Source organism: Macaca thibetana, chromosome 12 (genome assembly GCF_024542745.1).
Source record: "Macaca thibetana thibetana isolate TM-01 chromosome 12, ASM2454274v1, whole genome shotgun sequence".
NCBI lineage: Eukaryota > Metazoa > Chordata > Mammalia > Primates > Cercopithecidae > Macaca > Macaca thibetana.
Window position 1 is genome coordinate 21,018,171 of NC_065589.1, and position 288,358 is coordinate 21,306,528.

General features: G+C 40.1%; 1 protein-coding gene and 1 pseudogene across 1 annotated transcript; one reads left to right on the plus strand and one right to left on the minus strand.

Annotated features, from left to right (window-relative positions):
* Window positions 1-25,530: 25,530 nt before the first annotated feature.
* On the minus strand, window positions 25,531-25,954 carry LOC126933029 (60S ribosomal protein L23-like; annotated as a pseudogene).
* Window positions 25,955-44,118: 18,164 nt separating this feature from the next.
* EPHA4 (EPH receptor A4) lies at window positions 44,119-201,064 on the plus strand. The gene is made up of 19 exons (XM_050752480.1): window positions 44,119-44,186; window positions 45,817-45,940; window positions 49,388-49,455; window positions 53,674-54,337; window positions 118,752-118,907; window positions 137,530-137,868; window positions 162,086-162,210; window positions 163,330-163,489; window positions 164,446-164,557; window positions 173,904-173,962; window positions 176,476-176,589; window positions 177,062-177,247; window positions 182,512-182,573; window positions 183,028-183,237; window positions 185,380-185,529; window positions 188,936-189,129; window positions 192,450-192,605; window positions 192,939-193,881; window positions 198,554-201,064. The coding sequence occupies exons 2-18, from the start codon at window positions 45,850-45,852 to the stop codon at window positions 193,051-193,053; spliced, it is 2,961 nt and encodes a 986-aa protein (XP_050608437.1). The 5' UTR covers window positions 44,119-44,186; window positions 45,817-45,849; the 3' UTR covers window positions 193,054-193,881; window positions 198,554-201,064.
* The last annotated feature ends 87,294 nt before the right edge of the window (window positions 201,065-288,358 follow it).

Genomic DNA, 288,358 nt, shown 5'->3' on the forward strand with positions numbered 1-288,358 from the left:
AAAGTGCTCTGGGCCCAGATCAGTTATGGCTGTACAAACGGGAACAAGCTACACAACCCATACTAAAACAGAGCAAATGGTCCCTACTTTTAATAATGCAGCTTTGCACACAGAGCACATAATGGCCTTTAAATTAAGAAATTAGTTACATTTCCTTGATAGCTCACATTCTTATTAGCACAATTGGCATACTTACTCGGCCTCCTTATAATTATTCATAAAATATCATCTTACATGAGATACCTCATTTTCCACTACTTTTTACATTTTAAAAAATATTATTATTATCATCATTATTAAATGGCATATGCCCAGTTATTTATGTAAAGGGAAGAAAAAAGAAAAGATCTTTGCTATGGGATGGAAGCGGGTAATTATGCTCTGCTAAGCACATCACGGACGTCCAGCTGGCACAATTAAAGAAATAGCTGATCAGTTCCAGTTATTGATTCTGCTAACATGTTTGTTCACGGTTGCTTCTTGTCTAATTAGTTTTTTCTGCTTTCTTAGTCTAAAAGCATACCTTTCCAGACGAGGCTATTTTCAGATAGTAGTGAGCAAGGCTTCCTTTAGTTGCCCTCTAGATTTTTTTCTTTTTTTATGCAATAGTTTGCCTATTCATTTATTCATTTAGCTAGGAGATGACCTGAAAGCTAGACTTGTCTTTGGATTCCTTATTGAATTTCAAATCTGGATTTTACACGCTTCTCTTTTTAAATGGATGTCTTGGTAGCCCTGGTACAGCCACATTTGAAGCTGTTGTCATCAGAGAATGACGTGGTGGTTGCCGTCCCCACAAATTGAAACAAGCTTGAAAATGCCTAAAAGATGCATGCTGCCAGTCTTACTTGGTGAGGCTTGTTAGAAGCCTTCATTCTCCCTCCTCACAAAAAAAAATCTAACTCAACATTATTTCCATTTTCTAAATGTAGATTGCACAAAAAAGTGAAAATCTTTTTGCTACTAACAAAATCAGGGGCAAAATGCAGCGTTAATTTCCGGAAATAAAAGCTTAGGTTGTGGTCCTAGAAAACCGACCTGCTCTATTGAAGAAGCAAATGCATATGGTATGGAATCTTTGCCTTCGTCAAAGTTTGTGGAATGAAGATTTAAAATACGGCAACAGATGCTAGTGTGAAATGGAGGCACAGTGTCTGTGGCCCAGCAGAGCAGTTTACCAATAAAGCCTGCCCTGGCTCTACGGCTGGGTGCCATAGCAATGGCAGCTGTTGCAAAGCTCGAGAATATGCCAGTATGCCGTCAACATTTTAATTACTCCTGTACAGGCAAAGAGTAAATGTTGCTCTTTTTTAATACTGCTACTTTTTTTTTTTTTTTTCCTAATGCAAGATTTGGAAGCCAGGGCATCTGTTTGCCTAAGCATTAAAAATGAGACAGAAAAGAACCTTTGCGTATTCTGATAGGAAATTTCTATTCTCTCAGTAAAAGAAGATGGGATCGATCCAGTTTTATCTGGTGTTTTCACTGTTAATTGCTGATTTAGTTGGTCCTGTTGCTATAAACCTTTCATACCATGGAATATGAGCCAATTTTCCTTCCTCAACAAAAGAGCATCTTGCAGATTATAATATTCCATTAACTTTACAGTTTTACTTTAGCACCATATCAAGGCATTGGGACATTTTGATTCAAATGATAGAAAATTAATTTTTACTTTTTTATTACATTTGCAATAGAAAACTACTGATGACATCGCTGGTGTAGAATTAAAATGACACAAGAAATTATAAATGTTATTTCCTCCAGTGAAAAGAAAGTGGACAATTAAAAGCTTTAACACTGCTTGGATCCATTCTAAATGTCCACAAAAGACTGAAACTTGGGGGGAAAAAAGTTAAAATGTGGAAAGTTTTAGCCTTTTAAAACCGCCGCTATTAAAACCACAAGATTTTGGTGTAAAATGTGATATACACTAGGAATGATAATAAATTACATCAACTCAACAAAACATAGTCACAAGTAAAATAATCTTCAACAAAGGCATATTTTGAAGATGATAATGTAATGGTGAAATTGGCCAACTCTGGCTCAAGGTCCAAATCTGGCCCACTGCCTGTTTTTACAAATAAAGTTTCACTGGAACACAGACACATTCATTCCTTTACACACTATCTATGGCTGTTTTCATGCTATAGCAGCAGACCTGAGTAGATGCAGCAGGGAATGTATCGCCTGCAAAGCCTAAAATGTTTATTTTAGAGTTGTTTACAGAAAATGTTTGCAAATCCATGGTATAAAGCACAAAATACTTAGGTATTTTCTCCCTTTAAAAAAAGCAGAAATAAGATGCAATTTACTTTGATCTTTTTTTTGAAGGGGAGGGGACACCAAAACTAGTCAAATGTTCAAGAAAGTAATACTGACTTAAGATAATGGACTGTTCCGAAAAGAGCATTCCAAAGAGAATCAAAACCTACAGGAGGCTGGGCATGGTGGCTCACACCTGTAATCCTAGCACTTTGGGAGGCTGAGGCAAGAGGATCAAGGGTGACTTGAGGCCAGGAGTTTGAGACCAGCCTGGCAACATAGCAAACTCTTGTCTCTACAAAAAGTTAAATAATTAGCTGAGTGGCGGTGGTATGCTCTGTAGTCCCAGCTACTCAGGAGGCTGAGGCAGGAGGATCAACTGAGTCCGTGAGTTTGCAGTTGTACTGGGCCATGATCATGCCACTGCATATCAGCCTGGGTGACAGAGCAAAACCTTGCCTCAAGAGAAAAAAAAAAAAAAGAAGAAGAAGAAGTGCTAAAAAGAAAAGAAAAATAAAACCTAAAGAAAAACTGAGACTTTGGAGCATCCCTGAAGAAATAAACTTGCTGATGTGTTCAGTTATTCAGATACTCAGAAAACACTATAACAGACTGGGTATGGTGGCTCACACCTGTAATCCCAGCACTTTGGGAGGCTGAGGAGGGTAGATCACAAGGTCAGGAGCTGGAGACCAGCCTGGCCAATATGGTGAAAGCCCATCTCTACTAAAAATACAAAAATTAGCCAGACAAGGTGGCAGGCACCTGTAGTCCCAGCTACTTGGGAGGCTGAGGCAGGAGAATAGCTTGAACCCGAGAAAAAGCAGTTGCAGTGAGCCAAGATCGTGTCACTGCACTCCAGCCTGGGCAAGAGAGAGAGACTCCATCTCGAAAAAAGAAAAAGAAAAAAAAAGAAAAGAAAAGACTATAACAAATAAGAGACCCTGTCTTCACATTTTTAGTTCAGTTTATTACCAATCAGTAATGCTTTCACTTCTACATATTGCCTGGATTCCCTCATTTCTCTGCCAATTATGTCCATAGCTTTTTGTCACTACCTGGCTGACCTCCTTTACATCCGTTTAACTCGATGAGCTCCACTTGTTCACATAGTCCATGTCCTGCCGTGCTGTCCCTCAGGCTGGGTTTACCTTTGGTGTCACCAACCCTGTGATTCTCAGGCACTTCCTCCACCTCTTCCCTCCCCCCATTCCCACCTCAAACATTTAGTCATTTCAGGAGCTCCTCCTTTTTCCCCCTCAAAACATACTGGCAGGAGAGGCTTCGGACTCCTTTCCCGCGGTGTGGTGACTGATAAGACTGAGGCCACACTCCTCTCCTCCAAAAGCATTAGGGTTTTTTTATTATTATCATTTTAATTTTTTGAGATGGAGTCTCTCTCTTTTTGTAGCAGGCTGGAGTGCAATGGCACAATCTCGGCTCACTGCAACCTCCACCTCCCAGGTTCAAGCGATTCTCCTGTCTCAGCCTCCCAAGTAGCTGGGATTACAGGTGCCTGCCACTATGCCCAGCTAATTTTTGTATTTTTAGTAGAGATGGGGTTTCATCATCTTGGCCAGGCTGGTCTCAAACCCCTGACCCCAGGTGATCCACCCTCCTTGGCCTCCCAAAGTTCAGTGATTACAGGCATCAGCCACCGCGCTCGGCCAGGCATTTAATTTTATTTCAGGAGATAGGCACATCAAATGCACCTGTCCACACTTCAGACTTCCGAGAGTGGGAAATCCACCCTGGGGAATGCTGTTGTCCAGAGGTGAGGCTGTAGAATTGGGGTAGGTCACTGAGGATGAGTCTTAGGTTGCCTTCCTGGTGCCAGTCAAAGCATTTGACCAAGCACTGCTCACATCTTAGACCTAATGGCCAATTGTGTCCTTTCTCTGCTATGCCTGCTCCCAATCTGACACATCCCTTCCTTAGGTGGTCCAGTAAAATAAATCCTCCAGTAAAATAAATTCCTTGAGGGCAAAGGCTGCTTTCACAGTCACCACTATATCCTCAGTACTCAGTACAACATCAGGTCTGAAACACAGGCTCGTGAAATATTGAAATACCTGAGCGTATTCCACTTTGCGTGATGCCCGAGTGGCTACTGTTTTGTTTTCTGAGATGAAGTCTTGCTCTTGTCACCCAGGCTGAAGTGCAATGGCACAATCTTGGCTCACTGCAACCTCTGCTTCCCATGTTCAAGTAATTCTCCTGCCTCAGCCTCCTGAGTAGCTGGGATTACAGGTGCTTGCTACCATGCCCGGCTAATTTTTGTATTTTTAGTAGAGACGGGGGTTTCACCACGTTGGCCAGGCTGGTCTTGAACTCCTGACCTCAGGCAATCCACCTGCCTCGGCCTCCCAAAGTGCTGGGATTACAGGAGTGAGCCACCATGCCCCGCCTGCTCTCTTTACTAAGAGTAAAAGCCAAAGCCCTCACTAAGGCCCCAAAGGCCCAACACGGTCTGGCTCCCATTACCTCTCTGCCCTTCTCTCCTCTGCGTCTCCAGTCTCCTCGCTGTGCTCCAGGCCTGCTGGCCTCCTCTCTCACTGTCCTCCTTCTGCCACCCCAGAGCCTTCGCACTTCCTGTTTCTTCTGCCTCACGATACCCACAGCCTATGGTGCTTGTTTCTTTCAACCTCTGCTCAAATGTCTATTTCAAATGTCGCACTTCCTCACAACCCTTCATCCTCTTAAACCTACTTTATTCTGTTCCCATAGCACATCACCTTCTAAGATAATATATGCCATACCCATTTATTTTTCTTGCATTATAGCTCTCCCTATTAGCATATAAACTGCACAAAAGCTGGAAATCTGTTTTCTTCATTGTTGTCTTCCTGGGATGTCAGTCCCTGGCTGATACACATCAAGCACTCCTGGAGTATTTCCAGAATGAATGACTTCCAAAACCTATGAGCAAGAAACAGACTCACCGTCACTCACTTGCTTTTCCTCATGACTCCACATTGTAAATATGCACAAACAATGGCTAATTTACAAAAGGGTGCTTCTTCCCCACCTACCCCTATTGTGCCTCCTGTTCCACCTGCTTCATCTCACCCTCCCTCTGATGTCATTTCTAATTAAATAGAAAGTCTCCTCCCATCTCAAACTTCATCTGCATTAAGACCCTTATTACAACGGACTCCTGAAGCCCGTGCGGCTTTGCTGCCCAGCTGCCTGAAAAACCGCAGGAGCTAAACTACGGGTGGTCCTCTTGGCCCGTCTCCACCAGGTCCCAGATGGCACAGATCTTCCAGACAGTAAATCTAATACACGTAGAGTCTGAACAAGTCACAGTGCTCTGTGATTACCTAGGAGAGAACCTCTTCAGAGTGATCATCATTATATAGCCATATGACAGTCCTCTCTCCTGACATATGGGCTGGGAGTTAGGATGACTGTCACCCCACTTAGTTCCTAAATGGCTGAAGGGCAAAAGAGCATTTCTTCCGACCTGGTAAAACCTCACAGTAGCTGGCGTGATGGTTTTCTCCCAGTAAGCGTTCAGTGCAGAGATGTTGACACACAGTGGAAATGAGGAAACAGAAGAGAAATATGGACACGGCTTAGTTATTTTTCTAGAACTATGTCATTACCAAACACAGGTGATGGCTCTAGTAGGGGTGTGGCCCAGGTGCACAGGACCTGTTTTGGCAACATGTGCAATAAATATACAGAGAGATGCCAATTCGAAGAAAGGTGTGTGCACAGAAGGAACTCAAAGACTTTTATATCTCTGTGATTTCACGGTCTTTTTTTGTAACATCTAGTACGCACCAAATATTCACAGGAAAACTTATCCAATTTTGTAACTTTTTATTTTTATACCAAATGAATGTACTTTTCTAGATTTAAACATAAGATGTAGAATTTCCAGAAACAGCTTCTTATCTCATAATTTCTAAATAAATTTAAATGTAATTCAACTAATTCACCTGTTATGATTCAAGTATTTATTTTTCAATTGGAGAAAAAAATAACCATATTACCATGGTTCCTGATGAAAAAAATAAACAACACAAAAGTATAAACAATTAAGAAATTCTGTGAGTGTACTACAGGCAGGGTGGCACTAAAACATCCACTCAGATATGGCTGGGGTGGCAGCCCCTGCCTCATGGCTACAGAAACTCAACAGTTTTCCCTGCTACAATAGCAGCTCCTTTTCTGCCAGCTGCTGCAGATCTCACAGTTCTCTTTCCTTCTTTCTTTCCCGGTTCTTATATCCCCTCCACTGCCCCCAATACCCTTCTTATCAACTTGTCAGTGATGGTTGGAGAGGTGAGTCCAAATGACAAAGGCCAGGGTGGGGCACAGCCTGTCCTGTTTCCATGAACCCCTCCCTCCATCCCAGCCCTCCGTCCCCAGTACTGCAGCTCCTCCTCACCCCAGTGCCTGCTCCCTTGCAGTTTCCCTGCTCTGGTCCCAGGGCCTCGATGCGCCCTCATAGGACACTCCTCACTCCAGAGTATCTATCCTGGTTTCTATATTCACAGCATACAAAGCCCTAATTCCAAGCCCAAGATCTTCTTTGTCTAGCCATAGGAAATCCCACCAGTAGCTTCAAGCTGACAACCAACACGGAGCCGGCTGACTGGCATCTCAAAAAAAAAAAAAAAAAAAACCTCTGCTCTCACTCATGGACCTGCAGCGAAGGGCGTGCATCTTCCTGGTATTGACCTTGGCATTGGCAGTGCGCCTCCCCATAGGAACGTGTTGTGCTTGGAGAGCGGAACATGCAGTAACATACACAGAATTCCTCCAGGAATAGGTGGGAGGTGGGGAAGGGAGAATAATCCCTACACAAGGAGAGGAAAAACCTTCACAACTGTGGGAAGTCCTCCAAGTTGTCAGGAATAAATGTCCCAGGTAAAAACTGCTAGGCTGAAATTTCTCACCAAACTTCCTTTTTCTTCATTCAAGGCTCATTCTTGGAGAAACGTACACCAGTACAGTCAACTCATCTGCCTTCTACATCTGAATTATGTCCTCCTCCCTTGCCCTAAATTCATATGCTGAAATCCCAATCCCCAGTACCTCATAATATGACTGTATTTGAAGATAGGGTCGTTAAAGTGGCAATTAAGTTAAAAGGAGGTCACTAGAGTGGGCCATAATCCAATATGTCCTGTATCCTTATAAGAAGGGGAGATTATGACACAGACGCACAGAGGGAAGACCATGTGAAGTTCACAAGGGGTAAGCAACCACTTAGAAATCAGGGAGAGAGACCGCTGAAGGAGCAAGCCTCCCTGACACCTGCAGAATTGTGAGAATATAAATTTCTGTTGTCTAGGCCACATAGTCTGTGATATTTGTTACAGAAGCTCTAGAAAGCTAACACAATATCCCTAAACACTGTCACTGGTGTATAAATAAGATGACCCTCATTGGCAGTTTAAATATGCCTGCCTTTGTTTTCATGTGAAAATCTTATGCAAGCTCTTAATTCATTAGACAAAAAGAAACTTTTGAAATGCCATCCCTGTTGGACACTGATACCTAGAAGGGGTTTCAGATATTTTTCAGACACCAGTTCTGTAATCTAACAGAAATACACGGGAGGTACCTACCTGAGAAATCTTTCTGATCTGTAAATTCAGAGTTTAGTCAGGTGTGGCTGTGCATGTCTGTAATCCCAGCTGCTTGGAAGACTGAAATGAGGGGTTACTTGAGCCCAGGAGTTTGAGGTTACAGTTGCTGCACACCAGGCCTGGGTGACAGAGTGAGACCCTCATCTCAAAAAAAAAATAAATATATATATATATATATATATAAATAAGTGGGGGGAAATAAATTCAGGGTGTAGAAATCTGACAGTTAGGGTGTGGAGTGTAATCCATTGGCGATTTTTTCTTCCATTCTTCCACTGTAGCAGAAGACTTAGCTAAGCAAAATGGGCACCAAATCAACAGTATATTTCCCAGCCTCCCTCTTCATCCTAGTCCTTGCTCCCCTTGCTGTTTCCCTGAACCTCACTAATAGAGCTCAGCAATAAGACTAGGATTTAGCTACTGGGAAGTGAGCAGAAGTGTACAACTTTCAAGTCATATCCATGAACAAACAAAAGCATGCCCCTCTCTTCTTTCCTTTTACCGCTGAGTCTGAATGCAGAAATGGTGATGACCTACCTTTAGGACAAGAGTATTGCCTTCAGAATACTCTTGAGTATGAATACTCTTGAGAAGGAAGGAGCCTCAGTCCCAGCATAGCTGAGCTTCTTGATACTCAGGGCTCCTTAGATTGTTCCATGAGAATGATATGAATTTCTTCCTTATTTAAGTCATTGCATTGTGGGTTTCTTATTATAGCAGACTAGATTGTTTCTTAACTAATACTCGAGTGCTGTGAAATTAAAAAATAGATAAGAATCTGGACAGGAAAAAAAAAAAAAGCATGAAACATTTCCTATATATATCATTTATCAATGCACTGATTTATCACTTAAAATCAACGCTTTTTTACAAATCAAGGGAAAGCCAAATGATCAAAAAATGGGCAAGATACTTAAAAAGGCCCTTCACACAAACAAAACATCTACATGAAACTGAAACATAGGAAAAGGTACACAATCTCATTGGTTATCACATGACCACAATACAACCCCAAAACCCCTAGGGTGTTGTCACCAATGTGAAGTGAGTGGAGTTTTCCTACACTCTTTGCTGGTGGGAAGGTGAATGGTATAATCATGTTTGAAAGCTCTTTGGCACTGTCTACTGCCAAGAGCTGATTATATGCAGATAGTCTGCCCTACCAGTTGTGACACCTAAACAAATGTATGCCTATATTTCCTGAAAGGCATATGCTAGAATGTTTTAAACAGCATTATTCATACTAACCCTAACTGAAAACATCCAAATGTCCACCAGTAATAGAGTAGATGAATAGATTGTGCAATGTTTATACGGTGCAATACTATATAGAAACAACACAGTCACACAAAACAACACAAATGAATCTCACAAATGGAGTGCTGAGCAACAGAAACCAGACACAAAAGAGAAGAGAAACTTCCTGACTCATTGTGCCAGGCAGCTCTTCCAGCCCAGGTAACTTCTGGGTTCTAGTGAATCCTGGCCAGTGGCTCCCTTGGTTGCCTGATCCTTTCATGATAGCAACACGCACGTATGCTTCGTGAATGAGGACATTCAAGACTCAAAGAAAGACAAATTCTCCTTCCTAATGTGTTATAGCCAAATAAAATAGAAGGAAAGGTAGGCTGGGCGTGGCGGCTCAGGCCTGTAATCCCAGCACTTGGGCAGGCCCAGGCGGGCAGATCTTCTGAGCTCGGGAGTTCGAGACCAGCGTGACCAACATGGGGAAACCCCGTCTCTACTAAAAATACAAAATTAGCCAGGCATGGTAGCAGGCGCCTGTAATCCCAGCTACTTGGGAGGCTGAGGCAGGAGAATTGCTTGAAACCAGGAGGCTGAGGTTGCGGTGAGCCAAGATCGTGCCACTGCACTCCAGCCTGGGTCTCAAAAAAAAAAAAAAAAAAAAAAAAAAAAAAAAAAGAAGGAAAGGCTCAATGACACATTATCATAAGGAAAGAAAACTTTACATAGCGTATTTATAAGAGGCAAGGTAATGAGTTTTAGCTCAAGTAAGTTTCCAGTGTCTGTGTGTGGCTGGAAGCTGAGACTTAGCAAGAAAAGGCTGCAACTGATTGATAAGAGATGACTTGGGCAGACAAAAGTGTTGGTCATACAAGCAGAGAAGAAAAGTCTTATTTAAAAAGTTCTCTGAGTATACAAAGCCAGAAAAAAACATGCTTATAAAAACAAAACTTTGGAGCCAGATGGCTCTAGGTTCTAATCAGGGCTGTGTAATTTACTATCTGTGTAACCTTGGGCAAATTACTTGACCTCTCTGATCCTCTATCTGCCAAATAGGGAGAATGATTATTTCTATCTTGCAGCAATTTTGTGCGGATAAAAAGGAATAGACATGGTACTCAGTAAATTTAGGCTATAATCATTTCTATAGTTACTACTAATTTTATTCTTCTTATTATTATCATCTGCATAATTTAGCAGGGATATTGCCATTAAGCTACATGATTCATTGTAATTCTACTCAACATGATATATAAAGTACTTGCATGATCAACAGTACTGAATCTTAGGAAGAGATTTAATGTTTAGAAGATTTATTAGCTGAGGCATCGTTGTTCTTATGGCATTTTAAATAAGTTATATTCTAGTTGTTCTTATTCATTCACATGAAGTGAGTTATCCTCAGAGGTCCCCTGTCCTGCTATGCAAATATAAAACAAAAAGGCCATTTAGCCTTTGTCCATCAGCTTATAGAGTCGTTTGAGCTCCCTTCTGTATGCAATACAAACCAATTGAAAAAGAAACCAAGGACAATTATTCAGATAAGGAGCAAAAAACAAAGAAACAAACAAACAAAAAAGAAGAAAAGAAAAACTTTATTGAATTATATTTTCTATGATGAGGCTCACCATGGAACTGTTCAACTACCAATTTCTTATAGTTTTTTCTTCTCATTTTGGTTTTCTTGCTATTACAAAATGATATGCAGTGGTTGCCTAAATAGGCTTCTAAAATATAAAAATCTTGTTTACAGACATGGCTTAATACAGAAACACCTGAAATAATGCTCACAGTCTAAGATCATTAGAACAGAGAACCCTCTAGCTTGCTACACACTGGAATTCCTAATCGCACCTTCAAAGGAAGGTGTATGTTAGTGATTGCAGTCTGGATTTATAGACTGTTTTGGATTCTCACATCTCTATAGTCATTTGCATAGTACAAAAAACATATTACATAAGAAGTCAGTCAAGCTAAATTATAGGCAGTTCTTTTCAATCAGGCCACTGCAGTTCTGTGTTGCTCAGTTCAGCTCCTTGTCTCCAACTGCTCAAATGTTGCCATGGTGACCAGTTTTTGTCATGTACATTCCTAGGTCCCATGCAGCCCCCTTCTTCAGAGCACTTTGCCATCACGACAGCGACCGCTAGCTGTTGTCTTATTGTTTAATCTCCCCTTAGTAATACAGGTCACCTTTAAGGTGAATCCTTGAATCCCGAGTATAAATGATATGTTAGACAAACAAACAAAAAAATGTATACTAAATAAAATGGTAATAGGAATGACAAAAAATTAGACTACTTAACCTTCCATGAGGAGGAGCTCTATGAACTTACTCCCTTACTATTTTATAGCTATATCACTATCCAGTTCATTGGAAGACCGGTTTGATTCTTTTAAGACAAATGTAATAACGCGATTTAAAAACCATTGCACTGAGTTTGATCGACCATGCTGTAATCCATCTGATTGTTGAATTTTCCACTGTTATGACAGCTAAAAACAAATTCTCAGTATACTGGAAGAAGGAACTGAGGAGTATAAAGACAGTCTAATTTATCCATATGCCTAAAAAGACAATGTCATATGGATAAACTAAATGTCACCTTTTTTTTTCCTTTTTAAATATTGTAGGCTGAACGTCTTTCGAATAAAAACACAACCTTAAGAAAAATCACAAGAAACCAGATCAAAGACATAAATAGAACAAAATATGCACAAGAGATCTCATCCAAGATCAAAGATGTGAAAGTAATTGCCATGAATAAGAAGTGCAGAACTCACCAGAACAGAATGTCTTCAGTGCACAGAGAATTATACCCAAAAAAGAAAAAGAATAAAAGGAGGGGGGAAAAAAGTCTTGGGGAAATCAAACCCTCCACAGATCAAGTAAAATGTCTTTATTTTCCCCTTAGCAGTAAGCAAAATGTCTATGCCATCCCACTAAAATGACCAAATATGGGAGAATGCTTACCATATCCAAAAGAGAGAGGCATATCAGATTGCTGCCATTTTGTGGGCTAAGTATCTTTTTATGTTTTTTTTTCCTGCCAAAAATCCATCCCCCAATTTTTTTATTTTTCTAAATGTTTCTCTGTAAATCAACCTGGTACAGAGACAGTTTTCAAGTATGTGAAATGTTGAGGTGGCATTTGAGAGAGCAGCTTTGCTTGTTAAAATGAAGTAATTAATTTAATGCTTATGGGAGAAATAAAAAAAAAAGAGGGAGTTTCCTTTATTAAATATTTATCACTGGAGCCTTGGGTGGATGCCACTCAGAGAAGCAGTCGTTAGAGATGGGACATTGATTGAAGTGAATATTAAGTAGTGCTTTACACTAAATAACGATTGCTGATTTCTTGGGAAAAAATGTTCTTGAGATTCTTAGACCCTGTTCTTTCATAGTGCCTTACTGCATGTACTTAATTTTAAGTAATTCAGTCTTTTAAAAATGTGCCTCTGTCTCTGACCTTATAGAACTTTCATCACATTCAAGTCAATGAAACTAACTCTCTTCTACCCACTCAACAGCAGCAAGATGCAGGAAGGAGGAGGGGGAGAGGGAGAGCGAGCAGGAAACAGAAACAGAGAGACAACATATGAGAACAGGTGCTGATCAGGAATGCAAGCTCATTTCTGCAGAAAGAGGAGGAATAGTAAATTAATACTCTACAATTTCACGTAGCCATCTAGGGGAAGACAAACTTATAACTCCGGTAAAGTTTGATCAGATGTCAACTCTGAAAGTAAATTTTCTGAATTTTGTTTTTAAAGCAAAAAACATTTAGGGAATCTAAATAATGCACTTCCTAGTAGTATTTAGCCTTAAATATCTACATTAACATACACATTTTTTTTACTCTTCAAATATAGGTATTATCATTGCAAATGGGGTTTTAAAAAAAATACACATTTGGGGCAATCTATCCCTATGAGGGTAATGTCTCCAACCAATGTACTTACATTCATTTTGAGACTATTTCTTATATTGTAGTATTATTATGGAAAGTGGTATTTTTATGTCATTTTAGGTCCTGAGTCTTATCTGACTTTTATTTTGGCCCAAGGTATTTACATGTTTAATGAGCTAATTTTCTAGACTCACTTCACCTGAAAGCAGAATTCAGCCTTCACTTGCATGAAACAAAGCACTAATCAAGGACACAGGATTCCTGACCACAGCAATTTCCATTGCAGTGTGAAAGCAGAAGAAAACTATTGCTACATCTCACATATTGCAAGAGACAATATAAGGTGGAAGGAGAATAGAAAACATTATAAATAAGCCCAGGATGTGGTAAGCAAGCCCTGAGAGACACTGGGGCTTGTGCTTCCTTAGCCCTAAGCATTTTGAGACAAACACATTTGCCCAGAGGAAGGAAGCCATCTCCCACTGGCAATATCCTTGTAATTTTGATTGGAAGAATAAGCGTGGACTATGGATGAAGTGATTCCACCTCCTTCAGCTTCTAGAGTTTCTAAGGGAAACACTCTTTTCCCTAATCCATCTGTTCATGTTAACATTACAATGAGCAGGCTGCTTTGTATTTTCTGGAAGTTTAGAAATGTCAGTATAAGAAAAAAAATGAACACTTCTCCACAGCCAAAAAAGACAGTGTTTTACTAACATTGAACACTAACACCTTGGGACCATTTCCTTGACAAACCAGTAAAATAGGTCTGGTAAAATGGAATTGCATTCCTGTGAGCAATGCTCACATTGGAGTTCTGTTTTTCAACCCGAGGTGAACCTCCCCTCCACGCCCCACCACAGGACTTGTGACAGTGTCTGAAGACATTTTTCATAGACACAACTGGGTAGGGAGTGCTGCTGGCACTCCCTAGGTAGAGATGAGAGACGCTGCTCAACATCCTGCAACACACAGGACAGAGCCTGCTACCTCCAAGAAAGAATTATTGTACCTAAACGTTAGCAGTGTTGAAATTGAGAATCCCTTCCATTTTCCCACTACTCACTCTTTCATTTCATGGAAGAATTTTTTTTTTCTTTTTTTTTTTTTTTAAGCAAGAGATAAAGTTTTTTTGTTGATTTGGTCAAGCACAGTGGCTCATGTCTGTAATCCTAAGCACTTTGTGAGGCTGAAGCAGGAGGACTACTTGAGCCCAAGAGATTGAGACCAGCCTAGGCAACGTGGCGAAACCCCATCTCTACAAAAAATGCAAAAACGAGCCAGGCGTGGTTGTGTGTGGCTGTAGTTGCAGCTACTTGGGGGGCCGAGGTGGGAGAATTGCTTGAGCCTGGGAGGTCGAGGCTGCACTGGGCCAGGATCACACAACTGCACTCCAGCCTGAGAGACGGAGAGAGACCCCGTCTAAAAAGAACCAAAAACAAAAAACAATTTGTGTTTTCGCAACTTTGCTGAGGTGTCTACCACATATTCATAATCCATTCACAGCAATGATGCTTATGGTGCCTCTAATTCATGTGTTGAAAAATTCAAAGTTTTATAAATATTCAGCTGATTTTTGGACTCATGATTTAGTGACTGGACCTAAGCCCAAACCTTTTGTTGTGATGAGGTAGTTCTCCACACCGCTTCACTTCTGCGTTCCTATCGTGAATTGGGGTCTGGTGCCCAGAAAGGGCTTGGCAGCTCTGCAGCCCAGACTCCCACATTTTCCTTTGTGTGGGGACTTTTTGTAAAGCCAGCCTTACTACAGATAGCATTTTTACTTTGGAAATTATTTGATTTTCACAAATTATGGCTTTTACAAAAAAAAAAAAAAAAAGGAATAATTTCTACCACCTTTGTAGCCTATTTTCTACTATAACACAAAAGCAGACTGACGATTTTCTCAGAAAGCTCAAATATCTTTTTTGAATAAGACACTTGCTATGGTAGGAATTTCCAAAAAAGAATGTCCTCTTTTGGAGTCTTTTTGACTCATAGAGTTGTGCTAACTGAGGTCAGAATTCTGCATGATTAGGAACGGACAGAGAAGGAGGCTGTTGAGTTTTGCCTGTGCAGTTTCACAGGGCATCCCATTAGGATGCGATATCTTCTTTCAGATGTTTATAGTCCAATGAAAGAAATGCAGCAGGCAGTATCATGGCCACAGAGTCCATTCGTGGTCCTCACACTTCGACAAAATTTATTGTGCAGTAAGTCACAAATAATTTAGTAACATGCAATGTACTAATTGTAAGTTATTTACTTCTAAGAATTCTAATTAAGACAAATTAGGCACTACTTTTACTTGATAATTTCTTTTATCTATTGTCAGACTACTCTGGAACTTCAGGCTATGTTTCTTTAATAATATTCTATAATTCAAAGCTGTCATGCTGTCATTCAAAATATGTATTGAGTGTACCCTGCCTAATATATATATATATAACATATGTATTTTTTCCTCTGCTTACTTCTGAATATGGCTATATGATCTATAAAGCCAAAATTTTTGGAAGCCTTTTATTTTTTCTTGAGTCGGTGTTTGCCAAAATGTCCTGAGCATAAAGAATTATCTGGATGGCTTATTAAAAGAAAAGGGTCTGTAGCCCTAGACCTCTGTGGGAGGGTCTTGGGAATCTGTATTTTTTATTTTATTTTATTTTATTTTATTTTATTTTACTTAAAGTTCTGGGATACATGTGCTGAACGTGCAGGTTTGTTACATAGGTATCCATGTGCCATGGTGGTTTGGGGCACAGGACCCAGGGATTCGTGTGGCTTGCTAGGTTGAGAATGCCCGGAGGGAATGCATGTATATAGAAGACTTGAACAGACACCATTTTAAACTATTGGCCGGGCGCGGTGGCTCAAGCCTGTAATCCCAGCACTTTGGGAGGCCGAGACGGGCGGATCACGAGGTCAGGAGATCGAGACCATCCTGGCTAACACGGTGAAACCCCGTCTCTACTAAAAAATACAAAAAACTAGCCGGGTGAGGTGGTGGGCGCCTGTAGTCCCAGCTACTCGGGAGGCTGAGGCAGGAGAATGGCGTGAACCTGGGAGGCGGAGCTTGCAGTGAGCTGAGATCTGGCCACTGCACTCCAGCCTGGGTGACAGAGCAAGACTCCGTCTCAAAAAAAAAAAAAAAAAAAAAAACTATCAGTGGATTCGGCATCTGTTCTTTGAAAAGTTGTTGGATACATACAGAGCACTTAGAAAAGTGTCTGGCACATAGTAAGCTCTTAATAAGTGTTGGATATTATTGTTTTCCCTTGTCATGCCTCAGTATAGATTAGGGTTGTCACTTCCCTAAGTCAACCTTCAAAAACCACTAGCTCTTCTCAGTCAATGGCCGAAAGGCCTGTGTTTATTGGGTCCATAACTCCTTTTGTCCTTTTCCTCAGGTGCTTTTTCTAATTCCTGTCTCTTTTTCACTAACTCGCCTGGTTTTAGTTGCTTTTTTATCTCTCTTGTTAACTGAGTGTTCCTTCTGATACTGAGTTTTCCACAACTCTTTTCATTCTTCTAATTCCAAGAGTCTTTTAATTCTTTACCTGCACACAAGGAGTCCTTCCTGGGAATTCCAACATTCCGCTGATAATCATCAAGGTATGTGCCTTGATCCTACCTTCTAAGCCCAATTTTTCTGTAACCTGGAGTGTGAGATTGATTATTTACAATTAACCCGAGACTTCTAAGGATTTGTCTGACTTTTACCCTCTATAACTAGTGTTGCTTCAATCCATAAATGTTTAAACATTAGCTTGGAGTGTTTCATTTGAGTAGTCTAAATCACCTACATGCCGCAAATATCATGGAGCATATGTTGAACCAGGGAGTACCTGAATGGCATATTGCATTTTCCTGTAATTCAGAAGAAAATCCCTGTGCCCATTCACTGGCTTATCTGTAACTGCAGCTTATGTTCTCTTTGAGCATAATGTTTGGAACAATCATTAGAAAGGAGCAGGAAAGGCTGTGTATAACCAATCTGCTCTTTTCCACATTACTCATCATTGCAGTTCTTCCGAAGAGAAAAACATTTACTTCATAAATCAGACATGTAAAATCTTTGCCATTGAGCTAAAGGGAGAAAATAAAGGAGAAGCTGTGACTTTGGCTATCAATTCACATATATTTAACCTCTACACCTAATAGGAATTCTTATATTGTCAGGCTGCATTTTGCAACTGAGACATCACTTCACGTTTTGTTAGGAATTCTTGTGTGTATACAAATGGCTTTATTCACAAAGAGAATATTTTTTCTTTTTTTAAAAAAAATTTAATTCCGAAGCAGGTAAAAGAAAACAATTGCCTTTATCTTATTTACTGATTCTATCCTTTCCGATCTTAATGAAATATATCAGGGGCACCTCAGGAAATTCCTAAATGTCCAGACCAACTACCATTACTCTGTGTTAAAAGAGGTTAAACTGCCCAAAGCCATAATTTCAAGTCTTAATTGAATGCTAGCAATTCAACCATGAGCAGGATCCCAGAAGAATGGAGAGGTTCTCTGTAAGCTTCACACAATGGGAATGCGTGGGCAGATGCCATCTGCAGCTCAGGGGTGGGGAAACAAAAAGACATTTGAGGAAGAGGGAATTTCTTACAGATATGATATAATGGGAAAGATCTGAAAGTCATCCATCATGTCTGTGACATTCATCACACCCAACAACAGCCAGAAGCCACGACATGTCACGTACCGCCTGCGGCGTGTCAGGCCTTCTGCATCAGCACTTCTGTGCATCCTGCCACCTCCTCTTTGTTGCCCACTCCACTGCACTGCATGGGGGTCTCAAGCATGCCCCCGCCTGACCCTGCCCCCAACATTTGCTAATGCAGGCTTTATTATCACACACCGCAACAGGCACTTAGTACACATTCATCCGGTGACACAGATTGACAATTGGCGCTGAACAAGGATGCCAACGCCGCCAGATGTTGCTGCATCTCATAAATTGGGTTAGCACAACTACACTGGTTTGAGAGGGTCAGAACAATGTAGCCCAGCAAAGGCGATGACAACTGGTTGGACGCTCTCATGCGGGCAGCTGCTGAGAGACGAAGAGAATGGGCCAAGCCGTCCATCCACTTCCTTTCAGTTTTCCTCAGAAGCCTCCCTTTTAAGTAATTATCTCAAAAAAAGCGAATACAGATTGGGTTAAGAGAAGCAAGAACAAAAATATAAGCTGTTTTCACATCACTATGCATTAACAACCTGTAACTTATATCCAAGTGTTATTCCTTTGATTTCAAAGAACCCCAAGGCACATATACACACACATACACACACATACACAGGCACTCACCCATTTAACATTAGGATGTGTTATAGTTAAGTTTGGATTCTATTCGCCTGCTTTAACCTCTGCATACTATTTGTCTTTATCTCATCTTCTCAACGAAATGACAATCTCCAAATGCAGGTACCATGGGCAGTGGTTCCCCTTTGGCCCTCACGACGCCTAATACAATACTAAACACATACTGGTTGCTTGATGACTGATCAGTTTATTTTTGTTTAGCTGGTTGGTTCTTGTGTTTAAAAATATTTTCAAAGGCCATATAAGAAAACTGAAGACAACTTACAGAGTGAGAAAACCATGGGTGGAAATGGCTGGCCTGGACCATACTAAAAATTATAAGACCAAGCAGTTAGATGTGATCCCTCGAATTGAGGATATCAGGAGTCTGAAATTCCTGTGCATGTTCAGAATGAGTTTTCAAGTTAATATCCTAAAAATTGTGCCAACATTTCATGATCCAGTCTTGTTTAGAACCACAGTATAAAGAGTCACTTGCAGGTGCATCTAGTGGTATTGGTTACTAACTCATAGAAATCCATAAAATCTGCAAATAAAAGACACTCTGCCAGAGCAGTAGCTTCATTGAGTGTAAAATAATTGGAACCCTTGCTGAATGAATAAACTGTTGTGTTTAGACACAACCCTAGAAAAATGCCAGCCATGTCCTGAAGCTGGCACTTCAAGACGATCTGGAAAAATCCATGTTATCTAGGTATAGTGAACTGTTTTAATGTCTACTCTGATGTCCTTTGTATTTTTGCATATTAATTACTCTTTACATCTTATTATTATTGTTTTTTCTAGCATTTTATGAATCTTAATCACACACATAAAAAGAGTTAAACTATATTGTGGTCAAGTTATTATATCCATTCCTGAATAGATCCTCATGTTTGAGTTCTATACATTACTACAATTTTAATATCATATTGCATTTGAAACATTTATTTGGGACATGTATGCAATAAAAATATTTCATATTTACTATGTATACAAATGGTAGAGAGATGTCATGATGGATGTAACAGATTCTTACTCTTTTTGATGGAAAATTTACATTTAGTTTGTATATATAAATTGTGGACCAAAGTGTGGGTGGTGAAAGGGAACAAAAACAAAGTCAAGTATATGATTGTTAGTGATTATTAAGAACAAATTTGAAGCTATTTAAGACATGGTAAATATAGTATATCCAAACCTAGTTCTTAAACTCTAAGTCAAACAAAAAATATGAACCTAAGGACAATAAGAATTTATTGAATGTGTGTTTCCAATAAACAAACTTTACATGTTAGAATTAAACTATGATTTAAATAACTAGATTAAATGCAGGCAATAAATTATGTTAAAACAAATTAATTTGTGTTGTTGTTTTTGTTGTTTGAGACAGAGTCTCGCTCTGCCACCCAGGCTGGAGTGCAGTAGCGTGATCTTGGCTCACTGTAACCTCTGCCTCCTGGGGTCAAGCGATTCTCCTACCTCAGCCTCCTGAGTAGCTGGGATTACAGATGTGCACCACCATGCCCAGCTAATTGTTGTATTTTCAGTAGAGACGGGGTTTCACCATGAAGGCAAGGCTGCTGTTGAACTCCTGACTTCGTGATATGCCCGCCTTGGCTTCCCAAAGTGCTGGGATTATAGGCATGAGCCACTGCACCTGGCCTTAATTTGTATTTGAAGATCTCTTCCTTTTTAATTGGGCACTTAGAAATTGACATTCTAATTTTGAAGAGTCAAGTTTTGTTTGAACTCAGGATAAAAATATACATGGCAATGTAATGTATATATTACATATGTAAACACCAAGGGCGCACCACAGAGCACGTGATGTATATGATATACCACCTCATCCTCAAGTGGCCTTGTCTGACACCCTATTCTTGTAACAGAAACCACCCATCTTATTTATTACATTATGTGGTTTGTTCATTTGTGTTTTCCTTCCTCTCTCACTCAGAAGTTTCCCTCTAAGGAGACAGAGACTTTGTTGCTCTGGTCCTTACAACATTGTGTTAAGTGCTTTGGTCCTTACAGCATTCCTAGCACATAACACAATGCATGGCACTCAAAAGCTACATATGAATGTTTGAATATATATGGAATGCACATGCTCTTTTCTGAAAAGATAAAAGAAAAAGAACACCAAGAAGACTTTGCATATGTGTACCTGCGATCTTATAATGTCAGTAACAATGTAAAATATTTCATTCAAATGAAATGCTTTTCAGGAGACATTTTAGTATGCATTGCACAAATAATCTTTTTTCAGTGAATCCTTTTCAGTAAGTACTTTTCCATAGAGCAACTGAAAAGGCAACGTGAAAGGAGGTTTAGATAAACCACAATTAAGCTTTACCATTAAAATTTCTGAAATCCTCAAGGTATTATTCAAGGTATCATGACTCACAAAATAAAGGTCTATAAAATCAATTAAATGAAACCAAGTTCAGCACGTTGTATTCAACACTTAGATTTTCTGAATTTTATATAAAGTTCGTTTGCCAAAATGGATGTATTATTTATGCCTGCATTAAATTTGCTTATGGTAAGCAACTACAATAATGAAAGGGGAGATTTTCTTAATTACAGACAGTAGCATATATACCGTTTTAAAATTTTCAGTGAATGGGTGTAATTTTAGAATAAAATAATTTTAAAAGATTTTAGAATACTTTAGAATAGAATTATATTTTATTCTAAAATTACACACATTCACTGAAACTTTTAAAATAGTATATAACCAGGCATGATGGCTCACACCTGTAATCCCAGCACTTTGGGAGGCCGAGGTGGGCAGATCACCTGAGGTCAGGAATTTGAGACCAGCCTGACAAACATGGAGAAACCCCATCTCTACTAAAAATACAAAATTAGCTGGGCATGGCACTGCATGCCTGTAATCCTAGCTACTTGGGAGGCTGAGGCAGGAGAATCGCTTGAACCTGGGAGATGGAGGTTGTGGTGAACCGAGATCCCACCATTGTCCTCCAGCCCGGGCAACAAGAGCGAGACTCCATCTCAAAAACAAACAAACAAAAAACAGGATATATGCTCCTCTCTGTGATCAAGAGAGTAGCATGTAAAACTTTTAGAATAAAAGTTGCAATGAATGTGTGTAATTTTAGAATACAAATTCAAAAAATAGAATTTTATAATCAAATTTAGAATAAATTAACAATCTGAAATTTTTGTACCTGGTAATTATCTCTGATTCTAGTAAACCCTAAATGCATAGACAGATGGACATGTTGATAAAAATGGAAAGTAAATTTAAAAATGAAGGATTTTAGTTGTTGAAAAGTCTTTCCTCTAAGGGACTCAAGATTATACATCAAACAAACTTTAAAAAGTGGATGATTCCATAGACTTTTAGTGTATTAAAATACACTTTTCATACAAATTGTCTAAGATATTCCCCCTCAGCTGCACTTACTTAAGACTACTATAGTCCTCTGGCTTCAATAACCTAACAACTGACTCAGGCAATTGGCAAAAGGCCAATGTTATACAGTCCCACACCCATGAGTGATGCGTTTTAAAAATTCTGCACTATGTAATTCTGGAATTCTTTTTTTGAGAGAAGACCAAAACAGTGTGACATTTTATTTTCCAGATCTTGCCTTTCCTTGGACAAAATTTATGAATTGTTTTGCAAAAAGTAATACACATTTATATGATTCAAACATCAAAAAATACTAAAGGCATATCATGACCCCCTTCCCTTACAAAGTTTGTTTTGTTTTGTTTTGTTTTGTTTTGAGACAGAATTTTGCTCCTGTTGCCCAGGCTGGAGGGCAATGGTGTGATCTCAGTTCACAGCAACCTCCGCCTCCCGGGTCCAAGCAATTGTCCTACCTTAGCCTCCCGAGTAGCTGGGATTACAGGCATGCACCACCATACCCAGCTAACTTTGTATTTTTAGTAGAGACAGAGTTTTACCACGTTGGCCAGGCTGGTCTCGAACTCCCAACCTAGGTGATTCGACCGCCTTGGCCTCCCAAAGTGCTGGGATTACAGGCACAAGCCATCGTGCTCCACCCAAAGTTTTTTTTTTAAGTTGGCTTTCCTGTTTCACCAAGAAGTAAATTGGCATCTTGATTTTCTGTTCCATGTTTTGCTCTTGAGGTTTCTAAGAAGAGGTGCTTACAGCACTGTGTTCATCCCAAAAGTTTGCCTTCTTGTTTGAAGACCAAATCAGGGCCTTTAGCCTGATGCAGTGGCTCATGCCTGTCATCCCAGCACTTTGGGAGGCTGGGGCAGGCAGATTGTTTGAGCTCAGGAGTTTAAGACCAGCCTGGCAGCATGGTGAAAACCCGTCTCTACAAAAAATACAAAAATTAGCCAGGCATGGTGGCATGTGCCTTTAGTCCCAGCTACTAGGGAGGCTGAGGCTGGAAGATCGCTGGAGGCTGAGGCTGGAAGATCGCTTGAGCCTGGGAGGTGGGAGGATCACTTGAGCCTAGGAGGCAGAGGTTGCAGTGAGCCGAGATGGCGCCACTGCACTCCAGCCTGGGTGACAGAGTGAGACCCTGTCTCAAAAAACAAAAACAAACAAACAAACAAACAAACAGGGCTGTTGAATTTTCTTTAAGACCCTGGTCTATCAGAGATTTCTCCCTGACTGCTTTTCATAAAACTCCCCATGTCATTCTATCTCTTTAAAAGGCAAATTCTTCCTGTTTAATTGACCTTACCATTTTCTAACTGTCAGTGCCAAAGGTCCCTCAAAGAATAATCCAGCCACCCTCTCTTCTTCACCATCCACTCACTCTTTACATTTTTGAAATCTAGTTTCAACATCATCACCCTACCACCACCCACAGAGACCTCAATGTAATTTATCTTTCCTGGGGACCTGCTCATTATCCTAACCAACAGTTTTGGTTTTGTTGTTGTTGTCGTTTGTTTTGTTTTTGTTTTTGTTTTGACATGGGGTCTCGCTCTGTTGCCCAGGCTGGAGTGCAGTGGTGCAATCTGGACTCACTGCAACCTCTCCATCCCTGGTTCAAGCGATTCTCATGCCTCAGTCCTGGGTAGGTAGAATTATAGGCATGTACCACCAAGCCAAGGTAATTTTCTTATTTTTGGTAGAAGCAGAGTTTCACCATGTTGGCTAGGCTATTCTTGAACTCTTGACCTCAAGTGATCCACCTGCCTTGGCCTCCCAAAGTGCTGGGATTACAGGCATGAGGCACCATGCCTGGCTCTAACCAACAGTGTCTATCCAAATGACTTCTCTGTCACTCCTGGAGAACTGCAGGTTTCCCTCCTTCGCACAGCTCTCACCTTTGGGATTGATCACATTGCCAAGCCTTGGCTTCTTCTCTCCTCGGGACACTGCCTCTGTTTCCTTCATGGTTAGTTTTTCTTCCTTTGAGTTTGTTTATTCCAGAGTTCTATGCTCTTTTGTTGGTGTTGTTCTAAATCCCCACTTCCGATATCTTATCCACTATGGCTCCTTTGTGAGATAATACAAAACCTTCAAATCTTCCTATTCAGCTCTGGTCTCTCTCTCTCTCTCTCAGTCTCTCTCTCATCTCTGGAATTTCAGTTTTGCCCTTCCCAGGCCTCCTGATGCTCTCAACTGTTTGTCCCACCTACTGCCTCAAACTCCTCTACTAAAGTCACACCCTAATTCCCTAAACCAGTGTTTCTCAATCAAGGGTGATTTTATTGCTTTCCCTCCACAGCCCACCCCCATCCCAGGACACACGTGGCAATGGCTGGAGACACTGTCACACTGGGAAGGGTGCTGCTGGCATCTAGTGAGTAGAGGCCAAGAGTGTTGCTAAGCATCCTGCAATGCACAGGGAAGTGCCCACAACAGAGAATACTCTGGTCCCAAGTGTCGTAGATGACCAGGCTGAAATCGTGTCTGAATCCATTTGCCACTGAAACTTCCCCTTATCTTGGCTGGGTGCATTGACTCACACCTGTAATCCCAGCACTTTGGGAGGCTGAGATAGGTAGATCACTTGAGGTCAGGAGTTCAAGACCAGCCTGGTCAACATAGTGAAATGCCCTCTACTGAAAAATACAAAAAAAAAAAAAAAAAATTAGCCAGATGTGGTGGCACCCACACGGAATCCCAGCTACTCAGGAGGCTGAGACAGGAGAATCACTTGAACCCAAGGCAGAGGTTGCAGTGAGCTGAGATCACGCCACTACACCACTCCAGCCTGGGTGACAGAGCAAGACTCCATCTCAGGAAAACAAAGGAAAAGAAAAGAAAGAAAGAAACTTCCCCTTATCTGTCACCTCATCACTTTGGTAGAAAGTCTGAGATTTAATCTTAAATTGTTATTTTCCATTTTCCTCAATTAGCTCACTCTAGCCAATAGCCAGAGTTTCATTTGGGTTTTTGCCTTGAAAGTTTCTGTTCATTGATTATTTTCATCCCTACTACTATCTTTACTACATGCATGCACTTGGGTAAAAAATATAGTTTACCTGATCCCAATAGCTCATCTCTTTTCCCTCCTATATTTGCACTCTACTGTTAAATTACATTTCCTCAAATACTGTTTTCCTCACATCAAAAACTTTCAGTGGCATCCTCTAGAGCCTTTCTTGTTAGGATTCCTTGACAGTTAGGCCCTTATTGACACCTTCCTCTTATGTCCTAAGTGAACCTTCCATTCCAGGCAAACTGGCCTACTCGTTCCATTTTTTATTCTAAATGTAATAGTCATAATAAATAATTTTTACAATACTGTATTAGCAGTTCTACTAGATAGCAAAACAGTTGATTAGTGAACCATTAACAAAGATTGGTTTCTCTTTTTGAAGGATCTATCCTTAATATCTCATGATACACATCTGTGGATTCTGGAGCCAACCTAACTGGATTAAGTTCTTGGATCTGCCATGTAGGAACTTGGGCAAGTTGCCTCGTTTCCCTATCTGTAAAATGGGCTGACAATAATGCTTATCTCACAGGGTTGCTGTGCAACTTACAATAGTCCCTGGAATATAGTAAACTAAAAACTATATAATTAGGCTATTATCATTTCCTTAATAAACGCACATTTAAAGGCTGTATACTTTTTGGGGGTTTTTTGTTTTGTTTTGGGAACAAATACTTTTTAATTGGCTTAAAGTTTATTTTTATTTTTATTAATAAAACAAAACAAAAAAGCAAAAACAAAAACAAGAAAAAAGCAAAAACAAATATCCTGGAGAATCATGCAATGCTTCTAGCATTGAATACAATCCGGGATCTCAAGTCTCCATGCTTCTTTGCTACTGGTCCTGTAATGGCAGAACCTTTCATCTCACCTTTATTGTTTACTATGACCCCTGCATTATCTTTAAAATAAAGAAATATGCCATCTTTTCTCCGGTATGACTTCTGTTGTCAAATGACCACTGCTGGAGGTACCTTTTTTCTGAGCTCTGGTTTGCCTTTTCTTGACTGTGGTCATCACCATGTAACCCACATCGGCAGCGGGAAGTCTGTTCAGCCGTCCGTTGATCCCCTTCCTGGAGATGATATACAGACTTTTGTCTCCTGTGCTGTCAGCATAGTTGATCACAGCTCCTGCTGGAAGACCCAGAGAAATTCGGAACTTCACACTAGAGGACCCACCACATTCTCGCTTCAACATCTATCTTTTTTTTTTTGAGATGGATTTTCACTCTTGTTGCCCAGGCTGGAATATAATGGCATGATCTCGGCTTACTGCAACCTCCACCTCCCCTGTTCAAACAATTCTCCTGCCTCAGCCTCCCAAAGCTAGGATTATAGGTGCCTGCTACCATGCCCAGCTTTTTTTCTTTCTTTCTTTCTTTCTTTTTTCTTTTTTTTTTTTTTTTTTTTTATTTTTAGTAGAGATGGGGTTTCACCATGTAGGCCAGGCTGGTCCCGAACTCCTGACCTTAGGTGGTCCACCCACCTCAGCCTCCCAAAGTGCTGAGATTACAGGCTTGAGCCATTGCGCCTGGCCCACTTCAACATCTTGAACGATGGAAAGTAAAGGCCATATATTGATATATAGTCTAAATAATGTTATCACGTCTATTGGTATGCTAGCCAAAGTGACGTACCCCCAATGCATGTCTAATTGTTTGATCTGAATATTTTCTGAGCATATCATTAATGATTTTTTCTTTATGTATTATATATATATGTGTATGTGTGTGTATACACACACACACACACACACATATTTAATGAGAGACCTAGCATGATTCTAGAAACCTAAAAAATCCTACAAGATGCAAAACTTCAGTATACACAGTATTCCCACATCAGTAAAGGTCTCCATGTGGCCAGGATTATCAAGTTTCTGAAGTTCAGTATTCAACTTGTTCATCATTAATTACAACGTGGCTCTGATCAACTTAAAAGCAATTAAGGAAAAACCAGAACCAAGAATAAAAGACAAGCTTTCTTTCTACTTTTTCTCTTTTTCCAGAGTTTCGATGTTTTCCATGTAGCTCCACATGAATGGGTTAGAAGGTAGAGCAAACCATAAGTAATTTCTTCTGAAATGGGAGGACCAAGGAGGGGAGGAAGACGGCATTTCTCCCAAAACCTGTGCCTTTCCTATAGAGTTGTTGTTTTTTCTCTGTTCTTTCCCCTTTTCCTCCTGGGTGGTCTCTCTCCCGTGAGTAATGGTAAGAGCAAGAAAAGCCATGGATGTAACAATGTGAATATGTAACCACATGACTTTATTGCCTGTTATATAGGTTCCAGATAACCGTTTTATTTTGTAACTCAAATTCTTGCCTTTCCCAATCTCCCCTGTGTAGTATCAAACTCTCCCCAACTCCTCTCTCAACCACCACCCTCTTAAGCCGAGCTAGTAGAACAAGTGAGGATCTGTCTGTAATTACTGCTTAATTCATTTGCATGTGGATGTTCTCATTATAATGTCATTAGCATGGGGAGGGAGTCTGGTTGCCAGAGCAACCAGGAGTGGGGCAGGTGCAGTTCAGCCTCAGTTGGATTCTCGGCTCGGTTTGGTCAAACTCCACCTGTATTCCTGGCTCTTATCACTCTTGCGGCTGCCAAAATGAAAACATTCCGCAGTTACCCTCTTTATGTTGGCCGTGTCTCCAGAATTTCTTGGTAACCTGTACAGTTCAGCTTGATTTTGCCAATAACCCTTTATTTTAACTAGCCATGCTCAGAGACTTTTTTCCTAATCTTTGCTGTCCAATATGGTAGCAACTTACCACATGTGGTTACTGAGCACTCAAAATAGGATTAGTTTGAATTCAGATGTCCTAGAAGTGTAATATAAGCAAAGGTCCTCAAAGACTTAATATAAAAAATGTAAAATATACCATTAATACCTTCATTAATTTTAAGTCTTTGTTAAAATGGGAATATTTCAGATATATGGGGTAAAATAAAATATATTATTAAAGTTAATTTCTCCTAGTTATTGTTGCTATTTAAATATAGGTGCTAAAATGTTTAAGCTTATAAATGTGGCTTACATCTATGTTACACATAATATTTTTACAGGCAACACTGTCCTAGATCATTAATTCCCCTTCTGAATCTCTCCTCTGATCAGTACTCCCATCTTAATCCACATGGACGTTTTCAATAGCTGTCATCCTCTGCAGAGCCTGCAGAGCTCATTCTTTCCGGATTGCCTTGCAATTTGCTTGTTTCAGCCATCATTTCATAAAGACTCTTAGAGGTTACGAAATTCAGTTTTCCTATCAACATAGGAATTCCCTCGTACAACGGTGCTGATAGATGGTTAACCAGACTTGGGGGCCACTACTTAACAGAGTAGCAGATACAGAAAACCTCAAATTCTAAGACGGTTTTTCCTTATATTGATAAGAAATCTGCTGTTTCTATAAAGTTACCTGCTGGCTGGGTGTGGTGGCACGTGCCTGTAGTGTCAGCTACTCCGGAAATAAGAGGATCACTTGAGCCCAGGAGTTCAAGACCACCCTGGACAACAGAGTGAGACCCTGTCTCAAAACATGAATACATAAACATTTTTTTTTAAAAAAGCTACCTGCTGTTTTTAGTTCTGCCCTTGGAACAAAATCAAGTGAGGGTGCTCCTCTTCCGGATGACAACTCTCCCTTTACTGGGGGACTGCCGTCATGGTCTGCCAAGCTTTTCTTCTCTCTGTTAAACGTTACCCATTCCCCTCAACAGTTTCTCGTAAGACATGGCCTCGAGGCTCAACCTTTCTTGTGATCCTCCCCTAGATTTTTGTCATTTGTCAATGTCCTGTAAAAATGTGGACTCCGGAAGTAGAGCGCCAACGACAGTTGCAAAGCTGCCGTGGACCATCCCCTCTCTCCATCTGGACATTAGGGTTTGGTTTAGTGAACCTAAAGCTGCGTTTGACTTATCATCTTCTCCATCCTGTTGTTGAAACACGTTGAGCTAAACTTAACAGATCTTTTCTCACATCAGCTGATATAAAGTCGTAGCTTCTTTTCATGGACTTACGTAATTGACCTTCTAAAAATATAAACCCAGGACTTTATGTTTATCTTAGTAAAATTTCACTTTGGGGCTTTATTCTACTCTTCCGGTGCATGAGGAGAATTTTAAGTCTGGTTCTTGCTCAGTGAATTAGCTATTCTTCTCAGTTATGTACCAAAGATATGATAAACATGCTTTTGATGTCTTCTTAGTCACTGATAAGTGTGTTGAACTAGACAGAACCATCTTACCCATTAAGATATGAGAGATTTTCGGGCGACAGAGCAAGACTCCGTTTCAAAAAAAAAAAAAAAAAAGATATGAGAGATTTTGTCAACTGTCTTTCTAAAATCAAGATAGATGATGATGTTATCTGACCAAATTATTCCACCAGAAAATAATAGCAGTTAACAACTCTTTATTGGCCTACTATGTGGGCCAATTTTTTGGTTTTTTTTTTTTTTTTTTTTTTTTTTTTTTTTTTTTTTTACCAAGGTACGAGTTGAATTTAGTGTAACAATTCTGATGCCCGGACAGGCGCCGTGGCTCATGCCTGTAATTCCAGCACTTTGGGAGGTCAAGGTGCGCAGATAACTTGAGGTCAGGAGTTGGAGACCAGCCTGGCCAACATTGTAGAACCCCGTCTCCACTAAAAATACAAAAATTAGCCTGGCATGGTGGTGCATGCTTGTAATCCCAGCTGCTCTAGAGGCTGAGGCAGGAGAATCACTTGAACCAGGGAGATGGAGGTTGCAGTGAGCTGAGATCACGCCACCGCACTCCAGCCTGGGTGACAGAACGAGTCTCCATCTCAAAATGTTTAAAAAAACAAACAATTCTGATGTTTCATAATTACCTTTTTCTTCTCTACAAGTTGCTAAGCTATCTGTTTAATAATCTGTTAGGATTATTAGGACGTTTTCCCAGAGATAATCATTAATCTCACCAGTTTGTAGTTTCTATAACCCAGCCTTTTCACTCTTCAAATACCAAGATGCCGTTTGTCACTCGCCAGTTTTTTCATATCTCTTTCATTCTCAATGTGTTTTAAAGACCATCAACCATATCCACAATTGCACATGTAAGTTGACTTATTTTCTTGAGAGGGAGTTGGATTGTACTCAAAGATTTATAGTCATTTAAGATTTCTCTTTATTTTCTTTTTTTCCTTTCATCCTGGAGAAATTGTTTCTGCTTTAGTCAATACCATAGCCTGGCATCTAACACAGTACCCAATTATTGACTGCTTAAGTTTTCAATCTTTTTTCCTTCCTGTTTCTTTTCAGTTTGAAAGTCCATCTCTTCATCTCAGTGAAAAAGAAGAAAAATTATGTTATATAGGTCTTCTGCCTTCTCTCATTTAATAATATTAAAGCATCTTTCTCATCTTTCTAGCCATAATCAACAAATCTGTTCCTCCTTCATTTTCTGAAGGCAAAAGGTAAATCTAGTTTTATATACATAATTTTCATTGAGATGATGAAACTAGATTCAAGGAGGCACTTTCGGTTTCTTACAGTGAGTTTGCTAATATTAATAGATCAGTTGGAGCCTTTGTATTTCCCTCTAGTCCCCTCTACTCTGTATTTCTAACTGGAAAAAAATAAAAATGTAGTCATATTAAATAAAAATTTTAGCAAACTGTTATCAGATTTGCTATAGAAACATCCCGTTAAACTTTCAATTTAGGATTGATGCCTTTTTTTGTGGCTTCTGCAGAAGTATATACTATTTTGATATTAACACATTTTGTTAAATGGACTAATTATCGTGGAAAACATTATTCATTTAACTATTTGCTCAGGGTTTGCACTGTTACCTATATTTCATATATGTATATGCCACAGTAGTTGGCAATAACTGAGTGGTTAGAATGGTCGAGTGTCATACATTGAAATGTTTTCTATGGCACTGCTACAGGGTCCCAGAGGAAAAGTCCTAAGTAAGTGCTTTTGAAGAAGAGGATGATAAATTGTGACTACCTATGTTGCCATAAGGTAAGTGATTATATACAATTGGTTGACTCTTGAAAGGTACTGTAAGCTATGCGTTTAGTGTTCCGCATTTATAAATGTTACAACCACACTTAGATTGTATCTACTCATGTAATGAGAAGGCAAACTGTGAAAGAGCAATTTGACTAATTCAGTCAAAATTATCATATCAATCATGTGGATATTTCAGAGAAAAGTTTTAAGTGCCTGGATTATCAAAATAATTACTTCATTTATCCATTCCCTTTACTCGGTGCATATGAAGAGATAATCTGATAGACTATATTTTTTCTTTTTAGAAAAAGATACTCATTTAATATTGGGAACTACCCAATATAATCTCTGAAAGCCTTTCACAGTTTTGCATCTGGCTTCTTGTGATAAATATTATCTTCTCATTTTTATAGCAGTTTTTCCAAAGCAAAGAGCATCTTTTCCCAAACTTATTTGTCAGTATAATACAAATTAAAAATTGAAGCATAATATTGTAGAATCTTTTCTCACAATATTTCAAAAACAGCCTTGAATTGAATTGGATCATATTGGCTTACTTAACTCAGTTAAAACATAAAAGAAACTAGATACTGATGGCAATTTTATTCATCTCTCAAATTTACAATAACCTTAAATTATTTTGCTTGATTTGTTTTTACACCAATCATTTAGTTTAATTTATCACCATACAAAATCTGAATAGGTTATCAAAGTACTGAAATATATAATTCTCTTAGAAAACATGTGATTCTGAGATTGTACTTCTTTTTCCACCCAATGAAGGATTTTGTTACAACCTGCAAGAGAATTTTCTTACCAAAAGATAGCAATGGGTTGACTAATTAAAAATGCATCCATCTGCTGGTTTGCTTATTGTCTTGCTATTTGAAATATGCAGATCTAAGTGGTTTGCTTTATTTATGAAGACCCTGTAGTTGTGAGAGCTATGGAACCACAGCTTGCATTCATAAACGTAATAAAGGTTAACATTATAATAAAAGTTAAATACACAGAGTAGTTTGTGTTTTTTAATAAATTTGAGTTTTCAGACAAGAAACTTTGGAAAACAGACCTTTTTATATAAAATATAAAATAGGATTCAGCTATTCTCCTTATAGAATTTTTACAGAAAATAAGGGATTTACGTACAAAAACATCAAGTTGTATATGACCTGGTTCGATTTTTGCTTTCTTTATAAATAGTAGAAAGTTACCTTGAAGTGACTGAATATGAAACTTGATTCTTCCCCAAGGAAAATATGTGGAAATTGAAAGAGCTAAGATTATGTTATTGTATTAGAGTTGAAAGGGACCATCAAGATGATCTAGATTAGAACTTAAAGCTTAAAGAGATGCATCTGCTTGTCCAACATCAAACAATACAGAATCTAGGGCTCTTGCCTTCTAATGTGATATTCCTTTCATTATTTAACATGTTTTTGTAGTACCTTGAGCTAACTTGTTTGATTTCCATGTTCTGCTTTGTTATATTTTAAGCATAATACACTTTCTGTTAATTAACATTGTATTGTCTTTGTTTGGAAGAGAGCAATTTTGACTGATATCTGTATTTCAATGTAAATTTCAGATGTGAAAAGATGTGAAAAGAATCTGTGGTTCTCGCTGCTAGCCAGGCAAAGAGACAGCTTGCAGACATGTACACACATACACACACGCATTCTGCAACAAGTAAAATCTAACATAAAATATCTAAATATAAAAAATAAATTAATCCCTGCAAGAGACAGTGCATGGGAAGGAGATGATTCCCTGTGGACTAACAGTACAGCCATCGCTGATAAGACTAATAACTATGTGGAGAAAATGGAACCTTTTTACACTGTTGGTGGGAATATAAATTAGTATAGACATTACAGAAAACCATATGGAAGTTCCTCACAAACTACAATTAGAATTACCGTGTTATCCAGAAATCCCACTTCTGGGTATTTATCCAAAAGGTTTGAACTCAGTATGTCTGCACTCCTGTCTTCATTGCAACATTATTCACAATACCCATGTTATAGAATCAACCTAAGTGTCCATCAACAGATGAATGGATAAAGAAAATGTGGCATCTATTCAGAATGAAATACTATTCAGTCCTTAAAAAGAAGAAAATTCTGTCATTTGCAACCATGTGGATGGAATTGGAGAACATTACGCTAAGTGAAATAAGCCAGGCACAGAAAAACAAATACTGAATATTTTCACCTATATGTGGAATCTAAAACAATCAAACTCATAGAAGCAAAGAGTAGCAAGATGGTTACAGAGCCTGGGGGTGGGGAGAATAAGAAAATACTGAGGTCAGGTGCGGTGGCTCATGCCTGTAATCCCAGCACTTTGGGAGGCCAAGGCAGATGGATCACTTGGAGATTAAGACCAGCCTGGCCAACATGGTGAAACCCCATCTCTCCTAAAAATACAAAAATTAGCCAGGTGTGGTAGTGTGTGCCTGGGATCCCAGCTACTCGGGAGGTTGAGGCAGGGGAATCGCTTGAACCTGGGAGCCAGATGTTGCAGCGAGCCAAGGTCATGCCACTGCACTCCAGCCTGAGCGACAGAGCAAGATTCTGTATCAAAAAAAAAAAAAAAAAAGAAAATGTTTGACAAAGGGTACAAAATCTCAGTTAGACAGGAGGAATAAGTGTTTTTTTTTAATTCATTGCATAGCGTGGTTAATATAATTAATAATCATGTATTGTACATTTCAAAATTACCACAAGAGTAAATTTCAAATGTTTTCATCCCCAAAAATGATAAGTATTTGAGGTGATAGATATGTTAATTAACTTAACTTAATTATTCCACATTGTATTCATAAGTTATAACATCACTTTGTATCCCATAAATATATACAATTATGAATTGTCAATTTATAATAAAAGAACAAAGGAAAAGGACTAACGACAAATGGAAACAGTACTCTTCAGTAGAAAAGTACTTGTGAGACTCTTAAAAATCTTTCAATTATATTAAATAATAAAAATGTATGGTTCTTTTTTTAATGATTTATTGAAATTACCTATGACTTCACCCATTGAACCACAAATTAAGGTGCAAAAATATTAACTGCAAACAATTATTTTGTGTCAAGCACTCTGTTTACGACTTTATATAGAGTGTCTCACTTAGTTCTTATAACAATCCTGAGTTAGTCACTATTGTTAGCCCCATTTTACAGACGAAGAAACTGAAGCTCTCACGTAAACATACGTTTCCCTCCTAGAACGTAATAAGGGTTAAGAGAATTACTGTGTGGGAGATGAGAAGCAGAGAACGTGAGAGTTGAGATGAACTGAATTCAAATAGTCAACGAGGGTCTTCCAAATGACTCCGTCCCCTATTTTGTCCTTAAAGCACTGAAGTAAAATGTGTCTCCATAAAGTTACAAATCACATGTCACGGGCAATCAAAGCTACTGTCAAATGATCAAAACTGCCAACATTACATTTGTTTGTGAGTCTTCTATGCCATCTCCAAGAAGAAATCAATTTTTAGGTAATGCTTAATTCTGACAACATTTTTTGAGGTCAGCCGATTTTAAATTATCTTTGACTCCTGGAAAAAGTGAGAACAAAGGTAAAAATGGGAAAAAGCGCTAGTTTCTCTAAACCTCATTTTAACCATCAATTGGCTATTCAAAACCATCAAACTTTTAAGCACAGTTGCTAACAATCAGCTAAGCTATTCGTGTGTGTTTGGGGATTTATGCCTTTCCTCTCTTTGTCATGGGCAAATAACCAGCTAGAAGAAGCAGAAAATGTCTGCAGCTTTGGAAAACAGTCCTCAAGCTCGTGAAATCCAAAGCTGACTGCAGCAACAATAGGAAATGTAATGCGATATTCTGTTCACAGAAGTGGGCACATTTGTCCAATATAATATAACACAAGTCCATTCACTTTCGTGTAGCAGCAAGCAAGTAACTTCATGAAAATTTAAATGTGTTTCTTCAATGGCTATAATGAATGGGCCCCCATAAAGAAAGTCTATGCAAATTCTATGCGAGCACAGATAAAAAGTAAACCTCCCAAAGTTTTGGGAAATTTTTCACCATCAGCTCCTTAAATTTTATTTCATGGATTAGTTACAGCCTAATCATTTATGAAAATATATGTAGCAAAATATCCCTCTATACTGTATACATTCCAAAACTTATCTTTATGGTTATTATTTCCCAAATGAAATACACTGAACGTATATGGAAAAAATATATGTATTCCACAGTAAAGAAAGAATTAAAGAGAAATTTAATAATATGGATTTAAAAAGGAAAATCAATAACTTTTCTTGAGGCTTAAAGAGGCAATTTTATACAGGTGCTGACTTTTAAGAAGTCTATTTTTTCTTTAATAACCAACATCCTTCCCCCTCCTTTATATAAATTGCTTTTATTCCGAGTTAGAAGCTAAGAAGTATTACTTAGCAGGCATATTCTTTGGAAATAATGAACCTCTGTGGCTTACAGAGTATTTCTGGGTTTGTGTGAGTTTGTGCCCGTGTGTGCACATGTGTGATATTTGTACAGATAATCTCCGGGTACACTTTGTATTGAAATACACCAAACCAACCCAAATTGAATTCTAAAGACCAATATTATTCTTGGCATTATCTTACTAAAGAAGACAACTTACTAAGAGCCTGTATCCATAGCCGAGTATAATTTATTGGGAGTTTCCAGAGCTTTAAAATACTAATTCCAAATACTATTTCGTTTATTCTCAACAAGTTCATCATTTTGAAAATTAACCATCAAAAAAGTTGAACTGTAAATGATACTAGATTTTAATTATGCATGTGTTTTATCAGAATACTAATAGCAAAACATATTACAGAATTATAAATAGGTAAATTATCTTTGAAGAAGAATATATGTAAACTGAGAATAATCAATAATATGGCTTTAATTTTAAACGTTGAAAGCTTTACTATCTCTGCAACACTTCAGTCGTGTGTGTGTGTGTGTGTGCGCGCACACATAATTTCCCAGCCTTCTTGCCTTCTTTGCATTTCATAGACTTTTTCCATTTTTATACTACGTATTAAAAAGAAGCACTGTTTTTAGAGATTAACTATGTTCAGGAAAAAAAAATCACAAAATTATTTTCTTGGTAATTATTAGCTTTACGCTTAACAAGTTTAAGGCATTGATGATTCAAACATTTGCCAAACATTCCCCATGGATTTGCCAAGCATCTGTGTTAACATCCCAAATAAGCTCCAGGGTTATAAAGTTATTTGCTCAGGTTTATTGGTTATATTCTTTCCCCTGAATAACTACTGCTGCTTGCCTTTTGCCTTGCTAGATGAGAAACTCAATTGTTGCAAGAGACAGACGACAAAACAGACAATTTATATAGGTAGATAAACCATAATATTCAAATTTATATCATTCACAGTTTTTACTTTCATACCTTCTTACCTCCAGTAAAAGAAACATAGAAATAGAAACACAAGAAAAGTCAAACTTGAGTATGGCTAATGTAAAAAGTTCATTTTAGTATATTATTATCTTATAACATATTAAATATTTTAGGTGACATGTGCCTTAATTGAGACAGAAGCAAATATATTTTGTTTCTAGTGACAAAGTGAAAATAATCTCTTCTTCTTTTTTTTTTTAGAGAATATCAGGTTGCTGGTGTTTTTAGTGAAAACTTGGAACATTTTGTATAAAGATCCCGTAACTTTAGCTGATCAGGAATATGAAGTCAAATTTTAAGAGGCTCTATAATCAGAATGCAGATGGCACCAACTAAAAGCAAAGTAATTAAAATAAGGCCTATGTCTCAATTCAGGCTCTTTTTCTAGAGATCAGAACCTAATTTGTATTGATGACCTATCTGACTTTTCAGGAAGTAATGTACTGTTACAAATAAAAAGGTCTTAAAAGTGTGGCTTCGTATTATGAGATGCAACCTCCCTCCAATATTAAGACATTACATTATACAGGGCGAAATCTGTACCAAGTAATAAGCAGAACATTCCTCCTGCTTCTCTCCAATTAGCAAAAACAAATGTTCCCGAGTAATTTTAGGAAGAGATGTTAGTACTTACAGGTCAGCTAAGAGTCAGTCAATCCAAGAAAGGGAAAGCTAGACACATCTGATCACTCACATTAGGAGAGAAACTAGGTCTATTCTTGGGCTTCAACCCCTGTTAAAGTACAGCAAGGATGCTTTATTCTTTGCCTCAACAAGTCTTGGAATGTTTGGCTTCCAGGATGATTTTACATTACATTGGTGCTAGGCTGCAGATGTGGGGCTTTGGTATATGTGTTTGCATTTTTGTGTGTGTTTGAGAAAGCAGTTTCAGAAGGAGCTATGCACCAAAACCCTCCCACTAATAGTCTCCCACCCCCAGCTTTTGAAGAATCCCTTGTGTTTCTGCAACCCTTCCCTTTTTCCCTCTAAATGTGGTGCTGGGCCTCAGGAGGTCTTGACACACAAAGATTCTATCCAAGGCTGTCACTTGACTGACAGCAAAAAGGTTGCAGGAAAATGGACAGTGGTGTGTAGGTGGACATGGAAAAAGTAAAGGAACTGAGCAGATTAAGTCAGAATACAGCAAGAGGAAGGTTCTCTTAGAGCTAGCCCACAGTGATTGTTAACCACGTGAAGTACTTATGTATAAGAGGTTTAAAGCTGGCTAATCTTATTCTTAATCTAAGTCAGATTTTTAAAACAAGTTCCCTATTTTATAAATAGATGGCTATCTATAACCCATGCATACACATATTGTAAAGTGCCAAAAGAAGTGTATTGCTAAAGAAAGCTAGAGGTGGGAAGACCCAAAGCACCCTGAAAATCCTCACTACTTTTGCAATTTGTTGTGATTTCTACCTGTGCAATGATTTCTGCATTGCAAATTTAGTTCACTCATTATGTTAACCAGGGTAACCCGTAAATAATACGGACACAACTAGGCATTTATCAGAGTATTTTAAATTGCAACAATGTGAATGAAAACTATACAAGTTTCAGATGAGAACATAATGAGACACAGAGGAAATGGGGCCAGCTTTCCTGAGCTGCAGCAAACTGACCATTTAATGGAACAGACTTGATTAATTTCCTGCCAATGTTCAATTACCTCTGATAGGTGTCTAATGTAATATAAATAGGCAGGTTGAAGTTGCAGCCATGGGACCTTACTCTTAATGTATGTTGGAATAGCTCTCATAATCACATGTGTATGTTTTGGTTCCAATTTATTTTAAAGCAGAGCTGCAGGAGAGAAAGGTGATAGACATAAAGGGTGGTTCTATACATGTTAATCCTGAGTGTCAAAGAGAAGCATTAAATTTCAGGAGATAAATCCTGTAATATTTATAATGTACAAATATGTTATATTGCAGAAAAATTTATACTAAACTGGGACAACATAATCTGCAATTCAGCCAGAGATGGCTAAGGATGATCTTTCTTAAAAAGCTACTTTTAAGCTGGGCACGGTGGCTCAGGCCTGTAATCCCAGCACCTTGGGAGGCTGAGGCGGGCAGATCACCCGAGGTCAGGAGTTCGGGACCAGCCTGGCCAACATGGTGAAACTAAAATGCACAAATTATCTGGGTGTGGTGGCAGGCGGCTGTAATCCCAGCTACTTGGGAGGCTGAGGCAGGATAATCTCTTGAACCTGGGAGGCGGAGGTTGCAGTGAGCTGAGATCGCACCATTGCACTCCAGCCTGGAGAACAAGAGTGAAACTTTGTCTCAAAAAAAAAAAACAAAAAAAAAAAAAAAAAAAAAACTACTTTTATATAGAGCCACAGATTTAAATAATCGATAGTGTGGAAATATCATCTTCTATATTTTAATGCCTTATTTTTAACTCCTTCTGCAAAAGAAAAACCTGGGGTGCATATACGTATGGAGTTGAATATGAAGAAAAACAAATGGTTGAATGGAGATACTTTAAATGTCAGTTTGAATCAAATGATCCATTACTAACTGAATTTCTTTTTACCTTCTTACTTCAAATAACACATTGTTTGTCTGAATTAAGCCCATTTATTTGTGCAGAGATAGTCAAGGTCGAAGAGAAAGTGATTCCACATATCACTTTACACTGTAAAGTTGTATGACATATCTTTGTCTGTAGACTCCTGAGTTAACACTTATTTTAGATAAATTCTTCATTGTTTTTAAATGTAGTATGTCCAGAAAGCCCCCCCAAAATGTCAGTTTTAACCAAACCATATTTATAAATGTCACTTTGGTATTTCTATATTTAGAGAGTTTATGTTCAACTGATTTTAATAAGGTTTCACTAATTTTCAGTGGAGCCAAGTACTATAAAATTTAGGAAAAAAGCCTATACTATGTTTCTTGGAGTTTTGACTGAGTTCCCTCTTTAGTCCATTTGAATAAATGGTCAGAAGGCATAATCTTTAGCAGGGAAAAGGCTATTCTTATTTAGTAACTGGTATAAATGGTTAGATTAAAGAAATAAGATATAAATTTGATTTCAAAAGTAACATTTTCTTTATAAGTGCACTTACTGCATTATCTAAGCAAGCATTTAAAGGATTTGTACTATACATAAAGAAATGCATTAGCTGTCATTTTAGATATCCTTAGAATATTCAGAGATCTTTGAAATTACAAAATATATGTTTGGAACATAAGTGCTTTGTAAATGATTTAGATTATGATGGCGGAAGGAAAAGTTAGGTTTCCAAACTTACATTGTCATTATGTAACAAATCATAAATTCTGTTCATAGTCATATTATTATTTTCTTTCTGACAACATTGTATTGCAATTACACATCGTTTGTCAGAACACTATTGCAATACCTCTATAAATTGGTGCTCTGATTGGACAATTATTTCTCTCTTAAGAGTGGCTAAAATGGCTGGTGGCTCATGCCTGTAAGCCCAACACTTTGAGAGGCCGAGGCAGGAGGATTGCTTGGGACCAGGAGTTGAAGAGTAGCCTGGGCAACACAGTAAGACCCCCATCTTTACAAAAAAATATTAAAACTGAGCAGGGCATGGTGGCATGTGCTTGTGGTCCCAGTTACTCAGGAGCCTGAGATAGGAGGATCGCTTGAGCCCTGGATGTAGAGGTTGCAGTGAGCCAAGATTGCACCACTGCAATCCGGTCAACCTGGGTGACACAGTGAGACTCTGTCTAAAAAATAAAAGTGGCTAAAAAAATTGTGTCAGCTTTATTTTATTCACACATATATCACACATATGCCACATATATTATTTGTTTTTCATCATAACACAGCTATAATTCCAAAGCTCTTTTGATAACCGCAACGTCACATGGCTATTAAATATTCAAGTGATTAATAGGTAAAATATTTAATAGCTGGGGCTTGCAGCTTTATATTGACATTTTGAGTTAGAATGAGTGAACTTCAGTTCAGAGGTGTTATACTGAAAGGTTTCAAGTAAAAAGCATTTTACACTTCTTTTGGGGAATGGCTTTCATGCCTAAAACATAAAATTGTTCTGATGTTTAACTCATTTTCTCAATGCAGCCAAAAAGAGATGCAAATTATCTCCTCTAATTTCTCCTCCAGAAGGACACATTGTCTCTGCAAAATGTTCCTGAGAGGGATCTAGAGTTATTACAGAACTGAACTGAGCATCTTGGCACATGCCTTCTCTATCTCTCCTCCTCCGTCTTGGGCCCCAGGAGGTGATAGGTCCCTGATAGTTTCTGGCCCGCACAACCCTATGTGGTGGATATCACATATGGTCATGACTAGAAAGAAATCTTTGTTGTTGTTGTTGAGGCAGAGTCTCACTCTGTCATCAGGTGGGAGGGCAGTGGCGCAATCTAGGCTCTCTACAATCTCTGCAATCTCCGCCTCCTGGGTTCAAGTGAATCTCCTGCCTCGGCCTCCCGAGTAGCTGGGATTACAGGCGGCCGCCACCATGCCCTGCTAATTTTTGTATTTTTAGTAGAGACAGGGTCTCACCATGTTGGCCAGGATGGTCTCGATCTTCTGACCTCTTCCTCATGTGGGATTTGGTACATAGCAGACATTGAAGAAATGTTTGTTAGAACGGAATAAACTTCAAGGACGCCATCAAATGAAGTTTTAGAAAAGTCTTGCTGCCTTGAGAACTGCAGCCTTCTTGTCTGCCCCTCCTCACCTCAGTGATGCAAGAGAGCCTACCATTCTAATTGATGTAACTCAGGAATGGAACACCAAACATCGTAAGTTCTCACTGATACGTGGGAACTAAGCTATGAGGATGCAAAGGTATAAGAATAATACAATGGTCTTTGGGGACTTGGGGGGAAGAGAGGAAGGGGTGAGGGATAAAAGACAACAAATATGGAGCCACATATACTGCGCCGGTGATGGGTGCACCACGGTCTCACAAAACTCCACTAAAGAACTTACTCACGTAGTCAAATATCACCTTTACCCCAACAACTTATAAAAAATTTAAAACAAACAAACAAAAAAGGTCTCTTGCTTTGGCTTGCTCTCTCATCCTCTTGATCCATGAAGACCTGAGCTCTGCAGCCATTTTTTTTCCCACTCAGGTGTAAAGGGCTCAGAAGTGTCCTGCTTCTTATTTGCATAAGAAATAGCATCAAAGCCTTGACATCAAAGGATGAACTCTCCAGTTGGGTTTCCTGGGGGCTTCCGGAAGCCCACCAATTGTTGTGTCAAATTAGTATATTTAAGATGCAGTAGCTTGTGGTAGAAGCGTTTTCTAACAACGGTGGGAAGGTGGGAATTTCATTAGGTAGAGCTTTGGTTATTCATTATCACTGGGTTGTGGGACTTTGGATTCCTCACACCTTCTTTCACACATTTTTTACACCATTCTATTTGAAGACAAGTATAGCATCTAGGTCACAATCCAGTGGAATTACCTAGGAATATAAGAGTTGGATGTCAGCTGTCATAAATCAACCATAAAAGAAGAGAAGAATTTAGAATTTATTTCTCTTCCCTACTCAGGAATTTATAAAATAAGGCATCTTTTTCTCATGGAGCACAAAAGGTAAATCACAGTGCTTGGTTTCCTTGTGGAAGGAACAATTCAAGCCGAACAAATGATTTCCCATTTCAAAATGTGAATACTTATTAATTAAATATTATTTTAGAGAAATAATAGCCAGGCATAGTGGCTCATGACTATAATCCCAGCACTTTAGGAGGATGAGGCAGGAGGATTGCTTGAGCCCAGGATTCTGAGACCAGCCTGGGCGACATGGTGAAACCCCATCTCTACTAAAAATACAAAAAATTAACTGGGTGTTGTGGCACACATCTGTAGTTCTAGGTATCCAGGAGGCTGAGGGGAGAGTACCACCTGAGCCTGGAGAGGGTGAGGCTGTGATGAGCCATAATCACACCACTGCGTTCCAGCCTGGGTGATCTGAGTGAGACGCTGTCTCATAAAAATAAAAAATAAAAATAAAAATGAGTAATAACAGCTGGCTACCACACACCAGGTACTATACCAGAAGCTCTGTAACATTCATTCAGTATTTAGAAGAATCATACAATGTTAATGATCTATGATTTGTAAATGAGAAAAGCATATCTCAGAGAGGTCAAGTAACTTAAAGACACACAGCTAGAAAAAGCCCTGCTAAAATATCAAATCGGGGTTGTCTGAATTGAAAGTTCTGGTTCTCTAAAGATAACTCAGGGAGTCATTGGAGCATTATGGGCAGGTTCCATTTTATTCACAAAGAGTCCACCAGGATGCCTAGAAAAAGCAGAGTGGATTCATCTTATTCTCTCTGTCTCTCCAGTCATTCACAAACCCTCCTTATCACTGCCTATTTGTCTACAGGTCAAAGGCTCCTTTCTCTTTACTTTGGTGAAATTGACCCTCCACGCAGAGGTGGAAACCCTAGGATGCTTGGTGCTATTTACAAATGTGTTTTACAGATTAAAAACACCTCTGGAATTCAATCTTACTTCAATTCAGCATTTACAAGGTACTTTGTAGCTCAAACGTTTGTGGTAGGCACTGTGCAAAAAAAAGTATATCATTGTTTTTGGATTATTCAATTACTATTTTTATTAAGTGTGTAAGCAGATACGTTTTGACGTATTTCTTAGTGGATTCAAAATAACCCCCAAATTTTACAGTAGTAAGAGACTTGTTTTACTCAAGAGTAAAGCAATTTTATTGTAAAATTAGGTGATTTTAGGTACTTTTTAAAGGTGTGATATTCCGTTGTATCCTTATGACTCCGTTGATGTGCTGTAAACAGTGTCCAACATTTGAAAACTCCAGGATGTTTTCCTATAATGTGGGAGGTTTTCTGCATTGATGATGGACAAAGGCCACCATCATTTTTAAAATTGTGCCTTACTCTTCAAGGAATCGTATCTGCTGGGTTAGAACACCTTTTCTCTAGGTAGTCACAATGGACAGAGGAATTTTCAGCAGCTCATTTCTGATCTGCAGCCCAGAAGTGATTTAAAGAGGAAGTTATAGTTCAGTTTTTCCAAGTAAGCGTTTCCTGCTTCTTGGTCCTCCTGATTATCGGGCTGCTTTGGGGCCTGAACTAAAACATAGGAAGAAAAAAGGGGAAGTCAGTGAATGTACTCTAGCAAATGATGCCTTGCTTTAAGGCAGCTGTGTCTGGAAAGACTTAGTTTAATATTCAATGTGCATATCCTGGGGAAAAAAATGGTACATGTTTTAGAAATTTTACTGTTGATAACAATGCAGGCAGTCAGTTTCCCATTTCAACCACAGATACATGCAACACTCAAGCTCCTGCAGAGAGGCAACCAGCATCTATTGTTTAAAAAGGTTTCAAAAAGAATTCGGATTGCTCTTTTCTCTTTTGAATCTGTGTGCCAAATGACAGGGACCAATATTCGTCTTCTTTTTCTGTAAAACTCAGAAAGACATGAAAGAACCTAGGAATGCATTTCTTAAAGGGATTTAGTGCAATTGTTTTAAATAATTTATGCACGCACACACACATACATATATCCCCCGAGTACTTTTTTTTTTTTTTTTTTTTTTTTGCCTTTTTACTTGTGTGCAGTCAGTAACTACAATAACTGAAATCCACTTCTTTGGACTGTGACATTTAAGCAAATCTTGTATCTAGAAACCGAAATGCCCAGAGTCTCGCACAAGCTGTTCCTCTGGGCCACCAACTCACACAGCCGCCGCCCAGCGCCTCGGCACGCGCGCTCATCTTATGTAAAAGTAAAAGTTGCTCATGTCATTAACTCGGCTCTGAGTTTGCATGAGAAACCAGCGCAGCTCTCGAGCCAAGGGGGAAAACACGATCTGCTGCGGAGCCCAATGACCTGAAACCGTAGCAGCGACTCGAGACCTGTCCTCTCCTCCACGCCGACCTACACCCCTCCCGCTTTATTTAGGATCTGCTTTTCCGAGAGCAGCCACTCAAGCAACCCCCGAAGGTTTGGTAGGAGTTTCTCCTTGAAACGCTTTCCGATTCCATCTTTTGAAATCCAGCAGGTGAGAGTCACGACAGACTCCGGGACCTCTTGAGCGCTGCCCGCAGCCCCACGGTAGGAGTAGTGCAGGAGACTTGGCGGTGGCTGGAAAGCTCGCCCAACCGCACGTACCACCTCTCTGCTGGGTTGCGGGTTGCGGGTTGCGGTCTTTGTCCGCTCGCCCTTCCTCCGGGGCCGCACACTCCCGCATCTGGCCGGCAGGTGGCGCGGTTGGCTCACGATGAGCTGCGGCCCGGGTTGGAGAGGGGCCTCCACCTCCCCGCGGCCGCCCGGCCGCCGGGACCCAGGCTCCCCGGGAAAACCCGGCCCTGCTCCGGAGGGAGTCAGAGGAGGGGCAGCCTGGGAAGAGGAAGGGAGGCCTCATCGCTAGGAATCCGTGCTTCTGCCAACGCCTGAGGAAATGCACCGAGTGGCGTTGGGGACTGGTCCCTGGGACACCGGCTGCGCTGCCGTCGCCGGATCGCTCTTAGGTGGCTGAGTCCACGGCTCGGGCATCGGGGGACAGACCACAGCCCGATGGTGCCAGTGCCCCCGGGGCCGGAGCAGCCGGGAGGGGCTGTGCGGGTCCTCCTGCTCGCCGTCGTCTCCCGGGGCAGGGAGGGCTGTCCCGGCTAGGTTGGAGCGGGGAGTTGCAGCAGCCGCTCCGGGCAACTTCCCAGTCCCTGTCTGCCTTGTCTGTGCAGCTGCAGGTCCCCGCACCCACACTTAAGCCTTTCGCTTCTACCCCCACCGCTCCCGGACAGCCCAGGCCCGGTTCCAGGGACTCCCCCCGACGCTGCCCCCGGGAAATCCACAATTGGTTCCTGCAGCCCAAGGCCCTGTCGGGGCGTCCTGGGCCCTGGGCGAGGTCCACGGCGTGTGCACAGGGGACGGGGCCAGCGGGGACTTCCTTACTGCTAGAAAGTCATTCCTTCAGTCTCTGGAGACAGTGACGGAGCCCTGCTGCGGGCTGGAAGTTGGGGACCGACTAGGTTCCCGCTCTCCAAGCATCTGGGGAGCCAGGGAAGAAGCAAGTCATGGAGCCACAAAACTCCCCTCAAAGAGCATTTCAGAGGGGGAAGCGCCATAAAGACAAAACAGGGCAAGGCGGCAGAGGGTGGCGGTGGCAGGCGCGCGTGTGCAGCTCAGCCTGGGCGCGCTGGACGCAGACAAGTCGACCCTCCTAAAGAAGCAACCGCAGAGGGACAGGTCAAGTTAGACTTCTTTTATTTCAATAAAAGAGCGTTTTCCTCCATTTCAAACTGCCCGTGGTGGGAGAAAAGGTTGCCAACCTCTTCTCTGGCTCCCCTCGGTCAATTCCAAGCTTTTCGAAGCTCCCTCCGCCGTCCAGGGGCTCGACCTTCGAGGTGACGTGGGGGATCCCGCTGGCTCCCTCCGGCAGGCGGGGGCGGGGACCCGGCAGTGCTCGCCCCCTCGAGCCCCGGGAGACCTCGCGCCCCGCGGAGCCCGGAGGGGGCGGAACCTTGGGGCGGGCCCTACGCGGTGAAGGCGGGGCCTCGGCTGTCCCGTCTGCGCCGCCATTGGCCGCGGGCCCCGGACTGGCGGGCTCACGTCATCGGCCGGGCCCGCCCCCTTGGCAATGTCTTCAGCCCGCTGCTCTCCTAACTTAAGCATTTATTCCACTGGGATAGAAGCGGCAGGAGCAGCGTTGGCACCGGCGAACCATGGCTGGGATTTTCTATTTCGCCCTCTTTTCGTGTCTCTTCGGGATTTGCGACGCTGTCACCGGTTCCAGGGTGTACCCCGCGAATGAAGGTAAGAGCGGGACGGCCTTTCTGTGGTCGGGGACAGCGAGGGGCCATCGCGGGTGAGGGGTCCTCAAGAGCGCAGGGCCAGGTGGTGCGGGGGGAGCCCGGCGTGAGCAGTGCGTCCCGATTCGGGAGAAGAGGACCGGGGCGAGGGGCTTGGCGAAGGGGCAGCGGGGAACTGCAGGGCAGCTTGCCCCGAGGCCGTGACCCGTGCACGCGGCGGGTCTGTCCAAGTTTGTAACGAAAGGCCAAAGTTTATCAGCATCCGCCAGCGAGGCCCGCTCGAGGCGCCCCGAGGGGATGCACGGGAGGCAACGCCAGGATTTGAAAAAAAAAAAAAAAAAAATTACAAGAACCACGTCCTCTCCGGAGCCAGCCCGGGGCGAGGGGAAAACGCAGCCTGGAGCACAGTGAAGCCTTGGTGCTCCCGGGTTCTAGCGAAAGCCTTTCGAGCTCTGGTTTCTGCAAAGTTTCCCGAGCCCTGCGCTTCTCGGGACCGGGCTGCGGGGCCTGCTCCGCAGCGCAGCGGTCGTGGCACTGCTCGTCAGGCGCCAGTGACCTGGTTTCTAGCACCTGGAGTCAGACACCTTTCTCCTCACCAAGCCCAGCGCCCCGAGGGTGCCATTGCGGGCCTGAGGGGCCCGGGCTCTTCACCCCGCAGACTTGGGGAACCCGCCGGCAAGTTGAACGCAGTCGAGTTTTAGCTTTTCGCCCCAGAATTGCACACTGTTTAGAGCTAACGTGCGGGATCGACGGGACCCGTCTGGGTGCTCAGTTTTCTGTACATCCGTTCGGACGTGCTGGGAGGATTGTATGTGCCTGTGTGTCTGTGTCGGGAGATGGGGCGGCGGGGGGGGGGGGCGGTGATCATTTAGATACTGAGAAACCCAGGGAGAGGCGAACGGTGTGTGTGTGTGTGTGTGTGTGTGCGCGCGCGCGCGCGCATGCATGTATGTGTGTGTGCATGTCTGCGTGTGTGTGCATGTCTGCGTGTGTGTGCTTGTGTGTGTGCGCGCGCGCGTGCAACTGCGTATATGTAGGTGCGCGAATGCCTGGGTGGAAGCGGACGCGGAGGATTGTATGTCTGTTTGCAAATGTCCTGAGTGTGTGCGCGTGTGTTCGAGTGTATGCTCGTGCTGCGTTCCAGAGTATGCTCGTACATCGGCCTGCGTGCATCTAGTCTTACATCTGTCTCTCATTCTTCTCCTTTCCGGCATCCATCTATCCATACGTCCGTCCATCCGTCTATCCATCCATTTCTGCATCCATCCATCTCTCTGTGTATCCATCCGTCCGTCTGTCCATGCATCCATCCATAATGCATCCAGCTATATATCTGTCCGTCCGTCCGTCCATCCGTCCCTCCATCCGTCCATCCATCCACCCATTCATCCATCCATCCATCCATCCATCCATCCATCCATCCATCCATCCATTCATCTTACCATCTCTCCAGACATCCGTCCATCCATCCCTGTGCACTCTATCGTTTTCTCTGTTCCGAAGGAGGGAGCCAAAAACCAACTTAGCTCAGCCGGTACCCGGAGCTCTCCGGAGAGACGGAGGCTCTGAGAGATTTATACACCTGCCCACAGACGTCGCTTGGGAGGAAAGGGGCGCTCTCTCACCCTCTGGGTCTCCCCTATCCTTCTGACGTGGCTTCTGGTGGTTCTGGTGCCATCTCGGCCGCCGCCGCCCCTCGGTCCCTAGGGTTATTCATTCTCCTGAGCGGAATCGTTGATCCCGCGTTCTCCTGGCCACTTCACACACTTGTTAGGACGTCCCCTGAGACCTCTCTCGCCCCAGATGTAGAGACTGTTTGCTTTCTTTCTTTTTTTTAAACCCCCCCCCCTTTTTTTTTCTTTTAGGAGAAAAACTTAGGAGCCCAAGACAAAAAGGCGCTGAGAGCCCTAGGCTCCTGTTGAAGGGGAGGGAGGGATGTCTGTTCCCCTCCCCTCCCCCATCTCCCCCATCTCCCCCTTAAAAATTAATTCACTTTGTTGCTTTCTATTCCCATCACGTTTCCTTTTCTCCCTTTTACCCTCCCTTTCTACTCCCTCCCTTTTTTTGTAAATTGGGTCTTATTGTTTCCTTTGTGTCCCTAATCCACCTTACATAAATCCAAATGGATGTAGCGGGCCTTTCTCTAGGGACAGAGAGGAGAGAATGGTTGCGGTGGTGGGGGTGGGGGAGGGAAGGGGGTGGGTTGCGGTGGTGGGGGTGGGGGAGGGAAGGGGGTGGGAACTCCAGGCAGGAGCGACCCAGGGAAGGCTCTACATTTTAAAATCATTAACAGACCCCAGGAATTCAGACTCCCCGAGAAAACTAGGGAAAAGAGACTGATTTTTAACTCCATTGACTTTGAGGTGTAATGAGAGGGAAAGTGGGCAGAATCCAGGGGCCTGGGGGTAAGCTTGAGAGTTGGGGTGCGCATGAGCACAGAGGAAGGCTTCCCATTCCCACCCCTCCCCCAGCCTGAGGAGCCAGCCTGGCTGATCAAATTAATAACCCAGTGTTTTCCTTTGAGGTGGGCCTTTCGACACCCAGGACTGCAGATCTCGGTGGGAAAGAGAGGTTTTGAATTCATTGCGTCCTTTTGGATGTTCCCCTTACCTAGCGCTGTTCTAGCCTGAGCGGGGGACCGCAGCTCGGTAGGCTGTCCTCCCTTCCCCCCAAGCTTTGACGCACTCTTAGGTGTAGCACAAGCACACTAAAGCCGTTAGGCAGCACTCCATACCTAAAATTCAAGCCAGTGATATCCTAGGGGTGGAAGACGAGTCTCTGATTGTCCCCAACACATCTTGAGAAAGAGAGACTACTTGAGGTACATTTGCATTCTGATTCTGCACGTCTGGCATTCCCTCTTTCTGAAACTTTGATATTTAAAAAAACAGCGGATACCATATTCATGGACTATTTACTTGGTTGTGGAGGGGAAAATGTTAGGGAGAGCCTTTGCCTGACCCTTTGGATAGGATACTCTCTGATAGAAGAGAGAATTCACTTGTGGCTCTGTCACCCTGATGAGTTATGTGGTCATCTGAAACTTGCAAAAACAAATAATTCTGGTAGATTCCAGACAGAGATGAATGCAGATTTAGCTCTGGAGTGCAACCGCTCTACATAGATGTATTTATCTTTTTGAATTGTACTTCAGATTCTCTATTCATCCTTTTTAGAAAAATGAATCAAGTGAGTCCTAGGATGGAATTTTAAATGCTAAGCAAGTTAAATAAATAAGAACCTGCAGATTTAAAGAGGGGGAGAAGATCAAATGAGTAATGATTATTTACATAAGTGAGCCCAAGTTTACGTTTTGATCAGTGTTGGATATGCATGCCCTCAGCACATATGGAAACGCTCAAGCAAATGGTTTTTGTGTTACTGGCTTTTTGCAATTGGAAATTAATCTATTTTTCTTTTGTTTTGTTTTGTTTTGTTTTGTTTTTTGCAGTTACCTTACTGGATTCCAGATCTGTTCAGGGAGAACTTGGGTGGATAGCAAGCCCTCTGGAAGGAGGGGTAAGTCCTGAGTTGCTCTCTGATCCAAAGGGTAAAAGAGGAGTGATTAGTAACTTTCTGAGAGTCCTAATGGCTTGATTCTTGTTGATTGTGGTGAGGGGGTCAGATTTCCGCTGTGGCCTATGAAGTGAATTACGCTTTGTTGGAGAAATCCTATACTCCCTTTGGATAGCTCTGTCATGGAAGAACTAGAAGCCAAAAGGGCAGAAAGGGGTTTCAAAATTAGGAGATTGGTGGAGGCATAGACTTAGATGCCTATTTAAAACTAAAATACCGACAGGAAATATGATCCGGGGACCAAATTAGAATTTATGCCTATTACTGTGATGGCCGTGAAGTCCTGACAGGGTTAATTTAAGAGCAATTGTCCTGCTTCCAGATGAAAAAAAAGAATAAATAAAGATACGAGAGAGAAGACATTTCTAATTGTACCTGCATGAACTGCAGGAAGGCTCTGTACCTTGCTCTCACTCTTAAGTCAGCTGCTGTTCTCTTGCACACTGGGAGACAGTCACGTGAACTTGTGTCAGAAAAACCCCAAGCTTGTGCATTCATGGTGCTAAATATGAAAAGTTTAAGTGTCTATAACCTTGAAGAATCTTTGGGGATTGAGTAGGCTGGATTATAAAGTCTGAAGAAAGCATCACTTCATTTCTTCTCAAATTTATAACACTTGTCATTGCTGCCTCCATCTTACCAGGTCAATGGCCACGTTCTCCTACTCCCCCTAAATCACCAGTCAGAATGAATCAGCTTTGGAAAGAAAACAGTACAACATGTAACTGACTTCTGCCAAACTGAAATAACTCTCGAATCCTTTAAAAATTAAACAAATCATCCTACCTTCACAGGCTTGATAGTTTTTGGCCGAGTCAATTGATTAAAAACAATGGGGGTGAAAGATTAGGAGTCTTTACTAGGCAAAAACTGTAATTCTAGAACCTGGCATGGGCTCCACACTGGTCCATTGAATAAAGATTGAAGGATTTTAAAATAAAGATTCATAGAGTCTGTTATCAAGGACATATTTCAGAACTAAGACCAAGCAAGAAAATAGCCATGAAAATGGAGAATTTTAGGCTGTCTTGTTGCAAACAAATTTTGTAATCCACCTGAAATAAAACAGATTGCCCTGTCTTCCTATTTTTCTGCCTGAACTTGACTGTCATTGGTTTGTTCTCTGCTGAAAAATTCCAGTCTGCCCTTAAAACCATCTTTTTAAAGGAGGGAGGAGTGATTGACAGGCCTCTGGCAGTGTAGACAGGCTGTATTCACCACTGATTGCAGGCAATTGCCCTCATCCTTTGAATGTGAAGAAAGGTACAGCTTTATCTTGGTGAGAGTCAGACTCATTGTTAATCCTATACCCTGGAAAGGTCACTGATTGAGGCGAGGCTTTCCCAGGCTATATGTACCAGGGATATTGCTTGGTAGGTTAAAATGTATTAGAACTGCTGGTAAAATTGAGGATGGAAAGTATCAGTACTTGTAGTAATAAATTTAATCAGCCTCATTTTTCTTACTGGTTGCTTTTTAAGTTTGAAGAGAATATACATCTAATGAAATTTTGAACCTGACTTGTTTCACTAAATATATGTGTGAGCTATATGAAAGCAAGGACTGACACATTTTAGGGTACAGTCCATAGTCTATCTAGTTTCTAGAAAGCTTTTATTGCAATTTAATGTGCTGCAGACATCTTTTTCTTCTTCTTCTTCTTCTTCTTCTTCTTCTTCTTCTTCTTCTTCTTCTTCTTCTTCTTCTTCTTCTTCTTCTTCTTCTTCTTCTTCTTCTCCTCCTCCTCCTCCTCCTCCTCCTCCTCCTCCTCCTCCTCCTCAGCTGCTGAAAGAGCACCTGGTCACTTTTTCTAGACACAAAACTTATTTTGGTTGTCTTCAAGTCTATTTAAAACTATGCAGAGCTGATTGTATACAACCGAGTACTTTTCATGGGCTGGATATAGGCAGGTTTTTTCTTTTTCTTAAATATTAGGCATGTAACATTTTAAGCATTATTGTAAGATAAATGAAATTTTATTTGTATATAAAAGAATTAGTCGTTGCAAAATACATAGTAGCCACTGAGAAATTGTGTCAAGTTATAAAGTTTAATTAATCTCTAGATTTTATAATTGATGACTTTTTCAGGCATAGAGCAAAGGGATGAATTGGATATCTATCAGTGAGGAATGGATTGATTGTCTTTAGAAAGTTCTTTCTAGCTGAGAGTAAAAGCATATGGAGTCTTGATCATTCTAAAATCTCTGCTTGCAGTTAGGACATTTAATGTCTTTATTCACTGTTAACTTGAGATAGTAATTTGGTCTGATAATGACATTTATTTCTTGTTGTTGTTATGTTTAAAAAGTAAAAAACAAACTTGATTTGACAATATCACCCAGGAAAATATAAATTAGAGTCAGAGACAATCCATTGTTTGTCTATAAGAACAACTAAGCAAGACATGAGAGTTAGGGAAAGTGATGGCTCCTGATAACATCGTTGTAGCAAAAAGCTACTTTCTTGGTAATATTCACTTACAAGAGTACATTGAGTTGCTGACACTGATTGTGAAATATAAAACTAAGGGAGGATTTGTCACTATTCTGGTGAATTGATCAATGTGGTTAGACAATTAAGTTCAGACTGAAAAGTTCATATTAGACCTGAATTATCCTGCATGAACTCTGTAGAGATAGTCTATGTGCCTTCATTGATAAATGTGTTTTTCCATATTCCCATTGTTCTGAGAAGAGAAGCATGCTGAGTAGGTTTTTTTGAAGATGGGAATCTATTTTTGGATTTACATGAATTTCCTAAAATAAGTAAATTACTGGTGATTTTATTGCTTACTGGATAAAAAGAAATTTTCATCACCACAGGGCATTTACCCCTCCTAGTTTCAACTTTTATAATGGTAGCAAATGAAAAGGATACAGAATTTTATGGCTTATGGTCCTTCACATAGTAACATTTCCATCCATTAAGAGTTTTCCAGTGCATAGTTGGGAAACCCGTTAAAAGATGCATTAATGATTCTATGTACTTCATTGGACTGCATGGAGCTTTAAGTGGAGCTATCACAGAATACAATTTTTTTAAAAACTATCTTTTGTTCCTTCTAATTATATTCATATGTTTGTTAGATACTTCAGCTGATTTATAACAGATCTATATCAATGCGTTACTGTAGATGTTAATGAAAAATTTGAGGCTGCCTAGCAGTCTAGTAGGATCCCCAAAAGTTTTGCTGCTTTTAGGCTTATGTTTAAAAGCTATAATGACAGTGAAATGATTACTTTAGTCACAGTGAATTCTGCTGAATTCAAGTTGTCCTACCATTAGATTCTTTGTGTTAGGAAGTAGAATGCAAAGAAAATGGTACTATCTCCTTTCATTTTCTTGGGCCTTCAGTCATAAATACCACTTGCTATTTTATTTTTAATGTTCATGGAAGAGTTAGAAGCAAAGCATGTCTGTTTTCTAGTTTTGTTATTTGTCTATGTTTTAAAAATGAGAACATGTACACATTTTTTAATTGAATACACACTCTTGAAAAGTTGTCTACTATTATAAATGATAGCATATTTGAGAAATCCAGCCATAAAATTTACTCTCTGTCTTCCTAGGATTACTGAAACCAGAATGGTGGGATTTTCTTTTCCCCTGTAAAGAGTAGTGAGGGTGCCAAAAAAATCAATTGCCTTTTTTTTTTTTTTTTTAAGGTATTAGAGAGCAAAGTTCTGACAGGAGCACTACTAATTAACTGATAATTGTCTTCCTTTGGCAAGCTCTACTCTTCCTGCCCTTAATTTGCAGGTCTCTGCTCAGTGGTTGAAACAATACACATACTAGTTTTTCATTTATAAGTAAATTTGAACTGTTGCCACTTGAAATTGTAGCTGTTGTAATAGGTGAATTTGAGGTTGTTGGACCACCACAAGGAACCGCTGAGAACTCACAAGCAGTAAATCCACCATTGCCTCTGGATTTCAGGCAAAAGATTGAAACAATTAAAAAAACAAACAAAAAAACACTTCCTCAATAAAATATTATCTTATCTCCCATAAGATCCTTTATTTAGTGATGATGGGTGCTCAGTAGTTTGCTTCATTATTGAAAGGAAAATGATCAGGTGTCCTATGAGAATAAAATGGGATTGACAAATCACTGCATGATGAAACTTTGTAGTTGATACATCTGCTTTGGATCTTTGCAGTGGGAGGAAGTGAGTATCATGGATGAAAAAAATACACCAATCCGAACCTACCAAGTGTGCAATGTGATGGAACCCAGCCAGAATAACTGGCTACGAACTGATTGGATCACCCGAGAAGGGGCTCAGAGGGTATATATTGAGATTAAATTCACCTTGAGGGACTGCAACAGTCTTCCGGGCGTCATGGGGACTTGCAAGGAGACGTTTAACCTGTACTACTATGAATCAGACAACGACAAAGAGCGTTTCATCAGAGAGAACCAGTTTGTCAAAATTGACACCATTGCTGCTGATGAGAGCTTCACCCAAGTGGACATTGGTGACAGAATCATGAAGCTGAACACCGAGATCCGGGATGTAGGGCCATTAAGCAAAAAGGGGTTTTACCTGGCTTTTCAGGATGTGGGGGCCTGCATCGCCCTGGTATCAGTCCGTGTGTTCTATAAAAAGTGTCCACTCACAGTCCGCAATCTGGCCCAGTTTCCCGACACCATCACAGGGGCTGATACGTCTTCCCTGGTGGAAGTTCGAGGCTCCTGTGTCAACAACTCAGAAGAGAAGGATGTGCCAAAAATGTACTGTGGGGCAGATGGTGAATGGCTGGTACCCATTGGCAACTGTCTATGCAACGCTGGGCATGAGGAGCGGAGCGGAGAATGCCAAGGTAAGAGGGTCCATATTGTAGTTTTTTCATTGGGGCTTAGTGCAAGTAATTAAATCAGAGATGAGACTAAATGGAGTAAAGCCGGTAATTAGCAGCCCCTGTGGGATGTGGTGGGACATAGGGGTCTAATGAGTAAGTGCTATAGCTCCAGGTGGCAAAGCTAAGACGTTTCTAATACTGACAAAATAAATGATGCTGGTGTAATCAGCAGAAAGCCAAACACATTTACTAACAGGCACTTAGATCTGAACTGGCTTGATGCGCCCTCTGAAATGTAAATGAACAAGCTGAAGAAACAGCCTTGATTGATCCTTACTTAAGGAGGGCGGACACATTTTTGAGCCATAGTTTTCCTGTCTACGGACTTGGTAAAATGACAAAGATTGTAAATATCTCCCATCTTCTGCACATGTGCGTGAATGATCTAAATGTGAAATTAGGATTAAGTTGTTCCAGTTCCCGCCCACTGATTAAAATCGAGTGAAGAAAGTCCATTTTTTCTTTCTGCCTTGTGGACCGGTGGAGATGCGACCCAACGAAGTGGAGGCATTGCTTCAAGTACATTCTGTTCTCTGAGCACCCACTGATGGGTTCTCTAAATGAAATCAATCTTGATGAAAGACCTCTTTATTTCTCTTAGGAGGTGATAATAAAGCAAGCAAGAGTCTTCTTATTTGATCCGTGGTCAGAAGCAATAGTAAATTGGGTCACAATTTGCTATTGATTTCAGTTATTGAGTTTTTGAAGAAATCTATGTATTTTTATCATGTTAATTACTACTTACCGTATTACTAAGTTAATTTTTTTTTTCTCATCTAAGGTTCAATGTATGCAATTTATTCTTGCCTTTTACCCCTTCCTGACAGAATGCTGGGGAGTATATAAAGTCCCTTGCTTTACAGAGGCTTTGTATCTGAGTAAGAGATGAGAGTAATTCCTATTTATACGGATTGTTTGTCATGTATTTAATAAGACTTAAGAATGTCTTTTATTCTAAGTTTTTGTCTTGTTTGGTATTTGTTTTTATAATAGTAGTTATCAATAGTCTGCGGCTGCCAATCCTGTTATGGTTACTACTAAATAGTTAGAATGTAATTCTGGTTTCATCTATGAAACAATCAGATTTATCTTTTCTCTGGGTAATTGTTGAGCTGTAGATGGCATTGCCACATGGTTCATCTGATTTGGTGATTAAACAGCCTGAAATAACTGACTGCCAAACAATTTGTCTGGCATTTCAACCATCTTAATGACAGGGTGGGATTAACTATGGGGTAATTCACTTGATTGACTGAAAATCCAGTTATAACCTGAAGAAAATTGCGTTTTTGGTGATTTGGTGTCATAAAGTTACGCGTTACTCCTTTCATAGTTTACACTTTTCTGAAGTGGCATTCCTGCTTAGCTATAGTATTTCTAGGAGTAACTAACAGTCAATGTTCTTTCATTTTGTTGTAAATAGAATAAAGAGTGGCTGTCTTTTCTGTTGATTCAGAGATAAAAATTTTTTTAAAAAAGGAAAATATGTAAATTTAAAAGTTTACAAGTTGGAATTCAAGGATTTTTAAAATGAAGATTAATGCCTCGATTTTTTGTTTGCTCTCGACTTAGCAACTGCTAGATAAGCTGTACCGAATTGATACCCCAAAGTATATTCCGGTATTAATATAAGAAAATATGTGAGTGCATTGTTGCTGGCACCTAAATTACTGTGATCATAGCAGGAACAGTGAAATGAGCAGGGCAATGACATGCCGTCACATTTCAGAGTAAATTATTCTGCCTTTTCCGTTTTGTAAGACAGGACCTGCACATCTTCACATGTCAAGATTCTTATATATATTTTAAGTAAAACAACACTGGCTTCCATTTCCTGCTAAAATGTTCACTCTCAGGGTTAGCACATCTTCGTGTATCTAATGTCATTGATTTTCCATTGTCACAGAGCCCGGTAACTCATACATTGCTACGTTGTGAAACTCCTTGACATTTTTACAACCAAAATTAGAAAGAAAAGAGAAAAAGATGGTGGGGAAAGTGAATAGAAAGGCAATTGAACATTTTTCTGGTTTGCTTTATGGAGATAGTCTTGGGGATCCAGTTAATCACGTGGTTCCTCGAAGGGGAGGAATACAGGGTTTCAAATCTAGTCCACTTCCGAGCAAGCTGTTCCTAACACGAGGCCAGATATTTAACAGAAGAAGAAGGTGGATTGAGTCGTTTTTGAGAAACGTCAGTGTTTTCAGGCGTGTCAACCAAGTTTGTTTTTGTTTTGCTTTTGTTTTTGTTTTTGTTATTTTGATTTTTTTTTCCCTGTTAATAAAATGATTAACTCTTTCAAGACACTTTTTGCACAAGACCTTGCACTTTGGTTGTTTGTTTCTATTATTGCCATGTGAAAATTTCTGATGAAGTTAGGTAAGAAAAAACTTGAAGGACAAAGGATTCCAAGCTTGAGTGGGACTTTGAAAAGATGACTTGAGACACTAAAAGTCTTGGGAATAATAAAAATGGTTGGCCCTATCCTTGATACCGTGACAGGCATCAAGAGTAGCACCCAGGCACAATGGAAAGAATATAGAGACAAGGAAAGATGTATGAATGTGGTCACTTAGCTAGATGACCTTGAGCATGTTTCTTAAGCCCTGTGAACCTTGGTTTGTTCATCCATAAAATGGGATGATAATAGTTATATTTAGCTTACAGACTTGCGATGAGGACTTGGGGTTGTAAGATTGGTAAAAGTCACCTCATAGATCATGCAACAACTTGAAACTAGCATTTGTGTTGTCATTGTGCTCTTCCCAACGTCATAGCTGTTGACTTTTAAGAGTGTTGAGTTGAAATAGTAAAAGGAAAATCCCTGACCACTCCTTGACATCAAGGCTAAAGATAGGAAGCATCTCCCTCCTTTGCCCTGACAAATAATAATATACATTTTCACACTTTGTATTGCAAATATTATTTGGAGGATGTCATTTTTTTTTCCTCCTTGGTAGGAAAGAGAACTTTCCTTTGAACAAGAGAAAAGTGACTTGTGGGTAGGACAAGAAAGAGGGTGTAAAGAAAGCTTAAGAAGGAATATAAAGGAAAACTGGCCAAGTCTTCAGAACTCTGGCAGCAGGTTCCTCCCCAATTGTCTTTTCAATGGTTCTACTGTGGCAGGACAAATAGAAGAACAGGTGAAAGGTCACCTACTTCCTCATCCATCTTCCTTGGGGTCCGGGAGGTCAGAGTGAAGATTGATTAAGATCTTAAATGTTTGACAAAGGATCCTTGGGCAAAAATGGGCAGGGCGGGCGGGGGCCTGGGGTGTGCTGTTGTTTGACTCTAACCCTGATCATCCACTGGAGTCATCAAAGGACCTTGGGGACAGAACTACACTTCCTCTTGCAGTTCCTACCCCCAGCAGTACATGCTAATGGAGAGGAAGGATGAGGGCAGGGGGATGGTGGGTTTGCCCTCTGAAGCAGCTGCAAGTTCATTCTTCTCTTGAATAACATTTTCTGAAATGATTTGGCTTGGTCTCAGTAGAACAACAATGTGTGTGAGCTCCTTACCCATCTTCTCAAGGAGAATGTATCCCAGGAGTTAGCCGCCCTTTGAACTTGCCTAGTGATTGGATGCAGAGGATAATATAATTATTCTAGTTAGTCCTGCTTCCAGGCCACATCAGACTGTTGGAGAAAGGAAACAAAATCCGCTTCAGACATCTCCTTCCGGACAGACACACCCCTAATGAAGAAGTGTTCCAGATGTTTTACAGGACTGTTTTCATTACTTTAGAAATATTAAGCAGAAGGAAGAGAGGAAAATATTCTATTAAATTTTTAAAATTTATTTTTATTATTTGTTTTTTAATATAAGAGATGAGGTCTCACTATGTTTCCTAGGCTGGTCTTGAACTCCTGGCCTCAAGTGATCCTCCTACCTCAGTGCCTCAAAGTGCTGGAATTACAAAGTGTGAGTCACCACACCCGGCCAAAAAGATTCTCTATTAGCTTATTTTTTGCCTAATTAAAAAGCTGAAAAATGAAAGGACAGCTCCAGATTTTCTCTTTGGGAAATATTAATCAGCACTTTTCAGAGCATACCTGTAAAAATAATACCAATAAAAAGAAAACATTCTTTTGGAGTCACTCTTAAGGCCAAATAATTACAACTGTGACAAAATTAAGCTAGGTAAGAATCAAGCCTTGCTGAAGTATACAATTTTGTTGTATATTGAAGTCATCAATATTAAAATGTGTTCATATCAACTAAAGGTATCATAGTAAAAGCTTTTAAAAGAAAGAACAAGATAGAAATGTTCTAATGGTTTTAAAATAAACAGACTTGTGCTCTGAAAAGAGGAAGAGAGCTATGTCAAAAAACTGATTACATTTTTTTTCTCAAGTATGCTATAGAAGGAGCTTAGGAGAAAGAGGTAATGGAAAGGAAGTATTTAAAATCTAGTTCACAGAGATGCTGCTTCATATCCTTTGCACTGTTGAAATTTTTCCTCTACCTTTGAATCATGTCATTAAGAATCAATTGCTTGAATCACATGGCTGCTTTTATCTCTGTCTTTGAAGCATGGCTGTGATCTTTGAAAAATGTAATTCTTTATCTATAAGAAGAGCAGCGTTTAATTATTGTCCTTTTTCTGTTATGCTTTGTTTTTCCTCTTTGTGTGACCAGGCTGCCTTTGTGAGTGTGAATCACGCAATAGTCTCTATTGGGGGTTCACCAAAGCATCGCATAGGAATTATCTCAGTTAGGGATTTTTGAATATGGTATTCAAGAGTTGATGACTTATTTTAGTCTAACTGAGCTTCTTTGTATCTTTCAGAAATGAATTAAGACATAATTATTCTATTAAGATTTGAGCCTCTAAGAAAAAGCCTTATTAAGTGGTTTTTCAGTTACTGCTGTGCAAAGCAGAGGTGGTCATAATATAAGTTTGACTTTCACATAACTGAACTTTACTACTTAATGCCGGGGGGAAGGATAATTGGTAAATTTAACATTGGCAAAGGACTGAAGGCTTGTCAGATAAACTTCTCGTATAGAATTACATAAAGTAAAAATTGTAACTCTTCCACTCCCGGCCCACACACACACACACACACACACACACGCACCCCCACACCCACCACACATACACACACACAGTTTTCAAAAGCTTACATTTTACAAGTTACCATTTTTCACAATTTGGCAGGTAACTCAAATATAGCCATATACATGTATTTTTAAAATAATAGATGGAATCATCCTTGTAATTGTCATCCTGTTTTTATGATGCTTGACTGTCATAGATATCACTGTATATTAGAGAATATAGCTTTTCTTAATTCTCCTTCATTGAAGATTAATATTCTGTAGTATAAGTATGCCATGCTTTATTTAATCTTTTCCTTATTGGTAGATATCTAGGTTGTTTCAGTATTTCCTGGTAATATTTTTAAACTAACACTTTAATTTGTAATCATATATGTATGTTTTTGTTAAAACATTGAATGATTAACCTTGCTTTGTTATTTTTCTGCCTTTATCTTGAACATATGAATTGAGGAGAACTTCCTTATGAGAATGTCAGTGGGGGGAGCATTAGGCGTAACCAGAGTAGTAACATCAGTGATGAGTATGGAACATATGGTGTTAAATGTCCATTGAATGAATGAATGACTGAATGTATAAGAAATAGCAGCCTGTTTCACATATAACAATTATTTGGTGGAGTTATGTTTCATGGAGTCAACATGATATATTAAAATCTTTGCATGCGACTAATGTATTAATGAGGTCCTTGTTCATGATTTCTATTCAATTTGGTCCTTTTTAAATCATGTTTATGAATCTTCTTTACATCTAAACCTTCAAAATTCTCTGCAGCATGTGAAGTTAACATACAGTTAGCACAAAGTGGCCAGTAACTGCCTTTGGAGTTGAGCCACTTAATCAGATGTGCAATTGTAGACACTAACTTAGCTTCCCTAACCTCGAGTTCATATTTGCAAATTGGTGGCAATAGTAAATTATTATATATGGCACACATATATGCATGAATGGATGAAGGGCCTGGCACAGTGCTTAGAATCATTAAAATGCTTAGAAAGTGAAAATTATTACTCTTATTTTGATTGTTGTTAGATAGAAATATGGTGACAATATGGGCTGTTTGATCAATCCAACAAAGAAACCATTTCATTTAGGTTCCAGAATAGAGAGTTTGTTTGTTTGGTTTTGATCTTTTGAGGAGGCAATGGTGACAAATACAGGGAAGAGTGAGGGGATGGTACCAAATGGCTGGTCTTGTCTACATTGATCCAATCCTCTGTGCCCCAAGTCACTGTGGTTCTCCATGTGGTCCAGCTATGTTCCCCAAGACCCTTTCATGTGCTCTGCAAGGTCAAAACTTTCTTAATAACACTAAGATGTTATTTGCCTTTTTTTTCTAATTCTCTCGTGAGTGAACAGTGGAGTTTTCTAGAAGCTAACTGATGTATGGTAATGTTATTAAGTTGAATACAGAAGCAAATGTAGTGATCCCCTTTAACTTTGGGGGATATTTCCAAGACCCTCAATAGATGCTGAAAGCTCAAATAATACCAAACCCTTATGCACTGTTTTTTCCTATACATATGTACCTATGCTAAAGTTTAAGCTATAAATGAAGCACAATAAGAGAATGCCAACAACAATAATAAAATAGAACAATTGTAACAATATATTTTAATAAAAATTATGTGCATATAGCCTCTCTCTATCGTTTTTTCTATCCCTGTCTCAAAAATATCTTACTGTACTGGACCTTTGGTAGGCAAAACCACAGAGAGCCAAATCATGGGAATGATGAGACTACTGTGAAAGAATTTGGTTGTCCTCTATTAAGCCAGACGTTCAAGAAACATGAAAGGAAAAAAAGTAGTGGCTGGGCGCAGTGGCTCATGCCTGTAATCCCAGCACTTTGGGAGGCCTAGGCAGGTGGATCACGAGGTCATGAGTTTAAGACCAGCCTGACCAATATGGTAAAACCCCATCTCTACTGAAAAAAAAAAAAAGAAAAAAATTAGCTGGGCATGGTGGCGTGAGCTTGTCCCAGCTACTCTGGAGGCTGAGCCAGGAGAATCGTTTGAATCCGGGAGGTGGAGGTTGTAGTGAACCAAGATCTTACCACTTCACTCCAGCCTGGGCGATACAGCGAGACTGTCAAAAAAAAAAAAAAAAAAAAAAAAAAAAGGAAGGTAGGAAGGAAGGAAGGAAGGAAGGCAGGCAGGCAGGAAGGAAGGGAGGGGAGAAGGAAGTAAAACAATGTCACTTTTCTCACTAAGTTTACTTTTGTTTTGGGCAACAGTGTTTAAAATATGCTATTTGTGTTAACATGTAATGAGTTAATTATTGTTGTTTTTCAAAGAATTTGAAATAATTTAAAACCTCATTTTTCAGTTTCAATTTGTATTGGTAAATATTAGTAGTTATGACTCACACACACGAAAACATTATTGATAATTTTTGAGAGTGTAAGGTAAGGAGGTTCTGAGGCTAAAAAGATGGAGAACCACTGCATCTAGTCCATCACCTTTTAGTTTCTTTGGAAGGTAACAGACTGCACTTCTGCAGGTCATGCAGAGGCTTTCAAAATGAAAACGAAGTAAGAAAGCTCTGAAAACTTTTTCATAATCTGGGAGACTCAGGTAGTTTAGAAGAATGACATTTTATTTACTCAACCCTTTAGACGTTTCTATAAAATTAGGCAGCAATTTATAGCTCTTGGCTTTTTAAAAAGTGGTTATCTGTGTCCAATAACATGGCTCAGTGCTCCCTTCAGTTTTACTGTGCTTGTGAGAAGGAATGATTAAAGAAGGCCTCAGCTGTCCCCTGGACCCTGAGAGACTAGATCTTTTTCACTGAAGGCATAAAAGCTTTCTCCCTGAATCCCATTACAGCTGGTACCCCTGAGCTGTTTTGGGGGAGGAGAACAGGTGAGGTCACTTGGTTCCATGATCTGGAGGGTAATTAAGAATCCCATGACTAAATGAACATTTTATGAATATTCAGGGTCTATTTCTTTTTCCTGGGAAACACACATGTTGGTACTGCTTACAACTCCCTTTGGACACCCCAGCCTTTTTCTGGGTGAATGCGGGTCGTCAGCTGTCGGCCCAGCCCTGCAGTTCCAGGCAGCAGATTCTTCATTTGCATATTCTGTATTCGCCCTCCTGCAAAACAGCACACCCATTTCCCCCTTTCACAAAGGCAATGAGGGCTTCCTTTGGAAACCCCAGCCAAAATCTCCTTCTGTTTATGCAGAGCCCAATGATTTAGACACCATGCAAATTAATTCGGTTTTGATTTGAATGCTTCCAGAGATCAGGGGTGGGAGGCAGAGGGGAGAGTATTGGCACAGTGCTCTTTTTATGCACCCTCTGCCCCCAGCGTGGCTGGTTGTCACTCTCCGGCCCCTCCTGCCCCATGCTCAATAACCCAAGTCCCTGCTGCTCATTTCATTTTGACCTTTGGAAAAGGAACCCAGCCTGGGTGAATCCCTTGGCTTGTCTGTTTAGTGACAGCTTCAGCTGGAATCTTGCTGTTCTTTCTGAGGTGGGAGGGGATGGCACTATTCAGATTATGCTAGGAATGTTCAGAAGTGTCCCAACAAAGCACTTTAAAAAATTGTAAAGTAAGAAGATACAATTCTTTGAAAAAGAATCGTCAGAGCTCAGGAAGTTCTGAAAATAGGCTTTAGGTCACTCATGGGCTGGAGTCCATTCATGCCATCAATGAGTAGATATTTAAAATCTATGATGTACAAATCACCACGGGGATTTTCATCTGTGTTTCTTCATCTATGAACGAATACATCAATCTTCGTACCTAGAATCACAATGAAAATTTCATATTTTCACTTATGTCCCCAGATAAAATTATTTAAAATGTGTATGGACTATAATTCTGTTCCTTATTATATTTGTGAATTCACTTTTGGTTGAATATCATCTTTTGTTTCTCTCTTCCTCCTCCCCACTCCCCCCACTGTCTCCAAATTTACTTATTTTTTCACCTTAGCTTTATTCCTTTTAGAAAGGGAAGGCAAGCATACTGCATATTTTACCCAACAAACTTAACTCTGGTTGAAACCAGCACTATCTTCTGAAAGGCCGTGATCACATAGGCGTTCTATAAACTAGAAGAAGAGGACTTTGCATGAAATGTTTTTGAAGTTCAATGGGACTTGAGTTCAAACTAATTTCACAGAGCAGAAAACGGGCAGAGCTAGACGTTGCAGTGTAATTAAGTCAAAGCAAAGTCAGTTAAAACAACATCTAAATGTGGAAGAGCTTTGGTTTTGCTCCACATGGTCTGACAAAGTTTGATGATGCTGTTCAAAGTCCATTTGGGATGGATTATTAGGATTAAAGAGCAGCAGAATGCTCTGTACGTGGTGTGTTCCCTGGTGTCATTAGTGGATGAGAAAATTCAGCTGCTTATCTGGCTCTTGTTTCTCAGGATGGATTTAAACAGACCCACTCTTCTCAAAGGTGATCTTACTAACCTCTTCTTAATAAGTTACAGATCTCAAATTGCTCAAAATCCTTAAAATACCATTTGAAGTAAGTTGATTGATAATTATCATTTCCCTTCCGTTTACAGATATTTTCTGCACCAGTACAAAGCTGTGGTACAGTTTCTTAATTACCCAGATAATCCTGTTTGCTTGTATTTTTAAACTATGAAGTGCTGGGTAATTATTCAATTCTTAATAGAAGGCAAATGGCAATGTAAACAATAATTAGGATGTTAGACAGACTAATGCGCTTCAAAGCAAATTGGATTTTTTTCATACTGTTCAGCATGAAGTCCCATAAAGCTAACAATTTAGAAGCAAGGCGAAAAAGGTTCCATGTTGTTCATATTTTATGGCGTTATCTCTTCATGGCTTGTTTCTGTGAATAGCAGTTTGCCCCAATGAAGCTGCCTGTGCCCAAGCCAAATGTTTCTGTAACAATCGCTTCCCTGCTGTTTGACATTTGGCTATGTTCTCCCAGGCCTCCAGATTGGGCCTTTGTCTGCTTCAGAGCTGAGAGGTCAGAGGTTAACAGAATACTGATTTCCTCCCATAATACCATGGCAGGTAAATATGGGCCAACCTCATGATCAGTTAAGACTCGGCTCAGTTAGGAATGCTTTTTCTCTTGGGCTTTTGTCCTTAAGAACTTCCCTGATTTAAGACTTCACCTTTCCCAGCTATTGCTTTCCACAGTGGATTCTTCATTAGGATTGCAGCCATCTCTTTTATGTGACTTCTTCCTTTAATAACCGTTCACAACTAGCAATATGTCCCCAGAAATACCTGACCTGAAAAATACGAGCAAATCATTGCTTTTGATGAATTAATTTTACAAACTGAAGATGGTAATACTTTGCAATCTTTAGGCTCTTAATTATGTCTTGTGGTCTTATCTCTACTGTATGTTTCATTGATGAAATAATAAACCGATAACAAAGGCAGTAAACAAAGATACTTTCATAATGTGGCAATTCCCCAACCCCTCCTTTTTCTTGTCTAGCCTCATGTTGTGTTTGCCAGTTAGAGGTGCAATTAAAGGAACAATCAGTTTTATTTTCCATTTTCATCACTTATGGAGAGGCCCAAGTATTCATCAGTATCAATGTTATTAATGTTTTACAGCAGTTTAATTATATCAGCCTTAATTTTTCTCCCATAGATTAATGTTACTCAGTAGGTTGCATCCTGATTGGTTACGATGCATTCACAGACTTTAGACATTTAAAATACATTTCAAACGTTCAAATTTCTCGATCAAAATTCATCAATTAATTTTAGGACATCTTTTTACACATGAGCTATCCTGTTTGTGTTTGGCTGACCTCTCTTGCTTTGCACTGTGAACTTGAGGCTTGCATTCTTTTGTTTTCAGATTTAAGTGTTTGAAAAAGACATCTCCACTTTGAAAACCAGTTTCCTTTAGAAGTTTCCAGCTTGGCAATGGCTGAAGCAGCCCCAGGCAAATTAGCATGTTAAAAGAATGGATCAATACCTTTCTGGCTCCTTTACCCTCCTCGCTCTCTTCCAAGGGAGAAGAGTTTTGAAGAACCCTAGGAGGCCCTTGACAGAGGTGCCAGGAGGCTTCAAGAGGACTGTCAGTAGCCCAAGTGGGCAACATTGACAGCTTGATCTACTGCCCAGACTGCTTCTCCGCTGGCCATTTGAAAATGGATGCAAGACGAATTGACAGCTTCAGGAAAGCTTTAGCAGTTCATGTGATTATGGAGAGGATTAGAAGAAAAGTGTTGGGTGAAATAAGAGATCAATACAAGGGCGCTAGTTGACTGAATTCACCTTTAGCTGTTAGGGCACTCCATTTTATAATATTTAGCCTGTGCTTAGAGAAGAATGTTTGACAGGCTTGTTTTTTTTTTTAGGGGTTGTGTAAACCTATGCATAAGAAAAAGAAGACATAAGCAGCCGCTGGTTTTTGAGCAAGGACTTGTAGATAATTAACAATGTAGTGTTTCCAGTCCTTAAGGTGCAAAGGTACTAATTAACTAACGGGAGAGATTGAGATTTCATTACTCTGTTCTTTAAGGAGGTGCCAGCAAAGAAGTGCGTTGAAAGTAATATTTGAATATTCAGGTTTCCTTTTCAAACCCTTTCTTTTAGAACTGCCTCTCTGTTTGTATGCTAGATTTTAAAATTAGCACTGATACACTAAAACAAGGTAAGAGTGTGGTTGTTTTTGTAAGGAAAACAAAACTCAAGTTGATGGAAAAATAAAAACGTTATCTTTGCATGAATGCAAAGCATTTTTAAAAGATTTGGAATCAACCACTGAATGGTCTCAAATGATCTTACTTTTGGAAGTTTTCCTCCATAGGACAAAGAATGGTTAGTGTACTTAACTAAAATAAGATCAAGTACCTAATTTATTCTAGCCTAATACATGGTTCTGGAATTCTCTTTTACAACATGTTGGAGCTACAACTATTTCAGTAATTTTAAATGGTTACTGAATATGACAAGAATCCTACACTATAATTTCAACAATTGCACTAAAACTTTTTAGAAAGCATTGTTAGATCTTTCTTCTAGAGAAACATAAAATCTTTTACTGAAGATAAGTAATGTTTTACTGTATAAAAATCGTAACTTTGATTGCAACTTTAAAAACTAGATATAGTAAAAAGAACTCCTCCCCAAAAAGGATTGTTGACTTCTACAAGAGACAGTGATTAGAAAACACAACCCATTGAGTTTTTCCAATATTTTCAATTATATCTTCTGGCTGGTTATCACTGATCTACAGGAAAGCTATTGATTTTTGTATGTTTATCTTTCATCCAATCTTCTTATTGAAGTATCTTGTGAATACTAGTAAGTTTTCAGTTAATTCTCCGGGATTTTCTAGAGAGCAAATAGTTTCCGTTGCAAACAATTATATATGTATTTTTCTCTTATTTAAAAAATTAAGCCTCTTATTTCTAACTTTCATGTCACAACATTGGTCAGAATTTTCAGATCAGTAATAAATAATAGGGTAGATTATGAGCATCCTTATCACCAATTTTAGTGGATATAACTTAACTATAATATCAGATCTATTTTCTTAATATCATATTAATAATTTTGAAACACTTCTCAGAGTGAATGTTGAATTTTGTTAAGTTTACATATTTATCTTGGTTACGTTGCTTTTTTGGTTTGTTGTATTTTGCATTTATGAGATCTAATATATTAGTAGATTTTTTCTGGTGATAAACCATAAACTCTCTTTGCATTTGTAGAAAAAAAGAGCCTTATTAGATAGCAGTGAATTTTGACAAAGGCTTTTGAATTCAATTTGTTAATTGAAAACAGTGATTAGGAGGCAGAACTTTGGAATACCAACTGAATTTTAATCTCAGCTCTGCCACTCACTATGTGACTATGGGCTAGTTAGTGAACTTTAGTAATTTGGCTTTCTCTTCTATAAAATGGAAATAGTGATACCTATTGCGTGAGTATACTTAGTGTTAAATAAGATAATATATCTAAGTCTCAACAAGGAAGTGGTGTCTATTAACTGTTCAGTAAGTGTCACAATTTTTATTGTTTATTTTGAATTTCTAATAAATATCTATGTAATATTAGTCTACATTCTCTCTCTCCTCTCTCTCTCTTTCCTTTCCTCATCAGGTTTTGGTACTATAGTTGATTCATCAAATTAAAATAGTTTTACATTAAAAAATTAGCACTGTAGAATGTTAATATGCATGAGAACTATCTTTTCTTTGCAAGTTTGAAAGATTCCACCATTAACACTGGCTCTGGACTGTGCACTTTGAATTTGGGCACTTTTCTCTATATTTGCTAGATTTTAATAAAAAGTACAATAGCCACAACAAAGAAACTATCTCTCAGACCTTGTTGAGTTGCTTTTCAAATCACATATGTAGATTTTCCAGCCCAATGTAGTGGATAAGTTCTTTGATTTGGTATCTTTTCAGCCTCTGTTGCCTTTAGGGTGAACAGCAAAGATGACACATTGTTCTCATCCATAATTACATTATTGAAATTTCTCATTACTTGTTTTTGTTTGTTTGCTTGTTTGTTTGTTTTTGTGAGATGGAGCCTCACTCTGTTGCCCAGGCTGGAGTGCAGTGGTGCTATCTCGGCTCACTGCAACCTCCACCTCCCTGGTTGAAGGAATTCCCCTGCCTCAGCCTCCTAAGTAGCTGGGATTACAGCCACACACCACCATGCCTGGCTAATTTTTTTTTTTTTTTTTTTTTTGTATTTTTAGTAGAGATGGGGTTTCACCATGTTGACCAGGCTGGTCTCGAATTCTTGACTTCAGGCAATCTGCCTGCCTCAGCCTCCCAAAGTGCTGGGCTTACCGGCGTGAGCTACGTGAGCCACCATGCCCTGCCTTGTGTAGATCTTAGACTTGTGAATTAAAGGTAATGGGTTTGTTAAACTCAGTTAGTTCATAGGCATGGTAGAGCTACTCCTTAATCAGGAACCCTGGCTGCTCATGAGAATTCTGGTTGAGAAAATACTTAATATCCCATTAGGGGAAGCTACTTTTCACTGCAGAGTGAATGTGGATGCAGCTCCTCTGAGCTGTGGTGCTTTACTCTCCTTTTTACTGAGAGGCCAAGAGCCAGAGAGAGAGTTGGAGCATGAAACTGAGAGCAAGAGTGAGAGAGAGAGACCAAGAAGTTTGGAGACACTTCTGGTGCTCCTTAGATCAGCAACTTTGACATAGCAATTTGTAAATACTTTACATTGGTTTTGGGGATTGGCAAGTTTCATTTTTCACATAACCAGACAGATTCCGTGGGTCACAGCGGGCAGGATGAAGACCAGAGGACAAACATTGACTGACTCAGTATAAGGAAGAACTGTTTAATATTTTGAACTAGACAAGAGTAGAGTGTGATGCTTTTTGAGGCATAGTTTTTGGATGTGTTCACACTGGCTGTATGACCCCAGGGCACCTAACAGTGAAAAATTGGAGGTCGTATGTGTCTTAAAAGGGGCAACACTGCCATTTTGGGCAGGATGATTCTTCCTTAAGTAAAACTCCATGAATAATGGAGTTTTACAGGACTCCCAAGTGGCTGGGACTACAGGAGTTATAGAGAATTTAGTAGCCCTAGTAGTCCCTGAACACTAAATCCTGGTGTCGTCCTTAGTCATTTGGACAGGCCAAAACCTGCCCTTGCATTTTGAAATGTCCTGGGATGGATGCTCATCTCAATTATAAACTTCTAGACTATGAGGTTACTATGAGGTTACTAAGATTCTAAGATAGAGTATTGAGTACTCTACTTTAGGTACTTCACATATCCTTGGGTAGACAATCTAGGTCTAAGATCTTGTAACATGGAAAAGATGGAGAAGCTCTTCCAACAGTCCCAGCTAGTCATCTCTCTTATTTTTATTTTCCCTAAATCTAAGAGTACATCATAACATTTCAAAATCAATATCATGTTTCCTCCATGTATTAGTCTGTTCTTGTATTGCTATGAAGAAAGACCTGAGACTGGGTAATTTATTTAAAAAAAAAAAAAAAGTGGTTTAATTGTCTCATGGTTCTGCAAGCTGTACAGAAAGCATGGCCTCAGCATCTGCTTGGCTTCTGGTGAGGCCTCAGGAAGCTTTTACTCATGTCCCAGAGCAAAGGCGAACAGGCATTCATGTGGGAGAGAGAGAGAGAGAGAGAGAGAGAGAGAGAGAGAGAGAGAGAGAGAGAAGGACAACGTCCCAGACTTTTTTTTTTTTTTTTTTTTTTTAAGATGGACTCTTGCTCTGTTGCCAGACTGGAGTGCAGTGGTGCGATCTTGGCTCACTGCAACCTCCACCTCCTGGGTTCAAGTGATTCCCCTGCCTCAGCCTTCCAAGTAGCTGTGACTATAGGCATGTGGCACCATGCCTGGCTAATTTGTCCCAGATCCTTTTAAACAACCAGATCTGTGTAAACTAACTGAGGGAGAACTCAGTCATCACCAAGGGGATGGTGCTAACCCATTCATGAAGGATCTGCCCCCATGATCCAATAACCTCCCACCAGGCCCCACCTTCAACACTGGGAATCACATTTCAACATGAGATTTGGAGGGGAGAAACATCTAAACCGCATCACTCAATAAACATGAATTGAAGAAGATAGGAAATATCTTTTGGAAGAAATTACTAACGTTTCACAAAAGCATCTGTAATGATGACTATGAGCCAAGTGCTCTACCAGTTTTAATTTATTTCATCCTTAAACAGCCTTGTAAGTCAGGTACGGTTATTATCCCCATTTCACACATGGAAAGGCCGGGGCACAAAATGATGGATGTGTTTGGCCATGTATACTACTTGACAATTTGAACCCAGATAGACTGGCTCCAGCTCACACACTTGAGAACTGTTAGAAAGAAACTTTTCCCCCAGTGCCTGGCATTCTTATATAAGGTAAGAAGAGTATTTAAAAATGCCTGTGTGATAGACTTGTTAAGAGTGCCCTGTAATTATTCTAAAAGTTTTCAGATATTCACCTGCCAATGGGTGGCCCTTGTGTTATTTTGAATGGCCTCACAAAGAGCAAAATGCAGCTGCAAGGTTGGAGACCTTGTCAGAGAGTATATTACTGAGCAAATTATTCTTATTTTGATTCTGTATCACAGCAGAAACAGATGATCCCTTTTCTTTTCAGCTTAATTATTGGGAAGTTATAAGCATAGACCCAACTTGAGAAAAGACAGAACATCATCTCATCTTAGCACGAGGACAGCTTAACCAAATGAGAAGTTTTTGATTTCTCAAATGGTTCTGTAATAAATCTAGAGATTTAGAAGGAAAATCAATCTTAAAATGAGAGTAAACTTTTAATAATCTAAATGTTGGGTGTGTGATTTTAAGCTTATTCAGGCAGAATATTTGTTAAATGTTTACAGAAAAAAACAATGGCAATGAACCTATTTGGAAAGCAATCCATTGATGTAATAAGAAGAAAAGGGAAAAAAGATGGAATAAGCAATTGCTGTTGGAGGTACTTGTCACTTCCTGTAGCATCCATAAGTACTTTCTCGCCTTCCCCCGTTGTATTCCTACCTGTGGCTTCAGTGGAAATGACTCACCTTTCAGCTCAGTAGAGCCGGTAGATCCTGAATATGTTAGCCACAAAAATTTTCCTTTTTTTTTTTTTTGCCCCTTAGCTATTCAGGGTCAGGTTTTCTGTTTCTTGTAACACAACCCTAATTAATACAGGAGGTCAGGCAGCATTATTTTAACATGCAGACTAGTTATCTATATGCAAGTATTTCACATATGAAACATGATGTTTGCCTAGGGTGAGTAGTTCTTTTCCCAAAAGGTTTCTTTATAATAGTATAAACAGTGGGGACATCTTAAATTGTTCTTTATCCTCTTTTCTCAGCCTTATGGCAAGATAGAATAGGTTGAGTCACTGACAGAAGCAGAGAGAAAGCCTCTTCCAAACCATGGCTTAGTGAAGCAAAAAATCTCTCTTTATAGCCTTGGAGAATATTTAAGTGGCAAGGATCTTAGAAATCCTTTAGTTAGTTCATGCTTCTCACTTTACAGATGAGGAAACTGAGGCTCAAATTAATAAAGTATATAATAAATATCAAATGGGAAGAGGCGGAGGGGGAAAAAAGGAAATAAAATAAAAATGATAAAAATAATTAAAAAAGAAAAAAGTACATAATAAATATTAAAGACTGGTGCTTTAATTCCGGATTTTTTGAGTCTTGCCTTCTTGGTAGTGTTAAAGGTAGGATAAGCTCAGAAAACACATGGGCAGCCTAAGGCAAAGTTGCGTCTGTGTATCTTTGAAGGAGGCCTTGAGGAGTGAAGTCCCATATACCCAAACCTACTCCCAACTTAAGCCTTCGGAATTAGATCAAACTTGTTCCTTCACCACAATCGTTGGGGTTTCAGCTGCCCCCTCCCCCATCCTCATGTAGGCTTGAATGCCTGGATATATCGTGGTTTTGCCAGTACATTCTGAGGTCTCCATGCCTTTCCCTGAACTGTTGCTTTGCAAGAGTTCGCAGTCTAAGGTGGTAGGCCGGCCTAGAAAAATGATTGTCATATGTTATAACTAAGTTCAGGTAAAGCCCTAGGGGAGGGAAATGCTGAGTCCTGCTGGGGATGAGGTATAAAGAAAGGTTTTTGGAAAAATAAACAATGTTGAACAGCAGTTGACTTTCAACTATAGACATTTCCTAAGCATCTGCTCAGACAATGGGAAGGGATAAATGCCTGATGTGGCCTTTAAGTGTAGAATCTTATGGATTAAGCAAGTGCATTCCAGATCAACAGAAGAGGGACACATTGTGTGAGGGTGGTGTGTGTATGTGAATGTGTGTACTGTGGGGAGGCCACCAATGGATAGAGTGGCCATTGGGGTTTAGGGGATGAGTGAAAGGGAAAGCTGTAACTTCTAAGTTTTAGGCTTGATCTATTTGTGCATGGTTACTCCATTCTTAGTTTCAGAAAATCCTTGAGGAGGAGGTAATTTTTAACGGATGGGGGTTTGGCATGGCAGGATAGAACGTCAGTTTAATTTATACTTGCTGAAAGTAGAATATATAAATGAGTGAGAGTACTGATCCAGGAAAGGAGGGTGGTCACCTTTTTGTTTGCTTTGCAATTCTGAATTTGACTTTGTAGAAAAGCAAGTTTTAAGAGGCTTTAGATTGATACCTTTGGGAGTCGTATCAGTCAGCTGAGGCTGGCATCACAGAAAACACAATACTAAAGACTGGGAGGCTTAAACAACGGCAATTTATTTTCTCACAGTTCTGGAGGCTGAAGGTTCATGATCAAGGGTTCATCAGGGTTGGTTGTTAGTGAGGCCTCTTTCTTTTTTTTTTTGAGACGGAGTCTCGCTCTGCCGCCCAGGCTGGAGTGCAGTGGCCGGATCTCAGCTCACTGCAAGCTCCGGTGAGGCCTCTTTCATGGCTTGTAGCAGGCTGCCTTCTCTCTCTGTCCTCACATGGTCTTTTTTCTTTAGGGTAGAGTCGAGAGAGAGCAATCTCTGGGGTCTCTTCCTTTTCTTGTAAGGGTACTAGCCTTATCAGAATAAGACCTCACCTTTATGATTTCATTTAACTTTTATTCACTCCTCATAGGCTCTGTCTCCAAATATAGTCACATTGCGGGCTTAGGGCTTCAACATATACATTTTGGAGGGGGGATCCAATTCATTCCCCCCACATTCATGTATTTCTTCTTTTTTCATAAAAGGCTGTGAACAAGCCTGGCGTGGTGGCTCATGCCTGTAATCCCAGCACTTTGGGAGGCCAAGATGGGCGGATCACCTGAGGTCAGGAGTTCAAGATCAGTCTGGCCGATATGGTGTAACCCCCGACTCTACTAAAAATACAAAACTTAGCAGGGCGTGGTGGTGCACGCCTGTAATCCCAGCTACTTGGGAGGCTGGGGCAGGAGAATTGCTTGAATCTGGGAGGTGGAGGTTGCAGTGAGCCGAGGTAGTGCCAGTGCACTCCAGCCTGGGCAATAGAGTGAGCCTCCATCTAAAAAAAGTAAATAAATAAAAAATGAAAAAAATGAAAGGTTGTGAACATGAGGCAGATCTGTAAGACTTAGCCTTTTTATCAAAGTTCCTGTGTTCATACCTGTGTGGGTGTCTTGTGATGACAGTGTAGTTTGGCACTATGATCTGAATATTTATGCCCGCCTCAAATATATATGTTGAAATCCTAACCACCAAGGTGATGGTATTAGGAAGTAGGGCCTTTGGTTGACGATTAGATCATGAGAGTGGAGCCCTCATGAATATGATTAATGTCCTTATAAAGGGGACCCCAGAGAGCTAGCTAGTCCCCTTTACCATGTCAGGATATAGCAAGAAGGCATTGTCTAGGAGACAGAAATCGAGCCCTCATCAGACAGTGACTTTGCTTTGATCTCGCACTTTCCAGCCTCCTGAACCATGAAAAATAAATTTCTGTTATTTATAAGTTACCCAGCACGAACAGTTGAAGACACGTGGCATCCTAAAGCTTCCACCCGCGTGACCAGGACTTTTCTGGATGTGGGAATCTTGTAGAAGTCACTTTATCCTTCTAAGCCCTTGTATTCCTTGTTTGTGAAATGGAGATCATATTATATCTATCAATCATCTATGTATTTTAGCTGATTAATATTTCACTAGACTTTAACATAATCAGATTTATTATTAATTGTACCGTGGTTTTATTGTGTGCATAGCTGCTAAGTATAGCATAGAAAGCCTTTCTTACTAAGGTATCTAAATATGGCTTAAAGCCATGTTGAAGGGAACCTATTAATCATAAGGTTATCAAGTTTAGTAAAAAATTGCAAATTAATTTTGTATGTATAAAAATGTGGAATACAGGCAAATATAAAGATAGGCAAAATCATCTATAATCTTACCACATAATGAGAGCCACACTTATTATTTTGCTTTTTATGCTTCCAGACTTTCTTTGATGTACACACACACACCACAAAATGAGTTAATGATCATGCAGCGTGATCATAAAATCTTTTCAGATCGATAAATGTAACTTTATAACATTATTTTTAATGGCTACAGAGTTTTCTTTTGCTTGAATGTACCACAATTTCTTCAACTATCCTCTATTGTTGGACATTTAAGATGCTTTCAGTTTGATACTTTCAATAATGTTGCCCTTAATATCCTCGGCTAAAGTTTTAAAATGTAGCCTTAATTATTTTGAAATAACTGCCAAGTTGAAAAATATGCATTTTTTTAAAAAGTTTCAGTACATACTGAAAAAGTCTCAGTTTTGAGATAAATGCTTCTTGAGCTTGGAACAAACAAAATGAGAAAGAGCATACATACAGGATCATTATATGTTAATTTCCATGCAATACTCATTAATGAAATAAACTCCAAAGTGGAGGTAGTTTTACTCATTAGCACTTGCATGTGAGAAAACTTCTTTTAAAGATTTACTTTCTCAAGGTTTTTTGCCATCAAAGCCTTTCTTTTCATTCTAAAAAATCAATTAAATTTAACGCTTGTTTTGAACAAATGTAGGATTCTTTGGCTACCTGTGACATCTGTTGGCAGCTACCCTTTAATATAAAGGGTTATATATTTTAGTCTCCTGATGCAAATTATCGCCTCTAACTCTATTGCAAGTTTTCCTTCCCAGTATTTCAGGAACATCATGCTTTTGAAACCCAAAGAAAAACTCCCTTTCAAAAGGGCATTGTTAAAGTGAGCTTGATGAGGCTGATTGTTTTTATATAATGGCTTGGACACTGTTGTCTTACGATTTTACAGAATGCCTTTAGGGTTTCACCAACTCGAAAGGAAAATGACTTCATGGATGAAGTATGGACTTTAAAATATTTCCCCATACAGAACCAGGAGTTCAAATCCCTGTATAGTTGCCTAATTCCCTTTCTTTATGAGTCCAATGCATTGATTGCTGGGTAATCAATTGTTTCTGTGACCTTGAAATTCATCTTGTTAGACTCCTGAGCTCTATCACCTTGAAAGTGGGTCATCTAAATGCCTGTACTAGCAGTCCACAAACTTTTTTCCCAGCTGTTACTTATATACCATGGACTCTTAATAATTATCCAGTTAAGTTTTGCACCTTCTTCTTAAAAAATTTTTTTTGGCAAGTTATTTTTCCAATTGTTTGCACAGATTGTTGAAAAATACTTCACTCTTTCTTTCCCATCTGTTCCTAGTCCTTTTGCCTCTCCCTTCTCTCCTGCATAGCCTGGCTCTGATCTGGAGGACCCTGTCATTTAGAAACAAGGTAGACTTCCCAAGGACAGTGAAACCAGGGATGTATTTTCTTCAAACTAAAGCATTCATTCTGCTTTCTGTAACTCTTCCCTTCATCAATAAGAGTATAAAATCATATTTTTTGTACTTTTTTTCTATTTATTTTATTTATGGAACAAATACTGTTTATTGTAGAAAGTTTGGAAAATACAGAGAAAGAAATGCTGCCACATACAAAGTAAACCTGAAATCACATTTGGTAACATCTGGGTGCCTATTCCCTGTCTCATTCCTGTACATGCAATGTACAAAGAATAAAGAGTATTCCTCTGTTTGGGTGGTGGTGCTCGCCTTTTCTTCTCTACTGCTGGTCCAGACCAAGGAAAGTGGTTTGTTGGTAACGTCAGAATCACCTACCTCGCTGGGTACAGCATTCGTTTGCTGTTTTAGATTGCATTTCTGTTTTGCTTGGGATGAGTACTGTCATCTATATGCCTGTGGAGTTACAACTTCCCACACACTTTATTGGCCCACAAACTACAGCTACTTCTGCCTGCCTCTCCGGCTCAACATTCCAGTTCCCCATTAGGACTGGCACCTTCGGCTGTAACTGAAATCCTCTATGAATGAGCTCTTGCCATTCCCTTCCCTGAGGGTGCTGCACCCTGTTTCTCAATCCCACAGAATCTTGTTCTGAATCACCAGGAGCTTGAATTTGGCTTACTGATCTCACTCTAATATGGTACCTTCTTAGGGGATCCCCTAGCTGCTTCACTCTAATATGGTACCTTAGGGGATCCCCACAGATGTTCTGTCCTCTGCCTAGATGTCCTGAGAGTTTCATGTCGTCCCACATCAAGACTTAGTTCTCAGTCCAGGCAAGGTGGCTTATGCCTGTAATCCCAGCACTTTGAGAGGCTGAGATGTGATGATTGCTTAAATCCAGTAGTTCAAAGCCACCCTAAGCAACATAGCAAGATCTCGTCTCTACTGCAAATAAAAAAGTAATTAGTGATGCATGGTAGTGCATACCTGTGGTCCCAGCTACTCAGGAGGCTGAGGCGGGAGGCTCATCTGAACCCAGGATTTGAGGTTGCAGTGAGCTATGATTGTGTCACTGCACTCCAGCTTGGAAGAGAGAGTAAGACCCTCTCCCCGTCACATCCTCAAAAAAAAAAAAAAAAAAAAAAGACAGTTTTCCACAATATTTTGGACACTGACTTGGCTCTACATCAGTTCTTTTATTTTATTTTTTTATTTTTATTTTATTTTTTTTTATTTTTATTTTTTTATTTTTTTATTTTTTTTTTTTTTGAGACGGAGTCTCGCTCTGCCGCCCAGGCTGGAGTGCAGTGGCCGGATCTCAGCTCACTGCAAGCTCCGCCTCCCGGGTTCACGCCATTCTCCTGCCTCAGCCTCCCGAGTAGTTGGGACTACAGGCGCCCGCCACCGCACCCGGCTAGTTTTTTGTATTTTTTAGTAGAGACGGGGTTTCACCGTGTTAGCCAGGATGGTCTTGATCTCCTGACCTCGTGATCCGCCCGTCTCGGCCTCCCAAAGTGCTGGGATTACAGGCTTGAGCCACCGCGCCCGGCCTACATCAGTTCTTTTAAATGTAATCCCCAAAATTCCAGCTTCTTCCCATCTCCCTCTGTTGCCTATGTCAGTGAGGTTTCGACATGCCTGTACAGCTATCCCGTCAAAGATAAGCAGTAAGGTCTATGCCATGGAAAGATGAGTCCTTAATAAAAGGGGGTCCTGAATAGAGGGAGTCCTTAATAAAAGAAGTTTCAGCTGTTACCCCTGGCTGGTTATCCAGTTGCAGGAACTGGAATAACTTCTGGTCCCTTATAATTCTGAGGTTATTACAATTCAACAGTGATTGCCCTTCCTACTTCACAGGCAATGAAAAGTCTCTTGCTATGTTCCCAGTCTTGTGAAGAGCATGACTTGGTACACAGGTTTTGTGGTGTATTCATCATTTGAAAAAGGTTCTATCAGTACAAAAAGAGGTCAAAAAAATGAGTTGATCAAAATTGGCATATTTGATCATTTAAGTTGTATTGTCCAAATTATTTAAGTTACATAGTAATCCTGTTTCCTTCTGTGAGATGGTATGACAACTGAGGACATGCTTTGATTCACTGGCTGCAGTGCAGACTAGTTGGGTGTTCATTTATTTTGTTTTGCGTGTGGAAATTTGAGTAACCACAAGAGCAGCAACTGGATATTTTGCTTTGAATAGAGAGAATTCAATGAACTAAATGAGAAAACTGGGCTGGGTGCAGTGGCTCCCACCTGTAATCCCAGCATTTTGGGAGGATGAGGTGGGCGGATCACTTGAGGTCAGGAGTTCGAGACCAGCCTGGCCAACATGGTGAGACTCCATCTCTACTAAAAATACAAAAAACAGCTGGGCGTAGTGGCGCACACCTGTAATTCCAGCTACTCGGGAGTCTGTGGTGAGAGGATTGCTTGAACCCAGGAGGTGGAGGTTGCAGTGCATGGAGATGGTGGTATATTGCACCCCAGCCTGGGCAATAGAGTGAGACTCCATCTCAAAAAATAAAGAAAAAAGAAAACTGGCTTGTAAAGATGCACAAGTGCCAAGTGCCAATAAATGAGTATACCAACACATCTCCCTTCTTCTCTCTGCTCCCCTCCTCCACACCCTTCCAGCTTTCATTGTATTGGGGGATTATAAGTCTTCCTAAATCTGAGTGTTAATCCTGTGCTCACTCCTACTCTGAAACCACCACTGGCACTTATTTATTTATTTATTTATTTATTTTTGAGACAGAGTCTCGCTCTGTCACCAGGGCTGGAGTGCAGTGGCGCCATCTCGACCACTGCAAGCTCCACCTCCTGGGTTTATCCCATTCTCCTGCCTCAGCCTCCCGAGTAGCTGGGACTACAGGCACCCACCGCCACGCTTGGCTAATTTTTTGTATTTTTTAGTAGAAATGGGGTTTCACCGTGTTAGCCAGGATGGTCTCGATCTCCTGACCTCGTGATCCACCCGCCTCGGCCTCCCAAAGTGCTGGGATTACAGGTGTGAGCCACCGCGCCCAGCCCACCATTGGCTTTTAAATATTAGCTCTTACTTCTATCACTACTACTCCTGTGACTACTCTGAGGTTACTGGGACCCTGTGTCAAAGCTCTAACGTCGGTGAGAGGAGTTTACACTGTATTTTAGGGTAGGTCTCCAAGCTCTTTCTTCAATTCTCCTTCACTGCTCTAAGAATCTAGCTGCTGTGCTTTTTTCCACACAATTTACCCTACCCCGAAGGCCTTCTTGCTGGTCACAGTTTTGCACATTCCACATGGTTCTGCAGAAGCATCATTTTTTTCTTCTCTCTTCTAACTCCCACCAGCATTTTGATCGCATTCCTTCATGTCGCTTATACTGTGTAATGCCATTTTATTGAACTTTTTAGGGCACAGAGTACAGTATTCCTCAGTGAGTAAATGTTCTGCCACTTATTAGCTGTTTGACTTCAGGCAAATTAATTATTTTTCTCTGTCCTTGGTTTTCTCATATATAAAATGCAAGTAGTAATAGTGCCTACAACATCAGCTTGTTGTGATAAGTGAATACATGAAGCACACATGAATCGTGGCTGGGACGTAGGAATCACGCAATAAATATTAGCATTTACTCCTACTCCTGCTTCTGCTGCTGCTACTCCTGGATTGTCGTGGCCCTGTGCCAGGGCCTTGAACTTGGTAAAAGGAGTGTAGGCTGGGCTCTAGACCCCACTTTCCCCTTCAGTTGGATACTCTTGTTCAGTGAACAACCTGTACAACCATACATGGCATTTCTGTACCAGAATCTATGCGCTTCCCAGGCTAAGTCTATATTTATCTTTGCATTCACTATAGCACCTAAAACAATACAGTACATAGAGTCCTATTCAGTCCTTGCACGCCACATGTGATCATTGAAATGAACGAATAAATGTAAAAATGTCTGTATGGTTTTATTTGTAAGCAGCCCGTTGATTTTTGAAGCATACTCACGGAATACATCATGTATTCTCAGTGAGAAAGCAGTATGTGTCACCATCTTGTTACAATACTAGAAATGTCATAAATGTAAAGAGTAATTGAGTCTGAATTTTCTGCAGGTTTATTTACTAGATCAAAGAGTGACTTCAACTTTCAGTGCTTATTTTATTTGCCAGCATAAACTTACGGGTTCGGTCAAATGCCAAGAAAATAAGTTAGTAATCTAAATTATGCAGATTCTGGCAAATTCTCTTTCTTTTGGGGGAGAAAAAAAGAGAGAGCTTTGAGTTTTTATCTCATTTTAGCAACTCCAACTGATTATAATAGTAACAATAAAACTCTAGCAATTAATCTAATAGCTCTAGGCTGCTAATCATTCCAGAAAAGTGACATTACCCAGAATATGCTAGTTACTCTTGCTGCATGTCATTGATATATAATTCAATTGATTTTCACACTTTTTACATTCCAAAATGAAATACAACTTTTGTCATGTCACTAGATTGGAATTCTTTGACAATACATTAACATGCCAAAAATAATATTACACACAAGAATAATGTAGAAATAAATTACAGGTAGAGCAGTATCCTTAAGGAGATTTTCATTTGTGTCCTATAACAGAAGACTTATAACTCTACTCATACATCTATTTCATCCCAGTATGTTTTAGGCTCTTAGTTCAATTCAATAAATTACTCATTTTGCTACACACTCACCACTGTGTCAGTTTTGCTGGGCAGTATACTTACACAAAAGAGTCGGTATAATTCTAAAGTATGACCCCTCTTTTTTTTAGCAAACAAATACAGAGACTTTCATGCAAATGAATCTTTGAAAAGGACAGTCGGGATAACTGTAAGGTTGCCACAACTTTTGTGGAAATGTTTTAGAACTGTCTTCTTCAAAATGTCTGGGGCTTTCTTTTTATTGATGATCTCCTCCTCCTCCTTCTTCATTGCCATCATCTTTGTCTTCCTTCTTCCTTCTTCTTCTTTTTGATGGAGTCTCACTCTATTGCCTAGGTTAGAGTGCAATGGCACCATCATAGCTCATTGCAGCCTTGAACTCTTAGGTTCAAATGATCCTCCTGCCTCAGCCTCCTGAGTAGCTAGGACTACAGGTGTGCACCACTGCACCTTGCTAAATTTTTAATTTTTTGTAGAGATGGGTGGTCTAACTTTGTGGCCCTGGCTAGTCCTGAACTCCTGGCTTCAAGCAATCTTCCTCCCTTGGCCTCCCAAAGTGCTCGCATTACAGGTGTGAGCCACTGTGCCAGGCCTGGGGCCTTCTTTTTAAATGTGCTTGGTTCGGAACAATTTTGTCCCTTAAGATGGATTTAATTTTTGGAAATCAAATAATTCACAGACCAGGCTATTCATAAATGAGATCAGCCATACTGGGTAATATTGGGTTTTATTCAGGAACAATGAGTGATTGCGAAGTAACAGACTATTTTTAGGAGTGACTTTTAACTTGCCTTCAGTGTACCTTCAAGAGAAGTATTTGGAGCACGGAGAACATAAGTGGAAGAAGAATGTGGAAGATCTCCAGCATTCTTGGATTTAGCTGTCAATCACAATGCTACTTCCATGAGAGAAGGCTTTGTTTGTTGGGCCTTGCTTGTTTTTTGCAGGACTCTCAGAGCCTAAAACTGAGCCTGACACATAGTTGTTATTGAAAGGAATGAATGAATGAATGGATTAAATGCAACAGTTCACAAATGCATTCAGAGTCCCATGGCATAGAGATTTCTCTCTTTCTCTTTTTGCCTTCATGGCATTAATTTAAAATAATTTATGTTATGGTCGCTGTGTATTTACCTGATGAGAACTTGGCTTTGTGCTAAGCACTTTATTTTCAGTATTTCATTGTGTCACTACAACTTAGTGAAATAGTGACTGTCATTATCCTGTTTTCATAGATGAGGAAACTAAAGCCCAGAAAAGCTAAGTAGCTTGCCCAAAGTCACACAGGTAATAGACGAGGAGTCTGGATTCAACCTGCAAAGTCTGGCCACTCACCAAGCCTTCACCCTTAACTACAAATCTGGGCTGCTTTTCAGCACATCTTTGTTGTCCTGATTTGGTCATATTCTCGCATTATGTTTCAATCATTCTAAACTGGGGATATAATAACCCCCTTTGAGAGATAAGGGAATTGATCAAAGTACATTGTTTAGAGGGATTTTCTAAAGAATGACTTCATGGATGAAGCATGGACTTATTATTACTTCCTTACAGCCTCTGTCTCCAAATGTAATCACGTTGGAGGTTAGGGCTTAATTATTGGGAATTAATGAGGATTTGGGGAAACGTCTTTCAAGAATGTCAGGGTCTACTGCGGAGCATTGTAAGGCAGGTAATCTGGAGGGCAGCCGTCAGTGAGCGGGTACGCACTCTAGTACAGGGAGTAAAAACCATTGCTCATTTAAAGCCCACGTTTCAGGTCCGGGTGCGGTGGCTCACGCCTGTAATCCCAGCACTTTGGGAGGCTGAGGCAGGCGGATCATGAGGTCAGGGGATCGACACCATCCTGGCTAACACGGTGAAACCTCATCTCTACTGAAAAATACAAAAAATTAGCCGGGCGTGGTGGCGGGCACCTATAGTCCCAGCTACTTGGGAGGCTGAGGCAGGAGAATGGTGTGAACCCGGGAGGCAGAGCTTGCAGTGAGCCGAGATCGCACCACTGCACTCCAGCCTGGGTGATAGAGCAAGACTCTGTCTAAGGAAAAAAAAAAAAAAAAAAAAAAAGCCCACATACCCAAAAGGCCTATAATCTTCAGAGGAATACAATGCAAGAGGGTGGGAGACTGTTTCAAATTTTTATTCCAAATAATTATCTAATCTGATCATGGACCACTTCCTTAGGCTGCCACGTTAGTTTCCTCATCCAGAAAATAGTTAACTGGACCAGGTCATCCACAGGGTGCCCGGTAGCTATTAAGTGTCAACTCGAGTGATACGATAAAGTGCTCTTTTGCCAAAGATAAGAAGGACTATCTTTGTTGCCGGTTATCTGGAAAGGCTTCCAAGGAGAAGAGGAACTTGGTAAACTGTAGTTAAATAAAGATGGTAAAAGAGGAATGAATATCCTTTGAGCCAAGAAGAGGAGTTAGCTGCCACACCTTGGGGTTGAAGAGACTGAGTAGATAGGTAGGGCTGAGTTTTTAAATATTTTTGAAGAGCAGGAGAGGAGTTTGGTCTCCTCCCCTGGCTCATTCATCAGATATTTCTCCTTTTTTTTCTTTTTCTTTTTTTTTTTTTTTTGAGACAGAGTTCCACTCTTGTTGCCCAGGCTAGAGTGCAGTGGCACGATCTCGGCTCACCGCAACCTCTGCCTCCCAGGTTCAAGCAATTCTCCTGCCTCAGCCTCCCGAGTAGCTGGGATTACAGGCTCGTGCCACCACGCCCGGCTAGTTTTTGTATTTTTAGTAGAGATGGGGTTTCTCCATGTTGGTCAGGCTGGTCTCAAATTCCTGACCTCAGGTGATCCACCTGCCTCAGTCTCCCAAAGTGCTGGGATTACAGGTGTGAGCCACAGCACCTGGCCCAGATATTTCTTGATTGCCAGCTATCTTTCAGCCATTGAGAGCCACTGATCATGTAAGATTCTTTCGCTACTGGAGTTGGGAAAGATACTTCATCCAACCAAAGGGAATGTGCCCTTGATACGAAGATTCGTAATGTTTACCAAAAAATCTTTGTTCTACCACTTTAGGCATGGAAGGAGAAGATAAGAAAAGCCTCAGAGTAAAGTTGACTTGCAGGTTATATTTAAAGGATGATTTGCTTTATTTGAACAAAAGGAGAAAATAACAAATCAGTTGTTTGAAGAGAAAAAAAAGAAAAAAGGGAATGCCTTTGATTTGGCATGACTGATGCTTTATTGCCTTGTAGATAGGTGGTTTAGGGCAGTGGACAAGACATGATAATGTTTATTTAGATTTGGGATTTGGGACTGTTCTAGAAAGTCAATACATGGTTGTTACTTTTCGTAGCTATAAGAATGGCGTAAGATAACTTAGTGGAAGGTGAGTGCTTTCTGAGCTTTTCTGTCTGACGATGAACCCTAGTGGTTGCAAAAATGAGTTTATACATTAGAATCATTTGAGGTACTGATTACAAATGTACACTTTTAACATCAAGCCCCAAGACTTTGGAGTTTGGAGTCTGTGATCTGAATTTTTCACAAGCTCCTAGGTGGTTCTGATTAATTTAGCATTTAGGAATAGCATTTTGGAAGCCACAGGTAAACTTGTGTGTTGCCCATACCACTAAGACTGACTCTGGATGACACCGAGCTGAAAGTGATTTCCAGATCCCCTTGCTAAGTAAAGGATCCAAGAGAGATAATAGTGCTGCTTATTTATTTTTAACTTGATAAGATTGAAAAGGTCTGTGGGTCCAGTAGCAATGGAGAAAGTGCAGAACCTGCACCCCAAATTGCCGATGAAGTTAATCCCACACAGCTAGAAATTAACCAGTAGCACACATGCTTAGATTGGATGCTGTGAATATATGCTTTCTGGTCAATAAAAAAGTTAAATCATGTAGATGCTCAAGTGAAGAGCACTTCTGTCTACTGGAAAGGGGTGAGTTATTTACCTTTTTTTCCCTAGAAACTGGTTCTTGAGGTGGAAAAGCACCTGGAAGTACAACTACACTGAACTGAAAGGCTATTCAGTTTGATTATGGGCATAAAATTAAATTTTCAGCTAAATGTGACAGTCCTAGTAGAACAAAGAAGACCCAATCAAAAAGTTATTGACTATTGAGACTTTTAGACAGAGCTAACAAATTGACCGTGAGTTCCAGGGATAATCACAGCCTGGAAGTTGCTTATTCTCTTTCTTCTAAAAGGTAGGGAAATTCATACAACCACAGCCACTGTAACCAGGCCAGGGAAGGAGGCCAATTTAGGCTGTTACCAGCATGTGCAAGATGCAGTTTTTCATTTGAGGGGTAAAAGCCTTTCTAGGTGCCCACGTTAGAACTCGGAGCACTTGCAGGTAAGAACAAAGCATTCTAATACAAGAAAAGACTATTTAGGGCAGCACTGCATGTGGATTAGCCAAGAAGATCCGCAGATCAAAATAGAATCTGGGCCAGAAACAGAGCAGACAGATTTTCCAGAGCCACTTATGGGTAACTGTAACACCAATGATTTACTAATTACAGGCATGTTTTTGCACAAATTCATTTTTTAGTAAACAAGATCTACTTTATGCTACTTGCAGGCCATTCTTAAATCATTCTTTTGGGTATCCTTATAAAGACATCAGTTAAAAATCCCATCTGTTATCCTACAAGAGAAGGAGTTGGCATGATTTTTGAAATTGAGTGCCTGCCTACCTAGACTCAACAGATTAAATATGAATTATCAGTGGATAATTACCTAGGGCTGTTCTTATATGTATATTTTATTTCCTTAAGTGTGAAGCACATGTTGCGTCACGCAGATGTGGGAAGAGGTAACTCACAAGGATCTTTTGCCCGGAACTCTTCTGGCAGCGTGCTGCGGGCTCTTCCAGTATGCCCCCAAGGTGGCAAAGAGTCTGCTGGTCAGTGTTATCCGGAAGTGAGAGTGGGATAGCCCTGGAGAAGGTTGTTTGGATTTTCATAAGGGAGAGATTCTCTCTCTGATCTTTATAATCTGAATCCTACCCTCACAGGCCTTTTTTTCTTTTTGACACTAGTCACAAAATTAACAGTAAGGATGCTTTTGAAATCAGAACAATTTCCCTGGAGGAGGCACAGCCCCCGGTACCATCATTATTATATATGTTTTGAAACTCCATAGACTGGAACTCATTCAGCATGCTGTAATCTGTGTGTTTAGAAGCTGTATTGACTTTAGGAGTCACACAGATGGGTGTAGACCCGTGTTTCAACATTTTTCTTTCAGGGACACACCTTTGAAATTCTGCTTGGAACATATCAGCTTCCTCCTCCCTCGCAGTCATCAGCCACCTCAGTGAATTGCACATCTGCATCCTTTATTGATACATATGGGGGCAGGGGTGAGGGCGGTTACTGCCACTGTCTCTGTTTTCTCATTCAAATATTAGCAAAGGTCCACAAACAGAAATGGAGAAACCAGATTAAAGAAAACAGATTGTACTTATGGTAGGCTGTAACATATTTTGATCAATAACAACAAAAAAGTTTTTGGAGCTGTGGAGCTGCCTGATGGTAGGATAAATACTGGGTTTATTATAATGCATGTACGTTGTTCGATGTAACTTTCCCATCATTTTTATGCCAAGGCCATATGTACGGCTCAGATGAAATGTAACTGGCAATTTTTCATTGTTGTTGTTCTTTATTTACCTTTCTCTTTTAATCGTCTCCCTGTTCCAACTCTCAACAAATCACCCCCCAAAGCCAGTCATTAAACACAAGTGAATTCAAAGAGCCAAGGCAAGTCTGCCCAAGAGTGGCCGACTCCCCCTGCAGAAGCCCAAGTCTGCCAACTGGGGGTCTTCACTCAGAGCCTGGTAGTAAAGGCTGCTGAGAATAAGGTAGTTTCAGAGACAGTCACCCGGCCCAGAGGGGCTTCTACAACGGAGGCCCCTCAAAAGGGCTAGGCTGTGTGAGAAGTGGTGAACGGTGGCCATGTCAAACAGCTCTTTCCCGTAAGCATCCAGGAACTGAGTGGTGTGTACCCCTTACGAGGCCAAGCCTAAGGCACCAGCTACAGACAAGGTGCCCAGATGGCAGAATGCAGCCCCTGGCCCGGCCAAGGCTGTGTGGATCTATAACAGCCAATTTTGACATGACCGCTTTGACTTTCACTCTGGTCTTCTGGGTTCTAAAATGTTGGTTCCTTAAGCAGGAACTAAAAGTGAATATCTGCCCTTGTGATGACTAGGAATTTGGTTAATTCATGTGCCTGCTTAGCAAATTAAAAGGGCCAGTAATCAGAACTAGAAGGTTAAATCTCAACTGATCTGAGTTTTTCTCGTCTTTTGATAGAATAAATTGAATTATCTGGCCGGGCACAGTGGCTCACACCTGTCATCCCAGCAGTTTGGGAGGCCAAGGTGGTCAGATTACCTGAGTTCAGGAGTTTGATACCAGCCTGGCCATCATGGTGAAACCCTGTCTCTACTAAAAATACAAAAATTAGCCACGCATGGCAGCACGTGCCTATAATCCCAGCTACTCAGGAGGCTGAGGCAGGATAATTGCTTGAACCCCGGAGGCAGAGTTTGCAGTGAGCCGAGATCATGCCTCTGCACTCCAGCCTGGGTGACAGAGTGAGACCCTGTCTCAAAAAAAAAAAATAATAATAATAATAATAAATTGAAATATCGGTGTGACAATTGCCTAGTGTTTGAAATTTCCCTTTTCAAACATCCTACCATAGATAAAGTATTTTATCTATATCTAGATACACAGAAATTATTTAGGCTGAATATATGTATGAGACAGAAAGATGGGCCTTTTTTTTTTTTTTTTTTTGAGACAGAGTCTTGCTCTATCACCCAGGCTGGAGTGCAGTGGCCCAATCTTGGCTCACTGCAAGCTCTGCCTCCCAGGTTTGTGCCCTTCTCCTGCCTCAGCCTCCAGAGTAGCTGGGACTACGGGCGCTCGCCACCACGTCCAGCTAGTTTTTTTGTATTTTTTAGTACAGACGAGGTTTCACCATGTTAGCCAGGATGGTCTCGGTCTTCTGACCTCGTGATCCGCCCGTTTCGGCCTCCCAAAGTGCTGGGATTACAGGCTTGAGCCACCGCGCCCAGCTGGTATAACTGTTTTTATCCTATTTATATTGGCTTTGTTCTTCAAAGAGAAAAAAAAAAAGTTTTTTAGATACTACACCAATGAAGAAAAAGGTATCATCTAGAAGCAGCCCTGAGATGAAAAACAAGTGCGCTTATTTATACAGGAAGTAGCTTTGCATATTTTTCCTTTCTGTTATGGTTCAATCTTGAATTAGAATGTCTTTTATTTTTCTACTTCCATTTGTGATTACTATGAAATTCCTCCCTAAGGGATGCCAGGAATTTTGTAAAAATTAAACAATGCAGAATTCTTTGAAAGAGGATTTTGAGTCCCAGGCATGCTGACTTTTTAAGCTCAAAAAGTACGCACGGCTTTTGCAAGCAGAAGCAGGTCCTAATGCTTTGAAGAATGTAAAATATAATCAGTATTTTGGAGGCATTGAAGTGGTTAATCTATTAATCTATACTAGGGTAATAAACCTACCAGTATAAACACCTGCTAACTAGAATTTGGAGTTCTCAGCTTACCTTAGAGAGAAAGTTTAACCTAATTCTGCAGTTTCAATACTAAGCATGGGTTAGATTTTTGTTGTTGTTGTTGTTGTAGATCTGACTTGTCCTTGCTTTCCTGAGTAGTCTTAGAGCATATTTGTTTGCTGCAATTAAAGCAGCTGTAGTCTCATTATTTTCTTAACTTGATTGTAACTGGGTACACTTGGCTCTCTAAATTAGCTGTTATAATTCCCAGGCCTTTGAGGTGTCAACTCTGTCCTCAGCCACTTAGAACTAATATTTGAAGGACTTCCAGGGTACTTGGAGGGGGAGGTGGTGGTGCTTAAAGAATCCCATTTGCCCACATCACAGTGGAATAGTGCAATCTGGGCTGAGTGTAGGATGTGCTGATTTTTGGACTAAAAAAGCGCTGACCTCCTGCAGATCCCAATGGCCTGCTGTGATTCTTCTCTTGTTTGAGGCAGGGCGACAGATACACCCCCGTGGAGCCAGAGAACAGAATTCCCTGTGACCCCCATACCCAAATCATCTACCCAAAGCCCTCAGCCCTCAGATTTAAGAATTCCTAGCCTAGTAGCTTTTTCGGGTGGTTTCTTTGCTCCCAAGAAGGATGTCCAGCGGGGTCCATGGGCCCCCAGTTCCCCCAACTTCTTGCAGGGTGCTGCCCTGTGGCAAAGCCACCTCTAGCTTCATGCCTGGTGCAGGGATTCACCCATCCGTAAGTCCTCCAGCCCGTTGCTGGTTTGCTCCATTCTAGAATTTGCTTCCTACTGCGCGCAAATGCTTCATGTTAGAGAATAGCGACTGCCATCTCTATAATGGATAATGCCGAACATGACTGCAGATGAAAGTAACAGTGTGATCACATCCTTTCTCTTCCTGTTCTGAGGCATGAGTCAGTCTCCTTGCCTTAATGTTTATACAAATCCTTAATAACAAATAACAGCTGATGGCGACTTGCTGAGACATGTACAATAAGGAAAGAAATTACATCGTAAAAGATTTGGGCTTTGTCCCAATTTTTTTTTTTTTAAGAGAGAAAAAAAAGAGCAGGGAGAGAGAACCTTGTTCTAAAAGCCAGTTTGTGCAACAATGTTCCTTTTTTCAAATCTAATGAGGTCTGATCCCCACAAGTATTATGATTTATTACCTACCCCTACTGGACTGTTTGCGTTGGGTGTTTATTATTTAGATATTCGGTTAACATAACACTTGAAATAATTTCGGTTTCTGAATCTGATTTTCTCCCTTTTTCGTGGGTGGTTTTGTGGTAGGTCGGATATCCTCAGATGAAAATACTGACATGAGAGTCCTTTTTCTGTTATCAGTGTTCTGTCTTCACGTCCAGGAAAATATACTCATATGTTTCCTCAAATGTAGGGGGAAAAAAAAGTTGTTTGTTTTGTGTCTAAAAGCTCCATGGTGTCACACCTAGAAACCCTCAGTGTTGCAGGCTGGTGCTTCATACTCCATTGTCAGCAATGTTGCAGAGTGTTGTACTAAGGCTACTACCGTGAACGAGCTTACGCCCTTCAGCACCGTCTCAAATTTGTTTTTAAGTCTAGGCATAAAGATAACATGTGATGATGACCTCTCCATTTATCTGGAGTCACAGATTGGATACCGGAGGATCTCAAAGCATTAGGTCAAAATAATTAACTCGGTCTGCAGGATAATCAACTCCCTCTCTGCCTGGATGCAACAGATTTGTAAACTGGTTTTAAAAGCTAGGCGTTTTCCATGGGTACAAGTCAGCGTGTTTAGGTGTGGAGAGAGTTGGCAGCCCGCAGGGAGGGGTGGCTGTTTCCCAGAAGTCACAATTCCTGGTGGAGAGAGGAAGCCGTCTACTCAGTTTCCCTCCTGTGCTATGTGAATGGTGACCCCCCCTTCTCCCAGCCTCTCCAGCCTTCCTCAGGGTGGGGCAAAATCAGCCCCCTGCAGCAAGGTCCCTTTCCTTCCTTCCTCTGGAGACCTGGAATTTTTCAGTGCTTTCATTCCTGAACATTTTTGAAATCTTTTTTTTTTTTTTTCTGATAGCAAGCAACAGTGTCATGTGTGTAAATTACAGAAAATTTAGAAAGAATAGACTCTTGCAGTAAAGGAAACCATCCACAATCCTCTTACTCACGGAAAACATTTATTACTGGATTGTATGTACTCTTGGAGTGTTTTTAAAAATTTTTTCTTTAAAATTTTTTTTGGTATATACATAGTTTTTTTTTTTTTTTTTTTTTTTAATGATCCGTGCATCTGATGTATTTGAGGCCTATAAATGCCACTTTGATCTTTATCTGGTTGTGTCAGAGAATATGTCGGACAGAGGATAAGAGGATGCCTTTAGTTGTGTGGGCCGTTTATTTATTTGAAATCTGGAGTGTAGCCTATTGGGTGATGGCACAGGAGAGCATGGAAGCCAGAAGCCAAGGCCAAGAAATGTATAGAAATGGCATCAGAGGATGGGAAAATGGTGTTACGGAAGCAGCATAGGATCTAGAATCAGAAAAGCCAGTTTCTGCCCCTGCTGGCTGGGTAATTTCCCTGAAACTCAGTTTCCTCATCTGGCAAAAAGGAGAACTCCTACCTCACCGGGTTGTATTGATGATTCAGCTAATTAAATAAGGTACTGTTTAGGAAAATGCTTTATAAACAAGCACTGCAAGACTCAGATAATAATATTATAATGAAAAGGTTGTTCAGACATGGTGTGGTGATTCAAAGGGAATAAGGTTAAGGTGAGCAAGTTGGTAGTTGGGATTTATAGCCTTATGTACATGAGCAGAGAAAACAAATTGGCTGCTCGAATTTTGTTGCTATTGTTGATGATGCATCTAATGGTTAATGTACACTTTCTGTTTATATGGTTGCCGAGCCTGGATTATTACTAGGGAGGCAGCTTAGCGAGGCTATTATTTGCTATTTTATGCTGGTCACCCTGTCTTCTTGAGTCTGTGTATTTTTTACTCAATGAGTACATTCTCCCGTAATGCTAATATGTTTGCTCTTTCACCTGAGAGACGCTTATCAGACTTTTACTATGGATTACGGGCCTCTGTATCAGGAATCTTGCTGCATTTACACAAGAGAGAATGAGACAGGCATAACTGTGTTTTAAACAACAGATAAGGTTTGTCTGCTGTGTGCACAGAGAAGGGAGGGGAGGGGAAACAGCAGGTTGGGGGGTGGTTAGGTAGGGGTGGGGCCTGGGAAAGATGTATAAACACTTCTAACTTGTGAAAGAATGTCTTTGTCCCTGCTCATGAGCCTCAGAAATTGGGGAAATATTAAAAGGAGGGGTTTGCAGGGCAGCTTCTGAGCTCTGGAGTCAGATTGCCTTGGACTCCACCCTGCTCCTCCGGTTCCTTAACCATGTGACAGATAAGTTCCCTCATCTCTTTGTTCCTCAATTTCCTCTTCTGTAAAATGGTAATAATAATAAAGTTCCCTCATCTCTTTGTTCCTCAATTTCCTCTTCTGTAAAATGGTAATAATAATAAAGTTCCCTCATCTCTTTGTTCCTCAATTTCCTCTTCTGTAAAATGGTAATAATAATACTATGCACCTCATCAGGCTATTGTGAGATAAATATAAACCGTTGCTATCTTCAGAACTGATCCAGCCCAACGTTATGTCGAATCTTTATGAAGGATTTGAGAACGTGGCCCTGACACCGCCTCTTGCCCCATTGTCTGTAACTGCCCAGTGTCAGGCAGACCCCGCTGGACCTCCCCAGTTGCTGGGGCCGGGGCCTCCATACTCAGCTGTAAATGACCAAGTGACAATGAGAGTGGACTCTCAGTGGGCTTCTCACAGGAGCCTCTGTTGTATGGGGCTGAATCATTGTTCTATATCTGGAGATTGTGAAGGTCTGTCCAGGGCATCTTTTGAGGGACTGTGTGTATCTATTTCAGCTACCTCTTTAGTTTTCTATTTCTCCTTTTCGCTTCCCTTCCTCTTAATATTTTCTGATGAGACTCGGCAGGTGGATATGTGCACGTGGACATTAATCAGAGGCACTTGTTATTCTGAAGAGGTCTCAAGAGTCGAAGAGGGTTATTAAGGAATCCTCTAAACCAAGAGAACATGGAGCATGTTGAATTTATCCAATTTCCACAGTGTTCCAGTTTATTCCTATGTTGTTGTAATGACAAAGTGGTAGATTTAGATTTTTTTTTTTTTTTTTTTTTTAAAGACAGAGTCTCACTGTGTTGCCCAGGCTGGAGTGCAGCGGTGCAATCTCGGCTCACTGCAAGTTCCGCCTGCCGGGTTCACACCATTCTCCTGCCTCAGCCTCCCAGTAGCTGGGACCACAGGTGCCCACCACCACGCCCGGCTTATTTTTTTGTATTTTTAGTACAGATGGGGGTAGATTCAGATTTTAGTACTGCTCATTTTATTTATTTATTTATTTTTTTTTTGGAGACGGAGTCTCGCTCTGTCGCCCAGGCTGGAGTGCAGTGGCCGGATCTCAGCTCACTGCAAGCTCCGCCTCCCGGGTCTACGCCATTCTCCTGCCTCAGCCTCCCGAGTAGCTGGGACTACAGACGCCCGCCACCTCGCCCAGCTAGTTTTTTGTATTTTTTAGTAGAGACGGGGTTTCACTGTGTTGCCAGGATGGTCTCGATCTCCTGACCTCGTGATCCGCCCGTCTCGGCCTCCCAAAGTGCTGGGATTACAGGCTTGAGCCACCGCGCCCGGCCAGTACTGCTCATTTTAAACATGTGTTTATGTGTCAATTTTTAAATATTATTTATTTATTTATTTATTTATTTGATACTGAGTCTCGCTATATCCCCCAGGCTGGAGTGCAATGGCGCGATCTCGGCTCACCGCAACCTCTGCCTCCCGGGTTCAAGCGATTCTCCTGCCTCAGTCTCCGGAGTAGTTGGGGTTTGTAGGCGCTCGCCACTGCGCGTGGCTAATATTTGTATTTTTAGTAGAGAGGGAGTTTCACCAAGTTGGTTAGGCTGGTCTGAACTCCTGACCTCGAGATACCCGCCCATCTCGGCCTCCCAAAGTGCTGGAATTAGAGGTGTGAACCACTGCACCCAGCCATGATTTTTTTTTTTTTTTTTTTTTTTTTTTAACACTAGGTGTGTTGTTTCCTAAGCACACAGGAGAAAGGTGGAGACCTTTGAGGCATGTGTGTACCATGCTCATGACCTTCGAGGCACACATGTATCCTGCCTGCAACCTTCGAGGTGTGTGTGTGTCATGCCGGCGACCTTGGAATTACACTGTCTTGCTTCAAATCCTGACTCTCACTTATTAGCTGTATTTACTCAAGCAACTGTCTAACTGTATATGCCTCAGTTTCCTTAGCTTAAAACGGGGATAATGTGTTTCCTTATTCACAAGAGTGTCTTATGTATTTAGTATGATTATGTATATAAAGTGCTGAGCCATAATTCTTCAATAAATATTAGTTATAATTATTTGTGAAATGCAATAAACCTCAGTTGGACTCCTGCTTTGGCCGTGTAACCAGTTGGAACCTTTGCTAAACTTCAGTTTTTTAATCTAGAAAATAAAATGGGAAACACAGTATCTAATTCAGAGTTATCAAAGAATTATATACTATTTCTATCACTCTGGAGATAGAAAAGTACTAAAAGTACTCAGTAGACCCTTTCCTCTCCTCCCAGCTTCTTTTCTTGGCAACGTTTTCTTTTTTTTTTCAGAGAATCTCAATTCTTCCCTGTAAGGGATATAGGCTCCAACTTTCTGTTTCCTGGAGAGGACTCAGGTAGTGGTGTATTGAGTGCTGGTGCCAAGTACTTTGCGGGCAGTTTCTTATTATTATTCCTCACTTAGTATCAACTCCATTTTGCCGAGGAAGCCACAGCTGAGAAATAAGAGCCACATCTCGCCGCTCTCTCAAGTGGCAGCAACATCATTCAGTGTGTTTGTCTGACTGTCGAGCCCGTGTCTAAGCACTGAGTCGTTCGTCCTCCGTCGGATCAAACCTGGGAAAGGCGTGATAGTGAGCGTCCCCACTGCCGGAACTAATGACGCTGAATCAAGGACATATCCATCTCTCCCTCCCTTTTATCTTTTTTAACCGAAAGGAAATTTACGGAGCATATGATAACTCATTTTCCTCCACAGCTCTACTATCCAGACCACGAGTCAGAAAATTAACCTTTTAACTTAATCTGTATGTTTTGCATTGAGTCTCACACCCGTTTTCATCTGCCTAAATGGGGAGTTTCACACAGCTTGATGGGTGTCCTCTTTGCGCTCACATTGACGGAGACAGATGACTTGCAGCTGCTCTACCCTGAGGCCATTGTGAACACCGTGGTCCTTGACAAATTGTCTAGTTTACATCGTCAATTTTTATCACATTCTTTTATGAAATAGAAATTTCTATCATGGGCATGTAATTTGGTGAGCATTGAAAATAGTAAACTCTTTCAAAAGGCTATAAAATTACATATTTACAGATTTATAAAAGTTGCCTCTTTTTTTCTCTCTCCAGCACTCATTCCAGGTAAATAATAGGGTACTTTTGAGAACTTAGGAGTTATAAAAATATAATTGTTACTTTGAAAACTTCGTTTTAAATCTCTGAATTGGGAAACACATACCTTAAGTATGAGCATGTCTATTTTAATTCATGAGCAGCAGCCGTGCTGTAGCCATCACATCAATGTTTTGGGTGCTAATAAGCATCAATTTTGTGGCAACTAATCCAGCTGGTGTTTAGTAATGTGAATTGACACGTGAGATGTTTTTATATGTTGTATCTTCCCAGGTTAAGTAAAGCCATTACAGCATATTTGCACCTTATGTAGATGGTTAGGCATTTGGTAAATTCTGAAAGGTCACTAAGTACAATGTACTTCCTTGTCTTTCCTAATTTGCCTTTTCATTTGACATAGGCTTTGCTAGGAAATTACAGCCACTCTTCCCAGGTGACACTCATCCCCATGTAGTAAGTCTAACTGGGTGGGTTCTAATGACTTCTACTAAGATTTAACATGGCCCAATCACTGCCTACATCCTCATTCTCATTTCAGCAAAAAGTCCTGAAAAGATAGGCAAACACTGGAGGAACCATGGAGACATGTAATTTGCCACTTTCCCTCTTGACTGTACATAAGTGATTATGCTTTCTCAAGTTTCGCTTGTTCTTTCTTTTACCCCGAAGCCTAGCATTAAAGGGTACTCAGGCAGTATCTGATGGGTTTGCTACTGGTGCTAAGAAGTGGAGTTAGCATCCGGCGGGAGAGGAGGCAGCACACACAAGTGGCTGGACATCTTTGCTCTGGAGTTTTCTCTTGGCATCTGACTTCTGTTTCGCTACTTCATGAACTTTGCATTGCCCTCTGCAAGTCCAGCATGATTTGGGTGCTTCAGTTTTCTCCATTGGGATATATCTCATTTTTTTCCTTTCCTTTCCTTCAGAACATTTCTCACCACAAGGCATTTAGATATATTTGTTTTGCTTTGTTTCTTTCCACTCCCCTCTTCTTCCATCAATTTGGTTTGAATTTATCCCAGCACTAGGGCATTGTCTGACACATACCAGGTGCTCAAAAACTATTCTACTGAGGGCCAGACACGGTGGCTCATGCCTGTAATCCCAGCACTTTGGGAGGCTGTCATTTGAGGTCAGGAGTTTGAGACCAGCCTGATCAACATGGTGAAACCTCGCCTCTCTTAAAAATGCAAAAAAATTAGCCAGGCATGGGGGCACATCTGTAATCTCAGCTACTCGGGAGGCTGAAGCAGGAGAATTGCTGGAACCTGAGAGGTGGAGGTTGCAGTGAGCTGGGATCACACCACTGCACTCCAGCCTGGGTGACAGAGGGAGGCTCTGTCTCAAAAAAAGTTAATAAAAAATATTCTGGCCAGGCACAGTGGCTCACGCCTGTAATCCCAACACTTTGGGAGGCAGAGATGGGCAGATCACCTGAGATCGGGAGTTTGAGACTAGCCTGACAAACATGGAGAAACCCCATCACTACTAAAAATACAAAATTAGCCAGGCGTGGTGGCACATGCCTGTAATCCCAGCCACTCGGGAGGCTGAGGCAGGAGAATCGCTTGAACTTGGGAGGCGGAGGTTGCGGTGAGCCGAGATCGCGCCATTGCACTCCAGCCTGGGCAACAAGAAGGAAACTGCGTCTCAAAAAAAAAATTATTGACTAAATATATTAGCCAATTAAAAATAGCCTCTACTTCTTAGCGTTGTTGGGGGGGATCAAAGGAATTAATGAAAGTGCACATAGAGAGCCCCAGTAACTACTTGCTATTCTTATTACCCAACCTATCGCCAGTGTTGTCTTCTGTAAGTGAGGAAGGTATATCGGCAGTTCTGAGGTTTTCAAATGCTGCATGATGACAAACAGTTTAAAAGAAATTTTTGGCTGGGAGCAGTGGCTCACGCCTGTAATCCCAGCACTTTGGGAGGCTGACGCAGGCGGATCACCTGAGGTCAGGAGTTCGAGACCAGCCTGGCCAACATGGTGAAACCCCGTCTCTTCTAAAAGTACAAAAATTAGGCAGACAGTGGAGCGCACCTGTAATCCCAGCTACTCAGGAGGCTGAGGCAAAAGAATCGCTTGAACCTGGGAGGCAGAGGTTGGGTTGCTGTGAGCCGAGATCGCACCACTGCACTCCAGCCGGGGCAACAGAGGGAGACTCCGTCTCAAAACAAAACAAAACAAAAAGTAATAATAGGATTTTATTTTTATTGTTGCCTTTGTTTTATGGCAAGTTGCTTTTGACATATCAAGAACATCATAATTGAACTCTCAGAAGGTAAAACTCATAAAAATGAAGCATAAGTAAATGAAGTATGGGAAACCTTGTTGAAACACGTTTTGGGGTGAGAGTGGGAATTTATTAGGTAAGCCAGTTCTGTTTCAGAGACCCCAGTTTCACCCAGTGTTCAAATCTCTGTAATAATGAGTGGTGGCGTGTCAAGAATCTGTTGCCTAGGTTGGTCATTGCACAGGTGTTTTTAGCTAAGTTTTTGATTCATTGTGCCTTTATACACTGGACCAATCCTACAGCTTAACTTCCATCTTTGTCACTTCCCTTGTGCAGCTCTCAAAGAATTCAAACATATGTGATATTGACAACCCAGAAGTCTTCTTCCAAGCCTCATTTTCCTTGATACCCTACCTGATGTTTGGAAATTCTGCTTTCTCTTGGGTTTCTTCATGTACCGTCCCAGTTCTTCGACGATGAATGTAGCATTATCTGTAACATTGGGCCTCAGATTTCTCTGGTGCCTCACATGTACAATGGGCATAACTGCCAATGTCTATGTCAAGAGAAAATGGTGAGAATTAAATGAGAATGCATATTCAGGTGCCTGGCCTAGTCCCGGGCAGTGCTCAGTAAATGCTAGTTCCTTTTTACTCTGTATTTCTGGTCTATTTGGGCTTTTTGGTTTGTTTATTTGTTTTTGTTTTTTTATTGAGATGGAGTCTTGCTCTGTCGCCCAGGCTGGAATGCAGTGGCATGATCTTGGCCCACTGCAACCTCTGCCACCTGGGTTCAAGCGATTCTCATGCTTCAGCCTCCTGAGTAACTGGGACTATAGGCACGTGCCATCATGCCCACCTAATTTTTTTCTTTTTAATAGAGACGGGGCTTCGCCATGTTGGCCAGGCTGATGTCGAACTCTTGATCGCAGGTGATCCGCCTGCCTTGGCCTCACAAAACACTGGGATTACAGGTGTGAGTCATTGCTCCTGGCTTGGTTTGTTTGTTTGTTTGTTTTGTTTTTTTAATTCCGTATTCTCCAATTACCTCTGATATATGGTATTTCCAAGATTCTTTCTTAAACTTTTTCCTGAATCTACAGTTCACACACTCCTGTGACTCTTACGCTTTTGGCAGATATTTTCCAAATCTCTGCCTCTAGTAGTGCTGACCTCCAGACCTGTCTCTCCAATTGCTTCCTGAACATCTCAACTCAAACATATCATGACCCCCAGCTGACCTCATGCCCTTCCTTTTGAAACTGACATGTCTTCCTGTCTTCCCTATTTTGGTTATAGCATCTCTGCTGTCTCTGGCATTTGGTCTGGGAAACTTAAGTCCAGTTTCAATTCTACTTTTTAAAGTATCCTGTAACATCTAAATGGAAATGAGATCCTCCTGTTGCACTGGTCTTGGATAGAGCTTTCTTCCTTTCCTTACTCAAGGGCAGGTTTGGAATGAAGTTGGCTTCTAGAAGTTGGATTCTAGAAGTTAGGCCAAGCAATAATTAGTTCATTGACATTCACAACAGTAGGTAATAGAGTCTGAGGGTTGACAATAGGGAAGAATTCTTACAAGAATTTTCCTTGGGTTAACACTATATGATCCAAGCCTTGTTGTGTATGAAATAATCAGAATTTCATAATTTTTGTTTCTTCAAAAAGTAGTTTTAAATGTTGTTTTCTAAAAAGCATCAAAGGGGGCACAATATAACAAAACATAAGTCATAGCCAATTTCAAATGCATGCAGATCCTACTGTAGTTAACAAAATGCAAATATATTTTAAAGACTTATTGAATGTGTAGTAGCCTTTTGTCATTCTATACTTTTACTAAAAATTCATGCTAAAAGTGCAACTGTCAAGGAGGTTTCATGAAACTCTTGTGATGTTACATAATGAAACATGAATTTCAAGAATGATTGATGATTTTCATTTGTTCAGCGTCACCAGCTCATAGAAAACAAAATCAGAGATTACATGAATTTTCAAAAATAAGATGTGGGGGAAGAGAAAGTAAAACTGAAAGTCTCGAAACACTAAGTTCAAAACTTCTGCTTCCTGAAGATACATCTATTATATTTAAGATAAGATAATAGGCACTGTCTGTGTTTGTCTCTCTCTCTCTCTCTCTCTCCACCCCCCCTTCCCTCTCTCTCTCTCTTTCTCTGTGTGTGTGTGTGTTTGTATGTGTGTGGTTAGAGGAAATAAGTCTTACATTCTGGGTCTACCAGTTGCCTACTGGATAATAAAGTAAATAAATATATGTTCAAATAAACATATATGTATTTGTATACAGAAGTGCTGTGTATACAAAAAACGTTTGAATTCTAATTCCCAAATGTAGTAATGCTTGATGGAAAAGGTAGTGGCTGATTTTAGGCTGTGAAAAGAGGATAAAATTTCATTATTTGTAGGTGATGGGAAGTGTTTAAAGAACAATCCAAGTGAGAAGAACTGGCAGTCTGTCTGGTTTGACTGAAGTGCAGAATGTTTGAGGGACACATTGGGGCTGGCTATGAGAGGCCTTGAGCTTCTTTGTTCTTCTGGTTGAATCCTGTGGTGTATACAGTGGGGGTCATTGAAAGATTTCAACACAGAATGACAAGATCAGCATGAACATCATACTTTTTAAAAATTACACAAAATGGGTGTTTAAAAGTGAATTTTACATTTTGATAATGGTCAGTAAACGAAATGAGAGAGGAAGCAAAAGAGAAAAGAAGAGACACCGAGAAACTACAGAGGAAGTAAAGAGATCTTAGTCCAGAGGGAGAGAAAGGGCGAGGCTAGGACTCTACGTTGCATTGGAGGTAAACTGCTTTTGTTTATTTGGGCTGTGAGTATAGAATGCTTCTTTGCCTTGCATTTGAAAGGCTGATTTGGTTATTCTACCACTATGTACAGGCCTTTTTAATGTTCTTTGTTTCTAAACCCTGAGTAGCTCCCTTGCTAGGGGATAGTTAGTTGTAGGGCTGACTTTGAGTGGCAGTGGCAGAAGCATTAATATCATCCACGAGCAGAGTCTCCCAGGTAGCATGTCCTTACATTAGGTTGGTTGGTGCAAAAGTCATTGCGGTTTTTGCCACTGAAAGTAATGGCAAAGATCGCAATGACTTTTGCGGCAACCTAATAGCTGGAGCAGAGGAAAAGAAGTTCTGTTGGATTCATCTGAAGAGCTGAAGGAAAGGAACTGGGTTTTCTCACTGTTAATTGCCCCTTTCTCATCTCAACCTGGCTCCTTTCCTCAGATTCTTGCTTTGGAATCACCATCTGTTTTCCACTCCACAGAGCTTTGGGAGGAATGTCAGCTCTGTTGTCTCCGACTTAAGGTCCAAATGCCCCTTTTCAGAAACTGTCCATCATCTAAAGTTCGACGAGAAAACTTGGACTTGCTTTGCGGCCATAAGACCCTAGCATTCTCAGATTTCCTGTAGATTAGGTTTTGTTATATCCTGCCTACTTGAGTGCTTTAAAAAAAAATGTTGAAAACTACATTTATAGCCACCCTAGCTGTTGCACTGCACTGTTTTTTGGTTAAAACATGCACCTGCTTTGTTAGTAAAGGAATCTTTGCCAAGTGAATTGTATGTGGGAGGGTGTGACTAACTCTGCAAAGGGACTTATCTCTTATCCTATCTGCCTGAGCTCCCAAGGCTGCCTTTGATAAGATTTATTTCTTCTCCCACCAGCCCCACCCCTCCAACCTTTACTGCTATCTTTCCTCTGAAAATTATTCGTATCTAAATATTTTAACTTTTCAAACCTACTCTGCTCTCTGTGTTTGTTAAGTGATCTAAACCTTCCCCTGGGAGACAAGTGCTCCCAAGCAAGAGAGCATTACAGTTCTGCCTCCCCTGCTCCTCCCACCTTTTAAGTATTATCAGCAGACCTGCTTGCTTACCCCCGTTAGGATTGTGCTGTTTCCTTTTTGGCAACTTTCAGCCAAGCCCATAATGTTGCAAGGCTGTTTGAAGGGAAATGTAAGTCACAATGGCAAGAAACATAGAAACAGAAAACACAGGAACAGAAAAAGAAAAGTAAATCTGAAATGGTCTTTGTACAGCTTGGTTCACAGCAAGGAGTGGTCTGAGTTGCTCTCTGTGTTTAGACATTTAGATGCTAAAGGCAACTGTGACATCATTCATTCATTCATCTGTGTACTTAGTCTACATATTTGTGGTGAGCAGCCATCGTTACAGGTCCCTGTACTAAATGCTAGAGATGTCATAGTAAACAGGATGGGCGTATTTGCGACTGCTATGGAGCTAAGAGCGTGTTCTGCAAAGGGAGATAGACAAGAAACCTCAAAACACCCCAGTTCATGACTGAATTACAGTTGTGCAGAAGGAGCAGGTAAAGAGCGGGCTCTAGGGAAGAAAGATTTCCTAACCTAGACTACAGGCACCAGGAGAGGATTCTTCTTTCTTACAAGCTGGGGGTGAGGACCATTTTGCATTGGAGGATAAGGACTGAGCTCTTCACAGAAGCAATGGAGAGGGGAGGGGGAAGCATAAACAGTTTCAGATCTGAATAAATCCACTCAACTTCTCAGTTTTCCTGAAAAGCAGCTACCTATTTTCTGCCTCCCAATTAGATGAAATTCTGTTCTGGGAGGAAACAGGAAAATAAAGACCTCATTTGGAAAACAACACTGCACTGCCCACGCCAGAAGCTACCTAATGTCAACCTGAAGCCTCATAACTCATTTACTTCAATGGCTGTTGACAAACTCTTGTCAGCTGCAACCTTGGTTCCGGTTTGAATCACGCTCAGGAAGCTGGCCCCTCGGCTGGCTTCCTCGAGTCAGTGGGTGCTGTCATGCAGCTGCTGTCAAGGTGTGGCCTACCTGTAAGTGGTCAGGACCCAGGGCCTGGTGACCAAGCCTCATCAGAGCTGTTGTGATAGCACATGCGGGTGGCATTCTTGAGCTGGGAAGTGGTGGCCCAGTCTGCTTAAGTAGATGTAGACATGACTCATTTGGAAGGATACAGCCAAGGGGAAAATCAAAATTTGCTTTGTATGTTACATGTTTGGAATCTTAAGTCCACTTAAAAAAAAAAAAAAAAAACAACAAAAAATCCTGCAACCGTGAGGAAGAGCAGAATTAGTCCTCTATGTCACTTACTTGGAACTCCCAACTCACCCTCCTCCACCCTGGTCCAGGTGGCCATGCCCTCTGTGCTGGATCTCAACGGCCTCCTTACAGGTCCGCTGCTTCTAATCACACTTCCTGTCATCCACATTCCACCAGCAGCCAAATGAATCTTTTGAAAATTTCTATCAAATCGTATTGCCATACTGAGAATGAAAATTAAACTCCTCACTGAGTTAAGGGCCTGCGATGTGGCCCAGGATAGCCACTCCGATCTCAATCTTGGCGTGCCTCTTGCATCATTTCCTAGCAACAGTAATCTTCTGTCTGTCTAATACATGCTTACCGCCTTCTGCAACTTTCTCTTCTTCCTGGCATGCTTTCCCATGTAATCTTCACAATTGCTGGCCCTTTATTAATCGGGATCCTCTACGAACCACCTTCCTAGCCCCATCGTCAGTCTCTCATATCACCAGGTTTATTCTGCTCTACAGTTCTATCCCTGCCAGTAGAATGTGTGCTCTGTGGAAACACAGGCAGTGCCAGTCATCTCTTCCCTAAGTCAGGCACACGTAGGTGCTCGGTGATACATGCGGATGAAAGAACCTCCACACCGGCCGGGGCCTACTCATGCCTGTAATCCCAGCACTTTGGGAGGCCGAGGTGGGTGGATCACGAGGTCAGGAGATCGAGACCATCCTGGCTAACACGGTGAAACCTCATCTCTACTAAAAAATACAAAAAAATTAGCCGGATGTGGTGGCAGGCGCCTGTAGTCCCAGCTACTCGGGAGGCTGAGGCAGGAGAATGAATGAACCCGGGAGGCGGAGCTTGCAGTGAGCCGAGATCGCGCCACTGCACTCCAGCCTGGGCGACAGAGCCAGACTCCATCTCAAAAAAAAAAAGAAAGAACCTCCACACCATAGAGCAAAGACATTCGTTTCCCTTGAACCTTCCTTCCCTCTCTTTTCTGATCTGATTTTTAGTAAGTAACAAAAAGAGCACAGGAGTGCTTGGGAATCTCTGCTAAGACAGGTAAGAGAAATTTCAGTAAACAATTTGGAGGGGTGGATTTATTTGGAGAAAAAAAAGTACCTTGCTGACAGTCCTAGGGCTGGAAAAGTGGTGGAGCTCAGGTCCTGAGCTCCATAAATGAATCTGCACCAGTCCTGGAAGGAAAGATAAGCACACTGGACTAATGTGCTAAATGGCATTTGAACTGAATTGTAAGTGACTTTGGAGTTTATCAAAGTCTCCTCCGTTATTTCAGAATCACTGAATCTAGGTCGTGCACGGTGGCTCACCCCTGTGATCCAAGCACTTTAGGCCGAGGCGGACCGATCACCTGAGGTCAGGAGTTCAAGACCAGCCTGGCCAATATGGTGAAACCCCGTCTCTACTAAAAATACAAAAATTCACCAGGCGTCACAGCAGACGCCTGTAATCCCAGCTACTTGGGAGGCAGAGGCAAGAGAATCACTTGAACCTGAGAGGCAGAGGTTGCAGTGAGCCGAGATCGTGCCTCTGCACTCCAGCCTGGGGGACAGAGCAAGACTATGTCTCAAAAAAAAAAAAAAAAAAAAAAATCATTGAATCTATCAGATCATGGGAACAGTATAGACTTGGGATTTTTGAGGATTAAAAAGAGATATTTTAAATTACTTAGTCTGGCACTCTTAGAGGAAACTGATGCCTCGAAGCCTTAAATTGTTAAATGTCAGGAATGGAATCCAGGTCCCCTTTTCACAGAGCCTGGCCTCTTCTCAGTCCTTGTATTTCAGCCATTCACTTCCTCCATTTCTGCGTAGCAGGGAACGGATTCCTGGGTGTGCTTTTGACAGGAGAAGTGTAACCTTAACACAGCCTTGAGAAAAACAGCTTCATTCTGTTCATGAAGGTGATCATCCATCTACCAAAATGTTTAATGCTATGTTTTGTTTCGTTTCTTCTTTTCCTGGGGGAAGGATTTATGACTTCATCCTTTTTTTTTCCCCTTCAAATCTGAGCCACTTTAGAAATGATCCTGCCTCAAGACTAGGGGGGAAAAATTCCTGTTTTAATAAATAAAACATAGATCTTCCTATGGTCTGCTTTCCGGGCACAAAAGAGATCTATGTCTTTTATTATTATTATTATTCTTGAGACAGGGTTTTGCTCTGTTGCCCAGCACTGCCACTGCCAGTGCTCTAGTGCAATGGCACAATCACGGCTCACTGTGGCCTTGACCTCCCGGGCTCAAAGGATCTTCCCACCTCAGCCTCCCCAGTAGCTGGAACTACAGGTGCATGCCACTATGCCCAGCTAATTTTTAAAAATTTCTCTTAGAGACAAGAGTCTCACTATGTTGCCCAGGCTGGTCTCAAACTCCTGGACCTAAGCAATGTTCCTGTCTCAGCCTCCCAGAGTGTTGGGATTACAGGTGTGGTAAGCCACCCACCGTGCCTGGCGCGGCCGGGATCTACTTTTGATTGTTGATTTGGAGTACTTTTTAAAGTAATTTTCAACTGTTTTGTGATGTATGAAAAGGAAGACTAATTAGCAAGGAGATATCAAACAATGTTTCTTAAATTGAGGTAGCTCGGCCGGGCCCTGTGGCTCATGCCTGTAATCCCAGCACTTTGGGAAGCCGAGGTGGGCAGATCACCTGAGGTTGGGAGTTCGAGCCAGCCTGATAAACATGGAGAGAAACCCTGTCTCTACTAAAAATACAAAATTAGCCATGCATGGGGGCGCATGCCTATAATCCCAGCTTGAACCCGGGAGGCGGAGATTGCGATGAGCCGAGATTGCGCCATTGCACTCCAGCCTGGGCAGCAAGAGTGAAACTCCATCTCAAACAAACAAACAAAAACAAAAACAAAAACAAAATTGAGGGAGCATCATGTAAATAGAATCCTAGAAAAAGTTTTCAACTTCCCATGCCTTTCATAGTCATTTTTGAATGTTGGTCTAGAGATCTGTTTGGGATGAGTAAGATTTTTTTGTACATCTGAGATAAATTTAGGTTGTTAGTGACATGCTGTTCTTTTGTATTTGATAATAAGCCTGATCTGTTTCTCTTGCTTTCTTTAAATGGGTCGGTTCCGGCTTCCAGCTCATCCATATTTTACAAAGAACAGTTGTTCCACTTTTTCTTCTCTCATGACCAAACACTTTGGGAACATGTCAACATCATGATCTTGTTTTTATTATGATTAATATCAATTTTTCACCCATCACTTGTGTTTAATATTTGGGATGAGAAATGGACAAACAAATGAGCAGATTCTGACTTGGTATTTCTCCTGCATGCCGTTTGTGATTTATAATTTATACATGGAAGGATTTACTGACCTACCTGATAGTCCCTCCCAACAAAGATAAACACACTTACACGTCATCAGGGTAAGTAAAATGCATTTGAAAAGGACAAATAATTCACCTGCAAGCGCTTTTGGCTTCATGCCTTTTCCCATGAATTTGAACTGTTGACGGAGAATGCTGAGGCTGCCAAAACGCTTCCCACAGAACCTCCCAAAACCCCCGAGGTTGGGACCAGCTCCACTTGCCATGCTGTGAGAAGGACTAGACACCAACCTTTTGTGTCCTACAAGAGTGGATCACACAAAAACAAGAAAATGGTCCGCTCGCTTTGGGATTCAGGTCTGGGGATGTGCGGCTCCCCTCTGTTCCCTTTCGCGGATGTGGTCCTATGAAAAGCTCACCTGTAAGCCCGGACAAACTGCCAAGTTGTCCTTGTCAAACCGGGTGCAGAGGACCGTCCACTGTCACACTGTGTGTTTCTGCTACCGATTCAAACCAATTTCTTGGGACAATGATCCATCAAGCTGAAGAATTGGAAATGCATTGAGGTAGATTTTCAAACTCCCCCAGCTTACAGGAGTATAACTGAGTCACTGGGAAAGGGTGGGTTGTTGCCAGCACCCTTTTGTATAAGAGCAAGATCATCGTCTGTTATCTCAAGCGTTTGGGGCTCCCATCTTTGCTACCATCCCTGGGACTTCCTTATACTGCACCAAAAACAGACAGTGCAAATTCTCCATAAATTTCGCTTAGTCTAGACTAGGTCTCTTCAAGGAGTGCCTTGAGAATTTTTATTTTATGCTCCTCAGACATAAGCAATGTTGAAAGAGTCAAACACATATGATATTAAATGCTGGCAGAAAGTTGTATAAAATCATTAGTCCACTACATGCAATGCCAAAAATAGATGTTCAACCTGAGCATATCTGTTAAATATAAATCACTTTTTAAATATCTTGTGTGCTCAAAAAGTTTCAGAAACATTTTCATACGTACACTCATTTTTGAAAGGTGACCCATCAGAGGAGCCAGGATTAAAAACCTCAGCAGAGAATCGTAATACATTGCTAATAACTGTAGCACTGCGGAATTCAGTCTTTTAAAGGTTCTGCTTTGTGTGTGTGTGTGATTCTCAAGCCCCATCAACATAACAAAAAAGAAGAGGCACACTGAGCACTTATGACTACAGTCATTTCAGCTGCATAAATCATGATTCCTGACAGCTCAGGCTGTAAAGTCGTTGGGATGACAATGACTAGCAACGCTGCCAGAGTTAATCAAATAATTATTCAACATGTGTTTCTCTTGGTCTGACCCTGGCTTCAGAACATATTTCATTCGTTCCCAGGCCTCTGTACAGCCTTTACTTTAAAATAAATAGAGGAACTGAGCAAGTATAAGATATGCATGAAGTTAATGACACAATCACTTATGTCTCCTATTGGACTGTGCTCTCCTCAAAAGAGGATTCTTGTCTAAATTAGTTTGGGTGATACCCACAGCACCCACTGCAGTGTTTTGTTCCAGGCTAGCAGTCACTATTATTTTAGCTTCTTCTGGGTGAAGCCAGCTTCCTGGTTAAACTCTTTTTCTCCAGGTGATACTCAGGGGTCACCTTTTCTTTCGGGTGGTTTTTCTATTCCGTTACCTCGGCAATCAGAGAGCCTGGGTTAGGTGCATGGGTGAGGTCCCCAGGAAAGTCTCAAAGCACCTCTGCCAGAGATCCCTCCTTAAGATGTGAGAGGAAGCAGTGGTCTGCTTCCTTCCTGAAGGGAACAGCCTCATATTCCCAGTCTTTTAGCTCTTACTATGTGCTCAATAAATAGTTGCTCTCATTATTACCATTACTATCATTATGTAAAGGCTTAATAAATGTTTGCTAAAACATAAATGGCCCAATGAATGAATAAATGCACATACCTAATAATGGATGAAATTTCTACATAATGACTCTAATCTGCATAGACCCATGTATTAAATTCAGATGGGCTAGTGTGAGGAGAGGAAGAAGAAAAGAACAGCTGCTTCCTTTATTCAATGCCCTGACCTGTTATCTGTAATCAGGGGATGTATAATGAGCCACTCATCTTTATGTAACCCAAATATCAAAGGGTAAAGAAGACAATAGCAACTCATCAAAAAGGTTGGTCCTCTGTGAAATGTCCTGGGCAATCAAGTTAGGTGTTAGTGTCTCCTGATTTGCATTTCAGGGCTGTGATTGATGTGCTAGCTGTGGTGAGGATTGATAGTTTATATGGTAGCACTTATTTAAATCTTTCAAAAGTATTTCCAGATATTTTCAGTAATTTAGTTCAAATTAAAGGCAGGGCTTTTCTTACAAAATATGATTATATACTTTCTGCATTTAGTTTATCTAAAATATGTGATTTTCTTGATATTTTTTCTTACATGGTGGTCATTTTAACTTTTAGCATCCATTTGTTTCTGTACCTAATGTAAACTTCAGCATATTGGGTAAACAAGTTTACTTGGCTTTTATGACTTAAAAATATTATTATAGAGTCATTGAATTAAGTTCTGCTTAATCTACTTGAAGTCATATCTCTAGTAGAATTAATTTATTGAAAATCAAATTAATATTTCTTTAATCTCAAAATTTACTAAAGAAAGTCATAATCATTCTTATGTGAAATTCAGGTGTGAGGGAAAAAAAGGAAAATACCTTAAAAATTTGTAGAGCCTTAGGTATCTGTTTCATTGAGCTGTTATATAAGGCAATATTGAAATCCATAATTTTTTTTTTCGATAGCCAATTTTCAGTGCTCTAAGTAGATGAATTAGAACAAAGATTAGAGTAAGAATAAGGGATCTTTAAGGAAATAACTTTTTTTAAAGAGGAATTATTGTGATTACAGGTTGCTGTACTGCCTTCTATTTTTAAGTTGTCATCTCTTATCGAATTGAAATAATGTATTTGTTTGTTTCTAACAATGCTCTATTGTGATTAATCAAAAATTCATATTAGCTTCCACCTGAGGGAAGTTCAAAGAAAAACTTCAGCCAAATTAAATTTAAAGGAGCTTAATTGAGCAATGAATGACTCATGAATTGGCAGCCCCCAGAATCACAGCAGATTCAGATAGACTCCAGCGCAGACATGTGTTGGAAGGATTTATAGACAAAAAACGGAAGTGACATACAGACATTGGAAGTGAGGTACAGAAACAGCTGGATTGGTTACAGGTTGGCGTTTGCCTTTTGTACAGTCAGCAGTGTATGAGAGGTTGAAGCACGGCTGCTGGGATTGGTCAAGACTCAGCGATTGTTATAGGTGCATACCCCTAAATTAGATTGTCAATTTTGTCTACCTATTAAGTTAGGTTATAGTTCTTCCACAAGGACTCAAACATAGAAGTACAGAGTCATTCTGAGGCCATTTTGAGTTCACTTTAACAGGGAAAACTGCAATGATAAAACTAAGTAAAAGTTTCCAAGGGTATTTTTGTCAAACCTGGTAGCAACGTCTACACTTTAAAACAGAACGCATTATGTTTGTTTGTTTTTTTTTTTCAAAAACACAGAAGCCTATCACTTGTCTTACCAGTTACTTCCATGGAAATTTGGTGGCCTCATTGCTTTTGTATGGAGCCCTGAAGAGAGAGAACCCCAGGATTATCAACTAGAGATCAGAGCGAACAATCTTGATTCCCATTACCTTTATACATATATGAAGCAGAGCTGCTTTTAAGTAGAGTTTATGACAGTGGAATTTACTCTTCAGAGAAGTAAATTAAACTAGAGAGTTTGGTTGAATGTGTTTAGTTTACTTACTTTGGAACTTTTACTGTTTAAGCTCACTCCCTCCAAACTCACCAAAGAGAAATAGCTCCTCAAATAATCAGATGATCTGTTCTAATGGCAAGATGGGAAGATAATAAGTTATCTCCCCCATTGCGTTCTTTTTGTTTGTGTTTAATATTTTTTATAGGGTTAATTTAGAGTTAGCAGGCTTTATGTAAAGTTTCTTCTGGAAAATTTACTGAATCTTTTGTGAAAACCATCTTCATCTGACATTTTAGAATTACTCATCTATTTATGGGATTATACTACATTCTGTTCTTGAAAGAGCAAATCAATTTTCAGCATAGATTTTTTCTGTCACTTTTTTTCATTGTTTTTCTGAAAACTACCTCCAAGGTAAGAGGGGAAAAATGGAAGGAGATGGAACATAGAAAATAGGATAGAATTGTGCCTTGCCAGAGGAGATGATCTGAATTATGAACTATTGGTTGAAAGAAGAAACCTCCAAAGCCAATACAATAATTTATTGTAACTTTAGAAGTGTGTTTAAATTGTCTAAATAAAAATAAATTTTTGGCTGGGCATGGTGGCTCAAGCCTGTAATCCCAGCACTTTGGGAGGCCAAGACGGGTGGATCACAAGGTCAGGAGATCGACACCATCCTAGCTAACACGGTGAAACCCTGTCTCTACTAAAAAATACAAAAAAACTAGCCGGGCAAGGTGGCGGATGCCTGTAATCCCAGCTACTCCGGAGGCTGAGGCAGGAGAATGGCGTGAACCTGGGAGGCGGAGTTTCCAGTGAGCTGAGACTGCGCCACTGCACTCCAGCCTGGGTGACAGTGAGACTCCGTCTCAAAAAAAAAAAAAAAATTTTTTTACATACTGCCAATCTTGTCTATAGTTACTAAACTGCAGATGCTGTGAGTTAGACTTCAATCTTGGGTTTTCTACCGCATGTTAATAACAGAAGAAATAAAAACAATAATGGAGAAGTTATCCCATAGTGTTTTAGAAATTATATCCAGTCTTATTTAAAAACAAAACAAAAATCTTGAAGTTTTCTGAAAATCTATTGGTCATTCCCATCTTCCTCTCTTGCAGCCAGGCACCGTGCTATAGGAATAATGAGTTACTCTTAGTGCGTAGCTTATACGCAGCACACACTGTCTTCTATCTTCCTGTGTATTATCTCATTTCATCGCCATTTCAGCCCTACAGATGAAAACATTGAAGTTAAGAGAAGTTAAATAGTTTGTTCAAGTTCACACATCTAATAAGGGGCAAAGCTAAAAACCAAGTTCAGGCCTTTCCCATTATGTCTCCCACTGCCCTTGCTGTCAGTTATTCTGCAGGGCAAAAAGAGACCACCAGACAGTGAGTATGTATGTCAGACAGAAAAATAACCATTGATTTGTCTGTAGTTTGTTTTGTGCTTTTGTCATTCTTTACTTACATTCTTGCTGTTGTTGGCTGTGAAACGTCTCTGTCCTAAATATTTTAACCTTTCTAAATGGATGTCTGGTATATTCCTTTATAAACTTGATGAAGGTAACCAAAATTAAACATTTCAATTTTATTTCAACCTTTACATCTCTACTCTCTCCCCTACAGCCATTGTAAAATAATGTTCTGAAGCGACTGAAGACCAGGATTAAGTCAGAGCCAAAGAACTCAGTACATCTTTTCTGAATTCTCAGAGGTTTACTAGAGAAAGTAAAACTTTTATGAATGAGATAAACTTGAATTTCTGGTGATGCAATCGTGTTTTGGAATTTAGTCTCCTCAGAGTGCACAAAAAATCTCGAAATAACTAAGTCTGAGTATTTAGTAATTGTTGTTGTTGTTGTTGTCTGTTGTTTGAGGTGGAGTTTTGCTCTTGTTGCCCAGGCTGGAGTGCAATGGCGCGATCTCGGCTCACTGCAACCTCCACCTCCTGGGTTCAAGTGGTTCTCCTACCTCAGCCTCATGAATAGCTGGGATTACAGCCATGCGCCACCACACCCGGCTAATTTTGAAATTTTAGTAAAGACAGGGTTTCTCCATGTTGGTCAGGCTGGTCTCGAACTCCTGACCTCAGGTGATCCGTCCACCTAGGCCTCCCAAAGTGCTGGGATTACAGGTATGAGGCACTGGGCCCGGACTTAATTATTTAGTAATTTTTAACAACAATCAGGTTGTACTATTTTGATTTTACTATCCAGAAAACAGAAGAGTATCAAATAAACACTTGAAATCAAATAAGTAAGAATTAAATGTATCATTTAATACTTGTGAAACACAATGTCAAAAAACAGCAATGATCAGTTCACAATGTTGATGTCAGAGGATAACTACTTACTTGAGACAGTATTAGTTTGGTAAGTTTCCTTTGAATTTCGTGGTGTAATCTTTAGCATAGCAGAGTTCTGTGTGTGAGTTTCATCTCTTTTCCTTTCTCTTTGGTGGCAATCCATTTCTATAAGGATATTTCACTCCAGGCTCTGTCCCATAATTTGGGGGGCATTACAGGGCGCATTCATATTGATTTGAGAAATAATTTAAATTTTATATTTCAAACATGAGAAATAATTTAAATTTAATATTTCAAACGTGTCAGATTTCTTTTCTTTCTTTTTTTTTTTTTTTTGTTGTTGTTGTTTTGAGACAGAGTCTCACTCTGTTGCCCAGGCTGGAGTGCAGTGGCATGATCTTGGCTCCCTGCAATCTCAGTCTCATGGGTTCAAGTGATTCTCCTGCCTCAGCCTCCGGAGTAGCTGGAATTACAGGCGTGGGCCACGCCGCCTGGCTAATGTTTGTATTTTTCAGTAGAGACAGGGTTCACCATGTTGGACAGGCTGATCTCAAGCTTCTGACCTCAGGTGATCAGCCTGCCTTGACCTCCCAAAGTGCTGGGATTACAGGCATGAGCCACCACACCTGGCCTCAAACATGTCAGATTTCTGTCATGCCCTCTCCCCACTCCACAATGAATTCCAAAACCAATTGTTCTTCTCCTGATAATGATTTGTCCCTTTAGCATTTGGGTATTAGAGAAAGGATGAGGTGGTCTGAACCTATTTGAGATGAACTGCATTGTTAAGTTTTTACTTAGACTCGGGTCTATTTACAGTTAAGCAGTGGTTCTCAAAATGTGTCTCTGGACCAGCAATGTTGTCATCAGGTCCAGGGACACATTTTGCCTGGGAGCATATAAAAAATGCAAATTCTCAGTACTCACCAGACAATCATAAACTAGGAGTGAAGACCAGCAATTGGTCTTTTAACAAATCCTTTGTTCAAGTCATTCTGATACATGCTAGTCTCTGAGAAGGAAGATTAGAAACTACTGATCTTCTGAGATGAGAAGCTTCTGAGATGAGAAGTTTGGCATTCTTGCTGAATTTGGATTCAGGTCATCTCCAGTTTAAAAACTTTTCCTTAGTTAACTAGTGTCCCAAACTAGAGCTTAGGCCACACCTGAGAGACGTGTTACATCTTTCAAAGCTCTTGAACGCTTTTTGTTGCCTCTGTCTTTATCTCAGACTCGGGGTTGAGAGTAAACCCATCTTCACAGGCAAAAGATTAAGGCATTGTTTGTCTATATCAGTCATCAACACAAAGCATTTCAATTGCTATCGTAGTTGTTTCGTGAACTTAGTGGCTCAGAAATAAAAAAAAAAAATCAGTATCATTCTTTCATTTCATAGATGAAAACAGTTTAAGCTCAGGATCCTCAGGAAAGAAAAACCCTAAAACAATGTAAATATAAAATTAATCATAATTTGTAATTGCAGAAATTTGAACTGACTAAAATAAATTGTCCCCAGAATGGTATAGGAATAGCTCCCAAATCAGGCCATACCATTTAATCAAAAAAAGAAAATGATTTGAAAAGTGGTTTTACTTATAATGGTACTGAGTAAAATCAGCTTTTCCAGTAAGATAGTTGATGAAAAGTTTACTCATTTGCAGCGATGGCAAGAACATGCACTTTGTTATAATTTGTGATTCAAAACTTAGGGAGGCACTGCAGAGTAACAGAGGAACCATGGCGTAGAGGCTCAATCCTGGCATGCTCCAGAAAGGACCCGTGGACAAGTTATTCATCTCAAAAATGAAAATGTCCTGCAAGACCACTGGTTGGCAAACTATGACGCCTGGGCAAAATCTGGCCTGCCAGCAGTGTTTGTGTGATCTGAGAGCTAAGGATGTTTTTTAATAGATGACATTTGGAATTGATTTGGTAATAATGAACATTTTCTTTGAAACCAAATTAAGTGAAATGTTCTCTCTCCAACAAAGAATTCCATTCTCCTCACTAATAATCTGTATTGCAAAAAAGTACTTAATGGTTTACTATTATATTTTGAATTCTATCACTAAAAAAAAAATTGTAAAAATTTGTTTTCTATCTTGTTATGTAAATACCTTCATCATATCCTTGGTCTTCCTCTTGACCTCTGGCTCTTTACAGAAATGTTTGCCCATCCCTGGATGAGAAGATTTTTAAGGTCCCTTCAACAATCTAATTTTTAACTATTCTCGACAGATAGCAGTCAAATCACTTGTAGAATGCAGGCGATTTGGACAATATGGATTTGCCAGCATTTGGCTGTTCGTGAATGGAAGAGAGATGGGTCCACTAACAGTCCCAACTGTCCATCTTCACCCTGCATGTTTGAAAAGAAAGAGAAGAGATCTATAGCATATTAGTTTAAGCCATATTGGCTGTGTTAGAAAATCCACCCTGCCTTGGGCAAATCCTCAACCTTTGTGCCTTAATATTCCATCTGTACTATGGAGAATTAATTGGTTAATGTTCACACCTTCCCCAAAGATGGCTGGGGCTTGTACATATTCACAAAAACTTCAAAAGTTGTAATGCTTTTCGACAGATATTTTTTCTTTCCCATCATTTTTTCTTACATTATTAACCTAAGAAATAGTTTAACAAATGAAAAATTTATCGAAGAACTAATTTAATAACGGTCATTAAGTGACTTTGATATTTCTAACATAGATTCCTAAGCATACTGGATATACTATGTATCCAGTACACAAAAGGCAGAGTTCCCCATGGAACCATTTTGGGCATGTGTGCCCCTAATATCATGCCCACAAGATAGGGTTGGAGAGACCTATAAGCCTCTCTTTGCCAAATATTGTATGGGGACCAGCTCGCATAATGGTTCAGATTCTCCTTAGAGAATCAACGTTGGAATTTCCGGACCTTCAAGCGACTCTAAATTAAGGTGCAAATTTGTTACCTGGGAAGGTAATTTTTAACTCCCCATTAATGTCCATTTGTTAGTACTTTAGCCCAAATTAGGTTTTTAAAATTAGCTAGCTGGCTGAGAGCAGTACTTGAGGAAGTGAATCAGATTCTTCTAAGTAGGTTCAGGGTAAGTTTTGAAAATAAGTCCTTGGGTGATTGTGATACATACATCCTCCTTCACTTTCAGCACCCTGCATTGGCAAGAATGCATCTGTGTGCACATGGGAGCACACATGCAAGACTTAATACTCTAGCTTCTAGAGCAGCATTGTCTGATAGTGATATAATGCAAGCCACATAGATAATTTTAAGCCACATTGAAAAATAAATTTTAGGCCGGGCGTAATGGCTCACTCCTGTTATCCCAGCACTTTGGGAGGCTGAGGCAGACAGATCACGAGGTCAGGAGTTCGAAACCAGCCTGCCCAACATGGTGAAACTCTCTCTTCTAAAAATTTAAAAATTAGCCGAGCATGGTGGCAGGCGCCTGTAATCCCAGCTACTCGAGAAGGCTGAGGCAGGGGAATCGCTTGAACCTGGGAGGCGGAGGTTGCAGTGAGCTGAGACTGCACCATTGCACTCCAACCTGGGCAACGAGAGCAAAACTCTGTCTCAAAAAAAATTAAAAAAAAAAATAAATAAATTTTAAAGGTGAAATTAAATTTAATAATTTAAGTATACATTTAAAACATTATTGCTTTCAACATGTAATCCAAATAAAAATTATTAGTGATGGTTTACTTTTGGGATACTAAGTGTTTGGTATCTGATGTGTATTTTAAAATACTCACAGCCAGTATTAATTGACCAGCCACATCTTAAGTGCTCAGTAACCACATGGGGTGGGCAGTTATTTTAATGGACAGTGCAGCTCTGAAGGGCCTTGAACTGGAAAGTGGGTCACAGAGAGCAAAGTGTGGCTGATAAAGGCAGCAAGGGGATGGGCTGGGGGTGCAAATAGAAGTTGGGACCAGCCCAGATCTTCACCCCTTCATTATATCCAAGTCATATCTTTGCTGAAGGTCAGACCTAACTCTAGGTAACTTAACCTTGTTTACATAAAAACTTTTGGAAAAACATAAGCCCTGGAGTTAGATGCTTGGCTTTACCACTTAGCTGTATGACCTTGAATGAGTTACTGTAAACCCTGTTTCTTCATCTGCAAAATGGGAGCAGTGATAATGCCTCAAGCTCACAGAATTATTGTGACAATTAAATGACCAGTGAGCATAAAAACAACGAACACTCAATGACTACTTGATATTTATTTTCACAGTTGCTATTACTAACTTCTCTTAGGCACTAAATTAGTTTTAAAATGAACTATAAAGACAATCAGATACTATCAATTATTCTAAATTTCTAAAAAGCAGAAAAATGACATAGGCATATATATATAGAAATTTTTTCAAATAGTAGGTATAATCAGCTCATTAAATTGGGCATTATACTGTCATGTACACACATCAATGCACCAAAAACCCAGAAGATACTACATTACCAAGACTATCTTAAAATTCAACGTTGTTATGGTAGTAGGTGAGCCAATTTGAAAGAAGTGTTGGTTCTTCTTTTTCCTCCTCCTCCTCCTCCTTCTTTTTTTGTTTAAAGCCCACGGGAAGAAATAAAGCAAAGCTAAAGGAATTGAATGCAAAGTTTGCATCATACATGTGAACTAATCTTTTCTCCATGGCATATCTAGAAGATCAAGTAAGACACCCATTCATATAGTTCATTAACTAGTGAAACTTCAGTGGAAATAGGGCAGGAGGAAGTAGTTGCTTGCTCACAAAGTCGTTAGTATTCAAAAATACAGTCTAGCAGTTCTCACGTAAAATAGAAGGATGAAATATACTAACAGTCAATGCTTGTTATGCCAAGTACATCTTTCACAGGGGTTTTGTTTAGAACGAAAGAGATAGTGAAAGTTTTAAGATGCTAGTATGTAGTGAATAAATGCAGAATGTACTTACACATTTATGTACCAAATGCTGGAAGGCTGTGCACCACATAGAGCAAAGAAATGTACTAAACCATCAATTTACTAGGTCATTTTAAATGTAGGCAGCAAAATGGCCGTGTGCGTGAAAAGCCACTACTACATTTTAAGAGAGCCTTTGTAAGAATCCTGAAATATTAATAACATGGTCTTAATGTAGTTGGAGACAAAAGAATGTGTTAAGGGTAGCAAGGGCTGCCGAGAACAGCACAATGACAATTTTGTATTTTCTGCCTGTGCTTATAAAAGCAAAAGGAAAAGACCGTGTGTTTAAAGAACAGCAGCCTTCAATTTTCCAAATTGGTATAAAACTGTATTTCCCAAATGAATTCACATATATTTATTCCTGGTGACATATTAATACCAGCTTTGAGGAAAAATAGGAAAAAATAGAAACTCACATATGCACTTTTTTCTTATTCACATAATATATACAACAAGTTTTTGCACTGTAAGAAATTTAATGAAATTGAAGGAAACATTTTCCGTTGTGATTTTTGCAAAAGATGAGTTTAATTTTTTAACTGGAAGTAGTCTTATCAGAATAGCTTTTCAAATATGCTATTTGGACCTTGTGATGATCAGTCACTGGTCAGATTTTTGTCCTTGTCGATCTTCCACTCCCGCTGTGAGTTTTTCCATTTTGATACTTGTTGAAATTGAGGGGTGCATGAGAATCAGTCAGTAACATGCAGTTTTCTGCCAACATTCAGATGTGAAAAAAAAAAAAAATGAAAGCATTTTATGCCTTTTTTGCAGTCCTGAGTTGCCACGAGTTGCTTTTGTCTACTGCGACTGACTGAGTGACAGGTGGGACCCAGCGGGTTTGTGTTCCTGTTCAGAGGCTCATTGTGTTTGATGTGGGCAAGCCGGGCTTGACCCCCAGTCCTTCTTCCTGCCAAAGTCAGGGTTTCTGATTTTAATCAAAACCCTAGGGCCATCTTAAGCATGACCAAAAAAGCACCTTGCAAGTTGAACCTTATCTAATTATGCAATGTGTATAAACTTGAGACACATAAATCTCAGTCATTGGAGCAACTTGTTTTTCTATGATGCTCCGGTCCAGTGAAAGACGAAAGCAAATAAGGGAGAGATTGATCTCCCAGCGCTTGCTTTTATTGTCGGTGCTCCACACGTCATAAAGTTTTGGCTTGTTAAAGGAAATTCCATAAACAACTTCAGTTAGTAAGAGTGAAGTAACCGTGTGCCTTCCTGAGCCCCTGCTAAATTCCCTTTCCGCTTGCCATTACAAGAGTATGATTAAGAAAATGCCAACAGGATATGTGAGTGGGTGGAACAGACTTCAGTTGGAAGCCGTACAGATGCTTGACGGATGAGTAGTGACAGTGAGATGATGGCCCTATCTCCAGAGAGAATCAAGCAGTTGCATGGATCTCTTTCTAGCACTCGTTTCAATAAGTTCTGCTGCGTTGCTAGCATGGCTGTTCTGTTTTGGCTGCCAGGCTGATGGAAAACGTCTGATAGGTCCTTCTCCCCACTGCTGTTTCTGACAGTATAGACACGTCCTAAGGACGTGATGAATGAAAAGCAATGAGAGTGAATTATGCTGGAAAGATTGTGGGTTACTGGCACATTTTCTTTGAACGTCTGGTGTTATGAAATAACTTTATTCTTAATAGCCTTGTCTCTGTGGGTTTAGTGCTGATGGTGTTAGTCAATTTTTATGTGGGATTGAGACAGATTTGAGAGGTGATCATGAAAGCCTTAGGGGAAGAAAAAAGAATGGGGAGCAAGTAGTCATTATTTTTTATTATGAGTTTCCCCAGAATTAGTGAGTTTTTCCACACTAGTAAAAGTAGTCCTTAGTGTCAGTATGATGACAGTGTCAGTGTGATGTTTATGAAGATGAAGTCATGGAAAGCATGTCAGGTGTACAAAAAACTATATGGCCCGTGTTCTTTACACCAGGCTCTTGGGGGGTGTGTGCATGGAGGGGGAAGGGTGCTGGAAAAATGGAAAGAGGGAAAAATAGGAGGGTTTTATGAACTCGAAAATAGACACAAAATATTCACTGATCAAAGAACACATCTTAGCGTACTATATTCCAAAATCTACAGTTGATAGTCTTTATTATTTCACCCTGAAACTGTGACCCGTGCCTTACAAACTCGTCTTTTTTACTTGGTTGCCTTTGTTGATCTTTCGATTTGGTTCTTTCTGTAGCTGTAATTAGGAAATAATCAGAAACTGTTTTTTTTGTTAGCTCTTGGATACACTTCCCACTGGTTGGCTAAAGGCTACACTCTGAAATTCCATAGCATGTGACTAAGCATACAGGCTTTGAGGGCAGAACACTTGGGGTCAAAGCTGGGTGCTGACACTTACCAGATGTATGGTCTTGTGCCCGCAATTAACTGCTCAAAGCTGAAATTCCTCACTTCTAAGGTAGAGATAATGCCTGTAGAAAAGGGGTGCTCTAAGAATTAAGCAGCATAATGTGTATAAAGGGTATCTGGCACATAGAAAGGCGTTCAGTAAACTTTGCTGTGCTTTTACTTGATTCTGCCAGGTTTAAGAAAATTTCTTCCCTTGGACTTCTTGTCACCTGACCAGGAATGTTAATGGCCCTTAAAGAACGACTATACTCAATGAATGTTTTTGGTTGCATTACCTGCATTTCAAGCCACATGATCGCTAATGATCAGCAAGAATGTCTCCCTTCTTCTGAATCAAGGAGGTGGCTTTGCATTTTTGCACTGCTGTATTTGCAGGGGTTTATATTTGTTTGTTTTTTTCTTCTTCCCTGCAGCTTGCAAAATTGGATATTACAAGGCTCTCTCCACGGATGCCACCTGTGCCAAGTGCCCACCCCACAGCTACTCTGTCTGGGAAGGAGCCACCTCGTGCACCTGTGACCGAGGCTTTTTCAGAGCTGACAATGATGCTGCCTCCATGCCCTGCACCCGTAAGTTGTATGCTCGTCTCTCCTTCCTGTGATGCCAACAGCTTTCATTCACACCTAGCAAGGCACTGCCAGATCTTCTCCCGGGATAATCATGCCGGGGCCACTTGAGATCAAACATGCATCCTTTCTCAATCATAGCCCGGGAAATGCTTGTAAAAAGAAAGGGTCTTTCCCACTGTTTCTGGTTGCCTTCAGTGTGCACGGCTGCCTACAGACTACTTGGTGGAGAAGAGATTGACTGTTTAGAGGTTGTCTGACAGTGTGGTTAGAGCTGAGATTGGAATTTATAAGTGGCTTTGCCATTGCACTGAGGACTCGGGGACGGTTGACAGCTGGCAGAAGAAACAGGTAGACAGCAGGGTTTGGGAATGTGGTTTCAGTCTGTAAAGGACAGCTCAGTGTACACTGAGATCATTGCTTATGTTGTCATTACACTTCTTCCTTCTCTACTCATAGTTTTGTATTCATAGCACTTAGGCCCAAATCCTAATAAATGCTTGTTTAATGATAGCATTTAATAAATGCTGGGTTAATGAATGAATGAGGCTGGGAAGCTTGGTATGAAGAGCAGGAGTGAGGAAATCTTTTCTCACACTTTATATGGACAGTGTTCCTAGGTATTACCATTCCTTTCATGTACCCTTGGGGCTTCACAGACCCTACAATGACTGTGACCTTGATCGGAACAGGGAGCACTGGGCCCATGAATTTCCATTAGGTGAATCTGTGCTTGGAGGGAGAGCCTCTGGCTCAGCTCAGAGACCTTCCACAGACCTTGAGTTTGTTTCCCAGCCTGTTGTGTAGCTGGGTGACTGTTGAGTCTCTTCAGTCTGTTTTCTCACCTGGAGAATGGAGTTAATAACAGTACCTCCTAATGGTTGTTGGTGTTAAACAGCCTTATGTTGTTTATGTGCTATGTAAATCGCATAGGATGATGCCACTTTCATACATTTTAGCTTTGGCCGGGAGCAGTGGCTCACGCATGTAATCCCAGCACTTTGGGAGGCTGAGGTGGATGGATCACCTGAGGTCAGGAGTTCGAGACTAGCCTGGTCAACATGGTGAAACCCCGTCTCTACTAAAAATACAAAAATTAATTGGCATGGTGGCTGGCGCCTATAATCCCAGCTGCTTGGGAGACCGAGGCTGGAGAATCACTTGAACCCAGGAGGCAGAGGCAGAGGTTGCAGTTAGGTGAGATCGCACCATTACACTCCAGCCTGGGTGACAAGAGCAAAACTGTGTCTCAAAAAAAAAAACACACACACAAACACACACACACACACACACATATTAGCTTCAGTTACCATTATCAGTATTATTCTTTTGTTTCCTAACTACTACAAACTGTATTTTGGCCAATCTGGAGCTAACAACCCTGCAAATAAAAGTTTTTTGGGTATTCGAGCACTTTGGGCCACTGGGAAATCAAGTCCTATCTTTAAAGTGACTGGAGTGAGATTCCAGGTCTCTCTGACTTTATATTCAAATTGCTATAACCTCCAGAGTTTCTTTCATAATGAGAGATAATAATGATGATGACAATTTTATAATTATGCCCAGGTAATGTAATAGGTACTTGAAAAAATCTTAATACTTGGTTCATAGTATAAGAAATCTGTAAGGTAGATGTAATCTTCATCTTACAGAAAAGGTAACTGCAAGCTCAGAGATGTTAAGGAACGTGCCCAAGATCACACACTGCCTTGGATAGAGTCGTACAACCTGAAGACTCACACAGTTTCTATTTGCTGGGAGATTCTCTTGCTGGCTGTCCCAAGTCAAGCAGAAACATTCAGAGTTAAGGAGAATCCTAGGGTCAGCCTCAGATGTAACTGTTAAAAAGTTTAGATGCAGTGGCTCACGCCTATAATTCCAGCACTTTGGGAGGCCCAGACGGGCGGGTTATTTGAGGTCAGGAGTTCAAGATAAGCCTGGGCAACATAGCGAAACCCCATCTCTACTAAAAATACAAAAATTAGCCAGGCGTGGTGGTGTGAGCCTATAATCCCAGCTGCTCAGGAGGCTGAAGAACAAGAATCGCTTGAACCTGAAGGCAGAGGTTGCAGTGAGCTGACATTGCAACACTGCGCTCCACCCTGGGTGATAGAGGAGACTCTGTTGTCTCGGGGGAAAAGAAGAAAAGAAAAAAAGACAAAAGAAAAAAAAATAGCCAGGACTGGTGCCTTTCACCTGTGGTTCCGGCTACTTGGGAGGCTGAGGCAGGAGGATCGCTTGAGCCCAGGAGGTCAAGGCTACAGTGAGCTGCATTCACATCACTGCACTGCAGCCTGGGTGACAAAAAAAGACCCTCTTAAAAAAAAAAAAAAAAAAAACCGAAAAACTGTAAATGGGCAAGGATTGTTTTTGCTTTCTCCCTTTCCTGTTCCTCCATAGACTAAGTACTTTCTCTGGGTGGCCACTTTTGTTTGAACTCTTAAGTCCCAACCTTTTTCTTTTCCAATGTAAATATTTTCATGCTATGTTCCATTTGTGTGATTAGTTTAATAATAAACTCCCCATCTTTATCCACACCTGCTACCAACAATTTTCTTGTGGGAATCTGGGGCACAATAGTAAACTCAAGAGGAAGTGTTTGGGACTGACATTTTGATGATTGCCCTCAGTTTGCATCATGTACTTCCCCACTTACTTTCCATGCAGATAAAGCCTTCTCTAGGCTGAGATTTGATTGTATTTTGAGTGTCATGAAATTTATCTCTGATGGCAGGAGGGCCTGGCTCTTTCTCCCAGGTATTTTTCAGTCTCATGATGCCGACCTGTTTAGCATTTAGGGGGAATGTGTGCCCATCACTTTATTACCAAGTATTGCTACTTGGGAGTTTAGGAAACCTCCAAAGATGGCCACGTCTGTGCTGCTAGAACATTTGATGTATGTGTAATAAGGGTGTGGTAGTTGAGCCCTTGGAATTGTGTTTTTCTGTAGGAAAAGCGGTTAGCTTTATCTTAAGGATGCAAAGGGGAAAAGGAAAAAATTTGATTTTAGCATATGGATGGACTAAAAAATCTAAAAATTAAAGTAACATTTGCATGTTTCAGAAGTCATTTTCCACAAGGTGAAGGGAAGGAAGGATGGTGGCTTTTTGTGTCATTGTTAAAAGGTCCATGAAAATACCTGCTCTTGGAACTCCTTCTGCTACACTTCACTACTTCAAGGTCTTGTGCATTACTTTACTTACTTATTTATTCATTTTTTTTTGAGATGGAATCTCACTCTGTCACCCAGGCTGGAGTGCAGTGGTGTGATCTCGGCTCACTGCAACCTCCACCTCCCAGGTTCAAGTGATGCTCCTGCCTCAGCCTCCTGAGTAGCTGGGACTACAGGCGCCCACCACAACACCCATTTGTTTTGTTTGTTTGCTTTTTAGCGGAGATGGAGTTTCACTCTATTGACCAGATTGGTCTTGAACTCCTCACCTCATGTGATCCATGGACCTTAGCCTCTCGAAGTGCTGTGATTACAGGCGTGAGCCACTGCACCGCCTTGTGCATTACGTTAATGGTGATCACATCCCACTTACTTTATATGCAACACTTCAGTTAAGAGGAAACAAAGTCCTGATGGCGACGCCATCAACTTGCTGATCAGATCGCCTTGGCTCTAACAACTGACCAACACTGTGATATTGAGAGAAGGTTTACCCTCCCCAGGCCCCAATTTCCTCATCTGTAAGTTGGAATTCTCACCATCTACCTCTGGGACTGTTTTAAGAATGAAATAGGAAAATATTTGCAAAGGTCTGGCACCTGGTAGGGATCTAATAAATGTTGTTCTCTTTCTCTTTTATTTCCAGCTGGTCATTTCCTTCCCCAAACTACCTCCACAGCAGGTTGACAGCGTATCTCACTGCCTCTCTATCGGTGATTTTCACCCTTGAGTGCATAATTAAATTACTTGATGGCTGCCCTGTACTCCAGGATTTCTAGGGGGGTGGGTAGGACTCAGACATCAGTATTTTCAAAAATCGGCCTGTTAATTTATTGTACAGTTAAGGTTCAGACCTCTCCAACGGAACTAATTTTTTTTTTTTTTTTTTTTTAATTTTGAGACCGAGTTTTGCTCTTGTCACCCTGGCTGGAGTGCAATGGCACAATCTTGGCTCACTGCAACCTCTGCCTCCCGGGTTCAAGTGATTCTCCTGCCTCAGCCTCCCAAGTAGCTGGGATTACAGGCACACGCCACCACATCCAGCTAATTTGTTGTATTTTTAGTAGAGACAGGGTTTCACCATGTTGGCCAGGCTGGTCTTGAACTCCGGACCTCAGGTGATCCGCCCGCCTCGGCCTCCCAAAGTGCTGGATTACAGGCATGAGCCACCACACCCGGCCAACAGAACTAAACTTATAAATATTTTTTTAAACTTAAACATTAACTGCATAAGCTTCTGACGACTTCCTCTGAGATAGGGATAATCATGGAAGTAACTATACTTTGCTGATAATAGATATAGTCGTAAGTCAGGTAGCAGAACTGGATTCTAATTCTTAGCCTATGGCTCTTCCTCTCGACATCTCCCTTCTCAGTGAATACAGTGGACCTGTATTGTCTAGTACAGTAGACACTTGACACATGCGGCTATTTAACCTTAAAGTCATTAAATTAAGATTCAGGTTCTTGTTTAAACTTGGCACATTTTGAGAACTCAGTAGCCATTTGTGGCTAGTGGAGACTGTGCTGGACAGAAGACCCAGAGAATGTTCCTATCACCACAGAAAATTCTACTGGACAATACTGTAGGAGACATTCCCATAGAGAAGACAGTGGGATTTTCTCAAAGACCCTCTTGTTCACATGACCCACAGAGTAACTCTCCCCACTCGCACCCTGCCCCCAGCTTTATCGGATTCTCTTGACAAGATGTGGCGATGGGAAGGAGCCTAACATCAGGGAGCCTTTCAAACTGATTCCAGCCTCTAATCAGTTCTTACCAGTTGGTTAAGCCAGGTGACAAACCCAATTCCCTTGTGCTGACAGCCATGATAATCAGGCACCTTCTTTGTTCATTATGCTGTCTTTAACCCCAGCATTCTTATGCAGCCCTGCATTTAGTGATCGCTCACTGTGACGGCACACTAATGAAGAAATAAAACACACTATCTGAGGCTCATTCTTCTAGCCAAAGAGAGACTGTGCTCCACTGGCTTGTAAAATCAGGTTTTTGTTCACTTGGAGAACGATTAGACCAGGTGAATACAAGTAGCATTGGCTAATTTAGAAGGAAACTGCCTAGGAAGTTTGCACCATTGACACTGCTGGAGAGCTTAAGAGAATTTAATCGTAAACAAACTTTACCTTTGGGAATACTTTTGATGGAGTCTCTGGTTAGGTTAACATAAATGGCTGCCTGTGAGATGTACTGAGATGTTTCTATGGAAGCACCATCTGAACATTTTCTAGAAAATAGCCCGTAACTATTTAGAACAGGGAGTTTAGAACAGAGCTTTTTAAACATCCACATGCACAAAAATCACATGGAAATCACCTGGGGATTAGGAGTAGCGAGGTTAAGCCTGAGATTCTGTTTCTGACAAGTTCCCAGGTGAGGCTGAAGCTACTGATCTGTAAAACCATCTATAGGCAGCAAGGATTTACATTTCCTGCCCCACGGCTGTTAGGAGACAGGAGATTCTGTTTTGATGCCTGTAACTTTCAGACCTGTTCTTCAGCTCAGTGGTGACTCTAGAAACATATTTCATGGATTCTGATCATTCTCCGTTAACGGAAATGGAATACTTCATTTGTCTCCTGTATGAAGAAAATCCAACCTGAGAAGAATCACATAACCAAATGCACTCACTGTGGAATTATTTTTCTTTTTAATTTTGCTGTTTGTTTCTTCCAGAATCCTCACAAGTTATTGCCAGAGAGTAGAAATGTAACTGTTCATCCTAGACACCTGTATCAGTCAAGAGAGGCAACAGGCTTTTTTCTGGCAACATTGCCAGGACAGGCACCATTATTTCTGCACATTCAGGGCTGCCGTTAAAGCTGATGGCAGGATTTTTATTTTATGAATCGTTTCTTAACAGGGATTTTGACATGATTTTTATTAATGAAATTAATGTCCTTTAACTCTTCAAATAAGTAGCTCTTTCCCTTCTCCAGATCTCTTTCTTCTTGTTTCCCTTCCCCTTTCTTCTGGAATGCAGTCTGGTTATCAGCAGGGCTGGGCGTGGTCAACCGCACACCCCTGCAGGAAGACTTGTTAGTCGTGTACTAGCTTGTTCAATGATTGTAGTGAGAAAGATCTTCTTTTCCCCTACTGGGAAGCTAAATCAATATTATATTTAAAGTAACTTTCTTTTTTTGTTTTCTTTTTTTTTTTTTAGACAGAGTCTCACTCTGTTGCCCAGGCTGGAGTGCAGTGGTGCTATCTCAGCTCACTGCAACCGCCACCTCCCAAGTTAAAGCAATTTTCCTGCCTCAGCCTCCTGAGTAGCCGGGATTTACAGACATGCACCACCATGCCCAGCTAATATTTTTGTATTTTTAGTAGAGCCTGGGTTTCACTGTGTTGTCCAGGCTGCTCTCGAACTCCTGACCTCAAGTGATCTGCCTGCCTGGGCCTCCTAAAGTGCTGGGATTTACAGGCGTGAGTCACTGCACCTGGCCTTAAGGTAACTTTCTTTTCCAGCCCCTTATTGTGTTTCAAAATGTGCTAGAAAAGTACCTTGTAAAGATAGCAAATTGGCTTTGCATATCTAGAAAAACGTAGCTCATCTGTCATTTTGCCCCCTTGACTTCTGAGCACTATTACCAGAGTAGTTTTTCGTATTTTCCTATTGGAAAGCTGTCTTCGTGCTTTCAGGTGCTCCTTATTTAACTTGTTTGATGAAACTTATTGGAGCCTGGTGATTGGGAACGCTTCGTAAATGAGAGATTATTATTTTAGATTGCCAACTTGAAGGACCTTCACAAATCTGTCTCCAAGTAAACGGCCTTGAATAATTCAGTCAGCTGTGCCAAACAAACAAAGAGTGATTGATTGATACTTAGACATGGCCGAAAATATTCCAAAATTGCAGCTTTTAAGACAATTTATAGTAGGAGAGCTCAGAGCTAATGAGGGCAGATTTACTAAGATCTATGACCAGAGGTCCTGATTTGAAAAAGCTTTCTCCAGGTTTACGTTATCAAGAAATTGAAACAGCCAAGTTCCAAACAACAAACATCACTTACTTTGTCTCTACATTTGCCTTTTCTAATTGAATTTAGTGCGCTGCTGTATTTCCTCCAGAAAGTGTATTGTTTTAAAATTACCATTTCAGTTCTATTACTCAAAGCCCTCGCTGCTAATGCTTTCTGACAGTTATCAACATAATGAACCATAATGAAATGATGAGCAATCTTCGGTGGAAACCCAATGTCGATTCCACTGGTGCTATGTGACTGTGTTAAAATTTGAATGCAAATTAAAATAACATCGTCCTTACTTGTTTCCAAGGTCAGGAGAAGGGAGGGACTCTTTTCCTTTTTTATTTTTTTTATTTTTTATTTTTTTAAGTGCTTTAATTTTGGGAGTCTCACATCCATTTTCAAACAAGCTCTTGAAGGTGCCCCTGATATTCTGTTCAATTCACTACCCCAAAGATTTACATGCTTAGCAGTCTGGCTAAGGGATTTGGGGAGGGACGTCTAGAGCAAAGCTTTGATGTATAAACCATAGGATAAAAGGCAGCCTTCAGTTTCAAGTAAACTACATTTTTTTTTTATCCACCCGAAAGCATATTTCTTTTTGCTTTAGAGCTGCAAGTAACTAATCATATAATGACGGGGGAGGGATACATTCTATGAAATAGGTCAGTGAGGGTGCAGTTAGCTCTAGTGAAAGATTCGTTAGAAAAGTGAGAACAAAGGCCAAAGATTCCCAAAGTGTCATTCATGAAAGTGTTTCAGAAGATTCATTGGTTGATCTCTAGCCATTTTATCATTCATGCAATCAATCATTTTTATGAACATATTTTTATGAAAAATCTCCAAATCCAAGTTTTCCAGGGGAATTTCTCATTCCATGTCATTTATCAAATTTGCAATGTAATAGTGTAGTTTCATACTGCATTCCATTCGTCATAGGACAAAAACTCAAATTGAGACAGCAACTCCCCCACACTGCCAGATTACATAGTTGGTTTTTAGTTCAGAACATATGGTCCTGCTGCCTGTTAGTTGGTAAGCCAGCTAATGTGTCTGTCCCATGGACTGTACAAACTGATCAAAGCAACCAAAGACATTTGGACGATTCAGATGCAGCCGTCAACGCATGCTGCTGCTCCAGTTAGATCTTAGGAGTTCAACATCTGACATTAGCTAGTGAGTATACCACATTCTTGTTTCTTCCTTTCGGATTGCCTTTCAGCGTTTTAGCTACTAATAGGAAAAAGTACCTCTAGACAACAAAGTGGATGGTTTTTGTTTGAAGAAAATTAAAGATAGAAGGAGAAAGATCACCAGGTGAGCTTCAACGAAGGCACTAGATAGACCCTAGAATGATCATTTGCCATTTGGCTGTTTCCAAAATTTCAAGAGCTTCATGATATTTCATAAAGATCAGGTATCATCTCATTGAATTCTTTTAAAAAGAACAATGCTGTTTTAGCCTCCTGGTTTTTTTTCCCCCCACATACTCCTCATTTTATAGTCATAAACAGAGCCCATTGTGGATTCCACTGGAAAATGCAAAGATTCGAGGGACAGTAATATATGCCCAAGTGAAAGGCTTGAATAATCTGCCAATGCCATTTAGCCAGGTTATTACAATTTTTCTACCACCATGAATAATTAAGAGTGGCTTGTCATTGACCGAGTCCTGTCATTTCTGGATGCTATTTTTGACACTATGCATGGAAGTCATACAGTGGTTATTCACCGCATGCTTCTATGAAACAGGGTTAATTACACATTTTTCTGAGATCCCCTGGGGTGAGAACGGGGTAGCTTCTTTTTTCTTTTCTTAAGATGGAGTCTCACTCTGTCTCCCAGTGGTGCGGTCTCAGCTCACTGCAACTTCCGCCTCCCAGCTCAAGCAATTCTCTCACCTCAGCCTCCCGGAGTGCTAGGATTAGAGAAATAAGCCACCACACTCAGCCCAGGGTATCTTCTTTGCTATCAACATTTAGATTTATGAGAGATTCTGCTATAGAGATATAATTGCCCCTCGCCCTATTCCTGTGATCTTCCACCTAGAAAAAGAACCTTTAATAGAAACTCCTGGCTGCTCTCCTGCACAGAAAGTAGGAACAAGGCAGAAAAGATCATCCCCATGAAAATGATAAAATAGGATCATTTGAGAATTAATACTAGCTAGCCGTCATCATCATGAAGGGCAGGGAAGTGAGGTGAACTTGAACTCTAGGGTGAATTGAGAAAGCTGGAAACTTTCTACCCAATTCTCAAAAAGAATTTGTAATTATGGGTTAGTATTTTCTTTATATTATTTATATCTCTATGAAAGGGAAGCAGGGTTGTTTAGCCTTGGAGTCAGGGTTTCTGATCACAGCTTTGCACATATTGGCTGTCTTAACTTTGGTGATTTGCTTAACTTTTCTTATCTTAGTTTTTGGTAATCAGATTGGTGTGAACAATGAATACTTTTTTGTCAGATTTGATTGCACCTATTAAATAAGATAAGATACCAAAAAGTGCTTTGCAAGAAAAGTAAAGTAATGCACAGGCTAGATAATTTTAAAAATGAAATACTCGATTCTACTTTTCTTGGTCTTTGGCATTGTAGCTTTCTTATGTTCAACTGAGAATTTATAAGGCACTTCAGCCCTAAACAAGTCATCCTAAAAAAAAGAAACCAAACCGTTAATTAACCCAGTAAAGAAAAGACAAAGGGAAAAGAGATAGAACCAGAAAAATAGGTTATGGGAAAGTCTCACAACAAGAAATGAACCTCTATAGGAAGCCAAGAATTTTTCATGACAGCAACAGTGATTGATGCATCCAAAAGGTTCTGGTTTAATCATGGACAGCCCTGCTTGGCTGTCTTCATTGTTAAAACACATAAACCACCAAGATAAGAGGTTATGCACTGTTCATATATGTCAGGAGGGATGTCTTTAAAACAGCCATCTTTATGTAAACTAACCCACAGCAGATAGCACTGGGAGAAAGCAATTAGTGGTGGCAACATATACAAATGTCGGGGGAAGCATGGGCTTTATTTCAGAGTCAAAACGTAGTGCACCCCAACTGTTGACTCTGCCTTATAACCTGTCTTTCAGCCGGAGAGAGATTAACAACAAAGGCTTATCTGAAGGGTTGAAGGGTTTTACAGCTAAGACGCTGAAGTGCTATTGACAGACCAAAAGTTGTACATGATTAATGAAGCCTTAGGAAATGGAACTACAGACCCAAGGTGCTTCCTTTAAGATATGTGTTGGACTGGTTGCCTTGGCATTTTAGTGAGGTGACAGTAGGGCTTAAATACATTGATCATGGGAGAGTTACCTTTCTACCCATGCTAATTGGGGTGCTCCATTTCCCATCCAGAATGAATTTCATAGCCCAGGCATTGAATTTTAAAATGGCGATTAAAAATCAGTTAAGTATTAAATGTCTGTGATAGCTCTGGAAACCACTGTATCACATGAGACCAGAGACTTTGGTTTTTCTATTAGCTATCCTCTTGCCTTGGTTGCAGACTTGATTTTCTTTCTTTCTTTTCTTTTTTTTACATTTTGGCATGTGATTGTCGTTTCTTTTCTTTCTTTGTCATCATGATTATTATTTTGCTTAGCTTTTGTGACATACAAAAGTGCTATGGCAGTGGTTTTTTTGTTTGTTTGTTTATTTGTTTGTTCGTTTGTTTTTTGAGATAGGATCTCAGTTCATCACTCAGGCTAGAGTACAGTGGCACAATCCCAGCTCATTGCAACCTCCACCTGCCAGGTTCAAGCAATCCTCCCACCTCAGCTTCCCAAGAAGCTGGGACTACAGGCACGTGCCACTACACCTGGCTAATTTTTGTATTTTTTTTGTAGAGACAGGGTTTCACCATGTTTCCCAGGCTGATCTTGAACTCTTGGGCTTGTCAAGCCATCCACCTTCCATGGCCTCCCAAAGTTCTGGGATTACAGTCATGAGCCACTGTGCTCAGCCATGGTGCTATGGTAGTGATGCTTCTGATTAGTGAGCTGGGCTGGGCTAAAGCATCATCATTCATTCATTTGTTCATTTGGCAGATCCTTATTGAGTATCTACTAGATGTCAGGAATTACTCCGAAAGCTGTAGATAGTCTCATAAACCTGAAAAAGAAAAGATTCCTCTTCTCCTGGAGCTTATGTTCTAATGGGACTATAAACAACAAACAAATGAATAAACAAGATAATTGAAGGTTCTCATAAGAAGGACATTTTTTAAAATGTGGTGCAATTGGGTACATTGGGACAGGGAAAGGGAGGATTTCAGTTTGTATGGAGTAGTCAGGAATGAGAACTATTCCAGGGATAAGAAGTCAATTAGTCAAAGGGCCGGGAGTGGGAATTCCAAGGAGAGCTACCAGCTCCAAGGTATTTTGAGTTGCATGTGCAAAATTTTGCTAACAAAGTGAGTTTTAGAGTTGACTTGCTTTTTTCCACAGTTTTGCATTCTGTTGGCACTTTAATTCCAGTTCTTATGAGAAATAGAATTTTTAGGTTTATATGGCATGTTATACTGCATATTCACATATATTTAAGCCCTGTGGCAGAACCCATTTCTGCCAAACCCATTTCGAAGTACAATTATCATAGCAGGTTTTCATCTTCTACTAAAGTTACAGTAGCTTCCTGTAAGAATAAAGAAACGCATTTTCTCTGACTTTGGGTGTGAGGTAGAGTACACGGGGTGCCTGGACTTTCCATAGAATGGTTCATACCAAACTTGTAGTCACACTGGAGACATTTATGACTTTAGGTTCAGTGTTGGCTGGTGGCTTCTAAATGACGTTATTAAGGCTCACACAGATTTCGTGTGGATATGTAAATACTGGCTTGTCCTAAAGCGGCTACTTTAAATCCTGACATAAGCCAACAACTGTGTTCTCTAAACTACTCAAGAATTAAATTTTAGTCTAATTCATGAGAGGAAAGTAGTAAAATACGTGGAATTACTGGAATTTTCTTTTATGCTTGGAATATTGCCCTTCTTAAATGTCACATTGACAGTATGTGGTTCATTTCCAGAAGCTTGTTTTTTTCCCAGAGAAGAACACATGGTTGGTAAAGGAAGATCAAGATTCCTTTTATAATATAACATGATATGATGTGATATTTTATAATATGATACGATAGTCCTAGGTATCTACTATAATGTGGCTATAGTTTCTTTGGGGCTAAATGCTGTCAAACTCCTGTAAACTGAATATGAGGTGACATCCCACTAGAAAATAATTACCCATTGTAGCACCTTTCTCCGGTACCTGCTGTGTGATGCCGGAAGTATTTCACACCAGTAAAGTGAATGGATGTTCATTAACTGTATCTACAATGGCAAGACATTCAGTGCCCAATTCTTTCAAAGCAATGAGAAACTCAAGAAATAAGCCATATGTCTCATTTTTATTCCTTCCTTAGCCAATAAAGGTAGGTCTAACTTGGGCTTTAGCAGCCAGAGTTGTTACCTGGGCTATATAAATAGGGGTTCCTGGACTGAGCTTTTTAGATAGGCTCAGGGTATGCTTTTAGTCTCTAGAATTATGTGCAGAATTCTGACGGTGCCAGAGAACATCTTCTTAGAAAGAAGATGCCTTGCTTTCATCATATTTTCAATAGCATGAAATGCTCTGAAGGTCAATTTTAACTGCCACCTATTTTTGCAAGTAAGTTTTCTTGGAGCACAGTCATGTTCATTTGTTAAGGTATTGTCTATGGCTTCTTTGGAGATAGAATAACAGAGTTGAGTAGTTGCTACAGGGAGCAGATGGCCCATAAAGCCTAAAATATTTACTTTCTGGCCAGATCGTAAAATTTCTTTACAGAGAAATTATGCTGGCCCCTGTGCAACAGATTTATAAACTAAAGATTACTGCATTTGACTTCTGTTTCTGGGATTACCATTAATATCTGTGCCACTAAATTATATTACAAATGTAAAGGGCATATTAAATATGAAAACTTTAAAATAGTTGAACATGCTATTTTCATTTTTGGGTGGAGGCACAGAGAGAATCCCGGGCTTATATGTGAATTTCATATGTGAATTTCATGGGAAATTTACAGATACAACCAAAAATGTAAAGGAAGGATGTTTATGTTCCCTTAAATACACTTCCGCATTTGATTAATTCATATTAGGTTGGCACAAAAGTAGTTGCCTTTAAAAGTAATGACAAAAACCACCATTACTTTGCACCAATCTAATGTTTCAGAATGTCTTAATTTGGGTGAAAAAATTAAAATTAAAGGCAAAAGCTGTAGTTCCATAAAGACTAATAAGGAAAATACCAGTCTACTTTTAGAAATGTTAAAATTAAGCTTCTTCAGAGATAAGGTTTTTCCCAGAGATAAAGCTTTCATGTCTGAGTAAATCACCACCTGAAATCGCAGTGGAGGAAGAAAAGTGTAATAACCAATCCCAGTTTGATAAAACCTTATTTGGTAGAACCCACATTTCAAATTCCCAGCCGTCGCTGGTTACACAGCTGTAAAAACAGGACAAGGCAGGTGCTTGCTCTGACATCCACTGCACATATAATCCCTATTTAGTTTCCTTGAGTCTCTGCCTTTTCCCCTAGGTTCCTTATCCATTCCTGCAACTATCTAGGCAACTATCAGGAAGTTATCAAAATGAATAAGAATGTTTTTCCTCTCTCCTCTAAAGCAAGTGATAAACACTAGATGCACAATAAACGTTTTTTGAATAAATGAATGATTCACAATCCCTCCCAGCAGAAGTAACCACTAATATTTTATATATAGCCCTTTCTACATTTTCCAAGGTAATTCTAAACCATGAAAAAAAAGAGGAAATTGAAATAAACTAGTTACACCAAGTTACTACTTCACAGGTATAAAACTAATGAATCTGTATGTGAAAAGCTGACTAGTACAGCTTTGGCTCAGAGAAGGCTGCATAATTCACACACTTCATAACACTGTGGGTAGGTGGATATAAGATTCATTAAAGGACTTCGTTAGTTTTTCATTCATTCATTCATTGACTTATCAAACGTGTTCTGAGATTTCTGAATGAAGAACCGTGGTAGAAAACGGGAAGTGGTAAAGACATCAATTATTATTATTATCATCATTATTATTATTTTGAGACAGAGTCTTGCTCTGTCACCCGGGCTGGAGTGCAATGGCGCAATCTCGGCTCACTGCAACCTCTGCCTCCCAGGTTCAAGCGATTCTCCTGCCTCAGCCTTCCAAGTAGCTGGGACTACAGACATGTACCACCACTCCGGGCTATTTTTTTTCTTTTTTTATGTATTTTTAGTAAAGATGGGGGTTTCACCATGTTGGGCAGGCTGGTCTTAAACTCCTGACCTCAGGTAATCCACTTTGGCCTCCCAAAGTGCTGGGATTGTAGGCGTGAGCCACTGTGCCCAGCCAAGACATCAATTCTTGAGGAGCACGTATACTGTTGATAGAAACAGATATGGAATGGTGTGTAAGTAGCAAGACACCGTTATATGTTACAAACAAAGCGGGCAAGGAAATAAGGAACTGAAATGTCAAACAATGCCATAAGCATAAGGACTGGTGTTATACCAGTCCTATACTGAGGCTAGTAGTGGGTAGTTTTGAAAACAATAAAATCTTGCCGTTCACAGTGACCCTCAAGCTACCCGATGTGTGTGTGTACGCAATAGGGTTGATTCAGATGTGGAGACTAGAAAATTACAACAAGTAGAACAGTTAGCCCTTTTTGTTATAAACCTCATATTTGTAATTGGAGACTTACTCGCAGGTGGACATATTTCTGATGACAAAGGCAATCACTGTGTCAGAAATTTAATTGCTTCTAAATAGCCAGACACAATACTTACATAAATGAAAGAGAAAATAATCAGAGTTAGGTTTTTTACTTCTGGATGCCTTGTATTTATTAAAAGAGAGCTCAGGTTACTCAGAATACCAGTTTTCTCTTCTTTTTAACTATCTCTGTAGGTAATTGTTTACTAAGATGTTGCCGTTCAGTATAACTACAGGCTCAGATTGGCTTTTGGCTGTATTCAAGTCCATATTTGTTTCTCATTGTCTTGAGAATAGAATACTTTTATTCCTAAAGAGGAGATGGGCCCTCCCTTTAAATGAGAAACACACTTATATATTTATCATCTTTTAATTGGCAGGAGTTTAAAAAAACAGAAACCACAATCCCACAAGCACAGCATACCACCATTATGATTATAATTTGTAAAGCATGTGTCCTCTCCCAGGTTTTTTTCCAGACCAACATCGTCGTCATGTTGGATGGATTTTCTATACTTTGTTTTCCCCTCTATCATATGACTTCGTTATACTCCAATTTTGAGGCAGCGATGATGTCCCCACAAAACTGTCACTCTCTGTGATAGCAGATCATAAAACATACGCAGTACAATTCACCAGCATTGAACTTGAGTTTGCCTGATTCTTAGTCTTCAGCATCCACTCCAGAGCCTTCTTTCAGAATCGCTGCCCATAGGAAGAAGGCTGCCCTAGGTTAGCATGTGTTTTTGTGCCAGCCCTCCATTTTGAAATCCTACAGCATCTTTATAATTTTTTTTCCACGTGGCAGTGCTGTATCTCTGAGTCCTGTAACCATTTAGTTTTCTGCTCCATTTCTTCTCTGTTTAGACACTGCCATGCCCCGTCCTACATACTAATTACTGACTTTTTGCTTCTGTGGTGCTTGATTCATTGTGTCACATTTTCCCATGTGAAAGTGGACCAGGAACCTTGGCAAGGAGGTTAATGGATTTCAGAGTCACTCTTATTTAACCCTGGAAGTCACAGCAAAAGAAGAAGCAATGACTGACCCATTTTATAAACCAAGCCATGGTCAGCTTCAGCTGCAGACTGGTAATGGATTTCACTATGGTGGCAAGCATTACAGAATTAAAACAGGGCTGAAGATAGCGCACTGCCTTCGCCATGTTTGCCTTCTCAAACTGTGGCTGAAATTTTTCATTTTGTTATCATTATACCTTTAGTGAGGAACACATGGTGGAATAAAAATAACTCCAAATGGCAGATAGTACTTTTGGATTTCAGTCAAATTCTGTCACTAATTAGATTGCATGAACTTTCAGTATTATTAGATTTACTTTCCAGGTCCCAGCTTACTCCTCTTTAAAATAAGGGTATTTGTCCAAATGATTTTAACATCCTATGTGGCTCTTAGAGTCGGTGATTTTATATACTTCCTTTATTCAAGAAGCATTCATTTGTCATTATATTCCAGTTAACATGCTAAAAACTGTAAATGCAGTTTTGAAATCTAAACAAGAAAGAAATTTGTATTTTCTCTCTGAGGACTTCTGTGAAGTAATCTTTCCTTTAATACAAATTTGACAATAGTTTTGTGAAATGTTTTAAAGGTTTGCATGTTTTTAAGTTGCAAGGATGGGGAGCTGATCTTAATGCTTAAAGAGGTTGATGGTAATTAGTCCCGAGGGGAGTTTGGGAAGACCTGCTTACCTTGTTAAGATAAAGTCTTCAATAAGTGGTATAAAGAGAGAAGGAGAGTGAATTACCCTTATTAAATATTACCACTAAAAAATAATTGGCCATTAATTACTGCATGCTAAGTAATAAATATTAAATATAATTCCTTATTTATAGGTTACCTCTTCCAATTCTATCTCAACAGCCATTTTGGAACAGTATGTTTCATTGTGGTAGACTAGGTAAAGCTCATCCAAGTTCATGCAAGCCTCCTGTTAACTTTCTTTTCCTGAGAAACTTGTACTAATTTCCTGCAAAGTAGTCATTCCAATTACATTAGAAGTAGTATAGATAACAGTGATCAAGAAACCTCGAAGTTTTCTTAAAACTCATTTTGCAGCCGGGCACGGTGGCTCACACCTGTAATGCCAGCACTTTGGGAGGCCGAGGTGGGTGGATCACATGAGGTCAGGAGTTCAAGACCAGCCTGGCCAACAAGGTGAAACCCCATCTCTACTAAAAATACAAAAATTAGCTGAGCATGGTGGCGCGTGCCTGTCTACTTGGGAGGCTGAGGCAGGAGAATCGCTTGAACCCGGGAGGCAGAGGTTGCAGTGAGCCGAGATTGCGCCATTGCACTCTAGCCTGGGTGACAAAAGCAAAACTCCGTCTCAAAACCACAAAACAAACAAACAAAAAACTAATTTTGCTCATCTCTTGGAAGACTGAAATGAGAAAGAAATAGCTTTCCAACTGTCAAACTGAGTAGATATGTCTCATTTGAGTGTGGCAGCTACCTTTTAAGCCTTTGAAACTGGTTCAGACCGAGAAAATTCCCTCTCCCTTCTCCCAGCCTGATTCTTCCACTTGAAGGCAATTTGTGTCACAATTTTTTTTTGCCATATTAAGACCAATCATTGCCCGGCACAGTGGCTCACACATGTAATCCCAGCACTTTGGGAGGACAAGGTGGGCCGATCACTTGAGATCAGGGGTTCAAGACCGGCCTGGCCAACATGGCCAAACCCTGCCAAAGGTAGTGGGTGTGGTGGCACACACCTATATTTTCAGCTACTCGGGAGGCTAAGTCATGAGAATGGCTTGAACCTAGGAGGCGGAGGTTGCAGTGAGCTGAGATCATGCCACTGCACTCCAGTCTGGGTGACAGAGCGAGACTCCATCACCAAAAAAAAAAAAAAAAAAAAAGGAATCTGCGAATCTACATCAAGAAACAAGAGTTTCATCATGATCTACAGTCTTATTTTTTATTATTAATATTATTTTTAACCATCCATTATGTTGTTGATGATCAGTTGTTCTGTTTCATAACAACCACTGTCATCACCCATATTTCAGAAACTCTTTGATGTTGGTGGGAATGCATAAGTTAAAGGGCAGGAGGAGGGGTCTAGGAGCCTTGAACAAAACCCCTGCCATCTCTCCACAGCTCTATCTTCAACATCTCTGCAACTGCGTTAAACCAGTTCCTACTAATTACCCATAAACAGCTTAACCCTCCACTGCCATGTTGAACTGCAGAGGCACATCTCTACAGTTCTGTTAATTTTATTTGCTATTGATGACATGCTGTACTTAGGAATTATAATTTGTCTTCAGAAGTGGTGTATAACTATTAATTTATCAGAGTCTCACAACAGCCCTGGGAACTAGAATCACTTTCGCTTTTTTAGATGATAAGATGGAAACTAGATAAATTATGATATTTTTCTGCCACTTCAGAGGGAAAGCCTGGGCTTGGAGCCCATTTGCTGGAGAGTTGCTTCACATCTCAAAGTGACAACCGATGCCTTGTTTGTTTGCGCAGGAAAGAGAATGACACTTACGTAACAGCCTTCTATTATATTGTTCTTTTAAAAGATCTTTTATGCTGGCTTGATTTGCTTTTTGCTTTCCAAGTGGGTTTGGCTTACTTTGGAGAGCTGCAGGAAATAATACAAGCTCTGAGAGATTCCAAAAGAATATTTCGGTTCTTGGTGTGATGATGTGGTTTTCTTTCTCCAGGTCCACCATCTGCTCCCCTGAACTTGATTTCGAATGTCAACGAGACATCTGTGAACTTGGAATGGAGTAGCCCTCAGAATACAGGTGGCCGCCAGGACATTTCCTACAATGTGGTATGCAAGAAATGTGGAGCTGGTGACCCCAGCAAGTGCCGACCCTGTGGAAGTGGGGTCCACTATACCCCGCAGCAGAATGGCTTGAAGACCACCAAAGTCTCCATCACTGACCTCCTAGCTCATACCAATTACACCTTTGAAATCTGGGCTGTGAATGGAGTGTCCAAATATAACCCTAGCCCAGACCAATCAGTTTCCGTCACTGTGACAACCAACCAAGCAGGTAGGAATTGAATCTACTTTATTGTATGATCTGAATGTATATAGAGAAAAGGCTTAAAATAATGAATTATAATAAATTGCTATAATTGAAGTAGAACCAAGTAAGCCTGGGAGCTGTGTTATAATATAAAAGATACTTAGGGGCTGGGCATGGTGGCTTACACCTGTAATCCCAGCACTTTGGGAGGCCAGGGCAGGTGGATAACTTAAGCCTGAGAGTTTGATCAAGACCAGACTGGGTGACACGATGAAACCCCATCTCTACAAAAAAATACAAAAATTAGCTGGTCACAGTGGTGCAAACCTGTAGTCGCAGCTACTCAGGAGGCTCAGGTGGGAGGATTGCTTGAGCCCAGCAGTCAGAGGTTGCAGTGAGCTGAGTCACTCCATGCTGGATGGGATTCATCTTGGTCATTTTAATTATAATGTCCATGGCTGGACATCGGAACACTTATAGATTATGTACAATTATAAAATTTATTTTTACCAATACAGAGTGCTCTATTGGTATTTGTTATATTTTCTAACAAAAGCATTAGCAGCAATAGTTTTGAGCTTATGCTTTAATGTAAAATATTATAAATGATCTAGATGGACCTATACTAGAACCTCCATGTACATCTTTATGTCTGTAGTTAACAAAGTTTAAGACACTTAATAGTTTTGCAGCTACTTTTTTCTTTTTTTCTTTTTGAGACAGAGTCTCACTCTGTTGCCCAAGCTGGAGTGCAGGGGCGTGATCTCGGCTCACTGCAACCTCTGTCTCCCAAGTTCAACCAAGTCTTCTGCCTCAGCCTCCTGAGTAGCTGGGACGACAGACGCGTGCCACCATGCCCGGCTAATTTTTATTTGTGTTTTTAGTAGAGACGGGTTTTCACCATATTGACCAGGCTGGTCTCGAACTCCCAACCTCGTGATCTGTCCACCTCGGCCTCCCAAAGTGCTGGGATTACAGGCGTGATTGCAGCTACCTTTATAGTTGATTTCATGATTGACGTGGGGGCTGGGAGGGTGGGGCGGCCGGTCTCCTCCAATTCCTATATCACTTTCTGCTAATACAGATGACTAGAAAACATTTCCTGTTCATGAAGTGTTTCTACTGAGTTAATCACAGAACTGTCATGAAATCCTGAATATAAAATATTTTGAAAATCTAGGTTTCTAGGCTTTCACTTCTGACTTACTCATCTGTATTCCTTCCCTGAAAGTTACCACCCCTCCAGGAGTTTTACATTGCCGGCTTTTTTTATTTCTAGAGAGGAGAAGGGAAACAGAACTGTGGCTTATTCTTTGTGAGGCTCTTGGGATAGAAAACATTGCCGGAAAAGGATTATAAATTGCCAACAATCCTATTGCCTCTAACTGCGCTTTTCTTTTAAATGAATGTTTCAGTAAGTGCACTCAATAGTTTAGTAAAATATCTATACTAATTGATCCTATAAGTGAAAACGATTCCAGTGTCCCAATCCAAAGCCATTATTTTTCCATTTTGCCCTGAACTCTTTGGAATAAAAAAAAAGTTAAGACTTGGGGAAGGTTTTGAGCAGGGGCTAGAATGGTGAGTCTTACCGGAATGTATCTTCAGCTCTACAGACGTGAACAGTCTTTTAAAATCCCTAATGTGAACGGGTCATCCAGCTAGGCCTTTGTCTTTTAATTCTGTATTTTTAGGTTGTGAACACTGTTAGTGGTCATTAGTTTCATTTTTCTACAAAGACTAGTATGATTTAGGAGTTTTTGATAGAAATACGAGTACTCTGTGATTGCCAACATTTTATTAGTTCTCTTTTGGAAGAACACAATGGAAATATTACACGCAGATCCTGGGAACACGCATCGGTGCCACTGGTCTCTCTGAATTAGGAGCTGATGCAGAGCAGAACGATTTCGGCACCGTCTGGAGAATCTGGTTGATGATCCAATCAGTATTCTTACATGCAGCCCCCTTCTACCTTTTTGGCTATTCATTCGCAAGCACTGCATCATGTTCTTAACCAAATTAAAATTAGGAATGGACTTTTGGAGCCTCATCTGTAAAAGGTGAAGTCATTCTCCTTGGCAGAGAAAAGCCCGTGGGAGGCATGCTGAGGACAGGAGATTTCTGTGACTCCCTGTACACCTAGAGATTTGAGCCAAGAAGTTATGTCAACACCTACCTGGGCAAAAGGTCCAGAGAGCCCAAAGAAGACACACTAAAATCCTCCAAAAGAAGAAAATGTGCAAAAACATTTCCAGGGGCAGAGTGGGGTGGGGTGAAGTTTTATTTTAAATGTAGATATAATTCTTCTAGATTTAGGAGGAAAGGGGAGAGAGAATTACTCTGACACAATAAGGTTTTCTTTGCCATGGCATGTAGTCCTGCCAGGAGGTTTGCTGAACAGGACAAAATTCCAGCTCCTTATTTTAGTTTTCATGAAGGGTAATGCTGGGAAGCTGTTCAAAATTAAAAATAAATCTTTCAATAAGGAGACCTCCTATGTGGCCAGCCAGAAAGCTTTCACTTAGGAGAGAATTGTATATGTGCGGAGCACCGCTTCATTATCCTACCATAATTTGAAGTTCTCTAATTCAAATCATCAGGATAGTTTACCTTTGATTAACAAACCCTTTCTTCGTAGTAGTGCAAATTAATAATGTAGGCCAAAATTCTGGGTGAATGTAGCAACCGTAAACTCTATCAAAGCTCCCCTAAGTATATTTGCATACACACAATTATATTCTAATTGCAATTGCTCCTATTATTTCATTAAATTAAATTCCTTGAGGACCACTATAGGCAATGATGTCTCACTCTATAAGGAATACATAGAATTAATGAATGTTAGCATTTAGCACCTGGAGGCCCCAAAAGTTAGTGGTTCTCCATCTTTTCTCTGTTTTCACAGGGTTCTTTCTCTCATCAGTAACACGTTAAAAATAATAAATCAAGTCGATCACACAAAACCTGCTAGAATTTTTGAGTCCTATGTTCACTGCCCTTGAGACTTTAAGAGTTGAGGAGCAGCTCTATGAAGGTGAGGTGACTCATCCATGCTAATGTCAGAGCCAGTACTAAAAACCAGGGAGAATCCTACTCCTAAATGTAGAAAGTTGCTTTCCTTTAAAATTAGGAGATAATGAATAGCATTCATGTATTCAGTTTGGCATTCTCCCCATTTGTGAGACCAGATTATGTGAGTATCTGGGCATGGAGATGGAGATTTAACTGGGCTTTGATCATTTGATTGTAGAATGTGGTGTGAATGGGCCTGTGTTCTCACAAGGTTATTTAAACAATCCTAACCCAAATCTTACTCCTGGGGTCTTAGGGGGTTAATAAACACCCTTTCCCTCCGCTTCTGGGTTAAAAACCAGTTGACACAGAAGACAAAGGAAATCTGAATATCTGTCAGCTTTTTGCTGATAAGCTGATGGAAGGATGTGAGCTTTCTATCTGTGGCCAAAAAGGCTTGCTTTAGTGACACTTGCAGCCCAGCTGGCTAACTGCAGGCTCCCTGCCTGCCCTGCTAAGGTTGTTGGAAGGACACTCTGTGCAGGTAGGCAGGTAGGCAGATAGGCAGATAGGCAGGTCTGAGAGTGGGTGGAGCTGAGGACACAGTACTTCTCCCAAATTCTCTAATGAGATGAGTCACTCCCAGCCTCACCCCCATGCCAGAAACAATGAAGGGAAGAGGTGGGAAAAGAGTAAGGGTGGGGGTGTTACTTATTCCAGCTGAAGTTGTACCCAGTAAAACTGGAGAAGAGGAAGCTCTTGGAGCTCCCCCAAAAGTTACTTTTCTACATTACAGGCCAAAAGGAACAAAATGAGATTCCACTTTCCTTCATCCTTTCATCCTGTAGCAACTGTTTTGTCTTTTGTTTAGAAGCAGATAGTCCTGATGTTTATGAAAAATGGCAGACTGCTGGGTGATTTGTTTTCTGGATGGCTTTCCTTTGGTTTACTTTTACTTAAGTGGACCATCAGGCAAATGAATACAGGATGTGTCACCAGGAGGGAGAAATGCTGTGTAAATGAAACATGGTTTTCTGACCAAGCAACAGACCTGTGAAGTTTTGTTGTTGTTGTTGTTGTTAAAAAGGCTGCGATGGCAGCCAGCAGTACCTTAATATCTCTGAATCGTTTCTTGCCATTCATCTCCCATCGCCTTTGCTTGGTTTTCTAGCTATGAGGCTGGACCATATACTGGTGTTTTAAATCATTATCGACCCAACCCCCATGAATGGTGTTCTCTCCTCACCCTAAATTGCACCCAGAGGCAGTGATGTCCGTTTTTGATTTTTACTTTGCATGTGATGCTATTCTAGATACTTCATAATGGAAAGATCTGGTCTTCTCTCTCTAGCACAGCCATGGTGTCCTAGTGACAAACAAACATCTGTAGCATGCTTAGTTTGGAGGATTTAAAATATTTGATGAATTACATAATTATTTAAACTAGCTAATCTCTGAGATCTTTTCTGTTTCAAAATTCTGTGGTTCTAAGTATGTAACCTTGAGCTATGAACCTGAAGAAGTAAGGCTTATTTTTCTAACATGTTTAGAAATGGTCTCTCAATGCAATTCTAAGAGTGGGAAAACACTCTAAAAATGGTTCAGCAGAATTATCACTTGAATTCTGTCTGCCTTCCATCTCTCCAATTCCTTGCCCTGCCAAGGTATTTACGTTGTCGGGGAAAAACACTAAGATAGTGAACAGTTGTTCTACATTGGGGGTGGTTTCTGCTCCTACCCCTAATGGGCAATGTCTAGAGGCAATTTTTTGGTGCTGTTGCATCTAGTGGGTAGAAACCAGGCATGCTGATAAACATCTTATAATTCACAACACAGCATCCCCTACCCCTGCAATGAAGAATTTTCTGGTCCAAAATGTCCATAGTGCTAAGGCTGTAAAACTCTGTTCTAGCAGTAGTTTTTAAGAACAGACTTCATAGCAGTGCCTTCAGGGTTCCATAGCCAACTGGCCTTTGCTTGAGCTGGCCTATGGTTCAACACATAGGGAAGATTCCACATTTCTCTGGCTTCACTGCCCCATGCTGAGAGCATGATGCTCCCATTACAGTTCTCAGAGAACAGGCAGTTATAAAGGGCATTTCAAGACCCCTCATGAATCCTGTTATAGCTGTTTTGCCATCAGATGAACTGGTGCTGCTTGTTAGGTTGGCCTTGTTCTCTAGGGTTTGACAATTAAGCACTGAATGCAAAAAAATAAAAATAAATAAATAAAAACAAAAAAAGAGCAATAAAGTGGCATTACACCTCTTCATAATGCCACTCTGCAACATGTAGTCATACAGTTCCATCTGTTTGTTGACTAACGTTTATTTACAGTAAAAACAAATCAGTTAACTCTTTGTCAAGTAACGATAAATTTAATAAAACCAAAATAATGAATAAAGAAAAGATAATAACTAAGTATAAGAGGCACACTGTCTTTTATTACTCAACTGGTAAGTTCCCATTCTTTCTCTCCCTGCCATCTTTTAATTAGACGTATTATGTGATTTGAGTGGGATAATGGAGAACAGTGGGAATTCTCATCCCCACTGGGTATAATTGCTACCTGTCTTCTAGATAGTAAGAGGAAAGCTTCAAGAAAATGGTGGGAGAAAGGGGAAAATCTTACAGCAATCGATGTAGGTAATATGCTGTAGGAATGGCGGAGCCAGACTTTGTGGAGTTTAAAACTTAAACAACTTTTGTGTGATTAAGGGTGAAACAATAAAACGCTACAAAATTACAAATATCAGAGCAGGAGCAGAGCTTCAGAAAGGGCCCATACAAACTGCTTCAGCTTCGGTATATAAATTTCTGCCTCTGACTATGTTGAGATAAATGTAATTGTCAGATAACAGGACTATTGCATAATTATCCCTAAAAGCAGAAAGGACAAGGGAGAAAGATGAGATGTTGGGAAGTCCAGTTTGGCCTGAAATGAAGGTGTTGAAAGACAAATCGTGACAGTGAGTGGTTCTGGCCCATGGTTAGGTATGAGGGGCACCTCTGGAGTGGACCTGAGATGTGGTCTGGGATCAAAGGGACAACCAGAAAGCACATTCCTGCTGATTCTGAGAATTGTATTGGAAGACTAAACCTAAATGAGATGATGTGATCTCGGCTCACTGCAACCACTGCCTCCTAGGTTCCAGCGATTCTCATGCCTCAGCCTCCTGAGTAGCTGGGACTACAGGCGTGCGCCACCACGTACAGCTAAGTTTTGTATTTTTTAGTAGAGATGGGGTTTTCCATGTTGCCCAGGCTGGTCTCAAATACCTGACCTCAAGTGATCTGCCTGCTTCAGCCTCCCAAAATTCTGGGATTACAGGTGTGAGCCACCTCACCTGGCCAAATGATGGTATTTTTAAGGCACAAATGTTTGCTGCTTTTAGTGCCCTAAAGCAGGGGTCAGCAAGCTGTGGCCCAAGAGCCAAATCCAGTCCTTCAGATTGGGACAGCCCACGAATATTGGCTTTTATATTTCTAATGGGTTCAACGTAATAAAAAAAGGAATAATATTTTGTGACATTTGGAAATTATATAAAATTCAAGTATTGGCATTCATAAATAACGTTTTACTGGAGCAAATTCCCACTCATGTGTTCATATATTGTGTAAGAGTGTGTTCACGTGACAGTGGCATAGTTGAGTAGGTGCAACAGAGAGCAAATGTCCGGCAAAGCAAACATAGGCACTGTCTCATTGCTGACACAAAATGTTTGCTCATCTGAGCTCTGGAGTACTAAATCAAGAAAGGAGACCAATAAGAAACCAGGTTGAGAAGATATTGAAATACTGGTATCATTTGTGGAAAATTGTTTTGGCAAAGGATGCGATGGGTAACATTTAGGTAAATCTCAACATTTGAAACAATCTTTCCATTTGGCAAGACACCTTATTTTGTAAAGGTTTTGACTCAGAAAAAAAAAATTAACTAAAATAATTAGGATTTCAGTCATAACTTTGCTTTCTTGAGCCATAAATCTTTTCCCATTGGCACTCAGATTTAAATGGATTATGTGGGACATGCTTCACTGATATTCTGGTTCTCTTTAAAGTATGCATTCTTCACACTATTGCCTAGGTCCTATCGTTACTGACGGCAGTCTTCTTTTTAAATAATTCTGTGTTAGCCTGGTGCAGCGGCTCATGCCTGTAATCCCAGCACTTTGGGAGACTGAGCGAGTGGGTCACTTGAGCCCAAGAGTTCAAGACCAGCCTAACCAACATGGCGAAAACCCATCTCTACTAAAAATACCAAAATTAGACGGGTGTTGTGGTGCATGCCTGTAATTCCAGCTACTCAGGAGGCTGCGGCACGCAAGAATTGCTTGAACCTGGGAAGCGGAGGCTGCAGTGAGCCGAGATCTTGCCACTGCATTCTAGCCTGGACGACAGAGTGAAACTCTATCTCAAAATAATAATAATAATAATAATAATAATAATAATAATGCTATGCTCTGCTCCTGTGCCTTATCTTCCCTCCGAGATGATTTCATGCTTGCCTTTGATCTCCAGTAAATCATATTATTTTTCCTTACACCTAAGAAATTTAAAGGAAAAACAAATGATGGCACTAGTGAAATCTATAAAATGAAGAACTCCTTCTAAAGACTCATTTTAAAATCCTTCAAACAGACAGCAAAGCAATTCCACTGAGAGATTCTGCTGAAACGTCGTTTGCACATCCTCAGTTGTTAGTAGGGAATGGTAGCCGGTTGCAGAGTCCTTTCTGTGCCTGGTAATTATAGGCCCAAGCAAGCACACAGTGAGCTTCAGAGGAGCCAGGCTGTGGTTTTCTCATTAACAGCTCTGGTCTAGCCATGGGATCCTGGTTTACTTCATAAGGCCTATGAAATGCACATTTTTAAAAAAAATGCAGTACTTTATTTATTTATTTATTTTTAAAGAAACAGTCTCTTGATTCTAACCTTATACTGAAAAGAATTTCATTTCCAGAATAATGTTGCTACTACTGTAATTAATAAGCATACTCACTCATTATGATCGTAATTAAAAATAAAATAAACCAGCAGATATACAATGGCGCAGCCTCTTGTGTGTGGCCCCAGTGTCTGTGAATTTGTATTCAGGGTGGGTGCCACAAGCCCTGGTGAGGAGGAAAAAAAATAAAAGCCTCAGGAATGAGCCTACTAAATTATCCGACTTTTCAAGGTTGACTGAACAGCACAGACAAATAGTATGTCTGTAGAGCTTAGTGGTAATTATTGCATATAAGTAAAAGTTAGATTGCATTTTTTCTAAAAAGATGTGAATATTCCACTCTAAGAAAATGAAGTCTTTATTGATACACCCAGGACTGAGAACGCTATTTTTTCCTGAGTCCTTTCCCTCTGCTCCTACAGAAAGATATATGCATGTTCATTTGTAAGAAGGGAAATTCATTCACCAGCAATCACTTGACAGCCTAATTCTGATTTGTTTCTCATCTCTCAGTGTTGTGCTTGTTCCATCGAACACTAACCACCGACTTTTACACCCTCTGGAGAAGCCATCAAGAGATTTAAAAAATAAGTGCCTGGCTGAGATGAGAAATGGGCAGTGCAGGGCTAGCAGGCGTTTCCGGTGGGCTTCTAAATTATCTAGTTGCCACTCCAACTGGCTCAATTAATTACTGTCTCCCCAGAGGAGCCAGACAGGTCTCCAGAAACCAGTCTGCAATTGAACATCAATGAAAAGATCCAGAGAAATTTTATCAAAGCTTCCATTAACCCCCTGCTGATGTCTTTAAATAGTCCTTTCCTCCCCCTCCTTTAAACACCTTGAAAACCCAAAAGCCAGGCTGCAGGACTAATCTTGCATTAAGACATCTTAAATCTACAGGTACTAATGGAAATGCCTGTCCATGTCACCCAAATACACAGAGAATTCCTCTGAGTCTCAGCATCCCTGTGGCATTTTTGTGGTGTGGGTATACAGTAAGAGGATATATGCTGCATGTTGTCTTCAGGTAAAGACTGGTGAGGATTTTTTTAGGGTTTACCTTTTAATCTGTCAAGATAAGCAAACTTTTGGTCTATCTGTCAGTATTAAAAAATCTCTGTTATTTAATGGGCCTTCTTCTAGTGTCCACCTTTCCACCACCCACTCCCCCCACAACCTGCACTCATGCTTTCTCATTCTTTGCTTCTGCCAAAATTAGAAATGAAGGAGGCTCCCCAGGCTCCCCTGAAAATGCAATGATAAAAACGAGAGATGGTGCCAGTCAGTGTGGTCACTTGCCTAGTGAACCCATTGGCTTCCTCATTGGGAAATGTCACTAATGATTTGGTTCCATAGGTGAGGGCTGGCACCCAGAGCACTGTGGGAATCTGGCTGAACGGTCATCAAAATGTCCACCTATATAGACACAGAGCTGAAGAAATCACTCTTAGATTCTATTTCTTCTTTCTCTATTCTGCTAAGTTGGTAGGCCTGATCTAAACGAACTGTACTGTGGTTCTCCTCTGACCGTCTTTTGGGTTTTGTTTTGTTATGAAAAAGTACAGGGGCCACTCCCTGATATCTATCTAAAATACTTTATGGGTAAAATGATAGAGACATGAAATATTTTTTCTATTACTATTCTGTTCTTGCTGTTACTCTTGGGAGGGAAAAGTGGAGAAAAGATAAAGAACAAGGTCCACCCCTTTTTGATTCGTATCTTCCAGTACACAAATTTTTCAGGCAGTTTGGCTATCACTTTCAAAAAAAAATCCTTTTCGTAAAGGCTGTGGGACAGAAAAGTTTTTAAAAAATTCTTATCCAGGAACCTTTTGTCTGTGACATGGGCATACAAACAAGACTTAAATATGTAGCTTCAACTTCTCAGTGGGTGCTAAATAGTGACCTGCCACCAACAGGCTCACAGTGTGTTGCAAGCTTGGGTAAGATCCATCCATTAGTACAAACACTGCAAAGGGGGTAGCTTACAATGACTTCCTGGAGAGTTTGTGTTTTTCTAGATGACATACTGCAAGCTGGGAATCTGTCTCTTAAATCAATCCTATTTTTTTTTTTTTTTTGGTAAAATAAGTGCGTATTTTGAGCATAAATGTGAAGTTAAATAGGAGCACAACTTCGTTCATGTTTCTTTTTCAAAGCTAGGACCACACGTATACACAAGCCAGGGATTTTTAATATGTAACCAGCAGAAAGCTTGATCAAATGTTCTCTATACTCTCAAGTATAATCAAAGACTTCTTTTTATCTAAAGATAAATAAAGAAATAAGATAACCAAAGACTTTTATTTTATCTGAAAACTGTTGATGAGGCTCATGTTGAAACCCACTGAATCTAATCCCAATCCTATAGGGTTCCCAGGAGGGTGTGATTTTAGGAAACTTTTTAGGAGAATGCTTTTGGAGATTTGAAAATTCTTGGAGCTAACATCATCTCATTTCTCTCCATTTACAGTAGGAATAGGGTTATTATTAAGGCTTATGATAAAGGTTCTTATTGTTTTGTTTTATATTAGAAGCAAGGAGAACAACTTTAGCAGAACCTTACCCTCTGAAAGTGTCATTTTGTAGCCACGAGCAGTGGACAGAAATTTTAAGAAGCATATATTGTGTTTACGGCCTTCATTGTACACTCCAGTGCAGAACAGTCAACTAATTCAGGTGTGGCTCTAAGAGGCTGGTAATATATTTAAGAAATCCTCGTGTCATGTAAAGATGTATTGTTTGGGGAGAAATGTCAATGAGAAGACCTTTCAATCTCACTGTAAACTCTTCAAGGATTCGCCTTAACTGTACGTGTTTGTTGGAGGGTAGCATTTTCTCTTTCCCTCCACTTCTTTTTCCTCTTCCTATTTCAGAAAACACAAAAAATAACTTCCATTAACTTCCAATAACTTCCTCCATAGTGTGCAGGAGCCTTGCTCCAGTGTCTTTCTTAGACATCACGCTGTAAAACTATTTCTAGGTGAGATGCAATCCTGATAAGCTCCTCCAATATATAGGAATGGACTAAATACTGACTTACGTGGGCGGAGCCGGTTATGCTGAATTTCACACTTCAGCAAATTGTGTTCATGAGGGAGGTCCCTGTGAGATGCTGTGAACCCCCTGGTTTTCTCTCTTTCTTTTTTTTAAAAAAACAAAAACAAAAAACAGGTCCTAAAACAGTAATGGCTTTCCTAGTACATTATTTGTTGTTTCTTATGACTACAAAAGTCATCTTGAATTCTCAAGCACAGATCCGGTTGAAGATATCTATTGACCTTAATAACATTTTAAAATTTAATAGCTCAGTTGTTTCTGCCTCATTCTTATAATGCCTATAGATATTTAAACTATCTAGCACATAGAACTTAGTTTCTGGCTGATACTCTAAAAATAAAAAGTAAAATAAAAATACAATTCTAGGGTTGCAGATTTCCAAGCTTAAAACCTCTTCTCCTAGATGATTATCCTGTTCCTAACCTGTATCATAGCCTTTAAGAAAATTGCCAAAAAGACAGATTTTCAAATATGAGGGCTGCAAGAATATAATTTCATGGCCACATTTTCAGAGAGCATACCATGCGGTGACCATTTGTGTAGGATGCGTTCTGAAAATGTTCCGACTGTAATTTAACCCAAAGGTCTTTATCCCACTTCTTTCCACTCACCAGGTGCTTCCTTACACTTGTCTACATAGCAAGCAAGAAACAGCGCAGGAAAGATTTGGCTATATATAAAGCAGAGGTTCCCTGAGGTGCTACTAAAACCCACCTTCTCAGCATTCTATGGATCATGAATATTGTCCTCAGAATATTTTGATCCCCTGTGTTTGGAACTTCCCCAGACTTCCATGCAGCAGAACCAAACTGGCAATAAGAAAGATGAGGAGTCTCGGAACTTCACCCCAGTGGCCTTCTTCCTGTTTCTCTCTCGCTGTCTCTTTCTCTTTCTGTCTCTCTCCCCTGCTTGTAACATTCTAGTTTACTGTCCATGATCATCATGCCCCTAGACATTGTGCTTTAAGCCAAGCAACATTTGGACTTGGAAGAATTCCAAATAGCACAGAACACATTGATTTGCAACTGAGTTTTTACCACCATGGCTATCTGGCCTTGTCAGGAATCACTGGTAGCCTATAATTTCATGCTATGATTTATACTTTGTCAAATATTTTTCATTTTTTCCTCTGTTCTGCCTATGTGTTTTAAGTGCAACAAGAGAAAGAAATAGAAGTTGCTAAAAAATAATTTCTTAGGTCTAAAGGACAGTGGCTGGTAACAATGCTAAAGAGCATCTTTCTTCAATTTATGGTCACCATGACATTTTTTTGAGCAGCTCACGTGATCTTTTTAAATGACGATTAAAAAACTAGGTATCCCATTCCAACAGTATATCTGATGGAGAATTGGATGGCTTGGAAGATGACTAATGGGACTCTGGACCTTTCTGTCTTTAGGTCACCTCCTTGAATGGGGACTATATCATAAGTGGTCCAAGGCCCGGCCATTTGGCAGCCATAGAATGACTATGTTAATGGAATTGGTCTCAGTCCAGGTCTTAGTCGACAGGTGTTCATATCATAAGTGACATTTATTGACTTCCAACTCTTTCAACTTGGAAGACAGTGGACCACCACTGAGATAGTGATGAGGACGGAGTAATTTATAATACATTCAGGCTCCATTGAAAGCCAAGGAATTCAGCCCCTTGAGCTGGCACCTTGCAAATATTGTACTTGTCTCATGGGTTCCGTTAGCTTGAGAAATAAAAAATAGAAATCTAATTTAAAAAGATTTCTAATAACTCAGAATAGCTAATGTTGGTTTCCTCTGAGGTCATATGAGCCTCTCGTGTTGGTGCTTTTCTCTTCATTGTGTATTATAGTGATTAGATATTGGCTATGAAAATTATTACTTTTATTTGTTTGTGTGTTTGGGGGTTGATTACCTAGTCACTTATTTATAACAAAAGCTGTAAATGATACTCTTTGACAGAGTTAAATAAGGCTATCTTCAAGCCCTTGTGAAATGGAAATTGATGAAAAAGTAACACTGAGTCCCTTTTATCAACATAAATTTCAAAACATGGAATTCAGAAGGATTCATCCAACACATACTCTTTTCTATTATCTGGTTTAATATTCTTCATTCATTCACTCTAATCAGGTTCATGACCTGAAGATGATTTGGCCCGAGTTGGAAGCGATCGTTAGTATTACTAGTGTATTAATATTTTGCCCATTGATGTTTTCTGGGTTCATCCACTGACTTTTTTTTTTTTTTAACTTCACAGATGATTTGGATTTCCCTATAACAAGTGGCAAAGCCACAACACTTCTGAATTAGTTATCACACTTAAAAAGTCAAGATGACAACAACCATAGTGGATCTATTTATTGAAGCAGACAGGCTCTTTTAGCAGAATGATCAATGTCTTACCTCTTTCTGAAAGGCTTTTCAGAGGTAGGAAATCATCAAGCATCTGATATAAAGTAATGAACCAGGTTTCTGACTGGTCAAGTTTCAGGAGCAGGCTTTTAAGTATTTCTGCCTGTAAATGTAGAAATCTGAGTGTGAAAAGTAAAGGCAACAGCAAAGATTTACTGGGTGCATCTATCATCCTGGCTTTTAGAGTCTTTGTGATTAATACCTGTTTAATTGGGGACTGATCTAGATTCTTTGGATGTCAGAAAGCTAAATGTTACAGCATTGTCTCGTGGGTTCCTAACACAGCAGGACGATTAGCAGCTGTCTGAGTAACAAAGAGAACCTGAAGCCTGCAGCATAGCTTTTTATTTTCCAGACTTGGAATGCTTGAAGCTCCCTGGTGGAGTTGACAGCAAAAGGAACAGAAGCCTTGATTCACAACAGCTAATCCTTTCCTTTCTCCTTTCTGTATTCTGCTCAGTAAAAATGAACCTTTTCCTTACCTTGTTCTCCATATTCCAAATTAATTTTGGAGAGCATTTTTTGTTGTTTTTGTTTGTTTGTTTAAAAAATAATTTTTTTGAACTTTTTTTCTCTGATCTTCCCTACGAAGTGATTGGAGGGCATTGTAGGTCATGGAGGCCTCCATTTGGTGAGGGCTCACATCCTGTGTAACCAAGTTACACATAAAATAATTGTAACTAAGAGCGGAAACACTAGATAACTTTCAACACCACATTAAGACCCAGTGAGAAGATTCATCACTTGAAGCATTCAGAGAAAAAAATATATATTTATTGTTGTTGTTGTTGCTAGCTTCACCCCATTTTCTTACCTTAAAACAATTATCTTGCTCAGGCAAATTCTTCTAAATTGCCTTCCAGTGGAAAGATTGTTTTCCTGTTTGCCTCAAACTGGCATTCTTACTTATAACAGGAAACACACACATTGAATCCTGCCATGTTTCTGTTGGCAAGTGTTGAGCTATCCTTGTCAGAACCTGCCAACAAAATTCTTAGTAAGCAATAGAAAGTAAAACAAGCAGCTCCCAGACGAAACATAGGATACACTTGAACTGCAGCAAACACACTTGGGTGCCCCTGAGGTTAATTCCCTGTTACTTCTGGTGGACACAGGCCTTGGTTTCCAGTTGAGCTGTTACCCACTTACAATTTTATAACTGATCCTATGACTGTACCTGTAATAATGCTAATTCAAGACATTAGCTAACTTAAAAAGGTAAAACAGACATTTAAGTAATGCATTTTATTTACTACGAAGAGCAAGGATTGCTGTATGTTTCAGCATAATGATTAAAAAGTTGCAAAAGCTCTAATCTGCAAAACCTTACATCTTTCATGACATCTTTAGGGCTTAACCCAGGAGGTATACTAAATGTTGTGTATGGATCTTTCTGGTAATAAGTATGATACTTCCTTTTTAATACTCCTAACATTTGTGTTTGTTTTATACCTTTCTATTTTGAAATATACACATATGGAAAAGTGAGCAAGACTCGAATGTATAGTCATTGAATTATAGCAAAGTAAACACCTATGTGACCATCACCCAGGCCAAGGAACAGAACAATAGAACATTGCCAGTCTTCCAGAAGCTTGTCTTGTATCCTTACCCCTTCCCTAATTCCAAAGACTTACTCTTTTATTTGGTAATTGAATTTGTTTTGTTTTATTCTTGTCTCAGCTCTTTAGGTTAGTTCAAATGTGAATTCATTCTGCACCAAAAGTTTTAAGGTTTGTCTGTGAGCAGGGATCGTATCTAACTTACCCCTGCGTTTCTGACAGCCTGCAATGTACATAGATACCCCTGTACCTAACAGAGCAGACTTTAGAAAGATTTACGCTGTTGCTGCTGCCACTACTGCTGTGGGAAAACAGTCACTTAAACCTTCAAGTCTCCTATTTCTTACCAGAGAAAGGAGGGGCAGAGACCAGCCACTTTCTATAGATCAGTGGTTGAGAATGAGGGCTCTAGGACCAGACTTTTGAATTATGACCACATATAAGCCATAACTTGGAGCAAGTTATTCAAACTCTCCGTACCTTATCTTTCTTATCTATAAAATGAGGATAATAATGGTACCTGTCTCATAGAGTTTTTGTGAGGTTTACATGAATTAACTCCTGCAAGAGATTTAGAACAATGCTCAGCACATCATAATTACTCAATAAATGCTAGTTTAGTGTGTGTGTTATTACAGACATGTGGCGTAGAGGGAGGATCACATACTTTTGAGCCAGGTGAACTTGAGTTTTAAATCTCATTTTACAGCTTCGGTCAAATTATTTAATTTCTTTGTGCCTGAGTTTCCAAATCTGAAATGTAAGGGTGATCATTATAACTACTTCAGAGAGTTGTAGGGATGAAATGATGTCAGGTGTGCGTGTATGTGCAAGTGCCTTGCCCAGGAGTTTACTGGCATCTGATTTGCTCCTTTCCCCATTCTTTGTCTTGTGGCAATTCAAAGGGCCTACCTAAGTCTTCATCTGCTTAAGCAGTTAATAATGCAGTGAAAACTAAATTAACTCTTTTCTACAAAGAAAACTCAACTAAACCATTCTGAGAACCCCACTGTCTTTTCCCATTTAGCATTAACACAAGATCAGCTGAATCTTTTGGCCCAGTGTTTTGCGATTCTGCCGATTTCATTCCCTGTTAGAAGACTGGTGCCTGTGATTTTGTCCCTGGGAAGCCACGCGGCCTCTGTCACTGACTTTGCTGACCTCGGGGCAGCGCGCCCCAGTTTCTCACAAATGGGTGGATATCTGCTCATCGTGCATGACCAGGAGCTGGAGTTTCCAGGAGGGAACCCAAAGGCCTTTCAGGAGGCTGCAAAACCACAGACCAATCTTCCGTGGGCCACAGTACTTCTATAGTTTATCTGAGTTAACTCTTTTTTGCCAAAAGGCTCCACTTCACTTGAATGAGTACCTGTTTTAACCCCAAATGCCAGTTCAATGGGTTAGTGCAATGGAAATTTATCTCTTGCTGAAATTGCATCCAGTCGGTGGTGATGAGGGGTTGTTGGGTGTAGAGCTTCCAAGATGGGCCTGGGGCATTAACCTCCCTCTGGCTTGTGGGTTCAAGAAAATGGAGAGTCACAGGGAGCTATTTCTGGGTCAGATCTAGAAGAGGAGAAATCACTTCAACCCACATTCCATTACCCCAAACTCAGCCACATGAACTACCTTAAATACAAAGGAATCTAGGAAGGTAGTCTTTGGCTGGGAAGCTCTATCTAGAAGGGAAGGGATCTCACAGCTTTGGATGCCTTAGCCAAAGAGGCCAACTCAACACCTTCAACTCCCTTATGCAAACAATTAACGTGAAGGCTAAGAATAGCATCACATTCTATCATTTAAAATTTAACCAATAGCTCTCTGTAAATGATTTGTCGAAAATAATCTGTTGCCCGTCTCTCTGGCACAAAGAAAATGACGTGCCGTCCCATCTATCTGGGAAATAAAAAAGGCTTGCAAAATTTTCATCTTCTATTAAACCGAAAGTAAAAACCAAATCACAGACTTTGCAAAGTCTTACTCTGGAATCATTTAGTTCAAGTATTTACAGTGCTCCAAAATCAGACTCTTAAAATCATTGGCAGCGTGGGTCAACTGTATCCTTCAGTAAATGTTGCTGAAGGATAATGTGGCTGTGCACTGCTTTATTTCCTAATATGTGTTTAAAATAGACTCTGCTCTGACCTTGGAAATCACTTTATGGAAAAAATGCATCTCTCATACATTCTAACTTTAAGCTTAATAAATATGAATACTTCCACATCTAAATATAAATGAATTTCATTGAATTCACAGGCTTCTAAAGATTTTGGCTGAAAATTTGGTTCTATGGGTTTTTTTTGTCAAATAAGGAAAAAAATCCTATATCGATTTTGGAATAATCAAGTTTTTTTTCTATACCTTTTGCAGGTTTGCTTTAGAAACAGTTTCACTTTTTGACTATGAGAAACTGTGCTTGTGTGGATGCATGATGTAGCAACTAAAAGCTGGCGGGGGTGGGGTGGAGCTGACTTTTCACTTTGATGATGCATCCAGTGAGGGTGGTTGGGGATTTTAATGATTTTACCTAAAAAATAGCAGAGGAGTTAACCCAGCTGATTGAATGCACTGCAAACAAAATCATGTATATGTGAAAGCACTTTGTAAACGGTTGTACTATAAAATAATGTAATGATAATAGTAAGAGAAAGAACGTATACATATTGCTGAGTTATGTTTGATGCCATAGGTATTGCCTAGCTTGAGAGGAGAAATCCTTCTCTCCATCTGGAGTGTAGAAGAAAACAATTAATGTTAGCACCAGAGCTCCTAGCATCTCAGAGACGCAAAACCCTTAATCACAAGGATATCATTAGTGCTCTGAAGCATTTAATGTTGATGCTTGACAGCATTTTAAAATGCACAAACCTTTGATAAGGAGCAAATCAGAGCTGGGGTGTTGAATTGAGAAAGAAATGGGAACAAAATCACCTTAAGCTCCAAGTAATTAAATTTAAATACGCTATTTGCATTAAGCAGAGATATGTATAAATGGTGGGTTTATATTTTCCTATCAATGAAAGACCCCCTGAGTAAATATCATCTATTTAAATCCAGATCCTGGGGAGGGGAAAGGTAACCCTGCTGTGGTTAAGAAACCACCTCTCCTCCAAACACTGGCCATTGTGTACCGCTGATATCCATGGCTTCAGGTGTCTTGATTTTCATAAAGGGCTGTTTTCACTCTCCCTTGCCCACAGGCTGGAGACCTTTCATTGCATCTGTTTATTTCCTGGCTCACCCTCTGCACCCTCTAATTTGAACCAGTAATGAAATGCAGTCTGCGTACTTCAGCTGTTTTCTTTTTCCTCCCAAGTTCCCCTCAAAGTGTTTTTAATTCATTGCTTGTGATACTGGACTCAAGAAAACAATTTTTAGCTCAGGAACCATGTGAAGCTTTCCTCTCTTTCTTTTCTCCATATCTCCTCTTCTCTTCTCCATCCCATTTGGGTGTCACAAGTACCAAACTGCTGCAGTAAAATGACTTGTAGGTGTTTAATGGCAAGTCATTGAGGAAGTGAATACAAGAAAATTGCAGCATTCACATGAGTGGGGAGCAAGGAGAACTGCTGAGCTTTGAACCAAAGAAAGTTAAATTTACCATTTTCTTAAAGGCAGCCACCTCTGTTTGACATCAAAGCATCTCCTGTAATTTCTCCTTGTGAAATGCACCACTGTTAGAGAGTCATGATAGAGCCCCTAATCTGTGCTGTTTCTGTTTATCAAAAACACACACAGAGATAAAACCCACATGTACCTTCTGAACGCATTGTGGTCTGCTCTCAAACCAAATGTAACCACAGGTACACAGCAAATGGGGGTTCTATTTAGAACGCATTCTCAGTTTCTCAGGGATTTGTAGAACTGTGGATACAACATTCTTTGGAAGTGAAATTTATCTTGGAGCTCTATTAGAAAGCTCAGATCTTTCAACTGGAAAGCTTTGGTAACTTTTTCCTTTCATTCTCTTTTGGTTTTTGCTTCATCATTTTTAAAAAATGGTATTTTGCTACAATTTCACTTGTGTCCATTGGGTATGTGGATAAACAGAGTCTGTTCCCAATAATCCTGCTTGCTTACACTAAGACTGCAAAGGGCTCTCCACCCTATTAACCCCATGTTTCAACTTTATATCCGTTGGTGGCTGTTGCATATGTAGTAACTAATGGCTTCTGCTGGCAGTGACTGACTTTGCCCTAGTCCATCTTTGGAGGCTTATGATCCTTTTTGGATTTAGTATTATGACTTGGGAGTCTTACCACCACTCCACCTTGGCAGTTAGGAAGTCGGGAGAACTATTTGCATATGCCCTACAGATACAGAGAAGAAATGTGGAGCAAATTGTCAACACCTTCCTCAGCCTAAAGAGCAGAACCTCAAAATGCTGTCTGGAACAGGTGCAGTGATGCCTAGTTTTAATGTTAACTTACATTTGAATGACATTTGACAGGCTGTGTGTTTGAAAAATGTTCAGAAGCATCACACAGACCTTAGAAACAGATACTCCATTTATAATTAGAGTTGTCATTTGCTTCACCCCAATTGTCAATATCTCAGTTAACCTAAATAGTACAACCAACCCCACAAAAGGTCTTCTAAAACAGGTGCAGATGGAAAGTTGTTTTAAGGATGGCTTACTTCTGGTACTTCATGTTTAGAAAATTTTTGCTGTCTACAGTAAAGATTTTTTTAGAGGAATTTTAATATGTAAAAATTTGACAAATTTGTTGAGCACCATTGAACGCATGTGTCACCATGATTTGTAAGTTAAAAAGAACAAGAAATGAGAGACATGTTTTGGGTTAAAAACTGCTGAGATCTCCTTGTGAGTAATAAAAAAATGAAGGTCTCAGGATAGGTATCTTAGACCAGCAAAACTGACATCTATGAGTCATTGGAGATTTTGCTGTAAAGGTTTGAAAATTAAGGAATCCATTGAATTAAATCACACATCTTTTTAAAAGAGCTACCCTTTCGGAGTGCTTGCCTTGTGATTTTTACATCATCATCTTTCTTTAACCATACTACTGTCAACTGACATGACCAGCTCTCATTGCTATGTGTCATGACTAAATTCCAGCCATTAAAGAATGCCTGCATTTGTCCGGAGGCACAAAACTGTCCTTAAAACAAGAACCTCCTTTATGAAAGAAATCCGTGGGTAGATAGGAATGCTTTTCAATCTATGACGCATCTCTTCCTTATAGTGAGAATGTGTTCATCAGCCCCCCAGCTTCTTCCTAGCTTCGCTTCTGACACTCAGCAGGTGTATTGAGTGTCTACAGATAGAATGTGTGAGAAAGTGTCCCCTACTTAACTCCTCTCCATCACCCATGAGAGAACTTGAATGAGAAGAGGGGCAGTAGGAATCGTCTCCTCTTAAATTCTTGAAAAATGGGTCCTCTGACTTGACATTGGAAAGTGTTTTCTACGTAAGACTATTATAAAAATTTCCCAAACCTTCTTCTAGTTAAGAAGAGGCGAAAGTATTTGGTGGTACTTAGTCTGATACCAAGAATTGTTTTTTATCTGGCCATGCTTACCCATTCCCCGTCTTGGCCTTGCTCCATAGGTGCTCATTAAGTATGTGTCTAGTGGCTGAGTTGATGGTGAGGAAGAACCTTGTCTCTACAAGATTTCAGAATGTAAATCAAAGAACTGAGTGGCCACTGAGAATCTTTTTTTTCTGCTTGGTCTTTTTATGGTGACCAAATTTTCTACTATAATTAGAAGCTCTCTTTTGAACTTAGGCATTGATTGGTCAAAGCTCTTATTGAACTATATATTTAAGGGTGGGATGGACAATCTTTTTTAAAAAAAATCTATTATCTCCTCTTCTAATTCTGTAAGCAAAGGGCAGAGCCCTGGAATATTGCAAATCAGGATTCAAGACCTTTGGGTTGGGCATGGTTTACCAAAGTGTGGAAACATACCAATGGTGGCATCAGAGATGATTTTCGGGAACACACTGATGAGATGTTATATAATACTGAATTGCCCTGTGTACAATGTAGTTCATTTTCAATTCTTTCTCAGTAATTCTGAGTACTCCAAGGTCAGAATCTCAAGTCGATGCCCAGATATCCTTTGCTTCTCTAGCACTGGCTAATCTCCATTTTTAACAATCCTTGGAGAAGTAAGAGTGTCCAGCAAACATTGATAACATTGTTTCATTTACATGCAATGTTCATTTTTATGGTTACTTGACATTAATTTCAACTGATTACAGGGTTTCATTGATACCAGTAAATGAGAAATTTCTTTTTAAATACAACTGTTGAAGTTAAAGATACTGCATTTATTAAAGAAAATATTACTTAAATCATCTTACAAGCTGCAGAGGGATGTGGCAGCAAATGTGTGGCGTGGAAGTCTGATGCTTGGGAAACACCGCGGTAGGGGAAAATTGCAAAATGTCATTGGCAAATGCCTCATCTAGGGAAATGACCCACAGGCAGGCACACACAGTAGGGTGATGCCTTCCAGATGTAAAGTTGAAGCCTGTTTTGGAAATGGGGTAGAAAAGGCGAAGGAAAAGCCCATATGTGGCTTATGATGTAGAGAACATTCAAGCTGCCTCCTTTCCAAAGTGGCAGTATGGCAAAGCCCAGATTTTCTCAAACTCCTTCTTACTAGAGAAGATAAGCTCTCCACAGGTGGAAAATGACTGGCATCTTATACTTCAGTGCAGTTGTATATTTCAGGTACATTTCCCAACCTCACTTGTTCATGGATTGCTTGTGTCATTGTGCCCTGATAACATGCTCTTCTGAAGAACATCTGATCAATAAAGAATTTGGACTTTACAGCCATACAACATAATGCTCTTTGTGAATTCGATCTATGTATTCTGCTTTTCCTTGGTTGCATTTATTTGTCTAGTAGGTACAAAAGACAAATGTCAACTCAGCAGTTTTCTGACTGTCCTCAGCCTAGCATTCTATTTTCATTCAGTCCTTCATTCTTGCTTGCATTTCTCTTTCAATATCTCCTTATTCTCCATTTTTATGGCAGCTGTGTCAAGGTACACTCTGTTGGTTTATTTTCACATGTATGCGTATCAGCTTCCCAAGCAGGGCTGCATTAGAAATACTCTATGAGTTAACATGATTATATTGCCAACTCCCTGCGTGAGATTTTTTGAGCACCTTAGTTGAGTCCATATTCCCTTTGAATGGTCACAGGAACACTGCTGCTCAAACTTCTAAAATAGAAATCAAGCTCATTTCCCATATGCAGCAGTTTAATGATAACCCAACCAGAGAGAAGCTGTCTTAGTTCATCAGTACATTCCAAGGGCAGGCAGGCAATTCGTTCCCAAGGAATCTGTCGATTATCAGGATCTGACCCAGACCGTTTCTGAGAAAAAGTTCATTTTATAATTTTATGATTTTTCTCCCTCCCACTTTCTTTCTGGTGACCTCACTTTTCTGTTTCATTTCTCAATCCTGAACATGAGAGTTTAAAGAGCGCCTTTTGTGGAGTGTATGCTACAGTGGTCTGTTAGGCAATGTATTCATTACCTGGAGTGAAATGACTTTCCACAGCCAGGCAGTTTTCTTAGCCTCCTTGCTACCTCTATATTTTTCAGAGTCACTTTTTGCATTTTGTTGGACAATGGCTTTGTGTCAGCCAGGAAAGAAAGAGAAAACGTGAGCGTGTGTGTATGTGTGTGTGTGTGCCTGTGTGTGTGTTGGGACAAGGGAGCCTTAATGAATGTAATGAGCACATTTCCGTTGTTCATTTTCCTCAGATGTTCAGTGGCTTCCATATGTCTGCCGCGTGCAGCTTTGTTCACTGGGTTTGGTATTACTAACCTTGGGATTGCCTTTGATGGAGGACATGTGTATCTACTGTATCTTTCTCTTGTGTTTTTGCCTGAGATGCAATCTGGAATAGCTTTGGGACTGAGAGAGAGGAAAAAAAAAATAGGGGTGTGTGTGTGTGTATGTGTGTGTGTGCGTGTGTGCGTGTATGCCTGTTACCAGCCTAGTAGAGATCCCAGGCTGTCAAATAATCCCCTCCAGAAGACAGTCTCTACTGTACTGGATTCAGCTGGAAAACTCCCTTGTTTGACTATGGTGCGTCTGCTTGGTTTCCCTGCCATCAGTACACCCGTGAGACATGCTCAAGCAGGTTTGAAGCTTTTCCCATACCATTTTCAGTGACAATGTATTTTACTTTTTATCTTTGTTCTTTGGAGTTAGGGGTTGGCAGTCATACACATGTATTGTAAAAGGGCAGGAGGATGACCCAGCTCTAATTTATTCTTCCTCAGTGGCCAGTTTTTGACATTTGTTTCCCCAGTTTGGGAACAAAAGAATATATACATTGGAGTTAGGGAGCTCTCTAATCTCTGGCTCTCCAGGGCAGCTTTGTTAGATAAGATTAAGGATTTCATGAATGCTTTCCCTTCTCCCTGGAGATTGCGCATGGGTACCAGCCATTGTCGGTGTCAGCAGAGCCTGATAACGGCTGGCTGGAGATGCGACCACCACAGTGGAGAAGTGAGCATCAGGCAGCCTGGGTGTATGAATCTCAAGTGGGCCCTCCTTCCACCCCATAACACACCCGCTAGAGGGCTGCCTTTGTGTCCTTCGCAGTGGAAAGAGCAGGCAAAGGCAACATGTCAGCTCTCATAAAATAGCTGCAAAATGCCACGTGTGTTCAGAGAGACCAACACTGCTTGATTTGTATTCATTATTTACATGGTTGCGTTCAGACTGAACTCTTACTGTAATTAAGCAGTACTTTTATTTATATTGGAAAGTATGTAAATTGTTTGCCCTTTGGCATTCCCTACAATACTTATGGAAGACTTGTACATTCTCTTGCTCATATGAAATTAAAGTCCAGTAAGATGGCACTCATAATACTGGGAGGTAGGATTAGATGTAGCTTTACCGAGCTTAAAATGAGGTCTTCCAAAGGCTGTCATGGCTTACAAAAGGTTAAAAACAAGACAGCCTTCTCTGTAGCTACAGCCTTTTATGAGAAATGTCTCTACATGCTGTGGAAATGGTACTACAAGCCTATGAGCCCACCAGGCTTTTACTTCAGAGATTCTCTTTTTAAGACAAACACATACAAAAATATACTGGAGAGAAGGATAAAAATGGTATGATTTTATACTGAAGAGTAAAATGATCAAGGGGAAGACAAGACAATCTTTCACACTTTTCTTAAATAACATGAAATTATTTCTGGATACCACCAAAACCATTTCTTTTCCTAAAGAAAATGTCCTTTGTCTTTTGTTTTTTCTAACAGCACCATCATCCATTGCTTTGGTCCAGGCTAAAGAAGTCACAAGATACAGTGTGGCACTGGCTTGGTTGGAACCAGATCGGCCCAATGGTGTAATCCTGGAATACGAAGTCAAGTATTATGAGAAGGTATTACTTGAGTGAACAATACTCCTTCCTTCTTTCCTTCCTTCCTTCCTTCCCTCCCTCCCTCCCTCCCTTCCTTCATTCCTTCTTTGTTTCCTTCTTTCCTTCTTTCCTTTCTCCCTCGCTCCCTCCTTTTCTTCCTTCTTTCCTCAACTCCTTCCCATCCTCCTTTGCTCCCTCCCTTCTGTTTAAGTGTTAGCCAGTTGTAAGTCATGGAATACCAGTGAATCTCCGATCAAATGCATTTTGCTTCCCAATTAAGTACGATTATGAAATTTATCATTTACTTAGTTATACTGAAAAGCAGAAAATAACAATAATAATAATAATACATTGTATTGTAATATAACTATATCTTTACTATCTAGTAATGGAAATCAAGATAGCTAAGAAGTTCTAATCTATGAACCTTATATCAGGGAGAGTGACTCAGTTGAAATAATGATCTGTTTAAGTAGATCACTGCTATCCAGAATAAAGATGTGGGTTTTGATGACTTTTAATAGAAAGTCAGGGAAGGAAAATCACATTCTTCAGCCTCTTAAAGTTATAGAAAGGCATTATTTTTACAAATAACTTGTCTCTCTTAAAGGATAGAATTTTGAAGAGAGCTATTTGCATTCGAGGTTATCTAGAAAATGAACAATTGTCTTCTTTTTCTTTTTAAAGATAATCACTTATTGGCTTTCTTATTAAAAGTAGAAAAGGGACAGGATTTTTCCATTGAAACCATGTTACAACACATTTTACATTTTCTAGACAGAAAATAGAAAAAGACAAGGGACCTTCTCACAGTTATTTCTTTTAAATTGCTGGGTGTGGAGTTAGAAAAGCCACCAACCATCATTTAATGTTCCTTTCAAAAAAAAAAAGAGTAGGAGGAAAGATCTGGATATGGTCAGCATCAATAACAGTCATACCTGAATTCCGCATTTCTTTCAACAAGTAAGAAGTAACAATAGTACTTATAACATCCAAGAGAATATAGGCTCCAGAGAGTTTATTCATCTCCATTTGCTTTCAGCTTCTGAGTCGACTGGCTTGACTCCTTTAATATTGCACCTAGAGTAAGTAGGAGATTTATTTTGCTACCTTCCCCAATTTTATCTTCCCATGATGTAGGATCAGAATGAGCGAAGCTATCGTATAGTTCGGACAGCTGCCAGGAACACAGATATCAAAGGCCTGAACCCTCTCACTTCCTATGTTTTCCACGTGCGAGCCAGGACAGCAGCTGGCTATGGAGACTTCAGTGAGCCCTTGGAGGTCACAACCAACACAGGTAACAAGGACCACCCGGACTCAGTCAATTCTGAGGCTATTTTTATAATACAGGTGAATCCCATTACAGTGAAATCTAAGGACTTGTCTATATTTTTTTGTTAGGCAAACATTTTGCTGCAATGAACATGGCTTGAAATAAGTTAGCCAATGTCTGTAACTTAGAAAACTTCATGTGATTTAGAGAAAGGCATTTTCAAAGTACTATCTGATTTGTCTTTTCCTATGAATGAAAAATGTTGCCTATTTTTCTCTTGTTTTGAGCCTTCTATAAACCATGAAAAATGGGATTACTAAACTGACAAATTGAGGGTTGCATAGCTACCCAACATTAATATAGGGAATTTTCTCCCTGAGACAATTAAAGACGGCACCACAAATATTTTTCCCTACTTATTTCTAAGAATCATTTAAATCAAGTCAGATAAGCTTTTTTTTTTAAAGACCCTTTGAACAAACATATCAAATCTTTAAACATTGTGAGTTGGATTGACTGGTTGACTAAATTTAAAGTGCTTAAGAGGGGCGTACCCGTGAACAAGCAGTTGGTGTAAGATACCTCCATCCCCAGTAATTAATGAACCCAAATTGGACGTATTTGATAAAAAGATGATAGGGCAGAATTTTTGACTTCAAGAAAGAAACTTTGTTCACAAATTATTAAATAAGAATAAAAAGCAGAAGAGAAAGTAGAGTTGAATCTGAAAGGGATTGACATCTTTTGAAATTATCCAGCAAGGGTACAAGGAGGAAGTGGCTTTTGAACTAGGCAAAAAGAGGCAGGTTTTTGATAGCTCTGGGGGAAGGAGGTACATTCAAAACTGCTGCCCTTTCTGAAATGTTCAAGTGTCTTTCTCTCTCCAAGTGGCTTCAGAACATTGAAAACTGTGACCCATTCAGAAGTTCTGCCTCCTAAGACTTTCCCAAAGGTGACCCTTATGTAATTGTCATTCCCAGTGCCTTCCCGGATCATTGGAGATGGGGCCAACTCCACAGTCCTTCTGGTCTCTGTCTCAGGCAGTGTGGTGCTGGTGGTAATTCTCATTGCAGCTTTTGTCATCAGCCGGAGGTAAGCACTGAAGCCGCTCACTGTGCAGCCCCCCCACCTTCCCAGTATTTATGATGGTTTTTTTTCTCCTCCACACAAAGCTAAGGCTTTTGATTGCATCATAAACATGACATCTGCATCCCAAGCTTCCTCCTTGTTGCTTTGATCTTCCCACACCCCCACTAAAGCTGCTAGCTGTACCCTGGTGGCAGGCTGAGAGGTCCGGAAGGACCCAGCTAATTGTAGGAAACAAAGCTGAAGAGCAAGCCAGTGGGAGATTTCTAGATACTTTAAGCTGCCAGGTGTTACGTTTATCCCTCTCTTAAGCCTGGACTCACTGCCAAAGGCAAGAAAAAGCCCTATAAAACTTGGGCCCCAATATTGAGCTCTGTCATTTGCCAGCTACTACTACGTAAACCTTTTTGAGTATTTCTATTCTGTAAAATAGAGATAATTATTATCTGCCTCAAAGGGTTATTGACAGTAGAATTTTGATATGCAAAATAGATAATACAGCACACAGGAGGTGCTTCAACATGATTTTGGTTAACAGTAATGGTCACTAAAGCAAAGAAATGGGTACTGCACATTCAGTCTTCCCCCAGGAAAGGCCATCAGCATTTCCAGAGAATCAATGGATTTCCAGAGATTATCCCTTGAGCAAATCATGGGCATGACATTGCTCTTGGAAATGAACCTAAACCATCTGAGTCCTTATCGCCTAAGTACTTACAATCTGACTTGTTACTTAAAAAATAATCTAAAAAGGAGAGAGAAATAGCAACAGATTAGCAGCATCTTCTTTTGAACCAGTTTTTCTTACTCTTTTCGTCTCCATTTACTTACTCCTGTCGCCTGCCTAGAGGCTCCAGAGGAGTGGTCATTGATATGTGCCACGCACCTGGGCCTTCTTTGTCTTTTATGTGTAAGAATCTGCCTCTTCCCTGATCTGCATCCCCATATACCATCAACTGTTTCACAAGATAGGGCTGTTGGTGAAAAAAAAGGGCTAAACCTGGGGATGTCAAAAGGATCCTCTTAAACGTAAAGCTTTTCATTTTCTAGAAGAGGGAAGTAGTCCTAGGAAAGAAGTAATTCTTGCCCAAGGTCGTCACATTGCCATAGTGGTAGTCTGAGCTACTACTGGCCCCACCAGTAGCTGTACTTGGCTCTCAGGCCAGTATCTGTTGCATTATCCCTCTCTGCCTACTGATGATCTCACCAATGTCATAGCAATGCCTTTGGCTATTTCCACTGGCCTGGGCAAGCCACTATGCTTTTACTTTCCTCTGATATACATTATAATTAGAGTGATGACCATATAATCTAGTTTGCCTGGATAGTCCCAGTTGGTACTTGTATTTCTTTTCTTTTATTATTATTTTTTTTTTTCTGAGACGGAGTCTTGCTCTGTCGCCCAGGCTGGAAGTGCAGTGGCATGATCTTGGGTCACTGCAACTTCTGCCTCCTGGGTTCAATCAATTCTTCTGTCTCACCCTCCTGAGTAGCTGGAATTACAAGCACCTGCCACCACACCTGGCAGCTAATTTTTGTATTTTTAGTAGAGACAGGGTTTCACCATGTTGGCCATGTTGGTCTCAAACTCCTGACCTCAAGTGATCTGTCTGCCTCAGCCTCCCAAAGTGCTAGAATTATAGGCATAAGCCACCGTGCGTGGCTATGTATTTCTTAATATCATGCCCCCACCCTCACTCTCCAAAGTGTCCTGGTATACAGGGGCCAATTATGTTCACTCTAATATAACACAGTATAGAACAACACATTCTGTACAGGCATCTATTTTACATTGTGTTCATTGCTTTTGATGCAAAATCTATGTTGGATTAGAGTGATGAGTCAAATCTTGAGATGTTAAATCCACAATAAATTCTCATTTCTGTTTCTTTAATATACACACATACAAAAACATATAGACACTGGCATGCCTACTATATTCTAAACAGCAGTATATCTTGGCCTTCAGAAACTTAAGGTTGACCTGCATAGAATTTGAATTCCCACTGTTCTTTCCTTCCCTGGTATTTGATTTTGAAAGCCAATCAAGATGGCCCTCTTTCTTGTACATTGCCATTTAGTTTTGTATATGTACACATGCTGTGCATATAACCACCGGGAAATGTATGCATTAGTATATATCCATCTGATGGTGGGAAGCAAGGAGCATGTCGGGGAGTGTATAGGAATTACATGTGCTTTTTTTATTTTATACTTACATATTTCTGTGTCTGAAATTTTCACAGTATCCAGAAAAAATCTTTGTTATTAGAAAATAAAGATGTTTAATGGTTTAAAAACAGATACAATTCATTAAATACCTCCACTTCTAAAAATATTTGATAAAAAATCAGCACCATAGGATGCTCAGAGCACTTCTCTGCAGAAAGTAGGTGTTGACCTTGTGTCTTGACCATCTCTTTGACTTTACTGGAAACATTCTCTAGTTGTAGTCCAGCTTTGCTTTACATTTACTTTGCTTTTTTGTTTTTTGGTATAAGTGGCCCTAAGTACAGCAGTCAAACTGGAGTAATGAGAAATAAGTTACCTCATTATGAGTTCCCTTTGGATGTTCTACTTAAAACATTGGCTTTGATGAAAAGAAAGGAAAAACACGTGAGCATGTAATCGGGGAGACAAGTTTATTAAAAGCCATGACTACGGAAAATAGCATCCTTAAGCCTGATGACTTAATTTCCTCTCTGCCTTTATTGATCACTTTATTACATAAGGCAGGATTGATAGCAGGATGCATCGGATTTCCAATTATGAGTCCCCACCTTAGAGAACTGAGCCTGTCGAGTTACCTAGCGATGATTCCTGTCCCTTCTCCCCCATTAAAAAAAAATGTCACTTCCCAAGGCTGATAAACAGTGCTTGGTGATTGGTCCTCAATGGATCACTTTTTAGAAAATGAAATGTCAACCCCTTGCCCTCATATTGATTCTTCTTTAGTGTCGGCCGTAAAGCTGTCATGGGAAAGGCCGCCTGGAGCCAGGTAGCTGACAGGTTTGCAGTGGCTCATGCACACTCAGCCAATTCTTCTCCTCACGCAGGTTGTCTGCTGTGTTATCTTGGACTATAAATGTTTAAATGGGACAAGAACAGGTGAACAGAGAGGAGACAGGTAGTGGGGACGAAAGCCTGGCCCAGGCTTTTCGTGAGAGGACAAATGAAAGGTAGTACATGGTACTGGCGAAATAATCTTGCCAGACCTCAGCCAGTAGTATGAGAAAGCAAAAGATTAAGCACCCTAGCCTATAAAATCTGAGTCATGTCCTTTGACGATGGGGCTGCTTTGTGCTTCTTAGAATCACCGGAAAGGATGCTACAGACAGATGTGTTGCGGGGTCCTCTTGAAGTGACTCCCATTCTGCTGATGGCATGCAAGATTTCTAAGGAAGTCGATGGACAGAAACTCACGTAGTGAGAAAAGTTTCAATCCTTCCGATGACCTCAGAGAGAAAATCGGCTTGGTGCTCGTTTGTCATTTAAGAAAGAGGAAGCAGCCTCAGGCCCACAGTTGATATCCTGCAGGATTTTTTTTATAGCAATTGTTTCATTTATTTCACTGTACACGTTCAGCCTAGAGAAGCCTGAGCCTAAGGCAAGCCAGAATAATCTACGCTTTTTTCAGTGAGATCTACTTTTTTCTTTTGGCCAACTGGAACATGTAAGCATTTAGGGATTGCGGTGAAAGAATCAAACTACTAAATTTATAAAATACCTAAAATGAGATGTTATACTAAGCACATTGATTTAGCTATATTGTATATTTTTACCACCCACATTTATGTTAAGCAACTTAATTTTATATTTTCTGTAGGCATCTTTTTGATCTGTGTCTTTCTCATCACTCAAGATATAATTTCAGAATTCTTTCAGCTTTCCAGAGCACATAATTGTACTTGTTATCTAGGTTATTTTAAGACACAACCGTTCTTGTACCTATGTGATGCTGTCCCTATAAATTTTATTTCAAACCACAAACAAATCTCTATTTGTACATTCTCTAGCAGCAAGTCACCATTTTCACATTTATATATTTATATATTTGTGATCTCCACAACATAACCACTTTTCTATATTGTTTTTTTAAAGTGATCTTTAAAAGGACTGTTAACAATGACATCCTAAAATACAAATATAAGGTTGTAACCTCCAGGACTAATGACTGAATCTATGTTAAATTTCTCTGATACCCTCTTCCCTTTTATAGTAATGATTTCATCAAGTTATCTTCAAAAGCATCACAAACTAGTATTAATTCAGATTGTTTTAGGGTAGTGTTTTTTCCAAAACAGTATTACAGTATTTATTTATTTATTGAGACAGTCTCACTCTGTTACCCAGGCTGGCGTGCAATAGCGCAATCTCAGCTCACTGCGACCTCTGCCTCATGGGTTCAAGTGATTCTCATGCCTCAGCCTCACGAGTAGCTGGGATTACAGGCATGTACTACCACACCCAGCTAATTTTTGTATTTGTAGTAGAGACGGGGTTTCACCATGTTGGCCAGGCTGGTCTCGAACCCCTGACCTCAGATGATCTGCCCACCTCGGCCTCCCAAAGTGCTGGGATTACAGGCGTGAGCCACCACACCTGGCCCCAAAGCAGTATTTTATTATTCAGATGCGAAAAAACAATTTTAAGAAAGGACTAGAATACAAGAACAGCCCCTATTTCTTAAAGGACAACTTGGTAGTGAGGGAAAGTCTTACTGATAACCAGACACATGCTGTTTTTATGCTAACCTTCTAATGATTGCTAGTGACACTGGGTTTCCATTTATGTTAGGGTTATAAAGTACCCGCTTTACCTGGATAAGGAAAAAGAAGTGAATTGATTTTAAGAAAAAACTGAAGTAGTTATGACAACATTTATTTATGTATTAGGTACTGGAGGCCTAAAGAGACTAAACAAATAAGCGAAGGTCACATGGCGAGTTAGTTGCTGATCAGGACAGGAATTCAGCTCTCGTAACTTCCAATACTGGGATAGATATATTATTTTAATGTCTTCTTGACTGACAAAGTTGACCTACATAAAAACACTGACATTGGCACTTCTATGGAACCAAAGCTTCAAGAGTCTGCTAGTGATGTTGGTAAGATTTGTAATCTGTGAATTAATGTGCAAGTCTATTACACAATATAAAGTCAGAGTTTACAAGTTAATTTTCTCCTCCTATTGAAGGTTAAGGTTTTCCACTTCGGAGCTAAGAGTTCACGTAATGCTAAAAGAGTTATCGTTCAGCCTGTGCTATCACACCTGGCTAATTTTTGTATTTTTAGTAGAGATGGGGTTTCACCATGTTGGCCAGGCTGGTTGCGAGCCCCTGACCTCAGGTGGTACGCCTGGGCCCTAATTTCCTTCCCTGGAGTATTATGATCATGTGAAAATGAAAACACTTAAGTGTTGGCCTAATTCAGCTCTGAGGAAGTCATGTAAATTCACACAACTGGGGGTAGATGATACCTTGGGATCATTTCTAAACAACTTGTGTGCAACCATTTCAACATGCTCCTCGTGAACAGCATTTAGACATCATTTGGTGTAAGAACAATGACAGCTTAAAGAAGGGGAGAAAGAAGAATGGCTTCTGTGAATCTTCATGGGTGATGCTGTTCCGTGCTGGAAAGGGACCTCCTGGAGCCATGCTAGTTACATTGCTTTATCTTTAATATGCACTTTAGCTGAATACATTACTTACCTTTTGCTAATTAGTTTTGGAACAGTGAACCACATCAGTCAAATCTGTCCACTTGACCAGAAAAGTTAGTAATTTAGTAAAAGCACGGTTTATGCTGGGCCCCTGCCTTGCTCCCCCTCTCTATTTTGTTTGCTTTATTGAATACTTAAGGTGCCAGGAACAGCACGTTGGTTGAGAGGACTCACGCTGTTCTGCAACAATGTCTGTTAATACCCTTATTACCGTGTCCCTTGGACTGCAGGAGGGCTTAGTTCACACTCTTTCAAAGTTTCACCTGCAGCGTGCGTCCTTTTCTCCAACTCCTGTGGCTGAAAGGGTCCATGTTTCCTTCTGGAGCATTTGCTAATGAAACACTCCACTCCTTCCCAATTTTAATCAGCTTGTCCACGTCTCTACAATTAGAAAACCTTCAACAAAGTTTTCCTGCTGCCATTCAGGTGATCAGCCTCTGATGTCAGTTTCGAGTTAGGACTTCTTCAGGCAGTGTGGCTTCCTGCAGGCTGGCCGCCCCAATGGGGAACTTCAAGGGGCTTCCTTTCCTGGGATGATAATGGGCCACATTGTCCTACCCTGAGCCAAGGCAAAAGGGCCATCAGGTGTTAAAGGTAGAACAGGACACAGGCATTTTCGTTTTCCAGATATTTTTAAAAAGCAAACAGACTACTGTTAGCCTTTGAACAGTAATCCTTGTTTTTTTTTTTTTTCCAGCCATTTCCTGCAGTCTTAAGGTTCCTCTCCTCCAAATAACACTCCACGTAAAAAATTCTCGGTTAAAAACACACCTTCACCACTAATTTAATTCCTCCTTCTATGTTTAGAAGTCTGAGGAAGGGATGGGTGTGTCAACCTTATAATTAATGACCCCTGTCATTTTGTGTTTCCTCTGGCTTTGCACATATTTAATGAATGTGCTTGATGTAAGACAGATAAACACTTTCCCGGGCAGCTTCAGGCCATGGTTTTCTATGGTATATGCCAGGCTTTTGTTTCATTAACAATTTTAAGTTGGTACCAAAGCTTTCTCATTCTGAGCATTTTTTTTCCTTCTTCAAAGGAAAGAAATTCAAATCAGTATTCGAAATCTTAAGTGGTTTAAAAGATATACTTGTAATTTTAGATAATGCTTTTAGGAGCTCTGATAAGACAAAATCCTTCAGGCTGGCAAGACCCTATCACACCCTTGGGACCAATCTATGGCATTTTCCCGACATAAAATGTTATTTTAGTAGTCCCTGACCTCACACTCTTATATTTCCTTTAAAAGAAGGGAAAGGACGGGGGTGGAGGGAGGGGAAGAAGATTGGAGGAGACTTCATCTTTTATAGAAAGTTGTTTGGCTTCAGGGTATTTAAACCTGTTTAGTTACTTCGATGAAGCAATGGGTTTTAAGAGCAGTTGAATTCATTTTAAGTGAATGTACTGATATAAAACGTAACACTACTTATAATTAACTCTCACTAGGTATCCTTACGTAACTAGTTTCCAGTAAGAGAGGCCCTGTGAAGTCGTGGGCTGGATCAGGGTTTCCACAAAGTCCTGTACTTGCTGGGAGAACACGTGGTGATCCTCTTGCTCCCCACCCCCTACCCCACCCAGCTCCATATCCTCATCCACAGGGAAACTGAGCGTGTGTCTGTCTGCCTGGTTGCTTTCATAGGGTTGTCATGAAGATGCAATTAAATAATAGACTCTGGCTGGGTGCGGTGGTTCATGCCTATAATCCCAGCACTTTGGGAGGCCTCTGTGAGCAGATCACTTGAGGTCAAGAGTTTGAGACGAGCTTGGCCAACGTGGTGAAACCCCGTCTCTACTAAAAATACAAAATTAGCCGAGTGTGGTGGCGGGTGCCTATAATCCCAGCTACTCAGGAGGCTGAGGCAGGAGAAGCGCTTGAGCCCTAGAGGTGGAGCTTGCAGTGAGCTGAGATCATGCCACTGTACTTCAGCCTGAGCAACAGAGTGACACTCCATCTCAAAAAATAAAAAATAAATAAATAAAAACAATAGACCCTTTGAAAAGTTAAATGCAAAGGAAAATGCAAGCTTATGATTTGGGACTGAAATACCGTACTTCACAGTTAGCTGTCGTCACTGGAGTCTCTGTTTTGCTAAGTTGGTTCCTGCTTTGCAAACAGTTAGGGGAGGAGATAATACATGAGATGAAAGCACTTTGAAAGTTAAATGCAGTGTAAAAATGCAAGGTATTATTATTTGCCAGGGAATTATCCACACAGAGAAACATCTGTAGGCTCTGAGGGTCTGATTGCTGAGCTGGTTCCTGGGCTGCTGACAATTAGGAGAGGAATATGGGAGGGAAGCTTGGAGCATGTGACCAGGATCCGCTGCCTCTCTGGTTGCACTGCCTGGCTCCTTTAGGTTCTCTGTTGTTCTCTCTTTGTCATAATCATCTGCCTTTCTACCTATTCAAAGTTTAAGAGTTTGGGGTATAGGATTTTGACAGGATCACACTGCCAAGACAACGTGGCCTTGGGGGAGTTTTTCCTCATCTCAGACACTTTCTTTTTCTGTAAGAGTCTTGCCTTACCTTGTGTTTGAAGCTCTAAGAAAACCTAAGATATAAATTCCAGTGTAAATTTTACATTTCTGACAGAAACATAAATGTATACATTTTATTTACTAATTTGGTCTCAACTCCCCAAGTTTTAGACAGCTGTAATATCAACTGAGTTGATTTTCTGATTCCTTTAAGTGATATATATTCTCCTGATTCACAATGTATATATATTTTTGGTTTCCAAGGCTTGAGTTGATTTTCCAGTTTGTATAAGAGAGATATATACATTCCTGATTGAAGATTTATGTGTACTAAAGATTTCCAATCCACAAAGCTTTATAACAAAGCCAGATTTACACTATTAAAAGTTGTAGGAGCAGAATGCCAAGTTTAAGATAATGCACCATTTTACTGAAAGTGAATCAGGCAAAGCAAAACAAAGCTTCTCATTTTTACCCTTGCTCATTTTTTACAAATTAGGGCACATAATTCAGTACAAAGCAAATACTTACTTTTAAACTTTTCATTAATAAGTTGGGAATTTGTATGCAGCAACTGAAACCAATAACCGCAAAAGTGTTTCAAGAGTATCACGTGATATGATAATGAATTTTTGTGGTAGTAGTTATCTGGTTATAGCAATAATATTTACTAATACCCATCACATACTGAACATTATTGCCATTTGATTTACGCAGAACTACCCATGGAAATTTAAAATATATATATACATACACACATATATATACACACACGTACATATATATACACACATGTGCATTTATGTAAATGGAAAAATAGCCAATAAACTTATCTTCAGTAAGATAAATTTTCTCTGAGAGATTTTGAATTATAATTATATTATAAAACATTTGCTTTAAGCTATTGTAAGACACCTCAGTTTAAAACTGTGGTTCAGAGGTGTCTCTGACTGCTTGAGCTTAAAACCATGACTTACTACCCGGGTGACAAGTATTTCATCTCTTGTAAGTCTCAGTTTTCTCATCTCTGAAATGTACATAGCATACCTGCCTGACTTACGGTAGCAACAAATTTGTCTTATGGCATGTGTTAAAGCTTAGGTGTTTGAGGAAAATAATTCTCTTTTTTAAAAAATTTTAATAGACGGAGTAAATACAGTAAAGCCAAACAAGAAGCGGATGAAGAGAAACATTTGAATCAAGGTACAAAAAAATTGGATTAAAAAATTTTATTTTTAGAGCATGTCTCACATTTTCTAGTTTAAACATGTCCAAATAATATTTACGTGACTATTAATGTTATATAATATATTCCTTATCCCAATAATGTACTTCCTGAGTATCAAACTGAAATGGGCGATTTGGATGGTAAGATTAAAGATGTGGGATGAGGTAGAGATGTTTCTTTAGATTTTTACTTTTCCGTATTTTATCCTCTACTCTGAGAAAGTTACCAGTCTAGCTGGCTCATTCTTGTAGCTGGGTGGCAAAATTAAAATGGGTAATTTTTTCATATAAGCTGGAAATTTGAGGATGAGGAAAAGAATAAGAAATGTAATAGTAATTGCTACTTCCCAGGGAATGGCTATATGTGATATAGAATTAGTGACTATCAATAAATTTTTAGTGGATTCTAATTTTGATATTCCAAAGAGGTCAAAGAAGACATTCAAAGAAGTGGCTCTAGAGTGATAGAGTGACTTAAGCAAGGTAGAAGACTTTTTTTTTTTTTTTTTTTTTTTTTTGAGACGGAGTCTCCCTTTGTCGCCCAGGCTGGAGTGCAGTGTCACGATCTTGGCTCACTGCAAGCTCTGCCTCCCAGGTTCACGCCATTCTCCTGCCTCAGCCTCCTGAGTAGCTGGGACTACAGGTGCCCGCCACCACGCCCGGCTGATATTTTTGTATTTTTAGTAGAGACAGGGTTTCACCATGTCAGCCTCACCTCAGCTGACCTCGTGATCTGCCCACCTCAGCCTCCCAAAGCGCTGGGATTACAGGCGTGAGCCACGGTGCCCAGCTGGTAGAAGACTTTTAAATGGACAGTGGTTGGTGACTATCCAGGAGAGCTGTCCACTAGAACTTTCTAAAATAACATTGTTCTATATCTGCACTGTCTAATATGTAAGCCAATAGCCACACATGCTGTTGAATACTTGAAATGTAGCTAATATGACTGAGAAAGGGATCTTTTAAATTTAATTTATTTATATTTAGATAACGACAAGTAACAAGTCTCTCACATATTAGTGCAGAAAGATAGAAGAAAGATTGACCGGGCACAGTGGCTCATGTCTGTAATCCCAGCACTTTGGTAGGCCAAGACAGGCAGATCACTTGAGATCAGGCGTTCAAGACTAGCCTGGCCAACATGGCAAAACTCGGTCTCTACAAAAAATACCTAAATTAGTCAGGCATGATGATGCACGCCTATAATCCCAGATACTCAGGAGGCTGAGGCATGAGAATTGCTTGAATCCAGGAGGCGGAGGTTGCAGTGAGCCAAGATCCTACCACTGCACTCCAGCCTGAGTGACACAGCTAGACTCTGTCTCCAAAAAAAAAAAATAGAAGAAGGAGAGGGACTGGGAATAACAAGACTCATCTTGAAGATTTTCTTGGCTATAGCATATAAAGTGATGAGGGATATGGAGTGTCTAACAACTTTCCATTTGTTCACCTCGTTTCCTCCTAAAATCATATTTTTTCAGTTTTTACGTGGGATATATGTTTTTTTTAAAAGCTGATCTATTAAAAAGAAGTAGCAAGAAATTGCCAGTTTAAGGACCTTATTCCTAACCAAGGGTGCTGGGATGAGGCCAAGACCTACAGGCTTGGAAAGTCAAAGGGACTGGGCCAACTGGTGTCCTGCATAGCCTCTGTGTCCTAGTGTCCCAGCAGCTCCAGGAGGGAGAGGAGCAAATGCCAGGACAAAGCTTTTTACAATGACTTCTGCCTCTTGGCCCGGATATCTGTCACTGGGCTGCCTCCAAACACATCTAAATTTAGTTTATGAGTAGTATGAGATATGACTGAATCGTACTTCCTGATGTCCAGACCATTCACAGTTAGGCTACAATGGTTATCTCTAGCTGAAGCTTTCTGGCAAAGTTGAATATCTTTGCTTATGACACCGTCTTTCCAAAACAGAAAAGAAGTGGAGGTCCACTACAGAGTCTGTATTCTCAAATCAACTAGCTGATGTTAACCTTATTGTCTACTTTAACTTAGATTTAATCTAATTTTGTTAATTGTCAGTCACATATTTAATTCATCCAGATATTGGGCAAAATGTGACACCATGTGGAAAGAGCTGGTTGAAATTAAAAAGCTTCTATTTTCTTCCCTAAGGGAGGATAACTGAAAGCAGTGGGCAGGACTTCATGCAAACGCAAGGGAGCTATGAGCAACTGCTTGGGACAATAGTATTCAACTAACACAATCCAAATTTCCTCCATTGGATGGGTGGTTTTAAAAATCTTGTCCTTGAAGTGTGAAGACATTCCAGGAAGTCAGTAAAGCTGCAGCCTCTTAAGTAGCTAACAATATTTTGTTTACCCACTAATGAAAACCAGAGCAAGAGTTTAACCATTTTCGTATGTCAAGACCGTACAGCTAACTTGACTTTTCCTATGTTTTGTAATTTTAGACCTAAACTACTTATGTTTTTTAGTGGTTCCTGAGAAACATTCAGCCAACTTATCATGTTTATTACTTAGGTGTGAGAACATATGTGGACCCCTTCACGTACGAAGATCCCAACCAAGCAGTTCGAGAATTTGCCAAAGAAATTGACGCATCCTGCATTAAGATTGAAAAAGTTATAGGAGTTGGTAAGTGTCTGAGTGTCTGTCTGCTAATGAGTCTGTTTTCTTGGTGGATGTTAAATATGTGTGTGGATTATGTAAATGTATTTGTGAGTATATTATGTGTGTATATACATGAAATTTCCTTTTCTTGAGTATAAAATATCGTGTTATAAAGAACTCTAGTACAAATTTTGATTCTATTCTTAGAGAGAAACTTAATGCGATCTGAAATCAGATTGATTGCATTCAAAAGGTTTACTCTATTTCTTACTAACTAAGATTTTGCGTAGTGTTTTTTCATTAAGGCTTAGTTTTCTCTAATAAAATGGGGCTAGTAGCATCTACTTCAGGGTTGCATGGAGGATTTTGTGAAATAATCTATGCAAAGCACTAGCACAGGGCCTGGCATGTAACAAGCACTCAAGGAATGTTAGCTATTATTCTTTCATCTTGAATGTGTTTCTGGTCCATCATAGATTCTTTTTCTCTCCCAAAGGTGAATTTGGTGAGGTATGCAGCGGGCGTCTCAAGGTGCCTGGCAAGAGAGAGATCTGTGTGGCTATCAAGACGCTGAAAGCTGGTTATACAGACAAACAGAGGAGAGACTTCCTGAGCGAGGCCAGCATCATGGGACAGTTTGACCATCCGAACATCATTCACTTGGAAGGCGTGGTCACTAAATGTACGTGGGTCACCCCCTTTACAAAGCCAAGTTAGAAGTTACTGGGAAATTAAACACACATTTTCTTTCCAGGGAAATGACAGATGGCGCAGACCCACTGATTGCTAATAGGAGGAAATCAGTGCAGGACAAGTCATTAATCTTGTAGTCAGCTCTAAATGGGTCTATGGTTTCGGCTGATACCCAATCTCCAAGGCAGCTTGTGTGAGATTTGAGAGAAATTAACATAGCAGATTTTTGGTATGCCATGCCATCTTTCAGATGTTTGCTAGGCCAAACTGATTGTCATAGGATAGGCACAAGCAGATGGTAAGCAAAATAAAATTTAAGGACTTTTCCTATAAAGCACAACAAAACCTGGCCACACCTTGTGCTGGAATCTTTGGTTCCAGATGCAGAGGGTGAAGCTTGGGAATCTTTAATATATTGGGGGATTTGCTTGTCTGCTCTGCCTGATTTATGGCTGTTGCAGTTCAGCACCTATTTACAGTAACACCTGGTTGAACTTTCCTTTTTTAGTCCATTAGCATTCACTGAGCCTGTGAACCACGCTTCAGTTAAAATGCGACACAGCTCAACAGATGCATTTTGTGAAGCAAACCCTGAATATGTCTGTAAGGCTGGCTAAGACCAACTTATAAAGTGCCACATAGACAGTACAGCTGAGGCAGTCCCTGTTTAAGGTGGCTCTGTTCCAGGAGCCCTCATATACCCTACAAGTCAAGGATCTGGTAAGCCTGGGGCTATGTCTCCAAGGCTTTTCTTCTTTGATTCAAGGTATCTGTGGAAAGCATCTTCACTCAGCGTGTGCAGAGTAACGGCAATATAGCCACCCCAGTGGGGTGAAGCGGTTGGAGGAGGGTAGGTTAAAGAGAAAAACAATCTCTCACACCTGTAGTCCTAGTTACTTAGGAGACCGAGGCAGGAGGATCACTTGAGCCCAGGAGTTCAAGGCTACAGTTGAGATGGGTAAGTTTCCTGAACTCCTCGTGGGACTTGCAATGGGGTGTGGCTTGTTTTGCTTGGCCACCGAGCTCAAACTTTTTGTGGGAGGGGGAGCACACAGATTAGCACCTGCAGGAGCCCAGGTGAGTGGTCACCAGTGATCTCTGGTGCCCCAGAAGGTGTATGTTACAAACAATGCTCTTTTAGCAGTTGCCACCTGCAAATGGCTAAGTGTTAACCAGCTTAGTGGAGAGTCTAGGTGACAGCCTTTTTCACCCTCCCCTCTTGGTACCTGGGTTCCTGTCTGGCGTCCAGGAAGAATCAGGTCACATGGACTTGAAGGATGGTGAATGTGTAAGCTTTATTGGGTGATGGAGGTGGCTCTCAGCAGAATGGGGAGCTGGAAAGGGGAAGGAATAGGAATAGGAATAGGAAGATAATCTTCCCCTGGAGTTTAGCTGTGCCAACCGAACGCCCATGGTTTGCAGGGTTGAAGGTGGGGCCTTTGCATGCAACCACCGTTTTCTACCCAGTATTTCCCTGCCTCCTGTCCATATCATTCCTAGTGAGCTATGATAGTGCCATTGCACCCCAGTCCAGGTGACAGAGGCACCTGAACCTATTTTTTAATAGAAACCTGTCTCTACTTAAAAAAAGAAAGAAAGAAAGAAAAGGAAAAAGAAAAGAAAAAAATGAGACATTAGGCCTGGGGCAGGTGGCTAGTGGGACACAAAGTACAAAATCCTTAGGAAGAAGAAATGAGGTGGTTAACTAAAATGGGAGAGAAAGTATACACTATTCAGTTCAGAGGTCCTCAAACATAAATGAGAATCTTCTGGAAAGCTTGTTAGGACAGTTTCTTGGGCCTCTTCCTCAGAGGTTTGATTCAGCAGGTGGTGTGCAGCCCGTAAGTTTGGAGGGCTAGAGAGCTCACCACAGGTGAAGCCAGTGCTGCTAGTATGGGAATCGCACTTTGAGAACCACTGGACTGGGGACAAACGACCGCATACCAGCTCTGCTGCTACTACAGCTTGTGACCTTGGACTGCTTGTTCAATCTTTCTGTTTCAGTTTTCTCATCTGTAAAATGGAGGTAAAAAGAGCATTTGCCTTATAAGGTTATTTTTGGGATGAAATAGAGTATTTTGGGTGGTTAGCACAATAGCAAATTTTTTCAGAAAAAAACCTCATATGTGTTCAATGGTGCTATTATGTCTTAAGAAGTAGGTACATCTTTCCCCATCTTCAGAATCTTTAAAAAAAAAAACCAAACAAACAAAAAAAAAAGGAACCTTGATGTGAAGGATATATAATTTTCTGCCTGAGGTGAAGGCTATAATTAGCATAGAATAGCTCTATTTGCTTTTTGAGATTAGTTTTACAGACAGGATATTTTTCTGTTGCCTGTGGCCTTCAGGGCCGCCCAGAGTCCTTCACTACTTTAATTAAAAGATAACATTCCCTTTAAATACTTTTGCAGGTCCATTTTCTAAAAAGGAGGCTCTGTTCAGCTTAGGGTGTTTTTCCTGTCGCAGACAGTGATTTTCCTAGCACCTCTGCAGAAGAGAGAAGAAACAGGGGATCTTTGTATTAAAGTCCCACCGCGCCTCTAAAACGCGTAGCTATTACAGCTGTAACTGTTATAAACGACTGGATGCATTTGCATAATGCAGTTGTCACTGAATTAAAATGATTTAAAATTTCTACTGGAGAAGCTATTCCCTTCCCCCACCCCTCTCCTCCCCACTGCATCCCTGCCTAGTGGAGGGAAGGAGACTCCTCTATCCAAGAGCCCAGCCCAGGCCTATTTTATAAGCCCCTCTGCTTATGGAGACATTCGTCTTTATTTCTCTTGTAGAGCTCATAAAGGTTCTGACAAATGGATACTTTTAATAAACAGAAAAAGGAATGCAGAAAAATTGTGAAGATGGTGCCAAGAGTCCGACTAGGGAGGTGTGAGGGTGAAAGGGTAGAGTGGAAGCGTGTGAATTCATTACCAGCAGTTACTTGAGTAACTTTTGAAATTGGCAGGAGGACCATAAATTCGCCGCATGACCCTTGCTTTTGGATCCTCTCCTGTAGTCTCCACAGCTCCAGAGGGATCTGGTGAAATGCAAGGAGGTGTTAATGCACAGCCATGAGAGGCTGCCCTTTCTCATTAGTTGACAAAGTATCTTTTGATTGAGGCAGTTGATTAAAACTCATTTAGGCACATTTGTTCTGTCAGAAGACTATGGTCACAAGCTGAACTCGGTGACTAGCGCCTGGAATCCCAGCTACTCAAGAGGCTGTGGCAGGAGGAGCCCTTGAGCCCAGGAGTTCAAGGCTGCAGTGAGCTATGATCCTGTCACTGCACTCTAGCTTGGGCCACAGAGCCAGACTCTGTCTCTTAAAAAAAAAAAAAAAAAAAATTTTTTTTTTTTTTTTTTAAGTAGAAAACCGTGGTCACACATGTAGAGGGTAAATGAATCTGAGAACTAAGCATTTCCTATTTATATTGATAGAGGATCGGCAAGCACACCCCTGCCGGCAAAGAGAAAAGACTTAAAAGTGATTTTATTCACCTTTGGTCTGCACCAAGATTCCCACTTTTTCTACCAGCCTTCTTTCCTCACTTGAAAATAACATGTCCATGGTACTGTTTTCTAATACAAAAGTGTTTGCCTCTGAGTGATTTCTTAGACACAACATCAAAAACTCAAGGAATCAAGAAATATCACAAATTGATATATTGGACTTCATGGAATTAAAAACGCACTCTTCAACACTTTTGCCCCTAAAGTGAAAAATTTCCCCATTCTCTATATGCCAGAAATTATAAGCTGATGGAATCACTGGGTGGAAAATGTATTTCGTTAGAATAATCATGGGTGCTTTTCAGCGGTGAAATATTTTAGCCCATTTTTGTAGACTGAAGTCTAAATAAAATAAAATAATATTTTTTGGTGTATCAAACTGACATTTCATTTTCTCCCAAAGGAATATTTTAGGGACCTGTTTTATCCTTCTCTTAGGAAAAAAAAAAATTCATGATTCCCACCCTCCACTCCACAATAATACCCTTTAGAAAGAAGGAATTTCAGACCTTGAGCTCATTGCCTGTGCAGGAAAGTAAAGAATGATTCTTATGTCCTAAAGTCCTCAGAAAGAGGAGTTCAGTGAAAATCTTGTTTCCACCTCATTCTGCTCAGAGCTTAAAATCATTTTTATTTCTTTGCGGAATGGGGGGAACCAGAATGTTCTAGTATTGAATTTAAATTCCTGTCTCAGATGAAATAATTTACTGAACCTTTCCTTTGACTGTTCTGGGTTTTTTTGTTTGTTTGTTTTTTGAGGTAGGCAGTTTAAAGAATCAGACCAAAGCAAGTTTATTCATAGCTAGGGAAAGTGAAGAGAAAGGACAAAGCCCCTGAGCTGAGCAAGACAGTGGAGAGAAGTTGCATGCTTGTTTGTTTGTTGTTGTTGTTGTTGCATGCTTGTTTGTTTGTTGTTGTTGTTGTTGTTGTTTGAGACATAGTCTTGGTATCGTTGCCCAGGCTGGAGTGTATTGACGCCATCTTGGCTCACTGCAACCTCCGCCTCCCAGGTTCAAGCAATTCTCCTGCCTCAGCCTCCTGAGTAGCGGCATTACAGTCTCCTGCCACCACGCCCAGCTATTTTTTTTTTTTTTTTTTTTTTTTATTTTTAGTAGAAACGGGGTTTCACCATGTTGGCCAGGCTGGTCTCAAACTCCTGACCTCAGACGATCCTCCAGCCTTGGCCTCCCAAAGTGCTGGGATTACAGGCGTGAGCTACCGAACCCGGCTGCATGCCTGGTTTTAAGATGTGTCTGGATAAGGAAGGATTCAACATAGCCACTGCTCCCTGAAACACGGATTTCTCTAAATAAAGAAAAGAAGTTGATCTGCCTATTGATGTCCTTAGCTTCTTACAAGTGGCTCTTCTGGGGACAAAATAAATTAATTATCCTAAAGATTATTTTGGCATTGAAACAGGCCCTCCCATTTATCATTTTCCCCTTTTGCTTGAGAGAGCAATTATCCATTCATGTTGCTCCCTGGATACGAGAGGCCACTTTAGTTAAAGACCTTGTCAACAAGCCACCCAAAGGGTTAACTATCCAGATGGAATTTAAACCTACTCGTCCTTTTAATATTTCATTCCTAGCTCCCCACAGCTGAGGCATAAGCTTGGCTTATTTTAATTAAATTAGATCACACAAGACAGGTGTCTTGGCAGTAAAATTGTGCACAGCCCATTTTTATCTCATTAACTGCAGTGCTCATCAAAGGTTTGTGTTTTTCTTTCTGAAAACTCTAGGTAAACCAGTAATGATCATAACAGAGTACATGGAGAATGGCTCCTTGGATGCATTCCTCAGGGTATGTGACTACTTTATATTAAACCTAAGAATGTTGGTATTTGGAAGACTCCTAACAGAGTCCTTGTATTCGTTCTGTTCGGTGGTATTCGTGGATTTTTTTAAAATGGGGCAAAGAAAGAAGAGGAGAAATCGAGAATGATGTGATTTTTAAGGCTATTAAATAATCCGTGTTCAACAAGGGTAGTTTTTGATTTATTCCTGTAATGTGGAGCTGTTTGAGCCATAGATTCATTACAGTTGGATAATTTCCATCTGTCACAGGAAGCAAACCCAGCTCCTAGGGTCCAGTCTGCTACTGAATTAGTGACTTTGGTCAGAAGGGCCTGGAAATCATGTTGAGTTTCACTGCATACCGGATACAGATATCCAAAAAGATCCAAGTAATAAATGCTTGGTGAGAATTAATTTGGCCTAATGGTAATGGGATTGTTCCTCACTCCTTTTCTATGCAGAAAAATGATGGCAGATTTACAGTCATTCAGCTGGTGGGCATGCTTCGTGGCATTGGGTCTGGGATGAAGTATTTATCTGATATGAGCTATGTGCATCGTGATCTGGCCGCACGGAACATCCTGGTGAACAGCAACTTGGTCTGCAAAGTGTCTGATTTTGGCATGTCCCGAGTGCTTGAGGATGATCCGGAAGCAGCTTACACTACCAGGGTAAGAAAGATTGGTGACATCTGGGCTTTCACTCTGGTGAAACTGTTCTTCTCTTCTCACTTTGAGATTGAAGCCCTTTGTAATTCTTTTATTTCTTAAGTTTTCTCATGCCTCGAAGCCTCCTCGTATTGCTGTGTCCATTTTTAAACCATGTTTCCAAGAAAAGAGGGATTTTGAAGCTGACCCTAGATGATGACAATATTAACAGCCACAAACTAGAAGCAAAATGAATTATCTTTCCCTCTGTGTTTTTTGGGGGGGGCAGTGGGGAGAAAGTGTTAATGAACAATAAGGCGGTGTCTTAAATAAAAATGAGCTAACTGAGAAGCAAGCATTAAGGATCAGTTTATACAACAAATGATCAATTACTGAGAAAATCAGGAGGTAGCTTTGCTTATTTATTTTTTTGCACTTGTACTTGCCTGCTGTCTTCCTAATCTTTCTTCCTTTTTGTTGTTTTTGTTTTTGTTTTAGATTTTGTATTTGCCTTTTTTCTATTCTTTAAAAAAATCCTTATTCTAAATGAGACAAAGCAATGCTTCTAGTTGGTTGGCTACCAAATCTCAGAATGTATATACAGGATTTATAAAACATTTATACCATGCAAGGTTTTCTAGTATCTAATGGCCTTCATTTTACCACTGCTAGATAAGCGGGGATTAAGACACAGTTACGAGTTTTAAGTACACAGTTAATGGCTGTGCTATCTTAGCTCCACTATCTGAATATAAAATACTAATGGAATAAACACAGAATCATAAAACAGTTATTGGCCATTAACACTGACACTGTTAAAATCAACACGAAGCTGACAGTTACCAGCCATTTTCCCCTTTTAGCACTCCTCATTTTTGCATCTGCAGTCCCAAGCAATGGGGGTTTTTTGTTGTTGTTTGGTTGGTTGGCTGGCTGAGCCTTTTATTTTGTCGGGGGGATCAGGGGGTATAGTATTCTATTTCTTTGGCTCCAATTCTGATTCTTATGCTTGTCCTCTTTTGAATTCCAAGTCCATTCATTTAGAAAAGAATACATCTTTGTGAATGTTGAAGATCTTTTATTTTTTCCCAGTAGTTGGAGAAAGAAAAGTTAAAGGAGGCTTCTAGAATGATACATTTACATAGATAAAACCTTAGACAAATATTTAAGCAGGGGGGGAATGCAGTACAAGTGTCCTGTGTGTAACAAGGATGAATGCAATACACTGGGTGTTCAGAGTTCACTGCAATGTATCAAAGCAATTTCCAGTACAATTTATTGTCCTGTTTCCTAGCCCTACCTAATAAAGCAAAGAAAACTTTTAAATGATGGCCCTGGGGATACCTCAAGGGTCTGAATTAGACTTGAATTAATTTCCCCAGGTGGAACCCTAGGACATTGAAAACCTGACTGAAAATACCTTAAACATAAGCATAAACAAACAAGACTTTTGAGGCAAAAAAAAAAAAAAAAAAAAAAAAAAAAAGTGCATTTTGAAACTTTTCCTGGGTAATATTCACTTGCTTTACCATTTTACAAGTCTTTTTTTTTTTTTTTTTAATTTAATAACAACTAAAATCCTGTCCTTACTCCATTAAAGTCAGTAATAGCTCTAGTGTCTGGTATTATTTGGCTTTCTCTAAAGACCTATTTATCATATCATCCCCTAGCTATTGGGCATATTTCTCATGCTGTATAAGGGGAGGTGGACTTGTGTTGGATAGAAATGTTCATATTTAAATTCCTTCATTCATGATTTTTGAAGCAGTATTAAGCATTGCCTTCCTTTGTGCTCCCGGGTGAAAGAATCCAACAAAAAAATCAAACAGATGTCAGCTACATATCATTGATACCCCGTGGATAACATGTATTTTGTAAAACCTGAGATTTCTTTTTTTCTAGAATATTGCCTTAAGCAGAGCTCAGATAATAGGTAGATTTTAAAAACATAATTAGATTACTTAGTCACTTCCCGGTGAGTAAAGAAAACATAGGAGAACTGTCTTAACCTGGAAGACTTGTGTTAAAATGAACAAGTGTCTTTTGTTTTGAGAGCTATCTCAAGAATGCTGTTGTCCTGCTTGGCTAGCAGGAACTACATTCAGAATCTAAAATGGCACATCAGTGATGTACTTAAGGAATAACTTATGGCTCAAATGTTCACAGGGTGGCAAGATTCCTATCCGGTGGACTGCGCCAGAAGCAATTGCCTATCGTAAATTCACATCAGCAAGTGATGTATGGAGCTATGGAATCGTTATGTGGGAAGTGATGTCGTACGGGGAGAGGCCCTACTGGGATATGTCCAATCAAGATGTAAGTCTCTATGTTCTGAAATATATTTTTTCACATTGAGATTCAGGAAGTTCTGCATTACTGTATGATGGAGTGAGCACGGGGTTTGAAATGATACATTAAACTCAAATTTCTTAATACAGATATATCTAGCAAGCTAGTTCAACATTATAACCAACGACTATTGATTTCAAGGACAAGAATTAAATGGCCTACATGGTACAGTATGGGAGATAGATACACACATAGATGCATGGATAAAAAATATGGGATGGTATTTTTACTTGGTGAACTTTCAAAACCAAAGTAAAACCAAATGAAACTGAATTTTAAGAAAATGCAAAGATTATGAAAAAATAAATTTCACGTATGATAAAACGGACATGAAAGGTTTATTGAAAGAAAACTAGTGAATATTTTAAAGCTGGCATCATTGTAATTAGAGCTCGCCCCTTGAGGACTCTAAAATAAAGCTTCACTCAATGACCCTTGGTAAATTATGCACATCCCTTTAAATGTACCATCTGGACTACTTTGTAAGGGAGTATCCACGATGACTGCAATTTCAGAAAAGGATTCAATAATGACACTAATAAGATTCCAGAGTAATAGAATTTAATTACAAACATCTCCAGTGAGAAAGAAAGAAAAAAAAAAAAGTAAATGAAAGCCCTAGATCAAGGGGTCTTCCTGGAACACGTTTTAGCTAATTCTGGAAAAGTTTACGTTAGTGCTGGAAAGATTGGGAATCATATTAAAATTAAATGGCTACCTATACTTTTTGAACTTGCCTAAATTTTTTATGTATGTGGTAGGCCATTATCAGAGAGGGTTTACAAATGCAAGGTATTCAGTTTATCAGTTTGAATTATATTTTGGAAACTTCTTTTCAATAATTATCTTTGTGGTGGAATGTTACCTATCCATCTGCTTTGTCTTCCTCCAACAACAGGAAGTTGCGCAGCCTTGACGGTTACAGCCAGGTGCGCTTAAGAAATAGCATGCAGGCTGCCTTATCAATTAAAGAATGTTTGGAGCAATAGAGAAAATGATGCACTCCGTGTCTGGTGGGGCAAAAAGAATTCTCTATGCTGAGCAGCCAGATTAAGGGGAATGGTAGTGTTCACATTGTATTATCTGTGAATTATAACAGAAGATTCTTAGCAGTTAGGAAGAAAGCAGCTAGCCTAAGTCATAGTAATTACAGGCTGGAAAAAGACTATGGAAGTGTGCATAGCATGTAATCTATTGCTTATATGATTATGTTATGCAGACGGCTTCTAGTAGCTTCTTATAGCCACGTTTGGATTCAGGTTAGAGACTCTCAGAGGGACAAAGACAAAAAACCTAAATGAGCAAATAGTAAATGTAGTTACTGTAATTATTTGATACTTAGGCTTTATTTTTCTTTACTGAAGTCATGACCAAATGTTCGTAAGAACAGAGAATCTAAAGATGTCAGTTTTTCCACCCTAAATATGTTCAGATCTGTAATTTTGGCAGTTTCTATATACATATACATTAAAACAGTTCTTTTGTTTTGAACTTTCAGTTCTCTGGCTTTATCCATGAAAAGGCATCTGAAGCCATTTCTTGCTCACAAATAATATTGATCTATTATTTGTCTCTGTGTTGGATTCTATGTAGAACAGGAATCAATAGGAAGTGTATCTGGAGAATTACTTTGATGTGTAGAATTAATTTGGCATATGGTAAATGGAGTGAAAGTAACTGTTGAAAATATGTCAAACTTAGCAAGTTTTTTGTTTGGTTTAATCCTCTGCCCCCCAAAATATTTAGCAGTAAACTGAGAAAATATGCTTTGCTAACCTATGAGCCATCTTCCAAGCTGGCAGTGGATAGGGAGCTTATGAAAGAGCATTAATCAGTCTGAGGGGTTATAACAATTTATGTTCCCCTGGCGTCAGCCCAATACTGCTTTCATTCTCCTCAATTCAGTGCAAAATGTTCTCATCAAGTCTAGAGTCAACACCATGCACCTGGAAAGATAAAAGAAACCCAGGTGATCAAACTGACGTAGTGTAATTGCTAGAAACAAATAGAATAAGGTTCAATAAGACAGCATAGAGAAGTCTGCTTTACAAAGAAAAGTAGGTGATACTGATACATGATATTGGCAAAATACATAGGAGAAATAGGATCAGAGGGCTCAATAAATCACAAGATGATTTGTTAAACTGAAACAGTGCTGTAATTAAGAAGACCACAGTCATACTAATCCAAAGACACTGGACCCAACAGACTGTTTTCTGTCGAAGGCCAATTTCTGAGCAGTCAGGCAGCTATCATGTTGATAGAAAGAAAAATAAATGGAGTGATTTAAAGCAAATAAAATGTTTAGACTCCCAAACAAATAAAAGCACCTCCAGAATCTCAGAGGATATCCATAAACAAAGATAATGAGTAGCCAAAAAGCTGTGAAGTAATTCTCTATAAATTTGGTATGTCCTACCATATTACTTTATTGGAATTTATACCCCAAAGTGGGGGGAGGATGTTAGGGAAAAGTCTATAAGAAAATAATTTAATGCCTGTGAAGACAGATGAGAAAAATTAGAATTAGCAAAGAGACTGTTGAATGAGTTATTGATGACTTACTAGGCAAGTAGACTGCTCTGGGCACTTTCGATGGTCTTCGCCAATAAGACAATTATCATCTACCATTGTAGCTTCCTTCCTTAGATGTGAGAGGGTCTCCTTCAAAATGTAAATGCCCCAAAAGAAGGAATTTTTTACATTGTTTTTTACTTTTTTTAAAAAAAATCTACTTACTAACACCTTTAACAGGGTCGACTGACAGCCAACTGAGACTAAGAAAGAAATTCAGAATTGGTGTCTAGGGGTAAAATAATCCAAAAGAAAAAATGGCTGGGCATCTGGACTTGGACTCTGGTGTTGACCCACTAGCTGTCTATGTAAGAGGATGGGGGCTTAAAAGGATGCAAAGAAAATTCCATTTTGGAGACAGCTATTAATTGCTTCCCAAGGGAGGTCTTTAGCACTATGTCAGAGTCTCTTTTGCTAAGAGTGTTTAGGTGTGCTAATGTTGAAGAGCAGAATGGAGTGGGGCAGGGGACTGGAGGCAGGGGGCAGGGCCATGTGATCTCTGAGGGCCATCACCAAAATTGACACCACATTGCAGATCTGATTGGGCTCTAGCCACTTGGGAACATTGGTGATTGATGCGTCTTCCCTTTAGAGTACATTTCATAGCAACAGCTGGCTTCCCTCTCCTGTTGCCAGTGATACTCAGGTCTAGCTTTGGCTCATGTGAAGGAGTTGGAGCTGTTCCCAGGCTCCAGCTTGCTGGCAGCTTCATGCACAAGAAACATGCCAGTCAGAAGGGTGAACCTTGAATAGCAGCTTTGCCTGGCAGCTTAACGTACGATCCTGTTGTCTTCCATAGGTGATTAAAGCCATTGAGGAAGGCTATCGGTTACCCCCTCCAATGGACTGCCCCATTGCACTCCACCAGCTGATGCTAGACTGCTGGCAGAAGGAGAGAAGCGACAGGCCTAAATTTGGGCAGATTGTCAACATGTTGGACAAACTCATCCGCAACCCCAACAGCTTGAAGAGGACAGGGACGGAGAGCTCCAGGTCAGCCATGCTTACTTAATAGTGACGTATGAAAGAACACGTTAGAGGAGGCAGGCAAGTGGTGACTCACTTAAATTCCTGCCTTTTCATCAGAGGCCAGTTCACGGCTCTCTGCAAACTGGGTGGCTTCTTTCTCAATTAGTACAGTATTTAAGGTAGTTCTGTTCAGCATTTTGAATAACTTAATACCTGTCAGGCATCAAATAGTTATAAGGAAAAAGCTTTAAAAAGTAATAATAGCAAAGAAATAACTGAAGTGCCTATTTTAGGATGCCAGACCTGAAATTTAGGAAGAGGGATGAAATGTACTTTTAGAAGATGTTCAGATCAGCTATATTTTGAAATGGGGCAGAAACATTGGAATAGTAAGAAATAAAGATTAGAAGACAGGTCTCTAAGCACAGCAATTTTAAGTTGACTTATAAAGTGTTAATTGTAAGAAAGAGATTCATTAATTTTCAGTTCTTCTGGTTTCCCTTTTCTGAGTCTTTCAGAGTAGGAGGAAACAGGGCCAAGATAGGAAATGATTGAGTTACAAAGCATGCAGATGAATGTTTGGGAATGATTTTAAAGACCAAAATGATTGGACCACCTAAAAGAGGTACTTATCTTCTTGGAATGAGCAAAATGAAGAAGCATATCAGTCTGTAGAGAACATAAAGATACTGTAAGTCCTACAAGTTCAGTGAGGACTTTCTATATGGAGAATGGACTTTACTGGTATAAGATTCGGGATATCTACATATCAGTAGTCTCTTCTGAAAGGGTGTCGACCATCTTTATCAGTTAAATAATTTTAGAATACAGGCATAATAGACCAGGTGACTCAGGCCTGCGAGAGGTGAGACACTCACTCATCTCCAAATCTGGGCTCCTCACAGGCTTCTGTTTCATCATGATCCTGTGTTAAAAATAGGACATTTTCTCCCACAGTATTTAAGCCCTTCCGATCTTTGCAGGCCCTGTGGTGTTCTCCTCTCATCTTTCTCCTGAAAACTTAGACTAAAGATCCTAGAAGAGAAGGAGTACACATTACGTGGAAAAAAAAAAAAAAGAGAGAACTGTGGAATAGATAGTAGAGATACCCGATATTCTCCTCCAGGTTTTCAAATCCCTGTCATTAGCCACTACACAAAATTCTCAATGGTCTAGCTCTTTTCAGAGAAAACTGAAAAGGATTGAATTAACATTTCACCTCTGCCACTTGGTCACTATGTGAACTAAAAAATAAAAAAAGTCTCCTACTATTGTGAGGCTATTTCTTGTTCTTCTGTTCTCCAAGAGGGTGAAATAGATGACTATAAGGCCTCCTTTCCAGATCCAGCTGACTTCTCTTCCACCTTTTAGATCTTCAGCACCAGAGCCCATGTATTTTTTCTGAGGGTCCATTCAAGGCCAGTTTTATGGTGTTTGGTACTTCTTCTGTTAGCATAAGTCATTCAACCACTCTTACCACATAGCATCTGCTTTGCCCCAAGGTACAAAACAAGTTGAGGTATTAGATACACTATTATCAGTTCTAAATTCTTTTCGCTGATGGTACTTAAATAGCTTTGAAGCTTATTATGGCTTACCTATAATGAGACGTAGTATAACATGGTATGTGACTCAGCACAAAATTAGGCTAATGTCATGGTGTGCCACCAAGAGCACAAAGGCTTCCAGAATAAGCTTCAGAACAACCCTTAAAATTATTGACATTGAGTGAAGATATTTTCATTGTAAGGTCGTTTTGACCTTGTCACTGCTCAGAGCCTACATCTTCCTCATTAACGCTTTTGACTTAAAGTCAGAAGTAAATGCAAACTATTGGCTTTTGTCTAATAACAAATATTATTGCTTTATAGTGACACTCAATTAAATGTCCAAAATTCTATGTGGTAACATTTGTTATTGACTCAAAATTGAAAGAATAATTACATTTTGATTCTTTTTGCTATAAACATTTACAGAATTGTACTTAGAAAATCAAATTCATATTGAAATAATGGACACAAAAGAAAGATTACAATGGCAAGGTATTATTTGGACATGAAACTGATTGATAAAAAACATGTCTTTGTTAAAATATTTATATAAAAAATACAAATCAAGTCGATTTAGATGAAAATTAAAATGTAAAAAATCGAATTGGATTAATTCTGCTATGTAGAAAATTAAAGCATTATATTGACTTAATTTTGTTTTTACAAGGAAAGGGTTTATTGGTTGAAAATTTAGTAGTAATGATACAATTCTGATTTAAATGTTTGTACTTAAATATAGTATCACATTGAAAATCAGGTCAAAGTGTTAAGATCAAACACATTCTGTAATTTTTAGGGAAAACAAGTTCAAAAACTATGACTTAACAAGTAGCAGTATTTTTCTACAGGTTATTATAATAAAGGTAGTATAAAATGCCCCCATGAAGCCCTACTCTGATTATTAAGCAATTGGATGATGAGGATGGCTAACTATAATTCTCTTAATAGTTTTTATTAGTAAATGATTTTTTATGTGTCAATATCATTAGGAAAGGTAGAATTCCTACCTGTAATTGCTTGTGACAGTGACCTAATAGAAAACACCTGGCCTAAGAAATGAGTAAACTAATAAATAAGTTAATAAGAAGTGCTTTGAATTTGTTGAAATCATTATTCAGGAACCCCAGCAAGGGAATACGAGAAGCACATTCCGCAATCCAAACAGTGATCAAAGTGGCCATTCTTCTGCCAGCCTTGGCACTTGTGCTGGTCAGGCATGGGTTGATTAAAGAGGGGATTAACTCCCTGCTGTCCCAAGTTTGTTTGAATGCCCCAAGTCTGCCTGCAGACCTGGCTGGAAGCATGCTGGACTTGAATTCTTGCTGTTTTCTCTGCTTCCATCCAGTCTGGCAGCTTGCAAGCTCGCAGTTTTCCTTACTCATACTTCACTAGGGTTTCCATAGTTGCTGAACGAAAGTCTGTAATATTCAGTGCTGGCAGGGATTGGACTCTTTCTGCAAAGACTGAACAGGTTTCAGCCATGAGGGCTCTCCCAGTCTTCACCCCAGGCTTGGGTGTTAAAAGACCTGCTATGAGCATGAATGCCCTCAGAGGGCCACATAAAACAAGCGCAGGAAATAGAATTAAGAACAAATAGGATGATTGATATATGCTTTAGCAGCTTTGTGAAATTAAGAGCAAAATATCGCATGGTTACATTTAACAACAGTTGTTCCATTTAAAACCTTCTCTTAGCTTTTTGGTTCTCCTTGCCTAATTTGAGGCAATCAGATTTCAGTCTTCTTGTCTCTCTGGTAGCTCCATTCTGCTTATATTTTCTTGTTCTGTTTCTAGACCTAACACTGCCTTGTTGGATCCAAGCTCCCCTGAATTCTCTGCTGTGGTATCAGTGGGCGATTGGCTCCAGGCCATTAAAATGGACCGGTATAAGGATAACTTCACAGCTGCCGGTTATACCACACTAGAGGCTGTGGTGCACGTGAACCAGGAGTAAGTACTCAACGATGTAACACGAAAGGGTAAATCTAGATTTAATAGTATTTTCTTTTTTTTTGCTTTGAGCTGCATAATCATCCTACTCATTTAAAAAAAAGCAAAAACAAACTGGAATGCCTCTCGTTTTGATTGAGTGTAATTTTACACAGCCTCTATAAAGTAGCTACATTGTTGCATTAAATTGCTTAATGAAACTTTTTAATACACCTGCCTTGTCGTGCTGTATTAATTGTGGCTGATTCAAATGTGTGTCTGCATGAAGCCCTAGAAAAGAGACTGTCAGCCCCCATGACTTTTTCTGTCCCTCTTTTGTCGCCCTATGTACAGGGACCTGGCAAGAATTGGTATCACAGCCATCACGCACCAGAATAAGATTCTGAGCAGCGTCCAGGCAATGCGAACCCAAATGCAGCAGATGCACGGCAGAATGGTTCCTGTCTGAGCCAGTACTGAATAAACTCAAAACTCTTGAAATTAGTTTACCTCATCCATGCACTTTAATTGAAGAACTGCACTTTTTTTACTTCGTCTTCGCCCTCTGAAATTAAAGAAATTTAAAAAAATGTCTGCAGCGTTGCTTGGTGTACAGATTGCTGAACCTGTGGGGCTTACAGAAATGACTGCCGGTCATCTGAATTAGACCTGGAACAAATCGTTTCTCAGAAGTACTTTTCTGTTCATCACCAGTCTGTAAAATACATGTACCTATAGAAATAGAACACTGCCTCCGAGTTTTGATGCTGTATCTGCTGCCGGACACTGAGCTTCTGAGACATCCTTGATTCTCTCTCCATGTGGAATTACAACCATTGTATTTTGTTTGTGGCATAAATTACAGTCATCTCTCTTTCACTGGAATGAAGACCATGCCCAGGAACATGTTTTAAGGACTCAGCTGTGGCTTTTAGGGCTTGGTTCATACCATGGGGGAAAAAACATCCTAGGAGAAAGCGACGTGGCTCATTAGTGTTGCCTCTTCAGTGCTCAAGCCACCTGGTGAATTCCTATGACGCAGGGGGCTGGAAAGAAAGGGAAAGTGGATTTAAAAAAAAAAAATATATATATATATATATATACACAAAAAACCAAGCCCCATAATCCCTAACTGGACAAATGAGGTCTGTTTCTTTGGGCCTGAGGCTGTGCCATATAAAGTCTTGTTTTAGGACTCTACAAACTTGTCCTATCTTATGGATAGTGGGCTGTGACAATCTGGAATAGAGAACGTTCACACTTCGCTCCTTTAAAGGAGGGACCCCAGATCTGCAAGGTAAGTCCAAAAACCGAGAATGAATTTTTCTCCAGTGAAAACTTCTTTCGTGTTTTAAACTGGATCTCATTCGAAATACTGAAAACAGAAAAATACTCTCTCACGTCTCTCAGGTTGTGTCGATGTTTTTTGGGATTTCAGTCCTTTTATGACAGTGAAAGAGGAGACCAAACACAGTGTGGTTTCCCTGCTATTCTTCTGGGGAGAAGTGACATATGAACCAGATGAGGTCAGGCTCTGAGGGATGGTCCTAGACACTCGCTGGCTGTTGGCTGTGTGCTTTCCATCACGAAGGGCTCCTCCTGTCCTTTGGTGCCATTCATTCATGGCACACATATTTATTGAGTATCTTCTGGGCACCAGGCAGCAAATACAGGAGTCTTCCTCTCTCCTTTGGAGAGTTTACCTCAGTGGAGAAGTACTGGGGAGATTTTTCCATTAGCCTCATTTTCTCTCCTGCTCCAGGAAACTCTGTCCCCAAACAGGGCCAAAGAGGATTTACCAAGATGCCAGTGGTAAGACTTGGAACTCGCCTTGGCTTCCTCATGATCAGAAAGTTGACCTACTGAAAAATGCACTGCACATCATGAACCTATTAGCTTGCAATGCTTCTATTTTTACATCCCGGCATTGAGTTTGTTCATTCCTAGAAGCAAAGGACATAACTTTGGACTGGACACATTTTAACTTTTCTTTTTTTTTTTTTTTTTTTGAGTTATTTCATTTTTATCACTTTTAAACAAGAGTTGCTGATTTTAACGACCTTTTTTTTCCCCTTGGTTGTATCCTGAAAGCTATTTCTTATAGAGCAAGGAATGTTAAATTTGATGCTGTCAAATCATGACAGTTTAGTAAAAACCTTTTTTGCAACATGAGTTGTAAAAGCTTTTCTGTTCAGAAGGAATGTGAAATTTGTTTTTAAAACTACTCCAACAATTTTTGTTTTATCACCACTTTTGCAAAAGTCTAGGAGTTCTGGATATTCGTGTTAAAAGCTGAAAAATATAGGACTTTTTTTTTTTTTTGCTTGGTTGGTAAAAAAATAATAATAATTATTACTATTATTATTTAAGACAGAGTCTCACTCTGTTGCCCAGGCTGGAGTGCGGTGGGGCAGTCTTGGCTCACTGCAACGTTGGCCTCCTGGGTTCAAACAATTCTGCCTCAGCCTCCTGAGTAGCTGGGGTTACAGGCACCCACCACCCACGCCTGGCTAATTTTTGTATTTTTGGTAGAAACAGGGTTTCACCACATTGACCCAGCTGGTCTCGAACTCTTGACCTCAGACGGTCCACCTGCCTGGGCCTCCCAGAGCATCAGCCACTGCGCCCAGCTGGCATTATATTTTAACTACAATAGAATGTTACCTTGCATACATGGAATAATTAAAAGTTTTTTTTTTTTTTCTTAAAGTCAACAACTTAAGACAAGGTGTTTTCTAAACACTGAACATATTAAAAGCAGACCATTTCAAAAGAGAACAAGTCCATTCTGAAATAGCCTAACAAATTAACATTATATACTATGCTGGTGGTGTTTTGTTCCTGCTCAGCAGGTATTTCTGTAAATGAAGTAATCAGGGAAGGATCAAAAGAGAGGTGAAGTATGAAATCTTATTTTATTCAAAGGTCGCCTTCTGAATCTTAAAAATTTCAACATATGCATATATTAGAGTCAAGGCCAATGCAAAGGCCAGAAAAGGACTTTCCAAGTGCCTTAAATAATATCCAGCAACAGTAAAAGTGTTAACTCTCTCCACTGCCTCCATGAAGTTTTAGAAGAGAAATGTGAGAACAATAGGAATGATGCATTGTTTCCCAGGGCACAGAGCCAGACTCTGGCATCCGGACAGCTATGGATTCTGAAGCCAACTGAAATGTTGACACTGGGAAATTCGCTCCACTTTTCTTTATAACTCCGTTCCTCCACCTGGAAATTAGAGAGATAATGATACCTTAATAATAACACCTTTCCTAATGCATGGTGGTGTTGCAAGTGTGTATGAAATATTCTTAAGTGAAACGCGGTGAGTTCCACAGAAGAAAGGTGCACTTCTTCCTCCAACATTGTCCAAGTATTATTCATCTGTCTTTCACTTGTGACCCCAATTGTTTTATTACAACATGCCAGAGTGGGGTGAAATGAAGTTCAGTGGTAGGGGGGGTCATGCAGTGAAGCTTCTTCACTTAAATGGATTTATGAGAGTTTGGAGGTAAATACATATTTATACAATGGTGGTAGACCTTTCAAGTTATGCTGGCAGGATAAACAGGCATTATTTAGCCTTGACATTTATAAAATTATTGTTTTGTAATGGGAAAGACAGTGATACACACAAGTAAAATTCTGTTGCAATGAAAAGAACTGGATGGTAAAGACATTTGGATGTCGTCACAACTGACTCAAAGGAACAAGCCTTTGTTTATTTAGTCACAATGAATTATCTTTAACTCATGACCCTACGTAGACCACATGCTTTGTCTGGTCTCTGTTTAAGAAATTTCCCATGTTAAAGGAGTTGCCTGAATTCAATGGTGAGGAGAAGGCTCATTTCACTCAACTCTTATCCTGGCATTAAGTAGGTACAAGTCTTCACATTCCCATACGTCTCACTTCAAATGTCCAATCATTTTTGCATACACACAAGTCCCCAAATTGTCCACTTAATATTACAAATGTGTTTAAGTAATATCTATTGATATCCAGATGTTAAGTGGAGAAGGAATTGGCAGACTGAAAGGCAACACATGTTTATGAGACCATTCTTTCTCCTCTAAGAATTTCTAGTAGCAACAGAAACCATCACCAACCTTGTGTGTCCATAGGATGTGGAATACACTCTAGAGTTTTAAGATCATATTCATGTTCTCTTCATACTTCAAATACCTGCCTACCTGATGAAATTCCTGCACATTCAGGTTTCAAAAACTACATTTGATGGACTTGACTGATTTCCAGAGAGGAAATAGTTAGAAAGTAGATTTGATGACTTTTCTGTCATTTTTACATAATTGTCAAAATGAACAGCCTTAGTGGCTAACAAATGGCTTCTTCAAGGTGTGCGTAGTAATACCCTAACCCACATTTATAATTTTAAATTGCTTAAATAAAATTTGTTTCTGGATAACTTATGAGCAAACTTTCCTTCCTTCCTTCCTTCCTTCCTTCCTTCCTTCCTTCCTTCCTTCCTTCCTTCCTTCCTTCCTTCCTTCCCTCCCTCCCTCCCTCCCTCCCTCCCTCCCTCCCTCCCTCCCTCCCTCTCTCTCTCTCTCTCTCTCTCTCTCTCTCTCTCTCTTTCTTTCTTTCTTTCTTTCTTTCTTTCTTGAGACAGGGTCTCACTCAGTCGCCACTGGAGTGCAGTGGTGCAATCATGGCACCCGCAGCCTGTGTCTTCCAAGCCAAAGCAATCCTCCCACCTCAGCCTCCTGAGTAGCTGGGACCACAGGTGTGCACAACCATGTCTGGCTCATTTTTTTTTTTTTTTGGTAAAGATGAGATCTTGCTCTTTTGCCCAGGCTGGTCTCAAACTCTTGGACTCAAGCAGTCCTCCCTCCTTGGGCTCCCAAAGTGCTGGAATTACAGGTATGAGCTACAACACCTGGCCAGAAAACTATTTCTCTCTCTTTAAATAGACTAAAGTGTTTTCTACAATTTTAAATATGGTCATTTACCACAAAAAAATATATGTTATTCTCTACACGATAAATGTACACATATGCAAAACAAACAAGTGATTTGATAAAATAGGCAAAATAATCTATAAAAGTGCATTTTGGTCTAAATTACTGCCCTTTGATTGGGGCCACCAGCTGCTAAACATGGTCACTGTGGTGGGAGGTATAGTTCAATAAGTAATCTGGATAGTTGGTTGTTACAAATGAAAGAAGGGAACTTCCTTTGGTTTGAGTTGATTATTTGACAAATATATGGACAATGAGGAGCCACGATGATTCCATTGCTGTGTGCCAACCTTGTTCGATTCCAGGCTGATGTCTAGAATTCCAGCCTGAGGCGGATTAGTTCTTGGTATGCGGAAGGAGGCTTGAGCCTAGAAGACCTGTGTCATTGACAGAGCAAGTCTCTCCCTGTGTCCCGAGTTCCCTCTCTCCCGCCTGCTTACATGTAGAGAGTACAGCTCTTTCGCTGCGTTAGATACTTCAGTTTATCAGGAGTTACTCTCTTGTTAAGAAAAATAACCACTTTTTTTCACTTCTTAGTTTGCATTTTTCAATCATTATTGTTGACTATGGGTAGATTGTGAACTGAAACAAGTCAGGATTTTCATTTCATAGACAGGCCGTTCAACAGTGGTTAAAGCATAAATATCAACTAGAACTTTGTGGGGTCTAATCCCAGCCTTGCCACTCCAGAGGGTATGGCATTAGGCAGGGTACTTAGCCTCCTTGTGCTCAATTTCCTCATCCCTATACTGGAGGTAAGAATAGTGCCTATCTCAGAGTTGTAATTAAGCTGTTAGTAAACATTCTTTTTGTTTTTCTAATTGCTATTTTTCAGAAAAGGAAAGTATAGTTCGTGATCTCCCCACTGAACTGCTTTTACTGAAGAATACCAACTTCTGTGAACCTATATATTCCTTCTTACAATAGTGGTTGACAATTGGCTCACAGTGTTGGTTGACGTTTTGTCTAAAGTCTTGCTCTTTTATCTACAGGGAGTAGATTCTGCTATCTTGGCCTCACAGCCCTTCCTGTTGATTACAAAACCCATGGAAGAAAACAGAACACGCCCTTCTCAGTTCCGTCTAAATGTGTTTCTTCTACTTCAGTTACGCCAGTTCTGGGGCAAAGACACTGACGAAACAACACCTATACCTGAAAAAGAATAAATGTGTGACTTTCAAATCCCCTTTCCCAGTGAAAGAAACAGCAAACACTTCAGATTCAGCATCTGTTCTCCAGTTGCACTGAGGAATGCACTGTCTCACAGCACCAGCTCTGCAGAGCCCTTGCCCCCGGACTCTTTGCGGTTTTATTTATATGTATTTCCATATTTCATTCCTGTATGTCACTGCTGCATTGGTGTGGCAGCAAGTGACCAAATGCTACAGGTCTTACTATGGACACCAGGTCAGGTGCAACTACACAAAACAAAGCCAGTTCCATGAGCTGCCTATGATATGCATTGCGGAAGTAACATTTTACCCAGGGTGTGCCGTTGCAGTGATATAAATATATTTTTTTTCTTAGACTAAATATGAGCTGACTATCTCTTTTGATGTGTGTACATAGGTGTGAGTGTGTGTGTATGCGTGCGTGTCTGTGTGTGGATGTGTGGATGTGTGTAGCCTCATGCTTAGGACTACCCGTGAATGTTGTGGAATGCTACACCTGGAGAGTTCTAGTTTTCCACCGGTTTCAAGATGAAGAACCACATGATGCAGTGGACCTGGAGACCGTCCCCTTGGAAAGACAACCCAGAGATGTTCAGCATCCTGGATCTATACGTGTATTTTGTAGCCGTCACACTAACCTTAATAAGAATTCTACAGCTTTGGACAGAGGCATTTTCACCTTAATGGTGAAGTCATTGAAAATATAAATCCATTCAGGTGACAACCCATCGTCAAAATTACACATTCTGATTGAACTCATCTGAATCATCAGTTCCTCGACGGAGAGAGAGAAGGAGATGGAATGTGTTTGGTAACCCCAAATGGAGTACAAGTAGCCTTTGTTTTCCTGCATAAATGGACTTGTTGAATGCGAACAAATATATGCAATTCATATACTTTTGGAGATGAACGTAGATATGTGTGTCAGCTTTGAGATGGTGTGTCCTGGATTAATACTTTGTCTCCCAATATCACAGAAAAATGCATGCCAGTGACTCCTGAGGTTAAGGTCGTTGGGATGAAATGGCCTCAGGCAATTTCAGATTCCCTAATTACCAGGAAAGTTCTACAGTAATTAATACGCAGCTAACTCCTATTGCCCTCACAAGAGCATCAGCCTTCTAGGATCAGAGCTCCGGAGTGTGAAGATTCAGTATTGATATAAGATAATGTATACCAAACTCCAGCCAACTTACTGCCATTTTTCATAATCTGAGTGGCTGCCTTGCTTATCCTAAGCTATGGTTGCAGAAACTGTGGCCATTTATATAAGCTATAACATCAAATCAGGGAAAAATGAGGAAAAAAAAATAGATTCTGAACCATTTATTGTTGAATAAGTAGAGAAAATCATCAATAAATATTTATTACATTCTGACAGGGTGTGTGGCATTGTATTCTATGCCAGAGTGACAAAGTTAATTCACCCCTTTGTGGGGACCTTAATATGTTTTTTAAGGGATGTGCCTATGCATTGATGCCTGAAACATATGTATAAAGAAATGAGGTTGAATCTCTGAACAGATCATCTTTTCCAGAGGTAAAGGTAGGAGGCCAACTTCAGGGTCTGGGTCTAGCCGTGAGCAAGCCCTGGCTGAGTGAGCTCTAATGCTAACTCATGTGCCGATCTCTAGAGCAGCGGGAAACTACCCCACTGCACCAAATCAAGTAGCTTCACCTTGTGTATGCAGGCCCCAAGTTATTTTTTAGCAATCTTACGAGTGAAATGTTCTGGTGTGTTGAAAAACGTTCTTATTTTAAAGAAAGGTTGCGCTCACTACACTGCTGGTGTGTGCGTTCTGAGACCTCTTGTATTCAATCTGTGAAGGATATGTGTATTAATCCGTACACCCGTATAGCCTCAATATTTGTCTGAAGACACTTAAATTCTGACCCGTAAAGGAAAGTTCTAGAAGCAATATTTTCACTTATTTAACATTCTCCAAACAACATCAAGCATTGATACACACTGAAGAGTGCATTTATTTTTTGTATCACTCTAAGTATGTTGGAATATGCAAGGACTGTGGTTAAAATTAGAATGTATAAGGCATATTATAATTTAGTTCATACTGAAAAAGAAATTAACAGAACATTGTTCGGTTCACACGTTCCAAAATTTGAGTGATTTCTTGAGTTAGACATAGATTTTCTATTTTGTTTTAATTTGTCAAGGTATTTTTCTTCCCTTCATGAACTTTAGGTACACATAACTTATGTCATTTATTTATGGTCTTTTATACCTAGTTTGTAAAATTGTAAAATAGCAAACTAAATGCAGAGAGTTTGCATTTGAAAATAATAAAGTAGTTGCCGTATACAACCCTGCAATCTGGTTGTCTCTTTTCAATAACTTTTGCTATATATACGGTGTGCCTAAATGAATTATTTGTTGTCATTTAATTAAAACAAAAAAGTCTTAAATTCCAATTGAGCATACTTAGAGGTTAAAAATTACTATCTTCTAAAGATTCTTCACCCTTGAGAACAATGCATTTGAAAATCTGACTTAGACCATTGTAATTAAGACTATAGACTTTGGTTGGCATTCAGGCTTCACCACTTACTAATTATACAGTCTAGGGCAAGTCTCTTAACTTCTCTCTGCCCATTTCCTTGCTTGTATGATAATTACAATGCAAGAGCTTTAAAAAGATTAAATATATTGAAACATTTAGCACAGCGTCTGACATCCAGCCAGAACTCAACAAATGGTGGTGATTCTCGGTACCTTTTTGATGATATAAACTTTCTGCTTCAATATCCCTAGTTTCCTCTCTTACATCCTTGTCACTGATTCAAACAACCAGTTACCCATCCTTGCCAGGTGCTTTCAACCTAGGATCCATGGATCCTTGAGGGTACATTGGTGCTCCAGCAGGTCCAGCAGCATCCCAGAAACTGAGCAATTGCCAGTTATTACATTTGTATATGTGCTTTGATGGGGAGGTTTTCAAAATTTCATCAAATTCTAAATTGATATGGGATATAAAAATATTAAGGACCACAGTTTTAAGGATTAATGCTCTCCTCGTGATGCTATTTCATTAAATTATCAATTGGCAAAGTACCTATTGATTGAACATCAGGTTTAAGTTTTATTTTAGTATCTCAGCTAAAGTCCCTAAGAGCATCTGGCTTCAAAGGGCAGGGGTGTGCCTTCAGTGTTACCAGCAGCATTGTAAAACATGGGTCTTAAAAAGAATTTCAGAACCTGGGTCATGTCTGGTTACTTTGTGTTTATGCCTTACTTAAGCTGCTCTCTAGAATCAACTATATTAATATGTATGGTAGTTGGTGGCATATTTGTGATTTGAAAGGGATCAGGTTTGGCATTTTCTCCCTCACTTGTTTAGCAAGACAGAATGTCAACCCACAAAGTATTTTTCCCTACATGTTCTAAAATGAGCTGGTAGGGTGGTATCAAAATTGCCGCATGTAATATTTTAAATATACTATTATTATTATTATTATTATTATCATTAGAGATGGAGTCTCATTCTGTTGCCCAGGCTGGAGTACACTGGCATGATCTCAGTTCACTGCAACCTCCACCTCCCGGGTCCAGGTGATTCTCCTGCCTCAGCCTCCCGAGTAGCTGGAACTACAGGTGCACATCACCACGCCCTGCTAATTTTTTTTATTTTTGGTAGAGACAGGGTCTCACCATGTTGGCCAGGCTGTTCTCAAGCTCCCGACCTCAGGTGATCCACCCGCCACATCTTCCCAAAGTGCTGGCATTACAGGCATGAGCCACCGCGCCCTGCCTAAATGTATAAATGTAAGGAGTACAGTGCAGTTTTGTTACATAGATATATTGCATAGTGGTGAAGTTTGAGCTTTTAGTAACCATCACCAAAAGAATGTACATTGTACCTATTAAGTAATTTCTTATCCCTCAGCCCCTTCTCACCCTCCTACCTTTCAGAGTCTCCAATGTCTATTTTTCCACACTCAATGTCCAGCCACATGTAAACTTAGTAGTAATTTTGAAATTGATTTTAGTGTAGTATAATGTCACATTTCATATTATTTGTGCTAATGAATGCAAGCTTCTAATAAATGACCCCATATTCTTAGTGGTTTCACAGACGAAATTTATTTCTAACCTACTTCACAGTGTGATGAAGATCCAGAGAATTTTCCTGGCAACTGTTTTCCATGCAGTGACTCATGGATCCAAGCTCCTTCCCAACTGCGATGCTGCCATGTTCATTACGTGACCAAGGGCATCACATAAGGGGAAGAGAATGTGGACAATTGTCTTGAAACCTTTATGACCAGGCTTAGAAAGGGCTTCTATTTTGACTCCTTTTATCTCATTGGCCAGAACCCAATCACGCAAACCAAACATAACCTCCTGGGAGGTGGGAAATCTGTTTTCTTGTAAGCATAGGAAGAGGAACTGAAAGTGTTGGGTGGCTGGAGAGTCTCTACAAGTACAAATGAAAATCATGCACCTAGAGAAAGGGAAAGTGTTTTGGAGAAGTGAATGCATCTACAAGCGTTGAGTTTGATCTCCCACAAGCGTCAAATGGTCATTTCCCCGAGATGCTGAGAAGCACAAACAACATTCAGACTTGCTCTAACATTTGCATTCACATCCTCATTTATCCAGATGCTGTAGAAATTGCATTTGCCTTTCTGCATTGCAGATCTCTATACTTTCTCTAGGCACAATCTTTTGTTTATACATGAAAGTGCCTTCCTTTCGTGGTTTAAATTCCCTTAGCCACTCAGTCTCCCTAGGAGGAAGGAGGTGGGTGGGGAGCATAAAATAAACCCTAATACCAGGCAAGAGATGTAAAACATTCTTTTTCCTTTGAAAATAAAAATACAACTAAAATGTGCAAGAACACATCACCCTAGCCCCTTGACATCTATCAGCTGAACTAGACCTTAAAACCTTGATCTAAGGCTTCATAAGAATTGGAGTTAGTGCCCACACTTACAAGATTTCATTCTTTTTAACGTATTTGAACACTCACTGAATACCAGACATGGTACTAAACTCTAAATTCTCACAACAGCCTATGTTAAAAGTACTCTTATCCCCATTTTATAGGTGAGAACAGTAAGGCATACAGCAAGTCCAAGGCTACGCTGCTAATAAGGATTAGAGTTTGTGATTTAAACACAAGCTGCTGGACTCCAGCTATTTGCTCCTAACATCTGTATCATCCTGGCATACTCAGTGATGAGTCCAAGTTGCTCCATCCTGTCTCATCAAACAGTTTAGCAGGTGGGTATGTTTCAGTTTGATGAAAGTGCTATATGCCATTGTGAGCGGGTTTATATGCCATTGCACTCTTCCCTAAACACTGCTTGACTATTCTGTTGCCGAATAGCTTATTGTTTTACTGATTTGTCATGTTGCTTGTTTGTTTTTGGTAAGCTCTAGTGGAAAAGAACTGTAACATAACTACAATGTTCATCTAACACACTGCGTTTTGTAAGAATTCATCTCCATATTCTACTTTTTGCTAAAAGCAAAGTATACTCTGTTATCACTAAGATACAACCATCTGATATATAACTGGGGAGAAGGTAGTGATTTTCCTTAATTATCATTTTGGTGTTCTAAGCATAAAAGCCATGGATAGCACTTGTCAAATGCCATTCTTCACTTTGATGGTGGCCTGTGACAAAGAGAGACTAGTTATTAACTAAATAGAAGCAAAAATGGATCCCAAGACAAGAGGAAAATTAACTGAGGTAGAAACTGAGCATGATGTAATAAAAAACTTCATGTGAATTCCACTTTAGCTACTTTTTGGCTGTGTGACCTTGGGCAAATCACTTAACCTCCCTGAAACTCTGTTTACTCACTTTTAAAACGTGAGAAAGTGCTCCCTACTTTGTCAGGATGTCTGAGATTACACTGAGAATTCAGTGTAATCAATTCTATGGAAAACTACTATAGAAAGCAGGAGCTACAAACACGTATGTCTGTATGGACCAGTCAGGCTGTGTGAATGAGTCCATTGGCAGGAGATTCTGTCCAAATGTAGCACAACAGAGAGTGGGTATTTAGATATGACATTAGGCTGATAAGATGTCAATGAGCATTGTTCAGCGGAAGATAGGTTAGGGCAGGGAAGTCTCCATGGCCTAATAAGATTGAGTAACAATGATGTATTTCACAACCCTTTTCTGTAGATTCATAAGGCATGTTGGTATATTACAGACTCTGAGAAGCCCTGTAGTAAAGAAACCAATTTTTGCCAATTTAACCTAATCTTTTGCAAATCTATTTGGAAATGAATCCCTTTTAACATCCCCATGGAATAAAAATTCTCTAAAATACATTTTGGAAATCTATTCTTTGGAGTGTCCGATGAAAAATCTGAAAGAGCAGCAATCAGACTCACCCCATGTTGCACCACTTATAGCTTTACAGTCGATACAAAAGCTCAAGTCTCTTGAATCCTCTACCTCTACACCCCAAGGCATATTCCAAGTATTCAGTAAGGTTTGCAGCTGAGTGGAGATTGGCTTTTTTACATTGCTGGGCTAGGTGGCTGTAGTACCGGCAGGGATAGGGTATGTACGGTGTAGAGCAAGTGTTGGAGAGATTGTGCTCCTGGAAAGTGGGAATGTTGAAGTCCTGCTTTCAGAGCTCACATAGGTGATTTTACATCCGTGAAGGGCACAGTTTGCACCAAAGTCATGACCTAGGCTGAGATGTTTGCATTCTTCCAGTTACGGATTTTGACAATGAAAAAATGCATGACACAAATCAACAAGCAAATTAAGACATGGAGCTACAGTGGGCTTTAGCCTCAGTTATTTTACCCTTTCCTTTTGGAGGAAGTGCCTTGAGCCACTGACGGTTCCCAGTTGAGTGGGTAATAGACCCCTGACATATCTTATTTCTGGCGATTGCTCTGGACATAATTCTTTGTTTATTGCACTGCTGTAGAAAACTTGATGAATACTCAGAAGAAAATAGAATTAGGACTCACGGACCCCAGTTAAAATCAGCTTAGTGGAACATAGGCATTTCTTTGTATAGAGCTGGAAAAGATAGCCATGAGAGAAAGTGGCTTTAACATACACCCAGAGAAACTATATATTATACACATAATATGTAAGAGGCAATTATGGCCTAGTAATCTGCAGTGTATCACTACCTAGCAATCAGATTGACATATTCTAATGAGACCCATGTTGTTTGTAATCAGACTGGCACTGCTTATTCAGAGCTCTATTCCATAAGATGCACTTTTAAATGGCTCAGATTGCACCAGATGCTATAAGAAATAGTATTCCATTTTATTCCATTACCAGCATTTTCTTCTCTTCCAATTAGCATAATTTAAAATCAGCCAGAGGCAAATGTGAGGGGGCTAAAAAGTTGCAAAGAAGTTCAAGAAATACTTGATAGGAAAAGGCAAGAAGAAACTCGGGCAACCATTTTTTTTTTTTAATATGGGAAAGAGAATACCGCAATTAATAGAGTTCTTCTTTAAATTGCTCAGAATTTATTTCTGTGACTTATTGAAATATTAGAATCTCTCAAGGGGCTAATTGCCCCCAGGTTCTTCTTGCTTATGTATTATCTTGTGGATGACATAATGAAATCACCACCTCATTTACCATTCAGTTAAGGTTTAATTGAGTTCATCTTTTTCCCCCTCAAAATATCCAGGAACTTAGAGAATCAAAATACATTTTCGTTTGTAAAATAAGAAGATCTTCATAAATTGCCTCTTTATAAGTTAGGTCCTATTTATAAAATTCCTGAAGTTAAAACCTGAGCTAGCATAATAAACATTTTTCCTTGATGTAAACTCTCATGATCTTACAAATAGTGCTTTTTTTTTTTTTTTTTTTTTTTTTTTTTTTTTTTTAAGACAGAGTCTTGCTTTGTCATCCAGGCTGGAGTGCAGTGGTGCAATCTTGGCTCACTGCAAGCTCCTCCTCCTGGGTTCACGCCATTCTCCTGCCTCAGCCTCCTGAGCAGCTGGGACTACAGGTGCCCACCACCATGACTGGCTAATTTTTTTTGTATTTTTAGTAGTGGTGGAGTTTCACCATGTTAGCCAGAATGGTCTCGATCTCCTGACCTTGTGATCTGCCCACCTCAGCCTCCAAAAGTGCTGGGATTACAGGTGTGAGAAACCATGCCCAGCTGAAATAGTGCTTGCTTTTAAAGTGAGGGTTGGCATCTGATACAGGGAGCATGATTTTCCAAGGATGTACATGCCTAAAATCCTTGTGTTATCTTCCCAGTAAGACATAAACTCTCTAGGTGGGATCTCGGGCTTTTGCTGGTAACTCACCCAGTATTCACTCCCCTTTGATTCTCTCCCTAATGGCAGCTAGCAGATTTTGAGAACCCATGTTCTCTCTTTATTTCATTTGAGTGAGACTGGCCCATCCCCAACTGTAAGTTACCCTAAAGGGTCTGAACCGTAGTAAGCCCTTGATCAAGTGACTGGCTCAGAGGTGGTCCAATCAGAGTGAAACTTGAGTCTTCTTTTCCATAATGTGACAAGCATTTGTGTGTGTGTGTGTGTGTGTGTGCGCGCGCGTGTGCACGCACGCGTATGTGTGTGCTCCTTTCCTCATTCCCATTAAAACATGACTCCATTTCCTCCAGCAACCATTTTGGGATCATGTGAAAAGCCATTCCCAGGATGAAGGTGACATGGAGGTGAGGATAATCTCGGGGAAACAGCTGGACCCAGTGGGATACTGGAGCCACCTTGTTCCACCTCATGAGAGCTGAATATTAAGATTTCAGGAGTTTTATGAGCCTATTAAGGTCATCTTGGCAGCTCAAAATTGGCCATGGTAGGAGTATTTACACCACAGAATTTTGCAAAAACTAAAAATCAGAGCTGCTATTTCTTTTTCTCCTCTCCTTTCTCCTTCTCTTTTCCTTCTCCTCTTCCTGTCCTCACAGAGCTGGTTGTTAACTATTTACCAGCTTACCTCAGGATGTGTCTCTCAGAGAGCCATGCCTGAAGCTTGGCTTATTCATTCACCTTTCACATTAGAAATCCAGAAACTATTGTTTAAGTCAAATTGACTGAGACTTTCTGTATTTCTGTTACTGTTAACCAAAAGTGAAGCCACCAGGGCCAACAATGTTCTACATAATTATAACAGTTAACCTTCATAGAGCCTTTTAACAAGGACCAAGAACTGTGCCAAGAACTAAGTCACTTTAGTTCAAACAAACCATTCACCTCTACAAAGAAGGTACTTTATAATTTCTAACTTAAAGATGAAGAAACAAAGCCTTAGAATGCTGATACGGTTTGGCTCTGTGTCCTCACCCAAACCTCATCTTCAGTTGTAATCCCCATGTGTTGAGGGAGGGACCTCACAGGAGGTGATTGGATCATGGTGGTGGTGTCCCCCATGCTTTTCTCATGATAGTGAGGGAGTTCTCATGAGATCTGATGGTTTAAAAGTGGCAGTTTCCCCTGTGTGCGCTCTCTCTCTCCTGCCACCTTCTAAAGAAGGTACTTGCTTCTTCTCTGCCTTCCGCCATGGTTGCAAGTTTCCTGTGGCCTCCCCAGCCATTCTAATGGCTTCCACCATTAGACTGCAAGATTAACAAAAGTAAGAATCTTCTCTTTTGCATATCTTCATGCCTAAGATGATAAACCACATGGTAGCTGCTTCAGTCAGTGTTGGCTGAATTATGTGAATGAATGAATGAATGAATGAATGAATTCATCCTTGTGATTTGTTTTTATTACATTGAAACTCAATAAAAAAATTAATGCTGAGGCCAGGAATGGTGGGTCACACCTGTCATTCCAACACTTTGGGAGGCCCAGGAGGGTAGATCACTTGATCTCAGGAGTTCGAGACCAGCCTGGGCAACATAGCATGACCTATCTCTATGAAAAAACCCACGAAAATTAGCCAGATGGCATATGCCTGTAGTCCCAGCTACTCAGGAGGCTGAGGTGGGAAGATCGTTTGGGCCTGGAAGGCAGAGATTGCAATGAGCTGATATCATGCCATTGCACTCTAACCTGGGTGACAGAGCAAGATCCTATCTCAAATAATAATAATTTTTAAAAAAGAATAAAGCTGTCATTCCCCTTGACAAGTATTCTTACATTAAATATGTGAATCGTTATAAACTATCAGAAGTCCTTGTCTTCTTTCTTTTTATTTCTTGTCTTCAACATCACCATCTTCTTCATCATCATGTACTGTTAGTCCAGGTATGAGGCAGATGGAAGAATTCATTGAGAGATATTAGAAAGGTCACTGACCTTTGTGTCAAATAGATCAGGCATGGACTGTAGTTCCACAAATTACTGGCTGGGTTATTTTAGGCAAATTGCTTCATTTCCTCATTCATAAAGTGGGGATAATATCTAACATTTAAGGTTACTGTGTAAAGTAAATAGTTGGCAAAGTGGCCATGGTGTGTGGCGATAATTAGGTAAGAAATGGTAACTCTGTATCTTCATGCTCTGCAACTTTAGCCATATTTTGCTTTTTTTTCTGAGGACTACCACATAAGATTTAGTATCTGATCTCCATTTACTTAGTTTGGTTATTACAAATTACTACTACTGTGTCCTACTTATCCAAATAATAATAATAAATTACAATAGCCATAAATATTACTATATGCCTTGGGTGGGATGAAGGTCAAAAAGTGTTTTAAGCTGAAACCACATCGACTGTGCATTTCTAGAAAGTTTCTGATTTGGGGGGTTACGTTATCTTTTGTCTTTGGACCTCTTCCATTTTTTTCTCTTAGATTCCTTGCATGTGCACATGTTTATGCTTGAATGTTTGTATGTATACAAATGCATGTATGTATGTGTGTGGGGGACTGACCCTTTGTTCAAAGGAGACCAAAATAGGAGACCAGACCATGGCAAAGGCAACGCATAATTTGTCATGTTTTTGTATTTCATTCCAGAAAAATCACTTTGATGAAAACTAAATAAAATATTGGGCTTGTCTTAGTGATGTGGACTGAGCTACCCTTGTCCTACATAAGACATAATTGAATATTGAATAAACTAGACTTCAGGAAATTTCACATTGGCTCTGGTAGTTGTTATATTTGAGCCATTGGGCCAGACCATGAGCAATGGGGTATGATTTTGCCCTGAATGGAAGATAAATCACTGTCAATCATCCTAGAAGGAAGGGGCTACACATCTGGACCTTGGATCGCTGAAGAGAAAGACAATTTTCTTCTCTTGGGTCCCAAGTAGGGAAGCAGAGCCAGTCCCGGCCTCTAGGCATGAGAGTGTTAGGAGTCCTCCAGAGGTAAGAGTTAGTGGGCCCCTGTGCAAGCAGGCAGGCTGGGAGACAGGCAGGGCATTCACCTGCTGACATTTAAGGTAGAATTTGGGTATCTGGGCTGGAAGCAGCTATAAAGTACTCTCTGAATTTCTAAGCCTCAGTCAAGTTTGGGGCAAACCACATCCTCCATAGTCATTTCCCAGTTGTGATTAGGGAAATCGGGTTAAGCAGCAAGGTCAGAAAAAGCCCAGGGAGAAGGCAGTGGGGTGGCGGCGGGAGGGCTGTTCTAAAAAATGGCTGTTCGGAAGAGCGATGCTATCATGATAATGGTCCACAGCATAAGAGAGGCAAGGGGAAGAAACTGACAGATTTGTTCTGGACTACATGGGAGGCAGGAAGCTGGGAGGCTGGAGTGCTGGAAAACTCTTGGAAAACTTTGAGGAGGAGAGTCGCCAGAAGTTGGCTGGAGAGAATTTGAATGATGATAGTTTGGACCTGAAAAGAAAATGTAACATTATTTTGTAGCCACAGGCAGGTGAAGTTTGTGACTTATGGATGACACATAGATTTCTCATCTTATTTATCATAACAACCAGGTTGTAAGTATTATTGGGCCTATTCTGTAAATCTAAGAAATGAGAAATACATAGATTAAGCACTTGCGCAAGTTTTAACTGCTGGCAAAATCTCCAGGCTGAGATTTGTGCCGTATTTGTCTGCTACCAAAGATGATGCACTTTCTAGAATAACACGATGCCTCTAAAGTGCAGTGAATATAGAACTGGAGAGAAATGTGGTCCACTAGTTAATTTCCTGTGGCGTTTCCACAAACTAGACCTGTGAAATTATTGCTTTCCATAAGTTTCAGCCGTCCTTTTTGTATACGTTGCCTATCATTACTGCTTTCTGTCCAAATGTCTTGATGGAGGAGAGGGATGTAGAGAAGATTTGTGTTTTCATAAGAACCAGTAACATTTAACATCTTAAGTAAGACTTTTAATTCTCTGGTCGATAGCCTGAAATTGATTTTCCTCCAACTGAAGACCGGTGTGATGGAAAATCTACTTAGTGTAATAGGCACTCTCAGCTTGATGTTGTTGAAAAAGAATATGGCACCTTTAGAAGACATTGGATCTGGCCTGAACTCTGCTGCACAAGGCTTTGTGAGTGTATGTCACGCATAACTCTTTATTCGAAAACAAGGACTTAGACTTTGTAATCTGTAAATTTTTTTAGCTCTCAAATTCAACATACACTCTAAATTTTTTTGTTCCTAGGTATGAGTTTCTGAATGCAAGAATGTTTATACATGGACACAGAAAAGAAAGGCAACACTGATACTTGGGAGACACACACTGGTACTGCTGTAGCTGTTGTTACAATATCTAAGTAATTCCATGATAGCTGGTAAATGGCTGTGGTCCTGAAGCATCCTGAGTGGCTCCCATTACCCCACCTGTCTAACTATTTCCGGATGTGGCCTCATAATCACTGAGTCACAGTATTTGATAGAAGTATATTTATTATTTTTGGAGTGGTTTAAAACTATTTTCACACATATAAAGCAACTATAATCCTGAGTAAAGACTTGATCTGCAAATAAAGAGACATTGAAGATAGAAGTGAGAGAGAGAAGAAAAAAATACAATGAGGCAAAGTGTGTGAGGAAGGAGAAGAAAGAAGAAATGACTGCCACTGGAAAGCAGCAAGCCAGCATGAAACCATCACCATATAGATATACAAAGTCACCTCCTGGTCAGGCACCTTGTCTTACGCCTGTAATCCCAGCACTTTGGGAGGCCGAAGGGGGTGGATCACGAGGTCAAGAGATCGAGGCCATCCTGGCCAATATGGTGAAACCCTGTCTCTACTAAAAATACAAAAATTAGCTGGGCCTGGTGGCGCGAGGCTGTAGTCCTAGCTACTCGGGAGGCTGACGCAGGAGAATCACTTGAACCCAGGAGGCAGAGGTTGCAGTGAGCCAAGATTGTACCACTGCACTCCAGCCTGGCAACAGAGCAAGACTACACCTCAAAATAAATAAATAAATAAATAAATAAAAATAAAGTAACCTCCTATGTTATTCTGTATCTTTTCTCTCTTTTTGTCTTCCTTCCTTTGCTACTGCTTCTGCTGCTTCTTTTTCTCCTCCTCCTCCTCCTCCTCCTCCTCCTTCTCCTTCTCCTCCTCCTCCTCCTCCTCCTCTTTCTTCTTCTTCTTCTTCTTCTTCTTCTTCTTCTTCTTCTTCTTCTTCTTCTTCTTCTTCTTCTTCTTCTTCTTCTTCTTCTTCTTCTTCTTCTTCCTGTTTTTATCTAAGGGTTAAAGGAAAGAAAGTTCTGTTTTCAGGTTTTTCCTGAATCTATTACCTAAGACTGTCAGGAGAATAGAGCTTTGAGTAGGTAGATATCTTTCATTAAAAAATTAGACTCCCAGAGAAGAATGTCATTGGTATTTTGATAGGGTTTGCCTTGAATTTGTAGGTCACCTTGGGTAGGATAGATATTTTAACAATATTAAGTTTTGCAATTCATGAGCATGGGATAGCTTTTCATTTTTTGTGTGTTTCTTCTTCAATTTTTTTTAAAATCAGTGTTCTATAGTTTTCCTTGTAGAGATCTGTCATTTCACAAAACTAGAAAAAAAAATACTAAAGTTTGTATGGAACCACAAAACACCCCAAATAGCTAAAGCAATCCTGAGCAAAAACAGCAAAAGTGGAGGCATCACATTACCTTATTTCAAATTATATTATAAAGTTAGAGTAATCAAGACAGCATGGTACTGGCATAAAGCAGACATAGTGACATAGAATAATGGCACAGAATAGAGAACTGAGAAATAAATTCATTCACTTACAACTAACTCATTCTTGACAAAGGTGCCAAGAACATACACTGGAGAAAGGACAGTTTCTTTAATAAATGGTGCTGGGAAAACTGGATATCTATATGTAGAAAAATGAAACTAGATTTCTTCTTTCACCAAATGCAAAATGAACACAAAATGGAGTAGAGACTTACATGTAAGACCTGAAGCTAGAAAACTACTAAAAGAAAACACTGGAGAAATGTTACAAGACATTGGTCTGGGCGAAGATTCATTGGGTAAGATCTCAAAAGCACTGGCAACAAAAGTAAAAATACATAAATGTGATTATATCAAGCTAAAGAGTGCCTGAACAGCAAACAAAACAAAACAAAACAAAATCATCAACAGAGTGAAAAGACAATGTACAGAATGGGAGAAAATATGTGCAAATGTCCCTCTGACAAGAACTTAATAATCAGAATATGTAAGAAACTCAAGCAACTCAATAGCTAAAAGAAAGATCCCAATTATAAAATGAACAAAAGTCCTAAATAGACATTTCTCAAAAGAAGACACACAAATGGCCAACAGGTATATGAATACATGCTCTACATTACTAATCATGAGGAAAATGCAAATCAAAACCCCAATGAGGTGTCATCTCACCGCAGTTACAATGGCTATTATCAAAAGGATAAAAAACAACAACTGCTGGTGAGGATGCAGAGAAGGAGAAACTCTTACATACTGTGTGGGAATGTAAATTAGCAGAGCCATTATGAAAAATAGTATGGAGAGTCCTCAAAAAGCTAAAAATAGAACTACTACATGATTCAACAATTCTACTACTGGGTATACATCCAAGGAAAATCAATCAATATATCAAAGAGATATCTGCACTTTCATGTTTAAGACCATAGTATTAACAATATCCAAAATGTGGATGTAACCTGTGTCCATCAATGAATGAACAGATAAAGAAAATGTGGTGTATATCTATACACAGTAGAATATTATTCAGCCATAAAAAGAAAAAAATCCTGTCACAGATAGAAAGGGAGGTCATTATGTTAAGTGAAATAAATCAAGCTTTCTGTGACAAATATTGCATGTTCTCACTTGTATGTGGGAGTTGAAAAAGTGGATCTCATGGAGGTAGAGAGTGGAATGATGGTTACCAGAGACTGGGAAGGAGATGGAGGAGTGGGGAATGAAGAGAAGTTGGTTAAGGGGTACAAAATACAGTCAGATAAAAAACAAGAAACAAAAAATAACAAATATAATGGGGAACTAAGTGCTTTCATATCTTGTTTATTGTCATACATTTGTATGATTATCATATACTTTAGAAATTTTTATTTTACAAAAAAGAGAAATTAGACTTACAGTACTTTGGAAATGAAAATACATTGAAAGAAAGCGTTTCTAGTGCCGCTGAATGAACTCAAAGTTTTTTATTCCTCACTCTATTCAAAAATGAACAAAATGTTCTCTGATGCTTTGGACAACAAAGAGAACGAAGTACTCACGATGCAAGGTCTTTTACTGATCTGCAGATGGTGGTCCTTGCAAAAGGTAATCTAATAATCCTCTCTTCTATTTAAGGACTATATGTGATTGTACATTTCTAGACATTTAAAATGATTTGTCCGATGACCCTTCAAGCCCTTTGATCCAAGCATTGTTATTACTCTGGCTCAATGTGAATTTAGGCGGACTGAAGTCGGGTGAGATGTTGGATGCTGATAAAAGCCCTGCTGGTGTGTGTTTCCCTTTCTCATCAGTCAGACACATTGTCCAAAAATGTTCCCCAAAATTATAAGCATGTTGTCCTGAGGGTTTTGTTCTCCTGATTGACATGAGTAACTTTGGGAAAGCTCTCTGAAGTTCTTTGAGAATCTATTGCTATTCTTGACAGAGTTTTGTAGTTGATTGCTTTGAAGCCCACTTATCTTCCTGAGCTGATTGAACATGTCTCTGATGTGCTTTTTTAATTAGTTTGTGAAGTGGGTGGAGTTGGAGCAAAGTCAATTCCATCTTGCTGAAATCTAATCAATGCTAGTTGACTGAATGACTTTAGTTTATTTAGCTGATTGACCCTGGACTTCTTCAGAAGTTGTTTTCTCTTATTTTCAATTTTGATGATTAAAAATACGATTTAATTACAGAAGTCACTTCTATGTTGCTTAATATGTTTGCATGAAATTCTACTCCACTTTTCCACCTTATGTATAACACGTGAAGCGCACAATATGGTTCTGCTGAATTCAATAACATTTGCTGTCCCCAACTATAAATGAGACAACACAATTTTCTCCTTTGACTTTTCGTTTCCTTTGTTGTGCAGACAAGTATTTATAGAAAGAAAAGATTGCCCAAATCTTTGCAAAAATATTTACAGTGTACTAAGTTTTGTTGCAATTTACTTCAGGATTTTTATGATGCAGTATTTTGCCAATCCTTTCACTGGCTTAACTTTTCTTATTGAAGTAATGAATAGAAAAATGGTGGCTCCCATTTATTTGAAGAAGAATTATTGTGACTGCCTGCCTGGGCATCAAGCTGAAATGCTTACAAAACCATTTCACATCCCAAACAACCACCAACCAAATTTTGTTTCTGTCAACATAATAGAAACAAATGGTTCTAAAGCAGAAATTCTGCTAGCAAACATTTTCATCAGAATCAAGCACTGTGGCTATGAAAGTTCATCCAAATTAAACATTTATTTCTGAGACAAACGCCTTCTTTGTAAAATATTTGCCAGAAAAGATACCACTAACCCTGCAGGGTAAGTTCACTTCTGTGAAAGATCTGTGATTCACGAGAGCCTAATTAAATAGAAAAAAAAAACTTTAGTAAACTTCTCTCTAAAAGGAAATGTAAAGCCTGCGTCTTTGGGTGGCAGTGAAAACTTGCTCTGAAGCTTTATTTCCAAATGCTGTTTTTAAAGAAATTCTACAAGAGGACTCACGTGGAATATGGGCTGGTCACTATTAGTCAAATACACCAAGATATCCTAGATGAGTTCCACAGTGGTTCAGGTCATTGTTTCATTTCGATTGGTTTGGTCCTGGAGTGTCTGAATGGCACAGAGGGGAAGGAAAAGCATTGGAATGGACGGACTGATGTTTACTCCCATGTCTCAGCCTGAGGGACTGTTTTTGAGACCAAGGGAGAGTATAACAGTCAGATATTGCCACATAAACACTTCATACAAACCACCCTAAAACGGAGTGCATATAGCAATAAGCGTTTATGTTTCTCTCACACACCCATGGCTTGGCGGGAGTTTAGGTGATCTAGGCTGGGTTTGTCTGACTTAGCTCTGCAGGTTAAATCCAGGTGTATATCATGTGCTTCTTAAACTTTTTCGACCAGATGCTCTATGAGGCGTGTTCGTCTCATGGCGAAAGTAGCCGAGCAATAGACTAAGCTGAAACACACGTGCACATTTCTAGCTCCTGTGTGTGTCATATCCACTAATGTCCTATTGGTGAAAAGAAGTCAAGGGTCATGCTCAAGTTCAAAGGGTCATGCTCAAGTTCAAGGAGGTACATTCTGCCCACCTTGAGGTCAAAGCAAGTCACATGTCTAAGACCAACATCAATGAGTGAGAACATATTCTTCCCTCAGGAGGGAGGGAGGAGTTAAGATTTCCTGAACAGTATTGTTATCTACCCAAAGTGCTGAAACCAGAAAAAAAAAGTACGTGTATTCATGAAATACTTCATGAGTTTGAGAGTCCAAATAGTAGACCTGTGACTAGAATGCTTTGGCATTCCCAGGGATGATGGTAGTTGTCAGTGAGAACTGATGAGCACAGTGGAGCCACATTCCTCCAGAGGTCGCGTGCTTACAGTCAGTGGCCTGGTGCCTTGGTGAGAGGCTGCGTCAGTGGAGTGGGATTGTACTTGTTGCTAAGCACAACGAGATGCTACCACCCCTGAGAACCTAAGAGATACCTGGGGGAGACTTTGCAGGGTGCTCAACTCCAGAGCAAACAGGAGAACTAGCACGGATTAATTTGTATCCAGAGGTTTTGGACATTGTTGTTTGTAAGATGAAGTGGGAGATTGGATTCATTTTCTTTTTTTTTTTTTTTTTTTTGAGATGGAGTCTTGCTCTGTCGCCCAGGCTGGAGTGCAGTGGCCGGATCTCAGCTCACTGCAAGCTCCGCCTCCCGGGTTTACGCCATTCTCCTGCCTCAGCCTCCCCAGTAGCTGGGACTACAGGCGCCCACCACCTCGCCCGGCTAGTTTTTTGTATTTTTAGTAGAGACGGGGTTTCACCGTATTAGCCAGGATGGTCTCGATCTCCTGACCTTGTGATCCGCCCGTCTCGGCCTCCCAAAGTGCTAGGATTACAGGCTTGACCACCGCGCCCGGCCTGGATTCATTTTCTACGTAATTATAAAGTAAAGCTCCAAATGAACCTAATTTCCATGTTACACTGAAAAATCCTAGTATAAGTACTCACCACCATGCCTTGCTAATTTCTGTATTTTTAGTAGGGATGGGGTTTCACCATGTTGGCCAGGCTGGTCTCAAACCCCTGACCTCAAGTAATCCACTAGCCTCAACCTCCCAAAGTGCTGGGAATACAGGCATGAGCCATCACCCCCAGTCTTAATGACTTGCTTTCTAACAAATAGAATACGTTGGATGTGCTGTGTATATATGTTTATATATAGGATGCCCTAGAAAATAAATCTGTAGACATATAATGGAATAAATATGTGTATCCAGTAGTGGTTTCAATCAACAAACAGGTGACTAAACAATAAAAAGCATAGAAACAATCTGAATGTATGATATTGTTTTGCCATTTTATCTTAAAAAGTCACAAAGCTTCTATTTGTGAAAGCTGCTGGTGATCCTACCTGTACATCCATCTGACACGCTGTCCTCACCAACACATAAATATTCATACTTTCACATCACAGTGGCTATTAGCACGAGCATGGGATTTGTGTGTGGCCTGAGACTACTAACTTCCCACCAAACCTATTTCCTCTTCTCCTTAAGCACACCGCTAGACTACATTTTCTAACGTTCCTTGCAAGTAGTGTAGCCATGTGACTGAGCTCTAGCCAGTGGAATTTGAGCAGAAATAATATTTTGTCACTCCAAAGCCTGACCCATAAAAACTTCACATGTTCAATTTTTTCATATTTTTCCCTTCCAGAGCTTGATGCAGACAAAAATTTCAACCTTGAAAGCCATGGACTGAAGATGGTAGAACCAAAAAATGGAAGCATACTGGGTCCTTGAGCTGCTACTTGAAGTATCCACTGATCAGGACTTTACATAGCAAGATAAAAAATTCTTTCTTGTTTGAGACCATGTGACCATGGCCAAGTTATTTGAACCCCAGGTACATAAATTTTCTTATCTATAAAATGGTGTGTATAATGGTGTGGTTCTTCTATATATGTACATGGACTCCCTGGCACTCCTATCTTCGAAAGGTGGAGACTAATTTTTCTCCTTTTGAGTGTACACTGAACTTAATGACTTTTTTTTTTACATAGTCTAGCTCGCCCAGGCTGGAGTGCAGTGGCACAATCTCAGCTCACTGCAACTTCTGCCTCATGGGTTCAAGTGACTCCTCCTTCTGCCTCAGTCTCCTGAGTAGCGAGATTATAAATACTCACCACCATGCCTTGCTAATTTTTGTATTTTTAGTAGAGATGGGGTCTGATCCCATCTCAGACCATATTGGACAGGTTGATCTGAAGCCCCTGACCTCAAGTCATCCACCTGCCTTAGCCTCCCAAAGTGCTGGGATTACACGTGTGAGCCACCACGCCCAGCCTTAATGACTTGCTTTCTAACAAACAGAATATGGTAGATGTGGTGGTGTGTGACTTCTAAGACTAGGTCATAAAAGGCATTGTGGTTTCCTGCTTCTCTTCCTCTTGGATCACTCACTCTGGGGGAGGTCAACTGCCCTTTTGTGGAGACACTCAAGCAGCATCATGAAGAGGTCCACATGGTGAGAAAATGAAGACTCCTGCCAACAGCCATGTGACTGAGCCAACTTGCAAACATCCTCCAGTCCCAGTTCAAACTTCAGGTGACTGTTGTTCTCACTGGCATCTTTTCTACAACTTCATGAGAGACCAAAAGTAGAACTATCCAACCTGTCTCCAATTCCTGACCCATTAAAAACTATGGGATCTATGGAATCTCAGTTAGGTAAGGAAAGATATGAGGACACTAGGAGGACTGACAGGTATGTCAAAGTCAATAGATTTGGAGTCCCAGTGAAGATCAAAGAAATGTTAGAATGGGAGACGTATTAGGATATGTGAGGTGGAAAGATACAGCTGATGGTCAGATAGTACAATACTTGAAATCAAGATAAAGGAGGTAATACATTTATGGATAATTATGTGAGCCAAGCTGTTAAGATTATGAGAGTTGATGGCTAAAGTGAACTAAAGGAACTGTAGCTAAAAGTGACAGGCAGGGTAATAGGTGAATCCTTTTGTCAGATGTTGAAGCTGTGAAGAATGATGACAGGAACAGGATTTGTTTTAGCAAGAAAGGCAGTGATCTGGGTCCCAACATTTTCAATAAATATGGAGGTCTAATTGGACACTTGTTAGATAAGTACCACAAGGAGGGGTAGTGAATGGTGCTTGCCTGATAGATGGGACTCAGAGAAGCCTGCGAGTTTGAGAAAGGAGGAATGGGGAATTGGGTGGAAGTGGCCAAGAGAAGCAAGGAAAATGCTACCTCATGTCCAGGCCCCAGGGAACATGGGAGCAGTAAAAAACATAATTGCTGGTGAGGGCTATTGGAGAAGTAGTGCCCTCAGTAGTCAGATTCCACCTGGAGGAAATGTTGAGGTTAAAGAATTTGGTCAATAATTGATTCAACTCCAGATAAAAGAGCAAATGGGTTTGGGAGGCCAGGGAGGGATAGAAGACGAGGTAGGATTAGGAGACTACAGGGCCTCCGAAGAATAAAAACTCAAGTAGTAAGATAACCTTGAATCTTGAACTCCTGGAAGTACCTAACATAAACAGAGATATTAAAGCATGATCACATTAGCTGTGATGGCCTTTTAGATAAAAGTATATCATAAATTCTGATTATAGCATTTCTGGGGATTGTTTTAGGTCTGTTTGTAGGAGTGAAGTGAGTGGGGCTCTGGCTACAGACATGGTAATCCTACAGGGGCACATGGAGCTGCCTGAGCCTTCCTGAATCCCCCTGAGGGTGGCATCAGGGTTGTAGGAGGGGAACTCTGGAGGTAGTGAGTGATACCATAGCTCAAACCACAAGGAGGCTCCCGATTGGCAGTCTCCATAGAATTCTGGAAGTCTTAAGTTCCTTTTTGCTGAGTATTAACTGCTTGCCCTATTGATAGATTAAAGAACCAAATATCCTCAGGTTCAAAATGATGGATTCAATACCATCTTGCCTAATCCCCAGTTACCACCTCATTAGAAAGGAAAAATTAAGCCAGGACTCAACATTTTGTATTTAAATCTTCTTTTCTCTTTTCTTACCTTACATTACTTTCAAAAAGCTAAACTCATTTTCCGGAAGGTCTTCAATTATTATTAAGCACAAGTGAGTAGATTTGCATGTTTGATGGCTCCTGGAGACCACACAGTGCTTCTTTACCTCTAGCAAGAAAGGCTTAATAGAGGGCCATGGGGACCTGAGCACAGGAGAGTAAACTATGAGGCCAGTTACTCTTACACTCCCGGAAGTGCTCCACAGGCCTGGCAAGGCACTTGATCTTGTTCTGTATGCTTCTTAGCTTGTGAGGTCTCACCAGAGTGCCTTGAGGAAAAAATCATTAATGGTTGCAAAGCATAAATCCCGAAGCTATGGGAATAGAAAAGCAACAGTAAAGGGACTTCCCCTGTTGCTCAACTTCAGCATTTGGAGGAACAGTGTCTGAAATTAAACTCCACTTAGGCTCTAGTCTGGTCAGCCTGAGACATGATCTAAGCTTCCCCCGTCTTTGCACCATACCTACTGATCCTTTCCTTGACTTTTCTGCTACCTCCCTGATGCTCATCCTTCTCTTTTGCCTTTCCTTATCCAGTCAAGAATAGATCAGATTAAATACCACCTTGTTGGTGTAATGTCACACATTTTATCCCTTCACTTATCCATTTCACAAGTATTGTATATCTGCTCTGTTTGGGCTCAGTACCTGACCTGGTATTACAAAAGTGGAAGGGTCCCAGCTTGAGTCTAAGAGTCTAAGTGGCATAAATGGCCATGTGTTTACATATCTGTGCATGTGGGAGCAATAGGGGAACAGGCCCCTCAAGAATCTTTGTGCGAGATCTTAAAAAGCCTTGAGGATGGAGGAATGTGGGGAGCAGGGCAAACTTGATTTAGAAGCAAGGGTTTTGTTCTCTGTCTCCAGTTTACACTTCACTGTCTCTGCTCTGAATATTGGTATGTTAATCAGAAGGCTTATCAGGAGCTCTGATGTTTGAGAGCAAGAGAAGATGGATGTGTCAACTCAATAAAGGAGACAGAATCCATGTGTTCTCTGCCTTTATCTTCTTCTATTCATGCTCTCAACAGATTGGTTGATGCCAAACCTCATTGGTGAGGGCAATTTTCTTTACTAGATCTACTGAATCAAATGCAAGTCTCTTCCATAAACAACCTCACATACATACACACCTACCAGCTGTCTGCACATCCTTTAGCCAAATTGATACATAAAATTAATGATCACAACTGGGGTTTTTGGTATTTGAAAGATTACTCTAAATTTGTAAAATATGGTGGCCCAGAGATCATGCTCGTCATGGCATGTATGATATATTTGACACTCAGGGCACAGAGCAGATTACTTTTTAAGATTCTTCCTTCCTATTCTAAAAATTATTGCTAGTCATAATCATGTACTAAGAATCATTATTTTATTGATTCATTCTTTAGTTTAAAAAGAATTTTAAAATTTCAATTTAATATTAAAATTCAGTAAGATATTTAATGTATGAACTAAAATTTGCACTTACTGAACTGACTCAAAATGTATAGTATGCTTTGCTGTTTTAAAATTTCAAACACAAAACCTCTAAGAGATCATACAGAATGACAGAGTTGAAGTAAGTCAGGTTCTGTCTCTTCATCTTTACAATCAACATGCCATCATTATTTTGAATCTATTGTTTACACTGAGTAATATGTAGTATTCAAGGGATTAGAGACATAAACTCCACCCAAGATGAGTTGGACCGATTCCAAACCATTCCTTTCTCTTCAAAGGAAATTATATAGCTAAGCCTGTATGTCTGGAAACTGACTGTACGACCGAGAGTTCTCTGAGTTAACTTCCATGTAGAATGCCATGTATATTAAGGTATAAGTAACAAAACTTGATCATTTGAAGCATATATTATTGCTGCTGTTGTTATTATTAAAAGCTCAATAATTACGGCAATTGTTTAGAAATGAGATCAACTAAAGGTTTTCTTTTTTCCAGGGAGGGGTAGTTTATTACCATCACTGTTTGATTGATTGATTGATTGGCACATAGTGGTATTAAAAAGCAGACTGACTTTAAGTTAGTTTTATTATTTTCAAATTCTCTGCAGACACATACCCTCTATTACCTTCACCTAGGGTGGACCACTCCCATTTTTCCACCATTTGTACTCCACTACTACTTTGGGAGACCCTAGAACAAAGCATAACACAAACAGACAAGGTTCTTCCACACTTTTTCACAGGATACTGCGCAATTTGGATGCCAAGAGCTATTCTAGCAGCACTTGGGAGGAGATCCCAGTGATAGAAAAAGGAAATGATATCCAGAAAGAGAGGTAGCCATGTCCCACAGTCCTTAGCAAGGCCATGGTGCCGAGCAGACAGAACAGTACTTTGGGGACTCTCAGAAATTCTTTGCAGGGAGAGGAACAGCTCTGCAGAGGTAAGACCCTGTGCCAGCAATTTAGGGCAAGGGCCAAAAGTCTTAACCATGTCCAGAGATGGGTAAGACAGAAAGAATTTCTGCCCTCAGAAAGCACGCAGTCTAGCTAAGGCAAAAGTCACATAAGTAAACATCATAATATGTTGTGACAGAATGAAGTTTATTTAAATATTGTGTATATTCCGATAAGCAGAATGCTAGACAAACATGTATGGAATACCAAGGAAATATTCTCGGGAGAAATGATGCTTGAACTGATTCTTTAAAAGGCTGTAGGACTTAGTGACTTCTAAGACTGAATCTGTCCTGTTGTGGCTTCAGGTGTGGCTCTTGAGTAGATATAATATTTGGAAGCAGGGCATGCTTCCAAAGATCCCTTTAAATTGAACAGTATCATAATATCTAAATTTTATTGAGCTTTCATAATGTGCCAGGCAGTGTGCTGAGTGAATGCTACTCATCATCTAATTTTATCTGCAACGCAGTCCTATAGGGTAGATGATGATTGCATCCTCATTTTATCAAGGGGAAACCAAGGCTTTGAGTAGCTAAGAAACCTACCCAAATTCGTAATCTAAGAAGTGGCTGAGGTGGGATTCAAAGCAAACAGCCTGACTTCAGAGCTTAACATTTAATCTTTCAATTGCTTCCTAAAAATGAACACAGAAAGACATTTGGATCACCGTTTACTGGAAACCCACAATTCTTCCTCTTCCTAAACTGCACGTAAGACTGGTATTGCTGTACTGTGATAGCTCCTGCAGGTATTCAGCTGAGCTGTGGTTGGCAAAGACAAGGATCAACACCAGTGACTACTGCTGCGGGAAAGGGTCTGACTTTGTGCTCAAACTTCATCTCTACCACTTCTTGGCAATCTGATCTTGGCTAAGTCATTGATCCGTTCTAAGCTCAGTTTCCTTTCTTATAACATGAGGCTACTAACAACTAAGATTCAGAATTTTTCTGATGATGAAATGCAACTAAACAACATAGCCCCTGGCACATAGTAGGCACTTCTTCACCTGCTACTCTGATTCATGTCAGAGTTCACTGAGCAGGAAATAGCAGAATTTATTTTTTAAATGTAGCTGGCACTCAATTTAGTTATTCCACATTTTTGAATCCTAAGTAAAAGACCCCAGGATTGCTATTTATTTTAAACAACAAGCACCTGTCATTGCTCAAATTAGAAACACTTGTAGAACCATGCTACAAAATATTTATAAATTCACAAATGTGTTTTAATTGCTGCTAAGTAAAATGAATTCAGCTGTAGTTTTTTTACTTTAAGAAAAATATGCCTTCATTTCTTTCTCCTGATCCTAATTATAGCTGTTGAATATTGAATTTGTGCAGTCAATTGTACAGTATTTGTGCTAATGGAAGTTTGTGGGTTGGAAGGAAAGGAAGAAGAAGGTGTTGGAGATAGATGTCTTAATGTGAAAGAAGCACTTCATATTGCAAACAAAAATTAGGCTAAGAAAATATATCTGCATTTGGCCTCATAGCTCCTTTCCACAGTGGGAAATTCATTGACCTATTTTGTGAGAGATGTTTTTCTTTTTATTTGATAATGTAAGTGTGAATATATCCATGTATATATTCATCATAATTCTTGTTTTTTTAATGGAGTACAGGGAAATATGATATCAGTTTTATCTAATAGGATAAATAATGCAGTCAACTTCTACTGTCTATGGATTTTTACAAAATTCTTTCTCCACACACAGACACAGGGAGTGGAACAACACACCCTGGGACCTGTCAGGGAGGAGAGCATCAGGAAAAAGAGCTAATGCGTGCAAACCACCATGGCACACGTTTACCGATGGAACAAACCTGCACATCCTGCATATGTATCCCATAACATAAAATAAAATAATTGTTTCTCTGACACAATTTTTACGTGTGTGTGTGTGTGTGTACATATAGTACTGGGTTTATATCTCCACATATCTCCACAATCTTACAAACAGAAATTAAATTTAAAGATCATCACATTTGATGGAAAATAATCCTATTTTCATATGAAGTTTGGGGTGAACCAACTATTAACAAGAAAATAATTTTAAGATGAATATTTTCTTGTAATTGAAGCTACAGTGATATAACCTGTAAACAGGTGTTTGAATTATACATGAATCATGAAGCTACTTTTGGTTTCTTATATGACCTCCATGAATTACAAAAATTGTCAGAGGAAACATTATAATGCCATTATATAAATGTATACTTAAAATTAAATTCACATTTACACAAAACTGCTTTGTGTAAAACATTGTGAGTTAAACATTTTAGAAAAATTATATCTCAAGAATCATCAGCTATAGATACACCAAAATTTGTATTTCAAAATAATTTATTAAAGATTTCTCCTAATGTTCTCATAGTCCATAAAATACTCAATAACTGTAGTAACAGTTGCTTCAGAAATATCCTTCTGAAAATTAAAAATTATCAAAAATCATTTATGATCTTTTATTTGCCAAGAAAGACTGCTGTCAATTTTATTGAAGATGAGGTTGCTAAAAGCATACATTTAATTGGCCTAGTAAGGGAATAGGCAGAAAATATAGCCAGAAAAATTTTATGACCAATCAAGTTATCATATTAGCTTTATTATTAATAAAATACTGAGTTTATTAGTATTTATTGTATTGCCTGAAATTACAATAGCAGATTTTTTTCCACAATTTCTTAAGTTTACAGTAGTACTCATATAGTACCACCAGCCTATTATGTTTTATAGTAAGAAAACATTTTTAAAGGTGAAGCTTTATATGTTAATATATTTTCTTTTCTTTCTTTTTTTTTTTTTTTTTTTTTTTGAGACAGAGTCTCGCTCTGCCGCCCAGGCTGGAGTGCAGTGGCCGGATCTCAGCTCACTGCAAGCCCCGCCTCCCGGGTTTATGCCCTTCTCCTGCCTCAGCCTCCCTGAGTAGCTGGGACTACAGGCGCCTGCCACCTCGCCCGGCTAGTTTTTTGTATTTTTTAGTAGAGACGGGGTTTCACTGGGTTAGCCAGGATGGTCTTGATCTCCTGACCTCGTGATCTGCCCGTCTTGGCCTCCCAAAGTGCTGGGATTACAGGCTTGAGCCACTGCGCCCGGCCTATTTTCTTTTCTTTTAAGACAGGGTCTTGCCCATCACCCAGGCTGGAGTGCAGTGGCACAATGATAGCTCACTGTAGCCTCAATCTCCTGGGCTCAAGCAATTCTCCTGCCTCAGTCTCCCAAGTTGCTGGGACCACAAGCATGTGACACCATGCTTGGCTAATTTCTTTTAAATTTTGTATATATATGGGGTCTTGCCATATTGCCCAGGCTTGTCTTGAACTTCTGAGCTCACATGATTCTTCTACCTCAGCCTCCCAAAGTGCTAGGATTACAAGTGTGAGCCATTGTGCCCTGCCTATTTTAGGATCCTAAGTAACAATTTCTACCTGCCTTTTGAGCAAGAGGCCTTGTCTTTTCATTTTGCACAGCTCCCATAAATTATATGGCTTGTCTTGCCTGTAACATTTGAAGTAGCCATCCTCAGGTATAGAAATAAACACAAGCAATAACAAAGAAAAACAGAAGATCCACTTTTGAAACCCAGTTCTGGGACATTCGGTGAAGACCGTTTATGTTTTCACTGCCCTGAAGGTGAAAACGGTGGCGAGACTGTTTCAGAAATAAAGAAGACTAAAGACACATAAAAACCAGAAGTAATACAGAAATACTAATTGGGTCCTGGATAGGGAGAAAACTATAAAGCAAGTTTTGGGGACAATCAGGGAAATGTAAATATAGATTTGATATTAGACAATGTCACTGAATCAACATTTATCATAATAATGATTATATAGGAGAGTGGCCTGCTTTTTTGGAAATATACGTAATTTTTAGGAGTGAGGTTAGGAGTAAGGTTATTGTTACTGGTGGAAGGTGTCCAGGTTCTTGGTTCTTTGAACAAAGAATTGAACAAAACGCACAAAGAAAGGAAAGAATGAAGCAACAAAAGCAGAGATTTATTGAAAACAAAAGCACACCCTACAGAGTGGCAGTGGGCTGAGCAAGTGGCTCAAGGGCCTGGTTACAGAATTTCCTGACCCTCTAGAGGTTTCCCATTGGTTACTTGGTGCGCACCCTATGTAAATGAAGTAGTGGCCCACAATCAGTCTGATAGATTGTGGAAAGTGACCAATCAAAGGCTGAAGTGAAGTTACAAAGTCACACCCCATGGAAACATGGGATTGGTTGTGGAAAGTGACCAATGAGGGGCTGAAATTACTCCTATGCAGTTATACTCCTATGCAAAGTTATACTCCTACGTATAGTCTCCTATACAAAGACTTGGCCCACGACCAGCCTGATTTGTTATGGGAGAAGACCAATCAGAGGTACTTTCAATTTTTCATCTGTCACGCACAAAAGGGGTGGGTTGCAAAGGGAGGAGCCTCCGGTCCTTTTGTTACTTAGGCATGGAAAGTTGGGGTTTTCCTTTTGACTTAGTTCTAGGAAGTCAGTGTCAGTCAGCCTTAGGTTCTCTGCCTCCAGACCCTATTCTCCTGTCTCATTATGATACTTTTCAAGTACTTCAACAGGAGAGAGCAGGAAAGGGGAGCACAAGAGCTAGCAACTGTGGCCAACTATTAGTAATTGATGACTCTAACTAAAAGGTATGCAGGTGTTTTGTGCTATTTCAACTTTTTTGAAGGGTTGACGTTTTTCAAATAAAACATTTGAGAAGATACACAAATGACAGCACAGCGGGGCTTTCTGGGGAGTTGGTAATGATCTAGATTTAGACATGAGTGGGAGTTACAAGGATGTCTTCAATTTGTAATAATCCACTTAGCTATTCACATATGGTTTGTGTACTCTTTTGCGTATATGGTATTTGTCAATTAGAAGGTTTTAAAATAGTGCTTTATAATTGAGCGAGGAATACCTAAATGTCATCTATCGTTATTCCCCTGAGTGCACCACGTTTCTGGAGTGCAAAGGGTTTGCCAGTTCATCAGGCAATCTCATTTCTTTTGTTTGCTTTGCACATCAGATTCCAGATTCCACATTCAAAGTTTGAACCAAAACTTCAGTATGGGAAGGGAACAGAAATAAGACGAGGTTACTTAATTAGAGATAATTTTTTGCAGGGTGGATCTTGGTGTTGACTTGAAGCTTATATGATTTTGAGGACCCGCCTTCAGGGAAAATAATATACGCTTAAGCCTGAAAGTAAGTACTGATTTAGAGGACTCTAGGAAGTGAGGGTTTAGAAACTTGAGTATCTTTGTATTCATGAGAAATTTGCTCCTAGAATTTTGTTTTTCTTATTTTAAGGTGGGACAAAGGAAAAACTGAAAATATTATTGTTTTGGTGTCTTGTATTTCAGCTAATACTATACTGTATTTACTATATTCTTATTGTGTCTCTCAGGCACCTCCAATAACATTTTTTTTTTATGACTTAAGGGGACAAATCCCCTCTATTTGCTTCTAAACAATAGCTGGAAGAGGAGCACAAGATCTATGGACTAGTTTTATGGAAAAGAGGATTAGAGGAGAATCTCTAATTTGCTCCCATGTGAAATAACAGAAAACAATACATGCTTCACTGTTGTCTCTGAACTCAGAGCCTAGAGAGGCACCTGTATCAGGCACCATGTAACAGCTCACAAATGATGAAATCAAACCTCATTTAGTCTTCCCAATGGCTTTCTGAGATGAGAATGATTATTCCCATTTTGCAGCTGAACACACTTTCCTGCAGTCAACCAGAAAGTAATGCCTGAGTCTGAATTTAAATTAGGGCTTTTGCTCCCAAAGCCTATGCTCTATCTGTGACACTCTGCTGCACTAGCCAACTGGAGCCCTTTCACAAGATGGGACTTCTAAACGATCATGATCTTAACTTCAGGGATCTGGTGTCTGCTTTTTATGCCTCTAATAAAAGAGAAGAAATACAGAAGAGTTGAATTTTAAAGAGAATGTCTTAGGCAAGCGGGCAAAGAGAATAAACCTATCACAGCGAACTTAGACCCTCACTTTTAACAAGGTCAGCCCTTTCTGCTTAACCCTTGTAAACTCTCCAGATTTCAAAAGAGAAAATGAGAAAATTGTATATTTTATGAATAAAAAAAGTTTATCTAGCTGATGTATTTTTTTTCTCTTTTTAAAAAATTTTTTGTATTATTCTTTAAGTTCTGGGATACCTGTGCAGAATGTGCAGGTTTCTCTTTAATTTTCATACTTAAGTCACTAAATTAATGCAATTTCCTAGTTCCTTTTCCTAATTAAATTATTTTCTTCGTGCCAGCCAACCAAACTTACCAAGATCCTATAGAGACTTAAACATTTTTTGTTTTGTTTTTGTTTTTGTTCTGGAAACAACTCATTTTGCTCCATTTCAGAGTGGTTTTATGAAACTGTGCAGCAAGACCAATCAACTTCTCCCTCTCTTTCTCTTTAAGGAACTGACAAACATAAATAAACCTCAAGATTCCACTTATAAATGAGCTTATCCAGGGTCCGATGTTTTTCCATTAAAAAAAAAAAAATCAGGTGGAAATGCACTCTTCCTGCTTTGTTTGCATAAACCCCAAATCAGCGTCAATCAGCTTGTCTTGATTTGGTATCAAGCCCCGGCAAGGGGACTGGCAAAGCTTAAAAAGGTTTCAGGACCAGCTAAAAAGGGGCAATCTGCTGGTGGATACAAAACAGTTAATCTTTTGAAGGCAGGCATCTGAGAGCATTTGGTAAAATCAGGCAACCCTCGGTTCTCATTAGGCCTTTCCAGCATGAAAGGCTTCTGCCTTCATTTAGTGACACTGTCCATGGACCAGTTTTCTTCAGTACACAGAACAGATATGTTTGCCTTATAGGTCTGGCAAACAAGTCTTGTCTTTTATTATAAGGACAATTTATTGATATTGAGACAAGCTGAGTTCCCACTTCCACTTGTGTTTGAATTCCTGGGCTGCCGCCGAGGCTCTCTGGAAGGCAGCATAAAATCACTATTGGCTGCTAGTTGAGGCCTGATTCTTTACAGAGAAAACTTCTTTCTAATACCTCAAAACATGGAGCAAATATTAAGTCCTTCCACTTTGGGCAGAATGGTTTTATAATCTGGGGTCAGTGGCTGGGGAGAAGATATTCAGCCATCAAGTATTTTCAAAAACGTAATGTTAGAAATAGATGTAGTATTTCTTCTCTCTCCCTCTTTCTCCCTTAGGGAGGACTCTAGCTTCATGTTTCTTTAGAGTAGAAAAGGCAGTTCTTTTGGACTGACACCATGAGCCACGTTCAGGATGGGCAGGACTAACATTTCCTGAGGTTCATCCTTCCATGCACCTCTTAGAGGATACTTTAAACTGTTCTGAGAACACAGGACAGACCCTTCCCCTCCAGTGTGCAGCCACTATGCTGGGTCTTTCACCTCAAAGGCCACTCAGGAACTCTTTGGAGAGGCCGAGGGGTGTTCTCCTAGTAAAAGAAGTCTTTTGAGAGTCAATTTCACAATTTCCTCTCAGATTTACAAAGGCCAGTTGGAGACAACAAGGTAAAAGTTTGGCCCAATTATGAACAGTCATTCATTGCAGCTGATAGTAAAAGAACTATACATGCTATATTAATCTTTATTATGTCAATGCAATGGTAGTTAATATAAACTGGTAAAATTTAATTTCTATTACATTTAATAGAAACCATAAACTCTATATGAGTCTATACTTTTATTCCTCTCTCAAAAAATGCAGTCTTTTTTTCAACAAATATTTGTTCAGAGCGTCAACATGAAGAAACCTGACCTAAAGTTTGGCTGAAACCTTGCCCTGGTGACCAAACACCCCCATCAGGGGTAACACTGAGCAATGATAGACAGCGAAACATTGAGTACAAGAAGCAGATGGTGGTAGTAGGGAGGCCTGACGCTCACAAATAAACAGCGGCCAATTAATCTGAAGTGATTGCAAGGAGGCTGCCTGGCTATTTTCAAGGTTATGAAATGGGAGCAGAGGGGTGGTTAAAAAAAAAAAAAGATGAATTCAGCAATCTCAGAGAGCTAAGTGTGACATTTTGTTTAGGGAACCATCATAGGTTTGATGAACTATGCATGGAAATCATTCGGAGATACCAGGAGCTGGAGCACAAAGAGAATGGGGCTGTGAAACTAACCGTCTTTTGACTTTTTTGCTAAGCATGTAAATAACTACAGGTGATTGGTGACAACAGAAAAGAAACTTATCTTTGGAGTCTTGACTGCTGGTGGTGGAAGGAGCATTGAAGATTACCTAGCATAGTTGGCTTCCTCTTATCTCAACATTTATAGAAGTAGAAGCTGTGATTCAAGATGTGTCCTGCCTAAGGTTTTGTATCAAGTGAGTAGCAGACTCCGAACTCATCCCTCTTTAATTTTCCTTTTAGAATCCAATAATCCAGATACACTAAGACTTGGCACAAATGGAAATGGTAAACGTCTACACACGTAGCCTCAGACACAAAGACTGGAAATATTTGTGAGTGTATAGTTACCCTGGCATCATCAGGGTTCCATTTGATAACACTGTTGATGAATTATATGCAGATATATGATTATATGAGACAAGTGAGATTAAATAAAAGGAAGAAATGCATGAGACTGGTGGAATTCTTTGCAACTTTTCTAAAATTTCAAACTCAGCTTTTGACAATGGAAACATAATGAGAAATGCTCCAATTTTTCAAAAAGGAGAGTTTTGTTTTTCCCTCCTCAGTCTCGTAGCCAAAACACTGAAGATGATAGAATTGATTCTGTAAAAGCTTTTAAAAACGTAGCCAATTAAAAACATACTCTTGAGTGAGTAGGAAAATAAGATATCATTACTAATGTGGATTGGTCAGGTCAACCTGGTACTGGTTAGGTTACCTTGTGTAGCAGCACTGGATGTGATATCCGCTTTAGATAGAGAGATGAACTGTAGAGGCATAGAATGTATTCCTTAATGTGGTATCTCGCTCACTCATCTTACCCCATTTTATTTTTTCATTTTTCAAGTTGAGCCTGTCATTCAACCTCCAAAATGATGGGGTTAGTTTTACATTTGGATATTTTGAAAAGACCACGCTAACGCAGTTTTTATCTGATACTAATACATTGATTTTGGTTTACTCATTTTTAATCAGTCAGATGGGTAGATTCATTCAGAAAATGTAGAATAACTGAGTTATTGATTGATGGGGGTCACTGGCTGGGTGAGGGTTGGTAACGTCAAATAATACTAAAAAGGGGCATTAACAGTGTCTGACTTTTGGAGTTTTTCATGTTATTATGAGATTGTTGACCAAGTGTGTGTAATTACAGAGGGCCTGATGAAGACAAGGTGGGTCAAAGATTTGTTCCCAAATGTTTCTCTCTTCTGTATTGTTTCTAGCTACTTAAAGGTAGAAAATAAGGGTGAATGAAAAATTGATCTTGGCGGCCAATCAGTAGATTTCTGTTGGAAAATTTTCCTCTGAACTCTAAATAAAGGTAGATTTGATTATGTATCAACAAACTTACCACCCACAGAGATTTATACACATACCATGTGCGGCATCATCATGTGGCTCTGTGACAACTGTGTCTGCATGAACCAAGCATTTTATAGCTATTTCAAAGTTCTACATCTGGTTTGTTAGTGCTTTTCTCTTTCAAAAAACCTTTTTTCTTGTAATTTTTCATTTTTACTTGTTTTGATAACAAAGAAGAAAATAGAGCAGGAAAAACTGTTACCTCAAATTAGTTGGTGAGATCCAATTCAAGTTATTAAGTACACCTTAAGTAACTATGAACAGGCCCTGTGCTACAGTCAGGAATTTTGAGTCCAGTTATTCTCATAGACTTTGTTTATGTATTTCTCAGAGTCCTGATCCTGGGAATGTCTAGATTCTAGTAGCTCCCTCTCTTCAAATCCATCAAGAGAAACTAGCCCTGAGAAAGGTACTTAGTCTGTACAAAGGGTTTTGGACAACTGCTGGGCTGTGTTGAGAAAAGCAGTGGCTTGCCTCCCTAGCAGTGAGCAGTGCTTGAGTGGCTTCATTGATTCACATTCACACTGAACTTGAATCCTTGTTTTTATGGGAAATAATAGTGTAGGAACCAAGGTTTACATTGAAAATATTATTGAGAAAAATATTTTATGGCACTTCCCTTCACTGTCTGCATGCATGGTGTCTACATGAGATAATTTTTTCAAACATTCTTTAGTAGAGAATAATTTAGGAAATTTAGAACGATGAATAACCCAGGATTGAAGCTCCAAAGTATTAGTTAAGGTAAGAAGGACGTGACTGTGAAAGAAAGAAGTTGAGATTGACTGGATATGAGGGACAAAGTAGAGTCTGAATGAAGGTTAGTTGAAGATTATTTCAAGAGCCTCCCAACTAGTTCCCCTTAAGTTATCCTATACAATGCTGTCAAATTGTCCTTCTTCAAGACTATTTTTAAATTGTATATTATAAACTTGAAAGCCTCCAATGAATAAAATGTGAACACTTTCTGTACAATACACCATGCACAGTGTCATGACAGCAGTTTCCTCATTTTCACCTCCACACTTCTGCAAAGCTCACCTCTTCTCCATTTTTCCTATGTTTACTTTTAGGCTACTGCAAAATTCACTTTAAGAGAATGGAAAACAACGTACTGGATCCGCAGCCAGATTTAATATCTCGCTGGTCTCTCAGCACCATCTCCCTCCGCACTTTTCTCTGCTCCACGCTCTCCGCCTTGGCAATTTTCAGAATATATCCCTTGCATTGAAATCCCAAATTATACCCTCTTTTCATTATCGTTGTTAATTAGCCCACAGACAGTTCAGCCCAAGAATTAGGTATGCAAATACCAATTTGACTTTCAAGTTTAGCTACTTGTGTAATCCCATTATGGTATAGATTGTCAACATATATTGAGATACACTGTATTTGTTACAAATCTCCTTTAGACAGCAAGCCTGGGTTTGTACTATAATTTGTAGGTACACCACCATGCTGGGAAAATCCAGTTCTACTTCTTCAAAAACACCACACACACACCTGCATCAACATGACTGATCCCTGGCAAACAGGGGTGTTGCTTCAAAGTGGGTGATTCACTGCCCATTAACAGCTTCCTCTCCGGCACTACTCACCCTAATGAGTTTGCTCCTTCTGAAAGAGAAATCGTGTCTACAATTAGATTGGGATCACCAAAAATGAGGGGAAAAGAAACATGTTGAAGGAGTGAATTTGACCTTCCGTAGGGCATAGATTCTCTAGCACTTAGAACACAGTGGGGAGTCAGAAGAAATTTCTAGAAAACTATAAAATAGATTCTCAGAGGAAGACAATGAAAAATAAATGTTTGTTTTTTAAAGATGATGATGAATTCCTACTACACTTACTAGGATGACTTAAAAAAAATACTGCCAATACCAGATGGTGGTTAAGATGTGGAATGTGGAGCAACTGAAACTCTTGTCCATTGCTGCTGGGAGTGTAAAATGGTATGGCCGCTCTAGAAAACTGTTTTTGCAGTTTCCTGTAAAGCTAAATATACACTTGCCATATAACTAGGTATCCCATTTTTAGATATTTACTCAAGTGAAATTAAAACTTATGTTCACACAAAAACCTGTGCATGAGTGTTGACAGCAGTTCTATTTATCATCATCAGAAACTGCAAGCAAAACAAATGTCAGTGGTGATTAGATTACAAACCATGCTACAGCAATATAATGGAAAACTACTCACCAATAGAAAGGAATAAACTATTGATATGTGGAATTGCTTGGCTGGATCTCAAAGGCATTACTCTGAGTGAAAAAAGGCAGTTTCAAAATATTGCATACTGCATGCTTCTGTTTAAATGAAAGTCTCAAAAGACAAAACTAGAGTGATAGAGAACAGATCAGAGGTTGCCATGGGTTAGAGCTGGAGGAAGTGGGCTATAAAGAGGCAACAGGAAGAATTTGGGGGAGAGAACCTTTTTCTATCCTGAATCTTATAGTATTTACAGGAATCTATACATGTGTTAAAATCATAGAATTGTACATAAAATTAACTTTATTGTATATTAATTTTAAAAGTTAGGCTCACGACTGTAATCTCAGCACTTTGGGAGGCCAAGGCAGGTGGATCAACTGAGGTCAGGAGTTCGAGACCAGCCTGGCCAACATGGCGAAACCCCGTCTCTCCTAAAAATACAAAAAGTACCTGGGCATCATGGCACCTGCCTGTAATCCCAGCTACTTGGGAGGCTGAGGCAGGAGAATCGCTTGAACCCGGGAGGCGGAGGTTGCAGTGAGCCGAGATTGTGCTATTGCATTCCAGCCTGGCGGACAGAGTGAGACTCCATCTCAAAAAGAAAAACAAAACAAAACAAAACATTAAATCTAAAAAAAAGAGGTAAGAAGCATGGGCAGAAAAGAGTATCTGATACAAATTATTCTTTCTTTAAAACTTAAGTACATTTAAAAAAAAAAAAAACCAACAGTGTGGAAGGAAATTCTAACTACACAAGGAATTTGCGAAAACCAGGTAAGCTGCTAGGAATTTATCATTTGATTTTTCAAGTTTGAGTAAAACTAGTTTTTTGATATGCAAAATGGAGAATTACATAAGGAATTTCGGTTTCTATTATGATAGAAACTACGGAAAAACCACACTTTTTCCCTTTCATGTTTGTTGCTTGAAAAAGAGACTTCACTGAAATGCGAGCCCATAAAAAAATATGTCCTGTGGAAAGTTTAATTCAACATATTATCTTTGAAATTGACATTTGCTCATGAAAAAATCATTGGCTGTTTTTTTTTTTTTTTTGAGACGGAGTCTCGCTCTGTCGCCCAGGCTGGAGTGCAGTGGCCGGATCTCAGCTCACTGCAAGCTCCGCCTCCCGGGTTTACGCCATTCTCCTGCCTCAGCCTCCGGAGTAGCTGGGACTACAGGCGCCCGCCACCTCGCCCGGCTAATTTTTTGTATTTTTTTTAGTAAAGACGGGGTTTCACCGTGTTAGCCAGGATGGTCTCCATCTCCTGACCTCGTGATCCGCCCGTCTTGGCCTCCCAAAGTGCTGGGATTACAGGTTTGAGCCACCGCGCCCAGCCCATTGGCTTCTTTAATAGCCAAGTTTTTCTCTCCAACTGGTAAGGCTTTGAGGGTGGTTGTCACAGACAGAGATCACGGCAAAATGAGGTGAGTTCCACTTTTTGTTTTATTTTTTTTCTCTCTTTGGCTTTACTTGTTTATGTCTATCATTTTCAAAATGTATGGACTTAATCAGCAATCAAGAGACACAGATTTGTTGCTTACATGTGGAAACGTGACTTTATTGTAGCTATGCATTTCAAATATTCATCAATTCACATAATGTACTTTCTTTATTGTTTCTGTACAGCATCACCCTTTTCCCTGTGTGTCTGTGTGTGATTTTATAATTAAGCTACATATTTACCAGATCTTTATTTTATATTTCTAATACCAAGAATTTACGTTAGTATATATTTTCACTTTTGTGATTTTGACATGAGGAAATATTTGTTTTCTAAATTTAGTTTTTTGCTGTTGTTGTTTAGCAATCTCATGCTAATTCCACAATTCTAATGACTGCACGCTCATCTTCTGAAATCTATTGTCACTACTCACGGGTCACTTATAATTTCAAAGACAGCTACCTTTGTTAAAGGCACAACAAAACAAAACAGAGGCACCTGTGTCAGAATGTAAGGGCCTGAAACAGGTGTAAATAAACCAGAGCCTATGGGCCATCTGCCTGCTTTTGCAAATAAAGTTTTATTGAAATACAGCCACATCCAGTTGTTTATATTTTATTTACACTGCGTTCATGGTTCCGTAGCAGAGTTTACTAGTGACAGAGACTCTATGGCGCACAAATCCAAAAATATTGACTCTCTGACTTGTTAAAAGAATGTTTGCCAAGCCCTAGCCAGAATACTTATCTCACAAATACTTCATTTGTGTTATGCCAAATTTTATCTTAAATATATTTATTTAAATATAACTTGAGTTATATTTAATATAGGTAATATAATAATAAATATAATATGTAAATATATAATATAATGATAAATATAATATATGTTATATTTAATAAATAAATATAACACTCAAGTTATATTTAAATAAAACCTCAGTTCATTCATTTACTCTGAAACCACCTTGAAGGGACATTAAATGGAATTTGAAATAAGGCACTGGACAAAATCCATTGAGGTTCTGCTTGTCAAAACCTGAATGTGGGAAGGCTAGGGCTGGGCCTCCACAGTGAAATACACATGTAACATCCACAAAGCTGTTAGACATCAAAGCTCCCTGACATGCCAGCCTTGCTAAGTGGTAGGAAAGGCCCAGCCACAGGAATGGGCATTTGAGTAATGAGAGAGTGTGCTGGGTAAAACGTTACCTGGAAGATGTTTGTATTTTTTTCACCCTCAATCCTAGCATGTCTTTAAAAGAAACAGCCCTTCCATCTCTGAGGCAGAGATGGAGATTATTAACAAAAGGAATTTTGAGCATTTAAAGGTAGTCGCTCAGAGGAGTTAAGTCTTCAGACTTTCCTTTGTTGAGTGGCTTTGGGTCATAGTCAACAGGAAAAAAAAAAACCCTGCAAATGGAACCAGTCCACCTATCCTTCCCTATTTGGGAGTACAAATGGGTTACATTTACCTTAATGTACAATTTCTTTGGCTTTAAACACCTCGCCTGATTGATGTCAGGAGGAACAGTCTGTTTAAGCCTCCCATTCTCCTAACATCGTGGAGTTTTCCTAGGTTTGTTTATAGAGTCCCCACTAAGCTGCAATACCCAGTGCCGGCTCCTTAGAGCTCAAACCTGGCTCATGCTATGAACTTGCCTCATTGCGGCGGGGCTTAACCTCCTTTCATCTTGTTGCTGTTGCTGTTACCCGGCAATGTTTGGGAGGCCCGCCACTGTGGTTTATAGGAGGGTGGCTGCTGCTGCTTTCTCTCCCATCCTGTGGTGCATGTGCTGCCTGATTGGTTGTGCCAGGCTGGATCCCAGGACCTGCTGCATGCTGTACCAGCAGCATCTCAGTTCTCTCTTGCTATGGTCCTTAGATCTGGATGTTGCATCGGGCTAGTGTACAGTCTCCCTGCTTGTGGTGAGCTCACTCCCAGAGCCACTCTTGTCTTTCTGATAATCTACCCACGTCTAGGTTCTTCTAAAAACTCAGGAATGCATATTTGAATCTCTAGCAGAAACAGAATGTAGTCTTGTTTTTCCCAAGCGGGACTCCTTTACATCTGGGTAAATTTAGAAGCAATTAGATTCTTAAGAGGAAAGACCGAACCGATTCTGCTTTCATCAAAATCTAAACCTTAAACACCAGTGGATTCTTCGAGGAGGAGCTGTTGTTATTAGGGCCTTTGACCACCATGTTTAAGCCCCATGATCCTCTCTACCTAAGCATGAGTGGAGTAAAAATTACGCTGTTGAACTCTAGTTAGTGGAGGCAGAAAAACTTTACTCATTTTTGAAATTTGCAGTGATCAAAGCTGAGGGCTACCTCAAAAATGTACTCTCAGGCTATCTATAGGAAAATCACCGGGGCATTCTAATCTCTGCCTTTTCCCCCAGCAACCCAGGGTGGGGCCTGGAAATGAGAAAGTGTGGTACTAAACAGAAAGATGTATCTATAAAGTCGGTATTTCCATCTGTAGACTTCAATTATAGATCAAAAATATTAAAAAGAATAAATAATGCAAATTAAAAGCCCAGTAGAACAACGACATAGCATTTACACTGTATTAGATATTATAACTAATCTAGAGATGATGTAAAGTACACAGGAGGATGTGCTTAGGTCATATGAAAATACTACACCACTTTATATAAGAGACTTGATCATTCATGGATCTTGGCATATCAGAGGATCCTGAAACCAATCCCCTGAGGATACTGAGGGATGACTACGTATTATTAACAATTTTCTATACATATGCATGTTTGCTAGAAAACTGTACATAGTTCATCCTATAGGATCGGCCTGATACTTTTTAACCAATCCTTTAGTTATCTATGAAACGATGATCCTAAGGGGTCTCTTCTGACCTTAATTAACCTTCTGGAAGCATTTCTTTTAGCAAAATTCATATCAAAAGGAGTATTTTAAATTGAAGCCCACAACCATATATATATATATATATATATACACACACACACACACACACACACATCTCGAAAAATACCAAAATGCTTTAAAAATACCTAAGGGAGTGCATTCTTCACATTTTATCTGACTGGTTGATGGTTGATGTCACGTAGACACTGTGTACGAGGCTCACCCACACACAGAAAGATTGCCTATAATAGTAAACAAAACTTCAAATAGTACTTTTCTGCTGAACCACTTTTTAAAACTAGTGGGACTCTGGGTCCGGCTGAAAGCTGCAATACAAACTAGCTACTAACCCCAGGTAATACCACAGTCTGCTTTCTCTTTCCTCTAGTTTTTTGGGGGTCCCTGATGTTGTCTCTTAAACCCAAAGACACTGAGATGAAAAAGCAAAATTTGAGACCATCTCCATGTCAAAAGGAAAGGCACAGATTTAAGAAGATCCACTGAGGCCAGGCGCGGTGACTCACGCCTGTAATCCCAACACTTTGGGAGGCCGAGGCAGGTGGATCACCTGAGGTCAGGAGTTCGAGACCAGCCTGACCAACATGGTGAAACCCCGTCTCTACTAAAAATACAAAATTAGCCAGACACGGTGGCATATGCCTGTAATTCCAGCTACTCGGGAGGCTGAGGCAGGAGAATCGCTTGAATTTGGGAGGCAGAGGTTCCAGGGAGCCGAGATTGCGCCACTGCACTCCGGCCTAGGCGACACAGCGAGACTGTGTCTCAAAAAAAAAAAAAAAAAAAAAAAGGAAGATCCACTGACCACAAACTCCAGATTGGAGTCCTGGGAAATTCATCTTCTCCAATGTGATGTCTACCCATACGGGAACACAGAAGTTGAAAGAAATCTACAGATGTTGGTGGTGCCTAGTGTTAGCTATTTTAACTGAAAAAATTAACACAAAACTTATCTCCCCTCTTGCAGTTTTCACCAGCTTGTCATTTTAGTGGACAGAGCATTAGTCACTCTTGCATTACAAAATGTATGTTTATATTTACAAATATAATAACATTCAAACGTATACTATTCATTCTCTATGCACTGATCCCACCAACCAAAGAACAACTTGAAGACTATCAGTCTACCTGCCATATTCTGTTATAGTATTTTATTCTTAACTGTTTCCTGATGCCTTTTATTCTCCTCATTCCACCACATCACCCTCTTTCTTTTTTTCTTCTTTTACTCTGGATCCTTAAGTCTATCTCTCTTTCTTCCTCATTTGTCACTCGTGTATAGCTCTGTGCCTGAAACTAGGTCATGAGGCTGTCAAGATGTCAGCTTCAAATTTAGTTCTCAATTCCCTGTCTTTAAACCACTTTATACTTTGGGGATGATTTGTTCTTCTCTGTGGTTAGATGAAACAATTTGAATACCCTTTATATTGCACATGAGTTTTTCTCTATATATATCTGCTTAAATGACTTCTTATAAGTCATTGTGCATTGGTATTCACACGTTACAGAATCCAGGTTGGTTTAAAAACCTTCTGGTCTTGATAAATTAAAAAAAATTATAAAGCACCTTACAAAAGACACATGAAGTTAATTTTTTGTCACCATATTCATAAAATAATTCCAGTAACCAAATGCTGCCCACTTTTCAAAATGCAATTATGGTTATACCTCATCGAGGGAAAAGATTTTTAAATATTAAAAATAAAATAAGCCACAGAAAACTCAAATATCCTCCCCTAGGAACAAATGGTAAAATCTGGTGTTCATTAAAATACTTGAATGTTAATGGAAGAGAAAAATGTAAGCTCTCTGTGTCTGTTTTTTTGGACCAAAACAGTGTGGTTTCTCAGTTTTCTCAAGGCCTGGCCAACTTAGGATCTGGTGAGACTCTTCGGAGACAGGAAATGGGAGGTTGGATGTAGAGAAGAAATGGGTGAAATGGTTTGGGGTTGCTCTGCGCTGCACATCATCCTGACCTTCCCCATAGACAGGCACTTTCAGGCACAAGGAGCCCAATCCTCTTGCTAATGCTCTTCTACCGACAGAACCTCACTGTCACCAACATGGGAAAATGGTCTCAAAACGAAACAAAACAGGACAAAATGGAAGGATTTTAGAGGATCTTTGGGTTTTGAGGTTTTAGAAAAAGATAAAGCTATGAAAATCAAGAGCATCACAAACAAAAGGAATTTATCTTCTCTCACCTTCCTTGTCCTGATACCCGCCTTCCTGCCTCCACCTCCAGGTAGACAATTAGGCAGAGCAGGACTATCCAAGGATATCTGCATGGATCGGCTCACTTCAGTTGGCATACTAGTTAACATTCCACCAATGACAGCCATTTGGGTTTTGGAGTTTTCCACCCTTTACCTCTTATTTTTATTTTCAATGCAAGTAACTCTAGGAAGGTCAGAGGACTGTCAGTTATTAATACTTTAGAATAAATTAATTGAATCCGATTGCCTTTCCCATAATTTCTAGATTAGACCAGCTGCACAAAGGAAATAAGACTTCTCACTGCTGGTAGAGAGGGGATTTGTTGATGAGAACTCTGGATTGGGGAGGAGAAGGGGGTCTACTGAGTAATAGCATCTGAGGTTGAGGGAGGTTAGCTGTTTCTGGATATTTACAGTATGAAGAATGGAGCAAAAAGGCAAGAGGAAGGCTGTCAAAGCCAATACTGAATCGTTTAAATGTTTGCCCCTGGCCATGAAAGGGAGGAAGGCTCCTAGCCTGATAGCCTCCAGGAAGAGAGCTGAACAGTTTTATAAAAGGCAGTCAACAGCCAAATTTCTGACTTGCCAGTTAGATGAAGGGCAGTGATAACTTTATTATGTATCTGTTGAAATACACGTTGCCAGTTCTCTACTCTTTTGTATTGATGTATGCTTGTGACAAATTCTGGCACACAGTATGTACTAAACAAATGTTAGTCATCATTATTTATAGTATACATTTTAAAAATCATAAGTGATGACTTATTAATGTTTATAAAATTTAATTAATTTCTTGAATTGGTAATATATGAAGAGAATATAAAAGCTTAAGAGTTAATTGGGAGATAAGATACACATAAATAAAACGTTTACTCTTTTATTACAGAAAGAAACAGCAATAGATAAAAATATAGTTGTTAATATGGAAACAGTTTTCCAGAAAGAAAATTTTTCTATAATTATATTTTATATTATTTTGTCACTAAATGTATAATAGAGGTGGTTCAATGTCGGTAAATAGAGGCATATTTTTAATGGCTGCAAAGCATTCTATTATGTAAAGTTACATATTTAACAAATCAATTATTGATATATGCCCAGGCTATTTCTAGTTTTTATAAAAATTACTATTATAAATAATGCTGTAATAAACTTCTGGGTTGCTAGGATTTTGTTCTAAAACCTTGGTAGTGGGCAAGGACTTTCTAAACTTTATACCAAAAGCAAAATTATGAAGGAAAAGCCTAAATTTCTTTACAAAACAAAACACATACTACTCAAAGAAGGAAGGATACAAACTCACTCTTACAAGAATTTTAAAAGATAAGTGACAAATATTATTATTTTGTAATAACTCTGAGGTCAGTGATGGGATGGAGAAATGAGAATTTGTAGCATGTTTTGATCTCTTTTCTTTCTACAGGGTTTCCATATGGTTGCGTCTGTCCTCATGTTTGAATAACATGTATATTCTCACTGCTCCCAGTGATGTACATTTAGGCCACCTCTTTCCTTTGGTCCTCCAATCCATATACACATCTGCCTACTTGAGTTAGCCACTTTATTATCTGACAAATATCTAAAATTTTACTACCAGGAAGCACTTTTAATCTTCTCAAGCCTAAGTCTCTCCCAGTCTTTATGTGTTCAGGAGTCCAAATCTTAGAGTATTGAATTACTTTTGATGCCTCCCTTTCTTCCTCCTCATACTCAACATCACCAGGACCCATTGGCATCATCTCCAAATACACCCTTAGTCCATTCATTTCTCTTTAGCTCCACCAAGATCACCCTGGTCGGAATCACTACATACTCTTCCCCAAACTACAGCTAGAGCTTCCTGTTCGGTTCCTACACCTCCTTCTCCCCCACCTCCCTCATTTGCCGCTCAGCAGCTAGAATGGACACTTTAAAAAGTAAATAGATCATGCTTCCTGTTTCTTCAGAGCTTCAAACTCTTCAATGGCTTTGCATTCCACTTTATTAAATTTGAACACTTGGTGCCTAGAAAAGCCGGCGTGATGGCTCACACCAGTAATCCCAGCACTTTGGGAGGCCGAGACGGGTGGACCACAAGGTCAGGAGATTGAGACCATCCTGGCGAACACGGTGAAACCCCGTCTCTAATAAAAATACAAAACATCAGCCGGGCGTGGTGGTGGGAGCCTGTAGTCCCAACTACTTGGGAGGCTGAGGCAGGAGAATGGCATAAACCCGGGAGGCGGAGCTTGCAGTGAGCTGAGGTGGCACTACTGCACTCCAGCCTGGGCAAGAGCCACACTCCGTCTCAAAAAAAAAAAAAAAAAAAAAAAAGAAAAGAAAAAATAAAGCATATAGAAGGCACACAACAAATATGCATCGAGTCAGTAATTATCAAGGCTCTCCATGGTGTGGCTACTACCCACTGCTGGGACTCACTTTGGGGCAATCCTGTGCCCTCTCTCTTCCTTTCTTCCTCTCTCCTTCTGCTTTCATCATTCCCCAGGGTCCTCCAATGTGTGCAGTCCTTGCCTGGGTCAGGATATTTATACCCACACTTCCCCTTATCCTGGAGGGTCCTTACCCACTTCTCCAGGGCTGTCTCCTCCTGGGGGTTCGGGACACAGTGCTTAGGTGCTGTCTACTCTGAGGCCTTCTCCAAATGCCTAGTCTAAGGAGACTCACCCTGGGATTTCCTCTCACACTACCCCACATTGTTTTTCTCCACATAATGTATCAGAATTTGCATCTATGTATCTAATTGTGAAATAATTTGATCACAAGACCTCTAGGACAGCGACAGTGACAGTATTTGGCTCATGACTGTGTCCTCCATGTTTCTCATAGTAGTGCAAATAATGAACCAAAAACGTAGCTGGAGAGGGAAAATCATACCGGCTAATGACACATTTTGAAAACTTGCTTGATGCCAGGCACTCTGCTTCAACAGAAATGATACATGTAAATGCATACCTGCGATTGGAAGAGAGCATGATGTTGGGCAAGCCACACGGGTATTTGTAAGCACACACTCTGTCTTGAATCCTCACAATTGCCCCACACAAACCTCGACTTCTCATTTTACATGTGACAAAACTGGGGCTCAGAGAGGTTAAGTAAATGCCACGGTCTGGACCCAAACCTAAATCTGTCTAACCCAATAACTACCCTTCTGTCTCCATTTGGAAGTGGCTTCAGTGTCACACCACTTGGGGGAGGAGCCTCCATCTTTGTGGGGCTGACTTTGATCTCAGATGCTGCCCAGTTGGGGTAGAATCTTCTGTTCCTTTTGTAGACCACAGGGTTGGATGGGAAAAGAAGCATAGATATGTTTTAGGGAAAGAAGGGCTAAAATTATGCCACTCCCATTTTCTCTTCTGACATTGTCCATAACTAGAGTGATGCCTCCGTCCTGATTTGCCAGGACAGTCCCAGTCTACTCTAATTATACAGCCTTATTTATTTACTTAGACAGATTCTTGCTCTGTAACCCAGGCTGGAGTGCAGTGGTGTGATCTCTGCTCACTGCAATCTTCACCTACTGGGTTCAAGTGATTTTCATACTTCACTTCCCATGTAGCTGGGACTACAGGTGCTCACCACCATGCCCACTAATTTTTTTGCATTTTTAGTACAGATGGGGCTTTGCTATGTTGGCCAGGCTGGTCTGGAACTCCTGGCCTCAAGTGATCTGCCCACTTTGGCCTCCCAAATTGCTGGGATTACAGGCATGAGCCACCATGCCCAGTCTAATTATTAACAGAAAGATCCCTGGATTGAGAAGAAGTCACGTGGTTGCCCTGTCCATTGCTGTGCAGTATGGCTGATGGCCGCTTTGCTGGCTTTACTCACAGCTTTCTTCCTCCTTCTCCTTCAGCAGCTTGCTCTCTCTGCTCTAACACATTGGCTCTTGCAGGTGGCAGCTGACTCTTACCAGCTTCCGGATCATCTGCCCTGCTAATCCACCTCGCAGCAAGCTCATGGACTAGCTATGGTTGGAGACCACTGTGAGGTGCCAGGACGGGGTTTCAGGATCCATTGCCCTGCTCTGCTCAACATGCAGCTGGCACTCTGCCCGCACACTCATGGCGAGGGAGCTCATTGTTTCCCAGCAGCCCCTCCAATCCTGACCGTCTTTCCTCTGGGTTCTTCCACAGTTGACTAGCCTCAAAAGCACATTGGAAACTTCAGGGAGAGTAACTACAGTCCCCTACTCACTTGCCCAATGGGGGCTGCTTTGTGTCTTCAATGGGGCTGATTTATTTCGCTCTGTCAAGCCCTTACAGGGAGAACACGTGTCCTTGCGTTCTCATCTCTGCTTCTTCTATTCCCTGCACAAACCCCTGCTCAGTTTTTGAAATGATAATGAGCTGCTGGCTTTCTACCCTGGGTTTGTCGATTTGTTTCTAACAGAGTGAATATTTTGTCTCTTGATCCATCATCATAGAAAGATGAATGCCATGTGCCGTAACTATACAACGTCTTCCTGCCTGCCTCCTTGCTCCGACATAACCTTCAGTGGAGAGATGCTGGGCAGCCTGGATTTATTTTTCTCTGCATTCAATCAGGCACACGACACCATGTAGGGAATGTCAGTTTATTCCAGCTCAAGGTGAAGTTCTTTCTCCTCAAGGCAATGACACAAAAGTTCCCTAGGAGGCAGCCCCTTGGAGACGGCTTGATTGTATTTTTCCGTAAATGAGTTTTCAGGGGAGGGTCAGGCTTCTGGTGGGATAGAGCTGGCGGGACCAGTGATGGGATTGGATATTGTCACTCCACGCTGTCATCTGAGGCAGGGCTGGATTGATTGCATCATTTAGAGTAAGCAAAACCCCAAAAAAGCAAAGTGCTTGATTTTCAGACTTTTCTTTCCAAAGGGGGGAACGGAAAGCAATTTCATTTAAAAATGGGGGTGTGACACCAGAAGATTTGTCTCATGTCTGTTCTAGATGAACTTTATTTTTACTTATCGTTCCATCCAATTGCATTCATTTGCAATGCCGAGTGCTTGCACCTGCCGGGATGGCTGGGCTCCGTGGGTGGGAGGCTGGCTACATATGTAAGAAAGAGTAGTTGGAGGCCAGCACAAAATGGTTTTTAACTAGCACTCCAAGGAAACTGGAGGTTTTTCCAGGAGGTCAGCAGAAGAGCCTGGAAAATAATTTTGGAATGTCTGATATTTTACTTTTCTAGCCATTGCGGTTCTTTGTTGTTTCTTTTATTGCTAAACAGACTTGTCAGTAGAATGATCACCTCAGTCTTAGGTTAACTAAAGCATGAAGGGAGTCCAGATCTTCAAAATTTGAATATATTTTGAAAAGGAAAAAAAAATTGTCGGTATAGATGCATAGCATTTTCACTGGAAGCAATGATGGTATAATACTTTGGGACAGTAATAGGAAAAAAAGTTGTTTTTTCATGTAACTCTTGCAAATATACTTGAACTAGTAACAGAGATTTAGACCTAAGAGTAAGGCATTGGCACCATAGCTGGCCTCTTTCCCTCACCCCCTCACCTAAGAAAGTGGCACAGAGATCTCCTTAGACCATGGTCCTACAGGATCAGTCAACAGATGGCAGGGGCTGGGTACAGTGGCTCACACCTGTAATCCCAGCATTATGGGAGACCAAGGTGGGAGGATTGCTTGAGCCCAGGAGATTGGGGTCAGCCTGGATGACATAGTGAGACTCTCCATCTACAAAACAAACAAACAAAAAAATGTGGGATGTCATGGTGTGTGCCTGTAGTCCCAGCTACTCAGGAGGCTGAGGTGGGAGGATCACTTGAGCCCAGGAGGTCGAGACTGCAGTGTGCCATGGTTGCATCACTTCACTCTAGCCTGGGTGACAGAGTGAGACCCGTCTCGGGGGTGGGGGGTGGAAAGCAGATGGTAGGTGGGGCCAACTGGTGATGGAGCAGGAGGAAGGATGAGGCTGGGGTGTGGATGAGGCAGGACCGGTCACTCTACAGCTTTTTTTCCCTGCTCCATTTCTGTCTCCATTCCTCAACTTCAAAGTCATGCGCTGAAATGCCTCTCTGGGTCAGGTGGAGTAAGGATGCGTGGCGTGGATGTGGAGGACCTGTGACATGCTGCTCCTGGCCACCCTGCTCTGTTCTTTCTTAGGGAACAGCTCCTGATGAGCAAGGGAAGACTCTGAGTGTCATAATCCAATTTGTATAAATATACTCAAGAAGAAATCCCTCCAAACTTCTCTCAAGCCTCTTTCCCTTACATACGATGGTGACTTTTTCTTGGCTGAAATTCAAAGAAATCTCCAAAATGAACCAGAAAGCACTTTAAATCACTTTGCAATTCACAGCTTGTCTATCCTGGTTGTATATGTTTATTGTATTATTTTTAGAATGTTTACTTAAACAGCGTGCAGAGCTGGCTGAGAAGAATATCTGAATCTTTTATTAGAACACGTCCGTGTCTTCTATCATGGGGGTCCACTGGCAGGTGGCTAAAAATAGTTCACTGAGTCCCTTCCTCCATCAGAAGGTTGTTTATTTGCCAGAAAAAGAGACAAAACAGAACCTCTCCTTTCACTCCCCTCCCTAAATTTCTTCTAGAACAGAGTAAATGCTTTGCCTCAGGAATAAAAGTTATGCGCCTTGACGTGGGAGCCAGTGAGTAGTCGGCACCTTATCGTGTTTTTCTGTGAATCTGGCGATGACATTAGTTTTCGGATCACATCACAGAGTTGGTCTAAAATTTTAGCAGCTTACCACTGCCTACATGGCAGGGCTTGAATGTCCTATATCTGGTATTCGAGGTTCTTTATAATCAACCTATCTCCGTGGTTTATCCGGCATTATTCTCCACTGCTCATGAACTGACATGTCCAGACTGATCTTTTCAATGTCCCCCAATACCCTTGGCGCCTGCCACACTTCTCTCTACTATTAATAAAATACCTGACTCTTCCTATAAACAGGTCTGGTCCTGCCCATCTTTTCAGGAACAGCACCAGATTCCTGTCCTGGGGAAGCCTCTTCTGCCTGCCAAAGTTAATTCAAGCTTTCCCACCTCCTAAAATACTCACAGCCACACCAGTCAGCTCTTTTGGACACTTAGCAAATAAGAGAGTCTTTCATAGTTATTTTTCTTTTTATGTGGACAGTTTTATTTTGTTAGTATCTTTTTTCTTTTTCTTTCTTTCTTTTCCTTTTTTTTTAATTTTTTTATTTTTTTGATTGAGTCTCACCATGTTGCCCAGACTGGTCTCAAACTCCTGGGCTCAAATGACCCTCCCACTTCATCCTCCCAATTTGCTGGGACTATAGACGCCTGCCACTGTGCCTGGCATGCTTTTTTAATGTCCTGAAAAATTCCGGGAATGGCGATAGTAGGTTTCACCCTCTGTATCTGCAACAGCAATTGACAAATAATACATGCTTAATTAGTGTTTGATGATTGATTTAGGGATTCTCACTCTATCCCCACGGGGTGAATTAAGCGCTCTTCTCATCCCCTCTGGGGCCACTCAATGCAGGAGCTGAGCTCTACAGGGTTTTTGTAAAGTAATGCTTGACAAACACTATTCCCTCTAAAATGCTTGCAGGAGGAGGTAAGGAATGTTTTGAAGAGGAAGGTCACCTCTGTGTTTTAAAAAAAAAGAAAAGGAAGAAAGAAACTGCTTTGTACAATGTCCTTATTGAGTCAGAGAACCCTTGGACGTTTTAAAGGTGCAGAGAAATCCTGCAATAGAGAAAGCTCTATTATTTTGTTGAACCTACCATTTTCTAAATGTATTTTACCACAGAAGTCTCTCTTTTTCCTTCTGTGATATAATAGATTTAGCATCCAGAAATAGTAAAAGGCAAAAGATTTATACTCTGAAGAGAAAGAAGAGTATCTGGAAATAGTGGGATTGTGTTGAGCACAGTTTGAGAGAGGTATCTGCCTGTTTAGTTTCCTATCCATCCTCCCTCTAAGTCACATCTTCAAGGAGCTTTTCTAATCTCCGACTGTGGTATGATCCCTTGGATAACTGGACTCCAGTGCAATGTAAAGTGTTCACTATTTTACCCAGTTTTTACCAACAAAGTCCTCCTATTTCTACCACTCTGTTGTGTATCCTTTTAGGTAAGTCTGAGTGAGGAAAATTAATCTATATTTCTAGTTGCTGAAGTAACCACTAGGCTTAAATAACTAGTACAATTTCCAGTACCTCTGCTACTAGCAAGTTATGTGAACATTTTAGAGATTTTCTACTTTAAACATACTTTTTTTTTTTTTTTTTTTTTTAACACAATAATTAACTAAGGACTTACAAAGTAAGTAATGTTGGAGTGGGGGGCTGGAGCAGGAGAGGGGACAGGGAGCAAAATTAACTAAATCCAAACCTGCTGACTTCCAGGTAAGTAAGTGAGTTTTCCATATACCTCTCAGACTTCCCAATCATGTAGAATCTCCAAGTCTTAACTTTTAAAAAATCTCTTGAAGTCAGCTGAGATCTCCCCAAACAGAAAAGAAAGCTATATCATGTGTTTTGATGTTTCTGGAGTTACACATAACCAGACCCTTCAATTCTCCCTGGCACGTCATGATTTTCTGTTGCCTCTCCACACTGGTCACCCTCCCCTGGGTGCTCTGAAATCCATGTCCTTTCTAAAATGTGGCCCTTGAGGCAAACCCAGCTCTCCAGGGGTAGCCTGACTTGACAAAGTGTACTGGGGATCTTCTTGTCCCCTGAATCCAGGCACTGGGGGTCCCCTTGTCCCCTGAATCCAGGCACTGGGGGTCCCCTTATCCCCTGAATCCAGCCACGGCTCTTCTGTTGCTGCAGAAAAATGATGGGATTTTCAGTGGTCCCGGATATTCCTTTGTTCATGCCCTTATATGCCTTCAGAGCTGGCCTCAATCTCCTAGCCTGGGGTTTTAAGCCCTCCCACCATTCAGTTCTTCTCTTGGTTAATTTATTTCATCTCTTGTCACATGGCAAGCTTTTGTCCTGTTGGATGAACTGGCCTGGCATTCCTGTACCTGCTTCACTTTCTTGTATCTCTGACCTCTGGGCAGTGGTTCGCCACACCACCCTTCCTTCTTTCTGTATATTAAATGACTCCCCTCTTCTTCAGATCTTTCTTCAAGCCCCATCTTCTCTATGAAAACTTTCTAGAGCAAGCCCTTCCAGCTCCTACCCCGCCACAAGTATATGCCTTCTTCCCTATTTTCTCTCTAAATGTTCAGCACTTGGAGACTATTCTTTGTATCCTCCAGTGAGGCTTGGTGTAGATTTCTACCGCTTATCTCTGTGAGTCATCTCTCTAGCTCTCTTGCAACAGTAGTGATTGCAATAGTGAGCATTTGTGTATCAATTAACATGTCACAAAGGACTTACACAGGCAGTGGCTCATCCATCGGACTCGCCTCAGCCTTTACAGTGGTAGGCAAGTATAAGTACCTTCCTTACCTTCAGATAAGAATAGTTAGCCTCTATGAGGTTACCTAACTTGTTCAAGGTCTAGTGAACAGTGCCACGGGGATTTCCAGTGCAGAGACCATGATCCTTTGAATTTTCCACATTGGCTGATATATTAAAGTATGTTATGTACTGAGAGCAAGATCAGAAAATCTCTAATCGTATGCAGCAACCTTTCGATTTTGAAGTTTTCAGAAAGAGAGGGGCAACACTGTTAACACTCTTTCTACCCCAGTGACAAAAATAGTGTTGCCCCTCTCCAGGAGTCTGGTGTGAACAGCATTTGCTTTTCCTGGAAAGGACTTGGATTTCAGGTCTTCTTCCGTTTTTTTTTTTTTTTTTTTTTTTTTTTTTTTAATAATGAGACTGAGTCTCGCTCTGTTGCCCGGGCTGGAATGTGGTGGCGCAATCTCGGTTCCCTGCAACCTCTGCCTCTTCTCCTGCCTCAGCCTCTGAGTAGCTGGCATTCCAGGCACCTATCATCATGCCTGGCTAATTTTTGTATTTTTAGTAGAGACAGAGTTTCACCATGTTGGCCAGGCTGGTCTTGAACTCCTGACCTCAAGTGATCTGCCTGCCTTGGCCTCCCAAAGTGCTGGAATTACAGGCATGAGCCACTGTGCCCAGCCCAAAGTTTTAAAAATCATTTATGAAGGATTCATTGACAGTGAGAGCAATTTCATATCATATGTCTTCTAGCATTTTCTAACACTGAATAGAGCAGGTTAAAGATTAGCTGATGTCTACTAGAAGGCGGTAATTTGGGCATAAGGTAACTAGCTAATTGATAGTATTTGGTGGAAAGTGATAAACATGAGGCCATGTCATTTTGCCCTATTCTATTGCAGTAGACTAGTGAATTAAATTCAACAAAGGCTGGCTGAAGTCCTACTGTGTGCTGGTGCCATACTGATGAATGGAGATGAAAAAGTGAACAGTATAGATAGAATTTCTGATCTCATGGAGTTCATATTCCAAATAAGAAGACAGGTAGAAGCAAACAAACCAACAAGTAAATAAATGGCATATTTCAGAGAGTGATAAATACTAGAAGAAAAAAGCTGCTTAGTAAGACATCATGGAGCCCAGCTGGAGGGGAGGGCCATTGAAAAGTGTGGTCAGGAAGGCCTCTTGGAGGGGGTGTTGTTTGAGTTGAGACTGGAATGGCGAGACAGAGGCTGCCAAGTAAAGATTGGTGGCAGATTGTTCCAGGCACAAGAACCAGAAAGCCAGGAGGTGGGAAGAAGCTGTATTTGAGGCTTAGAAAGGTCAGTGAAGCTAGTGTATAATGAGGGTGAGGGACAAGAACGGGAAGCAGCAAGTTTACCTCGGCGCCCTTGCAGATCAAGGGAGCCATTGGAGGCTTTAATAGGAGGGAGGAAGGGAGGTCATCTAATCTACATTTTAGAAACGTCAACCTAGCTGCAAAGGGATTATAGGGAGGTAAAAAGGAAGCAGTGAGGTTATCCATTAGTATTAATCAGGTGAGTGATCATTGTAGATTATACAAGGTATTGATGATGATAGAGATAAATGAGAGATTTGGGATATATTTTTGACATTAATATGATGTAAACGTAAGTGGACTGAGCATGGAGGTAAGGAAAGAAGGAAAACAAGGATGACTTCTAGGTGCTGATACTGCATGGAAATAGTTGCTAGTGCTGTGGAGAGTAGCCAGGCAGAGTTTAAAGAGAACTGCAGTGTCCCTAGGCAGCATGTAAGACCAAGTACAGCCTGTTATATCCCTGCTGATTAGCCCCGTTAAGGGAAACGCCTCATTTTGGATAAATACTTTCTATTTCTTCCCTAATACAAAGCTTATATCATTTTATTGCACCTAAACCAGGAACAATCCAGAAGGACATGGCTTTTAGTTCCAAAGCAGAAAAAAAATTTAATGATTGAAATATACAATATTTAATGTATACAATGAGTCGTATATAATGAGTTGACATATACAATGGGTTGGGGCTCAACCAGAAGTGGAATATGCAGTTGTTTCCTTTGTTGGGGAGAGGGAGTTTCTTGGTATCTAAGCCACAGGATAGCCCAGTTTTAACATGGGCAGGGTGGATGCTGCTCTGATATCAGGGGCCCTTAGGAATGGCTGGAGGACAACTGATTGGTTGGTGGTATGACCTAGTATGTGAAAGGGGTACCACCCTTGGGAGGCCAAGGTGGGTGGATCACTTGAGGCCAGGAGTTCGAGACCAGCCTGGCCAACAAGGAGAAACCCTGACTCTATTATACATACAAAAATTAGCCTGGCGTGGTGGCACACGCCTGTGATCTCAGTTACTCAGGAGGCTGAGGCATGAGAATCACTTGAACCCAGGAGGTGGAGGTTGCGGTGAGCTGAGATTGTGCCACTGCACCCCAGCCTGGGCAACAGAGCGAGACTCCATCTCAAAAAAAACGGGGCACCATCCTTGTGTTGGTTGTTGAATTGAGGTTTCAGAGTCTTGTTTTGTTATTACTTGTTTTGTTATTTACTTTCTTGAAAGTTTTAAATTTTTTATTATAGTCTTAGCAACTGTCATGATCAATGGTTGTAGCAACTTAAAAACTAATGACAAGGCATCTGTTCTAGAGAATGTAGTAAGGAGAGTTTGTACCCCTGCCCCTTGCCTAGCTGTCTGTATCAGTCAGGATTCTTGGAGACCATGGATGGCACATTGAACTGAGAGTTTTAGAGACTTTCAATAAAAGGATTGTTGATGAAGAGCCAGTCAAAGCTACGGAAGTACGAACAGGCTTGTGGTAGTGCTAAGATCTCACCAGTCTATAAGAACAAGGGATGGAAAAAGTCTCTGGAGACCAGGGGCCATGGAAGGAAGGCCTGTTAAAAGAAGCTCTAGATGCCACAGCTACCTCTAGAACTGAACCTCAGTAGATAGGGAGCAGGGGAGAAATGCCCGCACCTCGCTCTTCCTGCTTTCAGATGAGCTGCTGGTGTCTCTAGCTGGTTGACCCCCCCTGCCCCCAAAAAAGTCAGTGGTCAGGGTTCCTGACTCACCTTTTTGGGGCAGAGGCTAGGATAAAAAAGGACAGAGAATGAATTTGGAGGTGAACAGAGAAAGGGTGGTCCCTCTAAAGTTGCTCTTGGTTATAGGATTTCATGTGTATGTGCATTCTTATATTAGCTGTTTTATGTACTGCCTTTTACATGCTGTGCACAACATGGTCTAAATGACAGTTTTGACCACTATAGAGATAGCAGGGGGGTATTGATTCTGTGGGGCCTGCAGCTATCAATTTGCCATAGATGTGCACAACTTTGTTACTAAAAGCACAAGTGGAAGAAAAAACAATGTCAACCAAAGAAAAGCAAATTCAGTTCCAAACCACATTGTCAGAGTATTTTTTTTTTTAAATCAGAGCTAGTGAACAGTTCACGTATACTTACAAGAAGGGCAGTGAGACTTGTCAGTACTTCTCATGCCTTTTCTACTTCTTTGACACTAGAGAAATGTTTCAGGGATGGGGTCAGCGAGGAGTTGATGCCAGCAAGGAACTGCAGTGAACAGAACTTGGTCTAGCTCAAGAATAAAGAATTCTACCCCACACTACTTAATCTTCGTTCCTACTTGGCTGCTGGATGTATTAATAGCATAAATCCTCCCAGCTTCTTCCCTCTTATCTGGACCGTACTGTGGTTATTAAACAAATTGCGGATCTATTCCACATCCTCTCTAACACTTTGAAAACTATACAATATAAGGCTTAATGAAGGTGGCATGCCTCAGAATGACTTAGAACTGAAAATATGACTACATCAAAAGTCTTTAGAAGGCAAGATTTTAATGGCTGAATAATATGCTGGAACAGAGGAGTAATTTCTTCTCGAATGCTAGGATGAATTATTTATGCTTTGACAACATTATGTGTCTCTAAAGCCGCTTTTAGTTATTTGCCACTTCTGGGCTACAGCTGATCCTGCTACCCATTCTTGTAATTACATTAACCTCTTGACTTTACATGACAAGCTTTTCCTGTGCGCTGCGATCAATAGCCCATAACTACACCTCTTTAATAGGGCCACAGTTACACTTCAGTTCAGATACAATTAACTTTTGTCCCCCTTTTCATTTTGGTAGGGCATGGAATAAAATTTCCGATTCTAACATCTGAAACAAAGGAGATCATTTTGAAGGAAAAGAAGCACATAAAAATATGCAGATCATAGAGGAAGAAGTGATTGCAATAATAAATAGGCCAGTTGAAAAGCCATTTCTGCAATCCCATGAGATTATAAACCCTGGGAGAAGCAGTGAATTTCAAAACCCTAGATTCGTGTAGTGGCCTTTAAATCTCCACTTTGATAAACTTTGTAGTTTCAGGAGGATTAAAGGCACTGTGGACCACCTACTTTCCTACTCAAGCGATACCAATTAATTATAGTGTATATATGTAAATAGAGAAAGCACAATGTTAAATGTTAAAACATCTTCAAGGTCAGCTAGTTAAATCTTTCTGTATGTCAAAAACCTTCCTTTCTGACAAAGAGAAAATGGAAAAGGTATATAGCAGTGGTATAATAGAAACAGCTCCTGCTGGCTCAGGAAAGCATTGTGCATATTCCATCATGCTGGTAGCTTTAAGTTAACTATGGTAGGAGTATTTACACCATGGAAATTGGCAAATGCTATGAACTAGCGTCTTTCCCCACAGAGAGCAAGTTTACCATTTACCTGCATACCACTGTACATATATGTGTATATGTATGTGTACATCACACATATGTATGTCATGCGCTATATTATGTAGACATTTGATCTGTATTTCATATATGAAATAGCCTCATAGCATATAGGAAATACAGACATTTGATCTGTATTTCACATAGCAAATAAAACTTTCCCAGGTATTTTTGTGATGACATTTTAATATTATTTTAATGCTTTATAATATATTAACTCACAGAGACACAAATATAAACATCCACAATAGGTATCCACACAGACTTACAGGGACTTGTATTTTATATTTGACTTCAGGTTGCTTAGAAGACTTCCCAGCGTATGGTTCACTTTGAAGAACTGAGAGGGAAGCTTGTGAGAATCATGTCTACAAAGATAGGCACAATGGATAAGGCTGTAACCAGACATGTTTGAAACACGGAGGATTTTGAATGTGAAATGAATTAAATTTTCCTCTAATTCTACAATGCTGTAAATGACCAAAGTCTGTTGCTATCTTCTGTACTATATTATTATAGCCGTATATCTAAGAAATAATAAACTAAATCTCCCCATTACAAATAGCAATAATTTAGGACCCATCCAATGTTCCCTACAGATAATGAATCTGGTTTAACCACCTTAAGAAATAACTGCCAGACTGCCCTAATTTTCTTTTATGACACTGTCGGCCTTTCTATATTGCAGAAAAGTGATCTACATAATACAGATGTTTATGCCTATACATATTACATGATCAGCAAATTTAACGTGAAAAAATATCTTCAGTAGGTGCAGAATCGGTAGAAGGGAAATAGAGTGTAGTTGCTACCAAGAGAAACTAAGCATAGAGATTCCAGTGTCCTAGGGCTCAAGCAGCCCCTGTTCCAGTGGGGAAATGGGACTGCATACATCAGTGTCTACTAGGATGTTAATTAAATATCAAACCTCTGGGCCTCAGTTCTTAACCCACTGAAGCAAATTTCATGAAGTGGTTCTTATACCTACTTGAAATTGGGAATGACTGCTCTTGGGCTGTATTTCCCAAATGAGGAAAGTCCAAGAAACAGGGAACTTTGAGCATATACTGAGTGACACCAGAGTTCCTCTGCAACCTGTGAGAGCCACCTCTTGCTCATACTCTTGGCCCTCTGTGACCTCCTTCTCTGATGCTTGTCGGAACTCCAAGTTAATGTGGGGACAAGAATTTCCATATATGATTTCAAACCAGTGTGAGGCGATGGAGGAAGCTTTAGGCTTAAAGACATAAAATCCAAATCAGCATGCAAGACCCCAGATCTTTTGTATGGTCTTATTGATAAGTTATTTACCTTTTATGAGCCTCAGTTGCCTCGTTAGTAATATGGGAATAATCACATTGGTTCTTTACATATCATAGAGATGCTCTGAGAACTAGAAGAGAATATGGAATGTAAAAAGCTAACCCTAGGCCAGATGCAGTGGCTCACACCTGTAATCCCAGCACTTTGGGAGGCCAAGGCAGGTGGACCACAAGGTCAGGAGTTTGAGACCAGTCTGGCCAACATGGTGAAACCCTATCTCTACTAAAAATACAAAAATTAGCCAGGAGTGGTGATGTGCCTGTAATCCCAGCTACTGAGGAGGCTGAGGCAGGAGAACTGCTTGAACTTGGGAGGGGGAGGTTTCAGTGAGCTGAGATGAAGCCATTGCACTCCAGCCTGGGCATGAGGAAGACTCTGTCTGGAAAAAAAAAAAAGAAAAAAAAAACGTTAACCTTAAATGATTGAGTTCAGGGCCATGGCAAGGTTCTCATAACCTATCTCTGAGAGAGCATAATTTCTCTGAAATGGATTTTATGGGGAAATCTCTGTTTTACGGCCAAGGATCTAAAGGTCTGAGTGAGAGGTATGAGGACTATGGGACAAAGGGAAGAATAAAGAAAGAATTAGTGATGGTCATTTTAAACAACACACTAGGGGTCAGGCGCAGTGACTCACTCCTGTAATCACAGCACTTTGGGAGGCCGAGGTGGGCGGATCACGAGGTCAGGAGACCAAGACCATCCTGGCGAACACGGTGAAACCCCGTCTCTACTAAAAATACAACAAAACTAGCCGGGCGAGGTGGCGGGCACCTGTAGTCCCAGCTACACGGGAGGCTGAGACAGGAGAGTGGCGTGAACCCGGGAGGCGGAGCTTGCAGTGAGCCGAGGTCACGCCACTGCACTCCAGCCTGGGTGACAGAGTGAGACTCCGTCTCAAAATAAATAAATAAATAAATAAATAATTAAATAAAATAAGCAACACACTGGAATAATTAACAATTTTTGAGTACTTACCATGGTAAGCACTTCACATAAATAATCTTGTTTGCATCTTAAAGCAATCTGTTGAGTATGTACCACTATAATCACCATTTTCCAGATGAAGAAACTGAATGATTACATGGTTTGTCCCAAGTTGCACAGCTTGTAAATGCAAGAGTTTGATTTGAATGCTAAACTTTAACCACCAAAAGCGGCAGAGGAAATAGTTGAGCAATGAAATTAGATTTAGCTAGTGGCAACTGGTATCACCCTGTATCCTTAAACGTAGGAACAGAGAGCCCTGAAACTCAGGAAAGGGGGAGAGTGAGCAACCTAACTACTACCGTTGCTTCCTGGATATCCCAGAGACCACAGTATGGGGAAGGTGGGTTGTTAATGCCTAATAACCCCAAATAAACACAATTTCCTTTTCATTTAGGGTTTGTAAGAACTAGACTGGACTGACAATAGTAATGATAGAATCTGCACCTCCAGGGGACTTTAAAAGTGTTGTATATTTTATTGGTTGGAGTTGTTGTAAATATAATCTGTTCTAAAGGTGAGAAGTGAGGTGTAATAGATCTCTGTGTTGGGTCTTTCTGACTCACCTAAGTTTCTTTTAGTTTAGTTCAATGGAAATAGCCAATTTTTGTGAGGACATAGTATCTAATAAAGTAGTAAAAGTTTATGCTCTGCATTAAAGTCTAGGGATGGCCATTTTTCTTTTCTTTTTATGGGTGGTCTGCAGGAGCCAGCAGAGCAACAGTCTCCAGACCCATCAGAATGGAATACACACATTACAAAAGCGCTCTGCCTTTCCTTTGGGTCTAAATCACGTAGAAACAAAATCTGGACCCTTTCATGTAGATGGAACTAAAGGGTCTGATATCAGTCTAAAAACAGCTCTTTGCCAAAAAGATCCAGATACTTTCAGATCCAATACAAATTTTCCTAAAACATCTGGATCCATTTCCAGATGAAAAACTTGTGAGTTAATGAAATTGCCAGATGTGACTACTTGCCAAAATATTGGGATGCTTTCGTTGGTGAGTTGCTACTTTTGGGGTGCACATGATAAGGGTTGAATTACCAATCTGATCTTATCCTTCTACACAAATTAACATTTTCAAGCTTTGTAGACAGATAACACTATTTGAACCACTTACACCAAAAGGGGCTCTCTGCTTCATGGGTAGTTACATAAAACCCTGATTTTAAATCACCTTTCTTATCTTCACAATTACTTACTTTTAGGGTTTTCTTCCCCCCCGCCCACCGCCCAGAAGTTACTTATGCCCTCCTCAACCCATTCTTCTTCAACACACCTCTTGATTATTAACATACAAATCAATAGAAGAATAACTATTTTGGATATCTATATTTGGAAAGGCCTAGTTTTAATCTTGTTCCTCTGCCGTAGTTTCATTTGTGAACATTATGAACCAATCTCTGCCCAGGAGAGGCAAATATTTCCTTCCTGAAGGGTGAATCACTCAGAGAATAATAAATCCTGCTCTGGTTCTCTTGTTTAATGTTACAATTCCTTCCCTAATGGGGACACCTGACCCCTGTAACCCCTCTTCCCATTCCAAAAGCACAACCTCAAACCCAAATAAATAACTTCTCCCATCAAAGAGATCAGAAACAAAATGCTTTTATAAAAAATATAACAATGGTGACATTGCCTTAAGGCTTACTCTGCCAAATAACTTTAGCAGGATCCTTCTAAAACCAAGTGAGATATTAAGACAATAATGCAGACAGATTAGCAGCAACAAAGGTTGACCTACGACTCTAAAAGCAGCTTCCCTAAAAGTTCCAAGAATTGTCCTGAATGTGTACAGAGAAGGCTGAACAATAGATGGGATTTCAAGGAACTAGGAAACTCCTTATTTTGGTCCCCCAGTAAGAAAAAAGAAAGGGAGTAGAAGATAACAGATGAGCTGAAGATGAGTGAGGGAAAGCCGTGGTAATATAGCCCTGCCTGTTATAAGAAACAGGTTTGCCTGTCCTAGAAACCAGGGCAGGCTTCTCTCCTGGGATGGGAGGAGCAGTCTTTTGTCACATTAGGGAGGGTCTTTGAAGAAAATATGTGTAAACTGTATCTTGTGGATTAGAGGAGCTCCCACTGTTTCAGGGATAGGAATCTCTTCTTTTAGGGCGAAGCTGATACCCATGATAAAACAATCCCTGGACAGAACCAGGAAAGGCCTGTTGTTCAGGAAAGAAGCTAGAGGGCTGGGTCCTAGCCAGAGTTTTGCAGGCTTGACATAAGGGGCAAGATTATTTGTGGTTTGCAGTGCAATGAAGCACTACAAAGGCTTAGCCCTGCATAAGGCAGAGAACACTGGCCAGGGAATCAAGAAACTCATGTTCTGCACCCCATGGATGTAATTTCTCCAACTGAAAATTGTTGCATTTGGATTTGGGGGTGTTACATTCATTTCTCTTACTCTTTATCATATTCATTTTCTTCAAACCTTTTTGGCAGGTAGTGTTCCTTCCTCCCCACCTTTTTTATTGCTGCATTTCATGTGTTTTTACCCTTTTATTGTATTGTTGTTTTTTGTATTAGTTTGATATGGTTTGACTGTGTCCCCACCCAAGTCTCATTTGGAACTGTAGCTCCCATAATTTCCACATGTTTTGGGGGGGACCTGGTGGGAGATAATTGAATCATGGGGGCAGTTTCTTCCATCCTGTTATCATAGTAGTGAATAAGTCTCACGAGATCTGATGGTTTTATAAAGGGAAACCCCTTTTGCTTGGTTCTCATTCTCTCTTGTCTGCCGCCATGTAAGACATGCCTTTCACTTAACAGCCATGATTGTGAGGCCTCCCTAGCCACTTGGAACTGTGAGTCTGTTAAACCTCTTTTTCTTTATAAATTACCCAGTCTTGGGTATGTCTTCATCAGCAACATGAAAACAGACCAATACATAGTTTTAGTTGGAGACTTTGACTAGAAATATATCATTTAGATGAAATCTCTAGTGGCAATATTCACTAATGCTCTGTTATGCAGTTCCCAACATATTAAAGGTAGGGTAGTGTATACATGTATCTGTTCATAACTGGATAGTTGAAACCCTTACAGGACAGATTTTCTCAAATGAAAAAAGAAATCTTGGCACACTTTGTCGTTTACCCAAGTATCTAGTTTGCCATACTTGATTATTGCTCACATAATCTGAAGAGCCAAATATTTCTTCAATCTCAAGTCTGGTATCCAAATAACAAGGTGATAATATCTTCTTACATTGCTCTTTTTTGATCTAAAGTATTTGGAGAGTTTCAGACTAGAAGAATCCAACACTGACTACACTACATTCTTTCTGTCTTACCTCAGGTCAAAGCGGCACATCTTTCCTTTATTTTCTCTGTGTTTCTCTCTTTTACATAGACACTTCCTACAGACTTCGAAAATTGAAGTTTGGTCTTTTTATATTCCTAAAATGCTAAATGCTCTTTAGAGAGCTTCATATAAAAAACAAGTCACCTTTCTTTAGAAACATGGATAATCATTTTCTATTCAGACGGCTGTCTCAAAAGACCTTGCTATTACATACCTTGTAAGTTGAAGAAATAACATTTCTATGAAAATAAATGACCAAAGCCACTTCAGAAAGCAGCAAACTTCAAACAACTTGGTAATTTGTAGACCCCTCTGACATCCCAAGTGCATAATGGATTTGCAAAGACATTGAAGATTAAGTAAATTAACTACGAAGTCACAACTCTATTTAAACAGTTTCCCTTTAAATGTTCTTTTTTTTTTTTGGAAAATATATTTGGTGACAAATAGTCCCCAAGAAGCGACTGTGGTTTTTACCTCTGTCCCAGGTAGTCCATCTATCCAAAAGAAGCAATTGAGAAAACTCGCAGGCTGAAGGCCAAATTTAGCTCATGTGGGTCATAGAGTCCTATTTAAAAACAAAACAGCTTCAGATAATCTGAGAGGTTCTTCAGAATAACATTCAAAGGGATATTTTCAACTCATGTTATAGACATTGGAAAAAAATTCATGATATGCCCAAAAGTGAACCATCTGAGGCTTCTGTTCTGGCGATGGAGCTATTTTCCTGAGTGCCGTCACCCGCTTTGAATTTATGGGCACTAGCAGAAAGCTGGGGACTGTAAATTCTGAGGCCTGCTTATTAGAACCCAAGAGCATTTGACAATGCACATAATTAATGATCATTTGCTAAAAGTATTTTGGGGGATTTTATTCAAACAAAGTAAAAAAGAAACACATTAAATATTAGTCCTGTTATATATTATGGGACATTATATCCATTTGTGTGCCCATAAATCATTTAGCTATGAATACTTAAGAAGAGCAAGAAAATGATACCCTCTGTACACTCTGAGATAATATTGTCTTAGTATTTGATTACAGGCATGGTGTCCTTAATGGACATTTTCATGCTCAGTATCCAATGTCCAGTTGGAGCGGGGACACCAAGAAATGGTAACAGGAGGATGTTAGACCAAGATCAACCAGAGTTCAGGAGTGTGAAATTGGTGATGAAATGACTTTTACTGGGCTTGTGAGAAAGCTCCCTTTTGTCTTTTTTAATTGTATGGCTTTCCAACAATTTCCAACAACACACACGTGTGTGTGTGTATGTGTGTACTATCTTGTAGGGGGATGGTATTAAAAATATTTAGCCTGGTTTGACTATCTTTTTATTGGGTCAAAGAAAGAGAAGAGGGCAATGGCTGAGTCTGTGAGAACTAGAAGAATAAACCTGACTAGTAAAACACATAGAATATTTATTTGTTTTGAACGGCTACCAAAAAATCATTGCAATTTGAATTAAATCAGAGCCAAAGCTTAGTCTCCACACACAGGGTAATGTAGAAAAGTTTTACAAAAGACTGAAAGAAATATTGCCTGAGAAATTTAGATACCCAAAACAGGCTTTGTGGAGTGATGAGAAGATTCGAGGGATTTGTTTTGAGTGCTGATCCCCATGGACATGTCTTATGATTTGTGACAAAGCACTTCAACTTTCCGGCTTTAGTGTAAATTTCTAAAAATGAAGGAAAATTGATCAGTAAGATCACTAATGATCGTCTAATTGCCAATATTTATAATTCTAAGTTGACACTTTCAGGAAACACACAATCACATAAAAATGTGGATTTTTGGTTCAAAAGATCCATATATTTGTTTTATGTCTCTGCTTCACTAAACTCAGGCAGTCTAGGTCTGACTGCCACTGTATATCATTCCTTACGTGTAAAGTCTAAGCATTTACTGGCTGCCAAGGAATAAAAAAGGGGTCCAAAAAATTATTTAATGTCGGAGAAGCAAAATGTGGGAGAGCTTTAAAAAGTATTTTAAAAATTTGAACTGGGTACAAATCTTTAAAGTTTGGCTAAAGAGAGCAAAGGACTTCAAATATTTATTTAGATGGATGAATAAAATATTGACAAGTAAATTGACTTCTTTGGGGTTGTTGATATTTCTTGTTAGTGTCTGGATATCAATAGTGTAAAACTTGGAACTCGGGACTGCTAACTCAAATGGTCATTGTATCCATCACAATTTTTAAATATGGTGATTAAGACATAATAGTCCAAATGAAAGTTATAAGAGTAAAGATATACTGTTTTTTTTTTTTTTTTTTTGAGACGGAGTCTCGCTCTGTCGCCCAGGCTGGAGTGCAGGGGCGCGATCTCGGCTCACTGCAAGCTCCGCCTCCCGGGTTCACGCCATTCTCCTGCCTCAGCCTCCCGAGTAGCTGGGACTACAGGCGCCCACAACCGCGCCCGGCTAATTTTTTGTATTTTTAGTAGAGACGGGGTTTCACCGTGGTCTCGATCTCCTGACCTTGTGATCCGCCCGCCTCGGCCTCCCAAAGTGCTGGGATTACAGGCGTGAGCCACCGCGCCCGGCCCAAGATATACTGTTTTTTAACTTAAATGCAATAACAAATAACTAGGCAGCCTTGCCCAGTTTTATACCAATTATTTGAAGAGAATGAATATATATATTTACACATATACATATTGTGTCTATATATACATATATATATATATACAGTATTTTTATTTGTTCAGTGTCTGCCACTGTTCTTCTCTAGATCATGAGCCCCTCATCACAGTAAATTTTTTAATTCTTATTCTGAAATTTAGGCCATCTTTGGTTTAGGAAACTTCTTTTACATTTTGTACTTTCCAGAATTTATAGTGAATGGATGTGGAAGAGGATGAAAATTTTATTTTAAATCAACACATACCCATGAGTATGAGATCTTGAACCCACTTTAACTTTTTAAATTAAAAATTTTCCCAGTTGAACTTATATGAAAAGATTTACTTGCATAAAATGTGGTATCTTTGAAATAAATATTCTCTCAATGTGTCTTATTCATGTTCAGCCAAGTTGAAGAAAAAAATATCAACCAGTCACACATTGTGTTTTGAATTTCAAGGGATCTTTAGAGATAGAGGTGGGGACACTGGCACCTACTCTTGTCAGAAGTTGGCTGATGAGCCAACAGCTGAGCCTTTTCTTCTCCAGGGCAGCATTAAGGTTTTAGTCCCCAGTTGTGCCTGCCTGTAAGCCCAGAAAAAAAAAAAGCACAATGTGTTTTAAACAATGTAGCCAAATCCATTTTTGGGCAAAGGCAGTTAGAGATTTATAAAAGACAGCAGCCAGGAAATTTCTCTGCTGGTGTGGTTGGAAAAAAAAGCAATTTTCCAATCCTTATTAGCCTGTTTCCATTTCTTAGACACCAAAGAAGCACCAAGAGGAGGAAACTTGCTATATTGGTATACCGATTAGAGTAGAGGAAAATGTTAACATCTTTTAGCATGGGTGGTGATTATTCATTTGTTTGTTACATTGATCTTTATATCTTTCTGAATGTGTGAGAATTTTTATAATTAAAAAAATGAGATGAATTTGGAACCCAGCCATGGGCTTCAAATCCCCGTCACCTTACTATCTAGCTATAGTGGCCTTGGGCCAGTTATTTTCACTTCTCAGAGTCCCAGCTCCCTCATCAACATAATACGAATAATAATTCCCACCTTTGGGGTTGATATGAGTATCGCAGATCATGTATATAGTGGCTGACAAACGGCTGGTTTCTCATTGGCAGTGATTGGCACCCACTTTTAAATCAAAACTTAGCTGAGAAAACCCATCTCCGGGGAAAATGTCTTGGAAGTTATTCACTGCATCTGTTCTTTTAGATCTCTATATTTACTTCTAGATTAAGTCAAGTCACCAGAGATCTGTGTTTCTGCACCATATCATTCATACCAAAGGCATGTCAAGATGTTTACACTCCATTGTCCTTGGGAAAGATGCCACAGGCTTTTAGTAGGGAGCCTTCTTCAAATGTCCAATAAAACTTCTGTGTGCTCCCTGTTAGCCTGCTATGGGCATGTGGTTCACTGGACTCTTCTCAGTGACCCCCATGGGAGACATTCTTAACATCCCAAATAATTGTGTTTCTTCCGAGTGACTCCTTTGTATTTCTCTTACAAACATTATAAATTGTCAAACTGATTGGGCTTTTCTTTAGGAGCTGATAGCTAGGAACTTGAGAGCCAAATTAATGATTCACCCAGAGCAGTTGTATGAGTTTTTGTGGTGTGAAGTTTCATATTATCTTTATTCAAAAAATCTATTTTATATCTGTACTTAAAAATAAAACTTTTCCCTACTTATTTTAAATTTGCTTCATAATCCTATATTTTGAGTATTCATGTAAGTCACCTTAAATTCTTTGGTAGAAGTAGAAACCAGATGGCATATAACTGAATCAACAAATAAATAATATACAGCACTCATTATTACTGAGAATAATAGAAATATCAGGTACAACTAAAAAGAGAGGAAAATGAAGGCAGTAAATGTTTCTGGAGAAGATGTCTAGTATCACAACAAGCCTGAATATTCTTAAGTGGCTGAAAATAAATACACACTAGTTTCATTAAGAAAAATAGTTAACGCAAAATAATTGTGTTTCTTCTGAGTGACTCTATATAGAATACATGATATATGCTAGGCACTACTGTAGGCTGCAGTGAGAAGACCAGAGTAGCAATCTTCAATCACCTTGCAGGGTAAAGAAATTGGTTTTAGAAATTGGAATTTGGAAGCGGGCATGACTCATGATCACAGGTATGGAAAATGGGAGAGAAGAATTGTTGGATTATCATGTTGTGTTGTGAGGAAAAGAAAACAATAAAAGCACAAAATGAAAATGAGGCTCAAGTTATGTTGTCATATGGAAGAGAAATGGTGCTGTGCCGGATAGGTAATGGATGCCTAAGGAATAGGTCGTGTGTGTAATGTGGCCAGGGAAGCTTGGCTAAGGATAGTGGGTAGAGGGAGCTGAGGAGCTGGTTGAAGACCAAGAACTTGGCTAAGAATAGAAATCTCCAGATCCCAAAGTGTAATCCCTTTCCTGGCCACATACAAGTTGCAGCCTCTTCACATCTGAGGTGAGGTGCAGGACCCTGGGGCCAGTGGTGTCTGGTGGTTGTTTACTATTTTTTACACAGGAACTGGGAAATTGTTACAAAGGTGTTGATATGGCTTTTCTTGTGTAAACTCAGAGCTGATTGGCTTATGGTATTCCTCACTTAGTCTAAAGTTATCTCAAACATTCCTTCATAACATTTTATTTCAGAGTTAAGAAGAGTTCAGCCAGGAGCAATGGCTCACGCCTGTAATCCCAGCACTTTGGGATGCTGAGGCAGGAAGATCACTTGAGTTCAGGAATTTGAGACAAGTCTGGGCAACCTGGCAAAACCCTATCTCTACTAAAAATACAGTAACTAGCTGGGCATGGTTGTGCGCACCTGTAGTCTCAGCCACTCCGGGGGCTGAGGTATGAGGATCACTTGAACCCAGGAGATCTAGGCTGTAGTGAGGCTTGATTGTGCCACTGGGCACCAGCCTGGGCAACAGAGTGAGTGAGACTCTGTCTGAAAAAAAAAATAATCTAAGTGTGTCTCAGAAGGTTTATTTTTATTCTAGATCTAGGTTCATTTCTAGGAGCCCTTCAGACAACCTGGGACAATTTTGGAGTATACTGGGTCTTGGGTAAATGTCACAGGCAAAAACTGAAAGAAAAAAAAAAAAACCTTCTCTTTTTTAATATAGGATGTTGCTATTTTCAAAAGTCTTCTACGTATACAACTCTTTCACTATTATAAATAGTGTGATCTTTTCTGACTCAAGGTATAAATATAGTCACCTCTGTATGTTTTAAAATTATTTGCTTTTCATTTATTTATTTATTTATTTTGAGAAGGAGTCTCACTCTGTCACCAGGCTGGAGTGCTGTGGTACAATCTCGGCTCACTGCAACCTCCGCCTCCTGGGTTCAAGCGATTCTCCTGCCTCAGCCTCCCAAGTAGCTGGAATTACAGGTGCATGCCATCACGCCCAACTAATTTTTGTATTTTTTTAGTAGAGATAGTGTTTCATCATGTTGGCCAGCATGGTCTCAATCTCTTGACCTTGTGATCCACCCGCCTTGGCCTCCCAAAGCGCTGAGATTACAGGTGTGAGCCACTGCACCTGGCTAAAATTATTTGCTTCTTTGCTCATTTGTACTACTGTAGTATTCACATAAAATTCAGTACTTTATGGGGTCTACCACCACAAAATAGTTCAGGAACACTGGGGACTTTAGTCCAAAGATATTTGGTACTTTTTAAAGTGCCAAAGGTAGTAGAAGGTGGGGGAAGAGGAAGAGAAAGAGGGGGAAGGATGGGAGGAGAAGCAGAGAGCATGAGAATCTAATCACTCTACTACTATTGTTGCCTCTTGGAGCCCAGAGTGTTTCTTTTGAAGGCTGATCATATACATTCAAAGACAAGGCTTGGCTGCTGCTTCCAGGAAACACCTGCTTCTTGTGTCCTTTCTCAGGACACAGTGGTGACCCTGATTTTTGCTCCTTAGCTCATACTTCATTGCCTAGCAATTGTGCCCTAAAGCCTACCACTGTACCAACCTGACATCCTTACCCTTCCCTGGCACTGAACCTTGAGTGCTACCTTGTTCCAGGCCAACAAGCCACTTTGACTTCATATAACTGTGAGTAGTAATGTGGGTCTTGGACGATCCTCTCCCAATGACTCTGAATTCCCTTTGCAAATTGATCTGCTCCTCTACCTTGACCAGCTTTTCATATCAGAGTTCTCAATGAAAGACAGTCTTGACTTAGTCATGCAAAATTTTGTTACACTTTTTGTCCTAGACAATGAGAATCTATTCACTCTACATTCATATAAGTCAGACATTCAGGAGACTACCTAGAACAAAGAAGGTCTGTTTTGCATGATTTGTTCTCCATCCCCAGATGTAAGAGAGCTTGGTATGTGTTTTCAGTGTCTCTTTTACTTGGTACCCACATCCTCCAAGGCAGCTGGTACTATTTATGTCCATCTCATGGATGAGGAAGTTGAGATTCAGGAAGTTCAAGTGAGTTGTTCAAGGTCTCATGGTGATACCTTGTGACTCAGTGAGTCTAACATCTCAACACAGTGGCATTAGCTAAAGGTCAGAGGCTTCAGCAGTGCAGTAACTTGGAAAGCTTATTAATCACATTGACTAATACAACATGTATGCTGGTTAATACCTTTGTATTAATGAAATATTTAATGAATATGCTTTGGATATGTTTTTATAGAAACATGGTTTTACAGTAGGAGAATATAAAAAGAGAAATGACGATTTGTTCTAGACACATTCCATAAACAAAATCTTGTTCTTATAGTAAAACCAATGAGAAGGCGTAACAATAATGCAGTGGACTTTTCTAGAGGTTTTTTGACTCAGCCTTTGCAAACAGAAACATTTAGAGGAGAAGAAACTCAGAGACTCTCTGGATAGTGGAACACTGAGCCTATATGACACCAACTATAGTGGATGGTTACAAGTGATCAGAGAATGCCAAAAATATAAAAGCAAACACCTCTGGAGAGTACCATTAACTGCAGGAAATAATAAGGTTCTTCATATACCCTTAACTGATGGTTTATTACTCAGCCTTTAGAACAGAATTATAGTTTTGTTTTTTTTTTTAACCTGTGAACCAATGAAACCAAAAGCATTATATAATTGAAGAGGAATTATGCAGGCATTGCTTAAGTCACCTTCCGAGGTTGGGCAGTAGAAGGCAGGGCTTGGTCGTGACCAGATCAAATCAAGACTGCCTGCAAAGGCAACACACCAGGTATATGTTGGGAGGAGGGTCAGGGAAGGGTGGAGAGAGAGGCAGAAGGGTGAGAGACCTTGGGGCTGTGTCAAAGTAGGCTGTGGTCCTTTATTAGGTTCAAACTAGTCACGTCGGCTATATAAAAGAGCAAGGTCTATATCCAAGAGAATCAATCAAGCTGTTCAGGAAGTCAATAAAAGCAAGGACAGAAGTCCAGCCTAGAATAGGATGGCCAGAGATATAACAAGAGACAGATGGATTTGAAGGCTGAGTGGGGAACTAATGTCACAAACTTAACGGGCACACAGTCTATTATTCTTGTCAGCCGATTGGTGATTCTCTTGGAACTGGAAACATACTCTTAAAGGGACAAAACCAAGGGCACAGTCCAACCATGACCCAGGTTGAGTTATTTTGCTCTGTCCTTTTTATCCTCCTAAATGCCAGAGAATCTACATCAACTTTTCAAACATGAGAAGTGCCAAGAAATTAAGAATAGGTTAGAAAGAGCTTGTTTAGAATGCAGACAAATCATCAAAGCGTACAAAATATTAAACTCTCCTCAGAGGAATTCCAAATAGGCTCTAAGGCAAATGGCAAATGGTACACTACATTATGGAAGTAAACTTATTTAATTGGCAAATATTTGTTGTATGCTTAGTATGTTCCAAGCACTGTGCTTGACATTTTATACAATGCAGTGCAAAACAGACAAAATCTTTGACTAGTAGAGCTTAGATTCCAGTAGAGAAGTTCATACATTAAATGAATGATCCCGTTAAATTATAATACATGTTACGAAAGAAAGACTGGGTTATTCTGGAACAAAAACAGGCACATAAATTAGATTGAGGTAGATCTTATAAGGGGGTGATCTAACAAATTGAGACTTGAGACCTGAGAGAGAGAGAGCGGATGAGGAGTTACCTGATTGAAGGAAGAACATTCCAGGCAGACAAAACAGACCAAGCAAAGACTCCAATAGGAATGCGTTTTAGTGTATTTGAGGAACTAAAAGAAGTCGTCTTTGGCTGGAGGTCTGGAAGAATGACATGAACATGAGTTAAAGCTCTAAAGGACCTGGACCCAAATCAGATGGGGTTTGTACACCATTTTGATGGGGTTTAAAAGGTAAAATGATTTTTATTTGCATTTAAAAAGACCACTGTCTGCTGCACGGAGAAAAGCAAGTGTAGAAGCTGTGAGACCGGTTATGAGACTATTATGATGGACAAGATAATGGTGGCTTGGACAATATTGAATGAAATAGAGATGGAAAGGATTGAATTGATTTGAGATACATCTTAGAGTTGGAATTGACATGATGCATCAAGATTGTTACATTTCATGGACCAGTGGAAAAGGAAGGGCTATTAAAGGAGATTGAGGAACATTAGCCAGAGAAGTGGGAGGAAATCTACTAGAAATTGGTGTCTAACCAACAGACAACACAAGAAAAGTGTTCCAATAATCAGGGTTGATCAGAAATTTAGAAAAATGAGGTTTTAAAAAATGTATGAGATTTGTGGCCAGGCACGGTGGTTCATGCCTGGAATCCCAGCACTTTGGGAGGCTGAGATGAGCGGATCACCTGAGTTTGGGAGTTCGAAACGAGCCAGGTCAACATGGTGAAACCCTGTCTCTACTGAAAATACAAAAATTAGCCACGTATGGTGGCCCATACCTGTAATCCCAGCTACTCAGGTGGCTGAGGCATGAGAATCGCTTGAACCCAGGAGGCGGAGGTTGCAGTGAGCCAAGATAGCGCCATTGCACTCCAGCCTGGGTGCCAGAGTAAGACTCTGTCTCAAAAAAAAGTATGAGCTTTGTCAGACTAGAAGCTATTCATGACCTTAGCAAGAGCAGTTTTGTAGGGAGATAGTGTCAGAAGATAGCATTCTAGCCTGAGTAATGAAAGAATGCATGGTAAGAGAGAGAGCGAGTATGAGAGGAGTAATCAATGCTTCTGCAGTTTAACATCGCTTTATAGATAAGGGTTCCTCATTTGATACCCAGAGAGTTAAAATGATGTGCTCCAGATCACCACATTGAGCAGAAGGGGGTCAAACTAAATAGGCTTCTATCTCAAGTTCCCCTGCTCATGGAAGAGGGCTAACCTTAGATTACAACCCTGTAATGTTTTGCTGTCCCAGACAGCAGTCACTAGCTGCTTGTAGCTATTTAAATTTAAATTAATTAAAATGAAACAAAGTTTAAAAATTCAGTTGCTCAGTTATGCTAGTCATATTTCAAGTGTTCCATAGCTACACCTGGCTATCAGCTACCACATTGAACAGCGCAGATGTAAGACATTTCCTTTAACACAGACAGTTGTATTTAACAGCTCCAATGGAATGTATTATTTAAATTTAGGCACCTTGGAAAGTGCCTAAAAAAATGAGGGCATTTCTCATAAACAGACCAGGGAAACAGGCTTGGACCATGACTTTCCTGGGCAAAACAGAATATACAGACACCTCTGCTAGATTGACTATTATAAAAACTGAGAACACACAAGGCAAATGGTGTCTCAATACCTTCAAGCTTATAGGTAGGTGTGGTGGGTAAGATGGTCCTCAGTGATCTTCACCTTTTGGTATTTATGCCCTTTTTCTTTTTTCCTTTTTTGTTCAGACTGAGTTTTGCTCTTGTCACCCAGGCTAGAGTGTAATGGTGCTATCTTAGCTCACTGCAACCTCTGCCTCCCAGTTCAAGCAATTCTCCTGCCTCAACCTCCCAAGTAGCTGGGATTACAGGTGTGTGCCACTACACCCAGCTAATTTGTATGTTTTTTTTTGTTTTTTTTTTTGAGACGGAGTCTCGCTCTGTCACCCAGGCTGGAGTGCAGTGGCCGGATCTCAGCTCACTGCAAGCTCCTCCTCTCGGGTTCACGCCATTCTCCTGCCTCAGCCTCCCGAGTAGCTGGGACTACAGGCACCCGCTACTTCGCCCGGCTAGTTTTTTGTATTTTTTAGTAGAGACGGGGTTTCACCGTATTAGCCAGGATGGTCTCGATCTCCTGACCTCATGATCCACCCATCTCGGCCTCCCAAAGTGCTGGGATTACAGGCTTGAGCCACCGCGCCCGGCCATTTTTATGTTTTTAATAGAGACGGGGTTTCATCATGTTGGCCAGGCTGGTCTCGATCTCCTGACCTCAGGTGATCTTCCCACCTCAGCCTTCCAAAGTGCTGGGATTACAGGCATGACCACCACTCCTGACCGCCCTTGTGTAATTTTCGCCTCTTAAGTGTGGGCTAGACCTAGTTACTCACTTCTGATAAATAGAATATAGCAAATGTGATGGGATGTTCCTTCCTGAAGATGAAAGGCCATAGCTTTTACCCTAAACATTCTTTCTTGCTTTCATGCTCTGAGGGAAGCTGGCTGCTGTGCTATATGCCCCATGGAGTGGCTCATGACAATGAACTGAGGTAGGTCTCTGGCCAACAGCTAGCAATAAACTGAGTCCTTCAGTCCAGTGACTAGCAGGGAACTGAAGACTATTAACAACCCTGTGAGCAAACTTGGTAGCAGATGCTTCCCAAGTTGAGACTTCAGATGAGACTGAAACCCTTGTCAATGGTTTGACTGCAACCTCCTGAAAGACTGTGATGGTTAATCCTGTCAACCTGATTGCCTGAAGGATAAAAAGTATTGATCCTGGGTGTGTCTGTGAGGGTGTTGCCAAAAAAGATGAACATTTGAGTCAGTGGGCTGGGAAAGGCAGATCCACCCTTAATCTGGTCGGCACAATCTAATCAGTTGTCACTGAATATAAGGCAGGCAGAAAAATGTGAAAAAGAGAGACTGGCCTAGCCTCCCAGCCTACATCTTTCTCCCATGCTGGATGCTTCCTGCCCTCCAACATCAGACTCCAAGTTCTTCAGTTTTGAGAGTTGGACTGACTCTCCTTGCTCCTCAAGCTTGAGGACAGTCTATTGTGGGATCCTGTGATCATGTAAGTTAATAATTTATATATATATATCTAGTTCTGTCCCTCTAGGGAACCCTGGCTAATACAAAGATCTTAAGTCAAAATCACCCCGCCAAATGGCATCTAGATTCCTGACCCACAGAAATGAGAAATAAGAAATGTTTGCTATTTTATACTACCAAGTTTGGGGATAATTTGTTACATAGCAATAGATAATGAATACATCCGAGCTACTTTGGGCATGATTTTTCAAATTTTAAGGAGCAGGGTGTTTATGTACAAGCCTTTTTCCTCACTGTTCATCTCTCCCAAACTCAGTCTCTCTCTTCTTATGTCTTTGTCTTCTACAATTTGGGAAAACCAGAATGTAGCTTCGTGGAACCCCAGTAAGCCTTCCACTTACGTTTTCTGATTAAGAAAAAGAAATAATATAAGGCAGGCAATTTTGTTCTCCTCCTTGCCATCTGCAGTAGACGACCAATCTTTATTTTGTATTATTTATTTTATTTTATTTTTATCTATTTTTTTTTGAGAATCTTGCTCTGTTGCGCAGGCTGGAGTGCGGTGGCAAAATCTGAGCTGACTGCAACCTCCACCTCCCAGGTTCAAGCGATTCTCCTGCGTCAGCCTCCAGAGTAACTGGGATCACAGGCACGTACCACCATGCCTGGCTAATTTTTTGTATTTTTGTAGAGATGAGGTTTTGCCATGTTGGCCAGGTTGGTCTCAAACTCATGACCTCAAGTGATCGGCCCACCTAGGCCTCCCAAAGTGCTGGGATTACAAGTATGAGCCACTGTGCCTGGCCTATTTTTCATTTTTTATTTAATTTTTATTTTAAGTTCAGGGCTCCATGTGCAGGTTTGTCATACAGGTAAATTTGTGTCATAGGGGTTCATTGTACAGATTATTTTGTCACCCTGGTATTAAGCCTAGTACCTGTTAGTTACTTTTCCTGATGCTCTCCGTCCTACCTCCACCCTCATGGAGGCCCAGTGTGTTCCCCCTCCATGTGCCCATGTGTTCTCATCACTAGCTCCTACATCTAAGTGAGAACACGAAGCATTTGGTTTCCTGTTCCTGTATTAGTTTGCTGATAGCAAACTACTACCTACTCTCTCTGGACTCTGTGCTACTGGAATCTCTGCTCCAAGCCCAGGTCCCTCATATGTGATTTGGAGCTAACAGTACCTCCCTTTGACTAGGGAAGAGGCTAGCTCTTAGCATAAATAAAAAAAGGCCAGAGAGTCCTGTGGAAAGGTATTTAAAATGAAAGCAACTCATTTTCTTGTGTTTTTTTTTACTTCCCTCTCTAACACCTATTTTGCTTTTGTTTCACTCTTCATTGCACCATGTATATTGGTGTTCATGCTCAGATAGAATTGTGAATATAGACTTTTACTCCAGGTTCCTTAGAGTTCATTAAATGAGAGTGTTAGTGAACAGTGTCACTTGTCGGAGCCTCAGAGTCTCCTCCATCACTCGTGTTAGTTCAGTAAGCCTTGATAGAGCTCTATTCTAATAACATCTCTGACAACTGTAGTATAGTGTATACATTTGCTCTATGGCCATAAGTCTGTGCTATCTTTTAAGTGCTCTTGTGCTATGTAGCAAAAGCCCCAAATATCTTGATGAAATCCATTATAATAGAGGTTGTATCATTTCATTAATTCATGGAGAGGTTCTAGCAAAATTATTCCACAGAACCAATTTTTAAAGGTAGAAAGCTATAAATAGTGTGAAAATGAATTCAGAAGCTGAAGATTGAAACACTGAAAGATTTAGAATTAATACTCAGACATCCCAAGCCCATTCAATATAAAAATAACCAGGACATAGGATAAAGATACACTTTAAGTACCATGAGACCGAGGATAAGTAGACATTCCGAATGTAGAAAATAAAATCCACCAAGAGAAGAAAAATACATTTATAATTCCACTGAGAAAAATAATCAACAGTCATCTAATGAGACCAGGAGAGTAAACACCTAGTCTAACAATGATGGCCTGAATCACTGTGAAAATTAGCCACCTACCTCTAATACTTCAGGGACAGCACAATTACCATAGTTGGCATCATAAAAATAACATTTCAAACAGAGGCTCACACAATGTTTTTTTGTTAAGAACTTTGAAGTCCCTTAGCAACCTTCCATATTGTAAATTTAGGTTTCCCTTTGGAATACCTCTTTTCTCTTCTGTATGGATGAGGAGGCTCAGAAGTTTAGCAAAGCTCTGGGGAAACTCTGCAGGGACAGCCTCCAAGGATGCTAGAACCTTAAAATTACTTTCAGGGAAACAATTTTTTTAAACTGAACAATTTAAGACACATCTTCATGAAACTAGAGAAGAGAATTTATATAAAGTATAGTAATATAATGTTGAGATAGTTTGATGGTTATCATCAGTATGTAAATTTGAGATGAGAAAAGATTACCAGGAATTTTGTGGTACCATGTGACACATCAATACTAATTATCAGGTGTCTAGTGAAGAAGATAGGAAATTTACTACAGAGGTGGGATACGGGGAAATCCATGGATTTCTCTGGTTCAACGAAAGCTCCAGATAATGAAAACTTTTTTTTTCCTAGCACATACGAAAACATTCCTATTCCATCCTGTTTTGCCTTATTTTAGGTTACTTGGCTAGACTTCTTTTTCTTTTCTTTATTTTATTTTATTTATTTTTTGAGATGGAGTCTCGCTCTGTCACCCAGGCTGGAATGCAGTGGCGCTATCTCGACTCACTGCAAGCTCCACCTCCCAGGTTCACACCATTCTCCTGCCTCAGCCTCCTGAGTAGCTGAGACTACAGGCGCCCGCCACTACGCCCAGCTAACTTTTTTTTTTTTTTTTGTATTTTTAGTAGAGACGGGGTTTCGCCGTGTTAGCCAGGATGGTCTCCATCTCCCGACCTTGCGATCTGCCCGCCTCAGCCTCCCAAAGTGCTGGGATTACAGGCGTGAGCCACCACGCCCGGCCTTTCTCTTTTCTATTTAAGTTATAGTCTTCATTTAATCCCATCTCAAGAGCAAACATTTTCCATTAATTCTCACCCATCTCCATCCTGCTTAGGCTATACCACAGTGATCAATATCCTTGGGCTCAAACAACCCTTGTTAGTTAGTATACTCAAATGCAGGACTAACTTCTTGTTGGTATAGGTTGTATACATGTCTGCCTTTGTATCTTTCTCCTCAACTACACTGCAAGCTCCCAAGAGGGCAGAAGTGCACTTTATGGTTTCCTGTGCCCACCTTCCACATCAGCCTATTCAAATGCTTCCAACATAGCAGACACCCTGACCATGATGGCTCATCAGCTGGTGAAGTTCCCAGGCAAAATGAGTTTATTCAGAGAGCATCTCAATCATATACAGGTTGGAGAGGAATGAGTTTCAGATGAATGTGATTTATAGTTGTGGTTTAAGTTTTAGAACCCAATAAACCAACCCTGTCTAAAACTGCCAGTTTAAAAGTACTTAGGATATGGAATTGCCCTTATGAGCACAAAGTAGTAATGGGAGAAAATTGTGCTGATTAATAGTTTATAACCACTGGCTTCAATCCTGTAAAGAGATAAACATTTAGATTTAATAATTACTGAGTGCTTACTGTGTGCCAGGAACTACTACATTTCACCCTCAGTAATATCCTGCCGAGGTACTGTTAGCTCCAAATCACATATGAGGGACCTGGGCTTGGAGCAGAGATTCCAGTAGCACAGAGTTCAGAGACAGTAGGTGGTAGAACAATGATTGGATAGCAGGATTCTTGACTTCATCTCCGCCAGGTCACAGTTCCCAGGGCACTAATTTTTCTAAGAGCAATATTTTCCCATGTTTTTAAGTTTCAATAATGAAAAGAGGTATACACTGAATTCTGAGATTCTTTGCTATATCACACTGGTTCTGAATTGTAATACCGATTAATAAATAATACCTGAAAATAAATATTGATATATTTAAAACAAACAAAAACAAACGTAGAGACTTAGGAATTAAATAAAACATTCTTCATCTCACCATGTTCTCATTCAATAAAATAAATATCTATGAATCTTTTATTATTATTATTATTATTATTTTTGAGATGGAGTCTCCCTCTGTCACCAGGCTGGAGTGCAGTGGCGCGATCTCAGTTCACTGCAACCTCCACCTCCCAGGTTCAAGCGATTCTCCTGCCTCAGCTTCTTGAGTAGCTGGGATTACAGGCACCCACCATCACACCTGGCTAATTTTTGTATTTTTAGTAGAGACGGGGTTTCACCATGTTGGCCAGGATGGTCTCAATCTCTTGACCTTGTGGTCCACCCACCTTGGCCTCCCAAAGTGCTGGGATTACAAGCATGAGCCACCGTGCCTGGCCTCTATGAATCTTATTTATGCTAAATAGAAGCATTTGGAAGAGTCTTTCAAAGCTGCTTGTCGTGGGCATTTTCCTTTTTTCTTTTATGATGAATTACAACAACAACAACAAAACTTGCCTGCTTTGGTGACACTTTACTGAGTCTTGATTGGGAGGAAAGGTCACCACTTTACTACAGAATGTATTTAACTTCTCCGTGTCCCCCAGAGACCAGCTGGGAGGAAAGATGATTGACCTAGGCCCCATCAGTCTGACACCCTCACCAAGGACTCTGAATGTCGAGTGCATGATTTGCACTGAGCTGGTGCAACTCAGCAGAAGTGGTGACACTGTGGGGTTTGCATTCAGTGGTGTCACAGCTGTGCAGTGGCAGTGGTGATGATGTTCTTTCCAGATTCTCATCCCTAGCCTTCCTTGCCTGCTTTCTGTTTTTCAATCCTGATTTTTTACCCTCCCCATTCTTGTTTAGCAGTTAGTCATCTGAATCACCGAAGCTTAAATTAACTCAAGTGGGTGGTTGTGCTTGCAACCAAAAACATACTTACGTGATAGCACAATGAGAAAAGTATACCAGGCAAGCCATACTACTAATGGGAATGACTAAGTTAATCCTTATATCTCTAATTTTTACCAGGGACATGTGGATGTTTTTCAAAACACAGCAGTTCACAACACAAACAGATACCTTTAGGTTCTCAGAGTTAATGACCGGTGTCAAAATGGATGAGATACTTGATGTCTAGGCTAATGTTTAGCCTAGAGATGTAGGGTGTTTCCCAGGATGGGGCATGTCAACACAAGATGCACAAAATTCAGAGGCAGAGAGGTGCTGTACAAAGAGTACAAGCTTTGAAGTCACCTTTTTTTTTGCGCTGATGACTGTTCAATCCTTACAATTGCCCTGCTTCTCTAACTTTTAATATCCTCATGTGCACAAGTTCCTTTATTCTTCTATTTATAAGCAAGACTTCATGACTCTAAAGTACATGGTAGATATTGAATGAATGTTAGTGCCCAAGACTGACTGACTTTCTTTCTTTTTTCTTTCTTTCTTTCTTTCTTTCTTTCTTTCTTTCTTTCTTTCCTTTCTTTCTTTCTTTCTTTCTTCTTTCTTTCTTTCTTTTTCTTTTTCTTTCTTTCTTTCTTTCTTTCTTTCTTTCTTTCTTTCTTTCTTTCTTTCTTTCTTTTCTTTCTTTTCTTTTCTTTTCTTTTCTTTTCTTTTCTTTTCTTTTCTTTTTTTCTGAGATAGAATCCCACTCTCTCTCACCCAGGCTAGTGTGCAGCAGCATGGTCTCGGCTCACTGCAACCTCTGTCTCCCAGGTTCAAGCAATTCTCCTGCCTCAGCCTCCCGAGTAGCTGAGACTACAGGTGTGTGCCACTACACCTGGCTAATTTTTGTATTTGTAGTAGACATGGGCTTTCACCACGTTGGCCAGGCTGGTTTCAAACTCCTGACCTCCACTGATCCTCCTATTTCGGCCTCTCAAAGTGCTGGGATGATAGGCATGAGCCACCACACCTGGGCAAAGCTTTTCTTTTTCTGTTACAACTTCTATTAATTACCATATTCAGCGGGAATCGTTGTCCACAGAGAGGGTATAATAAAGAAATAGATGACTGAAGGAGCTGTCTGTCAAAAGGCCAGGGGAAAGTTGTATATATGTATGTGTGTCTCTGTGTGGCTACTGGGATTCACAGAAACTATATTTACAAATTGATTGTTTAGGAGTAGTCCTAGAGATCCATGAAACAAAATAGTTTATAGTTTTGATGAAGTGCATGAATGTTGAAACCATTTTCTTCAAGGGTGGCACAAAAGAGCAAACCCAGCACCCATATCAGTATCAATCTTTTGGCTCATCTTTGTTATTTTCTACTAACTCCTCCTATTTATTATAACTATCAGGAAGTGACCTAATTATGGTTTTTTTGTTTTGTTTTGCTTTTTATGGGAAAGGACTTCCAAAAGAGAAGGATGGGTAATGCAAGGCAAGAGAGAGTTGAAGAAGTGCAAGAAAAACAGGTTATCTGTTCTTTTAGAAAAGGACAGATAATTTAAAGAGTTGAATTTGAACTCCGCGATGGCTTGAATTTCTCATGGGTAAAGTTCCACATGTATTCCCTGTAGTAGTAAGACGTAGCATTACATGAAAACACTTTTGCACTTGCTTCAGCCAATTCAAAGCTGTTTCGCAAGTGACAGAAAATTAAGAGGCTGAGGGGTCATTTAAAATTGTTATTCACATTTTACTGCAGTTTATGTTGGGAATAATTTGCTGTAGCAGTATCTGGGAATTTGTTCGTTGGCAAAAGTTTATGAACAGCAGATTTTTTTCTTTTTCTCCTCATGGGTGGATTTTAATAACATGCTAAGGGGTCTGGATTTTAAAAGGAGAAAGAAAGGCTAACTCTAAGATATAACTTTACAATATAATCATTTCCCAAATAATTTCAAGAACTGTCCTTTAGATATGAAAAGCATCAAATTGTGGAACCACAGAACATCTCAAATAGTCCCTCTAGTTATATTAGATGATTATTTTAAAATAACGTTTTGAATTGTGCTTATAACACTATGGACTTTTATACGCATGACTTTTAGAAAGTTGGCAATTATCAGGTTAGCAAATCTCGATACAAACCAAGCATTGCAGGAAGGCAAGAGAAGCATACATCTTATCACCACATGAAGAAATGCTTTGATTTGGAGTATATGGCTTATTGGCATAGAGAGAGGCAAGAAACTGTATCTCCTAACTGTGGTTTGCTACCGTGGAAAGCTCAGGTCTATGAAGCAATGTTTGACACAAAAATAATGCAAGAAGAATTATGAAGTCTAATTAGAAAATATCTGCAACTCTTTCCTTAATGAATTTCAATTTGAACCGATAAGACCTGCTTGAAATTATGACTTCAGTCCTTTATATAGGATGTTATGTGATAATGTGTTTTATGGAATGTGCAACCCTTATACTGTCATTCTTGATGGATGAAAAATGTTTCCACCATAGTCTCCACAATTAACATTATACTGCTTGGTTTCCTCTCTCTGAAGGACACATTATTTTTTAAAGGTTATTTATTGTTCAGTCAGGTCCTCTCTGTGACTCCTTCCTCTGATGAGGTTACTGTGAATATTATCCCGCAGACATGCAGGAAAACTCAGTAGCAGAGAAAATAACAGTGTCGTTAACCTCCTTAACACTGCAGATAAATTAACACTAATAAGAGAGGTACCAGGGTAGCAATTGACTTGACAGAATGAAATTCACCAGCGTAAGGAGACGGTAGCCGGTGTCACTCAGTTGTGCTCCACAGTCTTGTGCGGACGTGATGGCTGAGAAGCCTCTTATCCCTCCCTTCTTGAAGTTCAAGACTCACTGCATTGAATTAAAGTCCAGCTGCGTCAGTGTTCCTCTCACCCATTGCTGCTGACCTCGCTGATGGAAACCAGTGCCACCGTTATTAATTTAAGTCTCCACGGATCAAATAACTCTTCTCATCTCATTTCATGACAGGACATCATGACAGTTTCATGGTAGATATGCATGCCAGGGCAAGAGTGAGCTCTGCCTCGCTGGAAAACATTTTGTCAAGATATTTAAATGATATACTGAGAGGGGAAATGGGCCAGAGTGCCTGTCTAAGAGTAGCAAGATGGGGTAAAAAAAAAGAAAGCAACGATCTAAAAGATAGAAAGAAAAGGATGCTGGTTACTTAGGGGTCCTCTAGGTCATTTTTGACCAGCCGTGGAAATGCATTTTATGTTTTCATTTGTTAATTGAACACTAAATGAAAATGGTAATAATTAATATTTTTACTGCCCATTAATTAGGAAATTGTATCATGGAAGATGATATATGAGGCATGACTAAGTTGGAGTGCCACTGTGAATTGCTTGTGGCCTCACACATGGAAATATAAATGTGTTAATCATTTTGCCTCATCATTAGAGGGGTTCTTAATCAATTTCTAGTTCTTCCAATTGTTTCTTTGTGTGCCCGGATGGACTGCAGTTTCCCAGAAGGAGAGATGTGTTTTGGCTGTTATTTAACATTGCAGCAGGCTGAGACATCGTGCAGTCTGTGGCTCACAGAAGGTTCGCTTCTGAGGAGCCTTGCCCGTGGCATGCGGAGCTTTTCAGGTTTGTGCCTTCATTCAGTTGCCAAAACATCTGGTTCAATTTTGAGGAAATATTTGTAGTTATTTTTCCATCCGGATTTAATTACTGCCACTGAAACATTAATGGGTGCCCTGCTGGCCTAATAGATTTTATCTGTGTACCCTTATATCTATGGAGTGTAACTGACAAATCGGAGCCCTGTTTTGCTGTGACTTGCATAAAACAGCCATAGCCTGAAGAACTGAGGATTGATGGAATTCAGAATATGAACAGATATCAGATTTATGGGACTGGGATTCTAATTTGCAAAGAAGATTACTTTTTTATTTAAGTAACTTCTCATCAATTGAGAAAATAAGCTAATATATTCTAAAATTAATACTCTAAATAAGATAGTTATGTTCATGTCAACCTTACAACTGTATGTTTCAGTATTAAAATTATTGTAATCTCTTGTCTGTTAGTGAGAAAGTACAACAGATTATGTGGAAAAGAAAACAAAGGAGCAGAGGTTACTATTTACTACATTCTGTATGGCAGGCACTGTATTGAATGCTTTGAATATCTAATTTCACGGGAATCATTTCAACAGTATGAGTTAGGTATTATGAAGGTCCGTGTTATTGACGAGGACACTGAGGCTCAGTGAGATTCTGTACCTTTACTAAGATCATGCACTGAATAAGTGAAACTAGGAATTGGACACAAATATGTTTGATTTTGAGCCCCTTCTTGTAACTATAATGCCAATAATATACCTTAAAAAAAAATCAAGCATCTGTTAAGCACTAACTGAATTCCAGGCAAGGAACATGATGCTAACGGCACAAAAGGGGAACTAGATGAGGTTCCTGATGCTGCTGCAGTGGATGGCAAGGCTGGCAGCATCATGGAGAGGCTTGAGCAGCCTGGTGCAACTCCGCCATGTTTTCCACCAGCTGAAAGCTTTATCCCCCAAAAAGGGCCATCCATTTTAATTGTGACTATTAATATTGTCACAATGAATGAAGCAGATCCATAAAAAATGCAAGAGAGTAGTAGTGTATCACCACCCAACATTTGGTAGCAAGGCAACATGTTATAGCGGCTTATATCACCTATTTTGGAATCAACAAAATTTGCATCTAAACCACCTTCCTTTTGTTTTTTGTTTTTTTGTTTTTTGAGGCAGGCTCTCACTCTGTTGCCCTGACTGGAGTGCCGTGGCATGATCTTGGCTCATCTCACTGCAACCTCTGCCTCCTGGGCTCAAGTGATCCTCTGGTCATAGCCTTCAAAGTAGCTGGGACCAGAGGCATGCACCACCATGACTCGCTAATTTTTCGTATTTTTGGTAGAGATGGGGTTTCACCATGTTGCCCAGGCTGGTCTTGAATTTCTGAGCTCAAGCAATCTGCCCACGTCAGCCTTCCAAAGTGCTGGGATTACGGGCAGGAACCACTGTGCCCAGCCTGAATCTTGATTCAAACTTAGTATCAGAAAGTTGTTTAAGCTTTTGGAGCCACATTTTTTCTTCTGTAAAATGAGGATAATGCTATCTTTTTCACTGGGTTTCTTTGGTCATTATTTGAGATAATATAGGGTAGACACAGTGCTTGGCACATCGTGAAATCTTTAAAATATTATTACTCTTATTTTCAGAAAAATAAAAGAATATTGTAGGAACTACCTTCCTCTCCACATGTTCACTCCAGCCTGGGGAGATTCATATATTTCAACCTGTAAATCTGCTATCCTCAGGAAACATAAGAAAGTGCCAGGGATGAGGCAGAGTAGCTCAGTTGCACAGAGTTCATCTCATGTTGTGGGTGGATCTCTTGATTTCTGATTATTTGCTTATTTTCTGGATCCTATTGCTTCATTCCTTTACACCCACCTATTTCCTTGAAAGTATGCTACCATTTTGATCCCCGACAGAGAATGCTGGATTGTTTTAACCCTGACTGACGGTATCTTGCTCCCATGATAGCTGTGGCCCACTGCTGTTTGTGACCTAAAACACAACATGCAGGTGGCTTTTGGTTGGAGCAGGGGCATATTTCAAAGTTGACATATTGGCATCAAAGGTATTACCACCAACAAACAAGCCCATCATGATGAGAATGTTAATCTTTGGAGAAGACATCTTAATATATTGCTGGAAAAAATGTCTGAAATGCATTGCGTCAATCTAAAATATTACACACACAAAACCCAGGGGCTGCAACTCAAGGGAATTCCCACAGAATTGAGAAAAAATTGTGCCTAATGGAAAGAGTACAAATATTAGTATGTAATAGATCAGAGTTTGCAACTTGGCTCTCATAATAATTAGGTATGTTACTGATACGATTTGGCTGTGTCCCCACACAAATCTTGAATTGTAGCTCCCATAATGCCCATGTGTTGTGGGAGGGACTTGGTGGGAGATAACTGAATCTTGGGGTGGTTTCCCCATACTGTTCACATGGTAGTGAATAAGTCCCATGGGACCTGATGGTTTTATAAGGGGAAACCCCTTTTGCTTGGTTCTCATTTTTTCTCTTGCCTGCTGCCATGTAAGATGTGCCTTTCACCTTCCGCCATGATTGTGAGTCCTCCCCAGCCCATGTGGAACTGTGAGTCCATTAAATCTCTTTTTCTGTATAAATTACCCAGTCTCAGATATGTCTTTATCAGCAACATGAAAACGAACTAAAACAGTTATGTTGAGGAAATCACATTGTCTCTCTTTTTATTTTTTTCCTATAAGGCAATTCTATTACAACCCATGTCACATGTTATTATAAAGATTAAATAAAAGAATGCAAAAAGACTGGCACATTTCCTAGTATGTAGTAGCAATGACTATTCTTGCTGCTTTCATTAGGGTTTTCTTACAAAATAGTTGTGTACATGGTCCAGGTTCAGAGATTGTCAAGAATGAAGTCTGAGACTCAGTTGAGGCTACAAAATGCCAGCCATTTTGCATTCTTTTATTTAATCTTTATAACAACATGTGACATGGGTTGTAATAGAATTGCCTATAGGAAAAAAATAAAAAGAGAGACAATGTGATTTCCTCAATGTAACCGTATTAGTCCATTTTCATGTTGCTGATAAAGACATATCTGAGGCTGTGTAATTTATATACTTGTTTTACGATAGTAAGTTTGATGAGTTCAGCAGCCTGCATGGGGTGATAGCTTCTGGGAGGAATTAGTGGGGAAGATTCTGAGCCATCCACTTCTCCATCATGCTGGGAAGCTTTATCTTTTTAAATTAATGTACTTTATCTTTTAGAGCTATTTTAGATTTATGGAAAATTGAGCAGAAAGGACAGCAAGTGCCTGCATACCCTTTCTCCCCCTGCACAGTTTCCTCTACTTTTAACATCTTGCATTGGCATAGTACTTTGTTCCAATTGATGAACCAATATTGATACATTATTCATAAATCCATAGTTTATATTAGGGTTTACATTTTATGTTGCGTAGTTCTATGGATTTTGACAAATGTGTAATGCCATTTGTTATGATGGATGATACATCCACCATTACAGTATTACATAGAATCATTTCACTGCCCTAAAAATTCCCTAAAAATTGAGGAAAACACCTTTTCATCTTTCCTTTTTTCCCTCAATTCCCCAGCGACCATTGATCTTTTTACTGTCTTCATGGGTTTATTTATTTATTTATTTTTAATTAATTAACTTTTTAACTGTTAGGTTTAGAGGGACATGGCAGATTTGTTATGTAGGTAAATTGCCTATCATGGGGGTCTGGTGTACAGATTGTTTTGCCACCCAAGTAATCAGCCTAGTACCCAATAGGTAGTTTTTTGATCCTTACCTTCCTCCAACCCTCCACTCTCAAGTAGGCCCCAGTGTCTGTTGTTCCCGTCTTTGTGTCCACATGTACTCGATGTTTTCCCTTTTCCAGAATGTCATTCAGTTAGAATCAGTAGCCCTTTCAGATTGACTTGTTTCCTTTAGCAATATGCATTTAAGTTTCCTCCATATCTTTACATGGCTTGATGGCTCATTTCTCTTTAATCAATAAATAATAATCCATTGCATAAATCTACCACTGTTTTATCCATTTGCCTATTGAAGAACATCTTGGTTGTTTCCGAGTTTCGGCGATTATGAATAACACAGCTATGAACACTTTCATGCAAATTTTTGTGGGGACATACGTTTTTAACTCATTTGAGTAAATATCTAAGAGTGCTATTGCTGGATTGTTCTGGTAAGGCTATACTTAGCTTTTTAAGGAACTTCCGATTATCTACTAAGATGGCTGTAACATTTTGCATTTTCACCAGCAACAATGAGATTTCATGTTGCCTCATATTCTAGTCAGCATTTGTTGTCAGTGTTATGGAATTTAGTTACTCTAATAGGTATACGGTGGTATCTCACTGCTCTGTTGTGCAATTTCTTAATAACATATGATGAGGAGAATCTTTTTATATGCTTCTTTGTCACCAGTATATCTTCATTAGTGAGGTGTCTATTTAGTTAGGTTGACCATTTTTAAATTGGATTGTTTGGTGTTTTATTGTTGAGCTTTGAGAGTTCTTGTATAGTTCTGATACCAGTTCTTTATCAGATACATGCTTTTCAAACATTTTATTCCAATCTGTGACTTGTCTTTTCACTCCCTTAACAGCACCTTTCTCAGAACAGAAGATTTAAATTTCAATGAAGTCCAACTTATCATTTTTTTCTTTCCTGACGCATGCTTTTGATGTTGTATATAAAAAGTCATCATGAAATCAAGGGTCACCTAGGTGTTCTCCTATGTTATTTTCTAGAAGTTTTATAGTTTTGTGTTTTACATTTGGGTATATGATCCATTTTGAGATAATTTTTGTTTTTTTATTTGTTAATATTTAGAATTTTGAAGTAAATTGAGTTAACTTTTGTTTTTTTATTTGTTAATATTTAGAATTTTAAAGTAATTTCATTTAACAGTTTAAGAATCATAGAGAGAGAAGCTTTAGAATAGCTGCCCCAAAGACTGGTGATAAATTTCGTACTATTGAGTTGCTATTTTTTTCTCATAGATGTGAAGCTATATTTGAACATTAAGTGTACTCTACAGTTTTTTCATTGTGTTCATTCATGTTATTGGAAAAATAGAGTAAAAATGCTTAGATCTATTATATAAATCTAGTCTAATCTAGAGTCAGGGAATAATGCATACCTTAAGTCTTTTATAATTTCCAATACTATCATGCAATAATGTCCATCATCACCAGTATTATCAGAAAATAACATCAGGATTCCACTTGTTTCTGTGATCTATTCTAAACAGTCAAACATATTGAGTGACTGCTAGAATCTAGTACCTCTATGGCTGCTCAGTGATTTTAAAGGATAAGAACCTTGTTATAATTCCCCTCATATCCTCTGTGTCTACCCTGCTATAGAGCTCTGTAATTTTAGTGCAGCCCCAAGGCTGATGGGGATTCTGGAGGTAGACAGTTGATTTTGCAGCACAGAGCATGGTAGCATATAATTCAGGGTTCAGAAAGTATGGAAAAGTGAGAATTACTCTTCTGTTTGTGAAGCTAAAGTGAACCCATAGTGCTTCTCAAACTTGAATGTGTATTTGAGTCCACTGGGGATTTTGTTAAAATGTAGATTCTGATTCGGTAACTTTGAGGAGGAACCTAAGATTCTGTATTTCTGCATTTCTAACCAGGGCTGACTTGTCCATTAGACGCAGGAGACGGCATGCATAATGCCTAGAGTCCTTGGTTCTTTTGGCAGCCCAAGGCAACGTTTTAACATCTTTTAGCCTGTAATCCCAGTACTTTGGGAGGCCTAGACGGGCGGATCACAAGGTCAGGAGATCAAGACCATCCTGGCTAACACGGTGAAACCCCGTCTCTACTAAAAAATACAAAAAACCAGCTGGGCGCAGTGGCGGGCGCCTGTAGTCCCAGCTACTCGGGAGGCTGAGGCAGGAGAATGGTGTAAACCCGGGAGGCGGAGCTTGCAGTGAGCTGAGATCCGGCCACTGCACTCCAGCCTGGGCAACAGAGCGAGACTCCATCTCAAAAAAAAAAAAAAAAAAGAAAAAAAAATCTTTTAAAATGAAAAGAAAAAAACCTAAACTTTTAGGCTGAAGAAAAATTTATAATATCTAATATTAATGTATATTTTTATATTAGCCTAATTATAAGATATAATTCTTAATTTTCTTTCTGAAAGAAGGGATCCATGAAGACAAAAGTGTTTGTGGCTCACGAAAGTCCTAACAAAGCCCTGTTTCTAATCAGCTCTCAGGTGATAGCAATGCTGCTAGTCCAGGGGCTACACTTTGAGCAGCAAAGATATTGGGTTCTCTCTTACAGTGGTTGAAGAGTGTGGTATCTGAAACCACGTAGAATATCTGGGATTCTGTATTTATTCAATAAAGTCTCATGCATAAACCTTTGAATAGAGAATGTAGTGTTGCCAGTTTTCATGGCACTGACTTCTTGAAGGTTGATGTATTTTTAACTCTTTTGGATGAGCTCCCTAAAATATTTGGCCCAGAGTATTTTATCAGCTAACTCTTTTGACTGTTATTGTTGGCTTTGGTAGGTGTATTAGTCCATTCTCAAACTGCTATAAAGAATACCTGAGACTGAGTAATTTATAAAGAAAAGAGGTTTAATTGATGTACATTTCTGAATGGCTAGGGAGGCCTCAGGAAACTTACAACCTGAGGCAGAAGGCAAAGGGGAAAGCAAGACACATCTTACATGGCAGCAGGAGAGAGAGAGAGTGAAGGGGGAAGTGCCACTTTTAAACCATCAGCTCTCATGAGAATTCACTCACTATAACAAGAACGGGATGGGGGAAACTGCCCCCATGATCCAATCACCTCCCACCAGGTCCCTCCCTTAATACATGGGATTACAATTCGAGATGAGATTTGGGCGTGGCACAGAGCAAAATCATATTAGTAGATTTTCCTCAACACAGGCATTCTCTGTATTATTGGAATATGTATTTAAAGCAGTCTTTGAAATGCCCTGCTATTTATTCAGGATTTCTTCTTTCTCCACTAAGAGAGCAAAATCATTTTTCTCCCCTGTTCCTAGTAGACATTGCCATGCTCTAAATTTAAAAAATGATTGTTAAGAATACACTCGATGCCTTCACATGGTCTCTGCCTTCAAGTTACTTTCTTTCTTTTGCTATAACACTAAAGACTTCAAAATTAAGGGGGGGGGGGAAGCAACTAAACAAAAATACCAACTAACAAACCAACCAACCAAACCAATCAAAAAACCCCAACGAGAGGAAAGCTCTCACCTGGATCAACTTTCCACTCCTATGACAATGATTTTCAGAGTGCAGCCTGCAGAAAAACAGCATAAGCA

Coding starts and splice junctions, on each gene's coding strand:
- EPHA4 (XM_050752480.1), top strand. CDS start 45,850: ATGGCTGGGATTTTCTATTTCGCCCTCTTTTCGTGTCTCTTCGGGATT. Junction 49,456..53,673: donor CAAGCCCTCTGGAAGGAGGG/GTAAGTCCTGAG, acceptor GGATCTTTGCAG/TGGGAGGAAGTGAGTATCAT. Junction 176,590..177,061: donor TGAAAAAGTTATAGGAGTTG/GTAAGTGTCTGA, acceptor TCTCTCCCAAAG/GTGAATTTGGTGAGGTATGC.